The sequence below is a fragment of the Urocampus carinirostris genome, chromosome 17 (assembly GCF_059441175.1).
Source record: "Urocampus carinirostris isolate Australia breed hairy pipefish chromosome 17, RoL_Ucar_1.0, whole genome shotgun sequence".
NCBI lineage: Eukaryota > Metazoa > Chordata > Actinopteri > Syngnathiformes > Syngnathidae > Urocampus > Urocampus carinirostris.
Window position 1 is genome coordinate 10,938,883 of NC_142365.1, and position 252,925 is coordinate 11,191,807.

The 252,925-nt window shown below is 39.9% G+C and overlaps 8 protein-coding genes, 1 long non-coding RNA gene and 3 pseudogenes across 12 annotated transcripts in view; 5 read left to right on the forward strand and 7 right to left on the reverse strand.

Annotated features, from left to right (window-relative positions):
- LOC148349211 (uncharacterized) overlaps window positions 1-25,968 on the reverse strand; it is a 28,095-nt gene extending 2,127 nt beyond the window's left edge. Inside the window, exons 1-12 of the mRNA XM_088321109.1 lie at window positions 24,813-25,968; window positions 24,131-24,744; window positions 14,581-14,641; window positions 14,456-14,515; window positions 13,209-13,358; window positions 9,855-10,025; window positions 9,679-9,792; window positions 8,426-8,533; window positions 8,298-8,360; window positions 4,343-4,400; window positions 1,749-1,871; window positions 1,537-1,651 (exon numbers count right to left, since the gene is read on the reverse strand). Coding sequence (XP_088177235.1) covers window positions 1,537-1,651; window positions 1,749-1,871; window positions 4,343-4,400; window positions 8,298-8,360; window positions 8,426-8,533; window positions 9,679-9,792; window positions 9,855-10,025; window positions 13,209-13,358; window positions 14,456-14,515; window positions 14,581-14,641; window positions 24,131-24,541 — 1,434 coding nt within the window. The 5' untranslated portion in view covers window positions 24,542-24,744; window positions 24,813-25,968. The remainder of the gene's footprint in view (window positions 1-1,536; window positions 1,652-1,748; window positions 1,872-4,342; window positions 4,401-8,297; window positions 8,361-8,425; window positions 8,534-9,678; window positions 9,793-9,854; window positions 10,026-13,208; window positions 13,359-14,455; window positions 14,516-14,580; window positions 14,642-24,130; window positions 24,745-24,812) is intronic.
- Window positions 25,969-27,008: 1,040 nt separating this feature from the next.
- On the forward strand, window positions 27,009-27,095 carry LOC148349212 (U2 spliceosomal RNA; annotated as a pseudogene).
- An 11,474-nt stretch (window positions 27,096-38,569) lies between these two features.
- On the reverse strand, window positions 38,570-65,157 carry tlcd3a (TLC domain containing 3A). The gene is made up of 5 exons (XM_088321221.1): window positions 64,802-65,157; window positions 54,326-54,412; window positions 47,323-47,542; window positions 41,839-41,934; window positions 38,570-40,098 (listed from the first exon to the last, which is right to left on the reverse strand). The coding sequence occupies exons 1-5, from the start codon at window positions 64,924-64,926 to the stop codon at window positions 39,826-39,828; spliced, it is 801 nt and encodes a 266-aa protein (XP_088177347.1). The 5' UTR covers window positions 64,927-65,157; the 3' UTR covers window positions 38,570-39,825.
- Window positions 59,876-87,946, forward strand: LOC148349214 (uncharacterized). Its single transcript, XR_015847329.1, has 4 exons — window positions 59,876-59,902; window positions 80,925-81,027; window positions 85,247-85,550; window positions 87,201-87,946. It is a non-coding gene; the product is annotated as an uncharacterized LOC148349214 (long non-coding RNA).
- A 4,769-nt stretch (window positions 87,947-92,715) lies between these two features.
- Window positions 92,716-110,972, reverse strand: LOC148349215 (ubiquitin carboxyl-terminal hydrolase 2-like). The gene is made up of 12 exons (XM_088320977.1): window positions 110,694-110,972; window positions 106,507-106,554; window positions 106,310-106,430; window positions 100,076-100,187; window positions 99,889-99,999; window positions 98,451-98,515; window positions 98,279-98,382; window positions 98,125-98,205; window positions 95,628-95,706; window positions 95,159-95,266; window positions 94,973-95,093; window positions 92,716-93,117 (listed from the first exon to the last, which is right to left on the reverse strand). Exons 1-12 carry the CDS (start codon window positions 110,856-110,858, stop codon window positions 93,027-93,029), a joined length of 1,206 nt encoding a protein of 401 aa, XP_088177103.1. The 5' UTR covers window positions 110,859-110,972; the 3' UTR covers window positions 92,716-93,026.
- A 10,966-nt stretch (window positions 110,973-121,938) lies between these two features.
- tecta (tectorin alpha) lies at window positions 121,939-172,365 on the reverse strand. The gene is made up of 24 exons (XM_088321676.1): window positions 172,302-172,365; window positions 172,096-172,235; window positions 170,272-170,559; window positions 168,072-168,209; window positions 167,842-168,007; window positions 162,546-162,958; window positions 161,039-161,609; window positions 158,323-158,933; window positions 155,066-155,636; window positions 153,042-153,664; window positions 152,448-152,702; window positions 150,845-151,229; window positions 148,347-148,546; window positions 145,318-145,698; window positions 141,504-141,790; window positions 138,936-139,216; window positions 138,754-138,864; window positions 137,071-137,276; window positions 135,123-135,286; window positions 132,499-132,747; window positions 130,412-130,574; window positions 127,408-127,492; window positions 124,714-124,833; window positions 121,939-122,188 (listed from the first exon to the last, which is right to left on the reverse strand). Exons 1-24 carry the CDS (start codon window positions 172,363-172,365, stop codon window positions 122,115-122,117), a joined length of 6,546 nt encoding a protein of 2,181 aa, XP_088177802.1. The 3' UTR covers window positions 121,939-122,114.
- Window positions 172,366-187,298: 14,933 nt separating this feature from the next.
- On the reverse strand, window positions 187,299-205,987 carry LOC148349217 (tubulin-specific chaperone cofactor E-like protein). Of its 3 annotated transcripts, none has more exons than XM_088321579.1 (10): window positions 205,925-205,987; window positions 202,799-202,860; window positions 200,107-200,302; window positions 198,947-199,095; window positions 198,739-198,878; window positions 198,180-198,361; window positions 195,983-196,239; window positions 194,287-194,413; window positions 194,035-194,151; window positions 187,299-189,093 (listed from the first exon to the last, which is right to left on the reverse strand). In XM_088321579.1, the coding sequence occupies exons 4-10, from the start codon at window positions 199,083-199,085 to the stop codon at window positions 188,748-188,750; spliced, it is 1,308 nt and encodes a 435-aa protein (XP_088177705.1). In that variant the 5' UTR covers window positions 199,086-199,095; window positions 200,107-200,302; window positions 202,799-202,860; window positions 205,925-205,987; the 3' UTR covers window positions 187,299-188,747. The 3 variants fall into 3 exon arrangements, with proteins under 3 accessions (XP_088177705.1, XP_088177706.1, XP_088177707.1); XM_088321580.1 differs by having other exon boundaries at window positions 205,940-205,962; XM_088321581.1 differs by having other exon boundaries at window positions 200,107-200,189; window positions 205,925-205,957.
- On the forward strand, window positions 194,892-195,047 carry LOC148349218 (U2 spliceosomal RNA; annotated as a pseudogene).
- Window positions 205,988-208,686: 2,699 nt separating the features above from the next.
- On the forward strand, window positions 208,687-217,823 carry plekhb1 (pleckstrin homology domain containing B1). The gene is made up of 6 exons (XM_088321209.1): window positions 208,687-208,863; window positions 208,936-209,088; window positions 210,230-210,332; window positions 212,824-212,863; window positions 212,936-213,026; window positions 215,711-217,823. The coding sequence occupies exons 1-6, from the start codon at window positions 208,827-208,829 to the stop codon at window positions 215,842-215,844; spliced, it is 558 nt and encodes a 185-aa protein (XP_088177335.1). The 5' UTR covers window positions 208,687-208,826; the 3' UTR covers window positions 215,845-217,823.
- Window positions 213,977-214,148, reverse strand: LOC148349220 (U2 spliceosomal RNA; annotated as a pseudogene).
- A 95-nt stretch (window positions 217,824-217,918) lies between the features above and the next one.
- On the reverse strand, window positions 217,919-230,914 carry LOC148349221 (lathosterol oxidase-like). Its single transcript, XM_088321593.1, has 5 exons — window positions 230,848-230,914; window positions 228,714-228,931; window positions 223,293-223,425; window positions 223,117-223,217; window positions 217,919-219,850 (listed from the first exon to the last, which is right to left on the reverse strand). The coding sequence occupies exons 2-5, from the start codon at window positions 228,921-228,923 to the stop codon at window positions 219,422-219,424; spliced, it is 873 nt and encodes a 290-aa protein (XP_088177719.1). The 5' UTR covers window positions 228,924-228,931; window positions 230,848-230,914; the 3' UTR covers window positions 217,919-219,421.
- Window positions 230,915-231,591: 677 nt separating this feature from the next.
- LOC148349222 (uncharacterized) lies at window positions 231,592-236,982 on the forward strand. Of its 2 annotated transcripts, XM_088320869.1 has the most exons (3): window positions 231,592-232,378; window positions 234,706-235,974; window positions 236,020-236,982. In XM_088320869.1, exons 1-3 carry the CDS (start codon window positions 231,701-231,703, stop codon window positions 236,842-236,844), a joined length of 2,772 nt encoding a protein of 923 aa, XP_088176995.1. In that variant the 5' UTR covers window positions 231,592-231,700; the 3' UTR covers window positions 236,845-236,982. The 2 variants fall into 2 exon arrangements, with proteins under 2 accessions (XP_088176995.1, XP_088176994.1); XM_088320868.1 differs by having other exon boundaries at window positions 231,595-232,378; window positions 234,706-236,982.
- Window positions 236,983-252,925: the final 15,943 nt, after the last annotated feature.

Here is a 252,925-nt window from a genome sequence, read left to right on the forward strand (position 1 = left end):
CTGACCATTTTCTCAACCGCATTAATCTTTCTTATTCCACTTTCATTTCAAAAGAAACAGCACGCTTATACTTTACACCAACCATATTGAATGGAAGCACGAGATATTAAACAATAAAAATGTCAAAGTTCTTAGCGTGCTAGAGATAAACCAATGTACGGATATTTTTCGACATCCCAAATTTTTTTTCGTACCTACCGTTTTTCGTAAGTCGAATGGTCCTAAGTAGGGGAGCGTCTGTACAACAACAAATACTGTACTTTCGAAATACAACAAAAGTACTACAGAAATAATACAAAAAAATACTACAATGGAAATACGACATCAAATTACTTTCGAAATACTACAAAAATAGTGCAAAAGTAAAACTACAGTAACACTAGGACAAACGTCAGAGATTCAATAAAAATCCGACTTCAGAAATACTAACTACAGTAATACTTCAAAAGTAAACAACAAATGAAGTGCTTAAAACAGGGAGACAATATACTATATAGCTCTTTGATAAAACTAATCTATTTCAAAAGAAGTATAACATGTCAGATGCGGCCCCCGACTCCAAATAGTTGCCCACCCCTGGAGTAGAACATGGAATGAGTTCTAGTAGGTATACAAATGATCAAGTAATAGGGGGTCCCAAATCTCATTTTGCTTAGGGCCCCATGAAGGCTTGGCCCAGTCCTGTCTCTATCCTCCACCATACGGCAATTTGCGATTCCCAAATTACCGTAAATTCCGGACTATAAGCCGCTACTTTTTTCCCTAACTTTCAACCCTGCGGCTTATTCAGTGATGCGGCCAATTTATGTAATTTTTTTAGCGGCCACTAGCGGCGCTCGAGTGTTGCTACCATTAACTGCCCTGTCAAAGCTATATTATTATTATTAAAGCTTTGAAAACTCTCTTGGTGTACCGTCTTTCTTTGTAAATATGTGTAACCCATGTATAATATGTATTTGCAACTGTATATTTTTGTCATGTATTTATTTTAGACACTTATTCTGATACGGGTGAACGAAAAATGAGGGGCGGAACAAACGCGGGGTGCCGAGTTTAAGTGGGGACCGCTAAAGGTGAGGGACAGACAAGGAAAGTTGAGGGGATAAAAAGTTGGTTAAAGAAAAAGGAGTTGCGTGAGTAAATGTGTTCATCTGATATATTTTTCCCACCCTTACCTTTGGAAATATACACTTTTTTTCCTTGGATTACTTTCAACGGGACCCGGACTCCGCAGGTCTGCATCAAACCTTAATTACGGTATCATTTTCCGTTCATTTTGCTGGCTGTGATTTTTAGACTGTGGACTTTAATGAAGGACATTTGGTTTCAATCGCGGGACTTGAAGTCTGGTTTGGGTTAACTTTGTGTGTGTGTTACATGTTTAAATGTGGGCGCATGCGGCTTATATACAGGTGCGGCTTGTGTATGTACAAAATCGGTTTTACTCTTAAAATGTGGTGGGTGCGGCTTATAATCCGGTGCGCTCTATAGTCCGGAATTTACGGTAATGTCGTATCCCGAGGGAGTCTACTCTACCTGATATCCGATGGTTTTGGATCGGCACCACTCCAGGAGGATCTGTTTGATCCCGCTGGCGCTGGAAACCCCGAAGCTCTGGGAGCGCTTCAGTTTGGGCTTGGAATCCTTGGGCCTATTGATGGAAAATTGAAATCATTATCAGGTTATACGAATCCGATCATCGGGTATTTGCCAATTCTGTTCGTGGGGAATACGAAATCGGGTCGCACTTTATGGGGTCGGAGTTCATCCTCTCGAACAGGGCCCGCTTGGCTTGAGCTCCGCCGGCACGAGGAAGCGTGTTGGACTTGTTCGGGTCTTGCTTCGACTCCAGCGGAGGCGGGTTGGCTTTTCTAAGGGAGGAAAAAACAATGGTGATCAGTGTTGAGGGCAGAGGTGGGTAATGGAGTATATTTACTCATGAATGTATCGGTTCCCCATGAGTTCTAGCTCCAGGTCATTCATTTAGATAGAATAGAATAGAATATACCTTTATTGTCATTGTTACAATATAACATATTGTGACAACGAAATTGGGCATGACACTCCAGTTTTACACATAGTGGGGTATGAGCAAGAAGATAAGGGAACAGAGAAGATAATGTTATAAAACAAGGGGAATAAGGCTATAGTTATAATTTACATGGTATTTACACAAGAATGTCGGCATGTGGGATGTTACATACAGGGTTGTCGTGATAACGTTGTATCGTAACGGTTGTGCAATATTGCATTTGGTGCAAAGTCATCATGGTGCAAAAAAGTTAGCATATACATTGGTGCAGGCATAGACATCATAGTGCAGAAAAAGGAAATGGTCAGACATTGTGCAATTGAGCATTAAACGTAGTGCAGTCGACATGTGCAAGAACAAGACATGAGTAACATTATATTCGTATGAGGTAGTGTTGGCACGAGTTTTTATGGGTAATGGATCTGGCACTGGTGAGATACAGGCCCAGCAGCGCTGGCTTGTAAAAAAATTGTTATATAGCCGTATCAATAGGCCGGACCTGCAGCTCTGCTATTGCATCTGACGCCACCTCAGTCTCTTTCCGGACCCAATAACAGTCCATGGATCACCCGGTGGTGATGAGCATTTCTTTGCTCTCTTCTGACTATCCACAGAATCCGGTTTAATCGACGAGTATATTTACTCCATTACATTTACTTGAGTACGTTTAGGGAAATTTTGTAGATCTAGGAGTATTTGTAATTACGATACTTTTACTTGAGTAAATTTGTTAAGAAAAAACTGTACTCTTATTCCGCTACATTGGGCAACATTGAACCCGTTACTTCATTACTTTGATTCCCAGGGCTGTTGCTAGCCCTTTGGGTGCCCTAAGCACCACCTGCCCCAAAACCACCACTACCACAAAAAATGAATTTATCAGTGCAGTTTGTTTACTTACATAACACTGTCAACAAACACAGGAAGTAAATAAGTACTTTTCTTTAGTTTCTTTTGGTTTAATAAGGTCTGGACGTTTTAATTTGTTGTTTCAGTAAAATATTGTTTTAACATGCTTTGTGTTAATAATTTCGTGCTGTTCAAATAGTATTTTACATAGAAAACAAATTCATTCGTACTCACCTTATCAATCCAAAACCTAACTGACAGTCTGACACTGATAGTGAAAGCACACCTCCTAGTGACACTTTTCACTATCTGCCCAACACTACCATCCACTAGGTGAGTTTGAATGCTTTGTTTAAAAAAAATGTGATTACCAAACTGTCTTTTTTTTTTCCTTTTAGCATGTGCATACAATTTCATTGCATTCTGGTGTTTTAATTTGTGATAAATACTTGATTAAACCACAATCAAACTTAGTTTTGTTCCCGGTGTTTTTTTCTTTGCCTTTATTTTTTTGTTTTAATACACACTTATTTTGATATTAAAGGCGGTCGCGTGAGACTTGCATCTAATAAGCCAGTGCGGGGAAAACGTAAGCGCGATTTATGGTAAAAGTGCTGAATTTTGCTCTTTTTATTTGAAAAATTATTTTTTGCGGTACACAATGTCTTGAGAAACAAGAAAACGTCTTGGATATTACCCAGAATTGGGGGAACAAATCTTCGAGTGGTTTGAAGACAAAAGACAAAATGGATAAGGAGTGTCTCGGCTAATATTGTTTGCATTTTCGCAAGGTTCAAAAGCCAAGAAATAGGAAGGGGTAACAGCTTCTGCAGGGTTGTGTACACGTTTTCTTCTATTTTTCTTATTAGGGGGCTATTTAGCTATTTATATACAGTATATTTTTTATAGCCACCCCATATTTTATAAGACAATATTCAACCAAAACCACCAAACCTGCTCTCCAGACAAAAGCTAATTCTTCAGCAAATTGTATTTCACTAAATCTATGAAATAATGATTATGCCAGAGCCTGTGTTGCATATCAATATAAATAGATCACTAAAAATTTGTCTCCCTCCTGCAGTTACTTAGATGTGTTGAGGCCCCTAAATAATGGTTTCAAAACAAGGTGCAAGCAAAGTTCTCTTGTTAAAATGTCACAAAATACTGCAAACTAAAATACTAACTTATTTATGGTCATAGAACATTCCTTGCCTTTTCCTTGCTTATGTTGCCTTTTCACCCTCACATATTTGATAATAATAATAATAAAACATTTGAGTTAAAAGCTCCATTCAAGAGATCGCTATCGGTGTGTGAGTGTAACTCAATTACCGTACTTTTTAAACAAAGTAATTAGTAACTCTCAAAAATTCCTTTTTTGTTCAATAAAACGCCAAACACTGATGGTTATACGTACTTCGGATTGGGAATTCATATTTGGCTTTGAACTTCACTTACTTTTCAATAGTGGGTGTCAAAGTCGATTTTATGATGGATTTGGAGGGAAGTAGCTTCTCTGTAGAGAGAAAACAAGTCAATATCATGAAGGGCTGTGCCATAAAGGAATGAAAGAAAGAAGTAAAGAAAGAAAGAAAAAAAGAAAGAAGGAAATAAAAGAAGGAAAGAAGATATAAGGAAAGAGTAAAGAAGGAAAAAGAAAGGGAGGAAGGAAGGAAGAGAAATAGACATATATAGAGAAAAAAAAAAGTTTGCCTGATATCTCACTGCTATGACAAGACCACAACAATGGAACTTCTAAATTGGGCTTTCAGTGGAAGTGACAAGATTTATTCTACTAGGAGAGCTGGAAATAAGAAAGCCCTTGTCCCAAAGGCACGTATCCCAGCTGGTATGCTCAAGAAATACAGAACAGTGTGTCTAACGCTACAGGATGTTGAGAGAGCTAGAGCTAGAGACAGCTAGAGAGCTAGAGAGAGCTAGAGAGAGAGCGTAAGAGAGCGAAAGAGAGCGAAAGAGAGCGAAAGAGAGCGAAAGAGAGCGAAAGAGAGCGAGAGAGAGAAAGAAACCGCCCTTAATAAAATTAGCTGCTCCTGATTTGTCTTTCAGTGTAACTCGCCATTCACAACAAACGTCAATGACTCCCTTGATTGAGGCAATTTCAACTTTTTCCCACGGTTTCCTTCTCCAGCCACTCATGTCAGCCGCTTGGGTAAGGACTATGGCTTGCTGCTGCTACGGGGAAATAAAAAATGCTTTATGCAAGGGAAATTCTAGTTTAATTATAGTTTGAATGTGCTATTGTACGATTTTATCCTTAAAAGTTGCTTAACGAAGCCAAAGATTCTATCCAGGTGCTGTTTGTATTCTTGCAACAGTTGTATCCCCTTGGGGCCTGAAAACTATTAATCAAGATGACCTTCGCTTTCGTCCTTGGGGAGTATGGGAAAGCATTTGCCTCCATTTTGGCTTTGCTTTGATTTTTTAGAGATGCATTGTGCCTTTTGGTTTACAAGGGTTTACTATCCTTATTGCTCATTTACTATACTAACACGCTATCTAGCGACCAACACTATACACTGCATTTAAACACATGATTTCTGTCTAAACCAATCAGATTATTTTCCAATGGTCATGTAATCTCGTTGAAACCAATCAGATGTGTTGTTTCAGTCTTGTGTTTTCCAATAAATCAGTCTCTAGCCCAGCGGTGTCAGACTCATTTTAACTCAGGGGCCACACGATAGAACAAACATTCTGTCGGGGACTAGTAGATTAAAGAGAAAGAAAAAGAGGGATAAAGAGATAAGAGAAAGAGGGAGGGAAAAGAGGAGAGAGGGCGGGACAAAGAAAGAGAGGGAGGGAGAGAGCGTGAGAAACAAAAGAGATAAAAAGAGAAGTCGTGAGAGAGGAGGGAAAAAACGGAGAGGAAGAAAGAAATCCAAAGAGAAATAGAAAGACATAAGAAGAGAAAAAGCGCAAAGGGTTGGAAGAGAGAAAGAGAAAGAGAAAAGAGAGAAAAGGGGAAAAATGAAGTTAGAGCAAAATAAGTTAAAAAGACAGAGAGAGAGAAAGAGACAAAGAGCAACAAAGGAAGAGAAAAAGAGAGACACAGAGAGTGAAAGAGACAGAGAGTGGGAGAAAAGGTGTGGAAGAGAGGGAGAGAGAGAGACAGAGAGACAGAAATAAATACAGGGAGTGCAGAATTATTAGGCAAATGAGTATTTTGACCACATCATCCTCTTTATGCATGTTGTCTTACTCCAAGCTGTATAGGCTCGAAAGCCTACTACCAATTAAGCATATCAGGTGATGTGCATCTCTGTAATGAGAAGGGGTGTGGTCTAATGACATCAACACCCTATATCAGGTGTGCATAATTATTAGGCAACTTCCTTTCCTTTGGCAAAATGGGTCAGAAGAGGGACTTGACAGGCTCTGAAAAGTCAAAAATAGTGAGATATCTTGCAGAGGGATGCAGCACTCTTAAAATTGCCAAGCTTCTGAAGCGTGATCATCGAACAATCAAGCGTTACATTCAAAATAGTCAACAGGGTCGCAAGAAGTGTGTAGAAAAACCAAGGCGCAAAATAACTGCCCGTGAACTGAGAAAAGTCAAGCGTACAGCTGCCAAGATGCCACTTGCCACCAGTTTTGCCATATTTCAGAGCTGCAACATCACTGGAGTGCCCAAAAGCACAAGGTGTGCAATACTCAGAGACATGGCCAAGGTAAGAAAGGCTGAAAAACGACCACCACTGAACAAGACACACAAGCTGAAACGTCAAGACTGGGCCAAGAAAAATCTCAAGACGGATTTTTCTAAGGTTTTATGGACTGATGAAATGAGAGTGAGTCTTGATGGGCCAGATGGATGGGCCCGTGGCTGGATCGGTAAAGGGCAGAGAGCTCCAGTCCGCCTCAGACGCCAGCAAGGTGGAGGTGGGGTACTGGTATGGGCTGGTATCATCAAAGATGAGCTTGTGGGGCCTTTTCGGGTTGAGGATGGACTCAAGCTCAACTCCCAGTCCTACTGCCAGTTTCTGGAAGACACCTTCTTCAAGCAGTGGTACAGGAAGAAGTCCGCATCCTTCAAGAAAAACATGATTTTCATGCAGGACAACGCTCCATCACACGCATCCAAGTACTCCACAGCGTGGCTGGCAAGAAAGGGTCTAAAAGAAGAAAAACTAATGACATGGCCTCCTTGTTCACCTGATCTGAACCCCATAGAGAACCTGTGGTCCCTCATCAAATGTGAGATTTACAAGGAGGGAAAACAGTACACCTCTCTGAACAGTGTCTGGGAGGCTGTGGTTGCTGCTGCACGCAATGTTGATCGTGAACAGATCAAAGCACTGACAGAATCCATGGATGGCAGGCTTTTGAGTGTCCTTGCAAAGAAAGGTGGCTATATTGGTCATTGATTTGTTTTTGTTTTGTTTTTGAATGTCAGAAATGTATATTTGTGAATGTTGAGCTGTTATATTGGTTTCCCCTGATAAAAATAAATAATTGAAATGGGTATACATTTGTTTTTTGTTAAGTTGCCTAATAATTATGCACAGTAATAGTCACCTGCACACACAGATATCCTCCTAAAATAGCTAAAACTAAAAAAGCCCCACTCCAACTTCCAAAATATTCAGCTTTGATATTAATGAGACTTTTGGGTTCATTAAGAACATGGTTGTTGTTCAATAATAAAATTAATCCTCAAAAATACAACTTGCCTAATAATTCTGCACTCCCTGTACAAGTACAGTGTCTTTGTGAGAGGCACCTGGCTTTTCTCTTGTGCTTCTCTGAGTGTTGTCTCGCGGGCCGAATTCGATCCCTTAGCGGGCCTGATCTGGCCCACGGGCCACCTGTTTTACACCTGTGCTCTAGCCATAGGCGGAGCGTGTTTCCTTCCTGAGCCCATCTTGGAAGCAGATTTTGGAAGCACGCGCCTCTGATGGAAGGGCTATCAAAAAACTCCGACTCAGAATGTTTTATTTTCTTCATCCTAATTCTATCTCAAGTTTTAACCTGGGCACTTTTAGAATGTTACTGATGACAAATTCTGCTTGACCCTAGCAATCTCTTACTGGACTGTTTAGTAGCTTCTCCAGCTAGCTGCTGAAGTTAGCCACTTACACCAGCTCTGACCAACTAAAGCTATTGGCCCTTTTCAGCCACTCCAGGTGTACCCTGTCACCCACGGGGATCAACACCAGCTTGCATATCCTGAAATTCATTCTTCCACACCAAAAAATATAGAAATAGGCTTCAGAATTTTGCCAAGTGGTATTATTGGGCTTCCATTGTATGTCTTCAAAAGCACACGCTTCGGCTCAATTTTAAGCTACAATGACCTCTAGTGGTGAATTATCACACACTGTCACTTTAAAAAAAAACATTTTCTTAAAATGAGCCCATAACGTCAGACCAGTATTTCCTCCTTTTTTATTACCTGCTGGTTGAGGAAAGCTAACGCTTCGCTTGAGACTGGGACTCGGCGTCTTCAGAACAGGAGCTGTGTTGAAGAAACAAAACATTCAGAGGAACACGTGACAACAGAACTTCTATTGGAACATTTACCTCTCTTAAACGGATATCCTCCCGTTTTGACAACCGATTCCTGAGACGTTGATGTAACGATTGACTCTGCTGTGACTTGGACTGAGCCAGAGAGACCCGATTGGGCATCTAAACGAAAGACAACCATTTCAGTGCGGAACCAAAAACTCTTTACCGCTGATGAGCAATGTTCCCTGTAATTTTCCTTACGGGTCTGAGCGTTCACACAAAGTCGGTGAGCAATGCTTGAAACAACAGTGAGCAACAGCAATCCCAAGTGTGGCAACTAAGTCATTATCAAACATGTCCAAAACTTGACATCAAGTTATATTTTTTTATAGTTTCCGGCAATGCAAAATGATTTTTCTCTTTTGAATGAATTGACTCATGTACTATTGCAAAGGTTGTACGGCCTACAAACGTCATTTGTTTTTACAGTTCTTTCACAAGATATCCATTTCTTTTTATTTCCTGATATATTTGTGTTTTGGGGGCTTATTGAGTCGGTTGTAAGATACAGAACTGTACTTAATCACATTTTTTAGTGGAAGTACAATGTTGGCAACAAGATTCACTTGATATCATTGGAAATTATTTGAATGCAACACAAACTTTTTCTTCTTTTTTCCGTGTTTTTTTTCTACTTTTTTTTTTAAATTTCTTTAAAAAAAATGTCATTGTGTTTATTTTTTCCGAGCTGTTACTTTTTTCTTTTTGTCCTCTATTTACTTTTTTCCTACATTTATTTCTTTTCTTTTTTTCTGGCTTTTTTCTAAAAAATTTCCTTCTTTTTTTCTCTTCCTTTTGTTTCTTTTTTCTCAGCTTTTCACTCCCTTTTCATTTTGGTATTTTTTTCTTTTTTGTTCTATTCCCCCTTTCCTTTAAGTGATTTTGTGCATAGGTTTACATAATATTCGGTCATGTTGGGATTAAAGAAGCAAAAACAACCCGAAGAGCCGTTGACGACCCAAAAGAGCCGGTTCATTTTAGTGAGCCGAGCCGAAGAAGCCGGTTCTTGACAAACTCTACTAACTTTACTCAACTTCGTTCTACTTCGACTCGACTTCAAAATACCGAATTTAGGACACAATGTCAGGGGAACCCGTGTATTTTTACCTTCATACACTGTAACTTTGACTTAAGTCACTTCTTAATTAGTCATTTTGAGCCCTCATTTTTGTGCGCTGGCTAGATTTTCTTCTTTCTGAGAATGTGCGAGCAGTGTGCAATGTGCACGCGCGCAGCTTAGAGGGAACACTGCTGATGAAACCTACCTCTCTTAAAAGGGTATTCTCCAAGTTTCACATCCGATTCACGAGATTCCCATGCAGACTCTGTCGAGGTTTTGGCGGTCGAAACACTCGATTGTATCTTGACGTCAGCGACATCTAATGGGAAGATTTGTTTAGAAGGAAACGGAAAGAACTGTTTATCGATAGCAAGGACTCACCGTGTCGAAATGGATACTGTCTCTGGTTCACGTGCTGGGATTCCGAAGCAGATTTAGGGGAAATGTCCAGGTTGCTTCGGTTTACAGCTGTGAGGGGAGCATGTGCTAGAGTCGGCAGGGATGAGGAGCTTGATTGATTCTGCGATGCGAGGTCTTTTGATCCAGGTCCACCTTAGAGGGGAAACAGATCTTTACCTGATTTTCCTATTGCTTTTCTACTAAAGTACTTTATTGAATAGAATAGAATATACCTTTATTGTCATTGTTACAAGATGGGTTAACACAACGAAATTGGGCATGACACTCCAGTTTCACACATTAACAGTGAGGTAAAGAAACCAAGAAGATAAGGAACAGAGAAGATAAGGTTATAAAACAAGGAGGATAAGGTTAGAGTTATAATTTACACAATACTTACACAAAGGAATGACGGCATGTAGGATGTTACATACAGTTGGTATCGTAAGGGTTTGTGCAACATGCATTTGGTGCAAAAAGAGTCAACATAGTGCAAAAAAAATAGTCAACATTGTGCAAGGTGAGCAGTAAACATAGTGCAGTCAACATTATGCAAGAAACATAGGCATGAGTACCATTTTACGCTCGTATGAGGTAGTGTGTTTGCAAGAGTTTTCAGTTTATTGTGCGGTGTGTGTAATGGGTGGTAATGGCTCTGGGGAAGAAACTGTCTCTGAGTCTGTTTGTTTTTGTTTTGTGTGACCTGTAGCGCTTGCCGGAAGGCAGCAGGTCAAAGAGGTGGTGGCGGGGTGAGAAAAGTCCTTGATGATTTTTTCTGCTCTGCTGGGGTAGCGAGAGCAGGCAATGTCCTCCAGACTGGGCAGAGAGCAACCGACGATTTTCTGGGCTGTTTTGATGACCCTCTGGAGCGTTTTCCTATCTGCTGCTGTGCACCAGAATAGCACACCGTAATGCAGTATGTTAGAATGCTCTCCACTGTGGCTTTGTAAAAGGACACCTGCAGCTGCTGTTTTAGGTGATTTTTCCTGAGCACTCTCAGGAAATGTAGTCGCTGCTGGGCCTTCCCTATCACCGCTCTGGTGTTTGCAGACCAGGAGAGGTCGTCGGAGATGTGCACACCCAGAAATTTGAAAGAGTGGACTCTCTCTTCACAGTCTCCTTTTATGATGAGTGGTGCTGGATTCCTGGAAGTCCAGTATCAGGTCTTTTGTTTTTGTGGTGTTCAGTATGAGATGGTTTTTCGAACACCACGTTGACAGTGACTCCACCTCATCCCTGTACGCCGGCTCGTCCCCTTCAGAGATGAGGCCGATCAAGGTGGTATCGTCGGCAAACTTAATGATTGTGTTTGTGAGGTGGGTTACGTTATACATTTGACTATAAAGTATTTTATATGATTGAATACAAGTTACATTAATTGAGTTTTATGCTTTAGTTATTTACTGACTGTGCCTTTATTCAATGAGCAGTGAAAGTTCAGGGCAGGCATGAGTGGTGGAAGTTGTTGTTTACAGAACGGGACGTACTGCTCATAAGAGAATCAGCACATCCAGACGAAGGACGGCAGGCGTTTTTTTGAGAACAAGGCCCTGATGACGTAGAAATGCTCGTTGTTTTGAGTATTCCAGACGTCGCGACGCTCTTCTCCGAGATGGTGAATCCCAGGGGGCTTGATAGGCGCGCCCATGGGAGGAGTCGGCACACCATTATGCGTTGAGAAGATGGCCAATATGAAGAGAGCTAAAGGACTTCAGAAGAGGGCTTCCCAGAGACTCCAACAACACTAATTCGTCCGTTTTTGATGGAGTACACTAAGTTAAATTGTTAATGAAATTAAATCTGCTCTCGTGTGGAAATGTCGGCTTTCCTGTTCATCTTTTCCGTCAAGAAACGAGCGCGCATACATTGTTGGGTGAATGTAGGTTGTGTTTGGTTAATGGAGTCAGATAACTAATTCGAACAATTTGGTAAACGGTATATTTTGATATTAATTCCCAACACTACTCGGTTTCAGTCAGGTGCCCATCTCATTTGTTGGTGTGATGTCTGGTTTAGTATATAAAGCCAAATTGAGTTGCATAAAATAAACAGGACAACTTGTTTTGAATAATACAGTACAGTAGTTATGGTTCTCCTTCCTACCCCTCAAGATGTCCAACCAGATGCCCAAACACATGCCTAAAACACTAAAAGCAATTTGTCCCTTTGAAAGCGGTGAGTACTTACGATTTTTGTTTGACTTAATCTTTTTTGACTGTTTCACTGCTTGAAAATACTGTTTTCTGGCATAGCTTTAAGCCCGGCGTGTTGTTCTATGGTAGCTTTTTAGTGATGAATTTTGTGTCTAAAATGCCAATATGCTTTTGGCTGAAATACCTCCCACAATACCCCTCCCTCTCTTTTTCAGAATCAGAGTACTTTGTGACTTGGTGATACGATACAGTATTTTTTGTAGTGTATAGATTAGGTACAAATCCCAAGGCTTGCAATGATGCTAAACGGGGAAAAAAAACATGATAACCATGGAAAGGAAGCTCGTGATTTTCAACAAATACGAACAAGGCCTACAAATTGCTAACCTCACTAAATTGCACGTCCAAAACCGATTGACGATGGGGACGAATATTATCAAGAAGGTTATAATTTGAATCTGCTGTTTTTTCTCCTTCTTGGATCCACCTGACACTCCACTCTACTAGCTTAACTCTGCTGGAGAAAACAAATATTTATCACAGTGCGACTGCCAAAGGTAAATAAAATTTCATTTTTCCTTTACATGTCGATTTATTTTTCATGATATTTAATCAGGCAGCACGGCGGCGCAGTGGTTAGCGCGTGTGCGGCACAGTTCTGAGGTCATGAGATCGCACCTCCTGTGTGGAGTTTGCATGTTCTCCCTGTGCTTGCAGGGGTTTTTTCCAAGGCACTCCGGTTTCCTCCCACATTCCAAAAACATACATGTTAGGTTATTGTCTGGTCCAAATTGTCCCTAGTTGTGAATGAGCGTGTGGGTTGTCTGTCTCTGTGTGCCCTGTGACTGGCTGGCAACCAGTTCAGGGTGTCCCCTGCCCACTGCCCGAAGACAGCTGGGATTGGCTCCAGCACCACCGCAACCCTAATGAGGATAAGCGGTGCAGATAATGGATGGATGGATATTTAATCATATACACATATATTACATATAATTAGTACTAACGATGTACTTCTCTGTTACTAATGTTGAATATGTATATACAATTTTAATGTTTGTACCTATTAACTAATTACCCCCCCATCCGATAATTTCACCTTAGGATCCTCATCTTAGACCAAATTGATGTCATATCTCTCGTCTCCGGTAGCGGGAATTGTCAGCAGTTCAATTTTTAAACTCACCACTCATATTTCTGAAGGAATCAGCTACGGTTTCGGATGTCCCTCTGGGAGCTCCTGATTTTGCAAGGACCAGCGACGATTCCGAACTAATTCTCTTCATGGCGCTGATGGGGTGATGAGGGGCGGCAGGACTGTCAAACCTTTCCTGGACTGAAGGTATAAAAAAGAAATAAAAAAGAGATTTAATCCATTCATAGTCATGTCAGAACTCACATTAAAAATACTGCGGTATGCACGCAATAAATGTCATTGTTTTTATTTTTATCGTCCTGTATTTGGCTCCATCCAGCTTCCCATCACTATAACAATCTTCCCAGTCACTGCTGGAGAAAACCCTAGAGAATGATGCTGCCACCACCATGATTGACAGTGGGGAAGGTGTTTTAAGGGTGATGTGCAGTGTTGCTATTACGTCAAATGAAACATTTTGCATTGAGCCCCAAAAGTTCAATTTTGGTCTTTTGTGAGCATTTGCATCTCCTTATGAATGCCAAATGGGCCCTTTTATGGTATTCTTTCAGGAAGGGCTTTTGTCTTGCCATTCTCCTTAAAGGTCAGATTTATGCACAGTTTGACAAATAGATGTTTTATGCACAGATTGTCCCACCTCAGCTGTGTATGCCAGGTCATACAATATGACCATGGGCCTCTTGGTTGCTTCTCTGATTAGTTTTCTCTTTGTTTGGGCCAAAAGTTTAGAGGGGACGACCAGGTCTCGGTAGGTTTGCAGTGCTTTTATGCTCTCTTCATTGCTTTATTACTGCCTGCACATTGCTCCGGGAGATGTGGAAATGTTGTGAAATCTCTTTCTTCTTGTATCCCAATCGTGCTTTGAACTTTTCCACAGCTTGCCTTGTGTGTTATTTAGCCTTCATAATGTTATCTGCTCCCCAGTGACTCTTTTCACAGACCTCTGAGCCTAACGCAGTGCAGTTGCATTTAAACTGAGACTAAATGACACATAGGTGTCATTATTAGACATTTAGGTTGACATTGGATCATTTAGAAGCCATCAGGGAATTTCTGGAGTCAGTTGGCTGAGCTGAGAGAGTAGGGGGTATTATTTTTCTCAACACCTACTTTTGAGTTTTTCGTTTCAAATACGACATAAAACGGTGAAGTTATTTCGCAATTGTGTCTCATATGTTATAAAATATTTTGTTTTTTTTTAGCCTTAAGTTTAAAGGCTGAAATGTGTCAATATGACAAAAGGTTCTCGCCAGTAAGTGTTATTAAAAGATAGTTACCTCGCATCGTGCTGGTTCTTGAGACGGAGCTGAGCGATACTTGAGATTGGGCTACAATTTCTGAAAATGAAAATAATATCTAGTGAGATATTTGACAGGTAAAACATAAAAAGTACAAGTATTACCTGACTTCCTGTTTTGTTGTTCCACTGAGCTGATATACTTCTCTGCCTGGGCCTCATTTCCCTAATAGGCAATCATCACAAACAAGAATTGTGTTCAATACATAAATATATACATTGCATTATCTTCTTTTGTATATTAACTTTATTCTTTATTGACCTAGATTATTCTTATATGGAGTTGTGATCAATTTCGCTGAAAAATTGTTTATCTTGTCGCTTAAGCCCAACAGCTGTCGTTTCGTCTATTTGCGTTTGTGCCTTAGCAACGCGACAACTTAACTCTTGTTGACCGTTTATGTTCCAGGGTTTCATCATGTATCGTGATTCCACCCGAAGCATTTTAAGCCCGCTCAGGCTAAAATAAACTTTACCATGAAAAGCTGCTGAGCGGCGGTCGTTTGGGGGTACATTCGTTTTTGGATTTACTTTCATGTTTTGTTCAGTTTTAGCCATTTCATGCCGTGAAAACGTATTTGCTCTCTTCCTAATTTCTGTGTTTTTTTTTTGCATATTCATCATTTACAAAGGTTTCAGGTCTTCAAACCAATTTTAATATCAGACAGAGACAACACAAGGAAATAGAAAATCGATTTGTTTTGTTTCCAGCCATTCAGAAGTGGGCCTGCTGGTGGGTTTCTGATCATTGTCAAGCTGCATGATCCAAAAGCGTTCCGAGTTTGAGGGCATGAACTGATGGCCTGACATTCTCCTTCAGGAACTTCTGGTAGACATCAGCGTTCATGATTACGTCAACCAAAGCAAGTTGTCCTGGTCCTGAGGCAGCAAAGCAGCCACAGATCATGACACTGCCACCACCATGCTTTACAGTCGGCATCATGATCTTTTTGCCATTTTAGATTCAGATGTAAAAGGGCTTCACACCTTCTGAATAGTTCAACTTTTGATTGTCCACAGAATGTTTCTCCAAAAGACTTGAGGATAATCAAGATACTTTTGGTCGAATATGAGATGACTCATTGTGTTCTTTTGACACTGCAGTGGTTTTTGCCAGGGACCTCTCCCATGGAGGCCATTTTTGGCTGGTGTCTTTCTTAAGAAAGAGGCCTGCAGTTTTTTGGATGTTTTTCAAGGTTCTTTTGCAACCTTATGGATGATCCGTACTCTTGGGGAGGTTTGCCACTGTTCCCAGTTTTCTCCATTTATGGACAATGGCACTGACAGTGGTTTGCTGGAGCCCTACAGCCTTGGAATTACCTTTATGACCTTTTCCAGACTGATAGATTTCTATCACTTTTTTTTTTCATTTCCCCTGAAATTTCTTTGGATCGTGGTGTTACCTTAAACGGGAAGTTCATCCTTGAAAACCCTCCAATACGGGAGATATGAAACAATTTTGTAGAGTGGGCGAAAATTCCTCCACATTGTTCTGAAAGACCTATCACCAATTATTATTAACGTTTGATTTCCTTTATCTCTGCCAAAGGTTGCCAAGCTCACTATAAGGTTCAAGGGGTAAGTTTTAGCCACATAGAGCAAGATAGGTTTTGACTTATTTAGTGCCTTAATCAATTGAATCAACATTTCAAAACTGCATTCAGTATTTCCTTGGGATGCCTCTGTGTGGTGTTAAAATTGCTTCGAGTATCTGAAACCTCTGTGAGTGATAAAAATACAAAAACAAAACACATAATTCAGGAAGGGCGCAAACACTTTTTCATGGCCCTGTATGTTACGGTCTTGTCGTCATGGCTCTCTCGATGTTCTTGCCTCAAGTGTGTGAATGTTTTTTAGGCCCATCTTTCTTTCATGCTTTGTTCCGTTAGTGCTGGCGGGTTTTGGTACATTATGTAGTTGTCTCGTTTTGGTTTAATTGGTGGTTTAACATATACTGCATTGTCTTTCTTCCATGTTTTGCTCAGTTACATCTAGTTAGTGTGCCATGGTCTTGTCGCCATGCGCCTCTTGTTCTTTCCACGCTTGGTAATGTTCTTTTTCCTTTCTTGTTTTGTTCCGTAAGAGCTGGTTGGTGTTGGAACATTATCTAGTTGTTCTATCCGCATGTGACTATGTTCCCGTGAATTCTCTTCGATTGTCATTTATTTAATTGAGATAAGATGGAATTCTACCATATCCTATGTCTTCTTATTTTCATGTTTTGTTTATTTAGATAAAAGAAGTGTTCAACATATCCTAATGGATGCTTTCATGTTTGGTTCAGTTAAAGCTAGTTAGTGAGCCAGCAATATATTTCATGGTCTCATCGCCATGGCCCTCTCATTGTTCCATCCACTTTTGGGAAAATTTCTTGGGTCGTCTTCCTTTCCTGTTTTGTTATGTTAGAGCTCCTTGGTAATGTAAAATTATGTATTTGTCTTGCTTTTGTTCAGTTAGTGAGGCATAGTAGTGCATATTCTATGTCCTCTTAAATGTTTTGTTTAGTTACAGCTAGTTGATAAGCCGGCGTTATATTTTATGGTCTCGTTGTCATCGCACTCCCGCTTTTGTTTTGTCCACTTGTGTTGTTACTTGGGTTGTCTTCCTTTCATGTTTTGTTTTGTTAGAGCTGGTGGGTGTTCGGACATTATATATTCTAGTCATGCATATGTTAGCTCCCTGCGTCCTGTTTCCTTTGGGTTTTATTCATTTAGAACAAGTTGGAAATCCACTGTACTTTTCATGTTTTGTTCAGTTAGATCTAAAGAGTTTTTCAACATTGCTTATCAGGGATGTATAGCCGAGCCTGTGTTAGAGTAACATTGATCTCTTCAAATTCTGAAGATCCTAGTAAACTTTGTTGTTCTGTTTCTTTACACTTTCCAATACCGATTCTTTTCTGCAAATACATCCGACTCTAAAAATGTATTTTAAGTGTACATTAAAGAGATCCGTTTCTCGGCCTCTCGTCTCAAGTAGCTGAAACATTCTCTACGTTGACAGCTCAGTAGGGAAGGGGTGCTCCCACAGAGAGACGATATTCGATGCAACTGACCCCAAGTTTTCTTTCAGTTCTTGTGTCCCAATATAGCCCCCAAATGGATGCTCTGCAAAATCATGGGTTAGCTCCTAGGTATATGACCCTGAAGGGCCCCAAGCCAGGCGGGTGGCCAATCTGTCAACTCGCTACCGGGATGAGAGATTATCGCCCCCGGCGAAATCCGTGGCCATTCCGTCTGACACCCGTAATCCTTTTAGAAACTGAGCCTGCTCCACCTCTTTGGACTCAGGACCACATAAACGCAAGTAGGCACCCACTTCAAGGGTAGACCGATATTTATCACAGTGCGACTGCCAATTGGTTGGCCCATTCTCCTAATTTTGTGAACGGGTGCTACAAACGGTTCTATTTATGACTCTTGGGTTATCATGATAACTCCTGATCAAGAAATGAAGCTTCATGAAGCAATGTTTCTTGACTCTTGTAGATGCTAGGGGTGGGACAAAAAAAATCGATTCACGTATACATTGTTATTTTGTTTTTGGCAATTTTTTTAAAATGACGTTTATGCCCAGAATAGATTTTTGTGACATCATATCCGGTAAGTAAAAATGCAGGAAAACAAATGGAATTGGAAAAAGGAGGAAGAAAACGAGGAACAAGAACTAATAATGCATTCCAGAAAAGTGGGAAGTACGAATTCTCCAACTTCTGACCAGGAAAATATCACGATAAAGACACTGGAGGTGAGAGTTCCTAGTTGCAAAATCGTAGAATGAAATATTGATTCCTTCAATCTGAAGGAACTTGGCAAAATGGCAATTCCCATGGACAAACATGGTAAATGGTAAAACATAATTTACTCGATTACAGTGTCTGTTATTGACCTCAGCCGCCGTTTTTCCTCAACAATTTAAGCTCTTGTGAGAAGGCAGGTTTGTTGGAGGTCCAAAATGTCTTTAAATGAGCAAAATAGAGGCTACCATTTCGTGATCAGTCATTTTTGCTGTTTACATTTGCTTGGAACTGCCATGAACCAGAACAGATACAGGACCCAATCGCGTGCCATTCTCACATAAGCCTTTATTTTACGGGAAATGGGGAGTCATGCACGTTAGGCAGTCGGTCTGGCGTGGAAAGACAGGAAGCCAGAGACCCACGAGATCAATAACAAATCCGGATAACGAAAATAAACAGGAGAATCCAGACGGGAACAAACACCGAAGTAACTAACAAACAGGACAAAAACAGACGGGAACAAAACGGCAACCTGAAATTAAACAGTACAAAAATAAACGGGAACAATACCGGACTGGAGATATCACAGGAAAACAGGACTGAGTCAGAAGCCACGTCTTGTGGGGCAGAAGTTAGTTTGACGGGCTGACAACTGAAGCAAGAGAGCGCTGAGTTTTTTATAAACAGAAAGTCAATCTCTCAACGAGCCGCAGCTGGCACCACACGGGCGGGGCCAATTGGGCACCGTGGCAACCGTGACACGCAGGGGCGCGGCCAATTGGGCGCCATGGCAACTCTTTGAGTTTAGACCTGGGTACCATCCGAGTGGGAGAAACCCCACTTTTTTGAAATGCATCATTAGGTCAGCGCCCATAAATTTTAAAGCGAAAGTATGAACACATTTTGGATTTTTTTAAAGTTCCCGGGAAGACGAAGCCAGACATGACCAAAACTGTCGCGGACCCGAATCCCACTGCAGTAACACGATAAACACGACCGCACGTTTTTTGTGCCATCATTCCGATATCAACATTAACCAACCCAAACCAAACGACCCGCAGGGGCATGTCAGCGGACCCTGGATGGATCCCTGAGCAAACATCCGAACAGGGCAAAATTATTTCCAACGTCAATTGCACATTTGTGTGCTGAGACCTGCGCCCATACTGTATGGTGGAAACTGTTGGATTTCCGAATATAGTCTACAATGTTGAGCCGCGTTGTACAGTGGGACCTCGCTACTTCGCGGTTCGACGTTTGCGGCTTCAGAGCTTCGCGGTCTGTAATGGTTAAAAAAAAAAGGGGGGGGGGTTCGCTACTTCGCAGATTTTAACTTTTTGCGGGTGGTTTTGCTCCCCATTAATTGGATCTAAAAAATGATAATAATAAAAAAAAAAAAAAAAAAAAAAAAAAAACGTAGTAAAAAATTTATTTATTTATTTTTTGGGGGGGGAAGGGGCGTCGCTACTTTGCAGATTTTCACTTTTTGCGGGTGGTTTTGCTCCCCATTAATCGGGTCTAAAAAATAATAATAATTAAGAAAAAAAAAAAAAAAAAAACTTTAAAAATTGATTGATTTATTTATTTTATTTTTTTGGGATTTGCAGATTTTCACTTTTTGCGGGAATCCCTCTCGGCCGACGACCCTAGCACAGCGCGCCGTTCTCGTTTCCGGCGCGCGGTTTCAGTGCGGCTTCCGCTTCACCGCCCCCCCCTAACCCCACAGGTCCCCCCAGCTACCCCTTTCCCCCGCGGCCGCCCGTCCGTCGGCCGAAGCCATCGAGGGCCGTGTAGCGCCATGTAGAGCCATCGCGGCCCGGGCGGGAGACGCCGGCCTCCGCGCCGAGCGCCCGACCCGCTCGGCTTGTCGCGGTGTCGTGCGTATCGCGCCCGAAAGTACCCGCGCCGCGGGTTAGGGGCTCGCTCGCGGAAGCGACCGAACGGCACCCGCGGTGCGGCGCAAGTATAAACCCTGTCGTGAATTTGTCTCCGATCGTCCCGGGCGGACGTAAAATCGCCCAGCTGTACGACTCTTAGCTGTGGATCACTCGGCTCGTGCGTCGATGAAGAACGCAGCTAGCTGCGAGAACTAATGTGATTTGCAGCTGCGATTGGCTGGCAACCAGTTCAGGGTGTCCCCTGCCCACTGCCCGGAGATGGCTGGGATGGGCTCCAGCCCCCCCGCGACCCTAATAAGGATAAGCGGTGCAGATAATGAGCTATGAGATTTAAAAAAATATATTTTTTTTTTTGGGAAGGGGCGTAGCTACTTTGCAGATTTTCACTTTTTGCTGGTGGTTTTGGTCCCCATTAACCGGGTCTAAAAAAATAATAATTAAAAAAAAATAATAATAAAAAACTTTTTTTTTTTTTCGAAGGTACGCCGCTACTTCGCGGATTTTCACTTATCGCGGGTGGTTTTGGTCCCCATTAACCGCGATAACCGAGGTCCCACTGTATTAGATACCGTCATGGAAGTTTTTTTCTAAGACTGCCATTTTTGAATCTACAAGAAAGTGAAGCCAGACGTCAAAGAGTAAGCAGAGCTGAACAAATCGCTTCTGGAACTGAATGAAACAGACTGATGTGCAGTGTTAGACCATCATTCATGGTTTATAGTCCCAAAAATGTATGTTTTAAGTTGAACTTGTTTTTTTAGGGGAAACAAAGGCAATCATCAATTATATCTAATCGCAATACTTGTAGAATCGTGATTTTCGAGAATCGTGATATGAAGCGAATCGGCACCTTAGTATCGTGATACAATTGACCAAAGCATGGACCATAGACCCACCCCAGATAGATGCCATGCTTCATTTGAAAAAACATTTATTTATCGTCTATCCCCAGATCAAAAGAACTGTCTAGAACAGTGGTCGGCAACCAGCAAGCAGTGAGGTTGTTCGGTCCCGGGACATCCGGAAAATAAATACAATTGCCATATTTTGCCTATACAGGGTTCCTACAGCTTAAGGCAAGTTACATTTTTTAACGCCTTTTAAAATTCAATTTAAGACCAAGTCGACAAAAAATTCACAATTGAAACAAAGAAACAAATATTTCTTGCGCGTTACCTGGCGCAGCTTCTAGCTATGGTGATTTTTTTTTTTTTTTCCGGACAGCCGGTCCTCATTAAATTTCGACTTTGCCATGATCCGAAGTAAACGTCTCTGTCCAAAGGTGTTCTAAGACGTGCGTCTGCTCTAAAAGGCCAGACTGAAACCACATCACCGTTTTGATACTTCCGTTATTGTGGTCACGCCATGTTGTCATTAAAGTAAGTTGTAGAGTTATTGAAAAAGACAATGGATAAATGTTACTAAATCTTTTTTGTTCAAATAAATATTAATCTTAATTATGTGTTCATATTTTTAAGACTTTCAAAAATTGGATTCAAGACATTTCGATGCCTATTAAGGCCTTGTTTTTAGAAAAACGAATTCAATGACTTTTAAGACTTTTTAAAGATCCGCGGGAACATTGTTATATATTTATTTGTATTCTCACGTTTTTTTCCACCTCCTAAAACACAGGTGTCAAACAGGCGGCCCGCGGGCCAGTTCAATCCCGCTAAGGGATTGAATCCGGCCCGCGAGACAACACTCAGAGAAGCGCAAGAGAAAAACAAGCTGCAGGTTGAAATATGTCAACTTGATGTTACCAAAGCCAGGTGCCTCTCACAAAGACACTGTACTTGTATTTATTTCTCTGTCTCTCTCTCCCACACCTTTTTTCCCACTCTCTGTCTCTGTCTCTTTCACTCTGTGTCTCTCTTTTTCTCTTCCTTTGTTGCTCTTTGTCTCTTTCTGTGTCTTTTTAACTTCTTTTGCTCTAACTTCATTTTTTCCTTTTCTCTCTTTTCTCTTTCTTTCTTCCTACCCTTCGCGCTTTCTTTTCTCTTTTCTCTCTTTCTGTCTTTCTATTTCTCTTTGGATTTCTTTCTTCCTCTCCCTTTCTTTCCCCCTCTCTCATGACTTCTCTTTTTATCTCTTTTGTTTCGCATGCTCTCTCCCTCTCTTTCTTTCTTTGTCCTGGCCTCTCTCTTCTTCTCCCTCCCCTTTTCTCTTATTTCTTTATCTCTCTTTTTATTTCTCTTTAATCTACTAGTCCGGCCCCAGACAGAATGTTTGTTCTATCGTGTGGCCCCCCGTGTTAAAATGAGTTTGACACCCCTGTCCTAAAACAATGTTTTACTGTCGTATAATAAAGTATTTGAGCGATCAATAAATACCACTGACTGGATCGCGACAGTGAGAGCACCAAATCTTGACGACTAGGCCACTAGGATTGTAGATGTCAAAGGCTTTAGACTTTTTCTCATCATCACACTATTCTCTTGGGGCCACGTTGTGCAATGTTGTAATGGAGCAATATGGGAAAAGGTTCAGCCAAAACAATATTCTACAAGTTAGAGAATGTGATGATGAGATCAAAATGTAATGCCTTTTCCTATGTCATTGACAGTCCCTTGCAAAAGTCCTTCGAACGTTCCCACAATTTTATCCAGGACCTGCCTGGTGTGTTCTTTGGTCTTCTTTATGCTGTCTGTTATCCAGGATCTCCTTTCACAGACTTTTGAGTCCATTAGAGAGCAGGTATATTTCACCTGAGACTTAATGACACACAGGTGCACTCTGTTGGTCAGTGTTAGTCATTTAGATCGACATTGGATCATTCAGAAGTCATCAGGGAACTTCTGGAGTGAGTTGGTTGAGCTAGTCAAACAGGGGGCCATTATTTTGTAACACCTACTTTTCAGTTTATTTTAATTAGAAATATAAAATAAAATGTTAAAATCATTTTGTCCCACATGTTATTGATTCTTAGAAAATATTTTCAGTTTGAAGCCTGTATATGATTGGGCAAAACCAGGTCCTGGAGAAGAACACAAGTTAGTGAAGGATCCAAAGACCTCCTTAAATTCTAATGATTTCAGTATTAGTGACCTCTCATTAACTATCCGTTCACGCGATTATATCCTCACAAGCTCACTCCCTTCACCGACCCTACTTTCCACTCGTGGCCCGAGATTTATGGCCACTGGCAAAAGGTCACTACTATTTTTGACTCAAGGCTTGGCACTCCAGAGGGGCCTCGTTGGACCGGTCACGCTCTCTGTATCCGCTTTTAGTTTTGAATCCAATCAAATTTGAGGAATGAGATTGGAGAAATTTTCTTTTTTTTTTTCTGCCCTTCTTCATGGCACTCTACTCACCATAGGACGTCAGTAACAACTTATTTGGCAAGCCCCAAAACGTATAAAATCTAAACTTTTGCTGTAGTAGTGCATGCGTTGAGTTATGTGTCTAAGATGCCTATATGCTATTGGCGGAATTACTTCCCACAATGCCTCTCTTTTTTTCTGAATCTTGTCTGCTTCAAAAAGGCTTTGCAAGCCACCACCACAATATTGTATTTTTTGCAATGTATGTATTCGCTATGCGTCCCAAGGCTTGCAGTGATGTTGAAGGGAGAACTACTAAAGTAGTACTGTAATAGTTCGTCAGTATTTTGTAGCATTCCTATAGTATAATTTCTTGAGTTCTTTCATAGTATCACTGTAGTTATATTTTGTAGTATTTTTTCAGTATTCCTTTAGTATTTATGTGATGGATTTTTTTTGTAATATACTTTAGTAGTATTTCTTATGTATTCAGTTTGTTGTATTTCTGTAGAATTTACGGAGTATTACTGTGGTTGTATTTTTATAGTATTTCTGCAGTATAATGTGAATTTCTACTGCCATTACCTGCAGCTCGTTTGTGCCCAGAATATTCTGTAAATAAAACCTTAGAAGGAAATAATCAACTCCAGCTCTTGTATTGACCGACCTCTCGTCTCACAACCGGGATATAAAGACAAAAAATCTATTTCTCAACAACTTCGAGGACTGCTAAGCGATCTATCAATACTTACATTAATATCCTGGGATCTCCACGGTGGTACAGAACCAGATGTAGCAAGAGCCACCTGGCCCCTTTGGCTCTCCTGCTTCTGAGCCTTCATCTCCATGAGTCCGTTCCTTGGTTCCTCTGTCGGACCCCTGGTGGCTGAGTCCTTGTTCAATTGCACCCCAGCCAGAGACTCCACCAGGCGGCTGAGGGCCTCCAGTTTGGAACGGATCTGCAGGTTCTCCTCCCGGAGTCGGCCTACCGCTTCGGCGAGGGGCCCGCTGGAGGCGCTCATTTCCTCCACGCGCTGCTCGATACGTTGCTTGAAGGCGCTCACGTCCATGTGGACTTCCCTTACCGCCGCCTGTAAGGTGGCGTTGAAGTCCAGCAGGGCCTCCCCGATTATTTCTTCGGTACCTTTGGTGCCGTGATCCATTGTTGTCTACAATCAGGATAAAACCCAAGGGAAGTTCTCGCACTTGAGTTCTCTTCTTTACCACTGGAAACATTCACCAGCCATTCTAATCCAGCTAGGACAATTTCACAAGCAAGGTGATTAAAGTCCCATCAAAGATCTTGGACTCATGGGTATTCTCAAATCCTTCAAACTTGATCTTCTCTGTTCTTCTAGTGGAAAATCTGCACATAAATACACGTGGTTGACAGGAGGTCAGGCAATCGGATCAGGTTTTATAAATCAGACAAACCTTAGAAAAGGGTACGGTTCTTGTCCCATCCACTTCCAGAATTTGCTGGTGAGTTTTCCTCTGCCTAGACACTTAACGTGCCATCTGTGTTTGAGCGCAACAGGTTTGGCTATGTATTTTTAGGACGTAAAGGGGGTGGGGGATCAGTGTGGTGAGGGGGTTTAGGAGGGGCTTCTATTATTCAGATTTTGGGCCTTGAGCAATAAGACACATGGATAAATTTATAACAGTAGTTATACTTACATCCAGTGATGAAAATAGGGACATTTTCCACTATTTTCTTCCCGATTGTGATATATTTCAAAGGTACACCACCGTTTAAGGTGTCTTTAAAAATTTGAAATTAGATTATTTTCTTATTATGTTTGCGAAACTGGTAGCCGTTTTTGGGGGTCCTCAAGCCCCCCTTAATTCAACCCAAGCGCCCCCAAAAATTATAGCAAAAAAATCTCTTTGATGAAGGACAGGATAGTCTTCATATGATGAAAAACGCTAGATTAAAAAAAAAAAAGGAAAACAAAATGAAAATATGAGTAATACTCAACTACCTTGAAAACATTCAGTCTTTTGGATTGGTAGGACTGCTCTCGACCACCTATACCCCCCTTCATGCTGTTCGTGTCACTTGCTACGGCCATGCAACTTAGCGAGGGTAGCGATTCATGTGCCTTTTTGGTATTTCTTGATAAAGTTCCTTTTCTGGTCATTATGTTTTCCTCGCCTCTTTACCATCACTGCATGTCTCAGGACCCATAGCTAGAAAAAAATATAGTATTGTATCACTGACTCGCAAAGTATTTTACAAGGCAGACTAGATTTTGAACTGAATGAGGGGGAAGGCATTGTGGGAGGTAATTCAGTCGTTAGCATGTAAACATTTTCACAATACCGTGAGGCAAACCAATAGCATTTTATATGACGTCGACCAATAAGCATCTTATAGACTTATAGGCACTCTGTCGTATGAAACAAAGCGTAACTTGAATTTTCAACATTTTTGAGCTTGTGAACTAATTGGTTTTTGATGTGGGATAGAGAGCAAAATGCTGGTAAGAGGGGTCAAAAAACAGTGAAACTGTCTTAAAACATGGTTGCGTATCCCAGTGGTGTACTGTACTGTCATTGGGGTTTTAGAATTACTTTGGCAACAAGTTTATTTATCCCCAATATTATGCAGGAGTATTCTAATCAATCAAATGTACCATGCATAATGGGGAAATGCTTTTACATTATTGGGTTATTCTAAATAAGTGTGAAGCACATTGTAAAGCGCTTTTGGAGGTCTTCAGTGACACGAAAAGCGCTATATAAATGCAGCCCATTTACCATTTACTTGCAGCAGGCTGTGGAGGCCCCGGTGTATTATGGGGAGAGTATTTTATACACTGGTTACGTTAATCTATTTTAACACCCAATACCATGACTTTGTTATCATCAACAGATATTAGTCCTCATTTTAGCTGCATTGAGTCTTAGTACCGGTAAACGAGTTCCTGCTAACCACAAAGTGTAATGTAATAAAGCCCCAGGGTGTAATATTTTGCTGTGTTCTACGGATTTCTGTCCCTGCATAATACATAATTTCTTCTTTTAATGGTACTGGTGAAATTATAAAAGTGACTATGAAAGTCCTTAAAAATAAAATCAAAAAACGAAAACGTGGCTCATGTCTAGCATCCCGGACGCCAACGTGGCGCTACCCGGAGCTATCCGGCTTCAGCGCAGTTAGACAGAGACACGAAAGCCTGCGGGAAGCGGAGAGGAGGTGGACTCGCTAACACGAGGTGGTGTATCCCTGGGCACAAAGATTTCCATCTGCTGTAGGGACGTCAAACTTTTAGACTAGCGTGTGACGTCATCCACTCCTCTGTGGCTAAACTACAAAACAGCACCCCGAGGGCATCCTGTTAATAAACAACAAAGGAGACTGCTGGAAGTGTGAAAGTATTTATCCATCTATTTGAACACTAAGTGGCACTGTATTGTCTAATGTGAACAAAAACAGTACCGCAGAGCACAGCGTAGCAGCAAGACCCCAGACAAACTAGGTGGTGGCCTCTAGGTTGGGATTCCACTATGTAAAGGGAATAGAAAGTTATATTATTGGTATGACAGTTCATGATAATTTGTCCTAATATCCAAATTAATGAATGAAATTCAAACTGTCTCGGAATTCTAGTTCTGTGGGTATGTGACTAATTTTGCAATTGGGAGATGGAATAAGAGCTTGCTCTGTCCACTCCACGTACTGACCTGGTATTGCAGTACCTCCGGGAACGGTGCATTCGCACTGATCGCTGCTTGGCCCTATGGCTAGGACCTTGACTCAGCCTCTTGGATGGGAGCAAGTGTCTCGGCCTCTTGGCTTTGTAGCATATTATGATTTGAACGATAACGGATGGGGTTTTGAAGGGTTATTGTTCTATCTTCGTTATTCATTATCCATTATCCCATATCGGTCAGTTTATAATACGCTACAAAGCCTAGGAGCCGGGACACTTACTCTCAGCCAAAAGGCCAAGCTAAGGTCCTAGCCCTAAAGCCTTGCTGCGATCATTGCGAATGCACCGTTCCCGGAAGTACTGCAATACCGGGCCAGATTAAGGTCCTAGCAATAAAGAGTTGATGCCGGATAATGGATAAAGAATATAGAACAATAAACCTTAATTTGTACCAATACGAGGCATTTAATATTACACACAATACCTTTTAAGTGAAATGAAAAAAAAATAAAAATACCTGAAATCACCCCTGGTGTAAACAATGCCCAACTGAGTTCAAAGAGCCTTCATAATCCCCCCACGCTCATCTGCTTTTATCTTACCTTTAGCATCGCTGTTCTGGGACCTGCAACACATTAGGAAGCTGGAAAGGGAGAGGGGGAGGTGTGGAGAGTGATTTCATGCGCATTACCGAGTTTTTTAAATCAGTGTGACAAAATCCAAACGCCAATTCAAAACCCCTAAAACATGAAAAAAAGGTTTGTTAGTACTTGAGGATTGGGCTGACTAAAGGCTGCGATCATGGCTTTAAACCAGGAAATGGCAGCAGTGAGTAGCAAACTTTCAAGTCGTGGACACCATTGTGTAATAAATGACCACTAGATGGCACTGTATTGTCTAATGCGAACAAAAAAACAGTATCAAATGAGCCCAGCATAGCAGCAAGATGTCAGACAAAAATGGCGGCGACTACTCGGGATGGCTTCCACCAGGCAAAATTAATCCAAATTTCTCTACCTATGAATATTTATAAAAAGTAACATTGGTATGATAGTATAAGTATTATTCAAATAATTTTTTCACTGGATTAAGGTATTTCTGTACAACTAGGAGTTATATAAATATCGCACACAGTCCCTTTCAGGTTATTTTGGTAACATACAACATTTTGCATTTACTTACCTCATCTTATCTTTTTGATTTAATGACCCATTAGGTTCCTGCTTGGAGCTCTATGCTTCAAAAACTACTAGTGATTCACAGAGCCAAGAAGAAATCCACAGGTTCTATAGTGTTCTCCATTTCGGCCCCAGTGCTGTGAAATACTGGGCCTACTGAGATACTATCTGCAAAATGAGAGAATTTTTTTTTTTTAATTAATGCTTAAGACACACTTATATCCTATATCTCATAAGTGGACTCATACTGTTGTCTTCTATTCCTTAAAAAGGGTCAGCCTTGTTGTTGAAAGAATTTTTGGGCATGAAGCTGTCAACTGGATATTCTGTTTTTACCCATATTTAATGTTAATGATGTGTACTGTCTGCTCCAATCGTCCTGGAAGGGGGATTACCTCATGCGCAGTCCCTTCTCAAGGTTTCTTCATTTTCCTCCTCCTGAGGCTTTTGAGTTCTTTTGGGTTTCAGCTCAGGGGATGTTGTAATGGAAGTCTCTGAAGCCCTTTATGATTAAGGGCTTTACAAACAAAACACGACTTGAAATGTATGCTCAAAATGTAACATTATTGCAACCGTTTTTAGAAACTGAATAAGGGACATCCACAAAAAAGACAATATTCCAAAATAAAGCATTTGTCTTTTCTGAAAAAATATCATAAAAATTAGATCTGCATACTCAGCATTTTCAGTAGAATCAACAGTGCCACCCTGTGGCCAGAAAGAGAATCTGCAAAACAATACCAGTACAGAAAATGGGATCAATCATTTTCCAATTGTCAGACTTGATCATATATATTGAAACGATAGATCAAGGATCACCAATGTGGTGCCCGCGAGCACCAAGTAGCCCCCTAGAACAACTGAGCAGACCTCAGTGATGTGAGATTTTCTAGGATTTCTAACTGGCATGAGAAATGATTGATATGACCAGTCTCTTTAAATACATGATCAAGTATTCCACAATTATCTTTAAAATAATACACATAAGTAAATTACTCATTGCCCCTTCTACAAGGCATTTATTTTAGTGGGTGACTGAACCATTTTTTTCCTAGGAAAAACACATATATTCTAATTTAAGACAAAATTATGTCCAAAACAACCCTTAATTTATTAAGCGTCTTAGTAAAATACTGTAATGTGACAAATTAATGAAAACGAATTAATAAAAATAATGAAGCGTGATGTGCACATGAAAATAAACTCGAGAAATGTGTTTTTCTTTTACAGTGGAATCCTTACCTGGAAGTCGCCACCATGTTTGTCAGACATCTTGCTGCAATGCTGTGCTCTGCAGCATTGGATTTTGTTCGCATTAGACAGTACAGAGCCAATAAATGATCAAATATTACACACCGGGGCTTCAATGGAAATGACTGCAAACACCCGAGTAGCCCAAGGACCGGTTCTGAGAATATTGATGTGTGAAACTAGTGATGTGGGATTGTCTAAGAAATATTTCATGGTGTGTTAATAGAGGCTATTTTAAACCTTTCATTAATAATTACATTGTTACAACATAGTAATAACAGAAGATGTTATAATAGAAATGTATATCTAACTGGTAGCCCTTTCTGCTAACCAGTAAAAAAAATCAGCTCCTAGCTTAATGTCGGTGAACTCTAGATAGAGGGTTCGTAAACCCTTTTCATGGCCAAATTCAAGCATTTTAAGGACTTTCATAGCCATGTTTCCAATTTTACCACTATCATTAAAAGAAGACATTTTGTGTTAAGTATTTTGCAGAGACAAAAATATTTGCGATTTACATGTGCATTTATCAAGACATTATTATTGGATTTTGAGTAAATCACAATTGTTTTTGGGACAAATCTCTCCCCATAAAGGTGTTGGGTAAAAATGGCGGTCATATGTAGCTTACATTTTCAGTTACAGGAAGTTCTTTCTGTTACAGTATACACTTGGGAAGTGCTACCTAAGTTTTTTGCATGGCCCATAAAAATGTCCATAAATGATACATAATCATTGCACTAACACATTTCATAGTGCCCTGTTTAGTTGTTGCATGCACCTGTGGTCTTGGGCACAACCTAGCGCTGATGCTTTACAAACTAATGGCAGTAGCCGTTAAAAACGAGCTAAGAAGATATGCAGTGGCAAAGCAAAGCCATCAGAGAGCAGTGTTTGTGTCATTTTAAAGCAGACTTTTTGAGAAACATGGCAACAATTTCAAGCATTCACAAAAACTTCACTCAAAATTCAGGCACTTTACAATCTTTTAAAACACAACATTAAAATTCTGGCATTTTCAAGCACCCGATTTCCGGATTGACACTGACCGAATGACAAGACACACAAAGTTAAAAGACTATCAAATCAGGTTTATTGAGTTTTTCCACAGGTGCCCGAGTTGAGACCTATATTTCACATATGTTTTTCTTCATATTTCATCATAAAACAATCCAGTCCCCCCCAATAAAATACCCAGCTACAGAACAAGGTCCAGGCCTTCCAAATCTACACCGACCGCGTGAAAATTAAGCAATATATTAGAGCTATCGAAAATAACCCAGGAAGTGATAAAGAAAAGGTTGTGCCTGCGGTGCGTTCACTGACTGGGAAAAAAAACACTAGATCAGAAAAAGCTACATTTAGTCCAAATCAAAAAACAGGAGCACAGCAATCAAATGTTAAGACTTATTCATAAATATAATTTTCACGTATCCACAAAGCTTGAAATCCTAACGTAAATGTCAATAAATTCAGTTGCTCTTGAATGATCGAGCGCTAAATGTCAAGCAACAAAATAAAGGTGAGTAGACATTTATATATCAGATATTTTCGAAATGATTGCCAACTACCAGGATATGCTGGTGATGATAAAGTCAGAACCTGTAAACGCTACCTGCCACCTCATTCCTTTTATTACAAGGCACCGGGAACCAAAACTAGGGTTCACTGTCCATTGATTAAAATGAGTTTAAATAGTTGTGCATGTTTGACTGAAAAAAACTCAAATGTAATGTGGCTGCCATTTTGGTTTGTGGGAAGGTTTATGGATTCATTCCTGCCCCCAGATTTTGTAATTCCATACGAGTGATTCAGACTCAATTTCAAACTAAAAATCAGCAAATACACGTTTTTCCTAAATAAACTCTTGCATAAAGTAAAATAAGAAATTATTCCGCAATAGTCAAACTATTCAACTCTCTTGTGTGATAAGAGTGGGTGGATCAATCCAAACATCGATATCGATACCGAGTTGGGACTTGGATCGGATCGATACAGTGTTACTGACTGTATTTTCGGTATATGGTGCAATGGAAGGTATTCTAATTGTCTTAACATTGTGATGCAGTATTTTTTTAGTACATTACTGCTTTTTTTTGGTTTTTATACTGTTAAAGGTTTTTATATAGAATTGTTTACACTATTTGCACTTTCACTTCATTTTCAAAATATTGTGCTCTGCAAGGCATTATAGTTGTCATGTTGACTACGTTATGTATGTACTTTTGTTATATTGTCGCTTTATTTCAGTTCGAGCCTAGACTTTTGTTCTGAATCAGTTGTAAAATAGATTTTTATACTGTTAAGGTTTTGATTGTAGTTGTAAAAACACAGAACATGTTTAGTGTTGTAAATCCTTGTGCTGTTCTTATCGTGACTAAACTAATTGAAGGGTTCAGTTATTGAATCATCACGACACTGCCGAGCAAAACGTATAGGTATCGGATAGGTATTGATTGATACTACCCTGCATTTACTAGGAGCCGATTGATACCAAAAATCCCAGTATCGCCCACACTACTGTACATTTGGCACGTTAGCATGTAGCTCTGTCGCCGTATCTGTTAGTTCCTTTACAAGTGGTTTAGTTTTACAGATTAACTCGTGACCAAAACGTTTGCAGTTCAAAATGAGTAATCCTTATAGTACGCACTTTTTTCAAAATGATAGCCTTGATTGAGCCATTTATCTAGCTCGCTCCTGTGTGTTTAGAGCATTAGCATGTAGCAATGTGCCATATCAAGGGTTGCTACATGTGTTTCATGGCCAAATTCAAGCACTTTTTAAGGACTTTCAAAGCCAATTTTTCAAATTCTCCTGTACCATTAAAAGATACCCGTTGTGAATAGTGTATTTTGCCTATCCACAAATATATCTGATTCACAAATGCGATTTTATTATCTTGCATGGGCAGAACTTGAGTAAATTGCGAACATATTTGTGGATATGAACAAGACGTGTGTAAATAATTTTGAGATAAATCTCACCCCATATAGGTAATGGGTAAAATGACGTTAATGTGTAGTACATTTTCAGTTGCAGGAAGTTCTTTCTATTACAATTTACAACTGGGAAACACTACCCTATTTTTTCGCATGACCTTTAATAAATGTTCATAATTGGTACATTATCCCTGCACTAAAACATTTTATAGTGCCCTGTTTAGGTCTAGATCCGTCGAGGGCGATGGCGCTTTGTAAGACAATACCGGATAAACTAATGCCAGCTGCCGTTAATAGCGAGGGAATAAATGTGATGGCAAAGCAGAGCCATCAGAGAGCAGAGTCTGCCTCATTTTTAAACAGACTTATCAGGAAAGATTTCAAGCATTTACCAGCAGTTTACCCAAAATTCAAGTACTTTGAATCCTTGAAAACATTACATTAAAATTCAAGCATTTTCAAGGATTTCAAGCACCTGTACGGACCCTGCATATCTGTTCCGCGCTGAATGACAAAAGTGCTCCACAAGAGTGAGTTGCATACCGCCACAGTTGCCATTTTACTGTGAAACGTTCAGGAAAAAAAAAATGAACACACGCAAAATGAATAACATATTTAAGTCCGTTAAGCGCTAACTCTCGCGACTAGCACGTACTGAAGGAATGTGTGCTGAAGAAAATCAGGAAAATGAAGTGCTTGATGATGACAATTCCCAGACTCAGTATGATCATCCATCCACAATTTAGATACAGAAAAGGCTGCTAGATAGCTTGTATAGCATCCGCTAATGCTGCATGCTAAAAGGATAACACGTCGTGCTCTCGTGCTAAAGCTGCCCAGAAGCCAATGACATCATTTTCTGTTGATTTCCTCACACATAACAGATATAACGTTGTTATTGGGGAAGAAAATAAAACCAGGAGAGAATGGTTAACTTTTTGTCTGGTTAGCAGCAGTAAGTTTGAAAAAAAAAAAAAAGAGAAAAAAAGAAACACTGACAATGTTCTCCAAAGTAGTAAAGTGCCCGCCAGTCTTTGGTTTGCCAACCAATAAGAAGATATCAGGAAGAAGTAGAAGCTATATGGTTTTTCAAATCTGAATTAAATTGTCAGTCTCACGGTGGCGTGAAAAAAAAAAAAGAATCAACTTTAATGATCTTGGCCGAACCCTGGGCACACAGGATCAACTTAAGACGATCAAGAATAACGTGAGTAAGCCTTATAAAATGAGGATGAATTAAAAAGTCAGTGATGAGACGAATTATGGTGAGTTTGAAAAAAAAAAAAAATTGGATTTATGCTGCAAAAAAGCACTTAAGTCAACAACTCACAAGAGAAACAAAAATGGTCTTATTTGGAATTTAACCACTTCATGCCTGAACATACCAATTTTCTGTGCTTATAGTGTCAAACCATCAAACTATTCACAATGGTGAAGCGATATTTAGAATTCAAACAAATGTGGAAACTGTGATAAATAAGGCTAGTGCTACTCGACAACCATTTTCTTAAAGTGACAGTGTGTAGTAATTCACCACAAGAGGTTGTTGTAATTTAGACTGGAGCTAAAGCGTGTGAATTTGAAGAAGACACTATAGGGAAGCCCGGAATATACCATTTTGCAAAATTCAGACACCTAGCTCTCAGTTTTCTTACGTGAATTTCAGCTAGCGACAGGGCATGAAAACTGGTATTAATCCCTGTGAGCAATAGAAAAAGACTGAGCAACCTGGATGGACCCGAAGCGGCTGAAAAGAGAGAATAGCTGGAGTTGGTCATAGCTGGTGCTATATTTAGCAGCTAATGCAGGCATGTCAAACAAACAGCCCAAACGCCATCCGTTTCAGAGTATGTCCAAAAGAGAAGCAATTCTCAAGGTCATTTCTATCAAAGGTTATGATTTTTTTTTTTTTTAAATAAAGGCAAACTATATGCTCCTTTTCGCCTTAGTATGCCCTGCCTAGTCGTTTGATCTGATGTAGTGTAATCGCATTGCCCATAGACTGCCAAAATGTTTGTTTTGTATTTCTATTTATTTTCTCAAACCAGTAGAACAATTATAATACTACAAAAGATCGCAAGAGAAAAACGAGGATTTGTCAGGCATTGGGATCCTCAATACCAGAATTCTGCTCCAGAGAGAGGAAAACAGTGAATCCCTGAATCACAGAATTTAGTGACGTTTACTTGCATGAGCAGCTGTGGAAAGCTAAAAACACAAAGCAGGAGCAGCTACCAATGGTGGCAAGCCATAACCTTCAGCTAATAGACTAACATGAGTGGCTAGAGAAGGAAACCGGGGAAAAAAGCCAATTAATCCTGACTAGTGTTAGGTTGCAAAATGGTCATTCAGGCTTCCGTAGTAGTAAGATGGCAGACAAATGTCAGTTTCGTCAAAAAGTCACAAGGGTTTGCTGTATTATACACACTGGGGCTTTAAGAAACCCACTGTTATTTTTTTGCATGGAGTGTAAAGGTAAAAAAAAACAAGTTTCACGAATGAATTAAATTGTGAAACTCTGACATGAGTAAGATGAACTCAGTTACGCTTGATGTCGTTCTTGTAAATATACAGTGTGGTCGTCTTTTTGCATAGATTTTTGTTCCATGGAAGGGATGGAGTATGTGCTACAATGCGTGTTAGTGCATTCTGAATCAGTTAGTAGTCAATAAAGCTTTACAGTGCTCGACTGAGTGCTTACGTTTAACAAAAAGTGCGGCATGATGGGAAAAAAGCCAAATTGTAATGATATGGTATGGTGAAGCAGTAGCTACTAATCCAGGGGTGGGCAAACTAGGGCCATGGGTCACATATGGTCTATTGAAACTTTGTAATCTGTCCAAGCAGACTAAATTTGGAAAAATACAATTATAATATTTGTGTATGTATATATATATATATATATATATATATATATATATATATATATATATACACACATAGTAAAATAATCTGTCGGTTTGGTGCCAGTTTTATCCCCAGTGTGCAAGGCCAACGTTCAAGCATCTGGTTACATTTTTCTGTACTTGCCACTTTTTTATATCATGTATTTATTTTATTCATCAAAATATTTGATCGGCTTTCATGCAAAATATTCCCTTTTTATATGAACGTTTTGCGTTATCAAAGCATATTTTTAAAGGAATTGCTTAAAAAAGGGACATCATTTAACATTTTGTTTTAATTCGGATTGTTTTCAAACAGGGTTCACACATCTTTTTAACGGCCAAATTTAAGCAACTTTTATGCACTTACAAAGCCATTTTCCCAATTTCTCTGGAGCCCGACATCTTGGTTGCTTTACCCGTCCTCTTGGGCGTGACCAGTTATCAGCCCAATGACTTCACAGGATAATGCCATTCAAACTAATGCCAACTGCCGTTGTTCACGAAGATAGAAGAAAAGCAATTATTTTTCTTTATTTGATGCATAGTCTATCGAGTCAGACTACCAGAAAAAATGGCAACAATGTCAAGCATCAACAAGAACTTCACCTAAATTCAAGCACTTTTCAAAACTTGAAATTTTCATAAAAAGTAAAGCATTTTCACGGAGTTCCAGCTCCTGGACGAACCCCTTTTGAAAACAATTCGATCAAATGAGTTTCTTTACACAAAAATAAAATGGGGCGGGGGTCGTAGTCGGAGACGCCCGAAAAGACCCTTCGTCTTGACAAATAAAAAATGAAAATTCGGGTTTACTTCAGATTCGGGCCCTCAATCAATCATCATTTCTGCCATTATAAAGACTTATTCCCATATTTGGTCCTTTTTTGTTTTTTTTTTGTAGAAATCGAATGTTTACAATGATAAAAGTGCAAAATTAAAAAGAAAAAGTCAAATAAAAAATCCCCAAACTGAGATATGTCTATAATTGTTTTGCCAAATACGTATATTGATGAGGTCTTAGATCGAGATGACTTGGCCGCAGATACAAAACAATCCAATTAATACTTTTTTCTGCCATTTTCTTTCTTAATGCAGCCCTCAGTTCATAAAGTTTGCTCACCCCTGTACCAATCTCTTTTTCAAGGATATGCTGAATCAGAGCCGTAAGCTGCCTTGCTCGTTTGTTATCATAATCCTACCCAATTCCACAACCAAAGTGTGAATGCAGGCTTTTTAAGTTGGAGTAAATGGGGTGAACGATTATGAGAACATAAAACTCCCCATGGCGTCGAATGGTTAAAAGGTTATGCGATGTAAATCTCTTCAAAACCTGAAAGTTTATATAAAGCCCTCAAAGCTTACCGGCGAGCTCGCCTTATTGCTTCAACTCAGAGGCACCGGCTGACAGTAGAGGGTAAACTTTTTTCCAGTGGATCCTTCGTGCTAAAATCGAGCAGCCTTCACGTAACAATTGATTTGTGGTACAGTATTCCCTCGATTTTGCGGTTAATCGATTCAATGAAAATCGGTATGAAGTGCGTTCCTGCATGTGCGTGGCATTCTGTAATAGAAACCCCAAAAATAGCTGATCTTCAGCTCTTATTTTGACTGACCAATCGTGGTAGAACCTGAATATAAACTGACATGCGGAGGAAGAAGAAGGCTTTCCACTTCAAATAGTATTACTATTTACAGGGTGTTTCAAAAAAATTGATATCCTTTGGGTTGTGAGTATCACATGATTAAGGCAAATACAATTTAAAAGAATGTTGAAGAGGTATTTGTCAAAATGTGAAAGAGAAATTCAAAAGCATGTGGATTATGTGAACGATTTCACAAACGTTAAGGTTGGTAATCTAGCTTCTTCCAAACATGCAGCAGCAGATTACAATTTTTCTTTTCTTTTTATATACCCTGAAATTCAGACTATAAGCCGCGTCTTTTTCCCCCAAGCTTTCAGCCTTGCAGTTTATGCACTGATGCGACTAATTTATGCATTTTTTCTAACGGCCGCCAGAAGTGCCCGAGCAGTAAAGGGAAGAGTAAGAGATGTGTAATATACATGTTGAGGAAGACGCATTTTCAATGTAGCTTTGCGTTTCGTGCATGAATAAAACTAGCATGGACAGACCCTCATCATGGAACAGGTGTCGTAACGGTGAGTTAAGATGTCTTTATAGTTTTTGGGCATCCTGTTCTCAGACTGATCGTGTTGAGTACATTTTGAAATGGTCATCATCCAGAGAGTGCAAGCTTTCAAATGATATCTAGCATGACATATTTCAGTGACTAATGACATCGTGAAGACACATATTTGTGTATCAAAAGTCCACCAGCGGGCCGTCGAAACGTTAAGGACCATATATTATTAAAACTCTGTAAATATCTCTTGTTTCAATGTGGGCATATGCGGCTTATAGTCAGGTGCAGCTTATGTATGTATAAAATGTTTTTCCTTTAAAAATGTACTGGGTGCGGCTTGTAATCCAGTGCGCTCTATAGTCCGAATTTTACTGTACAAATTATCTGCTTGTGAGTTAATACAGGGAAATAAATATATCAGGGTCTATACACCATTTTCATGGCAAATTCGAGGTGTTAGGTAAAAAAGTTTACATTTTCAGTTGCCAGAAGTTATTCCCATTACAATTTAACAATGGGAAGTGTGAATGCTTGTTTGCATGGCTCCTAATAGATATGTAATTATTGCACCAATAATGTGGCCTGCACCTGTCCTCTTGGGTGTGACCAGTAGGGGGGCGATGACACTTCATAGGACAAGCCGTACAAACCAATGCCAGCTGCAGTTAATCACAGGGGAAGAGGGAGAAATGCAATGACAAAGCGAAGCAGTGTTTTTTAAGCAGGCTTGTTGAGAATCATGGCAACAATTTCATGCATTAACAAGGACTTGACCAAAATTTAAGCACTTTTCATTTCTTAAATACACATTAGAAATCAAGCATTATCCAACATTTCAAGCACCCGTATGAACCCTGATATATTTATTATTCAATCATTTATTATGATTTATTATTAGAAATGTTAATATTCAAAGGATATAATTATTTAAATAACACCCTATATATATATATATATATATATATATATATATATATATATATATAAATATTATAATATACACACATACCATATCTTAATATCGTTTCCCTTATCCGTGATATTTTTATGCCACAAAACCAGAACTTGAACTAGAGATGAATTATCCATGCAAACTCCAGTGTACTTCTTAAGAAAAAGTCATGTGTATTAGTATTTTTTTCCGGGACACTTCCATTTTATTATCTTTTTTATCCGAGGGACCTATGAATCGAAACAACATCTGCGAACGCACTGAGGAGGCGAACGTCAAACCGCGAAATGGCTAGGGAACACTGTACGTCCATTCCAAGCGAACACTGTCCATCACTGTTCTGACAATATGTCTTGACCTGTGCAACTCGTGACTTGTGTATATCCACTTGTTTTTAGGAACACAGAAAAGAATTATCGTTAAGTGTTTAAGGCTCAGATGATAAATACGAAAATGGGACAACGTGGTCGAGTTAGATGGTAGGAAGGATGACAACTATATGTTAGCTCTAGAACAAGATCAAGATCTACCACAAGTTTCCTTTCTAGATAAACAGAAATGCCAATTACCTGCAATTAAATCTGCCAATAATCACAGCTTTTGGCAAAACACAATCTAAAGCCATGATTGGCTGCCTGGGACACGTCCATGTCGACACCATTTTCGTTAAACCGATGCAAAAATGGCATCACTAAGTGTAATTGCTTTTCAAGAAAAAGGCTCAAAACTGTTACGTTTTGAACACAATTGTTGAATTCATTCTTCTTTTCGAAACTACCGATGAATTTGTATAGTTACCACATAATGAGTATGAGCGACTAATTAATGAAAACATTTCTGTGACCTTACCGTTTACAGATTTCTCATGCGATGACGGCCTTACCAACATCTGATGAATTTGTAAGAAACATTAACAAAAAAAACACTGGATTTTAAATGATGTTGTATGCTGTAATGGCCTTACAAAACGCCAGTACAGCCATTATTGCAAATTTTGACACTCAGTGACTCATGTGGTAGAAGTGAAAGTCTTACTGCCATTACCACTGCAAAAAATATAGGCTCGTTCTAAGCAGTCTTTATATAGTATTCATTCTCTACTTAGTTCATTTTTTGAAAAAAAATCTGTAGTCCCTCAAAATTCTTTAAGATTATACACGTAACAGTAAAGTAAATCAGCAGAGAGGGTCGCCACTCTTACAAAAAATACAAATAAATACCTGTCATTGCGGTTGCTTGCTTGCCTTTTTTCTTTTGTTTTCTTTTTTAATTGGTGTGACCGCTCAGGCTCAAAATGCCAGACATCAGTAGTCGTTTCTTGGAAGAGCTCCAAACTGGAAGGGTGGAATTGTGCAGAGGGGTCGGTCACCGCCGACGCTCCTTCCGGACTACAGTAAAATAGAAAGTTAAGTTCGTTCTCGGCTACGAATGCCGGACATCACTGGCCCTTAGCCGATTGCCGACTGCGCTGATAGAGGCGGTAGCCCTTCCGGCACAATAAGACGAACCAGTACACCTGCGGCGCCAGGATGCAGGAGTTGCCGAGGTTGGCGGCGAGCGACAGGTGGAAAGGAACGGCGTAGAGCGGGATGCCGTAGTGGCGGCCGTACTCCCAGTACATGTACGGGAAGAGGGCGATGCGGCACCCGAAGAAGGTGAAGAGCACCATGCAGCCGTTGAACTTGTGCAGCCAACCTTCCTGGAGGCCCAGCTGGTGGAAAACACAAGAAATAAAACATAAAGGAAGAAAATTTTACATTTTGTTAATTACTTTTGGATGCAATTTCAGGAGGGATTTCCAGTCGCTAGGAGCCAAATATGACGACAGTTATTGGCACATTGGGAAAAAAAAAAAGACCCGATAATTACTCACTTGATGCTACACCACGGCTCTGGAAGCTTTTTGACTAAAAGAGCCATTAAAGCAAAATAAATATACTAAATAATAATAATATTATATATATGTTTATATATATATATATATATATATATGGGCAGCACGGCGGCGCAGTGGTTAGCGCCTGTGCGGCACAGTTCATGTCATGGGAACCTGTCGTGGGTTCAAATCCAGCTCCAGATTTCCTGTGCGGAGTTTGTATGTTCTCCCCGTGCTTGCGTGGGTTTCCTCCGGGCACTCCGGTTTCCTCCCACGTTCCAAAAACATGCATTTCAAGTGAATTGGCCGGTCCAAATTGTCCCTAGGTGTGAATGAGCGAGTGAGTTGTCTGTCCCCGTGTGCCTTGCGATTGGCTGGCAACCAGTTCAGGGTGTCCCCTGCCCACTGATTGCTGGGATGGGCTCCAGCACCCCCACGACCCTAATGAGGATAAGTGGTACGGCTAATGAGATGATATATATATATATATATATATATATATATATATATATATATATATGTATATAAGAGCCACACCATATAAGACAAAATTCAACAAAACCACCTCCCCTGACAAAAGCTAATTCTTCAGCATATCTTCTCACTGTGAGACGTTTGATGATTTAATAAAAAAATATATGGTATAATAAAGCCAAATCCTGTGTCCCATGTCAACAAATATACTACTTGAAATATGTCTTCCTCCTGCAGTTACTTAAGATTGCTGTGGCTTATTTTGACCAACTCTGTCAATAATAATGGTTTCAAAACCAGGAGCGAGCAGAGTTCTTTTGTAAAAATGTTACAAAATACAGCAAATGACAAGAATATGGACGTATATAAGGGAGTGCAATTGTGAAAAGAGCCATATGTTCCTGATCCCTGCGCTTCACTAGAATATTCAATCAACAAACATTTTTCAAAGTAGCAATTGTATATGCATTTTGATCTATATTAGCTACTTTTGAGCACAGCCAACATAATGTCCCTTGATAAAAATTTGATTTTTTTTTTATCACGTGACAAACACAACCGTAATCATATGCATTTTCTACAACGTCGTTGTGTCAGTGATAAAGGGTTCATAACATTTATTCGTCATATTAATTATTACAAATTTTTTATTTATTTATTGGTTAAGAGTCCAGGAGCAGAACTTCATCGGATATCAGTGTTTAAAAAAAGAAAACAAGAAAAGAACAATTATGGTCATTTTATCAAGGTTCTCTTAGCGCTGGCAATGATTCGGTCAGTAGATGTCAGCAAAGACCATGATGCTGGTTCACCTGAGTTGGCCTTCCAGCACTTATTTAAGACATCTTATGTAGGACAGAGATCTGTTTTTTATATATTCTAGCAAAAACCTAAATAACTTTCTAAAATGCCAGTTTAGAAATTTAAATATTTGCAATTTAATGCAGAAAATTCCAACAAAAAAATTCCACAACTCTTGCTTTGGATTCAGGACAGAAAAGAAAACCTCTTAAAAAGCTGCGTTGAAACTACTAAGTACCTATCACTTAAATATGATAAAGCAGACAAAATCCTTCCATGGGTGTACCCGAGCAGTCTCACCTGAATGAGGATCTTCCCCAGGGAAACGAAGGGCGTGCTGAGCTCAGTTAGAAACAGGCACCCGATGAAGAAGTCGCCTTGGTCCTTGCGAAAGAACTGAGGGATGGAAAGAAAAGTTAAGGGGGGCTAGAAGGGGAGCGCACAAAGATCAAGAAAACAAACATAAGCTTGGTGGAAAATAAACACAGCTGGCATCCAAGGACGAGCTAAGGAAGGGAATACAAGAGTTCATGGTAATATACACGGTGTTTCATAAGTCTTTGGCACTTTTTGACATTGAATATCTCTGAGACTATTAAGGATATGAAAACAAATCTGGTAAATTCAGAAATCTGGTAAATTCATACTGGGCATGTTCAAAAATGTTTAATGTGAGGTCAAATTTGTGTCAAACGCCTCGCAGTCAAGTCAAGTCACATTTATTTATATAGACCTTAATCACAAAAACGTCTCAAAAGACTGCACAGGATTACATACAATCACACCATCGCTTGATCTTAAACCAACATGCAGGCAAGGAAAAAACTCAGAACCTCAGCGTGAAGGAAAAAAAAAAAACTTGAGAAGAGGCCTCACAAGTGGGAATAGGATTGCTTTGTCAATGGTTGCCTCTTATCCGTGCCTTGGGCCCATCCACGTTTCTTGGATAGACCAACAGCCCTACAAAAAAAATTCGTATGGTGTGAGATAGTTTTTGTTTTTAAATCGTGCAGCCCTAATTGGGATTTTTCAGACCAATATAGCAATTTTTATGTAATTGTTGATTCTTTTTAAAAATGGCATTTTCTGTGCTAGTTTTTTGTGAGTACGAAATCATAGTAAAATAGTTTAACCTTAATAAACAGTGCCCTCGTTTTGGGACCTTTGTTAAGGTTGTGGTGGCTTGATGTGTTTTGTGTGATCAACATAAACATCTTTGAACATTCCATGGGAAAATTGAGATTACAGGCTTTATGGGTTCATTACATGTGTTTCCTGTCCTTAATAGTTTAGGACAGTGTTTTTCAACCTTTTTTGAACAAAGGTACACTTTTATTTATAAAAAAGTTCTGTCGAAAATGTTTGAAAAATGAAGTTATGTCAAATATTTCGCTCATAAGCAGATAATTAGTATAAAAAAGAAGAAAATAATACTTAAAATAAAAAAGAATGATGCGTTTTATTTATGTTTATTTTTTACAGTGCAATCTTAAACCGCTTTGTTAATGAAATTAAGTTATTAAATGTACTGTGCTACCTCATGAGCAGATAATTAGTATATAAAAAGTATATAAAAATCTACTGCCACCTACTGATATGGATGACTCTTACAGGTCCACGTCTGAAGATAGCTAAAATACTGAATAACGGCCTGATTTTTTGGAAAGAGAAAATTGGGCAAATTCCAGCGGCACACTAGAATAGGTCTCACGACACACTAGTGTGCCCCGGCACACTGGTTGAAAAACACTGGTTTAGGAGATATTCAATGTCAAAATGTCTCCAAGACTTTTGAAAACACCATGTAATGGTTTTCTCCCGCTTGAAGCGTTCATAAAAAGAAACGATAAAACACTACACTCTCTACAAATAAATCCCGGAACTCCTTTGAATTGAAATCTGTAATGCTAAGAAATCTTGGCTCCATTAAGGTTGTTCAGTTCCTAACGATGGTAGTACATTATTGTTCCTTTATTACGCCATTAGGACGCGGGCCAAGCCTTTATACCAGGCGGGAGCTATTGCGAGAAGCCAATCTTGCCTTCATGTTAACAGGCTGCTCAGAAGTTTATGTGCAATGTGATATTGTCCAGTTTTTGAGGTCAATACAGGCGACAGTTGCAGATTCCAGTTAGAGAGGGCACTAATGAACGAAGCTTTTCAAATATTGACCGTTGCGGTGGGAGACGGCAACCGACAACAGACGAGATGGACACGGGAGAAGCTCCCATTTGGTAAGATAGCCAGCTCACCGATGATGAATAAAGGATGAGCTTACTTTGCCGTCTGCTTGTGAAAAGACCGCTGGGAACTTAACACCCCAACTACCTGGCCGATGACCTCATTCCACCTCACCCCACCGGTAGGACCGGTAAAAATTGCATGCCGCGCCCTGAATAATGAGCCCATTTGCCTCCGATCTCGAGGATATTTGCGGATTGGCACTGACCATCTGTCCGTTGGTTTTGTTAACCTGTTTGCCAAGAGATGCATGCCACACTTAATCCGCTCGCAGAGGGAGCCTGAAACAAACACCTATTTTTATATGTCTCCTCTCAAGGGTATAATCGGCAAATACGCTAACTTAAAGCCCCAATACGTATTATATTGAGATCCTTAGTGGTGGATAAAAGGTTTATTTTAAATAAAACACAATAAATTCAAACAATAACACATGTACTATCTCATAAACATGATTCATAGTTTGAGAAATGTATAATTATATGACAGAACTTTGAAGAAGCTGCCATGTTTGGCCCCCATCTTATACTACAGGAGCTCGAATAAAGATTTTGCAAAGGTAGCTTGTCCGTGTGGTAATTATGGCACTTAACTGTGACTACAAGCTGAGTCCTGCATGTGATGGTCACTTGAGCTCAGTGTTCCTGGCACCCTCAACTTTTTCCCTCACTGTTTTCTTCTCGAGCCACTCACCTTAGCCACTTGGCTGCAGTGCAGAGTATAGCTTTCTGCTAGCCAGTATCATTGTTAGCTGCTCTGGGCAAATAAAGCTTGCTCTTGCAATATTGATTAGCCTATTTAGTAGCTTCTCTTGTCAGGTTCTAAAGTTAGCCATTTACATTAGCTCTAACCATCTTGAGCTATTTGCATTTTTTAGCAGCTCAAGGTGAATACAGCACGCATAACAGCAGCTTTAATGTAATGTCGCTGGCTGAAATTTATCTTTGCTATTCCAAAAAATATGGTAGTGGACTTTTGAATTGGTATCTTTCAGGGTTTTGTATTGGGTCTTCTTCAAATACACACACTCTAGTGGTGAATTATTACACTTTGTCACTTTAAGTACATGCAAAATTAACCCAAATTTTTCGAAAATTCAAACCTTTTCCAGGCAATTGACTATTCAACAGAGGCCTGTTGACTTTTTTTTTTTTAACAGTTTTGTCAATAGCAAATATGGAGCTGTGTGTGCTTTCACACGGTATGTTTGTATAAAAGTCACGTCCTTGGATTGCCAAGACGACCAGGCATGTTTTTTCACCTTTCCAAGTAGCAGCACAGTCATAACAGTTCAATCCCTGATACTGCTTTGTTCCGAGTGCTCCACACGCACTTAATGGTTAACAAAACAAAAAAAATAGCAACAATGTAAAAGGTTGCTCATTAGCTCGCTTGTAAAATGTTCATACCGAACGTTTTGGTCCCTTTCACTAAACTTTTCAAATGACATTGTAGCTAGTTTGAGCAGTTCGAAAAGGCAAAACAAGCAGACGTGATGAGTAAAGAGAGCAGGACTCCGGCTGGAACTAAATTATGTAGCGTAACGTGATCTAGGATTGTTTCTCTGTCCAACTGACAGCTGTGTTTCTATAGCTCTTATGCTTTCCTCTTTGAAATGAGTCAATGCTCATTTAATAGTGGAAATGAGTGTTTTTTTCCTGAGCTTTTCATTTGTTCGAGATGACTAGGCTAACTCTTTTGAAGGATAGACTTCCTGTCCATTCTTAGCACGTCAGTCTTCAGGGATTTATTTTTGCTGACCGCCAATCTTTTTTATTTTCAAGAATGCCTGAAAAAAATACCAGTCCACTCTAGATGTTTTTTTTCAAACGTAACGCGCATACCTGTATATAGACAGTCGACCTATTGGATGGGTCAGACAGACGCGCTTTGATGCCATTAAGGATCTACATTGTTGTTATTGGCTGTTCAGATAAAATAATGTGGTGTAGGATGTAATTTTTCACCTTTTCACAGGAAATGTCAAAGAACATGGGTATTGAAGTTCAGTAAAGCAGACCTTTTATCCAAATCGTATCCCTATACTAGAATTGTTTTAAACAAATGGTAAGTGATCAGGAAGATACAGACATTTTAGAAGGAACTATAAGGGCTGTGCGCATTGAGACCCGAAACCTTGTTTGGGTGCCATTTCCCGTTTTGGCCTGGCCATTTGCACATGAGAATGGAAAACCCAAAGAGTAAGACTGAGTCCAGACGGAGCCTAAAACGCTGAAATGCACATATTTTATAATTTTTTGTCTATATATTTATCATTTCAAAAATCTTAACTTCAAGATGCAGAGAATCTGGAGTCTGGAAGTTTAAAAGAAGCCGTTCAGACATCCCATTGCTCTCTTTAGCTGAGAAAAACAAACAAAACAAAAGTGCTCAGCCAGCTTTCTGAGGGGGCATTTTCACATCGAGAGTGACCTACCCGCATGTGATTTAATCATCACAGGAGTAAATATTATATCATGATTCAAACAACGTGATCTTTTTGAATGGATCAACAAAAACATTTCAAAAACATTTATGTCAGGTTAGTTGGCCAGTCCAAATCGTCCCTAGGTGTCAATGAGCGAGTGAGTTGTTAGTGTGCCCTGCGACTGGCTGGCAACTAGTTCAGGGTGTCCCCTGCCCAATACCCGAAGATAGCTGGGATGGGCTCCAGCACCCCCCCGGAGACCCTACTGAGGATAAGCGGTGCAGATAGCAGATGGATGGACGTGATGTTTGTTGCAATATGATTGAAATAAAATATAAACGGAAAAAAAACACAGAAATAAAAAACACAGACGTAAAAAAACAAAACAAAAAATAAAACATGAAAGTAAAAAAACTACAGAACATGACAATTTGTGAAAACTAATCATCGCAAAGTAGCGTAGAAAGTTTGTCTAACGAAACAACGACGTAAACATACGCATAGCCACAAAACATGGTCGACACCACTCGGGATGCCCCGATTACAGCTAAAATCTTAAACCCAAGCCCAAACCGAGACCGGACCAAAATCCAGGTCAGGCCTAAAATATCAATAGTTCGCGTTTAGGCCTGGCTTCTCTCCTGCTGACTATCGTTTCTTAAATTATCCACCCGTCATTGTTATTTTTCTTTGTGGAGTATCTGCGTGATGGATTCAGTCCCATCTTCGCGCAACGCAGCACGCGTCTGTGCGCTTGGGGAATAAGGACGGGTGGATAGACCTTCTGATGGGTGGATAAATAAATAAAAAAGTCCACGAGAGAGAAGCCCTTTTCCTCCCTACAAATAAAAGTCCTTACAAATAAAATATGAAAATTCAGGGTTACTTCAGGCTTTGTCCCTATAATCAAGTTAATTTGTCAGGCCTGAGCTGGTTTGTGCTTCAATGCCCGCGGGCCGGGTCAGGCTGGATTTTTTTTTAGACCCGATCTTACCTTTAGCCCGTATGTAGATCATGTGATAAGAACCATCTATTCTAGTTTTTCAAACTAGTTATGAGTGCACCCTGTGAAGATGCGCATGAGCGACTTTCATCTACATTTTTTGTATCCTCACCAGTGTGATGGGCAGCAGGATGGTGAGCAGGGCGATGTGATGCAGTACCAGCAGGGACTCCCGACGGACAAAGGCGTTGAGTGTCCTCAATGAATGGTGCTTGTACTCCTCATGCCCTTTGACACGGAAACGGTGGTAGTGGCTAAGGTACATGGCCAGCAAGTCATAGGTCATGTAGGGAACTCCAAACCAGATGATAAAGTGGGTCGTCAGCCAGTGCCTGAAGGAAGGCAATACATGAGTCAGTAGTGAAGATAACCAATATTTTGAGTCAATAGTCATTTTCCTTTAAAATATAGGTGTGTAATAATTCAACACAAGAAAATATGCTGAAGGACCAAAAATGAGCCGCTAACAATAACAATAGTGTCAAGCCGGCTGCCAAGTGTCTAAAACGAGTGGCTTGAAAGAGAAATAATGGAAAAAAGTCAAAGATGCCTGTGTCACAGGATTGGATGACAATCACATTCAGGGCTCAGCTGTTAAGTGCTAAAAACCCACGGGACAGGTTATGAGGAGTCGACACAGCCCAGAAGATCATTGGCTGCTCTTAGCCCAGTCCGGAAAATATTGCTAGCTTGCGATACTGCAGCAGAGCCTTAAAATTGTGTGACAGCAACAATTACTTCTTTGAGTTGTTTCCCCACTGGTTCGCACTAGATGTCCCTTAAAACAAGGACAAACATGCTCGTAGACAGTTCCTTCCCCAGGGCCATCACCACCCTAAAGAAGTGCGCAAAACTAAAAATATATATCTTGGGACTTATTTGCAGGGTTTTTTGCTGCTAAATGTTATTGCACATCTTTTCGTAGCACTATTGTGAAGATGCACTATTTTTTTTCCATTATAGCTTAGGCCAGTCTATAAGCACTATACAATAATTTTTTCCTGACAATATTATATTTCTCTTTAGAGTCTGTGTTGCTATTAATGACAATTCAATTCAATACTTTCTCAAAATCATCATTCCGGCACCTGTGGTATGAATGGTAAATGGTCTGCATTTATATAGCGCTTTTCAAGTCAATGAAGACCTCCCAAAGCGCTCTACAATGTGCTTCACAATTACCCATTCACACACAGACTCACACACCAATAGCGGCCATGCAGCCATGCAAGGCGCCGACCTGCTTATTGGGGGCATTAGGGATTCAGTGTCTTGCCCAAGGACACTGACATATAACACGGAGGAGCCGGGAATTGAACCTGCAATCTCTTGATCCCAAGAAGGCTTCCAAACATGTCAGCTTCTTTAAATGACGTCTCAAGTTAAATAATAAAATTACACATTTCAACATTTGGAAAAAATAAAAAACACAGGGTTTGTACATCCTTTTCATGACCAAATTCAAGCACATTTTAAGGACTTTCAATGCCAAGATTTCAATTTCTCCACCTTTGAAAGAAAAAATCTGGTGTGAATCATGAATTCTGCAGATCCACAAATATATCTGCAACTTACATATGCGACTTATATGCGAATCTTGCGTGTGCATTTTTTAAAACATGATTTTTGGATCTTGAGTGAATCGCAAACATATTTGTGGATCTGAACAAAACATGTGTAAATATATTTGAGGCAAATCTCTCCCAGTATAGGTATTGGGTAAAAATGTAATCTGTAACTTATATTTTTAGCAGCACCAAGTGCAATCCTTGTCCCAATACCCATTTCATAGTGCCCTTTTCAGGTGTAGAATGCACCCGTCCTCTTGGGCGCGACCCGTAGAGGGGATGGCGCTTTCATGGGACAATGCCATACAAACTAATGCCAGCTACCGTTAGTCACAAGCGAAGCTATCAGATAGCAGTCTAAGCGTCATTTGTAAGCATACTTTTTGAAAAACATGGCAACAAATTGAAGCATTTACAAGCATTTCACCCAAACTTTAAGCACTTTTCAATCCTTGAAACACAACTTCAAGCATTTTCAAGGATTTCAAAGTTGCGTTTCTCCCGTATGAACTCTGACTTTTGCGACAACAAAATCACAAATATTACTTCCCTGGTGCATTCAGATTCAGATTCAGATTCAGATTTACTTTATTGTCATTCGTGTACACGGGTATACAGAACGAAATGTCGATACATCTGACCCGCACAGTTTCCTTGAGCGTCAGCCGGGATAGATAAGATTAACCATGTCTTCGTCAGAATTTTAGCGCAGCAGTTCGTCATCTCGCGGTTCGATGCCACTTCCAGTTGTTAAATGGTCCAGTTTATTGTCCAGAGAGCGAACGTTGGAGAGGAAAATGGATGGGAGAGGTGTTTTGAAGGGTTTAGCCTTTAGCCTAGCTGTTAGCCCAGCCCGACAACCTCGCTTCCTCGTCCGGTCACGCCGCTGTCTTGCCACTCTGCTTCGCTGATTTGTAGGCCGCTGGGTCTTGTTGACGTAGCAGTCCGTGGCTAATAAACACTCCTGAGTGGTCGTAGCACCGAGCGCTTGATGTCTGGATGATCGCATATCCAGCAAAAAAAAACTGCGATCGTATATTAATCTGCAGTTCGAGCAGACTTTGTGCGCCGTCAAAACTGAGTCGAAGACTGGGTCTTATGGCCGAAGTGTAAAAAACTGTAGCGAGCCGATGTAGCCGCAGCCGAACAGGGGCGCCGCCATATTGAATATTCACGAGATTCTTATGACATCGGTAACTTCACTTGTCTTGGTTTCACGACATTTTAAGAAAAAAACAGTTCTGTTATTTGGCTGATTGCTTTTGCAGCATACTTAAAAGCCCTACTAGTTAATAACAAGGATGAGCTTCCGCTTAATCCATGCACTTTATTGGTCATTTGTGATGCGGTATTCACTAACAAGTGTTGTGAGCTCCGTGGATGCTAACTTGACATTTCGTTGTGCCCTTGCCGCGGATTTAAAGGCGACCTTACGTAACCGCAACGCAATAAAAAGCTAAGATGACCTAATGTGAGATGATGGTTGAGACGGTTAATTAAGTTGACAAAGCAGAGTCTATCTGCATCGGCTGAGCAGGAAGATTGCCCCCTGACCTCCACCAGGATTCTTTAGACCTAAAGGTCAATTGGTAGAGATTAAGGAAGCAGTGAGGCACAACAAACAATGAAGCAATATTCCGCCATTTCTTTGCACATTCGAAATACGTTAAAAGCTTCCTCAAAGTACTTTGATTTAATTTTCTATTAGATAGTGAAACAAAAAAGCTAACAAACACTTCAGTGTAACCCGTCCCATCAGCAAGATACAATTAAAGGAAATATGCAGCAGAGATTAGGACCGAAACAATATTTTGACAAAAATGGCTAATAGAGATAGCCAGACATGTTTTTCCAACAGAGAGAATTTAATATCTGCTGAGAGTCCCTTATGCGCGACAGCCAATAGTGTCAATGCCCTAAACGGTAACACGCTAACATAAAAATACAGAAATGGTGGTGTCAACAAAAACTACTCGTACCAAAACGTTTAAGGTTTTAAAGCATTTCAGCCAGGATATGGTGAATAAAAAGAGAACTTGCAAACTTTGCAAAGCAGACCTTGTGTATCATGGCAGTAGATCAGTGATGCATGAACATTTAAAGAGCACATCAGACAGTTGAACGAAATGGAGTCTAACTTTCCTTGGTAATACTCAAGAAACATTCAAGCCCCTACGGTTTTGATAACATGAATTGTACATTTTATATGCATATATTTTGGTATAAAAGTGAGCTAGAGCGTTATGCCAAACCATGCCTGACAAACCTATTTGAAATTGAATGCAAGGAGCCTGAAGAACAAACGTCAGTTGATAAAATTAAAAACGACATATGTCGGTCATTAAAACCGTTTGATTTCAAACTATTGAGAATTTTTAAGTTCTTTTGTTACAGACATTGCGGTTAACCATTGAATGTACACAAAATGCAAATATGTTTTATTTACTGTTCAACTGCAGCAAATGAGTCTCTTTTTAGTTTACAGGGATAAAAAAATGTTTAGATGATTTTATTTTTTTTCATTTCTTCAGCTGGCCCTTAAAAATGGACAGCGGTTAATTTATGGATTTGTGTCTCTACTGACCAAACACTGCGCTTGATTTGTTTGGGATTTTTTAATTTAATTTTAATACAAATCTGCAGTATGTTCAATAAAATATGTACTTTTCATTGCACCCATTTTTCTAGTGTTTATTATCATTTTCCACATTAATTTAGCATGAAGTTGATTTACATAAGTACAAAAAAAATCTGATTGTTTGACTAATCGTTCTAATAGTCGGTGACTCATCGACTATTGAAATAATCGTTAGTAGGAGCCCTTATGTGGAGCAGACATAGCGTGTTTTCTCCGTCAAAGCTTCTTCTTATTACACGCCCCAATGATTTGAATTTGCGCTATTTACAGAGCTAACGCCGTTCTTGCTATCCCGGCTTCTCAGGCCTTGAAGGGCTTTTTCTGTTCTAAACTTAGCAGCAAGGTGCCGTAACCAATTCTTTTAAGTGTCTTCTATGCTTTTACAAGCATCCATTTGGTCTATTTGTGTTACCACTCTATATTTTCCATTCTTGAGGTTGCCGTGATGCGCACTAGAGTGTTATGCCAAAGGCCAGAGGGAGCGACAGATTGTGATAGGGTATTAAGACTATTCGCGGGTCTGACTGCAGAGCGTGGTCTGATAAAACCTCCTCAGTCCTGTGCACGTCACAGGACGGCAAAACTGAGCAGCGTTGTGAAGGAATTAAGCCCACCAGGGGAGGGGATGGGAGGGCCCTGTGGAGATTAGAAGCCTGAAACTGGGACTGCCCGGGTGTGCCCGCTGACTCAGTAGGATTATGAAGCTCGCATTATCTTACATTCACACTTTCCTAAAAATAAATAAATAACATGACACACAAACAAGGCAACCGCTGATTCAAGTGACAGTGTGGAATAATTCACCACTAGAGGTCATTGTGGCTTAGAATGGAGCTGAAGATTGTGCATTCGAAGAGAACACACAGTGGCATAAGCAATATGGATACAATTTGGAAGCCTGCTTCCATATTTTCTTGTGTAAGAAGAATACATTTCAGACAGCAACAGGACATGAAAGCTGCAGTTAATCTCTACGAGCCAAAACAAAGAACAGAGCGCGCTGGATACACCCCGAGCGTCTGAAAAGAGCTGAATAGAACAAGAAAGAAGGGTGCGCATGTTTAAAACTACATACAAAAAATAACTTATTACAGTGGCGCTGTCTGAAGCACAGAGTGAGAATAGTCATACTTTTTCCTCTCCTCATATTCTGAGATTCTCCCTACCGTATATACTCAAACCATAGTGGTATTTACAACTATAAAATAGAATACTGAGATCAGCGAGTCAGTTCATATGCGCATATTTGGTTGTGTGTGTCTTTTGAGTCGCTCAACGACTTGAGAACCAATGCTTTCAGAGTAACGCGCTAGTCAAAGTCATCAGTAATCTGGGGGATAACGCAATTGCTCTTTAAATGAAGTAACCAACATAACATCATAGGCGGCAGCCTTTCCAGCAGCTCTGTGTTATTTCGCACTTTTTGTGATTTATTGTTTTAAGTGTCTGCTTCGATCTTCGGTGTTTTTTGTCCCGTTTGACAACTACACTTTGGATTACTTTCTATCCTATCGTTATCGGTTTTAACGCACAAAAATGAGTTTATTCGAGGAATCAACTCCTTGCCCTGAAGAATTCTTGTGCTGGCGTGATGAGGGGGCCCTATCATGGATGCAAAAAAAGGAGCTAAGTTTAAGCGACTAGCGGCGTTATAAGTTTTTGGTACCGTCCGTAATCATGGTAAATATGAACTATCTACCAAATAAGACCGACGAACTGGCTGTGCTGGTGAAAAACATCAAAGTGTACAGGGAGTGCAGTTTGCTGTGTTTTATGGAAACGTGGCTCACGTCTAGCATCCCGGACGCTAACGTGGAGCTACTCGGCTTCAGCGCTGTTAGGACAGACAGAGAGACAAAAGCCTGCAGGAAGCGGAGGGGAGGTGAACTCGCTATCTACGTGAACACGAGGTGGTGTAACCCTGGGCACAAAGATTTCCATCTGCTGAATTTCCCTGAATAAAGTATCTATCTATCTATCTATCTATCTATCTATCTATCTAGTAACTGTATCTAGTTACTTTTTTCAGTAACGTGTCCGAAGAGCAAATAGCTGGATTTGGTCAAAGCTGGTGTAACCGGCTAATTTTAGCAACTAGTAGGAAGAGATACTAAAAAGTCCAGTAAAGGATTGTAACTACAAGCATTAAGACCCTGAATCACAGAAGTCAGCGACGTTCAGTTGTGGAAGGCGAGTGCCACTGAAGGACGAAACAAGAGCAGCTAACAATAACAATAGCGACAAGAAATAGCCTGCAGCCAAGTGGCTAACATAAGTGGCTAGAGAACGAAACAGTGGGGAAAAAAGCACCAGGTGCCTGATTATCGGGACTCTGTGACCATCACATGCAGGTAGGTAGCTGCTAAGTGGTAATAGCACCACCCGGACAAGCTACATTCCCAAAACGATCATTCGAGCTTCCGTAGTAGTAAGATGGCGGCTTCTTCAAAGGGCGTCTCGAGATGTGTGATTACACATTTCTAAACTTACGAGATGTTCTTAAGATAGTACATAGGACTTTGCTCATTATTTATATAAAAGTGTTTTAGTTAACACACTATTTTTACACCACTATGGGTCACTATATTACAGAAAATAATTGAGAAACACTGCTATATAACACTGAACTAATATTAGCCAGTGCAAACCATTGGTAATACTAAAAAAAATATTTGTGGATATTCTTCATATCTTCCCCTTTGAGCTCAAAGGCGAACGAACCTATTAAATGATGAATAGAAGAAGTGTCCAAAATCATTTTGGGGAAGGGTCTCTTAAAAGCGTTTGGCCCCAACCTGTCATAATTTTTTTTTCTTTTCGGTTGTTCATTCTGTGATGTGATTTAAGTTTGCAAATTGATTGAAAAGAGAAAACAAACGATAAAAATACAAAAAAATTCAAAAAAAAACCTGCTGTCGATGACGTTGCCCCTGCACGACGACACGATGATAACTCCTGCCGTGGTCGCCATGACGGCATGGATGGATGAGACCAATCTGAGAAAAAGGCACACACATTGCAAAAAAATGAATGAAAGCATTTTGGGTTATTGCAAATGACAACTGGTGAGATTTAAAGAAGATTTCTACACATGGGGTAAAGAAGAAAAATATTTTTATTATACAAACATGCCTGCTGATCTATCGCGGCAATGTCACGGAACTGGATTTGCACTCTCAATATTTGCTTAAGTTAACATTACATTTGTTATCCTTTCATTTTCTGATATTTTGATCTCTGCTGAGGGTCGCTCATGAGCAAAAGTGTCTATTTCTCAAACGGTAATAGACAGAAATGACGGCGTCAACATCAAGTACGCGTACCAAAACTTGTAAAGTTTGGTAGCATCTCAGCCTGGATCACGGTTCATAGATCCCTTACCGCCGGGGTTGTTGGGGCACCCCTTTCTGTGGCGTGTCTTAGGCAAGTTAAGCCTGGCAGCGCCCATCCCTTTTCGGGAAATTTTTTGGTCTGGGATTTCGACAGCTAATAAAAAGACTACTTGGACAATTTGCACAGCAGACCTTGGTCATCATGGCAGAACTTCAGTGATGGGAAAACATTAAAGAGAACAGTTGAACAGAACAGGGTCAGACTCACCTCTCGGTAAGATTCAAGTAATATTAAAGCCAATACGGATTTGATGACATGCAATGTACATTTTATACACTTATAATACACTATAAAAAAAAAAGCTTGAGTGGTTTTTGCCAGACTGCCTGAAAAACTGTTTTTAAATTAAATGCAAGCAGTCAGAGAAAAAATGCTGTTAAAACAATTTATTTCCAAACGATAGAAAATCGATAAGTACTTTAGTTACTGACTTTGCAGTTAACCATTGAATGTACTTCACAAAATCATTTCATTTTATTTACAGTTATACTGTTGGTAATGAGCCTGCTTTTGGTTTACAGGGATAACTATTTTAATTCAATTTTCATTTGTTATTAATTTGTTCAATAAAAGATGCATTTTCATTGTACCGATTTTTTTTGTGTTCATTATCATTTGCCACATAATTAAATTCAATTCATGCTAAATTGAAAGCCCTAATATGCAATATTTGACCACCACATGGCACTGTGTTGTCTGTTACAAGCAAGTTTCAGTGATACACAGGTAGTCTGTCAGAATTATACCTGACAAACATTAGCGGGGACCTAATGTTCAATAATGTAACAGCTAGCTCAATAGATAAACATCATCCCTCTCTGACCAGACGATGATGATGGGACTTCATCACCTTTTTTGAAAGGGATAAGCTCTGTTGAAGAGTTAACTATATACAACTTTTATTATTATCAATATTACATTGCAGCCTGGTCATCCTGGAAGAAGGATTACCTCATGTGCGGTCACTTCTCAAGGTTTCTTAATTTTTTTTTTAGATTTTTGAGTTTTTCCTTGCTCTCATGTAGGTTTTAGATCCGGGGATGATGTAGAAATAGTCTGTAGTTTGCAATAGTCTGTGATCTGTGCAACCCTTCGAGACTCTGTGATTAAGCGCTAAACAAATAAACATGCCCTGGCTTGACTAAGTGAGATTCTATAGTATAAAATAAATAAAAAATTCTTAAACTATAATTAATTATAAAAATTAACGTTGGTATGATAGTTCATGTATTTTTGCCTAGTATTTGAATCAACGGTTTTTTGTTTTTACTGAATAAACGTTTTTGTACCACTAGGAGGCACTAAATACTACAAAAAAAATTATGTGATTATTCGACTACTCGTTTTAATAGTGTGACTTGTTGACTATTAAAATATTCATTAGTTGCAGCCTAACTTTGTACTATGTATGACTTTTAGTTAATTTATTCAATTTCACAAGAATATTACCCACTTAAACTCCCAGCACTATTATCACACCAAGATATTTAACAAATGCAGGAAAACTAAGACCAAACAACGGACTTGTTTGTCATGAAGAGAACCTGCCGTCATCTCACGCTAATCAGTATTGGACGGCTGCCATGACGACCACGTGACGGGCTGATTGCAAAATCTCGCGCCTGATCCGAGGTCAGAATAACCCAGCCTTCGCATGCAAACACGACCTCAGCTTTATAATCATTTTTGTATGCGTTTAACCCGCCACCGGCATTTTGAAGAGGGTCACAAGACCCAGATTTCTCCATAGGCCGTTCATTGTGTGTTTGCCAGGAACCCACCAACCCCTCCACCCCCGTTGCTGCCGGCTTGAGCAGAAAGGAGAGTGAAGTGCCACAGGAAAAGGGGGGAAAATTCCTCACTCTGCCTTGTTATGGTACCATAATTTGCTCTTCACTTAGACTGGAGTTGAGTCACGGCGCTTTAGTGCACGGCAGGCCGCTTGATTTTTCATGTGACGTCACAATCAACATGTCATCTTTGACAGAGGCGAGCTATGTCACTGCAGCATTGGCCTGGAAAGTAAAGTCTAGCGATGAGTACACTGGGGTGGATCCTTCGGTTAAGGTACTGTATTCCCAAAGAGAAAATTTAGCTTTCAATTAGACACAGAACGTGTTGTGTTCCTCCCCACACTTATAAAAAATATTCCGCGCGCCAAGAGACTTGAGAAATTTAGTTTCAAAATTGACCCATCTGGCTTTTTTACTGCGGAGCTGTAACATCATTGAACAAACACAACACTTTCAAAATGATGAATCCCATAAATACAAGATGTGAGGCCAGCTCTGAAACAGACAGCGAATGTAGTGATTACGACGAAAAAATGTCCCTGACATATGTCTAGAGCACAGGTGTCAAACAGGCGGCCCGCGGGCCAAATCAGGCCCGCTAAGGGATTGAATCCGTCCCGCAAGACAACACTCAGAAGCGCAAAAGAAAAACAAGCAGCGGGTCTCTTTTTCTCTTCCTTTGTTGCTCTTTGTCTCTTTCTCTCTCTGGGTATTTTTTACTTATTTTGCTCTAACTTTCTTTTTTCCTTTTCTGTCTTTTCTCTTTCTCTCTTCCTACCCTTCGCGCTTTCTTTTCTCCTTTCTCTCCTTCTGTCTTTCTATTTCTCTTTGAATTTCTTTCTTCCTCTCCCTTTCTTTTCCCCCTCTCTCACGACTTCTCTTTTTATCTCTTTTGTTTCTCACGCTCTCACCCTCTCTTTTTCTTTCTTTGTCCTGCCCTCTCTCCTTTTCCCTTCCTCTCTCTCTTATTTCTTTATCTCTCTTTTTCTATCTCTTTAATCTACAAGTCCGGCCCCCGACAAAATGTTTGTTCTATCGTGTGGCCCCCCCCAAGTTAAAATGAGTTTGACACCCCTGGTCTAGAGAGAAACTTACAGTGGCACCTCTACTAACAAAAGTCTTTACATACAAAGATACGAAACACCTGAACGGGAAACTGTCTCTAGTTACAAAGGCGTTTCAGGATACAAAGTCAAATAAACCGTACACTACGCGCTGCTATTAGCCACTTCTACAGTTTCCCAAACTTAAAAAAATGGCTATCACTCAGCCTGGCAACCATATGCACATGCAGGTATCCCAGCATGCTCTTCATGTAACCGTCACAGTTTAGAATTCAGAGATAACGAGGAGGAAGCATTCCGGCAAGATAGCGGTGAGGACGACACAGCCATCATTCAATCAGCCCGAGTTAAAGACATTTTGGCAGAATTCCATGTAGTTATGGAATCTGCGGAAAGGAATCACCCAGGAAAGTGTTTACAAGTCGAAGCGAGAGAAGGAGTGATCGTTTCCTGAACACAGATTGTTAGGCTGGTTTTTGACTCTTCTTCAGAGCCAGTGTTTAATTAGCAGTTTCTATCCCTTTTTCATAGAGGTAAATTTCAAAGTTTTTGTTTTAAAGCGCAGCTTTTGCCAGATGGAAACGGCCGACAGAGTAAATATTTTTACTGTCATAAAATATAGATGATGCACTGGAAATATCACATAAATCTTGTCTAGATGTAATGCTTATCTCTTATTGAACTGCATTCTTTCATTTATAGCGTTTTTGCAAATTACTTTATGAGATGATGCATTTTGAAGACAACAATACTTTTTGTATAGATATTGTGAGCTGAGACGTCATCAGAGTAACACTAGTACGCTTGCTGGCCAGTTACCATATTACCTCACGTGTTAATTAGTTAAAGATGTTAGAGTGTTTTAAGCGAAGTTTGCTCATTTTTGTGGAGAATGCCTAGGCTATGTGTCGCAGGTGGATGCAGTAATGGTACGGCTCACGGTAGAGTTAAGATCTTGGGCTTGGGCAGGAACCCAGGTTTGGTTTAAAATGTCAATCATTAAGCCGAGCCAGGCTAGCCGGGCTTCTCTCTCACAATCCTTTCTTCTTCTTCGTGGATGACCAGCACAGCATTCACTTACTTTTACTTAAAAAAATATTTAGACTGCTTTTTACTTTGGCTTGAGTAATATTTTTCTGAAGTAACAGTACTTTCATTGCGTAACAAATTCCGGCGCTGAAGTTCGGCGCCGAACTTATATTGTCCAGATACCTCTATCATTAAGAACATGCTTACGAAACTATCAGTTTAACTCTAAATCACTAAATCCAAAAACATTCTTATCCTCGGTGTCACAGTAGAAAATGCGCGGCTGCCTCTTTCCACCTCTACGTCCTTTATGTCATTTCCGCTTCTCGCCAATAGATTACAAGCTTTACAACCTTTCTTTGTGCTTGTTGTCCAAACATTTCGCTATTTGCATCTTGTAATCTGCAGAATATGATTTTCTTTTCAGTTTCATTTTGCTGCACTTCAAGGGGGAAAATTGGTTTGAGAGACTCGGGCCGAAGTAAACCTGAAGCTGCGTGCTTCAGCCGAAACGCACACTTTAGCGCCTAAGTAAAGCTTCTGGTTTACTTCGTGCTTGGTCCCTCAACTCAAGTTTGACCTGTCGGGATCGGGCTCATCAGTCGTGGGCCGGGTCGTCGGATGTTTTAGGGCCCGATCTTACCTCTAGCTCAGTGTCTTTTTTGCTAACCGAAAGACGAAAACGCTGCGAATAATTGGACAAAATTGGTGAAATCCACGCTACTGTGGAAGGACTCTTCAAAGTGGTCGATGTTGTGTCTGGAGCATTTTGAGGAGGATTGCTTGGAGGAATAAACAATACATCTATACAAGGTTTTAATGTGATATTTGCAGTGCAACATCTACATTAGTCAAGTTAATATATTTAATCCGTCGGTCTTTAGTACAGCCCTTTCCCAACCATGTGTTCCCGATTGACAAGCGAACTGCGCTTCATAAGAAATTGCTAAATTACTAAAAGAAAAAAGAAAAAAAAAACTTGTTATTGGATCAAAAACTCTAAGAAAAAGGTTCTTAAACAAAACCTACAAACCTATGTCCAGGAAATGATCACTTCCTCTCTCCTCTCTGTGGCTTAAGTCAAGTTCGCCCTCGTCACGTGCCTCTGTCACTAATTCAAATTGCTACGGTTGTATATCTAATTCTCTGGCACTATAACTGTTTTTTTCCCCTCTGGACACCTCTCGTAACCGACCATAAAATCAAGGTCAGACAAACTTTGTTCACTACAATTGCTGTCTGTTTCTAAGCTCGTCTCACATGTTGTTAAAGAGATTTGCCATTTTATAAGTGTTGTGTTACAGACGCTGCCCTACTTACAAACGAGATCAGTGCTATATTTTGTATGGAATGTATGTTTAAGGCTTGTATATAAAAAAAAACATATTGTTTTGTACGAAAAAATAAATAAATCATAAAATTATATTCTCTATAAAGTTAAGTTTAACTTACTTTTGGAAGATGAGCTTTAAGAGTTCCTCCTCCGTGGTAGAAAGTGGCCGGGAAAAAAAACAATCCAACTATTTTCTCAACCACATCAAGCTTTCTTATTCCACTTTCATTTCAAAAGAAACGACTCGCCTCTTCTTTACACTTTACACCAACCATATTGAATGGATGCACGAGATATACAACAATACAAGTGTCAAAGTTCTTAGCACGCTGTAGACACAGTATATAAAGTCAAGTCAATGACTTCCCAAAGCACTTTACAGTGTGCTTCACATTTCCCAATAGCGGCCTTGTATTGCAGCCATGTAAGACGCTAACCTGCTTATTAGGGGTATTAGGGGTTCAGTGTCTTACCCAAGGACACTTCGACATGTAACACGGACAAGCCGGGATTCGAACTGGGATCCTTTGATCCCAAGACGAGCGCTCTACCTCCTGAGCTACTGACGCCCAATAGAATATAATAGAATGTTTACACACGAACTAGGAAGAGGAGGCCGGTTTTCTTCTTCGGGGTGGATGCTGGGTGAACTCTCACAGCGACATACGCCAGTTGCGGAGGAAAGAAGCACTGCCGTAATGTCCTGTACTTGGAAAAAGGTGCACACAATACAAAATCTAACTGACAGCAATGTCCCGATATTTTTTGACATCCCGAAAAACTTTTTCGTATCTATCATTTTTCGTAAGTCGAATGGTCGAAAGTAGGGGAGCGTCTGTACTTCATTTAAGTCACAGCTCTGCAGCAAATGGTTTAACTTTCAGAAAAAAATTATTGAGTCCCCTGGCGCGTTGAATATTTTGCAACGTATTCGCATTATTAAAACTACACATTTTATTAAAAAAACAGTTTGGGAATAGCTTTAAAGAATAACTGTGGAATGACGAGCTCTCATATTGCATAGTCGTGCACTTCAGTGCTCATTGGTTGGCTGTCACCCTGCTTTAATCCTCTTCGGAGCCGAGCCCGGGCCGACCGCTGCTGAGTTAGCTGCGCCCTCCCCCTCTTCGAATAATGCTTCCCTATTTGCACTAATGCTCATCTGACGGGAAAACGCTCTCTCGCCGAGTGTTGGTGCCGCGGGCCTTTTGGCCATGCTTGTTTTCTCAAACGAGAAACAAAAAAAAGGAGAGTTAGAGTTACCCCATACGAGCCCGTCACGTGTTTTGCTACGTCTTACGGCCGAATAGGACTGATAAGTCCTCCGGAGTCTTGATAAATGTTAACCCTTATGACCTTAACCCAGACTTCAAATGTGTTGTGCTGCAAAATAGTTCAACCGATGACCCTGAAATATGGATCACTGATTAAGGTTATTGATTCTTGTGGTATCTTAACAAGACAACAAAAATGTGGAGTCATGTGGGCATTGTGTACCAGGAGGAAGGGGGAGAAACTTCATGAAACATTAAACGATATCTGCAAAGCACATTAAGTACTACCTCGGATGAGGAGTGGGCAAACCTTTAGACACGGGGGCCTCTGTGAGTTCAAAAAAATTGAAGAGCTTCAATTCTATAAAAGCCTCAGAGAATTTCAACAGTTAGTGATATAAGTAAAATCAGGCCACAATTTTCCAAAAGCATCATACCTCCTTTGAAAAATGACGTGGGTAAAACCACATTAGAGAAACAACCTTCTCCGAACAGATTGCGATAGTTTCTCATTTTTCAAATTTCGCAGAAATAGAGACCAGTATTTTTTGGTTTTTGTGTACATACATGAGAATAAAAAACAGACGGTTTCTCGTTTTCAGTATTCTGAAATGGCTGAAAGTTAATGAAATGATCTGCATTCATATGGCGCTTTTTAAGTCAATGACTTCCCAAAGCGCTTTACAATGCGCTTCACATTTCCCAATAGCGGCCCTGCAGCCATGTAAGGCGCTAACCTGCTTATTGGGGGTATTAAGGGTTCAGTGTCTTACCCAAGGACACTTCGACATGTAACACGGAGGAGCCGGGATACGAACTGCGATCTCTTGATCCCAAGACGAACGCTCAACCTCCTGAGCTACAAACCAACAATAATAGTGTTTATTTTATTGTTATTATTTGGATTTTTTTTATCTTATATTGCCCATTGAGAGTTTGCGTGTGAGTCTGTCTCTGTATTTGGTGTTCGGGATTGTTGAGTGAGGACAGGAGGGATTTTAAGTTTCTTATCTTACATTAAATATTTTATACAGACGATCCCCTACTCACAACCATTCGACTTACGATAAACGGTCGATACGAACATCTTTTTCGGGCAGTCGAAAAATATTGACATTGCCGTAAGTTAGATTTTGTATTGTGCACCTTTTTCCGAGTACAGGTCAGTGCTTTAGTGGTTCTTTTCGCCGGATGGCGCTGTAAGAGGTCACCCAGCATTAACCCTGAAGAAGAAATCCGCTTCCTCTTCCTAGTTCGTGGGTAAACATTCTATACTGTATCTCCAGCGCGCTAAGAACTTTGACATTTTTATTGTTTAATAACTAATGCATCAATTTAATATGGTTGGTGTAAAAGGAGTTTCTTTTGAAATGAAAGTGGTATAAGGAAGCCTGATGCGGTTGAGAAAATGGTTGAATCACTTTTTCGGCCACTCTCTAACACGGAGGGGGACCTTTTGAAGCTTATCTTCCAAAAGTAAGTTACACTTAACATTATAGAGCATATTATTTAATGAAATGTTTATTTTTTCGCACAAAACAACACAGGTTACTTATAAAAGCCTTAAAACATACTTGTATGAACTTTACACATAAAAAATATAGCACTGAAGCAAATTACGAACAAATTCAACTTACGAACGATCGTAACTATCTCGTTCGTAAGTAAAACAGCATCAGTACATCAATTAGAATTACAATTTCTAGAAATATTTTTTGTATTTCCTGGACTATAAAGCACACCTAAAATCCCCCAAAATTGGTATACATTTTTGTTTAGACTATTTCTCAGCTCAAACTAAGCATTTAAAGTTGCAGAGCAGATGTTGAATACACGCGGCCATGATTCATATATTTAATTGACAACTAGGAACACACTACAAACACAAAATTTACAATGTAATTATTTAATGTCCTTCAAATTCTGATTCATCATCAGATACACTAAAGTGTTGTTTTCCTCACCATACTTTTTTTGCGTTTATTTATATATTTTCGGATGACTGTCAGTTCTCAAATCTCAAACATTTGTCTCTGGTACTGTGAAAACAAGTAATAATGAGATAAAATCTATTGTTCGTTATACAAATAAATACGTACAGTACTCCTGCCCATGCAAAGTAAACAGATTTTAATTCAAATGCACCACCTATAAAACGTTCGATTCCCTCTTGGAAATATCACAATACCACTCCCCTCTCCACCTTTGTCACCCTTTCTGATTTCAAAATAGTGAATTTCTCATAAAGGTTACAGCTTTTCATGCTTGCACAGAAGACTTTTGGGGGGGTACGCCTTATAATCCGGTGAGCTGTACAGTGTGGAAAATACAGTAAATTTTGATCTTTAGATGTCATATTTGACCCCGATTTGTCCTTTCAAACACACATTAAGAATATTACAAGAACTGCTTTTTTCCATCTTCGCAATATTGCTAAAATTCGCTCTATGCTGTCTCAGTCGGATGCAGAGATTATAATTCATGCGTTTGTTACCTCCTGTCTCGATTACTGTAATGCACTACTCTCCCGTCTCCCAAAGTCAAAAATCAAGAGCCTTCAGCTTGTACAAAATGCTGCAGCGAGGCTTTTAACTAAGACAAGAAAGTTTGATCAAATTACCCTGATTTTGGCTAACCTGCATTGGCTCCCTGTTAGCATAAAATGTGATTTTAAGGTTCTGTTGGTAGTATAAGAAATCATGCATGGACTTGCTCCCCTCCTATCTTTCAGATTTAATTTCCCCTTATTTTCCGGTCCGGAGCCTTTGCTCTGAAAACGCTGGTCTACTAGTGATCCCAAGAGCCAAGAAGAGATCAGCAGGTTCAAGAGCGTTCTCCATCCCCATTGTTTTGAAATGCTCTTCCCCATGAGATTCAATCTGCAACCTCAGTGGAAATGTTTAAAGCTTAGCTTAAAAAACACTTCTATTCTATTGCATATGAATAACCTATGTTTTATTGTTGACAATATATGTGTATTATTTGCCCTCATGTGGGTTTTAGATGAGGGAATGGTGTCATAAATCTGTAGTTTGCAAGTCTTTGATCTGTGCAGCCCTTTGAGACTCTTTGTGATTAAGGGCTATGAATTGACTTGAATCTTATTTTGTTGACCAGGTCTAATCCTGTCCCGACCCAGACCACCGGGCTTTGCAACTTTTCTGAGGGAAACCCTAAAATAAACCCTCCGGCTACAATTTTCCTAAACCATCACAACCCCTTTAAAGACTGACGCAGGACAATGCATGTCACAGAAACAACTTTCTTTGACGCCTGGCATCAAATAAGGAGGGACTTAAAAGCTGACAGGGTTAATAAGGAAACGAGTTTACAAAAAAAATAAAATGGAGGCGAAACAAGCTAGGTTGGACAGCGATGTCCATAACCAACCTCCCCCCCTCCATACTCGTAATGAATTTCTAAAAAAAAACACTCCCCCCTGAAACACTACGCATGCGACAAAATAATAACACACAACCTTGTCGTGTTTTCTTCTCACCTTTCGCTAACGAGCACCACGTCGGCATCGCTCCAACGCTTAAACACTCGGGGCAGAATCTTCCGAAAGGCGAAGAACAAGCCGGGGAAAACTACGGCGCCACAAGCTAACACTTGCAGCACCATGACCCTTTTTGATGATTATTAAAAAAATAAAAATAAAAAAAGACTCGACAAAGCGTTCTAGCTTCGTCGATGTTTCACATTACACGTCGCTGGGACATTGTGTCATGAGACCCGAGCTGGTGGCGAGATATTGGGCCGAGTGAGCTCCACCACCATCCGGGACGAGCTTCAGCTTCGTTCTCAGCAGCAGCAGCACCGTTACAGGGATGATGCGAGCGGGCGGAAGTGAATCATACTTCTTCCTGATGAGTGTCAGAATAAGAGTGTAGTTTCCGGTTTGAGGGCGGTTTTTGGATCATGTTTCTTCAGTCAATTTGAAGAGATACAAATTTGAATATCGAGTAAATCACACCTGTCAACTAACAATTTATGTACGGAATTTTCTTTTGTTTTTCTATTTTTTTTGTCCTGACAGATCTCGTTTTGCCATTTTTTTGGCCCTAAATCCAAGAGACACACATTTGAATATCGAGTAAATCACACCTGTCAACTAACAATTTATGTACAGAATTTTCTTTTGTTTTTCTATTTTTTTTCCTGTCCTGACAGATCTCGTTTTGCCATTTTTTTTTTGCCCTAAATCCAAGAGACACAAATTTGAATATCGAGTAAATAACACCTGTCAACTAACAATTTATGCACGGAATTTTCTTTTGTTTTTCTATTTTTTTTTGTCCTGACAGATCTCGTTTTGCCATTTTTTTTTGCCCTAAATCCAAGAGACACAAATTTGAATATCGAGTAAATAACACCTGTCAACTAACAATTTATGTACGGAATTTTCTTTTGTTTTTCTATTTTTTTTTCCTGACAGATCTCATTTTGCCATTTTTTGCCCTAAATCCGGATCGTCTCGGTCGCAGATGTCAACATTATCATAGGTTGCTAATTTGTCACAGTATTCTACATAGTTTGTCTTGCTGTGAGGACAAAGGTGTTTTTAAGGCGTATTATCGATTAATAAGGTGAATTACATTTATTTATTGCCTCGTTTTAAAGAGTGTCAGAACAAGTCTCAGATTTCACATTAAAAGCATTGTTTCCGGTTAGAGGGCGATTTCGTATTCCAGTACATTTTCTTACTTAATGGAACGGACAATAATCCAGTTTTTTTGGTTTGTATAGGATTAAAAATTTATTGTTGAATAAATGAAATATGACCAGTGGGATTGGGTTCCTCCAAATAGGTGTCAGAATAAGAGTTAGGTTGCAGAATAAATTTGTAATTCCAGGTTTGAGGGTGATTTATCGGATAGCTGTATATTTTCTTCTCTCAATTTGAATGGACTGTAATCAAGGTTTGTGTTTTGTAAGGCATTTACGTTTTGAAATAAGGATTTATTGAAATATAACTGTCAGAGTTGATTTCCTTCTGGTGATTGTCAAAATAAGAGATAGGTTTCAGATAAACACGGGGTTTCCGGTTTGAAGCCGAGTTGGGGGTTACATTTTTCTTTGGATGCTGTATTTTGTGCTTATACCTGAATAATCAGCCACAAAAAAACACATAAATAAACAAACATCGATTATTTACTACTGGCTTTAGATGTGACTTGACTTCTTGATGAGTGTCTGAAACCCTAGATAGATTTCAGAATAAAAGCACAGTTTCTGGTTGACGGTGATTTTAATGGATTATATTATTTTCAATTTGTATGGACAACAATTAAATGTAATACTTCACATCGCATTTATAATTCAAAAGATGGTTTCCATAAAATCCGACAGTGAGGAATTTTTTCCTTTTGGTGACTGTCAGAATTCAGAATTAAAGTACTGTTTCCGGTTTGAGTTTTTTTTCCCTGACTGAATTTTTTTTACACCAAATTGAATTGCAAATAATCCGATTTTGTAATTTAGGTCGCATTTAGGTTTCAAAAGAATGATTAATTAAACCTTGACTGGGAGGGTTGACATTCTTCGAAACGACCACTAAACGGCGCTCAAATACACAAAACACAGAGGTGACATTCACAATCGTTAACTTTTTGGTTTATATAAAAATCCCATTTACATAGTGTTGGATTTGATGTTGTGAGTGTTTGCAAGATTAAGATTAAATTCCATTTTTAAAATATGATAAAATGAAACTGAGAATGATCTTAACAAAAGTAACTTTGCACAACTCATATTTTGCTTTTGTGTTCGCTTTTGTGTTGTACACTTGAACAACCTGCTGTGAACGGAAGAAAATGCCCGAAAATTAATACTCTCTCTTTTTTTTCTTTTTATTAAGACACCCTCATCTACATTTTTTCAAGCACCTATAATGCAAAAACTTTTAAAACAATTTCTGACGGAAGTTTGATGGCATGCAGTAGGCATTCATCACTCTGATCAGTTTTCTCCTTGTATGAGCTGAAAGTTTAAGGGGACGACCCGATATTGGTAGATTAGCAGTGGTCTGATACTCCTTCCATTTCAATATTATTGCTTGCACAGTGTTCCTTGGGATGTTTAAAGCTTGGGAAATCTTTTTGTATCCAAATCCAGCTTCAAACTTCTCCACAACAGTATCTCGGACCTGCCTGGTGTGTTCCCCGTTCTTCATGATGCTCTCTGCGCTTTAAACAGACCTCTGAGACGATCACAGTGCAGGTGCATTTATACAGAGACTTAACTACACACACGTGGATTCCATTTGTCATTGTAAGTCATTTTGATCAACATTGAATCGTTCAGAGATCTTGACTCAACTTCTGGACAGAGTTTCCTGCACTGAAAGTAAAGGGGCTGAATAATTTTGCACACCCATTTTTTTGTTTTTTATTTGTTAAAAAAGTTTAAAATATCCAATAAAGTGTGTTCCAATTCATGATTGTGTCCCATTTATTGCTGATGCTTCACAAGAAATTACAGATTTATATCTTGATGTTTGAAGTCTGAAATGTGGCAAAAGGTCACAAAGTGCAAGCGTGCCAAATAGTTTCGCAAGCCACTGTACTATTACAGACTACAGACTATTATGACACCATCCCCTGATCTAAAACCTACATAAGGACAAGGGGAAATTCAAAACTTCAGCATGAGCAAAAGGAAGACACCTTCAGAAAGGACCGCACATGAGGTAATCCCCCTTCCAGGAAATCAAGAGCAGTCTTAAATTGAAAAGAAAACATCCCAATTTGTGGAATTCACTGCTCACAATGTTTCTCAATCTAAATAAATGAAATATGTTTAATCAAACTAAAAAATACGTAATACAATAGTCCAATTTTGATAAATGTTAAGTTATGAACATAATATTAAGTCAGTCTTTTTGTCCCTATGTCCTCTTGCAGGAAACCAGACACACTTTAGTGGAGATCAATTAATTGGAAAATATGAAATACCTGTTAGGCAAATACAGTACTTACATTGAAACATTTTCCGATACATACATCTAAATACTACAAATAATTTAAACTCCTAATCATAAATACTTGTTAAACCATAAGTAAAAAGATCAAAACCAATTTAAAAACCTTCATAATTATAATAAATGACATCCTTCCGTCGACCACATTTGGAGTTCTCCATTTTGTTACGACAACATTTGCAACATTGCTCTTCATGCTCAAATGCTGCGTTGCTGTATTTGTCCACTACATGGCAGCGCATCCCAGAAAAAATAATGCTGGGATAAATTATGGTTTGTTTTGAGGAAAATTGTGGGATTCGAGCTACCCAAAACATTCCAGGTGCTCTATTTGGGGGAATTCAACGGAAGAAGTGTTACAGGGAAAAAAGATGAATACCTGATAAAAAAAAAATTCTACAAACAGCTAGCAAAAAAATAATAACAAGAATAAGGTATAAACAAGACCCCCCACCACGGAGCAGTGGGTGTGCATTAATTATTTGTAATGGAGAGCACCACATCCGAATAATAATACAGGAGACCCTATTCATGGACAAATGGGAAAATGGATGGATAACAGGAAAAATAGGGACACCAATAATCTTTTTTTTCTTTGTTTTCTTTTTGTTTTTACTTTCTTTCCCCTTTGTTTTAGTTGTCATTTATTGGATGTTCAAAAAAAGGAAAAAAAACTCACAATGAAAATTAAGTTACAAAAAAAGACGTCCTCTCTATCATGAACTTTAAAACATTCAGTCTTTCCTTGTTTGATCATTGCCCGATTGGTGTTCGATTATCCTGTACTTTAGCATCCAGGATGAACATAAAAGACTGTAAAGAGAAAAAAAAGATAAGAAGATAATGAGGCAATATTTACAAATGTTCATGTTTTCAAGTGTAAATACAGATATTTACAGGTGTTAGGGTTAATATTTTCGTAATAGGTTAAACTGGAGTGATCAGTAAGAGAGGCAAATGTAGTTTTAGAATTTATTTCACTGCGCAGTGGGCAGACGGATTCAAAAGTCTCACCGTCTCACAAGTTTCCCGCGGTGCAATCGGGTTTTGTTCAAAAAGCGTGCGCATGCGCAGAAAGTATCAATGACGTCACACATACGTCTACGGTTCAAAGTTCGCACATGCGCAGTAATAACCAACGACGTCATATATCTTTCGGTTCAAAAATGGTACAATAGTAGAAAACGTGTTGTAATATAGATCAAGCTCATCAGGATTATTTGTAACATAGAAGACAGAGAAATACACAATTAACTAAATATGATTAGCTTTGACATTTCCCCCCTGTTGTGGATTTCGAAGGATATCAGTGATAATACCAGAGATTTTCAAGTTAACACATTAAGAAATACAACAGGTTAGTTTCGTGGAGGGGCGAAAAACCTTCATAAAGGAAAAAATTCCCCTCCTCCCACCTCATTTCAATGAGGTCGAGAGTGTTTCTTATACTAGGAAATGTAGTAGTAATGTGCGATAGCTAAAAACACTAAACAAAGAACCCTGCCTGTGCGTTGGTCTCCACAGGGCCTGGATGACTTGGTGAACGGGACTCGATTAGCTTACCCGCTCAAATCTTCGCGTGTGCAATGGGGAGGTTTCCCTTTAGGGATAAGTCCTTTTAGACAATGTTGTCTAAGTCCATTTAAATTTGGTGTATGGGAACTGATACCAATGTAACAAAGCAGTCCGCAAACTCCAAATTTCCAACATTACGATAGAAGAAATTGAACCTAATCTTGTTTCTTCCCTCAGTTGTTAGGATTCTCATTTTGGTACTTTTACGACCATTTCTCTAGGTTTCATTGTAGAATCTAATGCCTATTCTTTCGGAAGAATAGATTAGGGCACTATTGGCAGCTTTTGATGCTGTTTTTCATGAGCATGGGCACCGTAAGGATCCCCACACCTCCTGGCGTGATGATGATGTGTTGCTTGTAGATGAGGTGACACCATCCAGTTGTCCACATTGGATTGCTCCTCTTTTCGGATCTGGCAAGTTAGCTTCTTCTCTGAGATGACAACAGCCTCCTGCGTAGAGGCGGACGTGTGTAGGAGACACAGTTGATGGCGCGAGTGCTAGCACACTCCCCAGAATCCTGACCGCTGTCCTTGGAAAGAAGTTAGGTTTGACGCTCCCTGTGGGCTGACAGAACTCCATCATCTGTTCAGCAGGGGTCACCTTCTGTATGGATGAGAAGCATAAATCAATACCATAGAACTGAATATTCAGGGAAAGCTATAGATGGGGAAAAAAGGATAGTCAGGACTTAATTTTTTTTTTTTATTAATTAGATTGTGCTATCCATAATTTACTCTCCCCCCCTGTTGAGACTTCATGGCTCAAAACAAATTAAAAAAAATTCATTTATAGATTTGTATATTTTCTCAAGTTGTCTTTATATTATTATAAGTGAAAATCAAAATCCCCACTATAAGATGCCCTATCCATTTTGAGCATTTTATCCCAAAATTCTAACTCGAAGATAAACAATTTATTTTTTAAATTGTCAGTTCTAAATTTCAAATTTTGCTTTTTCACTAAATCTAGTCACTGAATCAGTTTAACCATTATCCTTGTCAGAATCATTTACCCTGATTTGAGTGTTCGAGTGTTCTCTTTTGTAGATTGATCACATTCGAGAAAAAAATTGTATGCACTTTTTATTTGCATTTTCTTTTGATTTTCAATGTGTTATCTTGCTGTTGGCCATTCCCCTCGAGGCAGATGACCAGGATAGATTGTTAAATTATCAATTTAACCCGAGAAAAGACGTTTTTATTGTTATGATTCACCCTTTGTTTTGCCTTTTGTAAAAATCATAACCTATATATTATCTTTTCAGTAAGTAAATTTGTTCAAAATAACAGTATTTTGCAAAGAAAGCAGGTAATTCACGTTCAAAGTGAATGATTTTGCCAAAAATGAAAAATACCATCCCAAAATGTTCTCAATGTGGGCGATTTTCTAATGGTTAATGGTTATTTAATTGATTTTTGTTAATCAATTTGACAAACATTGTAAATTTTGTAATATTACAACATTTCTTTTGTGTAATATTTTTCTATCCGTCCAAATTTCGTAATTTGAATCTCAAAAAAAAAAAAAGTTATATGGAGAGCTTATTCAGAAGACAATTTTTCATCAATTTCGGAAAAAACTAGGTTTTAACTTATATTATACGGAATGTCTCAATGTTCCCCCCTGAGTTAAAACCTAAGTTCACAATCTATGAATAGGAGTGAAATCAGACACATTTATAAATTTGCAAGATGAATTTATCAATCGTCCTCAAATACATTTACACTTTGTATTAACAAGACTCTATATAACTTCAAGCAGACGCATTCTTGAATGTTGTTGTCTTTCAGTCTTTTGATTTGCTTATTCCACATTTCATTCACCATTTGAATGTTGCTTTTGGCCCATCAAAAATAGTTTTTCAGAAATGTGTCCATGTCAAACACAAAATGACTTTATTGACTTTTTTGTCAATTTCACTGGTAACGACTGCAGGAATCTCCTGTTAGCTCTCTGAAAAGCAGTTGGGATGTGCCCCATCACTCCCTTGATGTCGTTGTTGATGAGCGTAGCTGGGATGTGCTCCATCTCACTCCCTTGGCCTTGCTGTTGATAAGCGGCGCAGATAATGCATGACTGATGTCTTTGGCTCTTTCAGCAAATGATTTTTGTCCATGGTTTCTTTTTGACAGGGTGGTATGTCCTTTGAAGAGTAAATGGACTTTCAAAAAGAAAGGAAAGAGTCTTTTTGTGGAATTCACTGGCACTTAAGAGTCTCGTTAATTCCATTGTGCTTACGTAGTGGGAGTTTTTAGTAAATTGGCCGGATTATTCAATGTCTTAAATTTTTCTCTAAATTTAAGTACTAGTAGACATTATCTTTGTTTAATCAATTTCTATCCATTTATTTTCCCATGCATTATTTTTAAATTAGCCCGATATGTCTCAAAATCAACTAATCCGTTATTTCCTATGGCCCTCTTCAAGATTGATCAGTTTCTCATTGTCTTCTAAAAATGCTCTTCCATAGAAACCGTTTCCTTTTAACTTAACCAAACCACAAGTCAGTATTTGTTACACATTTATCAATCGTAACACTCATTCTAAAAAAAATTCAGTGTGTAATCAATTGTCCTCCCAATTTCCTTTGGGCTAAATTTGTCAAAATTCCAAACCCTTACACTAAACATCAAAAATCTCAAAAGATCAACAAAAAATTCTCAAAAAATGCCAAATCGAACTTAATGTCATAACTTCTCTAATTGTATTTTCTTCTCTCTAACCATAATCAATCTTTTATTGATTCAATATAGAGCCATACATACTTGTCACTTATGAACATTGTTGAGTGTATCTATTTTGTTTATTCATTATCTTTTATTCTGCGCAACAATCTTTGTTTCTACGCACTAGTCTTCGTTCTAAGCATCCTTTCGAGATCCCTTGTGATTAAAGCTAAACAAATTAACGATCTGGTCCGACTTAATACTTGTTTCTTTTTTTTCCTGTTTAAAAGAAAAAAATAGATTCAGTGACTGAAATAGCTTCAGCTACGTTATGATTTATAGTCTCCAATTCTTTTTTGTGTTAAGTTGTCGTCATTTTCAAACTTCCTTCAAAATTTTGATTATTTGAAATGGTTCAAATGACCTATTGAGAGTAATCTCTTATTGAATACGAGAACAACTAAGGAAATAACCTTTACATATTACGCCTCTTTTGAATTTGTCCATTTACGAACGAGAAGATGAACACTAAAATTATGGACGTTTTTCCAGTCATCTTCATTGCTTTTTTTGTCCCTGCTTTATCAGGAGCAAAACTACATGTCTTAAAGTTATTACCCTTTTGCTATTCGCATATTCAACAAAAAATGATTAGTTCTGTTACTCAAATATTCTTTCTTTTTAAACTATTCTGTATAGTTATCTTATATTATACACTCATTGTTTTCATTTCCCCACGTTATTTATACTGGGGACGCAACTTTTTTCCCTTTAAATGGTCATTATCATTTAGTTACTCTTTAACAAAGATTTAACACATTACAATCCTAATCGTTAATTTGGTTTTGTTATATACGAGTTTTATTTTCCTGCACGCCGATCTTAGCTAACAAGATCTCATCGCTTCGAGATTACGTCATTGTTGTTGGTAATTCTTGTCGAGTGAAGGTCAGTCTTTTTATTAGACAAACGGCTTTTTTCCTTGTTCAATTCATCAAAGAGAGCTTGCTTTTACGGCTCATTTGGTTTGATGATTGATATCACGAATTATGTACTACTAAGATGTTAAAGAGAGAAGTACAGAAAGTAGAAAAGTGGAAAAAAGACAAGCCTGTTATTTGCAATTACCATCAACAAATGCAGAAAATAAATTAATAATTTGATGATCAAAACTGAATGAATACGCAGATATCTTTGTATCACTTAATTTCAGGGGTTATTAGATCTCTCCCAAGATCTATAAATCTTTTAGCAAGCTAGTACAGGGAATTCAAAATCCCTATCATATTATCATTATTGATAGTTCAGTATTAAAATTGTTTCATATATATATATATTATATATGTGTGTGCAGCACGGTGGCGCAGTGGCCAGCACGTGTGCGGCATTATTAAGGACCTGGGAACAGGTGTGTGTGTTCCAAGCCAGCCACTGGCTCTTGTGCGGAGCCTGCATGATCTCATTGTTTCCGTCCGGCTATCCGGATCACTTACCTCTTTCAAAAACATGCATTTCAGGTGGACTGGCTGGTCCAAATTGTCCCTACGTGTGAATGAGCTAGTGAATTGTGTATCTTTGTGTGCCCTGCAATTGGCTTGCAACCAGTTCAGGGTGTCCTCCAATCGCTGCTCGATGGTCGCTGTGATGGACTCCAACAAGATGAGATCTTATCATAGTTATGGTTCATACCGGCCGAATATGAACACAAAACTTTTCTGGTTCTCACCTGTAACACCTTTATTGATGACATATTCCTTTAATATCATAATTGGTTTTTCACTTACCATTGTTCATCACATGGAATATCTTCATCATGTTATTTGTGCTACCTTTCGCTGATCGCATTTTCTCCTCAGCGGGTTGTTGAGTCCAAATGAGACAAGAACCCAAATTCTAGAACTCAAAACATTGTTAGTGCAACACTTTTGATGTAAAATCAAACTTATTCTTAGGTCCTTTGTAGTGTTTTCATGATGGTTCCAACTATTTTTCTATAGTCTATAATATTTTCCATTATGGCAACGAAATAGTGTAGTGTTCGATAGTATATCTATGTTCATTTGCCTTCAAATAGATTTTCATCCCTTAAATAATTTCCGTTAATTTGTATAGCTTATCTATAGAAATACTGTCACATGTTTTGCACAATGCTGACAACTTTTTTGCTGTGATGTCTATTCACCAAATGCATATTACACAAACCTCAATTGTATGTAACATCTTACATGCAATTATTTTTGTGTAAATATTGTATCAATTATAACTATAACCTTACTTCTCTGTTTCTTTACCTTACTCTGAAGATGGATTGTTATGCCAAATTTCATTGTCAGTCACAATATGTTAACCCATTTTGTAACTATGTCGGTAAAGGTATATTCTAATCTATTATAAATGGTTTGCATTTATATAGTGTTTTCAAGACCCTAGAGGAACTCCAAAAACACTAATGTGATGTTTTTCATACTTTTGTCTCAAGTTTTTCATATCCAATTTTCAGCGAATTATTTTTTTTTCTTTAAATAACTTTTCCCTTTTACATTCCTTCTTTCTCTTACTTGTATTCCACTTCCTTCTACCAACTCTTATTTACTTGCATTATCCTTTCTTCTTTTTCCGCTCTGATCAGTCCACATCTTGTGTCTCTTCCTTTCCTCATCTTTTCTTTCCTTTCGTGAACTAATTCAGCCTTCAATCTGATCTTCGTGCCTACTTCCTTTAAAACCTTTCTTCAAAAACTTCTAACTTTCACTGTCCATCTAACAACTTCCTTACATGCTTTGCCAACAATTCATTCCCTACACAACACTTTTTCCTTCTGCACCTTCTAACACCCCTTTTAGCTTACCAGCCTAAATGTAAAAATGACGTGTATTGATCTACGAGTCATTTTATCATTTTTATTCCCCTCAATGAATTTTCCCTCCATATTTCATTGAAAATAATGATTCGCTCTATTTTGATAATTTTGTACAAAACACCTTTTATCTCTATTCCATTCCAATTGGCTCAGTTTGATTTTCCCCCCGTCTTTACAGTCCTTAATTTTCTAATTTAGAACTGAAAACCGGAATATTCTATCTTTATTTTTGTTATTGTATCTTTAGTAAGTGTTATTCTGGCATTAACTCATTTAATGCATCTAAAATAACTCAAACATAAGTTTTCTAAACTTAGCACACCTAAATTTATCGTTTTCCAATTGAAAAAAACAAAAAAAATTTGGACCGAGAAAAAAAATATATTTTTGGAACCCCTTAGGCCCGCAGGCGTTATGTTGTACACCGTTAGCGTCAAACGCCGATTTCCCAAGAAACGAACGTTTTCGATTCCTAACGCGATGTGCTCTCGGTTCCACCCAAAAACAACATTTTTTAAATCGTCTTACTTTTAAAAAAACGTTTCTCTCGTTGCAATGTGCACTTCGCTTCCCTTTTTTTTTCCTTTTAAAAATGCGCGCGCTCTCTCGTTTGCGGCAATGTTCCTTCGTATTTTTCTATTTTTTTCCTTTTCAGTTACGTGGGCCGATTAAAAGCCAGCACAAACATATAAGACAGGAAGAATAAGAATATAGGAAAGAATACAAACATTTACACATTGAACAAACATAAAACATTTGACAAGACAGAGTGGGCCCACACAAAATTAGTTTAATTTTAGACCGTGTACACTTTTTATGAAGCCATGCAGTTTACTTAAACCTTATTTTATTTTATATAACCACAGAGGGATCCGTCCTTTTTTTGAAAAAGGACAATGGGAAAAGTGGGGGGTCGTCTCTGTACCCCTCCCCCTTACTTTTCTTTCCCATTCTACCGTCCCCACGCTTGGGGTTAGTGTCGACATTTCCGTCCCGAGGCAATCAATACAACCGTCTCAAACAAAAAGTTTGAGTATTTAAAATACTTCGTATTTTATTCTGATTCCTTTTGGGTATTTACTTAGCTAAGATTTTGTAATGGCTTCTCAAGCCCACATATGGCGCCCGTCAACACTATGATCACTCTTCTGTGGCCAATTCAACTTTATCTTTTTATAAAAAATGGCTTCGTTCTTAGAATTATTCCAAATTTTTATATTAGAAATGCATCTCTTACCGATCACTTCATCCTGGTTCGTTGACGGTGACGCGGACTTTGAAGGGTTTCCTTTGTTCTAGACCACGCGGTAGAATTGATTGGTTTTTTTTTTTTCGTTTTCGTTTTCAACTTCAAAATACTACGTACCGTCCCGGGTTTCGGCACCAAAATGTTAGGGTTAATATTTTCGTAATAGGTTAAACTGGAGTGATCAGTAAGAGAGGCAAATGTAGTTTTAGAATTTATTTCACTGCGCAGTGGGCAGACGGATTCAAAAGTCTCACCGTCTCACAAGTTTCCCGCGGTGCAATCGGGTTTTGTTCAAAAAGCGTGCGCATGCGCAGAAAGTATCAATGACGTCACACATACGTCTACGGTTCAAAGTTCGCACATGCGCAGTAATAACCAACGACGTCATATATCTTTCGGTTCAAAAATGGTACAATAGTAGAAAACGTGTTGTAATATAGATCAAGCTCATCAGGATTATTTGTAACATAGAAGACAGAGAAATACACAATTAACTAAATATGATTAGCTTTGACAACAGGATATGGTTTTAGCATAGCTAAATTTAATTTAATTTGAATTTGTTTTTTGGTGATTTTTAAGTAAACCCCCCCAAAAAGTATTCAATTTAAATTTGTAGATGAGGTGTCTAAATATTAACAAATGTTCTTTACTACGTTTGCCGCAGTAAAAATATATTAATTGCAATCTAATTGTAGCGGAGTTTACATTTAAACTACATTTACCAATCTTTAATATTTTAAACCTAATACACATGACACCGGGCAGCACGGCGGAACAGTGGTTAGCGCGAGCGCGGCGCAGTTCTAAGGTCTTGGGAACCTCCTGTGTGGGTTCAAATCCAGCTACCGGACTTACTGTGCGGAGTTTGTATGTTCTCCCCGTGCTTGCGTGGGTTTCCTCCGGGCACTCCGGTTTCCGCCCACATTCCAAAGACATGCATTTCAGGTGGATTGGCCGGTCCAAATTGTCCCTAGGTGTGAATGAGCGAGCGAGTTGTCTGTCCCTGTGTGCCCTGCGATTGGCTGGCAACCAGTTCAGGGTGTCCCCTGCCCACTGCCCGATGATTGCTGGGATGGGCTCCAGCACCCCCGCAACCCTATTGAGGATAAGCGGTGCAGCTAATGAGATGAGATGAGACACATGACACCTGTGGACATCTTCTCCTGGTTGAAAGCTTCAGTCACTTTTCGAGTGACTGTGAAGAGTATATGTTAAAACTTTTATTTTAAACCATTTTGGTGTTCAAATTCACAACCAAAATCGATGCCTCCATTCCAAAGTCATAAAAAAACAAGAAAAAGACAAATGTGATATTTTTATCCCTAAAACTGAATATTATTTTCTTATTTATGTATTTATTTAAAAATGGAATTAATACACATTAATTACTATGTACATTTTACCAATGGGTTCAAGGTGTCCCTAAAGAAATGTCCACAGCGCCTAAGTTTCATTTGTCCAGAAAGACGTTTACTGCATCTTTATCATTTATGGGACAGGAAGTTTGAGTGAATGATAACTTATTCAAAGATTAGCATTATGCCTGGTGGTAAAATGATGAGTTAGTTATTTAGAATTAGTTCTTTGATTATAAAAATAAATGAAAAAAGCTTTTGTTTAAAAAAAAGGTAGAGGTGTATATAGAGAGAGAGATAGATATATAGAGATATAAAGACAGAAAGAGAGAGAGAAATAAAGAGGGAGGGATATAGAGAAAGAGAGAGAGGGGGGCGAGAGAGGGATATAGAGAGAAAGAGAGAGAAAGAGAGAAAGAAAGAGAAAGAGAGAGCGAAAGAGGGAGAGAAAGAGGGAGAGAAAGAGAAAGAGAGAGAGAAAGAGAAAGAGAGAGAGAAAGAGAGGGAGAGTTATAGGGCATGAAAGAGAGAGAGAGAGTTAAAGAAAGAATGACAGAGAGGACGAAAGAGAGAGGAAGAGAGAGAGAGAGAGAGAGAGATGATCAGTATCTTTAAACGCAAGATCAAATCGTCCACACGTCCAACAGATTTTAACAATAATAATGATAAAGAAAAGAGAGAGAGAGACAAAAAGACAGAGGCAGAGGGAGGGAGAGAAAAAGAGAGTAAGTGGAAAAGATAGAGACAGAGAAAAATGAGAGACAGGGGAGAAAGAAAGATAGAAAGAGACAGAGGAAAGAGAGAGAAATAGAGAGAGAAACAGAGACAGGAAAGGAGGGAACACAGGGATAAAGAGAGAAAGAGAGAGGAGAGAAGGATAAAATGTGCGATAGGGTCCTGGGAGGGAGAGAGAAATAGGGAGCGAAAGAGAGAAAGAGGGCAATATATAGAGAGATAGAGAGTGAGAGAGAAAGGGAAAGAGAGAGACATGATCAGTGTCTTTAAACACAAGATCAATTCCTCTACATATCCAACGGATTTGAACCATAAAAATGATAAATAAGAGAGAGAGACAAAATGACAGACAGAAGGAGGGAGAAAAAAATAGAGTAAGTGGAAAAAATAGAGGCAGAGAAAAAGGAAAGAGAGGGGGAGGAAGAAAGATAGGAAAAGACAGAGGGAAGAGAGAGAAATAGAGAGAGCAACAGAGACAGGAAAGGAGGAACACAGGGATAAAGAGAGAAAGAGAGGACGAAGAAGGATAAAATGTAGAGTGATAGGGTCATGAGAGAGAAAGAGAGAGAGAGAAACAGAGAGAGAAAGAGGGAAAAAGAGAGAGAGAGGGCGCGATATAGAGATAGAGAGTGAGAGAGAAAGAGAGGGAGAGAGAAAGAGAGGGAGAGAGAGCGAGACATGATCAGTGTCTTTAAACACAGGATCAATTCGTCCATATGTCCAACTGATTTGAACAATAAAAATGACAAAAAAGAGAAAGAGAGAGAGAGAGAGACAAAAAGACAGAGGCAGAGAGCGAAAAAGAAAGTAAGTAGGAAAGATAGCGACAGAAAAAAGGGAAGAGAGGGGGAGAAAGAAAGACGGGAAAAGAGAGAAAAGAAAGAGAAATAGGGAGCACAGGAAACAGGAAAGGAGGGACGCAGAGATAAAGAGAGAGGAGAAAGAAGGATAAGAGAGAAAGAGATGGAGAGAAGGAAATAGAGAAAGAGAGAGAAAGAGGGATAACAAGAGAAGGAGAGAGTTATAGAGAGAAATAAATAGAAAGAGAGGGATATATATATAGAGAGAGAGAGATACAGATATATATATATATATATATATATATATATATATATATATATATATATATATATATATATATATATACATACATGTTGAGAGACAGAGAGAGAAAAAAAAGAAAGAGAGAGAGAGAGAGAGACATGATCAGTGTCTTTAAACACAAGATCAATTCGTCCACATGTCCAACTGATTTGAACAATAAAAATGACAAGAAAGAGAGAGAGAGACAAAAAGACAGAGGCAGAGAGCAAAAAACAAAGTAAGTAGGAAAGATAGCGACAGAAAAAAGGAAAGAGAGGGGGAGAAAGCAAGATAGGAAAAGACAGAGAAAAGAGAGAGAAGTAGAGAGAACAACAGAAACAGGACAGGAGGAACACAGAGATAAAGAGAGAGGAGAAAGAAGGATAAAATGTAGAGTGAGAGATGGATAGAGAGAGAGAGATGGATAGAGAGAGGGAAATAGAGAAAGAGAAAGAAAGAGAGAGGGAGAGAGATATAGGGAGAAATAAATAGAAATAGAGGGATATATATATATATATATATATATATATATATATATATATATATATATATATATATATATATATTTAAGCAGCACGGCGACGCAGTGGTTAGCGCTTGTGCGGCACAGTTCATGTCATGGGAACCTGTCGTGGGTTCAAATCCAGCTCCAGACTTTCTGTGCGGAGTTTGTATGTTCTCCCCGTGCTTGCGTGGGTTTCCTCCGGGCACTCCGGTTTCCTCCCACATTCCAAAAAAAACATGCATTTCTGGTGTATTGACCGGTCCAAATTGTCCCTAGGTGTGAATGAGCGAATGAGTTGTCTGTCCCTGTGTGCCCTGCGATTGGCTGGCAACCAGTTCAGGGTGTCCCCCTGCCCACTGCCCGGAGATGGCTGGGATGGGCTCCAGCCCCCCCGCGACCCTAATGAGGATAAGCGGTACGGCTAATGAGATGAGATGAGATGAGATGAAATATGGTAAATATGTTTAACATCTAGAACCGTCAACAGTACTGACCTGCTAGTTATCAAGTTGTGTGTTTAAAGCCTTATTATTTGGGTGTTTTCATAATATTGCATGTACAATTAGGAAAGAAATTCATTGTACTGTAATTTCTATATATTCCAGAGATTTTCCCCACTTTTTCCTGGTTTCTCTTCCCCCCAAGTCTCAAATCCCGAGAAAATGAAAGTGGATCTTCTTTCCCTGACCTTGTGCTTCTCTGCTACAGGTACGATGATCGGAAAACACATCCGAACAAATCCCCTCAAAAGATCTTTATCAAATTAAACGTTTCCTGTACTTGTTCCAAACCACCTTAAAGTAAATCTTTTAAGAGAGGAGGGAGAGAGAGGGATACAGAGAGAAAGAGAGAGAAAGAGAGACAGAAAGAGAGAGAGCGAAACAGGGAGATAAAGAGGGAGAGAAAGAGAGAGAGAAAGAGAAAGAGAGAGAGAAAGAGAAAGAGAGAGAGAAAGAGAGGGAGAGTTATAGGGCATGAAAGAGAGAGAGAGAGTTAAAGAAAGAATGACAGAGAGGACGAAAGAGAGAGGAATAGAGAGAAAGCCTTATCGTCCAACACTATTGCGTAATCCAGCAGGTGCCAAACATACGGTCAGCGGGCCAGATCCCGCCAATGGACAATACGGGAAACGGCCTGCGAGATGATGCAAAAAAAAAGACAAAAAAACTTTTTTAACTTGATCATATAACAGACATGGAACTTTACAATCAAATTCCCAAATTCTACAAAACATTTCCATAAAACATTACAAACTATTTAAGCTTCGGGTTTGTGTGCTATTTTGTGATTTTCTAGTTAGCATAAGTTTCCTTAGATTACCAAATTACTTCTATAGAAATACTACAAAAATATATACTACTATATTTAAAAAAAAAAAAAACTTAAGTGATACCACAGAAAACTACAGATCTACTACAAAATACTAAGATAGAAATACTACAAAAATACTATTGCAGAAATACTATCATACAAAAATCTGACTACAAAACACTAACTTGTAATTACTACAACATACTACACAAATACTGCAGAAATTTTACTCATGAAATAAAACAAAATATGACTATGGAATACTACAAAATACAAGATAAATACTACTATTGAAATCAAACAAAATATGACTATGGAATACTACAAAATACAAGATAAATACTACTATTGAAATCAAACAAAATATGACTATGGAAATACTACAAATATACTACAAAAGTACTACAGAAATACTAAAAACTAAACAACCAGACATATACACACATACTATATTACAACTAATCAACAAAAGTAATACCACAAGGAACTACAGATCTACTAAAAATACTATGATAGAAATACTACAAAAATACTTCTATAGAAATACTCCAAAAATACTATTACAGAAATACTACCATACAAAAGCACGACTACAAAACATACTACAAAATACTACACGAATACTACAGAAATGCTACTATTGAAATGACACAAAATATGACTATTGAATACGACAAAATACTACAAAAATACTAGATAATACTAGTATTGAAAGCAAACAAAATATGATGATAGAAATACTACTAAAACACCAATGCTGTAATACTATATTTAAAAAATTAAACTTAAGTGGTATCACAGAAAACTACGGATCTACTACAAATTACTATGATAGAAATACTCCAAAAATGCTATAACAGAAATACTGTCATACAAAAATACGACGACAAAACACTACAATGGAAATACAACATACTACGCAAATACTACAGAAATGCTACTATTGAAATAACGCAAAGTATGACTACGGAATACCACAAAATACTACAAAAATACTAGATAATACTACTATTGAAAGCAAACAAAATATGACTATGGAAATACTACAAAATCACCACTACCGTAAGACTATATCTAAAAAAATTAAACTTAAGTGATACCACAGAAAAACTACAGATATACTACAAAATACTATGATAGAAATACGACAAAAATACTTCTATAGAGATATTCCAAAAATACCATGACAGAAATAATATCATACAAAAATACGACTACAAAACACTAAAATGGAAATACTACAACATACTACACAAATAATACTATTGAAATCAAACAAAATGTGTCTATGGAAATACCCAAAATGTACTACAAAAGTACCGGTACTACAGAAATACTAAAAAATAAACGACCACAGACATACTAAAAAAACACTAAAATAATTCAACCACAGTAATAAAACAAAATTAAATGCCATATTTAGTGCAGGAACCTAGTACAGTGCAAATGTGAATTTCCCTTCGGGGATGAATAAAGTATCTATCTATCTATCTACCTATCTATCTATCTATCCGGAAAGTATTCACAGCGCTTCACTTTTTCCACATTTTGTTATGTTACAGCCTCATTCCAAATTGTATTAATTTAATCTCTTATCTCAAAATTCTACACAAAATACTCCATTATGACAATGTGAAAAAGTTTTTTTTTTTTTTTACTTTTTTTGAATTTATTAAAAATAGAAAACTAAGAAATCACATTTACATAGGTATTCACAGCCTTTGCCATGAAGCTCAAAATTGAGCTCAGGTGCATCTTTTTTCCACTGATCATCCTTGAGATCTTTCTACAGCTTAATCGGAGTCGACCTGCAGTAAATTCAGTTGATTGGACATGATTTGGAAAGGCACACACCTGTCTATATAAGGTCCCACAGTTGAGTGTGCATGTCAGAGCACAAACACCAAGCATGAAGTCAAAAGAACTGTCTGTAGACCTGCGAGACAGGATTGTCTTGAGGCACAAATCTGGGGAAGGATACAGAAAAATTTCTGCTGCTTTGAAGGTCCCAATGAGCACAGTGGCCTCCATTATTCATAAATGGAAGACATTTGGAACCACCAGGACTCTTTCTAGAGCTGGCCGGCCTTCTAAACTGAGCGATGGGGGAAGAAGGGCATTAGTCAGGGAGGTGACCAAGAACCCGATGGTCACTATGTCAGAGCTCCAGCATTCCTCTGTGGAGAGAGGAGAGCCTTCCAGAAGGACAACCATCTCTGCAGCAATCCACCAATCAGGCCTGTATGGTAGAGTGGCCAGACGAAAGCCACTCCTTAGTAAAAGGAACATGGAAGCCCGTCTGGAATTTGCCAAAAAGCACCTGAATGACTCTCAGACCACGAGAAACAAAATTGTCTGGTCTGATGAGACAAAGATTGAACTCTTTGGTATGAATGCCAGGCGCCATGTTTGGAGGAAACCAGGCACCGCTCATCACCAGGCCAATACCATCCCTACAGTGAAGCATGGGGGTGGCAGCATCTTGCTGTGGGGATGTTTTTCAGCAGCAGGAACTGGCAGACTAGTCAGGATAGACGGAAAAATGAATGCAGCAATATATAGAGATATCCTGGATGAAAACCTGCTCCAGAGCGCTCTTGACCTCAGGCTGGGGCGAAGGTTCATTTTTCAGCAGGACAACGACCCAAAGCCCACAGCCAAGATCTCAAAAGATTGGCTTCAGAACCACTCCGTGAATGTCCTGGAGTGGCCCAGCCAGAGTCCAGACTTGAATCCGATTGAACATCTCTGGAGAGATCTGAAAATGGCTGTGCACAAACGTCTCCCATCCAACCTGATTGAGCTTGAGACTTATTGCAAAGAAGAATGGGCAAAACTGCCTAAAGATAGGTGTGCTAAACTTGTGGGATCATATTCAAAAAGACTTGAGGCTGTATTTACTGCCAAAGGTGGATCAACAAAGTATTAAGCAAAGGCTGTGAATACTTATGTAAATGTGATTTCTTAGTTTTCTATTTTTAATAAATTCAAAAAAAGTAAAAAAAAAACTTTTTCACATTGTCATAATGGAGTATTTTGTGTAGAATTTTGAGATAAGAGATTAAATTAATACAATTTGGAATGAGGCTGTAACATAACAAAATGTGGAAAAAGTGAAGCGCTGTGAATACTTTCCGGATGCACTGTATATGATTTTGCTTCAAATATGGGCGTTTCAAACTAATTTTTTCAAACACAAATGAAAGAAATATAACATGTACATGTCTGCATGTAATGTATATTTATTCATCAACAAAAAAAATAGATCAGTCTTGTAGATAGGCCTCCTTGACCTAACCCCTAACTCCTAACCCTTTACCCCGAATCCCAGGTTGGTAATCCCATGTTTTATTCCATTTAATTCATCAATCAGGCCCACGAGAGTGTTTTTTCCTTGATCTAAATGAATTTTACAGCCTAGTGTTGCCAATATCGAGATTGTTTGTCAAAGAGGCATTGTCCTCTTTAAGTAATCAATGATAGTCAAATATTAAGCCGAATTTCCTTTGTCTGGTTACGCTTCAATAGAGGATGGTTCCCGAGATTCACGGGCTTCTATTGTGAGAATTTGGACAAAATAGTGCCTGAGGATTGCATGTATTTGGATTATTAACAGTCATGCTGTGCAGAGGACAAACAACAACGGTCAAAGGTTCCACTAAAATCCCATTGAGCCCATCCTTGGCAGCATCGCCCCCCTACGTCGACGGCGAGCGTACCATCGAGCTCGGCGTCCGGTTCTACTTCTGCAACTTCCCAATCGGCAGGATCAGGCTCGCCGCCAACAGAATTGCCCACCGCAACGAAAGGGACAACCCCCGTGACGTCTGAGGGGGAGACGGGAGGAGGGTCCGATGAGCTCTCGGACGGGGCCATCGCGGGTATCACTATCGGGTCCATTGCTGGCGTGGCAGCCCTTGGTGAGTTATTTGTTTCTTCAGTGTGTGTTATCAGGGTATAGGAGTTTTGTGCGGGTCTTTGTGTTAGAAGGGGTTACAGGTTAGGGGAGACCTAGGCATTCTGGCCCTCGAGGGCCACATGTCCTGCATGGTTTTTACTCAGAACGTGCAAACACAGTTTTCCTCCAGTCAAACAGAACAGATTAATGCAGAACAGAAAACGCAATGAACCAGCAACCGGCAATACCCAAAACCCCCCTTAACAAGCACACACGCAAATTAGGCGATCTGCTTCAGCCGGTGCCCAGGGGGCGGGGCCAGCCGGTCGCCACGGCGACCATGCTGGACATGACACGGAGTGCCTGGGTTAGGGGGTTGGCGTTGAGATAAGGGTTTAGAGTTAAGAGGTAGGGACTAAGGTTAGGGTTGTGTTCGGGTGAGGGACTAAGTGTTTAGGGTTAGTGGATTAGCTTTAGGGTAAGGGTTGAGGTTTAGGGTTCAGGGGTAAGATGTTAGAGGTGAGCGATTTGGTGTTAGGGTGAGGATTAGCTCGTCAGGTAGAGGGGATAGGTTTAGGGGTTAAAATTAGGATAAGGGTTAGTGGGTTAGGGTTAAAGTTTAGGGGTTAGGGTTAAGGTTGGCTGGTTATGGTTTAGGGGTTAAAGTTTGGATGATGGTTTGTGGGTTAGGGTTAAGGTTTAGGGGTTAGGTTTAAGATAGTGGGTTAGGGAAAGGGGATAGGTTTATGGGTTGGGGTAAAAGTTAGGGTGAGGGTTTGTGGGTTAGGGTTAAAGTTTAGGGGTTAGGGTTGGTGTTAGGGTGAGAGTTAATGGGTTGGGGTAAGGATAAGGGGTTAGCATTAGGGGAAGCGATGGGGGTTAAGGCTTGGGGGTTAGCATAAGGGGAAGGGTTGGGGTTAAGGGTTAGGCAGTTAGGGAGTAAGGGTTGGGGTAAAGATTTAGAGTAAGGGGATAGGGGTAAAGGGTTAGTATTAGGGTGAGGATTAGTGTAGGGGTTTATGGTAAGGGTTAAGGTTAGGGGTTACTGTCAGGGTAAGCATTTAGGGTTGGGATTAGTAGGTTTGGATCAGGTGTTGAAGTTAGGTTGGAGAAAAAAATTATACCTACAATTAGCAAGGTTTTTTGTTATTTTTATTTTTTATGAATTATTTATATGATTGTTACTGGATGGTAAAACAAATTCTGCATATTCAAAATGTATTTTTTTCTACTTTGAAAACATTTCATCATGTTTTCATCTTTTAAAATAAGATAGTTTGTTAGTAGAATTGTTAGTTTTTGTATTCTTTAGTATTCTCTTTTTTTGTTTGTTTTAAGAATTAATGAGAAAAAACTTAAATGAGCAAAAAAATCAACCATATAAACAAAAAAAATATTTTGCAACCAACTAGGGTTAGAGAACACCAACAAAATGTGTCATTTCTTTCGAACAACATTCCTCCAAAATTGCTTGGTGTCATTTTTTTAACACCCAGTATATTTATTTTATCCTATATTACATATTACATTTTATTAAAGACAACCAACCCCCCAAATTGTGTCAATTTTTAGTTTTTTAATCAAAAAAAATCTGGAAAAAAGAGTACTTATGGTTTAAAATAGGGTTTAGCGTAATGATTGATGATAATCACGATAAATGTTCTCCTTTCAGGTGGTGGCATCTTCGGAGTACTCAAATACACTGGAAGAGTGTGAAAGCAAGCATTTCATATTCTACAATTGCTCTTTATGGATCATTTCCACTTCAATTATTTTCTCATTTCTTTTCCAAAGCGTATTTGCGTCATTGTCTTGAGTACGACATTTTGTTTGCTCTTCTCCAACACAAAAAAGTCCAAAGTCCATTTGCGCATCCTGAAACGACTTCCCTTTTAGCACAAAGAGCAGCTTCATAAGGTGACGCTCGTAGTCACATAAAATCCGTTATACTAGCACATATCCAAAACAAGTTCAACTATGCAATAGAATAAACTGAGTTCTCTTCGATTTCGGAACATTTGCTGAAAGGAGAAAGTTAATCAGTATAATGAGGGATGCACGATAGCCGTTTTCTCCTACAGTTTTCAGTGTTTTTCCCCAATGATACCAGATAAAATGAATGATACAGATATGTATGGATAATACCTGTCAATCTCCCTTTACTAATGATTGCAATTTCCCTTGTTAAGCGATAATCAACATTACGAACACAACGCGGAACCTATTTACTCACAGCAAAGACAGACTATGCAGAATAAAAACAAAGATGATTTGTGTAAACAAGATTTTTGGAATTATATAACATTGCTTATTGACTCTGTTGTTGGCTAAAACTAATGTGAAAATAACATTGTTTTTCTTTTAGTTAATAAAACATTGATCATTAACTGATATTATTAGTTGTAGTGTTGTAGACTCTGTTGTACGCTAAAAGCTATTATGAAAAAAAAAAAACGGATTTTCTTTAGCTTAATAGCTAACGGCCGATTCCTCATTAGCTTCAATTACCTTGAATGTGGCTAACTAAACTTGTATTTTTTTTAAATGTATAAAACATGAATTATTAATTGAGATGGCTGGGATGGGCTCCAGCCCCCCGCGACCCTAATGAGGATAAGCGGTACAGCTAATGAGATGAGATGAGATTATTAGTTGCTGTGTTTTGGACTAAAAGCTATGATGAAAATAATGTTTTCTTTAGCTAACTAGCTAATAACCAACTCCCTTATTAGCTTCAATGACCTTGGGTGTGGCTCATTAAACTTGTTTTTCTTTTAATCAATAAAACAATGATCATTAACTGATATCATTAGCTGTAGTGTTGTAGATTCTGTTGTAAGCCAAAAGCTATCATGAAAAAAAAGATTTTCTTTAGCTTAACAGCTAACGGTTGATTCCCTCATTAGCTTCAATTACCTTGAGTGTGGCTAACTAAAATTGTATTTTTTAAATGAATAAAACATGAATTATTAATTGATATTATTAGTTGTTGTGTTGTAGACTCTGTTGTTGACTAAAACTAGTATGAACAAAGAGCTAACCAGCTAACCACTAACTCACTCATTAGTTTTGATGGCTTTAGTAGTGAGTGACCAAACTAGAGTTATTTGTTTTTCTAATTAATATAACATTGCTTATCAATATTATTGGTTGCTTTGTTCTAGACTATTTTGTAAGCTAAAAACATTTATGGAAAAAAACGTTTTCTTTAGCTAACCAGCTTAACGCTATCTCACTCATTAGCTTTGATGACCTGCTGGAATAGTGTAACAAACTTGATTATTATTTTTTTTACAAATGTAGTATTAAATTGCTTATTAATTGAATTATCAGTTGTTTAGTTCTAGACTCTTTTGTAAGCTAAAAATCTTTATGGAAAAAAAAAATGTTGTTTTTCAACTGACTAGCGAATCGCTAACTCACCCATTAGCTTTGAAGGCTGGGAGTGGCTAACCAAACTTGAAATTTAAATAATAATATTAACTTGCTGATTAATTAACATGATTCATTTTTGTGTAGTAGATTTGTTATTAACTAAAAACTATAACAAATTTTTGGCCAGCAAAAAACATATTACATCAAGGCCGGCCACCTGTGTCAAGATGGGGATGGATTTTATGATATATAGAGAAACTCTTTTGCTTTTTATTGGACGTTGTGTCAACACAGCTGCTCCTAAGTCATTACGTAATAAAAATGTAAAAAAAAAAGAAACATACGCTGTGTTAATGGAATTTTCTTAAAAAAACCTACAAGGTAATACAGAATAAACTTCTTTTGCGCTTGTCGTGGAAGCGTAAGATTAAAAATATTCCTTTTTTTATCCAAGGTGGAAAACTTGACACAATAGTAGATAATAATTGTCAAAAACAGTAAAAATGATTATAAAAAATAATAAAGGAAATACTCATTTTGGTCAGATTTTTTTTGTTCTCCGCAAATTTGTTATCTATAACCGTTTTCATATACAGCTCTGGAATGAGAAAGAAAATCTTCATTCAGTTTTGCAATGATTTTCTGTCATATTCCCCCTAGGAAGAAGAAAACCCCTCGCGCCCACCCACCAAAACACCCCACTGTGTCTGAAAATACTATTTTATGTCTATAATAGTGATTTTTAGGCCACATCAGCATAACGCTGTATCCTTATTTACATTCAATAAAAATAGATAAATATGGACTAACTTACAAAAATAAATAGCTTTATTAATTGTAGGCAAATTTATATATCTATCTCATCTCATCTCATCAGCTGCACCGCCTATCCTCAGTAGAGTGGCGGGGTTTATATATATATATATATATATATATATATATATATATATATATATATATATGTACATCTCATTTATATGTACGTAAATAATCATATATATATATATATATATATATATATATATATATATACACACATACACAATGTAAACTAAGCAGCAGCGCTCTCTGCTGGTTGGTGTGAAAGTGTCACTTGTTATACCAAGGGGATATAAACGTATTTTTTGTCAGAAAAACCTTATTTTTTGTAAAATATTCGACCTGATTTTTTTTTTTCTAATTTAATGAGATGAGATGAGATTATATATATATATATATATATATATATATATATATATATATATACAGTGCAGTACAGTATATACAGTAGGGCAGCACAGTGGTTAGTGCGTGTGCGGCACAGTTCTGAGGTCATGAGATCGAAACCTTCCCGTGTGGAGTTTGCATGTTATCCCTGTGCTTTTGTGGGTTTTCTCTGGGCACTCAGGTTTCCTCCCACAATCCAAAAACATGCATTTAAGGTGAATTGGCCGGTCCAAATTGTCCCTAGGTGTAAATGAGCGAGTGACTTGTCTGTCTCTGTGCCCTGTGATTGCCTAGAAAGCAGTTCAGGGTGTTCCCTGCCAACTGCCTGAAGATAACTGGGATGGGCTCCAGCACCCCCACGACCCTACTGAAGATAATCGGTGCAGATAATGGATTGATGGATAGATATATGTGTGTGTGTAAACTAAGCAGCAGCGCTCTCTGCTGGCTGTTGTTTGAACGTGTCACTGCTTTTACAAAGGGAATTTAAATGTGTCTTTTTAGCTTACGTTTTTAGTAAAATATACAACATGATTTTATTATTTTTCATTATTTCATAGCTATGAAGAATTTCCTTTTTTGTAATTGAGTAAGTCCACAATGATTTTTATTTTGTTCACGTCACCCTTAATCCTTAATCACAAGGAGTCTCAAAGGGCCGCACAGACTATATTGCAAACCACTTACTAATATTATTTTTCAACATGTAAGACAAAAGAAACAAAACAATGTTTGTTTATTTGTACACATATAACACAATCAAAAATACAATAATGCCATAATAACATTTTAGTCCTCTGCCCACAAAGAAAAAACACAAGACCAAGAATTAAAAGAACGAAAAAAAATATTAGAGTTGTCTTTCAAATGTATGAAATCTTATTTAACCATTTAACATTTTGTTTTATTATTTATTATAATAATTTAGTTATGTAATACATGGCATCAAATTAAACAATAATCAAACAATAATAGACTGTTAACCTTGGAAGAACTTTTAAAATATTTCATACTTAACAAAACTATTCCACTGATGAACACAAAAATAAAATTATTTAAGAGAAAATAAACCTAAAGGAGCCTTCGCTGTGAATATGCTAGTCAACTAGTGATCCCAAGAGCCAAGAAGAGAACCACAGGTTCGAGAGCGTTCTCCATTCGGGTCCCAGCCCTGTGGAAAGCTCTTCCCCCTGAGATTCGATCTGCATCTTGAGTGGAACTGTTTAAATCTAGGCTTAAAACACACTTCTATTCTATAGCTTATGAATAACCTATACATAATGTTGATAAGATCTGTGTAGTATTTGTTGTTGCAACATCCATTGCAGCCTGGTCATCCTGGAAGGGAGATTACCTCATGTGTAGTCCCTTCTCAAGGTTTCTTCATTTTCCTCATAATAATAATAATAATAATAATTTCCTTGTATTGTCATTCTGTGTAACAATGTACACAGAACGAAATGTCGATTGCATCTGACCCGATGCAGCCGCAGCCAAGAGAGGGCGCCGCCGACCACTTTTTAAGTGTTAGGAATGACTCGGCCGGGGCGCGAACCCGAACCTCCCAGTCTCAAAGCGGGCGCCTTACCATCTAGGCTACATGTTGAAGTTTTTGAGTTTTTCCTTGCCCTCGTGTAGGTTTTAGATCAGGGGATGGTGTCATAATAATCTGTGGTCTGTGCAGCCGTTTGAGACACTTTGTGATTAAGGGCTATACAAATAAACATGACTTGACATGACTTGAAATAAAACAATAATAAAACTATAACAGGCTCTTAAACTTGGAAAAAGTTTTAAAACATTTCATATTTAACAAAACTTTCCCATTGATGAACACAAAAATTAAATTATTTAAAAGGAGAAAATAAACCTCAGGTAAAAACTAGGCAGCACGTCAAGTGCGCGCTAATGTCACCGGAAGTACACGCGAAACCCGGATGCGGGATTTCTGCAATTAAAGCATGAATATGTAACCCTTATTCGCTGTACCGCAGTCTTTCACACGTGAAAATTCTGTTGTGTTTTTAGAGCACAGAGGTCGAAAATACGGCTCAGACATTCACTTTTAATTCATTATCCTTGTAAAACCAAGAGAAACACTCTTTACACTTTAGACAAAACAAAAGGACAGCCTTTGATACGTAACAAGTCAACAAAAATATAACACGTAACGTTCTAAAATTAATTTGCACAACAAACGTGTCATCATTACTTAACAGCATTTTTTAATAACATAAATCACAAATACTGCATGTTGAAATACTATTTTACATAAACAACAACAAAATAGGTCCTCACCTTGTAAAACCAAGAGAAAATACTGACAGTTGCGCCACATGAAGACGAAATCAAAAAAAGGGATCTCGACTAGGACAAAATTAAGTCATGATTTAATTGAAAAAGGAAATTCAAACCATTGAGAGCGCGACCCCTAGTGGCACTCTTTACTAACTGCTCTATATAAACATTACATTCTTTAAAGCGCAATTAAAAAAATACCGGTAATCGCCATTAATAAATGCCGGTCAATAGAACATTATATGAAATATTTCAAAGAAATTTAATTATTTTAGTATTGCATAAAATAAATCAGGCAGAGGCGTAAACATTTGCAATGACTTTTAATAGTTGATATAAACAAATATACATACATACACAAACTCTCCCCCCCGAAAAATACAATCTCAAAAAAATAACCACTCTAGTTCGTTGGTTGGCAATGGATTTACAAACTATTAACAACAAATTACAATTATACTTGTTTTAGCCCTACAAACGAGAAAGGAAAAATAAAAAAGTAATGGTTCTTTTCCACTTGATTCCGTGTCCTGTTTGTTACAGTCCAAGCCGCCACAGGGGGGCGCTCTCACACAGTAGTGTTCCCAGCTGGATTTCTTTTTAGATTGCTGAAGAAGTGTTAAAGGTGCGACGTGTGCATTTTGGAAAGTTCGTAAAAAAGGATGTAAGCGTTGTTGCTGCGCACTTGGCTGGAGGACATGTGGCTCACCCTAAACACAAATATAACATTGTTTTATGTCAACACGTTGCAAAAATAGAATCTCATCTTTCCGAGGAAAAATGTTCACATTTTAAAGTATTTATTTTCTCCTTTAAAGTGTTTTAAATTGTTCCTTTAGCTATTTGCACGTTTTAAAGCACCAGTGTGTAAGAAGACAGTCTTTTAAACAAAGCATTTTTGATTCTGAAACACGTGTACTCATGTTAGCTACTTAGCTGAAGGTTATGGCTCATCTTTGACTTTTTTCCACGGTTTCCTTCTCTAGACACTCAAGTTGGCCATTTGGCTCCAGGCTATGACTTTTTTTCCCCATGTCCTGCTTAACCCACTAATGTTAGCTCCTTGGCTGCAGGTAATGGTTCATCTTTGACTTGTTTTCAGTTTCCTTCTCTAGGCACTCAAGTTAGCCACTTAGCAGCAAGCTATTTTCTACTAATACTAACCTCTTGGCTGTGGGCTATGGCTCTTATTTGACTTTTTCCCCACTGTTTTCTTCTCTAACCACTAATGTTAGCCAATTGGCCGAAGACTATAGCTCATTTTGCCTTTTTTCCACTGTGTCCTTATCTAGCTACTAATGTTAGGCCCTTGTCTGTAGGCTAAGGCTCATATCTTTGACTTTTTTTTCACTATTTCCTTCTCTAGACACTCAAATTAGCCAATTGGTTACAGGCTATGGCTTTTTTTAACAATGTCCTGCTTAACCAACTAAAGTTAGCCACTTGGCTGCAGGTCATGGCTCATCTTTGACTTTTTTTTCACAGTTTCCTTCTCTAGACACCTAAGTTAGCCCCTTGACTGTTTTACTCCACTGTTTTATTCCCTAGCCACTCATCTTAGCCAATTGGCTGAAGACTGTAGGTCATCTTTGCCTTTTTTTCTGCTGTGTCCTTCTCTAGCTACTATTGTTGGCCATTTGGCTACAGGCTATGATGTTTTTAACCATGTCCGGCTTAGCCTAAAAATGTTAGGCCCTTGGATGCAGGTTATGGCTCATCTTTGACTTTTTTTCACCGTTTCCTTCTCTAGACACTCAAGTTAGCCACTTAGAGGCATACTATTTTTCTGCACTGTTTACTTCTCTTGCTACTAATATTAACCTCTTGGCTGAAGGCTATGGCTCTTAATTGAATTTTCTCCACTGTTTTCTTCTCTAACCACTCATTTTAGCCAATTGGCTGAAAGCTATAGCTCATCTTTGTCTTTTTTCCACTGTGTCCTTCTCTAGCGACTATTATTGGTCGTTACAAAAAACTGCTTAAGATACTAATGTTGGCCCCTTGTCTGCAGGCTAAGGCTCATCTTTGACTTTTTTTTCACTGTTTCCTTCTCTAGACAATCAAGTTAGTCACTTGGCTGCAGGCATTGGCTCATTTTAGACTGTTTTTCCGCCACTGTTTATTTCTCTAACGACTAATATAAACTTATTTTTGCTGCAGGCTATGACTTATTTTTGACCTTTTTCCCCACTGTTTCCTTGTCTAGCCCCTCAGGTCAGCCAATTGGCGGCAGGCTATGGCTCCTTTTTAACTTTTCTTCCCACTGTTTTCTTCTCTATCCATTCATGTTAGCCAATTGGCTGCAGGCTATAGCTCCTTTTCATTTTTTCCTTCTCTAGCCATTTGGCTGCAAACTACAGCTGTGTAAACAAAACTTGCTTGTTTAATTATGACTCCACGTTGACCTCTAGTAGTCAATCAATACACACTGTCACTTTAACATTTTTTAGGGGTCACTTTAAAGACATTTCTTGGGCAAAAAAAAGAAAAATACCCTTAAAATCAATTTTTAAAAAATTCTGCCAATAGCGTAATAATTTGAAGTCTACACTCCACAAAACTGACCTGCAGTCATTGAAGCTGTACCATTCCCCCACGCTGGCGTTTTTGCAGTAAGCTGTGTAGTGGCCCCCCAATGTGTTGCCCCAGTGGTTGGACACGGCATAAAGGTTGTACACGGCCCGTTCTGCAGGGGGCGACAAAACCATCAAAAAAAGGGTTGCGTGCAAAGTGTTTTTTAGCAGGACTCACCACTGCTTTTGGAAGAGAACTCCTTCAGGTCCAGATCCTTTAGGGGGAAGTCCACGTATGTGGAAAGTTTGCTAGCCCGCACGTTAGAGTCCGAGAAACGTTTTAAGTCTGGGGTGGAGTCAAGGAGGCGTCAACCTTCTTTGGGCACATTTAAAGAACTTTCAAAGCCAATTTTTCCAAAAATACTTTGATATACAAACTAATGCCAGATGCCGTTCATCAGGGAAGAAGAAATGAAATGGGAAAGCATGACCACCAGAGGGCAGGTTTGTTTTATTTTTCCTAATTGAATGCATGTTCTATCAATTTAGACTTGTTGAGTATCATGGCAACAATTTAAAGCATTTACAAGCCCTTCACTCAAAATGTAATCTTTTTTAAAGCCTTGAACATTTAAATTCTAGCCTTTTCAAGGGTTTCAAGCACCCGTACGAACCCACTTGGCCATTTAGAATGTTTTTAAGGATACGGAGCACGAGTATCTGAGGGAACTTCTGAATGCTGAAGCGCTTGGTGCATCTCTGCCTGGTTTTGCATCGGTTGCAAGTCTGCAAACAAAGCAAGGAAAATGTCATACTACGGAAACCTAAGAGTGCCAAAATGAAATATTGACAAACGTCATTAAAAACATTGGAACAGGTAATATGGGTATTCATTTTTACAATAGGGTGTCATTATTCTAATGAAATATGTAATTCTTTATTCTATAAAATCTAATAACTAAAAATGTATAAAAAAATATTTCATAATTTTAATATATATGAACATGACATGTTTTTCCTTCATTTAATTTCCATGGTTTTATTTTATCTTAGTTTAAAAAAAACATTTTACACATTTGACTAATGAAAGAATGACTCCTGCTGTCACGGTTGACATGGCACCCAATTGGCCCCGCCCGTGTGGCGCCAGCTGCGTCTCGTTGACAGAGTGCTCTCACTCTTCCTTGGTCAGTCCGTCAACGAACCTCTGCCCCGCAAGATGTGGGTTCTGACTCAGTCCTGTTTCCTCTTGGTATTTCCTGTCCGGTATTGTTCCCGTTTATTTTGTCCTGTTTATTATTCTCTCTAATTTTTTAACCCGTCTAGTTTGTCCTGTTTAATTTCAATATCCTGTTTCAATATCAATCCTGTCCGTCCCGTCCTGTCCGGTATCGACCCCATCTGTCCGATATCTGCTCGGGCCATTGGTATTGATCTTGTCGGCTTCTGGCTTCCTGTCATTCCACGCCAGTCCGCTGCCTACCGTGCATGACTCCCCATTTCCCGTAAAATAAAAGGCTTGTGTGAGAAACGTCACGCGTTTGAGTCCTGATCCTGTTCCGGTTCATGACACTTGCTGTCAATCATGGGAAGGCTACAGGACAGGCATCACTGATACTATCGAACTTAAGGATCAAGCACAGGCCAATTTTTCACTTAAAATAAAACCATGGAAAATAAACTGAAAAGGGCATTATGAAAAGTATGTTTTATATTTAAAAACCATGAAATATTTAATTATGATAAAATTGTGTGATCAACACATTTTAAGATAGTAAATGCATAATTCAGTACAAAATTGCTTGCTATTTATAGTCAGGGTTAGAATTTATAGTCAGGGGTCAGAATTAGAGTATAGGGCCACGGTTTGGGTTTGTATTAGATGTAGGAGTCAGGGTTGGAATTTAAAAACAGGGGTCAGGATTGGGGTATAGGGCAATGGTTTGGGTTTGAATTTGAGTAAGGAGTCAGGGTTGGAATTTAAAAACAGGGGTCAGGATTGGGGTATAGGGCAATGGTTTGGGTTTGAATTTGAGTAAGGAGTCAGGGTTGGAATTTAAAAACAGGGGTCAGGATTGGGGTATAGGGCTATGGTTTGAGTTTGAATTAGAGTTAGGAGTCAGGGTCGGAATTTAAAAACAGGGGTCAGGATTGGGGTATAGGGCTACGGTTTGGGTTTGAATTTTAGTTAGGATTTAGGGTTAGAATTTAAAAACAGGGGTCAGGATTGGGGTATAGGGCTACGGTTTGGGTTTGAATTAGAGTTAGGAGTCAGGGTTAGAATTTAAAGTCAGGGGTCAGGATTGGGGTATAGGGCTACAGTTTGGGTTTGAATTAGAGTCAAGGGTCAGGGTTAGCATTTCAAGGTAGTGTTCAGGAGTTGGGGTTAGTATTCCGAGGTTCGCTTAGGGATCGGGTTTACAGTTTGGAGTCGGGGTAAGAATTGAGGGTTAGGTTACGGTGCATGTTTTGAATTTAGATATAAGGGTCCAGATTAGGGTTTAGGGTTAATGTTTGGGGTTAGGAGATCGTGTTTATGGTTACAAGTCAGGGTTAGAATTTAGGGTTCTTTTAGGTTCTGGGTTTAGGGTTAGAATTTAGGAATATATTAAGGTTTAGGGGTCAGGAGTTTAGGGTTAAGACTAGGGTTTAGTAGGGTAAGTATTTAAGGGTTCTTTTAGGGTTCGGGTTTACGATTAGGAGTCAGGGTTAAAATGTAGAGTTTGGGGTCAGAATTAGGGTTACAGATTGGGTTTAGTATTAGGAGTAAGGGTTTAGGATTAGCAGTTGGGGTTAGAATTTAGGGTTAGAGTCTGGGTTTTGGTTTAGAATATTGGATTACATTAAGGTTTAGGGGTAAGGAGTTGGGGTTTAGTCAAAGAAGTCAGAGTTAAGAGTTATAGTTTTAGATCAGAAGTCAGGGTTAGAATTTATAGTTAGGGTTGGAATTAAAGTTCGGTCTAAAAAGTTAGGAGTCAGTGTTAGAATTTAGGTTTATGTTTGAGGGGTCAAAAGTTAATGCTCAGGGTTATAAGTCAGGGTTTAAATTTAGGGTTACGGGTCAGGGTCATGAGTTTGGGCTTTAGATCAGGAGTCAGGATAAGAAATTAGGGTTAGGTTAGGGTTTGGATATAGAGAAACCAGTTTGGGTTTAAGGCTAGTAGTATTTAGTGTGTTTTGGAACTAATGGCCTTTCATACTCACCGGCCGTTCATCTCCGTCTAACACGTCCTCTTTGGTGAAGAGTCTGAGGCAATCCTTCAGTGTCACCTCCCCGGATGTTTTCTGTGGAAGGGACACGGGTTAGAAAAAACCCGACTATCAAAAAGAGGCGAAAAGGATTTGGGGAGGTCCTGACCGGCGTCACGGGGATGGAAAGGTCCCAAAAGGGTTCGTAGACGTCAGAGCGGAAGCCGCATGCCGTGCAGGTCAGGGAGCTTTTCAGTTGGCCAGCGAACAGATCTGCAAAGGACAGAGTCAATCCCGGGTTTTCGGTAAAAATCCCCTCCCAACGGTGAAGAGATGCTCACCTACAACTTTGCTGTCTTCGCGCTCCAGATACGAGCTCCATGTTCGTCTGGCTTTGTCCTCGTCACTGCCAAGACCAGGTTTAGGAATTTCAGTTTCTGTCCTTCCAACACCAGCGTTGACAATATCTACAGTTAACCCAAAACTTAACCCTATCCCTTAACCTTAACCCTACCCCATTGGAGTTTGGTAAGTAAGAACCAACCACCAACAAATATTCAACAGTTGTTTTTCTACAGAGAAGACACTCATCATCTCAGGAGAATCCATAACTTTAAGGTCCAATATTCTCGCAGAACATTTAAAAACCATTGTACCACCTGAAAAGCTATTCATTTATGGAAAAATGTTTCTAATTTAAGTCATTAAAAAAATCATATCTATACATATTTGGGATTAATATAATAAAGACGATTAGTAATAAAGAGTTTCTTTGGATTTGATATTTCATAGAGTCTCTAGCAATACCATTATACATTTGAAATGTAATGGTACTGTTTTTTTGTTTAGATTTTAAATACCTTCCCTGCAAGGAAAAAATGGAATCAGGGTGGGTACTTTAAAGCTTCGGCAACCCGAAAAATTAAAAGTGCAATGTTGGACCCCAAAACAAAACAAAAAACAACTATATATGTTTGGAGCCACAAATAATTTGTAATTTTTTTATAAGCCTTGCAAGGAAAGTAACACATACCTTGATTTTATATATATATTTATTTATATATACATATTCATTGAGCCCTGTTTGTCCTCCTACAGAGACCATATCATTTTCCATTATCAAATGTTTTTGAAAAAGCGCCAGGGAGTCACTAGGGAGCGCCAAAGAGCCATATGTGGCTCAAGAGTCCTTTGTTGCTCACCCCTGGCCTACTCCCTTTGGGCACAGGTTTATGTATTGTATTATTGTGTCATACAGCTTTTTTTTTCATGCGAACCGTTTATTGTTTCCATTTGTTAAATAACGGTTGTTTTATTTTGCTGTGTACTTGAGAAAAATAAAGAAAAGAAGGAAAAAAATAAAGAAAAAAATAATCAAGGAAAATGGAAAAAAAAAGAAAAAAGAAGAAAAAAAAGAAAAAAAAGCTCGAAAAAAGAGAAGTAAAAACAAAAAAATTAAGAAATAAAGCTAGAAAAAAAAAGAAAAAAAGAAACAGTGTAAAAGGAAAAAAGAAAAATCCTTAGAGAAGCCTCATGTTACGTAATATAAATGACTATTCGTCCAACCACGAGTATTTCAAAAATGCACAATCATACGCTAGTTCGTGTATTTCTGCTAATTATTCATGAATCAATTTTGTTTTTTGTAATGAATAAAAAATGTTTAACCACGAGGAGGTGCTAAATAATACACTGTCCTTTTTAAATGACAAAAATATGCTTAAATTTTTCTTCCAAGTTTTTATTCTTTGTAGTGTCAATCAGTGTCCCAAAACTTACGAGAGATGGTCCAGCTCCTCGGCGGCCCCCCCAGGGGGTGCTGTGGCTCTGTTCAGCTCGCTATGGAGTGCGTCCAGCAGGAATCGCAGGAACTCCTGAGCGTCCTGCTGACTGCAGCCCACATTTAGCGTTAACGAATTAGCAAAACAAAAAACAAAAAAATGTGGCTAGGACGGACGTCTCTTACTTGCAACCGGCAAATTTCGGGGCGCATATTTGAACCTGGTTGCGAAAACCGGAGGGGACCAACGTCTCGTTGTTGACCAAAGTCCACAAATTCTGCGTCAGCTTGGCATACTCTAGAAAAAAATTTGAAATGATGAAATTAAGTGGGGGTCAATCTAGAACAAGCGTGTCAAACATACGGCCCAAGGGACAGGGACAGACCCAGCCCGTTGGACGATTTAACCCAGCTCGCCATAAATTTCTAAGTATGTCAAAAAAAGCAAGTTTCTAGGTTATTTCTATCAAAATATACGACTTATAAAATAAATGCAATCCAAATGCTCCCTCTGGCTGCAGGAGGGAATTAAAGGACATACTCTCAGTTTTAGTCAGCTGGGCCTATTAGTTTAATATTATTTCCCATGCATTGCTAAATCTTTTATGTTGCATTTCTTTTTTCTATTTCGAAGCAGTACGGCAGTTAAGGCAAAAATTATGTTTTTTCATAGCTCCCACTTTAGTTTGTATTGCATGGTGAGTTGGTTCAGGTGTAAAACTGCATTCACTCTACTGTTAAAATAAACCAGTAAAAGCATTCAATGCCAAACCTGAATCAATTTTTCCCTTTTGTCTGAGGATAAATGTGTTATGCCTAGAAAAAATCTCTTCTGACTCATGATTATAATATGTAGAGTAGGTTACTTAAGTAGGCTGAACGATAAAGCATAATATTAAAAAACTACGGTAAGCTAAATACTTTAAGTTGACATTCTTTTACTGATCAGGCCCGCCTGAGAACAGAAAATCTTGATCCAGTTCCAGAGCCGAACTGAGTATGACCAATGTTCCCTGTAATTTTCCAGGGGTCTGAGCGTTCACACAAAGTCGGTGAGCAACGCTTGAAACAACAGTGAGCAACAGCAATCCCAAGTGTGGCAACTAAGTCATTATCAAACATGTCCAAAACTTGACTTTAAGTTACATTTTGCCGAGTTTCTAGCAATGCAAAATGATTTTTCTCTTTTGAATGAATTGACTCATGTACTATTGCAAAGGTTGTACGGCCTACAAACGTCGTTTGTTCTTACAATTCTTTCACAAGATATCCATTTCTTTTTATTTCTTGATATATTTTGTCGCATATTAACGTTTTGGGGGGCTTATTGAGTCGGTTGCAAGATACAGAACCGTATTTAATCACATTTTTGAGTGGAAGTACAGTGTTGGCAACAAGATTCACTTGATATAATTGGAAATTATTTGAATGCAACACAAACTTTTTCTTCTTTTTTCCAAGTTTTTTTCTACTTTTTTTTTAATTCCTTTAAAAAAAATCTCATTGTGTTTATTTTTTCAGAGCTGTTTCTTTTTTTGTTCTCTATTTAATTTTTTCCTTAATTTCTTTCTTTTCTTTTTTTCTGGCTTTTTTCTAAATTTTTCCTTCTTTTTTTCTTTTCCTTTTCTTTCTTTTTTTCTCAGCTTTTCACTACTTTTTCATTTTGGTATTTTTTTCTTTTTTGTTCTATTTCCCCCTTCCTTTAGGTAATTTTGTCTATAATTTTACTTAATATTTGGTCATGTTGGGATTAAAGAAGCAAAAACAACCCGAAGAGCCGTTTAGGACCCGAAAGAGCTTTACTTTACTAACTTTACTCAATTTCGTTCTACTTCGACTAAACTTCAAAATAGCGCATTTAGGACACAACGTCAGGGGAACCCGTGTATTTTTAACTTCATGCACTGTAACTTTGACTTAAGTCGCTTCTTAATTAGTAATTTTGAGCCCTGATTTTTGTGCGCCGGCTAGATTTTCTTGTGCGCTGAGAATGTGCGAGCAGTGCTCAATTGCGCACGCGCGCAGCTTAGAGGGAACACTGAGTATGACATCCCTGATTTACTAGATTCCCGAAATATATACATATTTTTTAGCTTCTACACAGAAAAAAAAAATAATTCTTACCCTATTTGCAGAAATTCTGGAAAATATTTTGCATTTTCAATATATTTTATCCGAGCCTGAAGAACTGTGATGTTCATTTTAAAATGGCGACACCCAGAACGGGAAAAATACAGGTTGATTTTTTTTTAACTCATAAACAACACTGTAAAGAATGAATTCTTACCTCATTTGCAGAAATTTTAAGTACATTTTAAATACTTTTTGAGGACCTTTTATCCGACCTTGAGCAACAGTGATGACATCTTTAATATGGCCCCCTCCCCCTAGATAATTTGACCTATTTTGAGTATGTATTTATCTAATTTTACTAAAAAAAATAAATACAAAAATAAGTAATTTTTTCTCCCAATCCCCCTCTTTTTATCCTTTATTTTTAAAATAACCACCCCAGAGAAGGAGGAAAACAGGTTGATGCATGTTATAACTCCCAAAACATTTTTACTGCAAAAAATGAAATGCTACCCCATTGGCAGATGTTATTTTTTATGATTTCAAGATATTTTATCTTGTATTTCTAATAGAGTAAGAAAAATGTACTAATGTACTTTAAATAAGCAAACGTGTCTCATGTAGCATCTGGTTTATCTTCTTTCTAAGTATTTCATTTTTAATCAAGGAATGAATTTATTTCCCTTAAGTAAGAAAAATAATTGTTAAATATTTTAATTTAATCTTATTAACGGATAACTTGTTATTTTATTTTAGCAACTAAATAAAATACCTTAAGATAGGAAACTTAATTGAGCAAATATTTTGAAAATGGTTTCTATCTGCGTAATGGAGGCCCACAAAACAAAAGACTGTTAGCAAACAGTTAAGAAACAATGCGATCAACTTAAAACAAAGACATTTTTCTTTCAATGACTAACCTCAGCAAAAGGACATCTAATCTTTCACAACTCCAAGACAGGAACAGAAACTCCGGGTGACCTACTGTACCGTGCGTCACAAAACCAAGGACTTATGCAACTGCTGCAATTTATGCTAGCTCGACCTAACACCTTGTTATGGTAGGCAATCTTATCGTCACGGAAACAAGGACCTACTTATCCGACGCTCTTCGATAACTTCGGGATGTTTTCCGCTGATAGGGGGTCATAGGTTCCACGCGCAAAAATAGATAGAAACACCGATGGCAGAGAAACCATCTTGCCCTTTTCTTTTGGCCTCGTTCAATCCAGAACATCAAAGACACCAGACTCAAGCTTGACCTACACATGTGTAGGAGCAGCATCGTGCAGTTACACCAACACTGATTTGCTGTTCATCCGCCATTTTGTTGAGAACATTTTTGACGAACTCATTTTGCATAATTGTTAACAACATTAAAGGAAATGAGGAGAACTGACCCCTCTTCTTGACTGTAGGTGAACAACCACACAACCTGCATGTGACGTTACAGAACACGAAGAGGTCAAAAAGAATGAAAACCGTAGAAATAATAGTAAAAGAGTAAATATATAATAAGTATATGCGTCATGCACCATGCACGTATTGTGATATAAGCATCTTGTGACACCAGAAAGAGGCCAAAAAGAATAAAGCCCATAGTAACACCAAAGGACTTAATATATGATAACTTTATAAAACTAGGAAAATAACTTAATATATAATAACTATATATGCCACGCACACTGCATGTCTTATGACACAAAGATGAGGCCAAAAAGAATAACGTACGTAGTACAAGTACACAAGTCAATATCTGATAATCAGGGTTGGGTAGGGTTACTTTAACTTGATTACTTTCAATTACTTTTGGATTACTCCAATACCAAATATGCTAATGAAAGACAAAAGAAACTAAATATGAATAAAATGATGACTCACAACACGTGGTAAGCTTTCTCTCCTGGCTTTGATCTCTTTGATCTCCGGCAAAACTAACATAAAATGCGACAGAAACAAAATGAAAATAAATCCAAACAGCTTGCCGACATCATTTTTGCCGTTCCGTGTATTACGTGACTCCCTAAGCCTGCACAAAATTTAGTCATTTTATTCATATTTAGATTCTTTTGTCTTTTATCACCATATTTGGTATTGGAGTAATCCGAAAGTAATTGAAAGTAATCAAGTTCAAGTAACCCTACCCAACCCTGCTGATAATTATATTCGTCAAGCACCAAAAGTGTCCCAAAAGAATGAAACACTCAGCTTGTAATTAAACCATCACACAGCCAGTTTGTCTTGTGACACCACGAAAAGGCCAAAACAGAATTAAGCTCATAATAATGCTAGCAAATAAGTTGATGTATGAAAACAGTCTGCAATGTTGTGAAACCACAAATAGGCCAAAAAGAATGAAGTCCACTGCTAGCAGTTAAACAATCTTGAGACACCACGAAAAGGCCAAAACAGAATAAAACTAATAATAATGCTAGTAGATAAGTTAGCATATAAAAACTGTCTTCACCATAGATGACTTGTAAAACCATGAAGTGGCCAAAAAGAATGAATTCCACTGCTAGTAGTTAACCAATCTTGTGACACCACGAAAAGGCAAAAACAGAATAAAACTAATAATAATGCTAGTAGATAAGTTGGCATATGAAAACTGTCCGCACCATGGATGACTTGTAAAACCATGAAGTGGCCAAAAAGAATGAATTCCACTGCTAGTAGTTAAACAATCTTGTGACACCACGATAAGGCCAAAAAAGAATAAAACTAATAATAATGGTAGTAGATAAGTTGGCATATGAAAACTGTCTGCACCATGGATGACTTGTGAAACCATGAAGTGGCCAAAAAGAATGAATTCCACTGCTAGTAGTTAAACAATCTTGTGACCCCACGAAAAGGCCAAAACAGAATAAAACTAATAATACTGCTAGTAAATAAGTTGACATATGAAAACTGTCTGCACCATGGATGACTTGTAAAACCATGAAGTAGCCAAAAATAACGAATTCCACTGCTAGTAGTTAAACAATCTTGTGACACCACAAAAAGGCCAAAAAAGAATAAAACTAATAATAATGCTAGTAGATAAGTTGGCATATGAAAACTGTCTGCACCATGGATGACTTGTGAAACCATGAAGTGGCCAAAAAGAATGAATTCCACTGCTAGTAGTTAAACAATCTTGTGACCCCACGAAAAGGCCAAAACAGAATAAAACTAATAATACTGCTAGTAAATAAGTTGACATATGAAAACTGTCTGCACCATGGATGACTTGTAAAACCATGAAGTAGCCAAAAATAACGAATTCCACTGCTAGTAGTTAAACAATCTTGTGACACCACAAAAAGGCCAAAACAGAATAAAACTAATAATAATGCTAGTAAATAAGTTGACATATGAAAACTGTCTGCACCATGGATGACTTGTGAAACCATGAAGTGGTCAAAAAAAATGAAGTTAATTGCTAGTAGTTAAACTATCTTGTGACACAATGAAGAGGCCAAAACAGAATAAAGCCTAAATAATCCTAAATATTAAATGATAGCAGTATATGTCGCATAGAGTGCATGTCTTGTGACAAAGTGGCCAAAAAGAATAAAACCCTGTCTGCAGTTAAAACGTCACACAATCTATACATCTTGGGAAGCTTGGAAAAGGCCAAAAAGAATGAAACCAATACTAATACTAATAAATAAGTTAATAAATCATACAGATTTGCAGCACCCTGCTTGCCTTCTAGAACCAGGAAAAGGCAAAAACAATGATGCCATCTGCATGTAGTTGAACTATCAAACATGTCTTGTGACACCAGGAAGAGGTCAAACAAAATAAAGCCGCAGTAACACTAGTAAATCAGTTTATATATGACAAATAGCCTAAAAAATTGTTTCGACACGACGTGGCCAAAAAGAATGAAGCCCTATGCTACAAGGTGAACAGCACCCTACATTTCTTGTGACACCTCGAAGAGGTCAAAACAAAATAAAGCCACAGTAATGCTAGTAAATCACTTTATATATGATATATGACAAATAGCCTAAAAATGGTTTCGACACGACGTGGCCAAAAAGAAAGAAGCCCTAAGCTCCCAGTTGAACAGCACCCTATATTTCATGTGGAATGAAGCTCATAATAATACGAGTAAATAAGTTAAAATAAAACTATATGCACCCAGTATGTCTTGTGACACCATGAAGTGGCCAAAAAGAATGACACCCTCAGTAAATAAATGAGAAGTACTAAATGAGTAAATATCTGATTACTATATAAAATATTTGACATGGATGAAAATGAATAGAACTGGGCTACAATCTGACCCCTGTGGGACTCCGGACTGGTAGCGCAGTTATTAGAACTTCAAAAAGGGCAAAACATAATGAAAATCACCTTCGACGAGGGAAGAACTGATCCTTTTGTTGTTGAGGTCGGTCCGATAGAGTTCCTTTATCCAGTAGTCCCTCAACTCTGGAGTGTTACTCAAACATTGGAGGATGGAGTTCATAAAGCACTTGAAGGCAAGAAGAACACAAGAATAAATAAATCCTAGTGGAGCTGGGGCTGTGAAGGTCATCAAAGACACTTACGGTGTTTCCCAAGTTCTTCAGTCCAACCAGGCCTAGCGGAGTCTGCTTCTATATCCGCAGGAAGAGGCAAAACAAATGAACAAATTGTGACATTAGCATCTTGTGACACCAGAAAGAGGCCAAAAAGAATAAAGCCCATAGTAACACTAAAGGAGTTAATATATGATAACTATATCAAACAAGGAAAATGGATTTTGAAGGTGGGATTTTAAATGATTTAAGCTAGCCTACCAAAATAAAATGACGTAAACAGCCGTCAATGGCACAGATTTCACTCCTATATGGGTAAAACAGGTCAATGGATTGAATGGATTTGTTTTTCACTTATTTTATTTTCCTTTTGTTCATAAAATAAGAAAATGTAAAATTGAAATATGTACAATTATCTTATCGGGCGGAAAGTATACGGCTTTACTTCCTTTACTATAATTTTCCTTTATCGAGGTAAAAAAACATTTCTTAAAATTAGCTAGCATACTAAAACACGTCTAGTTCCATTTTCTTGATTATTCCTGTCTTTTTGGCGTCTTTTCGACGTCTTTTCGACGTCTTTTCGACCTCTTTTCGACGTTTTTTCGACGTTTTTTCGACGTCTTTTCGACGTCTTTGGCCTAAATCCGGGAATGGTCCATTTTGGACTTGATTAAGTCCAAATATAGAAGTCTAAACAGTTTATTTTTCTTCTAACCCTCCATCACGGACGAAATTTAGTGCTAAAATACAGGGAGTTCCCATATCTCCTTAGTAAAAAAAGGAAAAGGTTGTGCCATTTTAAAACTATTGAAGTTATTCACAAGGCTATTTGTTTAAAAAATATATCTATTTTCAGACCCAATCAGTGTTCATTTTAGCTCTGAAAAGTGATGGGTCCCGGGGACTCGCATAGTCAAAAATCTATGGGTCCCAACAGAGATATATGGGTCCCCAAATTTTAGTGTGCTCCATGCCCTTACAAACTGTCGTATTTTCCCTTACAAAATACAAAAAAATCTTTTTTTTTTTTCAAACATGTTTATTTATATCGTTTAACATGTTATACTGTATTCTACATGTGTTTCGTTATATATATTGTTAATAAACATTTTGTTGTGAGATACTGAGTTGCTCGACATGAATGAGGTTTATTATAAAAAAAGTTCAAAAATTGAGTTGCTTGGACATTCACTGTAGAAGGAAAAAATACATGCAAATACAGTGGGACCTCGCTACTTCGCGCTTCGACGTTCGCGGATTCAGAGCTTCGCGGGCCTAAAAAATAATAATAAAAAATAAAAGAATTATTATTATTATTATTATATATATATATATATATATATATATATATATATATTTTTTTTTTTTAAGCATTTTTGAAGGGGCGTCGCTACTTAGTGGTTCCACGTTCGCAGGTTCAGAGCTTCACAGGTCTAAAAAATAATAATAATAGAATAAAATAATTAAAAAAAAAATTTATATATATATATATATATATATATATATATATATATATATTTTTTTTTTTAAGCATTTTTTAAGGTGCGCCGCTACTTCGCGGATTTTCACTTATCGCGGGTGGTTTTGGTCCCCATTAACCGCGATAACCGAGGTCCCACTGTATAATTAAGTAGAATAATAAATTTTCTTATTCAAATTATGAATTTATTTTCTGCATTAAATTATTGTTGGTAATATACTGATTAAAAGGGATCACCACAAACCTGTCTTTTTTCATTTTCTCCTTTTATACTTCCTTTTTTTCTTAACTTCTTTATACAACATCATCATAGGTAATATAATGCATCAAAGCAAGTGAGCCGTTTGAGAGCCGGCTCTTTTTAATGAAACGGACTTTCACTACACAACTCGAACTGGAGATCGGAACTCGAACCGCGAAACCAAAACAACAATGGCGGATCTGCCTCACGAAAAGTTTGGAGTGCGGTAAATCTTTATTAAAAAATGATAATGACTATTTCGTGTCAAAAAAGTTGCGTCCCGGGGACGATTTGAGACTATGCGTCCCCAGCAAAAATAATGCGTCTAGGACGCAGGGACGCGGGCAAACGAGAACACTGCCCAATAATGTTCACTCAACCATAAAAGGCGATTTCTGTGCTTGAATTTTCAAAAATTGAATCATGGACTCAACATGTGTTACACAGAACATTCAGAAAGGAGCCACCAGAAAGCAAGTCCATAGGGAATGGCAAATTTATAGCAGATAGGTGCTTCTACCCAGCTTAATGAATGGGATGCTCCTCAACTTCAGAAGATGTGATTAAACAAGGTGGAACTGCTTTCCAGCGGACCTCCATAAATCGACCAGAAGAACCAGTAGGGAATTTAGGTGTCCTAGAACAATTCTTTGGTGTCTCTTAAGGCGCCTTTCAATCTACAGTTAATCAAACAGTTGAAGGACACTGATGAAGCCGATCTTTGGATTGCAATGCAACAGAAAATGGAAGATGGCAGCTTGTCTTTAGCGATAAGGCGACTTTCTACGTAAATGGCAGAGCTAACAAGCAATAACACTAGCATATGCAGTGTTCTCGTTTGCCCGCCTCCCCGCGTCCTACACGCATCATTTTTGCTGGGGACACATCGTCTCAAATCAACGTGCGTCCCCGGGACGCAACCTTTTTGCCACAAAACTGTCATTATTACCCGAATACTTTTTTTAAACAAAGATTTACCGCACTCCAAACTTTTGGTCAGGCAGATCCGCCATTGTTGTTTTGGTCTCGCGGTTCGAGTTTTCGTCTGCACGCCGATCTCGGCCAACGATATCTCGTTGTGTAGTGAAAGGAAGTCCGTCTTTTTTTAGAGAACCGGCTTTTTTGGCTCAACTCATTAAAAAGGGCCGGCTCTCAAACGGCTCACTTGCTTTGATGATTGATATTACGAATTACCGTATTTTCAGCACTATAAGGCGCACCGTGTTATAATGATATATTTTAAAACTTTTTCCATACATAAGGCACACCGCATTATAAGGCGCTACAGTAGAGGCTGTAGTTACGTTATGCAACCATTAGATGGTGCCGCGCTAACGGGAATGTCAACAAAACAGTCAGATAGGTCAGTCAAACTTTATTAATAGATAACAAAGAAGCTTTACACAACTCCATTCACTCCCAAAATGAATAAACAGCCGTTTTATTATTTTCTCTGAGGTGAAGCATTTTCGTGACACATCTTTAACATCTTTGAAGAACAGCAAGGCATAACATTTTACTTTTCCTCCATTTAGTCAACACGCAAAAAAATGATACTGTTATGGTAAATTAAACATTAGTGCAATCGCAATATAGTGACACTCGTAATGTGCAAAAACAATAACAAGTGCAAAACAATAACAATAAAGCAATAACATAATAACTGTAAAATGTAAAACGTAAACACACAAAAGAAAAACATAAAGCTCCCTCTATCAGCTCCTCATCTACGAATCCCTCGAATTCTTCTTCTGCAGTGTTCGAATTGAGTTCCCGTGCCAGCGCTGTTGCCTTCATTCGAATAGTGATTGTACTGACACTTCTACTTGCTGCTCTTTGTTCAACAACCCACTGTTCAAGTGTGTCCTCTAACTGTGGCCATCTCGCTTTATTGCCACGGAAACTTTGTTTAGTCTTCTTTACTTGGCGCAGCTCATCCTCATGCTTCCTCCACTTCCGCACCATCGATTCATTAATGTTAAACTCTCTCGCTGCTGCTCTATTTCCGTGTTGTACTGCGTGACTGATCGCCTTGAGTTTAAACTCTGCGTTGTAAGCGTGTCTCTTAATAGGAGCCACTTCAGGGTCTTTATATAAACGCACAAATAAAAGAGAATAGTTATTTAAAAATGAAAAAGCCCGACGGGCCGCATGTGGCCCACAGGCTGTAGTTTGGCCACACTTCACCTCAAACCTAGGTCAATCTCCAGTATACTGTGGAGCCTGGCTTTGGCGACTTGCAGGTCAGGGTGGCTCGATTTTCTCTTATGCTTCTCTCAGCATTGACATATATTGACACTACTGCATACACAATACAACGACATCTAGTGGTCTAATACTGTATTATATAATGTCCCCTACCAATCAATCTTTTGTCTTTTTAACGTCTTTAAAATGTCTTTTCAACCATTTTTTTTACTGTTTTGAGGAAAACTGCAAGTCTAGGAGAGGAGAATTAAAGGCAGAGCTTATTGTGGTCGAGATGTTTCTCACCTTGGCCTGGGTGATGATGAGTCCCATGAAGGTGGACATTAGCTTAGACCGGGACAAGGACGGAGCACGCCGGACATTGGACTTGTTGTTGGCCGCCACCTGCACCGCCGAAGCAGGTGGCTGCTCCGCTACGGTCACCGTGTATGAGTATCGCGGGGAGGGCATGTCGGTTGCTGGTGCAAGGATCCAAGAAGCAAGAAAAGAAATGAAATATGGAAATATGGAAATATGGAAAAGTACGGAAGGTTGAAGGCTACGTCCTCCTTCTTAGACGGAACGTTCAGCGAGTGGGTGATTTTTTTTTACCACGGTCTTGAACGCCTCCTCGCTTGGCTCCTCCTTCTCCTGGTGCTACCTTCACTAATCGTAGGAGTTATTTCAAATCCGACAAAATATCCTTACTTTTATTATTTTAAACATTTTTTGTTGTTTTTGTTTTAACTATAAAATATAATAAAAACAAATTAGATAGTAAATTACTACTTTATTTTACGTAGGGTATATTTTATTAGCATAACTGCAGCTCTTCGGGAAATATACGTAATGATTTTGAAGGTCACACGTTTGACTCTTTAATTTTTCAATCGTTTTTGTGTTTAATTAACAACGCAAATACAAAAATTAAAGGGGCAGTGTGTATTATTTGCCGCCTCCTAGTGGTTGATGACAACTATATTCTTTAATACAAGTATGTATTAATTTAGATAATAGTCAAAAAAATACATGAATTATCATATGAACGTGCATAGAGGTCAATAATTCGTTTTTGTTTTTTACATTAAATGAAGCTTACCTAGAGGGAGCTGACATGATTTGCTGCCATTTTGCTGCGGAGGGTACCCCACAAAAGCTGTCTTTTCCCCCTTTCTTTTTCTTTTTTTTTTTTTTTACTCATGCTTTTTCTCTTTTTTCTTTTTCTTCTCCTTGTTTCTTTTTTTCCTATTTACCCTTCTGTTTTTTCTATCTTTGTTTATCCCCCCCCCGTTTTCCTTGTTTTCGTGTGTTCTCTTTCCATCCAATTTTCTTATTTTCTTCACTATTTTCTTCATACTTTTCTTTATCATTTCCTTTTTTAGTTCCATATCTTCCTTGTTTTTTTCTTTTTCTGTATTCTTTAAATTTTGTTGACATTCATTCTCTTTTCCTCCCTTTTCTTCCCCGCAGCCTCTTCTTTTCTTTACTTTTTTTCCATAACTTCTTTCTTTTTCTACTTTTTTCTTTTCTTATCTTTTTTCGGCAAAAGGCTTGGCATAAAAATGAAAAGAAGAATGTTGCATTTTGGTTACTTTGAGTCTCTGTAGTTTATATTCTTCTTCTTTTTTTTTCCAGTCTCACAATATAGGGACATCTAGTGGTCAAATATCCCTGTAAAAAAACATTAAAATGCATTAATAAAACCCTTAACATAGTCAATGCATGGCTTTGCATGGTTTTCTCTTTTAGATTTATTTTGAAAAATAATGTAATTCATTAATATCAAAAAATTGAAACTAAATTAATTTTTTAATATATTTATATTTTAAATTTTTGGGGGGGGAAGATCTAAAATCCATAATGGAGCTTTCATTTTGCACATAAATCTTGTAAAAAAATAAATAGGGTTCAAAGTTGTAAACGTTGATGGTTTTATGAGGACTATCCAGAGTTCACGAACCGTGTGGGAAACAACACTTCGTTGTTGCGTGAGAAGAAATAGGTGTGTTCCTGGTTTCGAAAACAAAATCCTTTTTTGTTTTTTAATCGTCTTGAAAATAATCACCCAAACAATTCAGAAGTTTTTTTTTTGTCAAAAATGTTGTTGTTTTATTTATTTTTTATTGGTAAATAAAGTGCACAGCAAAAGAATGACTCAATGTCAACCTAAATGACTAACAATGGAAAAACAATGCATGAAGTCTCAGTTTAGATGCAACTGCTCTGTGAAAGGAGAGACTGGAGAACAGACAGCATGATGAAGACCTGAGAACACATAAGGCAGGTCCATCTCTCAGAGCACTTTGCGAGCAACGATATCAAAATGGAGAAAGCATAAAACCAGTGCAAACCTACCAAGATTTGGCCGTCCCTCTAAACTTTCGATCCAAACAAGGTGAAAATGAATCAGAGAAGCAACCAAGAGGCCCATGATATCAAAATGGAGAAAGCATAAAACCAGTGCAAACCTACCAAGATTTGGCCATCCCTCTAAACTTTCGATCCAAACAAGGTGAAAATGAATCAGAGAAGCAACCAAGAGGCCCATGATATCAAAATGGAGAAAGCATAAAACCAGTGCAAACCTACCAAGATTTGGCCATCCCTCTAAACCTTCGGCCCAAACAAGGTGAAAATGAATCAGAGAAGCAACCAAGAGGCCCATGATAACCTTGGATGACCTGCGGGCATACACAGCTTAGGTGGGACAATTTGTGCAAATAAACATGACTTGGCTTGACTCCGCATAAATCTGCCGTTTATGGAAGAGTGGCAAGAAGAAAGCCCTTTTTGAAAGAATAGCATAAAAAGGCTTATTTGGTGTTTTCAAAAAGCCACATGGAAGACACAAATACACATGTGGAACAAGATGCTCTGATCAGGTGGGACCAAAATTAAACTTTTGGGCCTAAATTCAAACATTTGGCGTAAGAATAACGCCGCATATCACCCTGAAAACACCATCCCCGCTGTCAAACATGGTGGTGGCAGGATCAGGCTCCAGGCTTGCTTTTCTCCAGCAGAGACTCGTAAGATCGTGAAGGATTTTATACATTGGACTATAAAGGGTTTTATACGATTGAATACAAATTATATTTAATGCAACAGATATTCACTGACTGGGCTGTAGTACAAGGTCAGGGCAGGCAGGTGGAAAATGTTGTTTACAGGAACGGCAGGAACGGGACGTACGGCTGATAAGATAATCAGCACATCCAGACGCTGTTGACGCAGAAAGGCCCTGATGACATAGAAACGCTCGGTGTTGTTTTAAGTACCCCAGACATCGGGATTCTTCTACGAGATGGTGAAGCCCAGGGGGCTTCCTTGGCATGCCCATGGGAGGAGTCGGCACGCCATTATGCAGGGCGGAGATGGCCAATAGGAGAAAGCTAAAGGACTTGAGAAAAAGGCTTCCCAGGGACTCCGACGTCGCTAATTCGTCCGTTTTCGATGGAGTACACTTAGTTTAATTTTTAGGGAAAATAAATCTGCCCCTGTGTGGAAATTTCGGCTTCCTGTTCATTTTTTCCCTCAAGAAACGCATCGATTGTTGGGTGACTGTAGGTTGTGTTAGGTTAATGGAGTCAGATAACTCATTTGAACAATTTGGTAAACGCTACTTTTTGATATTTAATTCCCAACAATCGTTAGAGTTGATGGGAGGATGGATGAAACCAAATAAAGAACGATTCTTTGAGAAAATCTGTCAAGAGAACCCCCCGTGGATGTGATCACCGCAAAGGGAGGTTGTAATAAATATTAACCCAAAGGGGGCGATATATTTGCAACACCTACTTTTTAATAGTTTTCATTTTTGATGTAGCATGTTGGTTTCTTTTCACCATTATGTTCCACATGTCGATTTTTAGAAAATATTTTGAGTTTGATAAGTTCGAAGCCTGAAATATGGCACTATGTCAAACAGTACTTGGGGGCAATGCTCCCTGAAATTTTCCAGGGGTCTGAGCGTTCACACAAAGTGGGTGAGCAACGCTTGAAACAACAGTGAGCAACCATAATCCCAAGTGCGGCAACTAAAGCATTATCAAACATGTCCAAAACTTGACATTAATTTACATTTTGCGGCAATGCAAAATGATTTTTCTCTTTTGAATGAATTGACTCATGTACTATTGCAAAGGTTGTACGGCCTGCAAACGTCGTGTTCACAAGATATCCATTTCTTTTTGTTTCCTGATATATTTTGTCGCATAATATTAACATTTTTGGGGGCTTATTTAGTCGGTTGTAAGATACAGAACTGTACTTAATCACATTTTTGAGTGGGAGTACAATGTTGGCAACACGATTCACTTGATATAATTTGACATTTTTTGAATGCAACACAAACTTTTTCTTCTTTTTTTCGTGTTTTTTTCTACTTTTTTTTTTTAAATTCCTATAAAAAAAAATGTCATTGTGTTTATTTTTTCCATGCTGTTCCTTTTTTCTTTTTGTTCTCTATTTACTTTTTTCCTACATTTCTTTCGTTTCTTTTTTTCTGGCTTTTTTCTAAATGTTTTCTTCTTTTTTTCTCTTCCTTTTGTTTTTTGTTTTCTCAACTTTTCACTACTTTTTCATTTTGGTATTTTATTCTTTTTTGTTCTATTCCCCCTTCCTTTAAGTCAATTTTGTGCATAATTTTACATAATATTTGGTCATGTTCGGATCAAAGAAGCAAAAACAACCTCAAGAGCCGTTTAGGACCCAAAAGAGCCGGTTCCTTTTAGTGAGCCGAGCCGAAGATGCCGGTCCTCGACAAACTCTACTAACTTTACTCAACTTCGTTCTACTTCGACTCGACTTCAAAATACAGCATTTAGAACACGACGTCAGGGGAACCCGTGTATTTTTACCTTCATGCACTGTAACTTTGACTTTAGTGGCTTCTTAATTAGTAATTTTGAGCCCTCGTTTTTGTGCGCTGGCTAGATTTTCTTATGCGCTGAGAATGTGCGAGCAGTGCGCAATTGCGCACGCGCGCAGCTTAGAGGGAACACTGCTTGGGGGGGTCAATACTTTTGCAAGTCACTGTTCTTAAACGATAATTCAGTTGTAAGAGAAAGTGTCAGTCAGTCACACGCTTAAAGTAAAGCGAGACATTCTTCAGCACACACGCATCCCACAATATTATGTAACCACGACTACATAACCGATAACCGACAAAGGTCGGTCCTTGAATGCAGCGTTGGCACGATAACAGAGTTTGGAGTGTTTTATTTTCATGAACTCGCCATCCGGACACTCCCTCACCCACTTATCGCCGTGCCAACGCCAGCAAAAAAAAATAAAGAAATATTTATAAGCGATTCATCGCTTTAAAATATTGAATGGTAAATATGTTTATTTGCTTTTTCGGAAAAAATACGTGTACAATATTGCAGAACTGGCTTACGACTAATAAAGGGACAGTGTGTGTTGTTGATCACCTCTTTGTGAGGAAAGAACCATGTTGATTTGAAACAAAACAACTTTGATTTGAATGATAAGCAAAAGTCGGCCATTTTGCTACTACGGGTGCCCCAGAACATGTGTTTTTTTTCCCCATCTTTTTCTCCTTTTTTCTTGTTCCTTTTTTCCTCTTTTCTTTTTTGGACTGCTTCATTCTTGATCATTTTCCCCCTTTTCCTTTTTTTGTTTCTTCTTTTTTCTTTCTTTTTATCATTTTACCTCTTATCATTTATTTGCCTTTTTTATATTCTCTTCTCCCTTTTTCTCTTTTGCTTTGTTTTTTCAGCTTCCCCCCTTTTTTCCTTTTTCTTTGTTCTGTGTTTGAAATCATATTTTCCCCATTTTTCCTTTATCATTTTTAAAATTCTCTTTATTTTTGACAATTTCTTCTCTTTTCTTTTTTACTTTTGTTTTTTCACATTTTTCCTTATCTGTTTGCCTTTTTTTTCTTTTCCCCCGTTCCCTCTATCATTTCTTCTATTCTTTCTTTTTCAAAACTTTATTTTCTTTTTCCTTTACCTTTTCTTTTCTTTTTCTTTCTTCACTAAATGCTGGGTAAAAGACAATAAAAATACTGTCTTTTAATCATTTAGAGCAGGGGTGTCAAACTCATTTTAACTCGGGGGCCACACGATAGAAGGAACATTCTCTCGGGGGCCGGACTAGTAGATTGGAGAGTAAGAAAGAAAATAGAAAGAAATAAGAGAAAGACTGGGAGAGAAAAGTAGAGAGGGTTGGACAAAGAAAGGGAGAAAGAAAAAAAGAGAACTAGTGAGAAGGGGTAAAGAGAGAAAGGAGAAAATCCAAAGAGAAATAGAAATAGAGAAAGAGAGAAGGAGAGAAAAGAGAAGGAGAGAAAGAGAGAAAGGGAGAAGAGGGAAGAGGAAAGCGAGGGAGAGAGAGAAAGAAAGAAAAGAGAGAGAAAAGTAAAAAAGGAAGAGAGGGCAAAAAACTTTAACTTAAGAGTAAAAGGAGGTTTAAAGCATTAACTCCGACATTATTTTCGACTTTGGCCTTTAACTCAATAGTTGAGCTTTAACTTGAGAGTTAAATAAAACTCCAAGCATTAACTCAAGAGTTTACCGGAATTTGACCTTCAACTTAAGAATTAATATTCAACCCAAGAGTTAGAGGTGATTTAAATGCACTAACTCAGAGGTTGATTTTGAGGTTGGACTTTGACTTGAGAGTTAAGTTTGAACAAATGAGAAAAAATTGGTTTAAAGCATTAACTCTGAAATTAACTTGGACTTTGACCTTAATCTCAATAGTTGAGCTTCAATTTGAGAGTAAATAACCCTCCAAGCAATAACTCAGGAGTTAAAAGAGTTTGACCTTCAATTTAGGAATTAATATTTAACCTGAGAGTTAAAGGAGATTTAAATGCACTAACTCCGGGATTTATTTTGAGTTTGGACTTTGACCTGAGAGTTAATCTTTAACTTAACAGCCAAAAGAGTTTTAAAGCAATAACTCTGGGGTTATTTTTGACTTTGGCCTTTAACTCCATCGTTGAGCTTTAACTTGAGAGTTAAATAACCCCCAAGCTTTAACTCAGAGGTTACCAGAGTGTGATCTTCAACTTAAGAATTAATATTTAACCCAAGAGTTAAAGGAGCTTTAAATGCACTAACTCTGAGGTTAATTTTGAATTTAGACTTTGACTTGAGAGTTAAGCTTTAACAAAAGAGTAAAAGGAGGTTTAAATAATTAACTCAGATGTTAACTTGGCTTTGACCTTACACTCAATAGTTGAGGTTTAATTTGAGAGTTAAATAACCCCCAAGATTTAACTCAGAGGTTACCAGAGTGTGATCTTCAACTTAAGAATTCATATTTAACCCAAGAGTTAAAGGAGCTTTAAATGCACTAACTCTGAGATTAATTTTGAGTTTAGACTTTGACTTGAGAGTTAAGCTTTAACTGAACAGCCAAAAGAGTTTTAAAGCAAAAACTCTGAGATTATTTTCACTTTTGGCCTTTAACTCAATCGTTGAGCTTTAACTTGAGAGTTAAATAACCCTCTAAGCTTTAACTCAGAAGTTACCAGAGTGTGATATTCAATTTAAGAACTAATATTTAACCCAAGAGTTAAAGGAGATTAAAATGCACTAACTCTGAGATTAATTTTGAGTTTCGACTTTGACTTGAGAGTTAAGCTTTAACAAAAGAGTCAAAGGAGGTTTAAATCATTAACTCAGATCTTAACTTGGCTTTGACCTTAAACTCAATAGTTGAGTTTTAAAGCAATAACTCTGAGATTATTTTCACCTTTGGCCTTTAACTCAATCGTTGAGCTTTAACTTGAGAGTTAAATAACTCCCAAGCTTTAACTCAGAGGTATCCAGAGTTTGACCTTCAATTTAAGAATTAATATTCAACCCAAGAGTTAAAGGAGCTTTAAATGCACTAACTCTGAGATTAATTTAGAGTTTAGACTTTGACTCGAGAGTTAAGTTTTAACAAAAGAGTCAAAGGAGGTTTAAAGCATTAACTCTGAGATTAACTTGGACTTTGACCTTAAACTCAATAGTTGAGGTTTAATTTGAGAGTTAAATAATCCTCCAACCTTTAACTCAGAGGTTACCAGAGTGTGATCTTCAATTTAAGAATTAATATTTAACCCAAGAGTTAAAGGAGCTTTAAATGCACTAACTCTGAGATTAATTTTGAGTTTAGACTTTGACTTGAGAGTTAAGCTTTAACTGAACAGCCAAAAGAGTTTTAAAGCAAAAACTCTGAGATTATTTTCACTTTTGGCCTTTAACTCAATCGTTGAGCTTTAACTTGAGAGTTAAATAACCCTCTAAGCTTTAACTCAGAAGTTACCAGAGTGTGATATTCAATTTAAGAACTAATATTTAACCCAAGAGTTAAAGGAGATTAAAATGCACTAACTCTGAGATTAATTTTGAGTTTAGACTTTGACTTGAGAGTTAAGCTTTAACTGAACAACCAAAGGAGTTTTAAAGCAATAACGCTGAGATTAACTTTGACCTCGGCCTTTGACTTAATAGTTAAACTTTAATTCAAGAGTTAAAGCACCTTCAAAGCATTACCTCTGAGGATAACAATGTTTGGCCTTTAACTTAAGAATCAAGCTTTAACTCAAAAGTTAAATCATCTTTGATGCATTAACTCTGAGATTAACTTTGATGTCATGGATGAGTTGGGCTGGGAAAAACAACCACAATAAACAAACTGGAGACGCTTGCAAGGTTGCTGAGAACTCTTTATTGGAAAGTGACAGAAAATATTTGAGATTTTTCTTTCGGACTGCGGTATTTCATTAATCACCCGTAGGAAAACAAGTTTTTCGGCCATTTTTGGAATTTATTTTTCGGAACCACAATATTGTTTTCCGTCAACGATAGGATTCTGGTTAACATAGTGATTTTTTTTTTTAAACCTCCCCAAAAAATACAAATTAAAAAATAATTGAAATAATGAAGTAAAAAAAACTCCTAAATACAATAAATTATGTTCTAAGATAGTTAAAGTTCCACAATTACCGTATTTTCCGCACTATAAGGCGCACCTAAAAGTCTTAATTTTTTTTCAAAAGCTGACTATGCACCTTATAATACAGTGCGCCTTATATATGGATCAGTATTAAATTGCAAGGTCTCGCAACTTACGCAACAGCCGCCGACTCGATTTTCCCCCGAACGTGGAGTAGTCCGCGGTGTATGCTGGGATTTATATACCGGCGTTTCATTGGCTAACCAATGTGTCAATCATCAGTTAAATCGATCGCTATTGGCTGAAGTTATTCGGAGCCTCGGATTGGCTAGAGAGCCAAAACAAACCCTGCCTATTGGCCGAAAAAGATGTGTCAGTCATCCGTTAAATCGATCGCACGTCGTATTTGCTTCTTTGCAAGCTTTGGGAATGTTAAGGGGGTAATCAGTTGGACTGAATCATCTGACTGTTTTGTCGACGTTCCCATTGAAGCGCCTTATAATCCGGTGCGCCTTATGTATGTCAAAAATAGGACCAGAAACGATTTTTTTTCGGGGTGCGCCCTATAACCCGGTGCGCCCTATAGTGCGGAAAATACGGTACATAAAAATAAGGAAAACTATGCTGTTTATATCAAAAGACTTAGGAACAAAGTTATCACATTTCAAGAGTAACTTTCCAATTAATAATAATAACAATAATACATTTCAAGTTTAAAATATAATTACATGTCTTAAAATTGAAGTTGTACAAAAACAGAGTACAAAATTACAAACATAAACATAATTATGATCCTCAAGAGTGAAATTGCTATTTAACAATATACATTTTTCTAAAAAGGAATGTTCACTTTTTGTGCATTTTAAACCGTTTTTTAAAAAAAATGATGTTTTTTGTGTGATTCAATTTCGTGTTTTAACAATGAGGTTGCATAAATAACAGATTGAAATATTATTATAATAATAAAGTATAATTACAAAGTTAAATCATGTTGAGAGAGGAAAAATGCCAGACCATTGCAACAAGAAAATTCATATTATATATATATATATATATATATATATATAATGTACAGTGAAGAAAAATAGGTATGTGAAATTTTCATCGTAAGTGCATGTCGACTGTGAGAGAGATAAACTAAAAAGAAAAATCCAGAAATCTCAATACATGATTTTTTAACAATTTATTTGAGTGATATCGTGGCAAATAAGATTTGAACAACTGTGCATCATCTAGAATTCTGACCCTTAAAGACCTGTTAGTCCGCCCATTAGAAGTCCACCTGCACTCCATGTATTATCCTGAATCAGATGCACCAGTTTGAGGTTGCCAGCTGCATAAAGACACCATACAATCAGTAAGACTTGAACTTGTAACATGGTAAAGACCAAAGAAGCTGTCCAAAGACACCAGAGACAAAATTGTACACCTCCACAAGGCTGGAAAGGGCTACGGAGCAATTGCCAAGCAGCTTGGTGAAAAAAGGTCCACTGTTGGAGAAATCATTAGAAAATGGAATAAGCTAAACATGACGGTCAATCTCAATCGAAGTGGAGCCCCATGCAAGTTATCACCCCGTGGGGTCTCAATGATTCTGAGAAAGGTGAGAAATCAGCTGGAACTACACGACAGGAGTTGGTCAATGACCTGAAAAGAGCTAGGACCACCGTTTCCAAGGTTACTGTAGGTAATACACTAAGAGGCCTTAATTTGAAATCATGCATGGCACGAAAGTTTCCCCTGCTTAAACCAGCACATGTCAAGCCTGTCTTAAGTTTGTATATGACCATCTGGTTGATACAAAGGATCATGGGAGAAAGTTTTGTGGTCAGATGAGACCAAACTCTAACTTTTTGGTCATAATTCCACTAGCGTGTTTGGAGGAAGAAGAATGAAGAGTACAATCCAAAGAACACCAACCCTAGTGTGAAGCATGGGGGTGGTAGCATCAGGCTTTGGGGGACAGGACGAGTGCACTGCATTAAAGAGAGGATGACTGGGGCCGTGTATTGTGAGATTTGGGGGAACAGCCTCCTTCCCCCAGTCTGAGCATTGGGGAGGGGTCGACAACGACAACCACCCAAAGCACACAGCCAGGAAAAAGAGTGGCTCCGTAAGAAACATATCAAGGTTCTAGCATGGTCCAGCCAGTCTCCAGATCTGAACCCTATCAAAAATCTTTGGAGGAAGCTAAAACCACTTGTTTCTCAGCTACAGCCCAGAAACCTGACTGATTTAGAGAAAATCTGTGTGGAGGAGTGGGCCGAGATCCCTCCTGCGGTGTTTGCAAACCTGGTGAAAAACTACAGGACCAAATATAACCATTCATTTTCTCAGGTGTTCAAATACCTATTTGCTGCTATATCACATAGATAAATCGTTGAAAAATCATGCTTTGTGATTTCTGGATTTTTCTTTTTAGTTTATCTCCCTCACAGTGGACATGCACCTATGATGAAAATTTCACACCCCTTCATGATTTTAAGTGGGCGAAATAACAAATTAGCAGGGTGTTCAAATACTTATTATCTTCACTGTGTGTTTGTATATATATATATATATATATATATATATATATATATATATATATATATATATATATATAAATTATAAATTCACTCCATAATTTCCCAACCCTTCCTTTTTTCTGTGTTTTCTTCCATCCAAAATCCCACATTTTCACAAAGATTCGCATCATTTTGACCTTGTATTCCCTGAAAACAACACCAAAGCTCCTCCACAGCGCCACCTAGTGATGATGACGGAAATCACACCGAATGAGAACAAAGTAATAAATCAAATCTTCTTGCGTCAGCGAAGGAGAAGAAGGACGGCGGCCATCGGCAGGAAGTGTGCAGGTGCGGTTCTGCAGCTGGAACTCGAAGCTAGGACACGCAAAAAAAAAGAAAAAAAAACAAAAAAAAAACACTTATTTTGCAGTTTTTTTCTCAACGTAATCAGTTTTTTGGCAATGTTCTATTACGTTAGGAAATGCAGAGCAAACAAATAAGAATGAGTCCGCTGTGTCATTCTATTGGTTTGTCTATGTGACAGTGTGTATGATTCACCACTAGAGGTCAGTGTTGCTTAAAATGGACTTAAGCATAGGCATTAGAAGAAGATACTCTACAGAAGCCCTAAATACAGTGGGGGTTTTAGGCACTGGTGGCATTTTTACCATGATACGTAGGGGGCGCTATGAAATTTTCCCCCCCAAAAATAAATTCAATTATAATAAATGTACGCCACAAAGCAGTTCTGTATTTGAAGATGCTAGAATCACAGAACTCAGCGATGTTTGCTTGTTTGAGTATCAGTGGAAGCCGAGTGACACAGAAGGATGAAGGAGGAGCAGCTAAAAACAACAATATCGGCTAGCCATAGCCAGCAGCTAGGTAGCTGACAGGTTGCTAGAGATGGAAACAGTCGAATAAAAACATCAACGATGTTTGAATCACAGAACTCAGCTAGGTTAGCAAGCATGAGCAGCTGTGGAAGGCGAGTGACACAAAAGGATGAAGGAGGAGCAGCTAAAGACAACAATAGCGGCTAGCCATAGCCAGCATCTAGGTAGCTGACAGGTTGCTAGAGATGGAAACAGTTGAATAAAAAAATCAACAATGTTTGAATCACAGAACTCAGCTAGGTTAGCAAGCATGAGCAGTTGTGGAAGGCGAGTGACACAAAAGGATGAAGGAGGAGCAACTAAAGACAACAATAGCGGCTAGCTATAGCCAGCAGCTAAGTGGCTGACATAGGTTGCTAGAGATGGAAACAGTTGAGAAAAAAAAAATCAACGATGTTTGAATCACAGAACTCAGCTAGGTTAGCAAGCATGAGCAGCTGTGGAAGGCGAGTGACACAAAAGGATGAAGGAGGAGCAGCTAAAGACAACAATAGCGGCTAGCCATAGCCAGCAGCTAAGTAGCTGACAGGTTGCTAGAGATGGAAACAGTTGAATAAAAAACATCAACAATGTTTGAATCACAGAACTCAGCCAGGTTAGCAAGCATGAGCATCTGTGAAAGGCGAGTGACACAAAAGGATGAAAGAGGAGCAGCTAAAGACAACAAAAGCGGCTAGCTATAGCCAGAAGCGAGGTAGCTGACAGGTTGCTAGAGATGGAAACAGTTGAATAAAAAAATCAACGATGTTTGAATCACAGAACTCAGCTAGGTTAGCAAGCATGAGCAGTTGTGGAAGGCGAGTGACACAAAAGGATGAAGGAGGAGCAGCTAAAGACAACAATAGCTGCTAGCTATAGCCAGCAGCTAAGTGGCTGACATAGGTTGCTAGAGATGGAAACAGTTGAGAAAAAACAATCAACGATGTTTGAATCACAGAACTCAGCTAGGTTAGCAAGCATGAGCAGCTGTGGAAGGCAAGTGACACTAAAGGAAAGAGCAGGAGCAGCTAACAATAGTAGCTAAAGGCAGGCCAATGCACTCAAGTGATTAAAAGGAATTGCCGGAGAAGGAAACAGTGGAAAACAAAGCCCAAGATGCCAGAATCACAGAACTCAGCAAGGTGCGCTTGCATGAGTAGCTTAGGAAGGCGAGTGACACTGAAGGACGAAGAAAGATCAACTAACAATAACAATAACATCTAAAAGCCAACCAAAGCCTGCAGTCAAATGGCTAAAAGGAATTGCTAAAGAAGGAAACAGTGGAAAATAAAGCCAAAGATGCCGGAATCATGGAACTCAGTAGGGTTCGCTTGCATGAGCAGCTTAGGAAGGTGAGTGACACTGAAGGACGAAGAAAGAGCAGCTAATAATAACAATAGCAGCTAATGGCCAGCCAAAGCCTGCAGTCAAGTGGCTAAAAAGAATTGCTAAAGAAGGAAACAGTGGAAAATAAAGCCAAAGATGCCAGAATCATGGAAGTCATCAAGGTTCGCTTGTCTAAGCAACTTAGGAAGGCGAGTGACACTGAAGGACGAAGAAAGAGCAGCTAACAATAACAATAACATCTAAAGGCCACCCAAAGCCTGCAGTCAAGTGGCTAAAAGGAATTGCCGGAGAAGGAAACAGTGGAAAACAAAGCCAAAGATGCCAGAATCATGGAACTCAGTAAGGTTCGCTTGCATGAGCAGCTTACGAAGGCGAGTGACACCAAAGGATAAAGCAGGAGCATCTAAAGAAAACAATAGCCATTAAGAGCAGCTAACTGGCTGACATAGGTTGCTAGAGAAGGCAACAGTGGAAAACAAAGCCAAATATGCCAGAATCACGGAAATCATCAAGGTTCGCTTGTCTAAGCAGCTTAGGAAGGCGAGTGACACAAAAAGACGAAGCAGGAACAGCTAACAATAACAAAAGCATCTCTTGACAAGCCATAGCCCGCAGCTAAGACGATGACATGAATGGCTAGAGAAGGAAACAGTGAAAACCGACTCTAAATGCGCTTACTCCGACAGGTCTTCCTGTCTTCTTGCAGCATCCCAGTCACGCAGCTGCAAACTGGACCAGTAACTTTACTGGTGCACATCTGCTCACAACCGCCGTTATCGTCCTCGCACCAATCAGAAGCTGGCACAATTTCACAGTCAAAAAACAAAAGAAACAGCACAGAAAATACAAAAAGACCCCCGGGATACAACATTATTCTTTTATGAAGTGAGGATCACAAAGTGAAATTGCCGTATAGCGGGGGATAGAAACCTATGTAAATGAGCTCATGTGTTTTATTTCCGTTTATGACTTGAGCTGGTACAGTGAAGTGGAAGGTGGATGCAAAGGCAAAGGGGACAGCGGATGATAACTAACAGAGATTTGAAAACTTTATTTTGCAAGGATTGTCATTACTGTCCTTTTCTGTCATTGCTTTTAACAATTTGTGTGCCTTCTTTGTTTTTATTGATGACTTCAAACTCTGGTTTCATGGTTATCATGTTTTGCTTCTCAGTTTAGCGTCACCACAAGCCTTGGGAGCCATTGCACAAACTACGACTGTGCGCCATTAGAATGCTACCCGCGTTGAGATGCAAAACCATTTTGGGGTGTTTTTTTTTTCTTTTTGGCAGGGTCATTCACCTCTAGAGTAACCTACCTGATTGCTTGGAAAAGAATATACTCCTGGCCAAAGTTGTTCTGATCTAAAAGAGTAATATGTCTTTTTGGGGAAGCTGCTGAGACTGCAAAACCAAAAATGCTGAGTGAGCGGCATTTTTCACATCTGGGGTAACTTATTTGACAGCCTGTAAATAATGGTACTGAGGTGTAATGTTGTTCTGTCATTCTGTCCTAGGAGAGTGATTGTCTCTTTTAAAAAAAGCTGAGTCAGCAAAATTAAAAGTGCTGCGTCAACTTTTTGGGGAGGCGATTCTTCAACATGTAGATCAACCCTTCTAACTGTCTGCAAGACATTGTGTTGATATTGAATATTGTTCTAGCCTGGAAGAGGGGAATGTCTTTATGGAAAAATTGTTGAATCAGCAAAACCAAAAGTGAAGAGTCAGGTTTTTTGGGTATGATTACCTCTACATTGATCTAACTAATTTCTTATGAAACAATGAGATCCTGGCCAACGTTGTTCCTTCGGAGAGTAGAACATCTTTCTTGGAAAGCTGCTGAGTCAGAAATACCTAAAGTGCCAAGTCAGCGGAAGTTTTCACATTGAGGGTAACTTATCTGACAGCCTGTAAAACATGGTATTGACATGTATTGTTGCTCTATCCTGGGAGAGCGTACTGTCTTTTTGGAAAAAAAATACTGGGTCAGCAAAATCAAAAGGGCTGAGTCAACTGGGGCAATTTTTCCACATGTAGGTCAACCGTCTGCAGACACTGTGCAAAAATTAAATATCATTCTCGCCTGGAAGCAGGGATTATCGTTCTGGAAAAACTGTTGAGTCAGCAAAACCAAAAGGGCTGACAGGGTTTTTTTGGGTGGGTACTATTACCTCTAGAATGACCGACCTAATTGCCTGTGAAACAATTTGATCCTGGCTAAATTTGTTTCTGTAGTAGAGTAGAATGTCTTTCTGGGAAAGCTTCTGAGTCAGGAAAACAAAAAAAAAAAATGCCAAGTTGTCTTTTTGAGGGGATTTTCACATCTGGGGTAACTTTTTTGACTGCCTGCAAGATGTTGTTCATATTTAATGTTGTTCTGTCCTGGAAGAGTGGAATGTATTTCTGAAAAAAAATCCATGCTGAGTCAGCACAACCATGAGTGCAGAGTCATTTTTTGTGGGGCATTTTCCCCTCATATAAGTGAACCCTTCTGTCTGCAAGAAATTATGTTGAAATTGAATGTCAGTCTGGCTTGAAAGATGGGAATGTCTTTCTGGGAAAAAATGCCGAGTCAACTAAACCCAAAGTGCTGAGCCAGATATTTTTTGCATTTTTCATTTCCTGGGTAATCTATCTGAATGCCTGTAAATGATGGTGTTGCTAATTAATATCATTCTTTCTTGGAGTGAAATGTCTTTCTGGAAAAAACACTGCTCCAGCTTTCTGGGCATTTTTCACATCTAGGGTAACCTACCTTACTGCTTGTGAAAGATGGTGTTCATTTCTGAACTCCTCCCCACCTTCACTTCACTCGGGGGTGATAAAAATACACTATAATAATGTGTGAAAAATACATATGTTAGTGATTCATGTGCCTTCTTTATTTTTCTTGATGATCGCAAGCTTTAATTCCATGGTTATGTTTTTTCCTTTCCGTTTAGCATCAATGTTCTGGGCAAGTACAGCCTGGTGGCACCCAACCCTCTCCCCATATGTATCCACATGGTCTCGAACTGTAGACCTTTTGCACGTTGAGCGAATGTGCTAACCACTGCACTACGGAAATGGACACATAGCAAATATATACAGTATTTCAGTAAGATTCTGAAATGAATGAAGAGAGATAAAGGCATTGTGGGAGGTATTTCAGCTTAAAGCATATCGGCTTTTTCACGATGCCGTGACGCGAACCAATAGTTGACGAGGGTTTTATATTATGTTGACCAATAGCAGACAGGCAGTTGAGAAAGTTTTTTGGGTATGTGAAATAATTTGTTGGAAAAACGCCCCAAAAACATCTTATAAAGTGAAAACGTCACAAGGCGGGGTTTGCCGTATCCCGGGGGTTCTACTGCACAGACAAATAACAAACCTTGTCTCCGGATGGGCCCGACGCTGAGGACATGATCGTTTAGCCTCCTCTCTTTGGATGACGTCCTCTTTTTGTTCGGGCAGTTCTGTGGGCACCAAGCGTCTTTTTAGCGAGGCGGAGGCCAGTGTTGGGTAATCTGATTACTTTTTTCGCCGTTATGTCGCCGGTATCGTTACTAACGGTCAAAGTGGTGCGTTACACTCAATGTTCCCTGTAATTTTCCTTACGGGTCTGAGCGTTCAAACAAAGTCGGGGAGCAACGCTTGAAACAACAGTGAGCAACAGCAATCCCAAGTGTGGCAAGATAATTCATTATCAAACATGTCCAAAACTTGACATCAAGTTACATTTTGCTGAGTTTCCGGCAATGCAAAATTGTTTTTCTCTTTTGAATGAATTGACTCATGTACTATTGCAAAGGTTCTACGGCCTACAAACGTCGTTTGTACTTAAAATTCTTTCACAAGATTTCCATTTCTTTTTCTTTCCTGACATATTTTGTCGCATAATATTAACATTTTTGGGGGCTTATTTAGTCGGTTGTAAGATACAGAACTCTACTTAATCACATTTTTGAGTGGAAGTACAATGTTGGCAACAAGAGTCACTTGATATCATTGGAAATTATTTGAATGCAACACAAACTTTTTCTTCTTTTTTCCGTGTTTTTTTTCTACTTTATTAAAATTCCTTTAAAAAAATCTCATTGTGTTTATTTTTTCGAAGCTGTTACTTTTTTCTTTTTGTTCTCTATTTACTTTTTTTCCAACATTTCTTTCTTTTCTTTTTTTCTGGCTTTTTCCTAAATTTTTCCTTCTTTTTTTCCTCTTACATTTGTTTCTTTTTTCTCAGCTTTTCACTCCTTTTTCATTTTGGTATTTTATTGTTTTTTGTTCTATTCCCCCCTTTCTTTAAGTCATTTTGTGCATCATTTTACACAATATTTGGTCATGTTGGGATTAAAGAAGCAAAAACAACCCAAAGAGCCGGTTCCCAGACAAACTCTACTAACTTTACTCAACTTTGTTCTACTTCGACATTGACTTCAAAATACCGCATTTAGGACACAACGTCAGGGGAACCCGTGTGTTTTTACCTTCATGCACTGTAACTTTGACTTAAGTCGCATCTTAATGAGTAATTTGGAGCCCTCATTTTTGTGCGCTGGCTAGATTTTCTTGTGCGCTGAGAATGTGCGAGCTGTGCGCAATTGCGCACGCGCGCAGTTTGGGGGAACACGCTGCAGAACGGCAATGGCGGCGTGTCTCTGCCTACTCTGTTTATAGCGGCGCGTTTTTTCGCTCTCCCCCTAGTTGTTTACGTCACGTCTTTTCCGATCATGTCACCAATCGAAATAGCGACTATAATATATCTAGATAGCGATTACGAATACAGTATTTACTACGAAAGCATGCTGCAACCGACTCGTGTTCTTCGCGAACGAAGTGGCTCTATTGGCATTCTCTTGGAAGTAAGAGTCGGTATTGTGCATAAATTCGACTCCCTTGCAAAATCCGACTCCCCATTGACACTTTGTGTTCACTCAGCGGCTTCTTAGGGACCTGCAACCACTAGGGGGCCCCCAAGAGTTGTTAACTTTTTTGGTGCCAACATTGTGTGTCCATCCAAATACTTGTACAGAAATACAACGAAAATACTACACAATAACTACTAAACTAAATATCAAATATAGTGCTTAGAAACTGGGACCTCCTATATTATTTTGCTTTCCTTCTGAAAATGAAAAGTTAGTATAGAATTACTACAAAAATACTACTAGAGTAATACTATATTACAAAATACAACTACATAATTAATTACTCCAAAAGTATTACTATGGAAATACTACAAAAAATCTTCAAAAATGCTACTAAAATACTGCTTTGGAAATACATCAATTTTTCTCTACTGAAATACAAAAAATACCAATACTTAATACTACAACATAAAAGAACCACTAGAGAAATATTACTACAAAAATACTACGACAAGTGGCTTACAACAGAAATACTGAAAATTACACCTATTCTCCTATGGAAATATCACAAAAATACTACAAAAATAAAACTACAGTAACAATGTACTTCAAATATACTACAGAAATACAGCAGATATACAACAAACATTCTAATCTGGAACTACTAAAAAATAAAACTAGAACAAAGTACAAAAATAGATAGTACAAAAATACTACTTAAATACTGCTTTAAAAATACATTAATTATACTTTAACTGAAATGCTAAAAAATACCAATACATAATACTACAACATTAAAGAACTACGAGAGAAATATTACTACAAAAATAATACTACAAAAGATTTACAACAGAAATACTGCAAATTACACCTATACCAATACTACAAAAATTCTCCTATGGAAATATCACAAAAATACTACAAAAATAAAACTACAGTAACAATGTACTACAAAAACACTACAGAAATACTGCAGATATACAACAAACATTCTAATATGGAACTACTACAAAATACAACTTAGATCGTACAAAAATACTACTAAAATACTGCTTTGGAAATACATCAATTATACTTCTACTGAATTGCAAAAAAGTACCAATACAAAATACTACAACATAAAAGAGCAACTAGAGAAATATTACTACAAAAATACTTTTCATAGTCGGCATTGCTAAGCGACATTGTCCATCGGTTTCATCCGTTAACAAAATTTCCCCCGCTGAAGTTTGATATAGTCACATGACGAGGCTGCTGCGTTTGATTGGTTAAACGTGGTAGAGCCTGGCGGAGTTCTGCATCAAAGTAAATGGGCCTTAGCGGAGACAGACAGACGCGTACTTACTTGGAGGGGATTTATTAAGTAACGAAGTAACGGCTTCAATGTAGCCTAATTTAGCGGAGGAAAAGTACAGTTTTTTACTCCACAAATTTACTCAAGTAAGAGTAAAAGTATAGGGATTACTATAACTAATGACATTTTTAAAGTGGTGGAGAACGAATGAGAAACGGCGGCGGGCGCCTCACCATTTTGCAGGTCCGCTTTTCGGGCTCGCAGAGCGAAACGTCGCAGTGAAGGTGCACTTCGTCGTAGTCGCCGATAAACTTGAAAACGGTGACGTGGAAACGGCTCGTGAGCGAAACGCCGTTCTCCGCCATGCCGATGGTCTTGTCCTTGATGTTGGGGCACCTCGAGACACCCACAAAAAGTAAATACCGCTTAGATGGGAGGTACAGGGTTGGGTAGGGTTACTTTAACTGGATTACTTTTGGATTACTCCAATATCAAATATGCTAATAAAAGACAAAAGAAACTAAATATGAATAAAATGACTACATTTTGTGCAGGCTTGGGGAGTAACGGAATACATGGAACGGCAAAAATGATGTTGGCGAGCTGTTTGGATTGATTTTCATTTGGTTTCTGTCGCATTTTATGTTAGTTTTGCCGGAGGTCAAAGAGATCAAAGCCAGGAGAGAAAGCTTACCACATGTTGTGAGTCATCATTTTATTCATATTTCGTTTCTTTTGTCTTTTATTAGGATATCTGGTATTGGAGTAATCCAAAAGTAATTGAAAGTAATCCAGTTAAAGTAACCCTACCCAACCCTGGGGGGGTATGAAGGATTTTAAGCCCCACTGTGTAGGGGGGGGGGTGGGAAAACTGCAGCCCGCGGGCCACGTGCTTTCTCATCCGGCCCGCCAAACCAAAATGGTAAAAAAATGATGACAATGTATATAATAGTAAATAAAGTTAAAAAAAGGAAGAAATACTACAAAATTATGAGAAGTGGGAAGTTGGGATACTGAAAACAATAATAACAACAACAAAATATGTATATTTTTTCAATGTATATACTAATTTATTTACTCGTTTATATGTGCATTTACTTTCATTTTGATTCATACTTTATTTTAGTTTCTCATTCAAATATTTATTTATTTATTCTCTTACTGTATGTATTTAATTTAATTAAATTTATTCTTTACATATTAATTTATTGATTTATTTACATTATGTTTTTTATATACTTATGTATGTATTTTAATGATTTACATATTCATTTATTTATATTGAAATTTGGAGCTCCATTTGAAAATAGAAAAAGGCAAAAACATAAAAAAAGTGAAAAATAAAGAATATTTTCAATATTTTCTGACTGAATTTTTGCTTAATTTGCTAGTTCTGATGAAAATAAATTAAATTGAATGAGACACAAAAATTGTCTCATATTAGTGAAACATAATTCAATATATTTTTGTTCATACTTCTCATTTTTATATTTTTATTAATTTTGTATCAATGATTTAATTGTTGAAAATAATAATTACAAATAATTATTAGAATAACAATTAAAATAATGAGCTATCTTGGTAAAATAAGTAAAAAGGGGGGGAAATATTAAATACAGGACACATTGTTTGTTAATTTTAAGAATGATTACTTTTTACCAATATATGAAGAGTAACATTAATTATTCCTGTATCATTTTTCATATTTTATTGTAAAAATGCAAAAACTAAGACAAATTATCTCACAAAGAGGCAAGCAGTTTTTGCATTGTAAATGGTCAATTCTTCCGACACAAAACTTTTAATTTATGCTTGTTATTTTTATCAACAATGAATTAAATGATATTACATTAAACCCCATTTTTTATAAATGCAAAATCCTCTTAATAAAAATAAAATCATATTTTTGACTAAATTTCCCTAATTATGCGTATAAACAGCAACGCAAGGTTGCAAAAATATTTAATATTTCTCGTTAAAAAAATAAGTCAAATCATAAAAAAAGGACGATAAAATAAAAGTACTAAATAATATAAATGAAATGATCTGCATTTATATAGCGCTTTTCAAGTCAAGACTTCCCAAAATGCTTTACAGTGTGCTTCACATTTCCCAATAGCGGCCGTGCAGCCATGTAAGGCGCTAACCTGCTTATTGAGGGCATTAGGGGTTCAGCGTCTTACCCAAGGACACTTCGACATGTAACACGGACAAGCCGGGATTCGAACTGGGATCTCTTGATCCCAAGACGAGCGCTCTACCTCCTGAGCCACTGCCGCCCCCTTTTTAAAACGTTTTGATGGGAAATTGGTGGTCTTACCCCCGCTCGATGATGACGTGGCGCAGCCGGTCGCTGCTGTTCCGGGAGGGCGTCGCCCAGCAGGTGTTCAGCACCAGTACGAGCTGTTTGTGGTCGGCGCCCTCCACAAAGACCCCCACATAGAGGACGTCCCGGGTGCTGAGGACCACCTCGCCCTCTCCGTAAGGCTGTCGGTACGAGGCATTCTTGTACAGCGCCATCTTGATGATGAAGTTGCCCGCCTGCGTGGCCAAGGTCAGGTTGATGACGCTGGGGGGAGGAGACCAGGCGATGGAACGAAATGGAATTGAAAAAAACAAATAGAATAGAATGAAATTACCGGTAAACAAAATAAACAATAGGGCAGGGGAAGGGGAAGGGGAAGGGGAAGGGGAAGGGGAAGGGAAGGGAAGGGAAGGGAAGGGAAGGAAAGGAAAGGAAAGGAAAGGAAAGGAAAGGAAAGGAAAGGAAAGGAAAGGAAAGGAAAGGAAAGGAAAGGAAAGGAAAGGAAAGGAAAGGAAAGGAAAGGAAAGGGAAGGGAAGGGAAGGGAAGGGAAGGGAAGGGAAGGGAAGGGAAGGGAAGGGAAGGGAAGGGAAGGGAAGGGAAGGGAAGGGAAGGGAAGGGAAGGGAAGGGAAGGGAAGGGAAGGGAAGGAAAGGAAAGGAAAGGAAAGGGAAGGGAAGGGAAGGGAAGGGAAGGGAAGGGAAGGGAAGGGAAGGGAAGGGAAGGGAGCCAAGTAGGAGAGATGAGAGGAGAGAGGAAAACAAATAACGGAGTAGAATAGAACAGAACAGAATATTCTGTATTGTCATTGATATAAATGTGGTGAAACATTGTATTTAACAATATTAGACAGAGTAAACATCCATCCATCAATCCATTATGTGCACCGCTTATCCTCAGTAGGGTCGCGGGGGCGCTGGAGCCCATTCCAGCTATCTTCGGGCAGTGGGCAGGGGACAGCCTGAACTGGTTGCCAGCCAATTGCAGGGCACACAGGGACAGACAACTCGCTCATTCACACCTAGGGACAATTTGGACCGGCCAATTCACCTGAAATGCATGTTTTTGGAATGTGGGAGGAAACCGGAGTGCCCGGAAGAAACCCACGCAAGCACAGGGAGAACATGCAAACTCCACACAGGAGGTTCGAACTCATGACCTCAGAACTGTGCCGCACACGCGCTAACCACTGCTCCGCCGTGCTGCCAGAGTAAACATGTGATGAGAAAAACAATGAATGAGCAAACTCTACTCAAGTAAAAGTACTGTTACTTCAGAATAATATTATTCAAGTAAAAGTAGTCATCCTCATACTTACTTGAGTAAAAGTAAAAAAATACTTGGTGAAAAAAATGACTCAAGTACTGAGTCACTGTAGCAACGTCGGATTTATTGATTTTTAAAACAACCAATCAGATCATAAAATTAATAAAGTCCCTCCAGTCAACAACAAAATATATATTTTTTGAAAGTAGATTAAAATAATCTACGTAAATTCTAGTGCTTGAATACACAATAAAATAAATAATAGTATAAATCAAATAAATAAATTAGCACATGTAGCACCAAGTAGCACATTTAAAGCCCCACTACTTTTCTTAACAGGCTCTGCAAGCAGAACAAGAAGCTAGCCCATGGACTCCAACAAAGAGGACATTGCATATTGTAGCTGGTGTCTTGATGTGAGGCCAGGGATGTTCCTCCTCTTCTCTGTTTTTATAGTCGGTATTGCAAAGCGACATGTTTGATCTGTGTCATCCGAAAAAACTTTCCCCAACTACTGCTAAAGTTGAATATGGTCACGTGACGAGGCTGCTACATTTGATTGGTTAAACATGGTAGAGCCTGGCAGAGTTCTGCATCAAAACAAATGGGCCTTAGCGGAGACAGACAGACGCGTACGTACACGGAGGGGATTTATTAAGTAACGAAGTAACCACTTCAATGTTGCCTAATGTAGCAGAGTAAAAGAACCGTTTTTTTCATGACAAATTTACTCAAGTAAATGTATCGGGATTTGAAAATACTGCTGGAAGTACATAATTTCCCAAAACTTACTCAAGTAAATGTAACAGAGTAAAAGTACATGAAAATCTTTTTTTCTCATTGTTTGTGGAAAAATGTGTAGAGTTTAGAAAAAATCCTTTCTCATCCATGATTGTAATTATGTAAAGTAGTTTACCAATCTTGGTCTAACCTTAAACAATAATACACAAATCTGAAAATGTTAGAGTTCTGGCCCACCTCAGAACAGAAAGTCTGAGTAAAAGTACTCTGATTAGGTATACACTCATACTTAGATCCAAACAAAAACCTTTTCACCACCATCGCTCTGCTGGTGGGGTAATAATAATAGTGTCATAAAAAAATAGTGCATTGTAACAGTAATGCCATGAAAATGAATGTAATAACACCAACAATAGTTCCCAAATCCGCAGCAAGATGTTTACAGTTTTTGCGCGCTTCTTTAGGTTGGTGTTGGCCCTGGGGAGGAAACTATCTATAAGCCTGTTTTTCCTTGTTTTAAGGGACCTGTAGCGCCTACCAAAGGTGGTAACCGGGGGTCCCTTATAATATTGACAGCTCTGCTGCAGTATCGCAAGAAGTGAGCGGGAACCGAATCCGCGTTGGATCGTACTCACCTGAGAATGGGTTTGAGGACGGTCTCCAGCGAGATCTTCAGGTCCAGCTCGTAGGCGCATGAGAACTCCACGTTGATGGTCCGGTCCCTGGTGATGACGTTGCCGGTGTTGTTGACGCTCTCGATCCATACCGTGTTTTTGTACAAGATGTGCGTGCCGTTCGACTGTCAAGGAATCAATCGTGTCAGGTTTTTCTTTTGTTTACGACCAAATTTTCTCACTATCCCAGCAATACCAGTTGAAGAAACCCTAAACTTAGAGTTTGGGTGTCAGGGGGGGAAGGCCCTCCCTCGTTCGATGATAATTACGTTTTGATCTTCAATACTTGGTAAATAATTCCAAATTGTCTGTCACGGTTGCCATGGCGCCCAATTGGCCCCGCCCGTGTGGAGCCAGCTGCAGCTTGTTGACAGATTGGCTTGACAGTATTTAAACTCTGTCCTGTCAGTCCCCTTTTGTCGGTCCGTCTGTGAATCTCCGTTTTTACATGGCAAGCCCTTTTTCGCCTGTCCTGTGTTTTTACTCCTGTTTTTCTCCTGTTACGATCTGTTTGATCTTGACCATGTCTGCTCTCCCGTCCCGAATTACGACCTGTTTTGATCTCGACCACGTCTGATCTCCCGTCCCAAATTACGACCTGTTTTGATCTTTACCACGTCTACTCTCCTCACCTGGCTTTCGACTTGTTTCCGATCCCGACCACGTTCTTGCCCTTCTATCCCGGCTACTGAGGCGTTTTTTCCGTTCCCGACACCGCCATTGCTCGCCACGGAAATACCACTTCTGCGTCTGAGCAATCTGCTCCCTGTGACCAGCGATCTCCGGATTGTGTGTGCAATCCTTTCCCTTCTTCCCAATAAAACAGTGAGAAACGTTACGCTAGTGGGTCCTGCCTCCGTTCTGGTCATTACATTGTCTGTCAGCTTCCTTTCATTGCTTCTTCCTGATTGTGGTGCTTCCAGATGAGTGCATTCATATTTAAAGGGCCAGTATGTAATATTTAGTGATTCCGAGTGGTACAAAAAAAACTCTCATTCAATTAAAAAAAAACATTGATTTGAATACTAAGCTAACATACTATCATACCTGCTTTAATTTTCATTAAAAAATAATTAATCGAAAAATTTGTATTTCTTTTAGTTGGTCTGTAACTTGGAGATACTACCACAAATAAATATTTTGAGTCCCTTCCAAGCATTGAACCAATCACATTTCAGCCGTTTCTTGTTGCTAGGCTCAGATATCTACCCAGTGGATTTAACAAAAAAATCCTAAAGGCCAAGTACCCTAACATCAGTCTTTGAGAAAGATGTTGGTTAAGCCAATCATATTCCGGTTTGGCGTCTGAGCGCCTGCTAGCAGGCGTTAGGAGACGTCGTTGGTTTCACTTACTATGATTGACTAAGGGGTGGTAATCCACTAACACTGAACTTGAAGAGACCGGGTTTCATAAGGATATATATAGTTTATTGGTTTAATCGCGAAAGGTCGGACAACTCCGACACGAGCATCCCCTTAGCAGGCGGGTAAAAGGTTTGTCCGCCACTTTCAGCCTAGAGGTAAGATTTTAAGCCCAAACCTGGCCTGATCTAAATTTCGTTCTGCATTTCGATTGGCTAAACAGTCTCCAAGTAGTAGAAAAAAATCAAACGCCTGGCCTTATAAAAACATTTGGTTTTGGGGTGTCAAAGTATTGTATGGTATTTCATTTCATAATGATTGTAAAACAAAATTATGGTACGAATTTACTGATTTCTTCTGTAATGGGTTCTAATTTGGAACGCAATTTAGTGAAAAAAGTAGGATTACTGTACTGTATGTGTTGTATATTACATGTACAAAAAATAAAATGAATGAAAAATAATAAAAGCAATAATAGGGAAGCTTCAATCATATTGAAATCCTATACAATAACACCTATTTGAGTGATTCCAAAGGCAAAACATACGTTTACAATGGAGCCGCAGTGTCCTTTAGTGTTGTTGATGTGGAAGGAGATGTAGTCCTCCCCCTCGGCGGCGGCGCAATGTCGATCATTAACTCGGACGTCCCCGCGTTGGAAGCCAAGTTGGAAAAGTTTACACTTGGAAATGGAAACCTCCATGGCGGCCGCCTTGCACGTCACGTCCGCCTCGATTACGTCCTCGTCATCACCTGCAACGGACGTCATCATTAATACCATTAGAACGTGCATATAAATTCAATTACAGTAATCCTTCGCTGTATCCCAGTTACTTTTGGCACTTTTGATACAACACAGATTTTCATCGTGCAGTATGTCCTGCAGCAGACAACATACAGCAAATCCTACCAAGGGGGTCGGTTACGGAGGGCTTTGTGTGGCAGCCGCACACGTCAATGTGTCCACCAAAACAAGCTGCAAATCACCTTGTATTTTATTGACTCGTTACATTAAAAATACATTTTACAATTATTTCGGACTCTAAGGAAAGTCAGCAGAGAGCAGAGAAATGCTGATCACCAGCAGATGCTCCGTGGATTGTTATCGGGTCCGGGAAGGGACTGAGGCGGCGTCGAGACAGAAAATAATAACGAGGCTGCAAGTACGGTGTTCTGGGGATATGTTCAACCCTGTCGAGACTTCCTACCATAGGCTGACTTGACAGCAGCAATTTGTTTTTGAGGTAAAAAGACACAGAGAGAGAAAGACAAACAGGAACAAAGAAAGAGAAAAAGAGAGAGAAAGATTGAAAGAGAGAGAAAGAGATAGATAGTGAGAGAGAGAGGGGGGTGAGAAAGAAATACAGCTACAGCGTCTTTATGAGAGGCACCTGGCTTTGGCAACGTCAAGTGGACATATTTCAACCTGCAGCTCGTTTTTCTCTTGTGCCTCTCTGAGCGTTGTCTCGCGGGCCTGATTCAATTCCTTAGCGGGCGTGATCCGGCCCGTGGGCCGGCTGTTTGACACCCCTGATATAGACAGAAAGTCAATCTCTCAACGAGCCACAGCGGGGCCAATTGGGCACCATGGCAACCATGACACACACGGGCGGGGCCAATTGCGCACCATGGCAAACGTGACACACACGGGCGCGGTCAATTAGGCGCTATGCAACCATGACACATTATCTGCACCGCTTATCCTCAGTAGGGTCTCGGTGGTGCTGGAGCCCATCCCAGCCAGGGTTGGGTAGGGTTACTTTAACTGGATTACTTTCAATCACTTTAATTTTATTCATTTTTAATTTATTTTGTCTTTTATTAGCATATTTGGTATTGGAGTAATCCAAAAGTAATTGAAAGTAATCCAGGTAAAGTAACCCTACCCAACCCTGATCCCAGCTATGTTCGGGCAGTGGGCAGGGGACACTCTGAACTGGTTGCCAGCCAGTCGTAGGGCACACAGAGACGGACAACGCAGTCGCTCATTCGCACCTAAGGACAATTTGGACCAGCCAATTAACCTGACATGCATGTTTTTGGAATGTGGGGAGGAAAACCCACGCAAGGACGGGGAGAACATGCAAACTCCACACAGGGGTTTCGATCTCAAGACCTCAGAACTGTGCCGCACACGCGCTAACCACTGCGTCGCCGTGCTGCCCGCTTTCAGACATCTCAATGCATATTTTTACACGGCATGCTAGCATCGTCTCTCCTCCAACCTTACCTTGACGACCGGCAGGTAACTCTGGACAGCCGCAGAGATCGCCTCCGTTCTCCAGCTCGCACGTGTAATTGGCGCAGGTCTCGGTGGTGCAGGGGTCCTCGATCCATTCTGCTAAAGACACGGTAGGCAGCGCCACGTCAGTTACAGGGCACACTCGGACCGGGATCAGCAACGTTCCTTACAGCAGTTTTCCTGGCCGATCCAGTCGGTAGTGAGGGCGCCGATGGAGCGGCAGGCCTCGGCGTAGGCCGCCAACGAGCCGCACACTTGCGCACCGCGCCCGTTGTAGCAACCGTCCAGGTAGCAGGAGCGGTAGAAGGGCCGAGGGTCCAGCAGGCCGTGGCAGGGCTGGAAGAAACCTTTGGGTTCGGTCAGCTTCAGGCAGGCGTCGTCGCGTTGTAGCGCTAGCACAGCCGCGTTGTCGCAGGACTGGGCCAGGACTACGTACTGGGTCTCGTCGCACCTGGTGGGATTCCAAACCACGCATTTATGTGTTACTGTAGTCAAACCCAGGGTCAAATTTGAAGGATATTGCCAGAATCCTCGAATTTTTCTTTCAGGTAAAGACCGAGGTGCTAATGCATGCTTTTATATACTCTCCTTTTAGATTTTGATAATTCCTTACTCTCTGGATTTCCCCAAAATAATATCACAAGCCTGAAACTGTTGCAAATTTAGTAGCTCAGGAGGTAGAGCGCTCGACTTGGGATCAAGGGATCCCAGTTCGAATCCCGGCTCGTCCGTGTTACATGTCGAAGTGTCCTTGGGTAAGACACTGAACCCCTGATACCCCCAATAAACAGGTTAGCGCCTTACATGGCTGCAAGGCCGCTATTGGGAAATGTGGAGCACATTGTAAAGCCCTTTGGGAAGTCATTGACTTGAAAAGCGCTATATAAATGCAGATCAGTTCATTTCATTTCATTCCATTCTACATTGAATAGACAGCAAGGTCCCTGTGCGGCACGTGCAAGTATGTGCATTTCATAGAAGTGCTTGACTAAACTCTACCTTTTTTATCTTTTTGGGTTGGTGTCTGGACTATTTTTGAAACATAACTTTTCTTACTTTCGCCATTTTCATGCTACACTAACAAAAAAAACCCAGTGTGATATGTAAATGAATGAAGACAATTTTGTACAGCACATTTGAAAGGAAACTGCTGTTTTTATTGTTTATTATTTCTTGAGTACTTGCAGATTTGGATAGTTTTTTTGTTGTTGGTGTTGGTTTAAAACCATCCTAAAAAATGTTTGCAAAATCCCCCGACCAATCGAAGTGAATTAAATTTGCTTTAAATGTTTAATAAAGTGCATTTACTTCAATCACGGTTCACGGTTTAGGATCCATTAACCACTTGGGCTTTCTGTTGTGTGTCTTGAGCAAGTACAGCCTGGTGGCGACTATCCCTCTCCATGCCGATTTTTTGGAGCAGGGGTTTTGCTCCCCCGCATGAAACAGATACTACTGGTTTCCAAGTGAGAAGCATCCTGACCAATGTTCCCTGTAATTTTCCACGGGTCTGAGCGTTCACACAAAGTCGGTGAGCAACGCTTGAAACAACAGTGAGCAACAGCAATCCCAAATGTGGCAACTAAGTCAAACATGTCCAAAACTTGACATCACGTTACATTTTGCTGAGTCTCCGGCAATGCAAAATTATTTTTTACTTTTGAATGAATTGACTCATGTATTATTGCAAAGGTTGTACGGCCTACAAACGTCATTTGTTTTTGCAACAATTTTTTCACAAGATTTCCATTTTTTTTTTCCTGGTATCTTTTGTTGCATAATACTAACATTTTTGGGGGACTTATTTAGCCGTTTGCACGATACACAACTGTATTTGATCACATTTTTTAGTGGAAGTACAATGTTGGCAACAAGATTGACTTGGTATAATTGGAAATTATTTGAATGCAACACAAACTTTTTCTTCTTTTTCCCTGTTTTTTTCTATTTTTTTTCATTCCTTTAAAAAATTCTCATTGTGTATATTTTTTCCTAGCTGTTACTTTTTTCTTTTTGTTGTCTATTTACTTTTTTTCCTTTGTTTCTTTTTCTTTTCTTTTTTTCTGGCTTTTTTCTTAATTTTTCCGTCTTTTTTCTCTTCCTTTTGTTTCTTTTTTTCTCAGCTTTTCACTACTTCTTCATTTTGGTATTTTTTCTTTTTTGTTCTATTCCCCCTTCCTTCCTTTAAGTCATTGTGTGCATAATTTTCCATAAAATTTGGTCATATAGGGATGAAAGAAGCAAAAACAACTTGAAGAGCCGTTTAGGACCCGAAAGAGCCGGTTCCTTTTAGTGAGCCGAGCCGAAGAAGCCGGTTCTCGAAAAACTCTACTGACTTTACTCAACTTCGTTCTACTTCGACCTTGACTTCAAAATACCGCATTTAGAACACAGCGTCAGGGGAACCCGTGTATTTTTTACTTTCATGCACTGTAACTTTGATTTAATTCGCCTCTTAATTAGCAATTTCGAGCCCTGATTTTTGTGAGCTAGCTAGATTTCCTTGTGCGCGGAAAAGCTCTGGGTATTGCACAATTGCGCGCACACGCAGCTTTGAGGGAACATTGTGCTGGATAGATTTTCTTGTGCACTGAGAATGTGCGAGCAGTGCGCGATTGCGCACAGCTTAGAGGGAACATTGCTCCTGATATTACTCAGATACAGCACCTTCATCATCTGGTCTCTGATGTTTTTCGATGCAATACGCAGTGTTAAATCCTCAGCCCCTACTCACAAACCTGTCCTGCATGCCGTTGGTCTTCCAGCTCTGCGCCAGTTCCAGCGCACTATTGGCCGGCCTTCCCGTGGAGGTGATGTAGTCGTCGTCGGGGTCCCCGTTGAAGTTGCCGCACAGGCCGCACAGCTTGTCCCTAAGTCGCATCCCCATGCTGACCCTCAGCGCGTTGAAGCGGTTGTAGCGCACCCTGATGCCCTGCGGCGAGTCGATCTCCACGAAGCCCTCTGACGACGAAAGCCGCGTCATCAATCCCGTCACCAATGGCATGGACACCGGCGTCCCGTTCACCTGCAACCACAAGATCGAACTCATCGGTGTACAGTCCGATTATATATCTCTTCCCCATATGTAATTCTTTATAACCCTGTAACTCTGTTGGGCAAATACACACGAGGCAGGAAAGAGGTCTAAATATAGTGGAAGCTAAAGCTCTTGTTGGTGATAGGAAAGAGTGGTGAGCTGTTGTAAAAGGATAGTGGGATGTTTAGACGCGTTCTAAGGGATGGGCAGGGTACCCGTATGATGCGGCAGGGGTAAACCAGTGAAAGCTGTCGGGCCCTGCTGTTGAACAGAAGAGTGTGTTGTGTCACCCTGACCCGAGTGTCATGACCGTTTTCTTGTGTCCCGTTTCATCTGGAGGGACTAAAGCATGACCACTTTGGGTGCTGAGGTGCTTTACTTGTTTGGGTGTTTGGGCATTTGGGTTGGCCATGGTCCAAAATATTCTGTGTGTGTTTTCTGCTACTTTTTCCCTGTTTTTATTTTCTTTGTTTTTGTGGATCGAGGGATATGACCAGGGTGGGTGGGTAGGTGTGAAGGTAGGTGTGTAGGTCGGTCGGTCAGTCGGTACATATATATTCTTCTCTGTTAGAAGAATACAAATGAGACTGTAACATGTCAGCGAGTCAGATCATAAAATAAAGTGATGGAAGCAAGATTAGACATGGCAGTCCAGGGTAAACATTTATTAAAGACTTTAAAGGGAAAAATAACTCTGGTTCCACTGCTCTCGGATGTTAACCGGTCACATTTCAGCCATTACTTGTTGCAGGGGTCAGAAATCTACCTGGCGGCCTTCACAATCAATTCTGCAAGCCCTGTACCATAACATAAGTGTTGTTGAAGCTCTTGCTTTAACCAGTCATATTTCAACTTGGCCACACCAAGGCCTTCTAGCTGGCGTAGAAATATGTCAGTGTTTTCACAAACTATGATTGGCTAGGGGGTGGTAATGCGCCAAAGTGATTGTGCCAACCACGGTTAAAGAAAGCCAAGAAGAATGATTGGCTAGTAACAGAGAGGGGTCTCCAACCTTTATCAGGCTAAGAGCTAGTTTTTGTTACTATTTAGCACAAAGGGCACCAAGTTTGATATGCATTTCTAAAATTACAGCTTATCATGTAACTACTATGTTCTTACCAGGTTCATTAATGGAAATAGGGGGTAAATAGACTCAGTCAACGACTAAAATGTTATTTCACTAGAAAATCACGATTGACCCAGCACTGGTGAGCTATTTTCTGAACAGGTCCACAGGCACCTCAGCTGTCCTTAGAGGGCACCCTGGTGCCATGTTGGAGACCCCTGTGATATTTTGTACCAGCCAGAGCGAGCAGACTGTATCTGTAGCAGGTTGCACCAGAAAATATATTGTTGTGTTGATTTAGTAACGTGATTGTCAACCCAAAATGGCTGAGGGAGGAGAAGAATCAAATTTAATTGCAGAAATACTGTCAAGACGGATTTTTTAGGAAAAGTCATTAAGTAAGATTAGACAACTCTGAAGCTAGCAAGCCTGTCACAACCAAGAAAAGGCTTTGTCCACCACTTTCAGCCCACTTACTATGAGCGATACCTCTGGCTCACAGGCAACACTGCAATTTTCAGCATTAGCTCTGATGGCGATAGAAAAGTTCTTGATGGAACTGAAACACATGGATAATCTGGACAGCAGAGTAATTGAAATATCCTTGAGGAAAGAATGGAGGGTGGATTTTATGTACAAATAATAAGGATTTTCAGTGAGTAAAGTGTGACTATATTCCAATATTATATTCTAATCTTATAAGGTGGTTATTGATGAATTTTTATATATGTTGCACCTGTAGCTGCAATATAGCTAAAAACAGTTACTTAGGCTTGGATTGCTTCAAACGTAGCTCTACTGAAGGCCTAGGTGTGAAACGTATGTCCCTGGAAATACTCGAACAAAGAAATAGCTTTGTCTGGAGACCGGGTTTGCAAGTTTTGTTGTTTTTTGATGGTGTGGCTCTCAATAAAAAAAAGAAAAATCTCATATATTGCTTGACTGTTTCTTTGAGTTATTTTGAATCCAACAGTTTTTAGGAATAACGAATGAGAAATGTCCTACATTCCCTAAGGGCACTAATACATATACTGTATATATATATATATATATATATGTAACAGGTGTAATGATACATTTTGTTTTATTGAAATTCCTGCTGAAATATGTTGTATAGTTTTTGTGTAAGGAGACACATCCGACTCGCAAACACGATAATCCAGGATTTCATTCTCCCACTACACCAATACTTCATGCCACTACTGTCAGGGAACAGATAAAGGACAATCAGATTTAGGAAAGGCCCGCCTAGGGAAAAGCCTGATCCCCTCTGCCATCAGCCTTATAAACAACAGGCCCTGCTGACCTATCCAATCAGTCTGCCCTCAATGTCCTGTCCCACTGTCATGTATGTTTGTCTATTTTCTTTTTTATTAATATGGTTATTACTATTATTTTATTTTTTTGATGTATTGTAATGCCTGTTGTTTCCCCCCTGTACAGTTGGGTGAAGTGAATTTCCCTAAGGGCACTAATACATCTAAATCTATAAGCATTTTTTAAATTAGTATCCATGTTTACGTACCTTTCAATTGGACACATGCAAAGAAGTTCGCGGAGGATGCCACATCTGTTTGTTACCTTGTCTATACAGTGGAACCTCGGTTTTCGAACGCCTCTCAGTTCGAACAAATCGGTTCTCGACCAAAAATTTAGAGAAATTCTTGCTTCGCTTTTCGTTCAAAAAATCGGAGTTCGAACCCTGGTACGCTAGGGTGCGATGCTGAGCGGCATACGGGTGTAGATCGTGTAGATTGCCCCCAACCCTCGTGAAGAACTGTTATCGCGTGGGCGCGCACTTCTTTTCGCTTTCGCTTTTAATATCGGTGAACGGAGTGTTTTAGCCCCTAATTATGCCTTCGAAGAAGGTCGGTGCAAGTAGCAAAGTTGCTACAGGTGAAAAAAGAAGAGTAGTGCGTACAACTATTGCATTTAAGAAAGAAATAATAGCAAAATATGAAGAAGGTGTGCGAGTTTCCCTTCTTTCGAGGGAATAGAGCATGGCTTCTGCAGACCACCACAAAGGTAAGAAATACTATTCATAATTATTTTCTTTATCTTTTAACCGCTCACAACTTGTTGTGGAGACCCGGGCGCTAAATGACTTGTAAACGACCTGATTTTTTTATTTTTACACGTTCATGTTAGCGTAATCTTTCGTACGGAAGATTACGCTAACGCGAACGTACGATTAGCCTGGGTTAGCTTCATGTTTACGTTCATGGTAAACATTCAGGGTGTTGGAACGGATTAAAACGATTTTACATTACTTTTAATGGGAAAAACGATTTTGGTGATCGAACAAATCGGTTTTCGAACAGTGTTCTGGAACGGACTATGGTCGAGAACCGAGGTTCCACTGTATTATTATCACACACAGTTGTCCGTTTTTTTTGGCTCGTTGTTTTTGACTATTTTGCACAGTACGTTTCCTACCAGCTTGACCCACCTTGACGTCATCCCCCGACACCAGGATGTTCTCCTCATTGATGTAGAGATAAACGTGAGAGATGAGGGTGAGGTTGGGCGCGCTGCGCTTGTCGAAGTTGGCGATGAGTTGGAAGGAGAGGTCGGGCAGCTTGTGGCAGTTGGTGGACAGCACGAAGGAGCAGGAGGCGGGCAGGCGTAGGGACGCCCCGTCGAAAGTCTTGAAGACCCCGCCGCCCGAGGCCAGGCATTGCTGCGAACGCCGGGCGAAACAACCGCGAACGCCGTGCCGCAGGACGCATTCCTCTTCCGCCTTGCAGCGCCGAGGGTCGCACTGCACCAGGTTGCGGCCGATGCATCGGCAACGCTTGCTGCAGTCGCTGTTCCAGAAAAGCTGTTTGGGCTATACACCAAAAATATCCTAATTGAAACTGGTTCAACTACTGTATTTTTCCAGATTATAAGGTGCACCTAAAAACCCCAAAATGGCCAGAAATTAGAACGTACCCCTTATAACCCAGTGCGCCCTATATACCGCAGAATTCGGCGGACTAGATCGGAAATGCATACAGTAATTATTGGTATGCATTGCCATAAATGGTTTTACAGTAAGACCGTATTTGAGCAATGAATAGTCAAATCAAGTCATGTTTCTTTTCTTCTATTTCCTTCTTTCTCTCTCTATCACGAAGCGGGTCGGGAAGCAGGAAGTTGGAACTCATTTCAGAGACAATCTGTCACTTTAATTGAGAAAGAAAAGTTGTCCAACACACAAATGGACCAAAAACAAAATAAAACACGCTCAAATGTAGGCAAAACTACAGACTAGGCATTTAACGGGATTAAACAGAACTCGTAGGAATCTCTCAGAATGTTACACCGAAGTGCAACAAAGTCCAACAAGCGCAACAAGAATAAACAGGTATCAAACAGGCATGAACAGGTTTTCAACAAGGGTAAACAATGGTCTTGCCAAGGGCAGTTCCAAAAGGCGCGTTTAAGTACCCATAGGAGTAATCAGGATAATACAGGTCAGCCGGTGTCAAGGGGCGGGACCAGCTGGGCACCATGGCAACCGTGCAGGACATGACACTCTCGTTTGCTCTCTCTCTCTCTCTCTCTCTCTCTCTCTCTCTCTCTCTCTCTCTCTCTCTCTCTCTCTCAAAACCCTCAATTTCTTTATCCCTCTCTCTCATTCTATTTCTTTTCATTTCTCAATTTTTTATCTTTCTTTTTCTTCTTTTGTTCTTTTTCTTTCTTTTTTCTATTTTTTTACAGCCCTTTGAGACTTCTTGTGACTAGGGCTACACAAATAAACATGACCCGATGGATGTCACTCAACTTCTTTCGCCTCAATTCTGAAAAGACCGAAATGGTAATTATTGGTCCAATGCAGTGACTTGTTTTTAAAAACTGGACTGAATATTGACAAATGTAGTATCACCCAGAGCGACTCAAGCAAAAATTTAGGTGTCATATTTGACCCCAATCTGTCTTTTCAAACACACGTTGGGAATATTACTAGAGCCGCTGTTTTTCATTTTTGCAACAATGATAAAATTTGTCCTACGCCGTCCCAGTCCGATGCGGTGATTAGAATTTATGCGTTTGTTACCTCCCGTCTCGATTACTGTAATGTACGACTCTCCGGTCTCCCGAAGTCCAAAATCAAGAGCCTTCAGCTGGTACAAAATGCTGCAGCGAGGCTTTTAACTAAGACAAGAAAATTTGATCACATTACCCCGATTTTAGCTAACCTGCATTGGCTCCCTGCTGGTTTAAGATGTGATTTTAAGGTTCTGTTGGTAGTAAACAAAATCATGCATCAAATTGCTCCCTCAGATCTTTCAGATTGAATTTCACCCCTATGGTCCGGAGCCTTTGCTGTGAAATCTCTGGTCCACTCGTGATCCCAAGAGCCAAGAAGAGAACCACAGGTTCGAGAGCATTCCCCATTCGGACCCCGTGCTGTGGAACACTCTGCCCACTGAGATTTGATCTGCAACCTCAGTTGAACTGTTAAATCAAGGATTAAAACACACTTCTATTCCATAGCTTATGAATGACCTATAGTTTTTCATGCCCTCATGTAGGTTCTCTATTAATTTACCTTTTTTTTCTTCTTTTGTTCCCTTTTTTATTTTGTTGTTTACAGCCATTCACGACTTATCGTGATTAAGGGCTATACAAATAAAACATGACTTGACTTGACTAGATCCCTGTAATGTGTCGGCGCTCTCACTGCCAAATAAAATTTGGGGGCAAAAATACTAAGAACATTTGTAGCAAACCATATTTTTGAGATATTTCTCATTTCAATTCACCATCCTCTTGCAAAAATAATGGAATTTGCCTTGTTTTTTTTAATCGTAAGTGGTTGAACAAATTAAAGAAACAAAAGAAAATAAATAAAATCCACAAAAAAATGGAATTGGACAACATAAAGAACAAAAAAAATCTACACCAACTAATTATTCACACGAACAAAATAAAAAGAATTGTAGCAGAATGGTTGAAAAACGTAATAAAAATATATATTTTTTAAACTAAAGAATACATGAAACAGAAAAACAGCCACAATTTAAGAAATGAGTAGGGTGAAGTTCCTGTAGAAATGTTTTCTTTTTTGTGTTCTGTTTTTTTTAATGCTAAATTATCATTTTATACGTAAAATTCCGCAGCACGGCGGCACAGAGGTTAGCGCGTGTGCGGCACAGTTCTGAGGTCGTGAGATCGAACCCCCTGTGTGGAGTTTGCATGTTCTCCCAGTGCTTGCGTGGGTTTCCTCCGGGCACTCCGGTTTCCTCCCACATTCCAAAAACATGCATGTCAGGTTAATTGGCTGGTCCAAATTGTCCCTAGGTGTGAATGAGCGAGTGAATTGTCTGTCCCTGTGTGTCCTGCAACTGGCTGGCAACCAGTTCAGGGTGTCCCCCGCCCACTGCCCGAGGATGGCTGGGATGGGCTCCAGCACCCCCGTGACACTACTGGGGATAAGCGGTGCAGATAATGGATGGATAGATGTAAAATTCCAGTAGGGTCTGCACTGACCTCGTAGTACTTTCCATCGGTGTAGCATCCGCAGTCTTGTGGCAGGATGCAGCTTTTGCCGTTGAGGATGAATCCCTGGTCGCATTGGCAGCCGTCGGTGCAGTCCATGCTGCAGTTCCTCAGTCCGCGGGCGAGGGCGCACTGGGGCGGGCAGACCGGCACGCATCTGGAATAGTGACTGTTTGGCGGACACCGCTGGACTGGGATCAGGTTGGGTAAAGATAGGGCATGTTCGTTACATTTTTACTAGATTTCATTTATTTATAACTGAGTTCAGGACCAGTTAAGCAGACAGGGCAATTTGATTTGATGGGTTGGGCGGATTTTGTATATTATATATCTTATTATATACAACCGTATCCTTCTCTTTTGCAGTATTTGGTGACATTTTTGCAAAAAAACTCCGCTGGCACCTTGTTTTGAAACCAATTGGTGGGCCGTCCGAGCCTGCAAAACTTTCCTGCTGGCCTTAAAATATATCTCAATCATTCATCCATTTTCTGCACCCCTTGTCCTCAGTAGGGTCACAGGGAAACTGGAGTCCATCCCAGCTATCTTGGGGCAGTGGGCAGGGGACACCCTGAAATGATTGCCAGTCGTAGGGCACACAGAGACAGACAACCATTCACTCGCTCATTCAAACCCAGGGACAATTCAGACAGGCCATGATTATCTTTGGAATGCGGGAGGAAACTTATGCTGGAATCGACCTCCGCGCTATGCGCTAACCACCCAGCCGCCGTGTAGCTATTTTATGTGAGGTTGATTGTATTTTGTTGAATAATCACACATCAGCCATTGCTTGTTGCCGGGGTCAGAAATCTACCTGGAGGCCTTCTCAATCAGTTCTGCAATAGGGTGGTCCTTAATGGGGGTCGAAATTTTTTTTTTTGAAATATTGGGCTCTGACCCCCCGCATATGTTCTTATATCGATAAAAACACACTGTGTGCAATTTTGAACAATTTGGATAATATTTAGAGGTAGCTAGACGACTTTGAAATTTCCCAAAATGGTAAAATTTTGGCAATTTTCGAGAAAAAACGGAAATCTTAACCCTATGTGTACGGCGTTTTAGAACATCCAATTTCAGTCCATTGCTTATAATTGTAACACAAGAAAAGTTACAAGTAACTTTGTACACTAGGTCTGATATAATGTGCGAAAAATCCTTATTTTTCATACCAAAATTTCAGAGGCCTTGAGCGACCTCTAAATATCCTTTGATTTTGATGAAACTTTGCCTAATTACGTTTTGTATATATTGGAACATATTCAAGGGGTCAGAGCATGAAATTTTAAAAGTCGAAAAATAAGGACCACCCTATTCTGCAAGCCCCGTAGCATAAAATAAGTATTGAAAAGCTGTTGGTTTAACCAGTCATATTTCAAGTTGGCGAGACCAAGGCCTTCCAGCTGGCATAGGAATAAGTCCGCGTTTTCATAAACTATGATTGGATAGGGGGCGGTAATGCACCAAAGTGATGGTGCCAACTGCCGTTAAACTTAAAGAAGACAAAGAAGAATGATTGGCTAGTGATAGAGCAGGGGTTTCTGACTTTTTTCAGGCTGTGGGCTACTTTCTGTTACTAATTAGCGCAAAAGGCACCTGGTTTGATGTGCATTTCTAAAATAACAACTTATCAAGTTACGACTATGTTGTTATTATGTTATTACCAGGTTCATTATTGTTAATAACGTTTATAATTGAGTATATCATATAGTATTTGTACACAATACATCATATATTATTTTGTGACATTTTTACAAAAGAACTCCGCTGGCAACTTGTTTTGAAATCATCATTAATTCACACATAATTTATATATGTATATACATTGTTGTCAGAGCACTGATAGATAGATAGATAGATAGATAGATAGATAGATAGATAGATAGATAGATAGATAGATAGATACTTTGTTCATCCCCGAAGGGAAATTCACATTTCCAGCAGCATCCCTGAGCTGAGAACAGAACCACCACAGGTACATATAACTTGTGAAAAGGCAGTAGATTGTATCTCATTGTCACAATATTTTTAGTCAGTAAGTACCAGATGTAGCGTTCATTTCGTAGAATTTATAGTCATTTGTAACATGTGGAATGCACAACAAAATCAACATAATTCGTTATTCATTAGTCTCTGGTACTGTGACTAAAGATAGTGTGATAATGAAATAAAACCCAAGACCTTTTCATGGTAGTCCAGTGGTAAGAGTTTGGTGCTGTCACCGCCACGACCCAGGTTGGAATCCCGTTAGAGGCCAAAGACGCACATTCAGACTTTGAGGTTATTGTTAAACACGTGTGTCAAAATTCTCTCTGGTAGTGTTCAGGGGGCTGTATTCAGCCTGCAGGCCATAGTTTGGGGACAAATGGATCTGTGGGCTGCGGACTGGTTCTAATAAGGACTCGAGATAATATTCGGATGCAAAAAAAAAAAACATTCTTGTGTGTACTATTCATTAACAAAGAAGTTAAAAAGCGTGTACTCACCACAAGGGGCGTGGCCCCTCCAGCCACTGGCAGGGACCCCTTGCGTCTGACAGGTGGTGGCGTAAGCTTGCATCCAGCTGCAAAGAGTTTCTTGCGCGCCACCATCCAAGCAGGTATCTCTCAGGCAGCCTTGGTAAAAGAATTCTGGCGCAACCTTGCTGTGACACGGCGCAAACGGACCCTCGCGATCGGCCATTAGTCCGCACAGCCTGGCTGCTTCCGGCTCGGGGAAAACGTAGAGACCGTTTCGCAGACGGAGGCGAAAATCGTTCACGTCCTCGTCGTCTTCGTCGTCCTCATCGTCTTCTTCGGCGGGTAAAGCGACAGCGCCATCGCCTGGTGGGTTTTTCTCGCCGCATCTCGGGCACAGCTTTCCGCAGCCCACCTAGCATTAAGGATGCGATGATTAGTCAATGTTGTTGACGAACATCTATAATATGAATAGTCGACGAATCATTTTATTATCGACTATTAGGTAAAACGCCTTCAACGGGCAATCCGCCTTTGAGACTTTAATGTCACAAAAGCATAGATGTCACATATCGCCACAAAGTTAGTTTTTCTACCAAAATAGAAAAGCAACAAGGGATTCAATGCTTATCGTACGATTTGATACTCAAAATTCAGAACGAAATAGGTGAAACTCAAATTTTCGGAAAAAGTTTTCCCCCCAGTCATTTAGGATCTGATCCAACAAACCATCCAACCAACCATCCAGCCCTACCCAAAACATCCAAACCCACCAACCCACTTACACACCCACCCAACCAACCAACTTACACAAAACCAAACAAACAACCCCCACCCACCCACCCAACCAACCAACCAACCAACACACACCAAATCCAACAACCCACCCACTTACACACCCGCCCAACCAACCAACCAACCATCCAACCCGAACCAAACCAAATCCACCAACCCACCGACCCACTTACAGACCCACCAACTTAAACACCCAACCAACCAACCAACCAACCAAGCGTTCATCCATCTAACCAAACCCAACGTTTACCCAACACAAACATCCAAACCAAAAGGCCCAAAACCACCCACCCACTTACGCCACCCACCCACTTACACACCCAACCAACTTACACATAACCAACCGACCACCTAACCAACCATCAAACTAACCATCCAACCACCCAACCAACCAGCCAACAAACCATCCAACCCAAACCAAATCCCCAAACCCACTTACACACCCGAACAACCAACCAACCAACCAACCAACCAACCAAACACAGGAAATGGTGCCCCTACAACCAGTGATTGTTTTAGGCCCGCAACGGCATTTTTACCATGACACATGGGGGGCGGCAAGAGATCTTTCAAAAAAAAATTAAAAAAACAATCACAATAAATGTGCGCTTGAAAAAATGTTTTGTATCATCTAACAACATATGACTTTGCCTCTTGTCAAATAGGCGACCCTTCGCTGCAGCTTTGACGTCCCTGCTCGCTGCGAACGTGTGCGGGGGTTCACTGTAAGGTGAAAGTAACTCTTGGAAATTAGCCAAACAATACTGTCCTCTAGTGTTAAACATGATCACGAGAATTGAACCACTGGTCTAGTATTGTATCCGGGTTGTTTTTGTACCTGGCAGAAGGCATCCCTCTCGGCCCAGGTTGCACCCCATTCTTCTGCGCTTGCCGGGAATGTTGTCGGAGCACCGCAGAGTCCGCACGACGTGTTATAGAGCCGACGGGGTAAAGTAAAAAACAGGAGGGTGTTCCAGTCAAAGGTCACTTTGAGGCCAAAGTCTGTCTCCAAGATGAGGAGCGAGCTCCACGTGAAGATGGTGACATTCCCTGCGCCCAGCTTCAAGGGAATGTACAATCGCTCCTTGTTCACCTGAAAGATTGAAAATGTCCATTTCAAAGATGATACATTGGATATTTTATCCACAAGTTGAGAACTTTGGTAAGTCATGCTAGTCACTTATGCTAGTTAGAAATAGATTTTTATAGAAAATGACAATGACCCATTACTGGTGAGCTATTTTCAGAACTTGTCTGTGGGCTACAAAGCAGTTCTAAAGGAGCTACCTGGTGCCCGTGAGCACCATGTTGGTGACCACTGGAGTAGAGTAATGTGGAGGGTTGAGGGATACAACCCCCTTTTCACCAAGTCAGCCCAGGAGCGACTTAGCTTCTCCCTATACACGTCCCTTAAGCAACACAGATGACTCACCATTACAGTGTTCTTGAACCCTCTTGTCACCTCGATTTCGAAGTCAAAGACCTCCAGCCTGAAGCCTCTCACCCAAACGGCTCCTCCTGTCCCCCTATCCTCATTAAATGCCACCAATTTAAACATGGGGAAGCTCCCAAATGCCCCGTCCCGGCCCCCACAGTCGGAGCTGGCCAACGTCAGGCTACAAGAGCTCTGCAGTTCGAACGGCACACCGCCGAACGGCAAAAAGTTTCCGTAACCGGCCGCCACGCAGAGAATTTTGGTCCTCGGCCTGCAGTAGTACAACCCGCCGTCCTCCTGGCAGAACTCCTCAAACTGGCACGGCGCCGGTAGGCAGTAAACGCTGTTGTCCGAGGCATTGCAGTAGCAGCGCTCCAGGCAGTCTCGGTCGGTCCAGAAAGTGTGGTTGGCGGGCAGGCGGAGGTTTAATTCGAGGCCAGCACAGCCGCAGTCTTGACGGGGGACGCACTGTCTTTCCTGCAATACGAAGCCGTCGTCGCAGCTGCAGCCTTCGCCGCACGGGAACGGGCATGGCGAGTCCGGCTGGTCCAGGTCAGAGCAGGTGAGGGGGCAGGCACTGGAACACTCATCGAAATGACTGTTGGCCGGACAAGGGAGAGCTGGGACGGAACAGAAAATTAAGATAATCAGACTGGTGTTGTGTATAGGGCTGAAACCAAAATATATGAATCATGTGCTGTTGATTATATTTTGTCCATCTATATTTATTATATAGTTCCAAAATGTCTGTCAGCTTCCTTTCATTGCTTTATCCTTGGTTGCGCTGAATCCAGATGTGTGCTTTCGTATTCAAGCATTTACCTCATGACATTTCAGTCATTATTTGTTGCCAGAATCAATCGTGTCTATGTCTTTAGGTGTAACACCTAGAAATAACAGCATCAACATTAAGTATGCGTACCAAAACCTCTAAAGTTTGAAAGCATTTTAGCCTGGATACGGTAAAGAAAAAGACCTTGCTTATCATGGCAGTACTTCAGTGATGCACCACTATTTAAAGAGTACAGTTGGATGGTTGAACGAAACGGAGTCCGACTCACCTCTGTAAAATTCAACGGTCAAGCCAATGGAGTTTTGATGACATGTATTGAGCATTTTTGTTAGTCTAATTAGTATGAAATGTATCATCTGTACTGGGTGTTTGTAGATGCAGAGTGAGGCATGCATTCTTTCACCTCATGGCAGAGGACGATAGTGAGACCAAGGGTTCTGATTTAGTGCACATCTTACCAATAGAACTAGTGATAGCATTTGAAAGCTAACAGTAAGTCATCCAGGCATTTCTTTCTCGTTGCATGGACTTTTATTTATAATGGAGGATTAGGTTTCGATTGGCAGCATGGCAGCGTATGCGGCACAGTTATAAGGTCATGGGATTAAACCTTCCCGTGTGGAGTTTGCATGTTCTCCCCGTGCCTGCGTGGGTTTACTCCTGGCACTCCGGTTTCCTCCCACATTCCAAAAACATGCATGTCGGGTTATTTGGCCGGTCCAAATTGTCCCTAGGTGTGAATGAGAGAGTGAGTTGTCTGTCTCTGTGAGCCCTGCGACTGGCTGGCAACCAGTTCAGGGTGTCCCCTGCCCACTGCCCGAAGATAGCTGGGATGGGCTCCAGCACCCCCACGACCCTACTGAGGATAAGCGGTGCAGATGAATGGTAAATGGTAAATGGTCTGTATTTATATAGCGCTTTTCAAGTCAATGAAGACCTCCCAAAGCGCTTTACAATGTGCTTCACAATCACACATAATGGAGGGAAGGATGGATTACCTATCATTGATGCTTTTCTTTAAAAAGGGCGGCGCATAGACTCCATTTATAAGGTAAGGTGAGACAATTACCATTTTCTTCCTATGCTTTAGTGCCAACCAAATGATGAGAAAGATGATGGTTCACTTTTTCGTAAATATGACTGTGCCTCACCAGAAACCAACCTCACTTCACGTCACTGTTGCTACCAGATCAAAACATATCAAATCCAAGTATTTTTTTCGACTTACGGCAGTCGGTGGCAGTCCTCCAGGAATCCAGGAGCACCTGAGCGTCCTGGCAGGCGGCAGCATACGCCTGCAGTGAGGAGCATAGAGCCGAGCGGTTGCCGTCCTTAACGCACATGTTGTACAAGCAGTTGCGGAAAAACGGCGAAGGGTTGACGGCGCCGTGGCACGCCGTGAAGGAATTGTTGCTAGGGTCATTGACCGCGCCGCAAAACCTCGCCCCCTGATAAAGGCGCAGGTCGGTGCAAGTCCGGTACAAGTCGTCGCAGTCGCCGTTGCAGGTCAGGTCGCTGGCGATGGAACGCCAACCTTCCGAGAACTGCGCCGCCGACTCTGCAAAACGTCCGTTGGGGAGGCGAAAGTCGTCGGCCGGATCGCCGTTGAAGACCCCGCACAGGCCGCAAGTGACGTTGTGGTAAGCGGTGGACAGGGAGATGTTGACGGTGCCCTGTCGCGTGTACACGACGCGGAGGTGACCCAGGGATTCCACCACGGTGGCGTTAGCCGGCGCTTTGTAGACCTTCACGCGCTGTGTCGCATGGACGTAAGGGAGGGAGATCGGTTCGCCGTCAACCTAGGACACAAACATGGAGAAGCGTGTTTGAGAGCAGAGGTTCACTGATCTTTCTTTCATGATCATAAATGATTTGCTTGGTTCATTGTTACATACCATAACAATAAATATATGTCCACTAGAAACTATAATGCAAACAGTTCGAGACAGTACTTAACAAAAGACTACATAAAAGTGCTCCTATTTCGTTAAAACCTGCACATTTTGACAGACAGGTTTTAGGCCAATTCCCATTTCTTCCACTTTGCCTTGTTAATTTTCTTCCTTACCCTTCTACTTCTTTGGAAGGTGAGGTTTCCACGAGGAATCAGAAACATACTTCCTGTGTTCTGTGTCATCAATTTACATCAGCTAGTTGTAACACAATAAATAATTTCTGCCCACAATTCCTCCAAGTTGCACAGTAATGCAGAGAGGGCAAGACTAAGGAGAAGCTAGGTACTCCCCACCAATGCATGAGGAAACAAAAGGATGTAAGCCTATCCAAAATTTCTTATTTGAAATCCATGCACGCTATTTTCAATATTAGATTTGTTTCATTTTTGTCACATACAATTGGTTTAAAAAAACTCATAATTGAAGCAAAGTATGCTGAGATGCAGCTCATCTCTTAAGATGATCCGTTACATGAAAAAACACCAGGGACCAGTTGATGAAGGTGCTGTATCTAAGTCAGATTAGGAGGCTGCTACTGATATCCATGGAATCATGCATCTGTTTCATGTGGGGGAGCAAACCGCTACTCAAAAAATCTGGAGAGGGATGGGCACTGCCAGGCTGTACTAAACACACCACAGGATGTACTGCCCCTACAACCCTAACGGTTACGGGAACCGTGAACCATGAATTAAAATATCTCCCTTTTATTAAGCTTCAAATTTGATTAATTGCATTGAAAAACTCAAAATGCAATAGGACTAGTTTGGAAGTGTTTTTATGCACAACATTTGATGATTATCTTGCTAAATAAAATAGACGCACGACAGAAAATAGCTAGTACAGATAAATGTAGACAGCTATTTGAATGTTGGCCTTGAGCACAATTAAAAATATTGTTTTATGTAAACTTATGAAGGAACACTGAAGACAAGAAAGGTGCCAACAGAGTTAGTGGTACGCAAACATTAATTATTTTACAATTTTGGTTTGGGCGTTTGCATTAAAACACCTGACAGACTGTAGAATAAAAAGCTATATAGAGGAGAAGGTTGAGTAATGGAATTGAGCCTTAGTTCCTCCCAGAAATCACAAATCTAATTCCATATCTGACAAGACAGAATTTACTAATTTGGCGCCAACAAACATTTCCCTGCACAAATGACTCATGACTTTAGCAGCATTCGGTAGATCTGACAGGAATAGCTCCCTTTGTCATAGACCCTATGTCTATGACTATGACGAACATGGATCTAGATGAAGCAAAAGCAGATGAAACTAAAATCAGTCCGATTTAGATTTCCTCCAAGACTGAATAGCCAATTGTGATATTCACCATTTCACCATGGTTTTGGTCTCAGGACAAAAACAAAAGAAAGGAGACTTGGTTCCCCCAGAAGCGCTACAAAGCACCTCCACACTAGAGGTAAGATATTAGGCCGAGACGATCTGAACTTCGGGTCGGGTCTAAAGTGTCAATCATTATGTTCAGGTAGGGCAGGGCTTCTCTTTCACTGCCTTTTTAAAAAAATTATCCAACCGGCATTGTTCTTTGTCTCTCTGCCTCTCTCAAGAAGAAGGATGCCTCTCGTCTCAATAAACTGGCTAGGAAAGCGAGCTCTGTTGTGGGCAAAGAGCTGGACAGCCTAACAACAGTAGCTGAGAGACGGGCACTGGAAAAGCTGCGGTCAATCATGGACAATCCATCGCATCCACTACACAGCATTATCTCCAGACAGAAGAGCAGTTTCAGCGACAGACTGCTGTCACTGTCTTGTACTACGGACAGACTGAAGAGATCTTTTCTTCCTCATGCCATGAGGCTCTTTAACTCTGCCCGGCAGAGTAAAAGCCCACATTAAACCACACCACCTACATTGCATATTACCGAATCTTATTGCAATATGTATTCTGTGTAGCACTATTTAGATATTCTATATAACACGCTACAGTGGGCATTTGCACGTCACACTGGGTATTTGTATATTGTATTCTTTTTGCTTTATTATTGTATTGTTCTCAGCTAAGGGATGCTGCTGGAAATGTGAATTTCCCTTCGGGATGAATAAAGTATCTATCTATCTATCTATCTATCTATCTATCTCTCTATCTCTCTTAAATAACCGCACAAAACACTCAAAGATGTGTTACTGCTGTTGTATATGGCCCAATTCTAACCCATCAATATTGTGGACAGTCTTAAAAAATTGTGTCAACTCTTTACAAAATCTATCAATGATGGAAAATTGTCGGGTAATTTAACCTCTGCAGACATTCAAATGTAAAATATGTATTTTTTTATACAGTATTGTTTAACTTAGATTTGGTTAATCAAGGAAGGCTTGTATTTATTATCATCGATCACCTCTCCTCCTCCTGAGTCCTCACATATGAAATGTGAAATTTCAGGTGAGCTTTGTGCTCGGTTCAGCAAATAAGGTCAATTGGTCGGGCTCAGGCAAGGTCAGGCTTAAATACCAGCTCGGCTGGGTCTGGTCCAGACGAATTTTTTACTCCACACTCTACTCACCTTGACAGCTTCTAAATCCGGCCCGCCCACCTGAATCTCCAGGCTAGCAACCGTAACTATCACAGGTCTTTTCCAAGCAGGGCCTTTGTTGACCAGCCTCCTGCCTATCTTCACCTCCACCATTGAGCCATTAGCTGGCAGAGCGCCACACAGCTTCAGCAGGTAGTAGGAGCTGTCATCTGGGAACAGCAGGAAGGCGCCGTCAAAGGAGGATGTCACAGCGTTCGGAGCGATCGAACACAGACCCTCCCGGCGAGGGTAGCAACCCAGCGCGCCCACCTCCGCCACGCACACCTCGCCCTCCTTGCAAGACTCCTTCAGGCAAGAGATTTCACCTGCAGACTCGCACGTGCATCGGAGGCTACATTGGCCCTCTTCGCCGTCGGGGCCAGCCCAAAAAGTCTCATTGAGCGGGTAATAGAGACCGTTGTGCTCGCAGCCGCAATCTTCACGCTGAACGCAATGGTTACCGCTAAGGACGTAGCCCGCCTCGCACTGGCAGCCTTCGGTGCAAGGGTGGCCGCAGTATAAAGGAGCCGTGACATCCGAGCAGGAGGCCGGGCAGGCACTGGTGCAAACTTGGTAGTGGCTGAACGGTGGGCAGGTCAGGGCTGTGTTACGAAAAGAGAGCAGAGGTCAGGTCATTTGCCAAGGCTAGGTAAAGAAAGATCCGGTCTTCGGTCGGGCTGATGCGGAGATTATAATTAATGCGTTTGTTACTTCCCGTCTCGATTACTATAATGTAGAGACACAAAAGCCTGCGGGAAGCGGAGAGGAGGCGGACTCGCTATCTATGTGAACACAAGGTGGTGTAACCCTGGGCATGTAAACTCAAAGAATTCCATCAGCTGCAGGGACGTCGAACTTTTGGCCTAGCGTGTGACGTCATCCACTCCGCTGTTGCTAAACTACAAACAAAGCACCCCGAGGCCTTCCTGTTAATCTCTGGGGTCTTCAATCACGTGACTCTGGATACAACACCGCCTGCATTCTTTATTATTTTATTTTTCAACACAAGGATACTGCTGGAAGTGTGAATTTCTCTACGGGGATGAATAAATTATCTATCTATCTATCTTACTAAATATTTACTACTCTCCGGTCTCCCGAAGTCCAAAATTAAGAGCCTTCAGCTGGTGCAAAATGCTGCAGCGAGGCTTTTAACTAAGACAAGAAAGTCACATGACCCCGATTTTAGCGAACCTGCATTGGCTCCTTGTCAGCTTAAGATGAGACTTTAAGGTTCTGTTGGTATAAAACAAATTTAGGCATGGACTTGCCTCCGCAAATATTTTAAGTTTTAATTCCCCCAATTTCCTTGCCCTCATGTAGGTTTTAGATCAGGGGATGATGTAATAATAGTCTGTAGTTTGCAATAGTCTGTGGTCTGTGCAGCCTTTTGACACTTCTTGAGAGTAAGGGCGTCACAAATGAATATGACTAGGGTAAAGTTTGGCTAAAACAGGTGTTGGAAAACCTTTTGAGACGGGGTCTTCATTGGGTTGAAAAAATATATTTCCTATCTGCCAATGTAGTCTGGAATCCCAGACCTTGGAAAAAAATAATGTTGGTCTATCCCCACTTTTTGGCCTTTTAAACATACTCATATAGGAGTTACCCTAGTTACTAGCAATCCGAGATACAGCGATACCTCTTATAAGCTTCATTCGCTCGAATAGCTTATGTGACGAGCACATTTTCCCGATGTGAAAAAATTAAAAGCAAATTGGTCTGCTACTGTCCTCCAAAAAGCATCCGGGTATAAAACACATTGTCCTGACCACTAAAAACACATTTAAATAGAAATTAAACATACAAAAATTATATTAACAAAATCAAATTTGAGTTTATTGGAACATACTAATACCACATTGGTTTGTATAAATATATAACAATGTGTTTTACTTACTAGACCACTGGGTCTCAACTGGTCTGACTTGAGGACCCACTATTCCGTCCTAATGACAAGCTGCGACCCATTTGAAGAAAAAAGATTCCACTTCTCAAAGTCATCCAATGAAAGAATTGTGCAGTTTAAAGCAGATGGAGTAGAATGTCTTTCCTTTTTTAAAAAACAAAATAACCAGCAGAACCGAAATGTCCATATATACTCGCATGTATCCCGAAAAGTACATACTAAAAAAGTTAAAAATGTCAAAAAAAGTGTGTACCTTAACATTTACAATTATTTAATTATGTAGGTAATAAAGATTAATAGACTGGTAATATGCTAAAAATATAACGTTTTTGAAACGCAACTTCCAGCAGCGTTTGGAAGGCAGACACTTGTACACTGTTTTGTATTTTGCAAGTTCTTCAACTCAATTGTTGTCACGGTTTTCCAATTTTCCTTCCCCATATAACTTAACTTTCATGGGGCCTATTAGTATTGGTAGAAAAAGGAAATACAACCAACATAAATGCAATAAAATGAGATTTGGTCCCTCTCCATTTCGTTTATTAACTGAACAGTAAGAAGAGCTCCAGCAGGGCATTATCGCCATCTACTGATACGGAGTGTTTGACCCTCCATTTTTTTCTTCTTCTTGGGATTATTTCGCTAAGAAAAAGGCCCACAACCTGCTGAAAACAGGCCCTCAACCCACTTTGGGACTTCAGCTCACCAGTTGAGAAACAGTGCTCTAGGAGTGAACCACCTAGCTCACCCATGCTCAGGACCGGCTCTGTGTAAATGTAGGAAATATTTGCAACTCACCGCAAAAGGTTCGAGACCTCCAAGGCCGGATGGGGACGCCCAGCGCCTGGCAGGCCAAAGCGTAGGCCTGGACGGCCTGGCACAGAGCGGTGACATTGTCCTTGCTGCTGCACATGTCATAGACGCAACTGAAGACGAAAGCGGTAGGGTCCACCACGGCCCGGCAATCCCGGAACGGTCCGTCCGTTTTGTTTATGAGTCCGCAATAATCCGGCCCGAAGAAGACGGCCTCGGTCAACACGTCGCAAACGCTGCAGTTGTCCACGCAGCCGTCGGTGCAGTGCCAATCGGCGCCCTCTGACCGCCAGCCGCCGCCCAACTCCGCAACCGTTTCCGCCAGGGTACCGTCCGGTAGGACCGGGTCGTCGGCCGGATCGTCATTGTAGTTCCCGCAGAGACCGCACGTGTTGTTAAAGTAGGAGCTTGGGAGGGAGATGGAGGCGTAGTGCTGGCCGTCGTACGTTACCAAGAGTCCAAAGTCAGTTTCCAAAGCTACAGCCACGCCGGACTGGTAGACTCGGACGGCACCGAGCTGAAGTTGGACCGGTAGAGTCTTTACCAAGCCGTCCACCTGGAGAGATCAGGACGGAAGATTCTCAGTTTACTGAGAAGTGATTTTTCATAACTTTTTGAGAACAGCACAACTAAAATCCAAATTAAAACACTTTAGCTGGGAAATCATAATAGCTGATTCTAAGCTACTAGATCAGGGGTGGTTAACAAGTTGGACACAAAGAGCCAAAAATTTTAACTGTGAGAGTCAAAGAGCCACACCACGCACTGACCTGCCATGAGAGACAGACACACACAAACACACACATTAAAAACATATTATTTCCCATAACACACTCCTCTCCTTACAATACAACAAGTATTATTCTTGTGTTGATTTCAAAAACTAAAAATGAAACGAGGCAAAGAGCCACAGTATATATAAAAAATGATAAGGCAAAGAGTCGCATTCTTATTGGACCAGAGCCGCGTGTTCGCCACCCCTATACTAGATGTAGGGCAACTGGACTACTTGCTTTTCTAGGCCAGATATCCTTTTATCAGTGGTGGGTTGTCAGGGCCTAAAATATCAGAATAATGTGATGTTATTATCTTTCGGCCATGAATACTTGTTAAATAATCAAAATGGTCTGACAGCTTCCTTTTATTGCTTTTCTCCTGGTGGAGCTGATTCTTGATGTGTTTTACTTGTTGCCAGGCTCGGAAATCTAACAGGAGGCCTTCACAATCATATCTGCAGGCCCTGAGGCCTAAAATGAGTGACGATAAAGCTGTTGGTTTAGCCAATCAGATTACTAGTTGGCAAAAGCATCGCCTTTTAGAAGGCGGGACAAGACATCACCGGTTTCACGAACTATGATTAGCTAGGTGGCAATAACGAAAGTATCGTAATGAAAAGGGTAAGAAAAATACAGTATCCCCTTGTCACCATCATTCAAGAAAGAATTGAAAGGCTAAGGATTTGAAACAACAGATTTAATTAACAAGTACTCACTTTAACGGTTCCCAAAGTTCCTTTGACCAGAGTGACTCTATGATTGTAGACCTCCACTGTGACGTCCCTCAACCAGGAGACGTCGGGCGCACCCCGGTCCTCGTTTTTGGCTTCCACGCTGAAGAAGGGCAGAGCTGTTGCTCCCCAACACGGTCGAGCCAAAAGGTAGGTGCAGGTTCCTTGAAAGTGGTAGAGCAGCCCGTCAAAGGTGTGGTAGTGGGGATCCCCGAACACCACGCAGGTACTGGCGCGGGTGGGCTGGCAGTAGAAGGCGCCTTCCTGCTGTTCGCAGGTCTCCAGTGGACCGCATGGAGAGTCCTGGCAGAGCACCTCGTTATCCACATCAAGGCATCGGCATCTTTGCGAGCAGCGCTCCGACAGCCAAAAGACCTCTCCTCGTCTGTAGAAACGACCTGAGTTGGAGAAATGAAACATGAATTAAAGTTAGACCTGAACATATTTGGACACTGACACAATGTTGTTTTAGGTGTTCATATAAACAAATTTCAAAACACAATAATATAATTAATATGGGCTTAAAGTGCATAATCTCAGCTGCAGTTTGAGATTTCCCACGTCTAAATACGAGGAAGAGTTTAGGAATTATAACCCTTCATATTCTTTATACCCCTTTTTGAAAGGACCATGTAAGTAATGAAAAGGTCTTGAGTTCAATGTATGTGTGTGGTTTTGCATTTAGGAGCTGTTGTTATGACCACACATCATGCGTTAAAGGAGCTCTCGATGGAGGTGAAGCAGAAGATCCTGAGAGTAAAAAAAAAGAAGAAATAGATAAGAGGGATAACTGAAGTGCTTGGAGAAACCAAATCAGCAGTTTGGTGCATGGTAAGTAAAAAGGATTGCACTGGTGAGGAGTTGGAAGTTCAAAAAGGCCTGGACATCTACGGAAGACAACAGCGATAGATGATCACTGAATAATCTCCATGGTAAAGACAAATCCATTTATAACATCTACTGAAGTGAAGAACACTCTCCAGGAAGGTTCACCACTATGTGCAAGCCATTAGACAGTCCATTAAATAGACGGACCAGACTTGACTTTGCCAAAAAACACTTCAACAAGATAGCCCAGAGATAAACGTGGACCAGAATGATGGGAAGAAGAACCTTTGGAGAAGGAAGGGTATAGCACATGATTCAAAGCACACCAAATCATCTGACATGGTGGGGGCAGTGTGACGGCATGGGCATGCATGGCTTCCAGGGGCACTGGGTCACTTGTTCTTGTTGATGACATTACAATGGATAAAAGTAGACTGATGAATTCGGAAGTACAAGAAGATGGCACTTTACAGTGCACATGGACAATGACCCAAAGAATACAGCAAAAGAAACCCAGGAGTTTTTTTTAGGAAAAAGAAGTAGAGTATTCTGCAGAGGCCAAGTCAATCTCCAGATGTCAACCCAATCTAGCATGCATTTCACTTTCTCAAAACCAGGCTTGAAGACCCACAAACAAGCAACAACTCCAAGGCTGCTGCTGTGAAGGCCAGGCAAAGTATCAAGGAGGAGGAAACTCAGCATTTGGTGTTGTCCATTGATTGCAGACCTCTGACAGTGATTGCCCCAGAAGGATTTGCAACAAAATATTGACAGCAAACCTTTTTTGTTTGGATTGCGCTTAATTGTCCAATAAGCCTTGAGCCCCTAAACTCTGGAGAGGATTATGACCTAAGCTCTGGACCAACATGAAGGTACAGCCAGCATTGGGGTACATGACGTCATTAACCCCTGTTTTGCTGATGATATTGCCAGATTGGCAGAAGAACAGGAACTCAGAGATCTAGTCAATCGCTTGAATAAAGCATCAACCCAGTATCAGCACAGAAATAAGAAATAGTAATGACCAACAATCCCCAAGGTATCACCACAAACATCACTATCAACCACCAACAGCCTGAACCTGTCACCAAATTTATAAATCTTAGAGCTGTCCTATCAGAAGAGGGTTCAGAACTAGAAATCATGACCAGGTTAGCTCAAACCACAGCCTCACTTGCCAGATTTCGAACATAGCAGTGAAATCAAAGATCAGACTCATGCAAGCGCTGTTTTTTCTCTATGCGTGCGAGATATAGACTCTCACAGCAAAATTGGAGAAGAAAACCCAGACCATGGAGATCGGATGCTGTAGAAAAGTTCTGGTCATCAGCTTCTTAAGTCATGTGACAAATGAAACGGTGCGCAACACGATCAGATGGCACATTGGAGCCTACCAAGAACTGTTTTCAACTTCTGTGGTATGGTCACGTCACAAGATTATGAGGACTGACCGAGATAATTCTCCAGGGTACAGTCCAGGGCAGACCTGGGCACTCCGGTCCTGGAGGGCCATACGTCCTGCCAGATTTTGAAGTTTGCTCTTCTTTAACTCAGGTGATACAAATTATAACCTCGTTAGCAAGCTAGCAAGTGCTCGTTAACGATACTGGTGATTGGAATCACCTGTATTGGATCAGAGAAACCTCAAAAATCATGCAGAACATACGGCCCTCCAGGACCGGAGTGCCCAGGTCTGGTCCAGGGGGACAGGAGGAGAGGAAGACCAAGAAAGAACTGGCCAGAAAACATTGAGGAATGGACTGGTGGCAACTTTGCAGGAAAGCTGTCCAGAGTTGCGTCCTCACTGGTGCTGTAAAGTAGGCTTAAACGTATTTGCTCAAAAGTGTGTATTTCTAATCAGTGGTGGCCCTTTTTGACGTTACCTAGTCTTCCTGTCTTTGTTTAAAAGTGTACTGTTCCGTGGGGGGGGAATATTATCCTTGTCTCAGTACTCTTCCACCCTTGTGACTTCAATAAAACACGTAGGCAGAAGGGGGGAGGGTCAGAAAGAGTTCGACTGGCGCGCTGAAAGCAGGTAAAATTTGTTGCTCCTCTGACCTTCTTTCTTACTCCAATTGCAATTGTTAAGAAAACCCAACAAGTCTCATGCCTGGTGTATTTTCTAGCGTTAGCCAACTTTTAAAAGCTCTCCCAGAAGTAAGTGGACTGTTTTAGACCCAGGCGGTGAAGGGATCTATGAACCGTGTTGTGATTCAAACACTTGAATTAATTAAACATTACAGTCTGTACTTCAATTCTGTTCAAGATATATAAGTCCAATGTGGTTGCATGTAGAGCCCACATTGTGGAAATTGTGTGTCTGTTGAAGGATTTTTATTTCATTTAATCGACTATAAGCTATTTTTTACAATCAAATACAAATTACATTTAAATACAAAAGATATTCACTGGCTGAGCTGTGGGGGAGGTCATTGTAGCCTAGACAAGAATGATGTTTACAGAAAAACAACAAGAACGGGGACAAGGGCTGACTTTCTGGACATGGCGGCGCCTTTCGGCGAGGAGGTGGCGACTAGGCCACGTGAGGAGTCTGCCACGGGCGGAGTCTGCCACGTGGGGAATTCCTGGCCCGCCCATGGGGGGTGGCCGACGCCCCGACGTGTGAAAAAGACGGAAGACGGACGAGAGAGACGAGAGATGGGAGAGCAGATCGGAGAATGAGAGGGAGGATTGACAAAGACTATTTAGACCAATTCGACAATGATTCGGCTAAATTCTATGGAATTCACTTAGTTAAATACTTTAAGAAAATAAATCTGCCCCCGTGTGGAAATGCCTGTCTTTTGTCAATATTTTCCCTTAAATTAAGAAACGAGCATGCATTGTTAGGAGTGAAGTTTGTCTTTGGTTAATGGAGTCAGATAACTAATTCGAACAATTTGGTAATATAATAATAATAATAATAATAATTTCCTTTGTATTGTCATTCTTTTGTTAGAACGAAATGTCGATACACCTGACCCGTTGTAGCGAGCCGATGCAGCCGCAGCCAACAGAGGGCGCCGCCATTTTACCAATGTTATAAGTCTTAGGTATGACTCGGCCGAGGCGCGAACCAGCGACCTCCCAGTCTCAAAGCGGGCGCCCTACCATCTAGGCTACTGAGCTGGTTTTCCCTAACACTGTCTAAATTAGGGGTGCCAAACAGGTGGCCCGTGGGTCGGATCAGGCCTGCTAAGGGATTGAATCTGGCCCGCGAGACAACACTGAGGGAAGAGCAAGAGAAAAACGAGCTCCAGGTCGAAATATGTCTACTTGATGTTGCTGAAGCCAACTCATTCTTTCTCCTTCTCCTTCTTCTCCTTCTTCTTTTTCTTCTTCTTCTTCTTCTTCTCCTTCTTCTCCTTCTTCTCCTTCTTCTCCTTCTTCTCCTTTTTCTTCTTTTTCTTTTTCTTCTCCTTTGTCTCCTTCTTCTTTTTCTTCTTTTTCTTCTTTTACTTCGTTTTCTTCTTTTTCTTCTTTTTCTTCTTTTTCTTCTTTTTCTTCTTTTTCTTCTTTTTCTTCTTTTTCTTCTTTCTCTTCTTTCTCTTCTTTCTCTTCTTTTTCTTCTTTTTTTTCTTCTTTTTCTTCTTCTTCTCCTTTGTCTTCTTCTTCTTCTTTTTCTTCTTCTTTTTCTCCCTTCTCTCTTTCTTTTTTCCTCTTAGTATTTCTCTTTGGATTTTTTTGTTTCTCTGTCTTTCTTTCCCCCATTTCTCACTATTTCTCTTTTCATCTCTTTTGTTTCTCACGTTCAATCTCTCCCTCTCTTTTCTCTGTCTCTTTCTCCCTTTCTCTTTCTCTGGCCCACCCTCTCTCTTCTTCTCTCCCTCTCTTTCTCCTATTTCTTTATCTCTCTTTTTCTTTCTCTTTAATCTACTAGTCCGGCCCCCGACAAATTTTTGTGAGAGGCAACTCATTCTTTCTCCTTCTCCTTCTTCTTTTTCTTCTCCTTCGTCTCCTTCTTTTTCTTCTTTTTCTTCTCCTTCTTCTCTTTCTTCTTTTTCTTCTCCTTCGTCTCATTCTTTTCCTTCTTCTTCTTCTTTTTCTTCTCCTTCGTCTCCTTCTTCTTTTTCTTCTTCTTTTTCTCCCCTTTCTCTTTCTTTTTTCCTCTTTGTCTCTTTCTCTCTTTGTATTTCTCTTTGGATTTTCTTGTTTCTCTGTCTTTCTTTCCCCCATTTCTCACCATTTCTCTTTTCATCTCTTTTGTTTCTCACATTCAATCTCTCCCTCTCTTTTCTCTGTCTCTTTCTCCCTTTCTCTTTCTCTGGCCCACCCTCTCTCTTCTTCTCTCCTTCTCTTTCTCCTATTTCTTTCTCTCTTTTTCTTTCTCTTTAATCTACTCGTCCGGCCCCCCGACAGAATGCTTGTTCTATCGTGTGGCCCCCCCCGAGTTAAAACGAGTTCGACACCCCTGGTCTAAATACCTTCTGGTTAAACTGCAGGAGAGACTTACCATTGTAGCTGCAGCCATTGGCCGGATCGACCTGATCCTGGTCGACACGGAAGAACCAGCGTCCCGGAACGTTGACGTTGGTGGTGAGCTCAATATTCACCACCTCGTTGGACCTGGATCCCGGCAGGTTCAAGAAGTGTCCCGTTTCCCCGCCATTGAAACCTGACTGAAAAGGCGGGGACGACAGTCAGGGACCCCGCTGGGGAATTCCCTGGCTAAAATCAAATCACCTGTGCGGTGGTGCCCCCCAATCCGGTCAGAGGATCCCCGCCGCTGGCGGTGCCTGTGCTCCAATTGATGACGGCGTAGTTGAAGATGGCGAAGGACACGGCACCATCTGAGATTAGCACAGTTTGGAATGTGTTCACCTTTTAATCAAACAAGAGGAGTGACACAGTTTTACAAAAGAGAGAAAAAAAACAGACTAGCACATTACAGCTCTACGATAGGTCGACCCTGAATTCAGACTTGTAGGACATTATTTCATGAAGTTCCTAAAATGTTCCTAGTTTGGGATACGGTGTCCCTGCTTTACAATGAGGAATGAGATGGTTTTCGGACCCTCTTTACAGCATTTGGGTGAATTACCGTAAATTCCGGACTATAAGCCGCTACTTTTTTCCAACCCTGCGGCTTATTCAGTGATGCGGCCAATTTATGTAATTTTTTTAGCGGCCACTAGCGGCGCTCGAGTGTTGCTACCATTAACCGCCCTGTCAAAGCTATATTGTTATTATTAAAGCTTTGAAAACTCTCTCGGTGTACCGTCTTTCTTTGTAAATATGTGTAACCCGTGTATAATATGTATTTGCAACTGTATATTTTTGTAATGTATTTATTTTAGACACTTATTCTGATATGTTTTGCACGGGCGAATGAAAAAGAAGGGGCGGAACAAACGCGGGGTGCCGAGTTTAAGTGGGGACCGCTAAAGGTGAGGGACGGACAAGGAAAGAAGAGGGGGTAAAAAGTTGGTTAAAGAAAAAGGAGTTGCGTGAGTGAATGTGTTCAATTGATATATTTTTCCCACCCTTACCTTTGGAAATATACACTTTTTTCCTTGGATTACTTTCAACGGGACCCGGACTCTGCAGGTCTGCATCAAACCTTAAGTACCGGTATCATTTTCCGTTCATTTTGCCGGCTGTGATTTTTGGACTGTGGACTTTAATGAAGGACATTTAGTTTCAATCGCGGGACTTGAAGTCGGGATAGGGTTAATTTTGTGTTTGTGTTACATGTTCGAATGTGGGCGCATGCGGCTTATATACAGGTGCGCCTTGTGTTTGTACAAAATTAAAATGTGGCGGGTGCGGCTTGTAATCAGGTGTGCTCTATAGTCCGGAATTTATGGTATGTCTCTAACAAGACTGTCTGCTATTGGTCAAAACCCCATAAAATACTGGTCTGCTATTGGTTTGCATCACTGCATTTTTAGATAACGAATATGTTATTGGCTGAACTACTTCCCACACTGCCTCCCTCTGTCTTTATTCAGTGCATAACCTTGTGCATACGTCTTTATGTTATCTTATCATACACATATCTATTGCACTTGAGCAGTACGTACTATGTACAATTTTGCTTTTTTCAATGTTTTTATCTGGGGATAGCTAATTACCATCTTTCTTTTTCCTTTCTCTTTCTCTTATTTCCCTTTTCTCCCTCTCTCTTTCTTTTTTTCTCTTATTTCCCTTCTCTTTTTCTTTCTTTTCTTCTCTTATTTCCCTCCTCTCTTTCTTTCTTTCTTTCTTTATTTTTTTCTCTTATTTCCCTTTTTTTCTTTCTTTCATTCTTTCTCTTATATCTATTCTTTCTCTTATTTCCCTTCTTTCTTTCTTTTGTTCTCTCTCTCTCTCTCTGTCTCTCTTCCCTTCTTTCTTTCATTCTTTCTCATCCCTTTTCTTTCTTTCTTTCTCACTCTCTCCCCTTTTCTTTCTTTCTTTCTTTCTTTCTTTCTTTCTCACTCTATCCCATTTTCTTTCTTTCTTTCCTTCTCTTTCTTTCTTTCATTCTTTATTTTGTTATCTCTTTCTCTCTCTTGATCTCTCTCCCTCTCTTTCATTCTCTCTCTGTCTCTCTTTCCTTCTTTCTTTCTTTCTCTTTTCTTTCTTTTTCACCCCTTTTCTTTCTGTTTTTCTCACTCTCCCCTTTTCTTTCTTTCATTTTTTCTCACTCTATCCCATTTTCTTTCTTTCTCACTCTATCCCATTTTCTTTCTTTCTCACTACATCCCATTTTCTTTCTTTCTCACTCTATCCCCTTTTCTTTCTTTCTTTCTTTCTTTCTTTCTTTCTTACCACTCTTTCCCCTATTCTTTTTTTCTCCTCTTTCTTTCTTTCTTGCTTTCTTGTTTTCTTGCTTTCTGTCTCACTCTCGCTCATTTTCTTTCTATAAACTTTCACACCAGGGAAGGTTTTCAGACTTTACCGGGGTGCTTTGGCTCCCGCCGTAGAAGGTGACCTGGTGCCAGGTGGCGACGAAGACCCAAGTGGAGGTGAAGTCCGGAAGGTTCTTGAAATGCTTGCGGACGTCGCGCGTGGCCCTTTCCAGTATCCGCGGCAGAGTGGTTTCCCGGTAGTAGACATCGCCCCGGATACCGTTGTGCACGTCCGCCCACAAGGGGGCGACAAAGGAGCGGCTGTCGCTCAGCGGGAAAGCTTCGGGCGTGAACTGGCTCACGTGTTCGCTGAAGGAGATGACGCCATTGTTGTTGACCTGTTTGGGATATTTCTGCATGACAGCGATATTGGGGAAAACTGCTAGAACAGGGGTGTCAAACCTGCAGCTCGCGGGCCGCATCAGGCAGTCTGGGAGATGACGCCGAGAAGCGCAAGCGAATAACAAGCTGCATTTTAAATGTAACCACTTCATATTGCCAAAGCCAGGTGCCACTCAAAAAGCAACTAGAGCTGTATTTGATCTCTTTCCCTCTTTTAAATTCTCTCTCTCTCTCTTTGTGTATCTTAATCTTTTATTCTATTTCTTTTTCTCTCTCTTTATCACTTATTTTCTTTGGTATTTTTCCACTTCTTTCCCTTTCTTCTTCTCTCTTTGTCTGTATTTCTTTCTCTCCCTTTTCTCTACCCGGCATCTCTCCCTGTTCTCTTCTTTTCTCTCTCTTTCTCTCAGTTTTTTCTCTCCCTCTTTCTCTGTGTCACTTTTCTGTTGATCTTTGCCTATTACTTCTCTCTTTTGATCTCTTTGTCTCTTTCCTAGTTTGTCTCTATTTCTCCTGTCTTTTTTTCCTTCTCTCTCTCTCTCTCTTAATCCTCCTCACTCTTTCTTTCTCTTTCTTATTCCTTTCTCTCTATATATTTCTCCCTTTGTGTCTCTTTTTCTCTTCTGTCTTTCCCTCCTTCTTTCTCTTGTCATTTTTTCCTCTTTCTTTCCTCCTCTCTCTCTCTCTCTCTCTCTCTCTCCCTCTCTCTTAATCCTTCTCACTCTCTTTATTTCTCTTTTGTATTCCTTTCACTCTCTTTCTCCCTTTGTGTTTCTTTTCTCAGTGCCTCTCTTCTTCTCTTCTGTCTTTTCCCTCCTTCTTTCTCTTGTTATTTTTTTCCTTGTTCTTCCCCCTCTTTCCCCCCCTCTTTTCTCCCTCTCTCTTTCTTTCCTTCTCCTCTCTGTCTCTCTCTCTCTCCTTCAATCCATCTCTCTCTCTCTCTCTCTCTCCATCTCCCTTAATCCTTCTCACTCTCTTTATTTCTCTTTGTATTCCTTTCACTCTCTTTCTCCCTTTGTGTTTCTTTTCTCAGTGCCTCTCTTCTTCTCTTCTGTCTTTTCCCTCCTTCTTTCTCTTGTTATTTTTTTCCTTGTTCTTCCCCCTCTTTCCCCCCCTCTTTTCTCCCTCTCTCTTTCTTTCCTTCTCCTCTCTGTCTCTCTCTCTCTCCTTCAATCCATCTCTCTCTCTCTCTCTCTCTCCATCTCCCTTAATCCTTCTCACTCTCTTTATTTCTCTTTGTATTCCTTTCTCTCTCTTTCTCCCTTTGTGTTTCTTTTCTCAGTGCCTCTCTTCTTCTCTTCTGTCTTTTTCCCTCCTTCTTTCTCTTGTTGTTTTCTTCTCTTTCTTCACCCTTCTCTCTCTTTCTCCCCCCACTTTTCTCCCTCTCTCTTTCTTTCCTTCTCCTCTCTGTCTCTCTCTCTTTCTTTTTCTCTCTTTCCACTATTTTTTTTTCTACCATGTGGCCTTTGAACTGAAAACGAGTTTGACACCCCTGTGGTAGAACAACTCAAAACGTTGAGGTCTCTTCTTACATAGACGGTGCGGTAGGGGGTACTGAAGAAAACAAAAGGCACAAGCAGAGGAATCTCAGGGGAGCTTCCATCGTCCATCTTGGGTGTCTCCAGATCCATGTGGGCGGGTCCAAACGGGTACAGGACATCCCCGGTATCCACTAAAACGGGATCATCGGGTCAGAATGTGCCTGTGGTGTCCTGTGCTGTCTCGTTGGATCTCATACCTCTTGTGTGAGCAGCCGCACTGAAGATGATGAGAAGAAGGACCAGCACCTCTCGCCTCACCATCCTGAAAGGTTTAAGATGGACTCATTCCAATGTCCATTGTAAGCCACACTCACCAGTCTACTGTAACTTAAAGAAGTTTCCACAAAAACCCTGTCTTAGACCTCTAAACTTATGCTACTATAGTAGAACCCCGGGAATACAACAAAAATCGGTTCTGAGGTAGGAGTTGATTTTGTTTGGACATGTTATTTGTTTTGAGACCCCTTGATTGTTTTTTACTTTGTTCCTCGCATTTGCATTTCGGTCTTTGTTTTTGGTTTGGATATAGTCAGGTTTAATTGTGTTTGGAAATGATGTTTGTTTTGTGACCCCTCGTTTGTTTTTTACCTTGTTCCTCGCATTTGCATTTCAGTCTTTGTTTCGGGTTTGGATATTGTCAGGTTTGAATCTGTTTGGACATGCTTGTTTTTTACTTTGTTCCCTGCATTTGCATTTCAGTCTCTGTTTCTGGTTTGGGTATTGTCAGGATTTAATTTGTTTGGACATGTCTGTTTTGTAACCCCTTGTTTGTTTTTTATTTTGTTCCTTGCATTTGCATTTCGGTCTTTGTTACTGGTTTGGATATTGTCAGGTTTGAATTCGTTTGGACATGTTGTTTGTTTTGTGACCCCTTGTTAGTTTTTTACTTTGTTCCTTGTATTTGAATTTCAGTCTTTGTTTCGAGTTTGGATATTGTCACGTTTGAATCTGTTTGGACATGTTGTTGTTTTTTTACTTTGTTCCCTGCATTTGCATTTCACTCTATTTCTGGTTTAATCATTATCAGGTTTGAATTTGTTTGGACATTTTTGTTTTGTTACCCCTTGTTTGTTTTTTTACTTTGTTCCTTGCATTTGCATTTTGGTCGTTGTTTCGGGTTTGGATATTGTCAGGTTTGAATCTGTTTGGACATGTTTGTTTTTTACTTTGTTCCATGCATTTGCATTTCAGTCTTTGTTTCTGGTTTGATTATCATCAGGTTTTAATTTGTTTGGACATGTTTGTTTTGTAACCCCTTGTTTGTAATTTATTTTGTTTCTTGCATTTGCATTTTGGTCTTTGTTTCTGGTTTGGGTATTGTCAGGTTTGAATTTGTTTGGACATATTGTTTGTTTTGTGGCACCTTGTTTGTTTCTTACTTTTTTCCTTCGCATTTGCATTTCGGTCTTTGTTTCTGGTTCAGATATAGTCAGGTTTGATATTGTTTGGACATGTTGTTTGTTTTGTGACCCCTCGTTTGTTTTTTTACTTTGTTCCATGCATTTGCATTTCAGTCTTTGTTTCTGGTTTGATTATCATCAGGTTTTAATTTGTTTGGACATGTTTGTTTTGTAACCCCTTGTTTGTAATTTATTTTGTTTCTTGCATTTGCATTTTGGTCTTTGTTTCTGGTTTGGGTATTGTCAGGTTTGAATTTGTTTGGACATATTGTTTGTTTTGTGGCACCTTGTTTGTTTCTTACTTTTTTCCTTCGCATTTGCATTTCGGTCTTTGTTTCTGGTTCAGATATAGTCAGGTTTGATATTGTTTGGACATGTTGTTTGTTTTGTGACCCCTCGTTTGTTTTTTTACTTTGTTCCTTGTATTTGCATTTCAGTCTTTGTTTCGGGTTTGGATATTGTCAGGTTTGAATCTGTTTGGACATGTTTGTTTTTTACTTTGTTCCCTGCATTTGCATTTCAGTCTCTGTTTCTGGTTTGGGTATTGTCAGGGTTGAATTTGTTTGGACATGTCTGTTTTGTAAGCCCTTGTTTGTTTTTTTTATTTTGTTCCATGCATTTGCATTTCGGTCTTTGTTACTGGTTTGGATATAGTCAGGTTTAATTTTTTTGGACATGTTCTTTGTTTTGTGACCCCTTGTTTATTTTTTACTTTGTTCCTTGCATTCACATTTCAGTCTTGGTTTCGGGTTTGGATATTGTCAGGTTTTAATTTGTTTGGACATACTTGTTTTTTACTTTGTTCCCTGCATTTGCATCTCAGTCTTTGTCTCAGGTTTAAATATTTTCAGGTTTGAATTTGTTTGGACATGTTTGTTTTTATAACCCCTTGTTTGTTATTTATTTTGTTCCTTGCAATTTCATTTTGGACTTTGTTTTGGGTTAGGATATTGTCAGGTTTGAATTTTTTTGTACATTTTTGTTTTTTACTTTGTTCCCTGCATTCACATTTCAGTCTTTGTTTCTGGTTTGAATATTGTCAGCTTTGAATTTGTTTAGAAATGTTTGTTTTGCAACCCCGTGTTTTTTTTTTTTACTTTGTTCCTTGTATTTGCATTTCAGTCTTTGTTTCGGGTTTGGATATTGTCAGGTTTGAATTTGTTTGGACATGTTGTTTGTTTTGTGACCCCTTGATTGTTTTTTACTTTGTTCCTTGTATTTGCATTTCAGTCTTTGTTTTGGGTTTGGATATTGTCAGGTTTGAATTGGTTTGGACATGCTTGTTTTTTACTTTGTTCCTTGCACATGCACTTCTGTCTTTGTTTCTGGTTTGGGTATTGTCGGGTTTGATTCTGTTTGCCATTTTGTTTTGTGACCCCTTGATTGTTTTTTTTACTTTGTTCCTTGCATTTGCATTTCAGTCTTTGTTTCTGGTTTGAATATTATCAGGTTTGAATTTGTTTGGAAATGTTTGTTTTGTAACCCCTTGTTCGTTTTTTTGTGTTCCTTGCACATGCACTTCTGTCTTTGTTTCTGGTTTGGGTATTGTCAGGTTTGAATTTGTCTGGACATACTTGTTTTTAACTTTGTTCCCTGTATTTGCATTTCAGTCTTTGTTTCTGGTTTGAATATTGTCAGGTTTGAATTTGTTTAGAAATGTTTGATTTGTAACCTCGTTTTTTTTGTGTTCCTTGCATATGCACTTCTGTCTTTGTTTCTGGTTAGGGTATTGTCAGGTTTGAATTTGTTTGGACATGTCGTTTGTTTTGTGACCCCTTGTTTGTTTGTTTTACTTTGTTCCTTGCATTTGCATCTCAGTCTTTGTTTCTGGTTTGAATATTGTCAGGTTTGAATTTGTTTGGACATGTTTGTTTTGTTACCCATTGTTTGTTTTTTACTTTGTTCCTTGCATTTGCATTTCGGTCTTTGTTTTTGGTTCGAATATTGTCCGTTTTGAATTTGTTTGGACATGATATTTGTTTTGTGACCCCTTGTTAGTTTTTTACTTCGTTCCTTTGCATTTGCATACTCAAAAATTTATGTCAGGCTGGATTAAATTCAAAATGGGGACGGAGATCCGGCCAGCAGGCCGTGAATTTGACATGCCTGCCGTAGGGTGAAAACGTCATAAGGCGGGGGTCGCTGGGCGGGATACTGTACTTCTTAAAATGCAGGCTCCCAAGTCTCCTCCAAAGAAGGGGGGCTGAAAAGAAAGCATTATGTGTGGAGGGACAATGTATGAGGATCACATTAGCCTGATGGTCCCATGGGAGGGGGCTCCGGTGCATTACAGGCTTGTTCTCTACCTTTCTTACTCGACTGCCACAAGGCCATTTTACCATTGGCAAAAAGGCATGTATTTGTTTGCCAAGGTCAATGCAGTGTGCCAAATTGGGATCGACCACGTGTGTTAAACTCAAGGACCAGGGGCCAAATGTGGCCCACCATCCTTTACTGTGACCCAGAGGGGCTTAAAATGTCTCTAAAAATAAACAGTTCAAAAAGTCTCAAAGGGCTGTACATAGAACAACAACAACAACTAAATAACTACTAAAATATAACATCAGCTTTATAAAATATTTGTGTGGGAACGGGAATATTAAAGTGTGGCAGAAAACGCTGCACAAGCAGAAGAGATGAACGGATCCTAAGGAAAACTGTGGAGAAGGGCGGATTCCAGACCTTGGGGGACCTGAGGAAGCAGTGGACTGAGTCTGAAGCGTGTCTGTTTGGGATTGATATATATCGTAAAAAAAACTAACGCTAAAGTGAAAGTGATGAGCTCTTACCATAACATTATATAGTGCTACATCGGTACTCGATCATAATCTTTCAGGATCGGTGTTAGAACACCGAATTATTCGAGTAGAAAACATTTCTTCCAATACTAAATAATGTTATTCATTCCGCGGCTGGCTAGCTGTATGCTAGCATCTGGTATCCTTGAAATGTACCAGGTCTCCGTCATGGGTAAAATTAGAGATCGACCAATATGGGTTTCTCAGGGACAAGTTTTTTCTATTTCTGGCAAAGTTATTGCTCGAAGGCATTGCGCATTTTATATTTCTCATAGCTTGTACATAGAGGGATCACTGTATTTATTTTTAACATACGAGCCAAAGTACGCAGTGTTGCCAGGCCGATAGAAGATTGGATTCAGCTGCTTGGAGTGGTTGGTGGTCGGGAACTGCAGCACCCAATTTGTCCGCCAGAGGGCATATGAGACTCCACAAAGGCAGACCACGATGTTTGTCTATTTTCTTCTCAGGGCACACCTGACGATCTTTCATGTCACACTAGTGTGTCGCGGGACAGTGGTTTAAAATCACTGGTATACAAAATCATGCATGAACTCCCTTATATATTTCAGATTTAATTTCCCCCTATGTTCCGGTCCGGAGCCTTCGCTCTGAAAATGCTGGTTTACTCGTAATCCCAAGAACCAAGAAGACATCTGCATGTTGGAGAGCGCTCTCTATTCGGGCCCTGGTGCTGTGGAATGCTCTTCCCCCTGAGATTCCATCTGCAACCTCAGTGGAACTGTTTGAATCTAAGCTTAAAACACACTTCTACTTCATAGCATTTGGATAACCTAGATTTTACGTTGACAATAGCTGTATATTATTTGTTATTGCAACATCCGTTGCAGCCTGGTCATCCAGAAAGGGGGATCTTTTCAAGGTTTCTCCATTTCCCTCATGCTGAGGTTTATGAGTTTTTCCTTGCCCTCATGTAGGTTTTAGATCAGGGGATGGTGTCATAATAGTCTGTAGTTGGCAATAATCTGTGTTCTGAGCAGCCGTTTGAGACTCTTTGTAATTAATGGCGTCAAAAATACTCATGATTTGACTTGAATTGAAGTTTTACAGTTTTTCCTTGCCCTCATGTAGGTTTTAGATCAGGGGATGGTGTCATAATAGTCTGTAGTTTGCAATAATCTGTGTTCTGAGCAGCTGTTTGAGACTCTTTGTGATTAAGGGCGTCACAAATAAACATGACTTGACACACTCCCAAAAACGTATTGATCCATAGTAGTAGGTTTTACTCGGCCATATTTTGTAATAAATCCCATTCCTGTTTTGTATTTTTTAAACAAAGACTTAAAAGTACAATTCCAAGAATATCATCCCTTGCCTGACGGGAATGCAAATATCCTCTGGGGATTCCGGGGATATTCAAGATGGTTTGTGACTGGTGTCCCCGCATAATAATGCCAATCTCGAGAATCTGGAATGGCCCTAAGTCACCAAGTCAGTCTCTAAATCTGAACCCATTTGTAAGAGGTAGTTGAGGAGTGGAAGGTAAGTGCAACTCTACCTTGACCAGAGAAGGCCCCGAAACTTGAAGGATCTGGAAGGTATTTGGAAACCTGGTCAAAAAAAAGGAAAAGTATTTTTACTTTAAATAATAATAATAATAATAATAATAATTTCCTTGTATTGTCATTCTGTGTAACAATGTACACAGAACGAAATGTCGATAACACCTGACCCGTTGTAGCGAGCCGATGCAGCCGCAGCCAACAGAGGGCGCCGCCGACCACTTTTTAAGTCTTAGGAATGACTCGGCCGGGGCGCGAACCACCGACCTCCCAGTCTCAAAGCGGGCGCCTTACCATCTAGGCTACTAAAGCGAGCGTGTGTAATATTTGAACACTGTAGTGAACTTTAAAACAAGTGATAAAGGCGCGAGGAGAAACACAAACTACGGAGAGTCAAATTAATTAAAAGAAAAGAAAGAAAAAAGAAAAAAAGGAAATATGGGGCAAAAAAGGAAAGAAAAAAGAATGAAAATCAAAGAAACAGGAAAAACAGAAAAGAAAAAAGGGATGAAGAGAAAGGGGAAAATAAGAAGGACGAAGAAAAACAGAAAAAAGAAAAAAGAGCAAAATAGAAACTGAAAGTAAAAAGTTGTAAAGAAAGGTGAAAATAGACCAGGACAGAAACAGGACCCAATTGCGTTACATTTCTCACAAGTTTTATTAAAGGAAAGAGGAAGGGCTGCGCCCACGATCCGGTGTTCGCTAGGCCCGGGAAGTCGCTCTCGTACTCCGATTGTGATCCGAACACGGAAGTGGATCTTCCGTGGCGAGCGATGGCGGAGTCGGGGACGGAAAAAACGGGTCAGGAGAGCAAAAACGTGGTCGGGTCAGAAACGGGTCATAAGTCGGGACGGGAGAGCAGACTTGGTCAGGATCAAAACGGGTTGTAGCCGGAGACAGACGGGAGCAAAAACGGGACGGGTGACAGTAAGGGTCGAAAAAGGCTTGCCTAGCATTCACTGAGGGCCGCAGATGGAAGGACAACAGGGGATTGACAGGACTGAGTTCAAATAGTGACAGGGAGCCAATCAGAACCCGCGGCGGGTGGCGCCAAATGAGGGGGCACAGCTGAGTCACATCAGTAATGATGACAAAAAAGAAAAAAGGGAGAATACAACATCAAATGAATAAAGAAAAAAAGAAGAAAAAGGAAAACAAAATGGAAAAAAGCAAGCAGGAAAAACAATAAGAAAAAGGCAGAAGAAGAAAAAAAGAGAATCTTGAGCAGTGTTTCCGCAGTGAAGTAGTTAGCAGATCTGTAAAGGTCCCTGATTTTAGAAAGGCTGCAAACATTTGATGTCCTAGAGACGGATGTGCGCCACCATGCTGTACTTGCCCAAGACACACCACAGAAAATTGGTCCCCTATGACCCGAGTGGTTAAGGGATACACACACCCAAACCTCGCAGTCAACTAAATACAAATTTTCCCTTCTACCAATATTTAAAAAGTGAACCTTCATTTGACAGTTCAAGTATTTTTGCTTATTATTCGAATAAATTATTTTCTTTTAAATGAATGATATTTCTTTTTTACCACCAGTAGGCGCTAACAAATACACACTGTCCCTTTAAAGTTTTTGCAGTTATAGTATCAAAAAGAAGTCTAAGATTTTTACTTTCAGACAAATTACCATCACTTTAGAGTAGACCTTTGGGATATGGCGTCCCCACCTTACAGCATTTTCACTTTACCGTGTAGAATTGAACTATTTTTTGGCCCCTCTTTACGGCATTTTTCTGACTATATTTAGTCGATTATAAAATATTTTGCATGCTGGTGTTTCTGTGTGTTATGGCTCTATGATGCTTGTCTGCGATTGCTTGTCTTGTAAAATGCTAATCTGCTATTGGTTTGCTACATGGTAGCATGAAAACATAAATATGCTATTGTCTGAACTACCTCCCACAATACCTTTTCTCTTTCGTCATCCAGTTCAGAATCACGTGTGCTTGGTAAAGACTTCGAGAGGCAGCTATACAATACAGTATTACTTGTATTGTTTTTATTTGCTATGTGTCCCAAGGCTTACAATGATGCTAAAGGGAAAATCAAAAAACATGATAACCATGGAAAGGAAGCATGGAGTCATCGATGAATGCAAAGGTCCACGAATGGTATCATTGACAAGTTGCATGGTTGTAACCCAGGCGTGTCCAAAGTCCGGCCTGGGGGCCAGTGATCACATTTTTACTGGTCCGCGGCCTCTGTTACAAAATTAATATTAAGTAGCCCGCTAATAACGTTTACCGCATTATGAAATAAATATGTACTCGAAAAAAAAGTTACTATTTTACCAGATGATAGCAAAATCCCTTTTGGCGAGAATTTTAGCCTACCCAATTTCCCTCATAATGACTAAGTAAAAAAGGAAAGTTGACTGTGAGGGTTGCCGCTTCCAGGACAAGTAAAAAAATACATTTTTCACCGAAATCCAAAACAACGGCCTAATATGCCGAAAGACTGTAGCTGGAATTGAGAGGTACTGCCGGACGAAACGTACTCACTACGACAAGCTAACTGGAATCGAACTCGGTGAAAGCGTGACACAACTATAATAAACAATAAGTAAAATATTGTTTTCCCAGACTTTTTGCTCGCTTTATAATGGTCTGTGATTTTTTTTTTAAACTTAAAAAAATAAACTCAGCCATTTGAAGTAAATATAATCATCCATTCATTTTCTTTACCCGTTTATTCCTGAGTTTAGGGTCAAGTGGTCTGCTGGGGGTAAGCCCTGGGTGAGTGGCCACTTCACCACAGTGCCAAATAGAAATAGATAGCTATTAAGTCTCATTTTCACACCTACAGAAATTTCCATCCATCCATCCATCCATTATCTGCAAAGCTTATCCTCAGTAGGGTCACGGGGGTGCTGGAGCCCATCCTACAGATAATTCATAGTTTCCTATTATCTTCTCATACACGTTTTGGGTGTAAGTGGTAAGAGTTCAAAGAATGCCAGGCGAAATAGTCGGCCCTCACACATTTTCAGCTTACCAAATCTGGCCCTCTTTATGAAGGTTTTCGACACCCCTGCCATTAAAAATCGATGATTGGCCTTATTATAAAGAGAATGAGGCGATTAAAAAAGGAAATCAAAGGGCGGGGCAACAACAGGAAGTAAAAGTTTTGAAATCAGTTTGATTTCAATCCACCTCTTCCCCTTCCTCTGCATCCACCCACAAACTCTACTAGACCAGCTCAGGTTACGACACACCAAAAGTAAATAAAATTGAATCATTTTTATTTCTTTGTATTTATTTAGAATGTTATTTAATTATATGCATGTATATTACGCACAAGTAGTACTTGTAATATACTATTTTGTTATTTTAATGTTATGTTCAAATTACCATAGGTTTGTATCCCTCGTCATGTTGCAGTTTTACTTTGTGATACTCGCTTTAAAATGGATTAATGTCGAGGGTTTACTGTATAATAACAATATAGACATACTTAATAGAGACTGAGGATCAATTTAATAAACATTATGCAATATTGAGTTTATGCAAAGGATTGGGACAAGGGGTTAAACAAATTTTGTTGATGTTCAGCATAAAATGACGATAATATAGTGATGAAATCAAGATGTTTTATAGCATTAATTGAAGCATGCACTCACCTGGCTTCATGTGACGGGCATGGAGCTCCTCTCGAATCCGGCACCGAGTTCGATTCCCGATTTCCAGACCAGCGCAGACCACCTGTATCCTCCAAGTTTGGCCACCAGTGCAAGTTTTGCCGGATCGACTCCAATTTAACAGGAGATGAGAGTTTGTACGAGGGGGGAGGCAGGAGGGTGGGGGCGGAGTAGGAATGTCGGGAAGCGAAAGAGGGAGAGAGGGAGGAGGTGTGGAAAAAGGATGGAGAGATATCTGGAAAGTCCTGCTTTGAGATAAGGTACGCTACAATTACGGCTATTCCTACATTTGATTTGGATTTCAACTGTAGTAATCCAGAAAGGAAAAAGCTCAGAAACTCAGAGAGGTCGGAGATCATCAAAATTTTAATTTGAAAATAGAAATAGTTTAATTGTGACACACGTGAGAAAAGAGGATGTAACTTCAATTAAAAAGCGAGTTAGAAACAAATAAACATCATGGCGAGTGCCGACCTATAATTATCATAGCAATTGTTAGCATGTCTTGCTCGGATTTGGCTAATCAATTCTCTTTTTCTTCGTTTTGACTCCACCCGGTGACGGTGTCATTCACAAGGGATGAAAAACCCGAACGAGATGAATTTTGGCCAGGTTCCACCTCCCGGAAAAAAATCCTTAATTCTTTGGACAAGTGGCGAGCGACCCAAACCAGAAATCCAACAATGATCTGATTCATCATAGAGCTTCCCATCAAGGTCCCGGTAGGAAGTGGATCATTCCTTTGGTATTGATTGTGGGTTGCTGAACATTTTTAGAAACAAGATATACCCATGGATTTGGGGTCCCTGAATTGGAGATCATTGAAATTATGTTTTCTTTTTGTATTTGATGAACCTTTTTCTCATTCATTTCAGGGTTCACACACCTTTTCCATGACCGAATTCAAGCCCTTTTTTATAGCATATTTTCGAATTTCTCTGGTATGTCAGAACCAGAACAGATACAGGACCCAATCGCGTGACGTTCTCACACAAGCCTTTATTTTACGGAAAATAGGGAGTCATGCACGTTAGGTAGCCGGTCTGGCGTGGAAAGACTGGAAGCCAGAGACCGACGAGATCGATAACAAATCAGGATATTGATAACTAACAGGAGAAACTAATAAACAGGACCAAAATAGACGGAAACAAAACTAGAACCCGAAATTAAACAGGACAAAAATAAACGGGAACAATACCGAACTGGAGATATCATAGGAAAACAGGACCGAGTCAGAACCCACGTCTTGTGGGGCAGAAGTTCGTTTGACGGGATTACAGTGAAGCAAGAGAGCACTGGGCTTTATATAAACAGAAAGCCAATCTCTCAACGAGCCGCAGCGGGCACCACACGGGCGGGGCCAATTGGGCACCACGGCAACCGTGAGACACACATGGGCGCGGCCAATTGGGCGCCATGGCAACCATGACACAGTACCACCCAAAAAAAAAATCCATTGTGAATTACGTATTTTGCAGAGCCACAATTATATCTATGACTAGCATATGCAATTTTTAATTCTGTGTGTGCATTCATCTATGATTTAGATTTAGACTTGAGTTATTATATTTTTGCTTTTGAGCCAAATCTTTCCCCATTTTAAGTTTTTTGTAAAAACAACTAATGAAAATTAGCCTATATTTACAGTTGCAGGAAGTTCATATTCCAAATTACCTCAGAGAAACCTTAGTTTTTTTTTTCTTTTGCATGGCCCATCATAAATGTCTATACTTGATACATAGTCCTTGCACTAATACACATTTCATAGTGTCCTGTTTGGGTGTATCATGAATCTGTCCCCGATGACGCTTCATAGGACAGTGCCGCACAAACTAATGTCAGATGCCGTTAATGACAAGGGGAGAAGAAATGTAATGGCAAAGCACCAGATAACCGTGTTGGCGTCACATTTTGGCATACTTATTGAGAAACATGGCAACAATTTCAAGAAATTAAAGCACTTCATCCAAAATTGAAGACATTTTAAATGCTTGAAAACAAACATTAAAATTGAAACATTTTGAAGGATTTCAACCCTATCATTTGAATAGTTGTTTTAATTTGAAGTCCATTATTGTGTGACTTTTAATTCTGACACGAAAAAAGATTTGAGCTGTCTCTAATACACTATCAGTGTGCATACAAGTGAATTCTGTGACTATTTTTGGACTATTAAACATGTTATTAAAGTAAATGACCGGTTATTAAACTGAAATAGAAATAAAACAGGGTTTGGTTTTGAAGTCCAATTTGGGGATCAACATTGGTTGCTCTAAATTCTATGACCCTCAATCGTGGGAGGATCCAGGACGAGCAAGCATTCTCCGGAGACCTCTGTCCAATACCTGGCGGGAGAAATCTCAGGATGCGTGCTGATGGGGTCTGGGAAAAGGCCTTCGGAGGGCGCTGAGTCGAGCCTTTGTTCCAGGAGGACAGTGGGGAGTAACCGGAGAGGTGAGTGCGAAGTGGAGAAAAACTTTTTGAAAAGCTCCAGGAGAGAGGCCAGGACCCTCGCTGCCATTAAGACACACTGATGCTCGCCTCTTTTATGAAGCCCCTCAAGACCGAGCAGAGATGGACGGATCTGTGAAAGGCGGGTTCCCACAAAAGCTGAGGAGATCAAGAGTTACCAATGACATGGTGGCTGAGGAGAGCTTACCTGACATGGGTTTGTTTGATGAAGAAACAGGGTAGATGGATATGGTGTCCTTATAAGACCTCACAGTAACCTGGGCCAACCTTTTGGCTAATGTAGTCAAAAATAAATGCTGACCAGGTCATGTCCCATATGGGCTAAATGGCAGTCCAAACAGTCTCAACCACCACCATGGTCATTACAAAGCTAAAATCATCACTAACTGAGCAGTAAAAAGAACGTTATGGAAGTAGGGCTGGGTACGGACTCTCATTGGGTCTTGTCAGGCTCTTGTGGCCCACTGGTCTAGTGAGTATCACATCGAATCCCGTTTTATAAACATATGAACTGAGCTTGGTTCCTGGTGGTAGAAGTACCTAACCTCACTTCCACGATATCAGCCTCTGTAAATGAGAAGCAGATGGTGGTTCTCAGTTTGCGTCATTGGAGTTTGTAAACTTTGCCATAGATTATGACTTCAAACATGTTACTAGCGACCCCCCTACAACCCTCATAGAAATTCAGAAGCTGAAAGAACTGTAGGAACAGTCAACTTTCTCCTGAGGAAGGGAGAAGATCCATAAAAGGCTCGCGTGGCTTAAAGCGCAACACTTTTGGTTCAAGGCGCATCTCGGTCTCAGCTCTTAATGGGTTGAAATATCAGAAAACCCATGCCCATCAGTCATGAGTACTTGGAACCGAGGTGGCCTGACCTACAAGAGACAACAGAGCCAGAAGCTCCAACCAGGACAGAAGAGTCTAGGTAGAGACCACAGTGCAACCTGGGGTCATCACAGGCCAGGCACAGACATTAAGGTCCTAAAACATCACGATGCCCACAGACGTCTTAGTAGAAACTGATCCTACATCAGCATCACTCCAGAGACTCGTACTTTGACTTGATCAGGGCGCAAGATCAGAAGAGCGGTCCGATCCCATTTTTAAACGTCCCAGGTTTTATGGACTCTATGTATAATATATATCGTGAGTTAAAACAATGTGATAATTTCAAAATCGACAAGTAATGATGTCTGGCAGGCACGTCAAACATACGTGTCCAGCTCATTGGGGATTCAATCCAGCCATCTGTAAACTTCTGAGTATGTAAGAAAGAAAATATTGTTCAGGATTTTCTCAGTTTCAGTAGACCAACCTAGACGTTTTATCTGATGTCACTGCTAAAACTCGTGTTTTGTTTACAATTTGTACTTCTTTCAAAGCAGTATAACAATTGAGACAAGCATATTTTTACTCACAGCTTTCACTTGAGTTTGTTTTTGCGGTGAGTTGGTTTAGATGTAAAGTTAAATTTACTCAAGTGTTAAAATAAACAAGTTGTTTACGCTTTCAATGGTAAACATAAAAAACATGTATTTCCCAATGTTTGTGAATAAATTAATTGTGCTTGAAAAAGTGGGACACAATGATAAAACATAGTACTGAAATATATGGTAAGCTGGAAAGGAAGGAAAATAAGTTGAAATACTGAAATTACTTGAAGTATATAATTTGAAGTTAAATATTTAATAATCTTGTGATGTGACATTTGTTGCAACAGAAAAATTCAACGGGAAAAAACATAGCTTCTCTTACTTTACACTTTGTCCGGCTTTCGTCCATGATGGCTTACCATACGTTGTCTCAAGTTGCCCACGTCTTCTGGAGAACCCATCGAGCCTGACTTTAACAAAGCAGGTCCGAGATCGGAGACTGCGCCGGCGTCACAGGAGTAGGGGAGTAGGCCACCCCTGATTCCGGATGTCGCCCTTGCCCTTGGGACTAAAGCTTATTCACGAAACCCAAACCTTCATAAACTTCCATGACTCCTTTGCACTTTATCATGCATGGCGGATCTGAGACGCTGCACCTGATCTTATTTTTAGACAATATGGAGAAAGATTTGAAACACAACCGTGTCTTTTTATATTCAGTACCACCGGTTGTCGATGTTAGATGCTGAGATTCTAAATTCATGCGTTTGTTACTTCTTAGCTCCCTTACTGTAATGTATTGCTCTCTGGTCTCCCTATGTCTAGCATCATAGGTTTGCAGTAAGACTTTTGAATAGGACCAGTTAGATCCTACCACTCTATTTTTAGCTAATGTTTTATGGCTACCTCTCCGTTTAAGATGTGACCTCAAGGTTCTGTTACTAACACACAAATTTTGCAGGGACTTGGATATAATTTCCCCTATATGTTCTTGTTCGGAGCCTCCTCTCAAAAAATGCTGGTCTAGTTGTGACTCTTAAGAGCCAAGAAGAAATCTGCAGGCTCTGGAGCGTTCTCTATTCAGGTTCTGGTGTTGTGGAATGCTCTGCCTCCTGAAATAAGATCTGCAACCTCATTAAAGTGTTTAAACCTAGACTTAAGACACACTTATCTATAGCTTGTGATTGATGCTGACCTCATACTTTAGTTTTCCTGTCCTTTCCGGCTGCCTGGCTTGTGGCGAATTGAGGGAAAAGAAAAGACCTGGATGAGTATGTGGTCCAGCACCTGGACCTAAGAAATTGCATCATTGACGTGCTGGCTGGGATGGGAAGCTATGTCGTTGCTGTCTTGGACTTATTGAACAATTTTAGTGACTACCTATGTTTATGATTGATGTTGATTATGTTTTGTGTATTGTCACCAATGCAATGTCATTTGCAGCCTGGTCATCCTAGAAGTGGGATTACCTCTTGTGTGGCCCCTTCTCATGGTTTTGTATTTTCCTCATGCTGAGGTTTTTCACTGCCTGCATGCAGGTTTCAGAACAAGGGCTGCTGTAATAGTGGCTGTGCAGTCTTTTGAGACTTTTTTTGATTAAGGGCTTTCCAAATAGATGTGCCTTGACTGTCTAAAACCGGTCCCCTGAAAAATGGGTGAAAAAGCAATTAAATGAAATATACAGGCAAACCAAAACAATGTAAATGTTATTATCTGGTTTAACTTGCAGGTTGATGACCGATCCATTGAAAGTGGGTCCTTTTTCTGGCACCGACAGAATTCTAGAACCTTTGGTCATATGAGGCAACCTGGAATCATGCATCAATCTGGCACATATAAAATGAATACATATATAAGGGATACAACTTACATTTGTCAATCTATAGACCAAACAGTCAGGATTGCGGGACTTTTTAAATAGTTCCACTCCTGCAACATCTCATAGACTATATATACTGGTTTCATTAGAAGAATAAAAACTCAGTTATAGGATAGGACCATCATTTATTTCTTTACGAGAAAACAAAGCAACATTGTACACCATAGAACACCTGTGGAAATAGTATCATGAGAAGGTAAACAAACCTAAAAGTTATGGCTGATGACAAAATTGATATAAAGGACAAGGAAAACTATTCCACGGTGGCAGTTTACTCAATTTAAAGACGTTCCTCAACTTGAGGGCACTTAAAAATCCTGTAAAAGGTTTTGTTGAAAGGAAGTCAAACTGATATTTTGCTAACATTTCAGACTTTTGGATGTTTCATTTCCACAATCCAATGAAAAATTGGAAATACAACAAATACCTGTCAAGTGTTTTTTGTCTGTTTTTTACCAAATTCACACCTATTAAATTTTCACGTGAACAGTGTTCAGTACGACACATTGCATACAAGTTTAAAAGCAACTCCCGGAACATGACACCATAATGCAAACAATTCCCGTTTAATCCCAAATAGTTCACCGAATACTGTCACCCAAAAACATCCAGCTAACCCCGCCCAAATTTTCACATTCCAGAACTCGGAAGTCAAAAAAACAGTTTTCTGTACAAATCCAGCAAAATACCCCAAAGCTTCAATGCGACTGTGAGGCAAGTTTCCCTGATAGGTTTTCTGGTTTTTAACCCAAAAACATTTCTATGTGGGCTCTCGTCAGTTCCTGCTAGGTTTGTGTGAACTAGAAGAGAATCCCGTTTTTCATAGATTATGTATTATAATACGCGACACAAAAGACAATGCTTGGTTTTTGAGATCCAACTTTCTCAATTTGGGGCATCAACGCCAGTGTGATCCGGTGGGAGAGGTCAGGACCCCTCATCCTGTGGACGAGGGGCGGGGGACACACGAGGTGTCAGGTTTGTAGGGCGATGTTAAAAGGGTGGCATTCAAAGAGACGGGTGGGGTTGGGTGGCCGGTCGCCGCCCCCCCGCCGCCTCATCGCTCAGCCGGCCCGGTACATAGAGGAAGTGACCTGACACTTCAGGTTTTTGGTTACCGAGTCGTCTGGAACAGCTACGCTCAAGTTCTGGACCTGATCCAATCTTTAACTAATTGGCAGAAAATATTACTTTCTTTTGGCGTTATTTTACGAACGTGTTTTCTACTGTTTTAGAATAATGTATCTTAATCGTATGCATTTAGCAAAAACCTATAGCCATCTGTCCTCAGAAGACAAAGAAGACTCTGGTACTCATCCATTGGGTTTCTGTCCAAACTATCTTCGTAGGCTTCAAAGCAGCAAAAACTATTGTGGCTTCTGATAATTTGTTGGTTATGGTGAGCAACTTCTTTAAGGACTACTGAAATAACCCAAGGTTTTGGGTTTCATCACCCACTGGCCCCATAACCAGCACTCAAATTCAAGTCAAAGCAACGCAGTTAAGTGCTCAGTCCATCTGAATGACCTCAAGAAAAACGCAAAGAGCCACACCTCAAAGATGCGAGGAGCTGCATCGACTCTTCACCTTAGGCACCACCAGGATTTCGTCTCCGTCCCGGATCCTGTACGAGTGCAGGGCGCGCAACCCGCACTTGAGCTCCTCGGGTCCTACCACCGCCGACATTTCCCGATCGATGTAGAAGAGTCGGATTTGGTTGGTGGGCAGGTCAAGAAGTGACCTCAGGTGCTTCCTCAGCTCGATGACTGTCTGCTCCAGGCGCAAGCTGACCGCCTCCACTCGGTCGCCCCAGCGAACGTCCACCGTGGTGCAATGGGGACTCAGGTCCACTTCGGCCAAAGGGGTCAGTTGACCGTACTTGGATACTAGCGCCGTGTACCTGTGGGGGAAAGACCTGCTTTCAAAATTGGGCTACAAACAATTAAAACTGAAAGTATTGCAGGGAGAATGGATACAAACAAAAATATCGATACTGAGCGGGTGCTTGGATCGGATCGATATATAAGTCTTAATATCTATATAGTCTTAACATTTTAACTATTACTACAATAATGTTGTTGGTGTGTAAGAGTTTACATAAATTCTATCTATCTACCTTGGTCATATCCCTCAAGAGGGGTGACCGACAGCAAGACAAACACATACAAAAACAAAGAAAAATAAAAGGGGAAAAAATAGCAAAAAAACACACACATACATTTTTGGACCATGGCCAACCCAAATGCCCAAACACCCAAACAAGATAGGCACCTCAGCACCTAAGTTGGTCATGCTTTCGTCCCTCCAGATGAAATGGGAGACCAGAAAGCGGCCATGTCACTCGGGTCAGGGTGACACAACACACTCTTTTTACATAAATAATAACTTTAAAATTTGATCCAATTTTGGTAACACTTTATATTGCACTGCTTATTTTATTTTAAAAATATTGTGCATTGAAAGGTGCCGCATTTTCCAGACTATACGGCGCATCTGGTTATATGACGCACCTTCAAAATGACCGCCTTGTGATTTTATTTTCATATTTAATACGCATCTAACTATAAGATGCATGAGGTTAAAACAGAAGATAAAAAACAAAAGGGAATCTGGTTTTACAACTGAAATGATTCGGTTCATTCATAAATGGTTGCTGTTTGTAAAAGCATTTCATTATAATTATGCATTGCTGAATTTATGCATGACAATATATTTCCCAGCTCTATAAAGGCGCACTTAATTGTAATTTCGAATCTCTGCCAAATTTATGATTTTTGGGACCGCCTTAGAGTCCAGGGATGAGACTTAGTGTTTTTTTATTGTCTTGTTGACATTGTTATACAGTATTTGTATTTTTGATACATTGCTGTTTTTTGGGGTTACACCACTTTGACTTTTTTTATTAAACAACTGTGATGGAATTATTTATATCTATTTTGTTATGCATTTCAGTTATTTAATAAGATATTCATTTTATGCTGTCTTTTTAAATCTAAACTAACTCAAGGTGAGAGCGGTTTAATTATTCTATGATCATAAAATTTCAAAAAGCAAAAAGTATCAGGATTGGCTTGGATCAGATCAATACCAAAAATCGCCATATTGCCCACTCCTAACAAAATGCATGCTTGCATAAAGCATAAAGGTGTGGTACTGTAATCCCTTGTTACTTCACGTTTCATACTTTACAGCGTCAGTGCTTCGGAATCCATTATCCCCCATTGGAGATTGCTGCGGGCAGAGGCTGGCAGAACATATTTTTGTTGTTCTTTCCATTACAGAGTGAAGTGCACTCAAGTGGCCACAGTCCATTATTCCCAATTATATATTGCTGTGAGCGGGGACCGGTAGAGTGCACTTTTGTTAGGCTTAATGGTTCTTTTTTACTGTTACTGTATTACTGACTATAATGGACTGTATTCGTGGGTCTGCAATACATTATCCCTAATCCCATTTTGCTGCGAACAAGTACAGATAGGAGGCACTTTTGCTGGAAGGCCTACCGTTCTGGCCCGCCCAAAGTGAAATGCACGGTTGCTGTGATCTATTATCCCTTGTTGACTATTGCCGTGAGCAGGGGGCAGCAGAGAGTGCATTTTCTTTTTGGTTCGAGTCACTCAACCGTGCCTTTATGTATGGCCAACCTGAAATGAACTGCACTGATTTGGCTAAGATGCATTATACCTATTCGACAGATGCCTGGAGTAGGGAGCGAGGGAGCCAATTTGTGTCATGTTTGGCTACTCTTTTGTGTTTTCTTTATACCTAAATTGAACAGCACCTTGTGCAGCCGTGATCCATTATCCTAGGTTGACCATCAGAGCGCATATTAAAAATGGGGTGGGAGAATACTTTGCACATTTTTGCACATGGTTCTGGTACCCATCAATCGCAATAAACGAAGGATTACACGACTGTGGATTTACGACAGCAGACAACAGAACCTTACAGAGAGCCATCCCCGCAGCCCAGAAAATCATTGGCTGTTCTTTACACAGTCTCGTGGACATTGCTGGCTTTCACTAGGAGAGCAAAGCCAACAGCATTTTTAAAGACTCCTCTCACACCTCTTTGACCTGTTGCCCTCTGTGGAATATTTGGACTCTGTAAAGATCCTTCTTTTGATTTTTTTATCTCAAAATTAGCATCATAGGCTAAAAATGTGGAACTTTCAGCTTCTTATCTCCTCCGTTTTAACGTTCTGCCTCAAGGTACCTTCTCCTCTTAGTTTTAGCAGATTTGCATTTCAATTTTAGTCTGGTCACTCGACCGGGCCTTTCCATGCTACGCCTGTTTCTCAGTAACTTGCAATGATGGATAGATTAAATATACCCCAAGGGTACTAATTCTAAATTCAAATTCCACCAGATGGTGCAGTTTGTATAGGGCATATTTTGTATTTGACACAGAGCAGGGCTTCAATTCATTGTTGATACATGTGCTGCACTTTCTCACTGACAGCTGCCATTAGCCTTCATTTATAGCGATAGATCCAGGCGACCTGTCTGGCTCATAAAGCACCGGAGCAGAAGTCGGCAAACTACAGCCCTAAGGCTGGATCAGGTCCACCGGCTGATTTAATACACCTTACGAGACGATGCTGAGAGAAGTGTAGGACAATAAAAAATCCCCTTCTAGTCAACCAATGACATGCATCTTTAAATATGTCCACACACTTGTCCAAACCACTGTAACTGTACATGCTGACTACCTTATATCAACCAGAGAACATTTGAGGAAACGCCCATACCGATGGTAATCTATAAAAAATAGGGGTCCCTGTTTAAAGCATTTTTCAAAATCCATTTTATCCATCAATATATTAAATCTTATGCAATAAAACATTACTACGGTAGCCATATTTTTTTCAGGTCAAATCATCAGCTTTAGTGCTTAAAAAGGGAAATATTACATACAATTAAAGTTTTTATCCGTAAATAAATCTATAGTTTTGTATATTTTGAGTGTTCCAAAACCATTTGGATAAAATGTTTGTTTTTTTTTTTTCAAAGAAGTAGACAATGAAATCTAACTTTTGCAGGTAGATGCAAATGATAAAAAATATTGGATTATGTTATCCTTTTTTCTCTTGCATTGCTGAGGTATCGGATTTAGGGCTATCGGTATGGACAAAAAAATTAAATGCTTTGTTTGATCCGCCATTTTTTTCTTTGGCCTCCAAGCAACCTTTTTTCAACCCAATGCGACCTGCAACACTGCAGGAAACTCTGAACGATCTATTACTTAATGCAAAGTAAGGTTAAATTTACATTTGTGAGTAAAAATTGTCCCTTAAATTCGTCATTCACACACAGCGTATTAGGTGTTTTAATGTTAGCTGGGCCATTAAGATTGTGAAATCTGCCTAGCAAAAAGCTGATACGAAAGCATCTGTGCGGTCCTGATAAGTGACGCTGAGGCAATAGCTCAAGTTTTATTCCTTTTCACATCATGTGTGATAGTAAAACTGCTTCTTATTTGCACATTTTCTCATTCAAATTCAGATGTAATACTATCAAAGTAGGTGCATGTAATTAAAACATCTCATTTCAATCTACCTGGTACCTTGAGTATCCATTTTCTCAATCGGAGAATTCTCGGCACAAAGAAGTCATTGAGCACGTAGAGAGTGGTGGCATTGTAACCTGTCTGCCGCACAGCCCCCTCCCCAGTGACTTAAAGACTACACGTTCTCTTGCACCGAGTTAAATGGAATGTCTGCAGACAATTACTGTTAAAATTTGTCAAAAGTAATGGAACGCTCTACAATTAGACAGACTCGTGAAAAGAGAGAGAGAACAAGAGAGAGTAAGAAAGAAGAGAAGGACAAAAGAAAGAAAGAAAGAAAGAAAGAAAGAAAGAAAGAAAGAAAGAAAGAAAGAAAGGAAGAAAGAAAGAAAGAAAGAAAGAAAGGAGAGGGAAACAAAGGCAAGCAAAGAGAGTGAAAAAGAGAAAGAGAAAAAAAACAATTAAAGAGGTGATATCAGTTTCCGTTGCTATGCAAATGACATTCAACTATATCTTCCCATGGAGGAATCTGCCCCACTAAATTTGGAGGCCTGCCTCACTGAGAGAAAAAGGTGGATGTTACTCAACTTCTTGCGCCTCAACACTGAAAAGACCAAAATGTTAATCATTAGTCCATCTAAATGCCGTGACTCATTTTTAAAAACTCTGAATATTGACAAATGTAATATCACCCAGAGTGACTCAGTCAAAAATCTAGGCGTTGCATTTGACCCAAATCTGTCCTTCCAAACACCAAACACACGTTAAGAATATTACTATAACAGCTTTTTTCCATCTTCGTAATATTGCTGCTGTCCCAGTCTGATGCGGAGATTCTAATTCATTGCGCTTGTTACCTCCCGTCTCGATTACTGTAATGACCTACTCTCCGGTCTCCCGAAGCCCAAAATCAAGAGCATGTAGCTGGTACAAAATGCTGCAGTGAGATTTGTAACGAAAAAAATATATTTTGATCACATTACCCCAATTTTACCTAACCTGCATTAGCTCCCTGTTAGCTTAAGATGTGATTTTAAGGTGCTGTTGGTATTCTACAAAATCATGCATGGACTTGCTCCCTTTTTCCTTGCCCTAATGTAGGTTTTAGATTAGGGGATGGTGTAATAATAGTCTGGGGTTTGCAATAATCAGTGGTCTGTGCAGCCCTTTGAGACTCCTTGTGATTAGGGGTTTTTAAATAAACATGACTTGACTTAACTTGTTACCAACTGACCCCGGCCCTTCATCAGGGAAAGGAACAATTATGTGGCCTTCACGTGAAAAGGTTTCAGGACCCCTGCACTTGTGTGAGGTTCTGAGTTTGTTTTCACACCTTTGGGGTCGCTCTTGCTCTGGACAGTCATGATAGTAGCGGATGAAGAACCTCTCAGCGGCTTCCCTGTCGTTGTCTGACACGGCGCCTCCGTTTAGGACCGAAACATTTGGCAAGCTGCGCAGACAGAAAATTGACCACTTAGAAATATGAAGATGTGACGTTAAACTCAAAGCATCAAAATACATTTCAGTCTCGGGTGATTTTTCTTTAAGTCGCCTCATCCATGAAATCGGACAGAAATGGGCTTACTGTGCTAAAAGGAGACTGCGACGTTGGTGTGTGCTGTAAGGCTTCAGAAGTGGAATTCCCATCACTTTGAGTTCTTGCAGCTTGGGGAAGAAATCCAGCTTCTCGATGTCCTCCCACTTACTCAACCCTATGTGATAAGACCAGATTTTCTAAAAAAAATAATCAAATCTATCCCTTTTGGCAGAAAAAAATGCTTATTTTAGGTACAATTGCTTTTTCTAATATGTTGAACAGTCTGTCAGCTTCTTCACCAATGAATATTAGAGAATGGCGTAAACAACATCTTTCAACAAAATACAATATAAGCTATTTTACATACACATACATCATAAACTGAGAGGTTATCAATGCAGAGGTGAAAAAGTTGAGACTATTTAACCTATTAGAATGCACTATGCAAATCAGTGTTGCTGGCACCGTGAGCAAAAACAGTGTTAAAATGGATTAATGTCTAACGCCGTTTTATGGGTCATCTGTACGACTGGTAATAAGTCAGCAATTTTGCAGTCACTACTCCAATTGTACCCTCCCCGCCACTAGCCAGGTTTGGTGGTGAGCCATAGTCTTTGATGCCAAGTCCTTAGCTTGGCCTTGATGCTAGGTCCTTAGTTTGGCCTTCTTGGCCATGCTTGGCCTTTTGATGCTAGGTCCTTAGCTTGGCCTCTTTGATTTTTGCATTTCGGAGATGGAATATGAGCTTGCTCTGTCCACTCCACGCATCGGCCCGGTATTGCAGTACCTCCGGGAACGGTGCATTCGCAATGATCGCAGCAAGGCTTTAGGGCTAGGACCTTAGCTTGGCCTTTTGGCTGAGAGTAAGTGTCCCGGCTCCTAGGCTTTGTAGCGTATTATGAACTGACCGATAACGGATAATGGATAATGAATAACGAAGATAGATCAATAACCCTTAAAAACCCCAAAACCCCACTACTCCAATTCAATCCCAGTTGAATTCACTATTTTGAGATGTTGGTCAGCGGTACATGTTAATGCATTGCATTTGTAGAATGAATGAATGGTCTTCATTGTCATTAATGCATTGCATTAATATGCACCCAAACACACAGTAGCTCTTGTCGTACAATGCGTCTATGTATGAAAAATAAGTGACAGAAGACTATTTTTGGTGGTGAGCCTATCCATCCATCCATTATCTGCAGCGCTTATCCTCAGTAGGGTCGCGGGGGCGCTGGAGCCCATCCCAGCTATCTTCGGGCAGTGGGCAGGGGACACCCTGAACTGGTTGCCAGCCAATCGCAGGGCACACAGGGACAGAAAATTCGCTCGCTCATTCACACCTAGGGAAAATTGGAACCGGCCAAGTCACCTGATATGCATGTTTTTGGAATGTGGGAGGAAACTGGAGTGCCCGGAGGAAACCCACGCAAGCATGAGGAGAACATGCAAACTCCACACAGGAGGTTTGATCACACGACCTCAGAACTGTATCGCACACACGCTAACCACTGCGCCGCCTAATAAGTATTATTATTATACTGCAGAAAATACGGTACTTAGTATAAGCAAACCAATAGGTAGAAGATGATTATGCTTGTTTATTTTTTTAAAGGACAAAAAATGAAAATAACAAAATTTACACTTAAGTAAGCATTCTTTGCAGTGCTAGTATTTCCCATTCTTCTTCTGTTTTCAGAACGACACAAGGCATTATGAGCAAGGTTACATCTTAACCGACCTGAGTTGTTGAGGCTGATGCAGCGCAAGTTGGGGAAAAGGCGCTGCAGTGCTTGGCGGGTGTCGTCCACGCTCTCCACACTGTTGTTGGCCAGCACAAGCTCTTTGAGACCGGGATACATGGTCCCAAACTTGCGCACGTCGGCCCAGCGGCGCAGGTGGTTGTCTGTGATCTGCAGCAGGCGCAGTGACGGGCAGCACGTGCGAGACTGGGACACGTCCGTGTAGTCGTTCAGGCACAGGAAGAGCTCCTCCAGCCTGAGGACCAGTAACCAAATATCCAACGGTTAGAGATGCTATGCAGATGACATTCAATTGTATCTGCAACTGCAAGCAACCGCTCGGTTAATTAGTGGAAATTTGGATGCCGGCCTTACCGAGATAAAAGATGGATATCACCTAATTTTTTGCGTCTTAAGCCAGAAAAAGAAAAATGTTGATTGTTGTTGTGACTTGTTCACAAACCCTGCTCTGGACATTGACAAACGTAAGATCAGCCAGAGTGACCCGGTAAAAATTCTAGGTGTCAAATTGGATTCCAATCCGTTGTTTAAATTACATGTGATTTTCTACCTTCTTGACATTGCGAAGATTTGCCAGATGCTGTCGAAATCAGATCCTGAAATTAGAATTCATGTGTTTGTTACTTTTCGGCTCAATGTCTGTAATGCATTGCTTTATGGTTTCCCGATGTCAAGCATCAAACGAGACTTTTGACTCGGACAAGATAGTTTGATCATATCACCCTTATTTAAGATCTGACTGTAAGGTTTTGTTAATGAGCTTGCCCCCTGTTATCTTTCTGTTTTGATTCGGCTCCTATGTTTCTGCTCAGAAAATACTGGTCTATTCGAGACTCCAAGAATCAGGAAGAAATATGCAGGCTCGAGAGCATTCTCCATTCCGACCACGGTGCTGTGGACTGCTCTGCCCCCTAAGATTAGATCTGCAACCTCAGTGGAAGAGTTTAAATCTAGTCTTTGGACACACTTATATTCTATAGCTTATGATTGATTCCGACCTCATACTTTTCCAGTCCTTTCCAGCTGCCAGGCTGGTGAAAGAGTGAAGGAAAAGGACCTGGGGGTAGTCAGTAGACCAGCATGTGGACCTGAGACAATTCATCATCTGCATTGACCAGCTGGCTAAGCTGCGTCGTCGCTGTCTTGGACTTCTTGAAACAATTCGAGTTATTTCTCAATTATTTCTCAGTCATATCAGGAGGCCTCTCCTCCTACTGGTAACCATGTAAACCAGTACTATCTGTTTCATGTGGGGGAGCAAACCCCAACCCCACCAAAAAAAGTCTCGAGAGGGATGTGTAATTGCCCAAGACACACCGCAGAAAGTTGGGTCTCTACAACCCTGGTAATTAAGGGATTCGTGAGCCGTGATTATCGGTTAGCATAGCTGTTTTGGCTGCTAGCATTAGCAGCTAATATTGTATCAAAATATCGATAAAATGTCTCTCCAGGGAATGTTTGTTAATAACAGGAACTTGTCCATTGTGTAATTATTGCGGTTGTTAGCATTAGTATCTAATGTCCCAGATATACACTCTTTTGTGATTTTCATTTAGGAATTTTATCTAGCACGATTATAATTTAGCTGGAATGGACTCCAGCACCCTGCACTTCTATTGAGGATAAGCAGTGTAGCTAATGGATTGACGCATAATTATAGTTTCGAGTGTGTGTGAATATGTAAATGTGAAATAAATTCTAAAGCGCTTTGCGAGGTCTTCAGTGACTCGAACAGCACTATATAAATGCGGTCCATTTACCATTCATTACCTATGTTTTTTTTGCATGTTGACTATGTTTGTGTATTGTTGCCCAAGAAATATCCATTGCAGCCTGGTCATCCTGGAAGGGGCATTACCTTTTGTGTGGCCCCTTCTCAAGGTTTCTTATTTCCCCATGCTGAGGTTTTTGAGTTTCCTAGCCAGCATGCAGGTTTGAGATCAAGGGATGTTGTTACTGTGGCCTGTGCACTACTTTGAGATTTTTTGTGACTAAGGTCTTTACAAATAAATCTGACTTGTCTTAATGTAGGACAGTGGTCGGCAACCACTAGACCACCAGACCGGACCGACTCTGAACATATTGTCAGACATTGAAGCGTTACGTAGTACAGAAAAGGCTGCCGACCACTGATGTAAGATTCCTCGGTAAGACGGTAATAGACGTTGGACGTACTCAGGCGTGTTTCGAGTGAGGGTGTGCACGGTGTCCCAGCTGACGCGCGTATTGATGAGAACGAGGCGCCGCACCCGGGAAAAGACCTCAGCCATGCGAGGCTCTAACATGGCGCCACTTAGTGGGTTCATGCTCAGGTTGAGGAAGTCCAGGCGAGGAACGTTGGAAACGATGGCACAGATCTGGAAAACCAGAGAAGGAATATTTGAATGTTGTGTGGTTTGTCGTTAGGAGCAGTCAGGTCTTTTATTTAACTTGTTTTTGTCTGTTTGCTCACATCCCAAAGCTAAGAAGTAGACCCGCCCACATTTTATGAGTTTATTATTAATGCTTTTTAAAAGATGTTGCAGTAAATGTTTTGTAGCCAAAAAATAGTTATTGAGGGTTGGATTGATTTAGACTAAGCACTACTGAGGTCCCCGGTGTGAAATGCACAGCCTGCTGGTATAATGACAATGAAGACCGTTCATTCATTCAATCATTCTATTCTGGACTGGGGATATGAAGCTCAGATGTTTTAATTTGCCTATTTAATTTTCCTCGACTTAAGTTGTCTGACCTCGGCCCAGTCATGGATCTCGTTGAACGACAGGTCCAGCTCTACCACATGAGCACAGAAAGCGGCGATGTCGGACCTGTCGCCTGCCTTTTTGATGCCGCAGTCGTTCAGAACCAACACGCTGGGCAGGAACAGGTCACCTGCCAACAGGGAGCGTCGGCATCAGGACGGAACTCGCAGGATGATCTGACTGTCCACTGACTCTTACCTTTGATGGGTGAGCTTGGGGGAGAGGGCATCATCACCACCCCCACACCTTGCTCGTACGGGAAGTTTTCCTTGTTGTACTTGTCGCTGATGACTTGAACGAATGTGCGGGCCTCCTCTTTTTCGTAGGACTGATCCATTATTTGAGCTCTTATAATACAAAACAAACATTGATGATTATTAGGCCTTGATCTTAGGTTGACCTTGGCACTAGACCAGGGGTCGGCAACCTGCAGCTTTGTAGTCACAGGCAGATCTTGAGCACTACCTAGTGGCTCCCTGGCGCTTCCAAGTTTACAAATTTAAAAAGACGGAGGAAGGAATTTTTTTCTTTTGTTTTGCTTTCTCACTGGTATCGGGTTGTAAAAACACAGGTTGGCGCCTCGAACGCAGCAAAGTCATATATTGTGACGTGAAGTCGAGGCTCTCAGGCTTGAACTGCTGCCCGGGGAATTTAGCTGCAATGCAAAAGTCAGAGGCATCTTTCCTCCCCTTGTTTTCCTTTATGAACCCTGTCCCCTTAAGGGCCCAAGCTCTGCCCCTAAAAAGGGCAGGGACACAATTTACCTCAGCCTCTCGCGAGACTTCCAATTTCACAAGACAGAGAGAAGAGGATGTTGATGCGTTTTACGCATGAACTGACTTGTTTGACATGCGCACAGAAATGAAACGTAAACTTGATTTATTTGATTTTGTTTATTTTATCTTTTCAAAAGGCTGGTGTTTTATTTTTAAAGATTCATGCTGCTTTTCTTTGCACTCTTTGTTACACGGATAAGGGGCTCATTTCATTTTGTTGATTTTTTGAATCAGCAAAATAAAATGGACATCAAAATTATATTTTTTTTATTGCATATCTTTAATTTTATCTAAATCGATGAAATATACAGTAATTTGTTGATGTAGTAATTAAATTAAACTTGAGGTTCTATCCTACAACATAGTCAAATGGTGCATCATTCTCCACAAGATGCTTTGAATCTAATTCATTCATTTTGACAGTAGGCTAATGTAGCAAATATAGATATATACAGCATGTGGTTGCATTCAGGGTTTATATTATATTTATAGTTTTTGCGTCTCCAGACTAATTTTTTGAGACCAATATGGTTCAACATTTTGGGTTGCCGACCCCTACTCTGGACAGAAAATGATCTCAACCTGTGTCACTTGCTGCAGGGGTTGAAACGGAGAGGAGGGGATGCCGAGGGTGCGCGCTAACCAATCTCACGTGGGCCCCAACTCTGCCAGGGAAAAGAGTTCTAAAAATAAGCCGCCAGCGTCATCCCAGGCAAAACGTGAGGCCACTGGATGACCCTTCACCGCCACCTATTAATAGAACCCTCTGGTCTGAGTTCTGATCAGAAAAGTTGGACAAAAACAGAATTTGTCAGAGAATCCCAACTTGTAAACTCGACAATAATGCAGACAATAACAAAACTAACATTCAAACAGAAAGGGTGAAGAAACACATGGAGATGGACAATAATCACATGCATATATTAAGCATCCAATAAGAATTGTACAAAAATATAGTACTAGAACTAGATCATACCCAGTCTAATACAAAGCGTGAACCTCATGCGAAAATGGCTCTACTGAAGTATTTTTCAATTATTTGTTTTGTCTTATTTGTCTTATGGGAGGTAGTAAAAGTGTCTTAATTATTCATATTTTTATTCACTTTTCAATATTGTATTCATGAATATTCTGAATTCCATAATTTAACTGTTGGCATGCGATAATGGGGCCAAAGGGATTACAAAAAGCCATTTTTAATTCAATTAGGCAAAGAACGTGTAGTGTTCCTCCCCACAATAATGCTGATATGTTCCAAAATATTCCACGCGACATGGATCTCGTGAAATTAATTTTCAAAGTTAACAGTTTGACCTTATATAACCGAGAGCTGTCACGTCACCGGATGCCAACAATTCAAAACGGACGGCAATTGTAGTAATTAGCGAATGCATAGCGCTCATTTCCGCTTGGAGTAATTGAAACCCTGCTTACCGTGTCGCTGAGCAACAACTGACTGTTTTGTTAGAGTTGCGTGCTTTGATCATCAAAAGCTGTGTGGGGTAAGTTTACCTCCTGTCGTGTTATGCATGCATTTCTTTTTTTGCCTTCGCCTCCTGTTAGGTATGTGATTGTGACTTTTCCTTTTGTGTTTTTCGCTGCATGTCTTGCAATTAATGTGATACTGTCCAGATAGCTCCCTGTTAGCTTGCAGGCTCCCGAAGGTTTCCAGTTTTGTTTGGTCTAGGTTAGCCCCGTCATGAGACAGACTGTCTTCAAAATGCATTATCTCTGAAAATAATTGGAATATAGAAATGCCATACATATAGATATTATGCAAAAAAACATGTACTATTTTCTCACATTTTATATGTATTAGAATTTGGGTATCCCTTGAAATATGTACATACCTAGTATGCGACAATAGCCATACTGACTTACTGTAAGGCCATTATTGCATACGATATCATTTTAAATTCCATTATTTTTTGGTCATCAATGTTTCCTACAAATTCATCAGATGTCGGTAAGGACATTATCGCATAAGAGATCTTTAAACTGAAAGGCCACTATATTATCGCATGTTTTATTCACTAATGAGCAAATTTTTTGACAAACTCATTATGTGGTATCAATACTAGTCAATTGGTTATTTGAGAAGGGGAAACTATTGTTTAAAATATTTAACAGTTTTTAGCCTTCTTATTAATAAACAATAATTGTCAGTAAGGCCAATTTTGCACGAGGTTAACGAAAGAAAAACTATAAAACATCACAACATGATGTATGTTGAACAAAAGCACCCTTTTTTCTCCCAATGTTATATTTTAAATATGTATTGGAGTTTTTTAACACTATTAATCCCACCAAATTTTAATTAGATGCTGATGTAACTATTATCTGATCAATTTGAAAAAAATAAAATAGATAATAAATGAAATCCATAATTGTTTCATTCAATATGTATTCCTGATTAAATTCACTTTATTATAATCCAATATTGATTATTAATATATTTCAAAAATTCCTGGAGAGCAAAATACAGAAAATGTACCCTGAACATGACACTTTTTCATGTGTATTGGGAAAAAAAGACATATTTATTCAAAGATGGATCAATTGGAAAGAGAAATAATTTAATTTGTCCCACTGAGATTCTGATTTACTTAAATATGGATTAAGTTATTTTGGCTGTCATTCATACCTAATTTTGCTGATTAGGCAAATTTGATATTTAATGCTCTTTTAATAAGAGTTATAGGCTTCAGTTTATTTTTTAACCTAAATCAAAGTTTACATATTTGTTAAAAAGAAAAGAAAAAAACAACAAAATCATAATCATGTGGCTTCCGCGTTGGGGGGAAATGAGGGGATTTATTTACTTATTGTGAATTTAATTTCTTTATACAGCACTTTGAGTTGAAATTTGTTGCCTGAAAAGTTCTATAGATTTTTTTTATTGATTCTGATTGATGCATTCATGGTTTTATGAATCTATGTCAAACTATACAAAAGAAAAATCCTTCAATATTGATGTAACCTCTTTTTTATAAACAAACCCTGGCAAAGAAACACAAGAATTGCCACTGAGCTGTAGTAAAATTCCATTTAAATGTTCTCTACCCTCAATGTAAAAAATAAAATCCTTGTGGCAATTCAATGACATCACTCAAACGGGCTCTAATCCCTGATTCTGCCCAGGTGAGGACAGTGCCTCTCTCTTATCCCCCTCGATCAGAGCTATCGGTTTCAGACAAATCATTTTGCGACGCGCAAACGGTTCGAGTCTGATGTTCCTGTCCCAAAAGTTTCTCACAAATCCGCCGTTTCTTACCTTTGATGTGGGAAAAGCAAAGCCAAGCCGCTTTCAGCACCACGTCCGATCACATTCCCCTGCTGAGGAAAGACGCATAGAAATTAATATAGATAACAACAGCTTATACACAGGACACGTGTAGTTGCATATGATGGACACAAGATGGCGGCAACGGGCACTAATACACACGGTGGCGCATTCAAAGTTGATAAGGAAAAATGCAGTAATAACTGTATTGAAAAGTAAAAAAGGAGGGTTTTTATTGTTTTGTTGGGAATGTTTTGACTCACTTTCAATGTCAATTTATTCCCTGAAAGTGCTTTACATATACATTTGATTTAATTTTAAAAAACAATAACCGTGTTTCGATTTGGGTTTACATGACCCACCTTCTTTGCTTAGCAAGTAAAACCAGAGATGGGCACAAATTTCAGAGTTGCCGGTCACATTGGACTGACATCATTTAGCCAGGGAGGACAAATGAGATAATGAGTCTCATGTCTGATTTATATTAACTGCTTCATACATCATGATTTGTGTGTTAGTGTGTTTGTATTTGACTTATAGGCTCAGAAACGGCTGAATCGATTTTCGTCAGAATTTACACAGTTGTAAGTTAGGCTTCAGCGAGTGTCTTCAGCTAGGTTTTGCGTCAAGACGCTTCCAATAAATACAAACAAAATCAATAAACATTTGCTTTAGTGGGGATCTGCTTTTGTGCGGTCTTTTACATCCTCTAGTGGCCAAAGTGGGCACTGCAACTCAACTCCCGGCCACCTCAAGCGGCCTAATGCAATTTTCTATCAGCCGGGTCATTTTGTTTGTATAAGGGGAAAAATGTAGACCTCCACAATTTTGATGCGGACAGTCTTTTAAAGTAACAGTGCGTAATACCTCACCACTAGGGGTTGTTGAACCTGAAAATGTAGCTTAATATATGTGCATTCAGAGAAAACCAAAGAATTCCAAAGCTTACTTTTATATTTTCCTGCATGAGCCAGGATGAATTTTAGCCAGCGCCAAGACAATAACGGTTTTAATCCCCAATTTTTTTGTAGAAATATTCAGCCAAATTACAAGATTTAGAATTAGAATTATCTTTGTTGTCATTGATAACAGCTTAGTGAACATTGTTTAAAGCGGGATTAGACACACCAAGATAAACAGAAAGACAATACACACACACACACACACATATATACATATATATATATGTATATATATATATATATGTATATATACACACACAGTACATATATTTGTATATTTCCTCTCTGGGAGAGGGTATATTTCGGGGTCAGCAAAAGACAGCGGCTATTGGAGTTAAGGAGGAGGATGTGGCTGCTCTCTACGCATCTTTGATGTTGCATATTTTATGAATAATATTTGTTAATCAAAAATTTAAATAAAATTAAAATCACGTTAAAACTGAAGTTAAAATCTGCTTATTTTGCACCATTTTGGTTGACATCACTGACCATATGTTCTTCTCATGTCTAGCTAGATAAACAAGAGTTCTGGCAAGATATTTAGCTCTTTTTCACTATTGTCATCTCCAATTTTGCTTAACCAGAGATCATATAACATTTGGAGTTATACGATGAAAACACAATCAGTCTAATTCTGTGTATAGCATTTTTCTTATCTGCAAAAAAATATATTAAAAATGTGAACTCATTTTTCGGAATTTTGTCGTCAAGTCGGGTTTTAGAGTCTCCCCTTTGTGTTGAGGTAAACATGTCATAATTATTTTTCTTTTTACGTGGTTTGTTTTACTTATTTAATTTATTTTCTGTATTTCTTAGAGCTTTGTGTTCCTTAAGAATTGATAACTTTGCAGTGTTTGACGTTTTTCTGCCAATATAGTGTGAGGGTGCCCTACAGATTGTCTAGAATTTTAAGATACACATGAAGGGATAAGTAATTTTGGCAGCAGCCTCGGACAGTAAATCTAAGAGAATATAAGTGGTGCAGTTCCCCATCAAATTATAACAAATGTTTTAATTGAACAATTTGAATGAAGTCTAACTTATTGACATAATTTATTGCGTGAACTGCTTAAAAACAGGCCACCACCACCCTAAACAAGTGTACAAAACTGGAAATATCTAACTTGTGATTTATTTGGGAATGTTTTTGTTGCTGCTAAATATTATAGATATAAACATTGCACAACTGTTATGATTCACGATTCTTTTATTTTATTTCATTAATATAACGTCGTACAGTTTCGAAGCACAGTCTCGAAGCACTAACCATTTTGCCTGTTTATCCTGACTGTTTTTCATCTTATTTTTCTCCTTAAACTCTTTCTTACAAGTTTACTCTGGAGTGCCAAGTCTAATCTCGTTGAATACATTGGTTCACAACGTTGATATCCATGCAAATAAAGACAATTTAATCTAATTCGACGCCATTGTTTTATTTAGCATTAATGTCTCGACCTACGAAAAACACTCGATTTGCGACGCCACTGTCGCAAAATGAGGCCTGGTTGTTCTCAGCTCTAGCACTCGAGATACGTCGCACTGTCGTAAACCAAGCCCGGCTGTTGCACGCTTTTACACTCGTGTTGCGTCGCCACTGTCGTAAACCAAGGCTCGCTTGTTCTTTATAGTTTTACTCGGGTTGCGTCGCCGCTGTCGTAAACTTAAAGCAGCTTGCTCTCCGCTCGTGCTTTTAAGGACAAAGACTCAAGGAGAAAAACAAATAAACGTCCTCACAAAGTCGCTTTTTATGCCGAGTGGAAACACGAAATATAGCGTTTAGAACAAAGCCAAGTGTTCTACTTTTATCGTCAAATACACAAAAAAATATTTACGTTCGCAAGAGGAAAAAAAACACGCACATTTGAACATAATTCGGGAGAATACAATTCGGACGGGTTACATTAAGTTAATTATTTTTGTTTCTTAATGTATCCAACGACGTATGTTCGGTGTAGATAAATGTAACTAGGAGATAACAGAGGCAAATGGATTGTATACAGCTGAGTTCATTAAAATTAACTTATCCCGTCCTGACATGTAGTGTATTAACACTGTCTTCTGTGTCTACTGTCGAAAAAACATAGGAAATATCTACAGTTTAAACATTAAAAGGGAAATTGTTATTTTTTTCGTGGATATTATTGTCAGCACTCACCAACTGTGAAACCACCGGAAGTCACTGACTGTTTGTGTTTTTCTATACAGCTGTGGGCTGTCAGTGAACAGCGGAAGTGACGTAATTTTAACTGGGCTCCTCCTCCGTAATTATGTACAAAAATGAAAACAAATAAAAAAGGGTTAATGTACTGAAAACCAATTTAAAATGAAATAAAAAATATTTGGAAATAAAAAATATAAGAAAATGCAATGGCAGCGTGTTAGTGTAAAGCCGCGCCCATTGGAAAAAAAAATCGCGTCACAGGCTAATAGCATATATAAAAAAAAACAATGATTTAAATTTGGACAGGTGAAAAAATACAAATAATGACCAAAGAATGTTCATATATATTAAATTAAATCATTTTGTGATGCGAAATGTGAATGCAAGTTGCAAGGGCAGTGCTTAGGAAGTGACGAAATTTAAAGATTCAAATTCTCTCGGCTCGCCTCCTTGCATAACTTGAAAACAAACATAATAAAAGATAGTTGCACATTCTTGTGCAAGACAATACCTGACATGTTATACAACTTTTATTTACAAGACTGAAAGAGGAAAAAAATAGTTTGAGCTGTTGCTGCCCTAAACAAGCCCACAAAACTGTGAAGAGAAAAACAAAGAAAGGAAATAATTCGCTCAAAATTGTAAAAGTTCTTCAACCCGTGCAATGCAATTTATCTTGACTAAAATGTTGTATTCATATATTATCTCATTTTTACACAATGTTGGTGCTAATGCCATTGTACTATTTTCTGATATGCTGCACATACAATGTAGGCTAGTCTATAAACACTACAGAGCAAAAAATTCTTCATTATTCCTTTTTTTATCTTACAAGTAGTTTATACTTTCATGGCACATATGATCACGTAAACATTGTACACTCCATTCTAATCCAAAATGAATGAAATATTTACAAAAGGATTTTAAAATAAACTTGAAACCAGGGCTGCCTTTCCTGGATTTCCTAGCCTGTGTCACTGCGTAACTCCATAATATTTTTCATAAAGCACACTTGGCCAACATTGAAATAGCTGGCTACATTTTTCTTTAGTCGTTTTTTTTAAATCAAATTTATGTATTTTATTTGTACGGTAAAATTCTTCTGAAGTAGCCTTATTACATTGAGTTTTTCAATGAAAATGGTCAAATTTGGTGGGCACCTGCTAGAAGGCCCTGGCTCCGCAAACCTGAATTCTGAATGGCTAAACCAACAGCATAATCGCCACCCATGTTATGCTACAAAGGCTTATAGAATTGTTGTTTCAGGCCTCCAGGCAGATTTTTGAGCCTAGCAAGAACTAATGGCTGAATTGCTTAAATGTGTATATATGAAAGCACACATCTGGAAGCAGCACAACCAGGGAGAAACAATAAAAGGAAGCTGAAAGACAATTCGGAATTGTTTAATATGTATGGACGAACAAACTATAATTAACGCCACATGGTTCAGATATTTTATTTAGGCCAGCAGAGTTCTTGCAGGCCCTTACGGCCCACCGTGATACAAAATGCCTATTTTACAAAAATGTTGAACTTTTTTTAAAAAATTGAATAGCCTTATTACATAATTACCATTCAACAAAATGTTTTTTATTTTCAAACAGTCATTTTATTCAATGTATTCCTGGCTTTCCATGCGTTCGACTATGTTTAAGGAAATCCTGTATGCCAATCAGGTCGCCGAATCACGTAATCCGCACCACATACATTTCTGTGTATGTCAAAGAAAGAAGCAAGTCATTTGCTAATTTTCTATCAAAAGTTAAGATTTTTTTTCAAATAATTACCAACCAAATGCTTACTCTTGGCCACTGGAGGGCAGTAAAGGTTATACGCTCAGCTTTAGTGGGCCCAGCCTAGTAGTTTGATCTGTTGTAGTCTAATGTAACAGCCCATGCACTGGTAAATCTTTTGTTTTTGTATTTAGTAGCTCAGGTGGTAAAGTGCTCATCTTGGGATCAGGAGGTTGCAGGTTTGATTCCAGGTTCCTCCGTATTGTATATCAAAGTGTCCTGGGGCAAGACACTGAATCCCTAATGCCTCCGATAAGCAGGTAGTTGCTGCTATCGGTATGAGAGTGTGTGTGAATGGGTGAGTGTAAAGCGCTTTGGGAGGTGTTAATTGACTTGAAAAGCGCTAGATAAATGCAGAACATTTACATTTAAACCAGTACGACAATTTACTTGTATTTGTATAGTGTGGTGAGTTGGTTCAGGTGTAACACTTTATTCACTCAACTGTCAAAATAATCCAATCATTGCACTCAATACATAAAATGAAAGTAATAATTCCCCATTGTTTGTGAATTAATATATTATGCTTGGAAAAGATCCCTTGTCGTCCGTGATAATTATACGTAGGGTAGGCTGAATGATAGAGTATAATACTGAAAAGCTTCAGTTAGCTAAAAATTCAAAGTTAACATTCTTTTACTGATCCGACCAGCCTGAGAACACAAAGTCTGGATTCGGTCCCAGAGCCCAAACAAGTTTGACATTCCTGCTTTATGCATTCTTAGAAGACTCATATAACTAACCTGAGCACTGACAACTTAAAATGGGCTAATCCTATTGTGAATACGTCACAGTATTTTTCTATTTTACAACACAGAACAGTCAATAAACTAAAGAAACAACAAAATTGCCTGTTCTTTAAAATAATCAAAGAAATCCATTTAAGATTGGGATTCAGATCAGAGGGGGTATTAAATAAGAAAAACAGAGGGTTGTCCACGCAGGTGCTAGCCTAATCCAGAATTATCCTGTGACTCAGACGTAGCAGGACAAAGAATAATCTGCCGGATGCAAAGTAAACAAGCGCAGGGACACCGTGCATCGTGGAAGACCTGATCAAAAAAAGAAACTGTTCCTGTTCTTTTACTTGAATTGAGACTACCATGGCACTGATGAGGTCAGGTTGGCTTTGGAGACAGAGTGAGTACATCTGTTGATGATAAGACAGCAAGTGTTAGCGATTGTTGGAATGACAGAGCGCGTTTTCTGCAGCGTCCGTCCTCAAACGCTGGAAATTGAACTGGTGTGACCTCTGGGTTGATGGCAGCCTTTGTTTCTACAAGAGCGACAGTCGGCGAGACCTGGAGCACAGAGTCAACCTTAAACTCACTTGCATAGATGTCCGCTGTGGCCTGGAATGTCGAGGTACGGAAATACCGTTCGGCAGGCCCTTAGTGTTTGCGGGATCGGTTGTACCGTATTTTCCGCACTAAAAGGCGCACATAAAATCTGATTTTTTTTTAAAAAGCTGACTATGCGCCTTATAATCCAGTGCGCCTTATATATGGATCAATATTGAATTACAAGGTTTCGCAACTTACGGTAAGCAGCCACCGACTCCATTTTTCGCGTAGAAGAAGAAGTGCGCTGTGCATACTGGGAAATATTAAACATCGATTCTTTTTTATTTGTGCGTTTGTATAAAGACCCTGAAATGGCTCCTATTAAGAGACACGCTTACAACGCAGAGCTTAAACTCAAGGCGACCAGTCACGCAGTAGAACACGGGAATAGAGCAGCAGCGAGACAGTTCAACATTAATGAATCGAACACGAGAGTGGCTCGAGCCGGCAGAATTAAGAGTCCCCCTAGGAACTCGATAACTGAACAATGGTTCCATGGGTGAATTATGTAAAACCCACTACAACGTTTTACATTTCACAGTTATTATGTTATTGCTTTACTGTTATTGTTTTGCACTTGTTGTTTTGGCACATTACGAGTATCACTATATTGCGATTGCACTAACGTTTAATTTACCATCACAGTATCAGACGTTTTTTTGCGTGTTGACTAAATGGAGGAAAAGTAAAATGTTATGCCTTGCTGTTGTTCAAAGATGTTAAAGATGTGTCACGAAAATGCTTTACCTCAGAGAAAATAATAAAACGGCTGTTTATTCATTTTGGGAGTGAATGGAGTTGTGGAAAGCTTCTTTGTTATCTATTAATAAAGTTTGACTGACCTATCTGACTGTTTTGTTGACATTCCCTTTAGCGCGGCACCATCTAACGGTTGCATAACGTAACTACATCCTCTACTGTAGTCAAGTCACATTTATTTATGACGCCCTTAATCACAAAAATGTCTCGAAGGACTGCACAGGATTACAATTACAAATTTGCAGAAGTACCTGATCTTAAACCAGCATGCACTTATAGCGCCTTATAATGGGGTGCGCCTTATATATGGAAAAAGTTTTAAAATATATCATTCATTGAATGTGCGCCTTATAACACGGTGCGCCTTATAGTGCGGAAAATACGGTAAGTGTTTTTGGTTACAGGTGTGACGCCTCCTGAGACCAACCCCCAAGAGAACCTCCTGGTTGTGCAGTTCAAGGACAGCTCGACCATGAATCTGTGCGCTAACAGCGAGGACGAGTCCATGTACGTATCGTAGATTCAACCCAGGGGCTCATGGGTCACATGATAGAATTAAAAACACTCCCACGCAAGCTGGATTAGTAAATTGAATGCATAAAGTGTACCTTAGTTGGAGGGGTGGGGATCTTTTGGAGGCTCACAGTTAAAATACGATTATAAATCCGGGGTGTCAGATGTCATTATACAGTAATCCCTCGCTGTATGGCAGATTGCTTTTCGGGGTTCCAATAATTTGCCAATTTTCATCGCGCAGAGTTCTGCATACTGATTAGGTGAACAGTCGCCCCGCCTCCTTTCTGCCTGTGTCTGACCATGCGTGAACACAAACAACAGCAACAGAAGGAAAAGACATTACTGTCAGAGCCAGAACTGTGTACTGTGTAGTGCTAAAAAGCACGTGGAAAAATACAAACTACCAAGACTCAAAGTGATCAAAAGGCACCATTTTTTCCTTCTCATTTCTTTGCCCAGCCTTTTGCGAACAAAAGAGAAAAAAGAAAAGAGAAAAAAAGAACAAAAAAGGAAAATAGAAAATGACAGAGGCAGAAATAGAAGAAAAGATTAAATGGAAAAAGAGAAAGAAGAGGAAAAAAGGGAAAACTGAAAACAGAAAGAGACCCAAACGCGTAACGTTTCACACAAAAGTTTATTGGGATATAGAGGAAGCCAGGTGCGGTAAACAAACGGCAGTGATCTGGTGCTCGCTGGACAGGAGGAGCAAGCAGCTCACTGGAACAGAGCATGATCGGAATACTGAAGCAAGTGGAGTTGCTGTGATGAGCAATCGTGGTCGGTGTGCCAAAACAGATCAAGTAGCCGGAGCGGGAGATCGGAGCGTGGTCGGTGTGCCAAAACAGGTCAAGTAGCCAGAGCGGGAGATCGGAGCGTGGTTGGTGTGCCAAAACGGGTCAAGTTGCTGGAGCGGGAGATCAGAGCGTTGTCGAAGAAAGGCAAAGTCAGGGAGCTGGAGACGAACGGAAAATCAAGGACAGACAAGCAGTATATGGATGAAGAAAAGGGATCAGACAGGAGCCAGAGTCAAAGTGCTTGCCTTGCGTATGCGGAGGTTCGCTGACGGACTGACAAGGAGTGAGTGGAGTACTGAGTTTAAATAGGAAGGAAATCATTCAGGCAATGAGCAGCAGCTGCCGCCAATCGAACAGGCACGGTTGAGGGCAATGAGTACTCATGAAAAATACAGTATGTTTGACTTGACTCTTCTGATTTAACCCTTGTTGCTAACCAAAACAGCAGCATGGGATTAAAAAAAGTATCTAATCAAAGAAAAAAAACAAGCATTAAATGCTTGGACACTCAAGTGTACATTTGAACTCGCAAGCCAAAACAGCAGATCTGACTGGGTTTACTCAGTTTGGATAGGTGTTGCTGACGAAACGGTGAATTGCTTAGAGGTGGGTAAACCAGTTTATTCGTGGACCGCATTGGATTAGAGCAGGGGTTCGCAACCCAAAATGTTGAAAGAGCCATACTGGACCCAAAAAAATCAAATGTCTGGGGCTGCAACAATGAAAAGCCTGACAAGGAAGGCAACACATACTGCATAAATACTGTATGCTGTATATCTGTATTCACTGGAAAACATTAAGAATGTTTCCGTCATGTGTGTCCTACAGAAACCATATTTTTCCACTTTCAAACATTTTTGAAAAAGCACCGGGGAGTCACTAGAGCACAGGGGTCGAACAGGCGGCCCGCGGGCCAGATCAGGCCCACTAAGGGATTGAATCCGGCCCGCGAGACAACACTCAGAGAAGCGCAAGAGAAAAACAAGCTGCATGTTGAAATATGTCAACTTGATGTTGCCAAAGCCAGGTCGCTCTCACAAAGACACTGTACTTGTATTTTTTTCTCTCTCCCTCTCTCTCTTTCTTTTCCACCCCTTTTCTCCCACTCTGTTTCTTCACTCTATGCGTCTCTCTTTTTCTCTTCCTTTGTTGCTCTTTGTCTCTTTCTCTGTGTCTTTTAACCTCTTTTGCTCTGACTTCCTTTTTTCCTTTTCTCTTTCTCTCTTCATACCCTTCGCACTTTCTTTTCTCTTTTCTCTCCTTCTGTCTTTCTATTTCTCTTTGGATTTCTTTTTTCTTTCTTTTCCCCTCTCTCTGACGACTTTTCATATTTTGTTTCTCACGCTCTCTCCCTCTCTCTCTTTTTCTTTCTTTGTCCCGCCCTCTCTCCTTTTCCCTCCCCCTTTCTCTTATTTCTTTATCTCTCTTTTTCTTTCTCTTTATTCTACTAGTCCGGCCCCCGACAGAACGCTTGTTCTATCGTGCGGCCCCCGAGTTCAAATGAGTTTGACACCCTTGCACTAGAGAGTGCCAAAGAGCCGCATGTGGCTCCAGAGCTGCTTGTTGATGACCCTTGGGTTAAATCATTTGTGAACCACTGCTGTAAAGTGATGGATGTTGCTGTTCCATGTTACATCAAGAAAGATGCGGCTAAAAACCTCAACAAATTTATTTTCCTTTTTTTTCAGAGCGTGGAAATTAACTATGCTGGAGACAAGGAGGAACCCGGTATGATCATGTACCTTGGTCCTTCATTTTTTTCCTAAATCTCCAAATTTAATGTTTTTCCCCATATCACAGGTATTCACGTACGACCCCTATGACGATTCCTTTCAGGCAGTTCCCCTCAGCAACTATCACACCATCTACGTGACACCTGGAACAGGATCAGGTAAATTTGATTTGTGGTTTTGATGGTCATGTGTTTAACATGTATTTTGCAACATGTTAAAGGAAAAATGGGGCGGGACAGCCGCACGGTGCGGAGGTTCAGGGTTCAAGTCCAGCTAAGTTTGCATGTTCAGAGTGTCCTCTGCCCACTTCCCGATGATAGCTGGGATGAGCTCCAGCACGCCCGCGACCCTACTGAGGAAAAGCGGTGCAGATAATGGATGGATGGATAAAGTAAATGTCTGTAATAACTAGATGATAACTAGATGTACTGTGTAGTGCTAAAAAGCGTGCGGAAAAATACAAACTACAGAGACTCAGTGTTTAAAAAGCACTATTTTTTTCTTCTCATTTCTTTGCCCAGCCTTTCGTGAACAAAAGATAAAAAAGAACAAGCAAATGAATAAAGGGGAAAACAAAAAATGAAAGAAACAGAAATAAGAGAAAATAAATGGAAAAAGAGAAAGAAGAGGAAAAAAGGAAAAGGGGTAAAACTAAATACAAAAAGAAAAACGAAGAACAAAACAGAAAATGAAAGATGAAAACATGGGAAAAAGTAAAAAAGGAAAATGTAATTTTTGGGGAGGAGTACACTTAGCAACAAGATGGCTGACAAATGTTAGCTGCACATGTATATGACTTTATGGATTTTTAGCTTGATTTAAATCAATATAGTTTTATTTTACACAAATTATGTTCGTTTTTTTTTTTTTTACCAACAGGAGGCATTAAACAATATACACTGTCTCTTTAAGGGGAGATAATGACCATATACAACTCCCTTTTTTAAAGATGGGGTTTTTAAGGGTTATTGATCTATTTTCGTTATTCATTATCCATTATCCGTTATCGGTCAGTTCATTATATGCTACAAAGCCTAGGAGCCGGGACACTTACTCTCAGCCAAAAGGCTAAGCTAAGGTCCTAGCCCTAAAGCCTTGTTGCGATCATTGCGAATGCACCGTTCCCGGAGGTACTGCAATACCGGGCCGATGCGTGGAGTGGACAGAGCAAGCTCTTATTCCATCTCCGGAATGCAAAAATCAAAAGGCCAAGCTAAGGACCTAGTATCTAAGGCCAAGCTAAGGACCTAGCATCAAAAGGCCAAGGCCAAGATAGGGTTAGGGTTTTAGTTGGAGCCAAGGTTAGGGTTTTGAGTTAGGGACATTGCTGTAATCTTAACTGGTAAGATGTCTGTCTTACACAGAGTTGTGGACTTTAGGACTATGGTTTTGACTGGAGCTGGGGTCAGAGTTAGAGATTTGGTTGGAATCTATAACAGCACTTATAGCTCAGATGTTAAGAGGGCTGTATGAAACTCAAAGGGTTGTGGGCTCAAACCCTAGAAATTTGAGAGTTAAGGTTTTTGTTGTAGTAACTAAAACTCTTAACTTCATCTCCAATCAAAATACTAACCCTATAATTTGTACTGACCTGACTATTAATCAAAACAACAACCCTTTGAATATCATAAAGCCTGCTACTATTTGAGCTAAATCATGATCTCTAACTCTCACCCTTGCTCCAACCAGAACACTAGTGGCGGCTAAAACTCTAAACATAGCTCTGACCAAAACCCTAACTCTGGTTCCAACACTAACCGGCTAACCATGGCTCCAACCCTTGTTACAGCAAAAAACATCCCTAACTCCAAAACGCAAACCCTAGCTCCAACCAAAAACAAACATAGCTCCCACTAGAACCTAACGCCAACAACAATCTAACCGTATAATTTGTTCTGCTTTGACTGGGAATTGAATCCACATCGCTGAGAGAGTAACACAGGTATTTTACCAGTTGAGCTACACATGCACAACATCTCATCTCATTAGCTGCACCGCTTATCCTCAGTAGGGTCGCGGGGGTGCTGGAGCCCATCCCAGCAATCATCGGGCAGTGGGCAGGGGACACCCTGAATTGGTTGCCAGCCAATCGCAGGGCACACAGGGACAGACAACTACCTCACTCATTCACACCTAGGGACAATTTGGACCGGCCAATCCACCTGAAATGCATGTCTTTGGAATGTGGGAGGAAACCCACGCAAGCACGGGGAGAACATACAAACTCCGCACAGTAAGTCCGGTAGCTGGATTTGAACCCACACAGGAGGTTCCCAAGACCTTAGAACTGTGCCACACATGCGCTAACAACTGCGCTGCCGTCCTGCCCACATGCACAACATACTAACTCTTTTTACAGCCAAAATGCTAACTCAATGCTAGCTCAAACACTAACCCGCTAACATTAGCTAAGACCCCAAACCAAGAATTCGTACTAGCTTGACTGGGGATCAACCCACATCCCTGTGTGCGGATATCAGGTAGCTTACCGGTTAAGCACCCGGAAATCTGCAATGCTCAACACCCTCCAACCATTCCTTCTGTCCTCCATGGGCAAAGATCCTCGCTAGTAATGGAACAGTTGCACTGACCAAAAGCAAATACTCCCCCTCGAGTGAAGTCCACTACTTCATTCTTCATTCTTTGCAAAATCTCACATAACTCCCTCCACCCCTCAAAATGATTTCTCCACTGATCTACACGATTCACATAGGTCATCCATTTTGACTTCAGAATGGCAAATTTTGCCAAAGGGAGATTTTCATGCCTGTGTGAAGTTTTATTATTAATATACACAAATAAATAAACACATCTAAAATGCAATTTCCTGGTTCATTTTCAGGCACCCACCACGTGATCGTTCAGAGGGATCCGTTTGACGGGGTTTTCGACCATCTGGCCATGGGACTGCTCGCGGGCATGGCGGCGGGTGCCGCCATGAGGTCCTTCTTGTGGGCTCCCGTCTTCTTCTGCTGAGACGATTTGACGTTGCACTTTTGTAGATTTCCGTAGCGAGACTTTTGTTTGCGCTTTCCTCATGTGCAATAAGGACCTTAACACAAATACAGTATTCCAACACTTTTCGTGGTACAGTGGAACCTCGGTTTTCGAACGCCTCTCTGTTCGAACAAATCGGTTCTCGACCAAAAATTTCGAGAAATTCTTGCTTCGCTTTTCGTTAAAAAAATCAGAGTTCGAACGCCGGTACGCTAGGGGCGATGCTGAGCGGCGTACGGGTGTAGATTGCCCCCACCCCTTGTGAAGAACTGTTGTCACGTGACCGCGCGCTTCTTTTTGCTTTCGTTTTGAATATCGGTGAACGGAGTGTTTTAGCCCCTAATTATGCCTCGGAAGAAGGTCGGTGCAAGCAGCAAAGTTGCTACAGGTGAAAAAGGAAGAGTAGTGCGTACAACTATTGCATTTAAGAAAGAAATAATAGCAAAATATGAAGAAGATGTGCGAGTTTCCCTTCTTTCGAGGGAATAGAGCATGGCTTCTGCAGACCACCGCAAAGGTAAGAATCCTATTCATAAATCTTTTCTTTATCCTTTAACCGCTCACCACTTGTTGTGGAGAACCCGGTGCACTGACGTGTAAACGACCTGATTTTTTAATTTTTACACATTCATGTTAGCGTAATCTTACGTACGGAAGATTACGCTAACGCGAACGTACGATTAGCCTGGGTTAGCTTCATGTTTACGGTCATGGTAAACATTTAGGGTGTTGGAACGGATTAAAGGGATTTTACATTACTTTTAATGGGAAAAACGATTTTCGGTGATCGACCAAATCGGTTTTTGAACAGGGTTCTGGAACGGATTATGGTGAGAACCGAGGTTCCACTGTACTACATTCCAAAACCAACTGTATTAAGTATTTACTTGTACATAAAACAAGGAATTTTCTTACTTTTGCACGTCAATGCACACAGTTATCCTGATCCAGGATAGTCTGATGCCACAAAGCACTATAGGACTTTTAGCACAGGAATTAATTATACACGCAAACTTCCATTTTAGTTTCTACCTCCAGGGCGAAAATGCCACAGTTGTATCCATCCATATATAGTGTGAGGCTATGCTTCTCTTAAGCCTTGTAATAGCATACCTTGTAAATAGACAGAACACAGCTATTGAGAGAACAATAGGGTTGCGTATACCCTTGACATGGTCATATTGGAGCTCTTTTAAGGACTTCATAAGCCAATTTCCCAATGTCTCCAGTACCATTAAAATATAAATCCAATGGGAATTTACACATGCAAGTTTTAATTTTGCCTTTGCATTTGTCAAGACATACTTTTTTCATATAATGAGTGAATGCCAATGTATTTGTTTTGGAGACAAATCTCTCTCCATATGGGTGTTTGGGTAAAAATGATAGAACTACTGTATGGAGCTCACATTTTCAGTTGCAAGAAGAATTTACCACTGAGAAACATTACCTTAAGTAATCCATGCACTACTACACATTTCATAGTGCCCTGTTTAGGTGTAGCATGCGCCTGTCCTCCAATGCCGTACAAACTAATGCCAGCTGCCGTTAAAAATAAATGCAATGGCACAGAGAAGCCACCAGAACAATGAGGGTATCATTTGTAAGCATAGCTGTTAGCAAATAGGGCAACAATTCCAAGCATTTACAAGCACTCAAATTCAAGCACTTTTCAATCCTTGCAATTACGACATTAAGGATTTTCAAGCACTCATACACACCGTTAAAAAAAAGCACGGTATTTTGTTGTATTGGTTAAGCGACAGGAATGAAATCATTCTTTAAGTGTCACTCGACATGTAACTTCATTCATATTGCTCCTATCACCGCCCAGGAAACAGAAGGCAATTCTTTAAGTTTGAATGCTCTTGAACTGACGTTGAAATTCTGCCACGTTTGTTTAAATCAACGGAATTAATACAAAAAGACATCCGTGATAGACCAAGGACCCAAAATTTCAACTGCGATACTGTAAAGGAAAACTGTAGTAACTGCTGTTTTTCTGGATTGTATAAATAAAACACATGAAGAACATGGAGTAAAGTGCTTTGTTTGCTTTAATTAGTAATAAGGCGATAACAAGGCTGTGAAGAAGTCACTTTTCAAAAATCTGGGATTTTTTGGGGGCAATGCAAAAGATCAGACATTCACCAAAGGTCTAATAACCTAGAACAGGGGTCTCAAACTTAATTTACTATGAGTTAGGGTCTGGTAGAGGTTGGGTCATATTGGGTTTTCCACATCAAACCTCTGAGGAAAACATTCCACTTTTCTGATTATTTTAAACATCTACACAAAATAAGATCTAAAAAATACAAAAATTAATACAAAAGAAAAATCAGTCGATCAGTCAGTAATAAATTCGTGTGGATTGCACTTACACTTAAGTTTCATATTGAGGGGCCCTTAAACAATCATTCCATCAAGGGTCCCCAGCTACTCCTCATTTATCAATCACAAGACTCTTAGAGGTCATCCCAAATTTGTAATCATGCAAAGTGAAAGGGAATTGTAAATGTTTTTGCATCAAATTTAAAGATATTTCATCAGTGTATTGCAATTGTTTTCCAAGATAATCCGTTTGAAGACAGCATGTCTGAGCTGTGATGTCATCGGAGGAACACCAGCACCCTAGGAAGCTAGTTGTCATATTGTTTCTTCATTTTACTTATGATGAGGTTTTTGAGTTTTTCCTTGCCCTCATGTATGTTTTAGATCAGGGGGTGGTGTCATAATAGTCTATATTTTGCAATAATCTGTGGTCTGTGCAGCCCTTTGAGACTTCTGGTGATTAAGAGCGTCACAAATCAACATGACTTGACTTTTACATGTTAATTAGTGGAAGAGGTTGTGAGTGTTTCAATCAAAGTCTTGGTAGTTACTGCAAAAAATGTCTAGACGTTGTATCGCAGGTGGATGAAGTAATGGTACAACAAAGGGCGAGAAGCAAACGCCAGGCTAGCTGATCAAGCTAACCGGGAACCAGCAACGAAAAGTAGCAACTACAATAAACGCAAAGCGGTCCGGGAATAACCCGAGGCACGTGGGAAAACAGGCGCTGAATGCAGGCTAGCCGACTAAACAAAACACGGTGGACAACCAACGAGTGCCAACTGTGAGCAAACCAAACAGGAAGGCCCTCGGCAGCCTCAACTCTAACGGGTGGACAAAATTATACCAACTGCGACACGCGCGGCAACAAAAACAAAGGAAAAGCCACAATCGCCTACCTCTAAACACAAATGAGCAATACGCAATCGCTGTCTGTTTAAGACCCGCCTCACATGTTGTGTTAATGGGATTCGCCATTATGAAAAAGTTGTGTTCCTTCAATGATGTCACAGCTCTACAGGAAACGAGCCAGACGGGTCAACTTTGAGACTAAACTCCTCGAGCTCCCTGGCACGTGGTATGTTGTGCAACAAGCTTGCATAATTGTCGGGAGGAACATTACACGTTCTGTGCTTAATTCGAAAAAATACATTCTGTTTGGGAATACCTTTAATCATTGCACGTCTTCCAGAAGATTATCCATCGTCTATCAACGAATCAATTGTTACTCCTCTTTCTTCATGACTTCATTCTTCCTGGCGTCCAACTTCCCCTCTTCCCGAAGCTTTCGGATCTGGTCATGCGGACCCTTGCCCATCAGAGCCGAAGGGTATCTGTAAGACCCCCCCAGGCGGTCCCACAGTGTGAAATACTGTCCGTAGTTGTAATCGAAAAACAAGTGGTGGTCCGTGTGGTGCGCCGAGCCGTTGATGACCCCCGTAATGGCGTCGGGGACGCGGTAGTCGCCATCGTGGATGGAGATGGTCCAGATGTTGACAAAGACGTACAGGGCCAGGTAAAGGACCTTGTGCAGGGGGAAGAGGAAGGGGTAAATGTGGTAGGGGAGCCCCTGCATGAAGCCGTCTACCGGGTGGAAGGCGTGGCTGGCGAACGGCGTGGGGATTTTCCATACGTGATGCGGCTTGTGAAAGAGCTGGGGACAGAAAAAAATAGTTCTCCTGAGCGTTATAAATGAAAAGCTCTTCTTCAATTGTTAAAAATAAGGCCTAATCCCATTTCAACCTCTTTCCCCTATCTACTTTGTCCCGTTTATCTTGCTCTGCCCGCTCCACTTATTTAGTGACGGCAAGGGTAAAACTCTGTTTAAAGGTGAAATCTTAAGCCAGAACCAGGCCCAAAACTTGTTATTTTATTATCTACCCATCATTGCTCTTCGTTTCTTTTTATTGGTGGAAAATACGCAAAAGATCCTGTCCCCCCCCCCGGCTGGGACTGGTTGGGCTGTGTTTTTTAGTCCTGCTCTTAACTCTGACTCTGTTAGATTAGGCCTCTCAGATATTAGAAGACTTGAACTGACCCGCTAGGTTGCCGTGACCTTCCTTGCTTGGCATCTTCCCATTAAGACTATTGGGTCTCACATTGGCACATGGGAGAGTTTTCTTTGCGTTTTTTTATTTCTTTTAGGGCAATTTTCTGTTTTCCCCATCCTCTAACATTCGTATCTGGTACAGTGAATAAAAATAATGTGGTAATGAGATCAAGTCAAAGGCGCGTTACACATGAATAAATACTGTACTCCTGCCAGTGTTAACTACACTGATATAAATTCAAACGCACCACCTCAAACACAGATTCACTCTGGAAAATCTCACAAGTCAAGTCAATTCATTTTTATTTGTATAGCCCTTAATCACAAAGAGTCTCAAAGGGTTTCACGGGTTATTACACAGACTATTATTACACCATCCCCTGATCTGGAACCAACATGAGGGCAAGGAAAACCCCAAAAACCTCAACATGAGGAAAATGAAGAAACCTTGAGAAGGGACCGCACATGTGGCATCCCCCTTTCAGGATTACCAGAAAGGTGAGAGATTTCTGTTTATATTTATCATATTTATATTTATATTTCCCTGCCTCTTCCACTACTTTGGTGAGGGCAAGGAAATTACTCTGTAAGATTAGCTCTTTAAAATATAAGAAGGCTTGAGCTGACCCGCTAGGTTGCCGTGACCGTCCCTGTTTGGGTTATTACAATTTAAAAGCACACATTATCTAGTTTGAAGCAGTTAAGGCTATTGAGTCTCACGTTGGCACATGAGAGAGGCTGAGTCATGCCCCTAGCGCAAGTGGGCGGTTAACACAGTCTCCTAATGCAGTCTTAATGCAGTCTCCCGGTTCTTATTTCTAGGAAAGCAAGTATTTAAGATAAAATACCGTAATTTCCGGACTATAGAGCGCACCTGATTATAAGCCGCACCCACCACATTTTAGGAGGAAAAGCGATTTTGTGCATACACAAGCCGCACCTGTATATAAGCCGCATGCGCCCACATTAAAAGGATGTAACATAAACACAAAATTAACACAGACCCGACTTTAAGTCCCGCGATTGTAACTGAATATCCTTCATTAAAGTACACAGTCCAAAAATCACAGCCGGCAAAATGAACGGAAAATGATACCGGTACTTAAGGTTTGATGCAGACCGGCAGAGTCCGGGTCCCGTTGAAAGTAATCCAAAGAAAAAAGTGTATATTTCCAAAGGTAAGGGTGGGAAAAATATATATCCACTATTGTCCGCCGTGTCCACAAACACTCACCTTTACCGGTCCCCACTTCCCGTCAGCCCGCGTTTGTTACGCCCCTTCTTTTTAATTCGCCCGTCCAAAACATATCAGAATAAGTGTCCAAAATAAATATAAATAAATACATTACAAAAATATACAGTTGCAAATACATATTATACACGGTTACACATATTTACAAAGAAAGACGGTACACCGAGAGAGTTTTCAAAGCTTTAATAATAATAATATAACTCTCATCCGGGCAGTTAATGGTAGCAACACGCTAGCAACACGCTCGCAACACAGTAAACGGGTCTGTTAAAAAAACACACCGTACTTGTAAAAATCACGGTAAACCGTCCTCATCTTCCTCCTTAGAACTGAAGCCATCAAAGTCGTCTTCCTCAGTGTCGGAAAGAAAAAGTGTCATATAGACGTCGCCCCACGCTCCCATCCACTCCTGATTCTGTGCCCTCCTCTTCGTCACGCAGCAGACCGGCTTTTCGGAACCCGTTGATGATGGTGGATATTTTGATGCTGCCCCACGCTGTCAGGATCCACTGGCAGACTTCCGAAAAAGTTGCCTTTCGCATGCGGACAGTTTTAGTGAAAGATTTCTCGGCGCTAGTCAAGCCAAGAAGTTGCATATATTCCAGCGGTCTAAATCTTACCTTTTGTACTCGAGCGCCGCTGGCGGCCGTTAGAAAAATTACATAAATTGGCCGCATCACTGAATAAGCCGCAGAGTTGAAAGTTTGGGGGAAAAGTAGCGGCTTATAGTCCGGAATTTACGGTAATAGGGCCAAGGTTCAGGCTGAACCTTACAACATCTCTAAAAAATAGGACATACTTCCTGCTTACCACGCCATCACTTTGAACATATTTTCTTGTTGTGTAATATATGCAAAAAATGTTCAAATCTTTTTTTGCGTGCTTTTCCTTTTAATTTCACTCACTTAAAAACAGCGACCTACAATAATAATCTGTATTGTTTAACTTGCAAAAGAATTAACAAGTACTGCGCTTCACTCTTGTTTATTCTTCCTCATCTTCCCCACAACTACCTCTCCAACCTGTGTTTTTCCTTGTTTCAAAGCACCCTCTGTATGAATTTACATTCCCTAACACCACATAAATACCTAAAATTGGTTTAGTCCATCCCATGATTGTTTCCAGCTTGTTGATAATGCTGAGGGGCGTGGCTAGAGATAACATAGGGTGCCCTCGTGCTGACTCTAGAGGGGCCTGTATCCCTCATTCTTCCATCTTACTCTCCGCCACAGGTCACCAAACTGGGGTAGCCCATACACCGTTTCTAAAAATAGCTCCCCAGTCACAGGTTATTGTGATTTTCTGGGAAACATCTAACTTGCATGAGTTGACATAATAAGTGTTTTTAAATACATGACCGATTCTTCCAAGATCCTTTTAAATATATCCCATGATTTATTTATTTCAATCACTCAGAACACTCATAAAAACAGATGTTTGAGGGGTTCACTGATCCTATTTTAATATTACTGCTCCCCAACATAAAAAACATTGTCCTAGAAAATCACATTCATTCAAGCACTGGTGGGGCACCTCAACTGTTCTCAGAGGAGACTGGGGTGCCCGCCGGCACCCCGTTGGAGACCCCTGTTCCCAGCAAAATTGCGATTGCACTGACCTTATAAATAAGCTTGTGATGCAAGAAGCGATGAATCCAATAAATGCACATGTCGGTGAAAAGCAAGAACGAGATCATACTCAGGAAGAGGAAGGGCCAACCTGCAATCACATACAATCCGTCAACACCGAAGAACCTTCCGGATATCCGATCCAGGAGCTACATAAAAGGCTTACCCAGAGGAAAGTCGTGGACATTGTCGTAGACTTTGCTGTATCCTCGAACTTCAGCGAAGAACAAGGCCACGGTAGGAATGCTGATCCACGGTAGAGAAGTCAGAGCGTATTTGATCTCTCTTCGAACCTGATTCTAAGGAAGGGGAGAATTGTTATAAGGCAGTTTAGGGTTCAAAGTCAAGTTATGTTTATTAATCACAAGGAGTCCAAGAGGGCTGCACAGACCGCAAACTATTTCAAACTACAGACTATTATGACAGCATCCCCTGATCTAAAACCTACATGAGGGCAAGGAAACACTCAACAACCTCAACATAAGCAGTGTTCATTTTACCTGTGAAAAGAGATGGGTCCCAGGGACTCGCATGCTCAAAAATCTATGGGTCCCCAAAATTTTGTGTTATCGCGGTTGAAATTGTAAATCGGCGACAAATATATAATATAAATCTATATATCCATTCAGTTTGAATCATCACAGTTTATTGGTAATACAAATCAGTTATCACTTCAAGATTTTTCAGTTCACAACAATATTGTACATTATACAAAATATTATTGCTGAAATAATTTTATGAATCTATATTTTCATTCAGTTTGAATCATCACAGTTAATTGGTAATACAAAGCAGTTATCACTTCATATTTTTCAGATCACAATATTGTACACTATACAAAATAATATTGCTGAAATATTTATATATTCTTGCAGTTTTAATCATCACAGTTAATTGTTAATACAAAGCAGTTTTCACTTCAAATTTTTCAGTTCATATATTCTTCGTGGTTTGCTGTCCCGCCATAGTTGTAATGCCTTCTCAAGGTCCAATCTATTATCATCCTCCTCATAGCGTCACCAGGAATATAATTTAGTCCATTTTGGCAGAAAAGTCCTTTTCTTGCGTGGAGTATTCTTTTGTCGAATCGTTAGCTTCAAAACACGTGTTTTCCTTGCCTTCGCGGTCTTCGAAAGAATTTCTCCGCCGTTTTTTCATGCCGGAATTATTGCCGTTGTTACCACTTTCTGTGTTATGTTTTGACTTATCACCGACACTGAAGAAATCACCAATTTTTTGTTGATTTGCACCTAATACCAACTGTTTTTTCGGAGGCATATTTCTCTTTCACTCGACAACTGCCACAACAATGACATCATCTCGAAGCAACGACATCTCGTTTACCGAGATCGGCGCGAGACCAAAACAACAATGGCGGATGGCGGATCTGCCTGACGAAAATTTTGGAGTGCGGTAAATCTTTGTTAAAAAAAGTAATCGGGTAATAATGACAATTTGGTGTCAAAAACGTTGCGTCCCGGGGACAATTTATACACAGATATCTTCAAGATGAAATATAGGTCGTTCATAAGCTATGGAATAGAAGTGTGTTTTAAGCATAGATTTAAACAGTTCCGCTGAGGTTGCAAATCGAATCTCAGTGGGCAGAGCATACCATAGAGAATAGAGAATGCCCTCGAATCTGCGGATTTCTTCTTGGCTCTTGGGATCACGAGTAGACCAGCATTTTCAGAACAAAAGACGCCTGCTCTTTAACTAAAACTTAGTCTTTGTATTATCTAATTGATCAGAATTTAAAAAAAGAGAGCACTTGTTCCCTAGTGTCGACTTCTGAAACTATATCGCTCTTGTGAAGGGATTGCCACCCTATCTGCAAGTACTCATTTTGACTTGTTACGGGTCGTCCAGTGATTAGAATGAAATAGTTTATTCCGCGATTATCTTGTACCTTTGCGTATAAATTTAAAGAACTAAAGGTCTTCTGTGAGACTATTTCTTCTCCATAGAATTCAATCAGTTGACATGAACAAATTGATGATTTACCAATTATTGTACCTCTTTACAGTAGCCATGTCAAACATACGGCCCGCGGGATGATTTAGTCCTGTAAAAGACTATGTCAAATACAAAGCAAGTCTCTAGCTAATTTCTAGGGCTGCAACTAACGATTATTGTAATGATCGATGAATCTGTTGATTATTCTTACGATTAATCAGATTAAAAAAAAAAACTCATTATCCTACATTCAAATATTAAATTTTTGAACGGATAGAAAAAAGAAGTGCACGACACAACAGAATATTCTACAATAATAAAAAAACAAAAACCACATATTAGACAAAGAAATGAACAAAATGCATACAAATGTATGCTATATACCTGCAAATGTAGAAATATATTTTTCCCTAGTGATCATTATACATTTAGACTTATCACACAAAACAAAAAATGAGCTAAATGTTTTTAATTTTTATGTGTTAGCAAAATTTTTAGCCGCAAATAATAGGAAAATTGTATACCCCCTTATAAAACTGTTGCCAACAAATGTGTTTTATTCCGTTTAACCTTTGAATATGATCAACATTCCCAATGTGCAAATAATAAACACTATGCTTAAAAAACTGAGATAAACATGTCATCATTATTATTTTTCTTTTTACTTTATATATATTTTATGAATTTAATTTCATATTTTTGTATCCGTATTTCTGCAGCACCTACTGTTCCCTTGTTAACATTGTGGTGTTTTAACGTTTTATGTTTGTAATGATGAAATGTGAAAAAAAAAGAGAATTACATTTATAAAAACGGCCTCAGGCGACCTCTGCCGGACCACACTGGTACTACAACTTTAAAACTTGCATTGATTGACGTGCTTAGTGGCTCATAAATTGCGCAAAACGGTGAATCGATTATATAATTAGTTGCCAACACTTTTACTAATCAGTTTTAATCAATTTTATCGATTTGTTGTTGCAGCCCGACTCACTTTTATCAAAAGTATGATAGTTTTTTTAATAAATAGAAACCAAATGCTCCTTAAAAAGCTGACGTCCAGCAAAGGTTCTATCCATGTTCGATACAACCCGTCTTTGTTCACCGTGATGAACAATTATAAAACAAAGCAACGCTCAAGGTTAACGAACAAACACTAAATCACATTGTTAAATCTGCTGCTACTCAGGATTTAGCAGGATTTATTCCTATATAAACTTAGATTAGATAGATTACATTTACATTAAATTTAATTTAAAGCAGAATAACAATTGAGGCAAGCATATATTTTTTTTTAGTATGGTGAGTTGGTCCAAATGTAAAGCTGCATTTATTCAACTGTTAAAACAAATCTGTTAATACTTACAATGCCAAATTTTAAAATCATTAATTTCCATTGTTTTTGAATAAATGTGTTAGAAAGTTTCCCTTTTTCATCCGTGATTGTGTTTTGTAGGGTAAGCTAAAAACTGAAGGTTAGAGAATAACACTGAAAAGCAAAGCAAAAAATTGGGGTTGACATTCTTTTACTGATCTGGCTCACTCGAAAACATCGCCATTATAAGGGTTAAATCCGAGATTTAAAAGTCAAAAGTGAAATCATATACTGGACCGATAATTAATTCTGGGACTTTGTGTGAAAAACTTCTAAAAAGTACAGTTTTGTATTATCTATGGCTAATATTTTACCGCCTGACTTCAGTTTGTACTGTTCCCAGGAAAAAAAAATAACCCAACAGTATCGACAAAAGATTTTAAAGTCTACCCGAGGTCTCTTAAAACAAATATGAACACAATAGACCACAGGATACGACATTAATCTGTTTTAAAGTGGGGGATTCAAAAGCTATTGAGTAGCTAATGCATTCCGAACCAGTAGTCCGACTAAAATAAAATAATAACAAAATAGTATAAAGTACGTACTAATTGTGTGTAATATATGTGGATATGAATACATGACATTATACAAAAAAACATAAATGTAAAGGAAAAAAATATTTTATTTTGATGTTAAGTGACTTGAGCTGGTACAGTGGAGGAGCGGGTGGATGCAGAGAGGGGGGATAAAACATCAAAATGGTTTTAAAACTTCCACTTGCAGGGTTTATTATGCTCTTGGAAGATTTGGTCGCTTTAATTGCCTCCTTATTTGTAATAATTGTCCCTATAATTGATTGATTACGTCTTGGGAACATAGCGAGGGTAGCGGTTTGAGTGCCTCCTTTGTAGTTCTTTATTAAATCCTCGCAAGCTTCGTTTCCATGGTTATAGTGTTTTTGCTTCTTTTAGTATCACTGCGAGCACGGCGTAAGTGGTTAGGGCGTCCGCGGCACAGTTCTGAGGTCATGAGATCGAACCTTTCTGTGTGGAGTTTGCATGTTCTCCCCGTGCTTGCGTGGATTTCCTCCCACATTCCAAAAACATGCATGTCAGGTTAATTGACCGATCCAGATTGTCCCTAGGTATGAATGAACGAGTGAATTGTCTGTCTCTGTGTGCCCTGCAACTGTCTGGCAACCAGTTCAGGGTGTCCCCTGCCCACAGCCTGAAGATAGCTGGGATGGGCTCCAGCACCCCCGCGACCCTACTGAGGATAAGTGGTGTAGATAATGGATGGATAGATGGATGGTATCACTGCAAGTTTTGGGCCGAAGAAATACAGTATTGTATCACCTACTCTCTCTACGAAGAACAAGAGATTCTGAACTGAATCAAAGAGAGAGAAAGGCATTGTGGGGGGTAGTTTAGCCAATAACATATTGGCATTTTCATGATGCCGTGACAAACTTTGATTGAACGTCAACAGATAGCAGACATGACTCGTCATTGGCACGCCATATACTGTATATGTTTTACAAGTTTTCTTTATTGATGTTGTATAGTGGTGAAAAAGCCTTAAAGAGGATCCCCCCTAAAAATCATCTTACTCTACACCACAGGTGTCAAACGGGCGGCCCACGGGCCAGATCAGGCCCGCTAAGGGATTGAATCCGGCCCGCGAGACAACACTCAGAGAAGTGCAAGAGAAAAACAAGCTGCAGGTTGAAATATGTCAACTTGAAAGGTGCCTCGAACAAAGACACTGTGCTTGTATTTCTTTTTCTCTCTCTCTCTCTCTTTTTCCACCCCTTTTCTCCCATTTTCTGCCTCTGTCTCTTTCACTCTCTGTGTCTCTCTATTTCTCTTCCTTTGTTGCTCTTTGTCTCTTTCTCTCCCTGTCTTTTTAACTTCTTTTGCTCTAACTTCCTTTTCTCCCTTTTCTATTTCTCTCTTCCTACCCATTGCGCTTTCTTTTCTCTTTTCTCTCCTTCTGTCTTTCTATTCCTCTTTGGATTTCTTTCTTCCGCTCCCTTTCTTTCCCCCTCTCTCACAACTACTCTTTTTATCTCTTTTGCTTCTGATGCTCTTCCTCTTTCTCCCTTTCTTTGTCCCACTCTCTCTACTTTTCTCTCCCTCTCTATTTCTCTTATTTCTTTCTCTCTTTTTTACTTTCTCTCTAATCTGCTAGTCCGACCCCCGAGAGAAAATGAGTTTGACACCCCTGCTCTACACCGTAAAGTGAAAAGATCATAAGGTGGGGTCGCCGTATCCTCCGGGTTAACTATATAAAAAAATAATACAAGTAAGGTACCTCAAGAAAATGCGGATGTTTCATGAGCTCATGGTCGAAAATGAAGTAGTAGCTGAGGGCCCCCAAGCCCAGGTAGAGGACCGCCGCCCCCAGGTTGGTCACCACCAGTAGACTCAGGATCTGCCGCAAGGCGCCGTCCTCTGCCCAGGACGCAGGATAGACGTACGGCGTCAAGACGTAGTAGTCGGCCACGTTCAGGACAAGATCCATGGCTGGAACTGTTTATGACACACAGATGCTCATTATTTGTTTTCTTGAAGAAAATATGGCTTGCCGCCATTGTTCCCTGTAATTTTCCAGGGGTCTGAGCGTTCACACAAAGTCGGTGAGCAACGCTTGAAACAACAGTTTCTAAAAATTTTCCTCCTTTTTTTCTCTTCCTTTTTTTTTTTTTCTCAGCTTTTCACTACTTTTTCATTTTGGTATTTTAGTCTTTTTTGTTCTATTCCCCACTTCCTTTAAGTCATTTTGTGCATAATTTTTCATAATAATTGGTCATGTTGGGATTAAAGAAGCAAAAACAACCTGAGGAGCCGTTTAGGACCCGAAAGAGCCAGTTCCTTTTAGTGAGCCGAGCCGAAGATGCCGGTTCTCGACAAACTCTACTAACTTTACTCAACTTCGTTCTACTTTGACTCGACTTCAAAATACCGCATTTAGGACACAGCGTCAGGGGAACCTGTGTATGTTTACCTTCATGCACTGTAACTTTGACTTGAGTCGCTTCTTAAAGAGTAATTTATAACCCTCATTTTTGTGCGCTGGCTAGATTTTCTTCTTTCTGAGAATGTGCGAGCAGTGCGCAATTGCGCACGCGCGCAGCTTAGAGGGAACACTGCTTGCCGCCATGGTTTAATCCTGAGGTCGGAAACCTAAGGCTCGCCAGCCATGTATGGCTATTTTCACGAGTATGTATGGCTCAGAGATATAACAGAGCTGATGCAGATTTCATAGTTTATTGGTTTAAGGCGCGAAATAAGGCTTTATATGGAAGCTCGATAAACAATCTATATACACTGTTGGGACACATTACAATGAAAACTCATAGAACAAACTTCAACCCCAAGCGAATGTTTTACCCAGAAGCTCTAGCAAAGCACCTAGAGCAATTTTATTGGGTGAGCGCTAGGTATGGATGGAGCTATACACAGGCCCCGCAAACGCTTTCTCCTTTGCCCGGCGCCAAAGGTAGATACGTTGTTATCCTTCATTGCAGTTTTGGTGACATTTTTACAAAAGAACTCTGCTTGCACCTTGTTTTAAAACTCTTATTTAGAACAAAATTGACAGACAAAATGAGCCTCAGCACGAGTAACTGAGGACCGGAGATACATTTTAAGTGGTATACTTATATTGATACGGGACACAGGCTCTGGAAGTATTATTTCATAGATTTTATGAAACCATCCAACGTCACACAGTGAAATAAAATGCGGTAAAGAATTAGCTTACATCTGGAAGAGGATTTAGCGGTTTGATAGAGATTTGTCTTAAAATATATTGTGTGGCTGTAACTCTGAAAAATGAAAAATAAATGCATTTTTTGCTTTCATGGCTCTTTAGGTCAAAAAAGGTCCCGACCCCCTGTTTTATGTAATACTTCTATTTCTTATCAAATGTTTGAGCCCATAAAAACGTTTTTAATCTGGTTTCAATGTAGAAGGGTATTTAATTATATAATATTTGTAAAAAATGAATAATTCTTTCTACTTTTAAAATCTCGCTTATTACGGGTTCTTTTATGAACGCACCTCCCGCGATAAACGGGGTTCATCATCTATAGTTTACGTGATTTTTCCTCTGAAAGACTCACTTCGATTTTAAATGTTGCATTACCAAACCAAGTGAATTATTGATAATTTGAAAAAGTATATGCACGGTAAGATTCAAAATTTAACATTATCTTTGTCATTAACATGAAATGCAAATTAAAATGCATTTGCAAAAGACGCTTAAAACAAGACTATAATAACATAAAACATGCTTATACAAAAAAGACAATAGATAAATAAAACGATCTTGTTCACTTCCACAACACTAAATCCAAGCACTAATGTCATCAAACCACGAATAATAATTTAGTTATAAAACAATAATAAACCATTACAACAGTTATATAAATAATCTACTGTACCTAGAGTTGATACTTGACTCAAGACGGGAAAAACATTGAAAGCTACAGCGCCGTGCTATAGCCGACAGGTAACCAATGAAAGAGGGGTAAACGGTGACGTCATGAAACATTCATCAAATGAACGTGCAGAATTTAGTCACATCAGCTCTTGGTGTTTCACTATTGGTCAGTTGAGCGATCTGCTCATTACACACGACTTCCGCGTGTGGATTGATTTACCGGAAGTAGATAAAACGCCCCCGAAAATTTGCAAACATGATTGGAAGAGGCTTTTAATGTGGTAAAAATCTGTGTTTTTGTTTAAAAAAAATTAAAATAATGATAATATAAAATACAGTAGCATTATAAATAATCCACTCTAAGATCCCGAACTAATGAACCTCTAAAAACCAGGCCTTGTTCACCAACTTAACAATTTAAACTTGGTTTGATCAAAAAATCAAATTTACAACAATCTGAACAAATATTTTTATTTTATTCCAAAGTTTCACATCTGCCACTCCATTCGGCTTTATTCAAAATCTGCTAGTTGAGTTCTTGTGAGTATTATGGTATTTTCATGAGAACGCTCAGAATGTGCTTCCATCTCGAATCCACTAAGAGTCGCTGTTGCTCAAAAATGTCGGACTAAATACAGTAAAGTACAGCAGGTCAAGCCATTCCTGGATGTCATCACCATGACGTCACCACAAAGCCATATGACTGTAATGCAGAGCAAATTTCTCTTTTCCAGGGCCTCATCATGGCCATATGACTGTATCCTAGAGGCAAAACTCCCAGAATCCAAATCAGTCCATGAATTGAGTTGGAAGCATTCGCTTGTCAGCGCCCTTCGTGGCACTGAACCAACCAAATGGAGAGGAAAATGGATTCCACGGACAATTACTCCCTAAAGCAAAATGTGCAACTCCTGCAGTATCAAACGGAGAAGTTTCGACAGCTGTGGACCAAGGGAAGCGAGTGCTTCGAAGAGCTCAAGCATTACTACAACAAGCTCAACGAAGAATGGCAAACACAGTGGGTCGATCGGGAGGAGAACATCGCCTCCTACCTGAGACACCTGGAGCTGGATTACATCAAATTATTGGAAGAATACGCCAAACTGTACAACTTGAGGGAAACTAACGAGCGAATTTTACTGAAAACCAACTCGGATTTACACAAGTTTAACTTGGAGTTAAAGCAATACCACGTGCAAATAAACCAAGTGTGGCAGACGCGTTGGATGAAACGGGAGAAGAACATCGCTTCCCAGGTGAGCTACCTGGAGGCGGACAATCGAACGCTGGCCATGGAGAAAGCCGAGCTGTCCCACCGTATCGAGACGAACGAGAAAATGTTCTTGAGAACCAAAGCAGAGTTGTACAAAACCTGCTTGGAGCTGGAGAAGTTGAAATCTTCGAAGGACTCTCTCACTTTGGAGATGACAGAAAACGAGGTGAAGTGGAAATGGGAGAAACATCAAATGCTTCAGGAACGGCAAGAATTTCTTGACCACTTCAAGCAGTTTGAGCAGCTTATCCTGCGTGTGGTACGTACACTGTAGCATAGGCTGGGTTGGGTAGGGTTACTTTAACTTGATTACTTTCAATGACTTTTGGATTACTCCGATACCAAATATGCTGATTAAAGACAAAAGAAACTAAATACGGATAAAATTACTAAATTTTGTGCAGGCTTGGAGAGTAACGGAACACATGGAACGGCAAAAATGATGTCGGCAAGCTGTTTGGATTTATTTTCATTTCGTTTCTGTCGCATTTTATGTTAGTTTTGCCGGAGATCAAAGAGATCAAAGCCAGGAGAGAAAGCTTACCACGTGTTGTGAGTCATCATTTTATTCATATTTAGTTTCTTTTGTCTTTTATTAGCATATTTGGTATTGGAGTCATCCGAAAGTAATTGAAAGTAATCAAGTTAAAGTAACCCTACCCAACCCTGAGCATAGGACAGGAGGTGGCAACCCAAAATGTTGAAGGAGCGTATTGGTCTAAAAACACAATTCTCAGGAAGGCAACACATACTGTGTATTCATATATATTAATCTATATTAATTGGAAAATGTAACAAATGTTTGTGTCTTGTTTGTCGTCCTTCAGAAACCGTATAGTTTTCCATTATCAAACATTTTTGAAAATGCGCTAGGGAGCTACTAGGGAGTGCTAAACAGCCGCATTCGGCTACAGAGCCACTTGTTGCTGACCCCTGTCAAAAAGGGTATGGAACTTGAGGCCCGTGGGCTATTAACAGCATGCAAGATGATACAATAGACCTACAGTGGAACCTCGGTTTTCGAACGCCTCTCAGTTCGAACAAATCGGAGTCCGACCAAAAATTTCGAGAAATTCTTGCTTCGCTGTTCGTTCAAAAAATCGGAGTTCGAACGCCGGTAATGCGAGAGTGCGTACGCTAGGGTGCGGTGCTGAGCGGCGTATGGGTGTGGATCGTTCTTTTCGTGACCAACTGTTATCGCGTGCAGACGTGCTTCATTTCGCTTTTAATAACGAACGTACGATTAGCCTGGGTTAGCTTTGTTTACGTTGAACATTCGAGGTAGACATTCAGGGTGTTGGAACAGAGCCCAACTTTCAGGGTGTTGTAACGGAGCCCCCTTTCCAATGAACCGCTCACCACTTGTTGTGGAGACCCGGGTGCTAAACGACTGATTTTTTTATTTTCACACGTTCATGTTAGCGTAATCTTTCGTACGGAAGATTACAATAACGCGGACGTACGATTAGCCTGGGTTAGCTTTATGTTTCTGTTAAACATTCAAGGTAAACATTCAGGGTGTTGGAACGGATTAAAACGATTTACATTATTTTTAATGGGAAAAATGATTTCGGTGATCGAACAGATTGGTTTTCGAACAGGTTTCTGGAACGGATTATGGTCGAGAAACGAGGTTCCACTGTATATGTTTTTTCCCCACAGTCAGACGTCAATGACAAATGATTTCAAATGCCCCAAAACTTTAAGATCTATAACTTTATTATCATCAGTAAATATTACATAAAAATACTACTTACTATATACTTCTTTGTCATGTAATGCTTTTATCTGGGGTACCAGGTGTTTGGAACATATTAGCCAAGTACCATAGGTTTCTATCCTCCGCTATATGGCAGTTTGTGATCCCCACCTCAGAATGGATTGAGGTTGTATTCCGAGGGTTTGTACTTTTGGGCCCCAGCCATAATATGAAAATATAACGTTAGTACGACCCAACCGAGTTTGATATGAATCCTACCTTGGTGCTCATAAGTTTGGGCTCATAATTGGAACCAATTCACTGTCGAATTCGACCACAAAGACCAGCTCAAAGGAGAAGATTTTAGTTTGATGTTTTTTTTTTGTATCAAATGCATATGTTGACCATTTTTTGCACTATGATGACTATTTTTGCACCAAATGCATATTGCACAAACCCTACAATACCAAACTGTATGTAACATCCTATATGCCGACATTTCTTGGGTAAATTTTGTGTAAATTATAACTATAATCTTATCCTCTTTGTTTTATAACCTTATCTTCTCTGTTCCTTTATCTTCTTGGCTTTTTTACCTCACTGTGACTGTGAACCTGGAGTGTCATGCCCAATTTCGTTGTCACAATATGTTAACCCATTTTGTAACAATGACAATAAAGGTATATTCTATCCTATATTCTATTCTATGTACGTCTGCCCTGCAATTTGATTCGCTAGCTATTTCCTGATTTGGCCATGGCAGTGCGTACACTTTCCAGACTATAAATAAGCTAATTCCATCAATCAACTACTATTTTGTTTGCAATGTAATCACAGATTTGCGAGTTTGAGATTACTGGCTTACTTCATTTTCTCTTTTTTTCAAGGAATTTGCTGTTATAGCAATGGAGGAATGGATGAAGCTGAAGCAAGGGGACAACAAAGCCCGCAGTGAGGAAAGAGAAGGTTCCAGGTTGCAAGAAGATCAAAAAAGCGATGACGATCTGGAAGATGACAGCAAAGACGGCAAGGGCGAGGAAGGTATCAAAGAAAATACACAAGAGGTAACTGAAGACGAAAACAATGAAGTTGTGGAGCTACCCGTGGGCACAGTAAGAGAAGAAGAGAGTGATCTGGAGGAAGAGAGTTCGGAGGATGAAGAAAGCGAAGAAACCTATGAAGAAGAAGAGAGTTATGAGCAGGAAGAGAGTGAAGAGGAAGAAGATAGCTCTTATGAGGAAGATAATGATGATGAAACGCAGGGCTACGTATGTGATGACGGGGAATGGCAGGAGTGCGATGATGAAGACTGGGAAGACTGCAGCGACAATGAAGAGCATTACAAGGGGCAGGATGAACAAAATGACGAAGAAGAAGACCATGGTAACGAGGAACATGGTGACCAAGATGACGAACAAGAGGACATGGGAGAAAACTATCAAGAAGACCGAGGGGAGGAGGAAGAAAACGGCGACCAAGAAGAAGATGAAGGCGACCGAGATGAAAACAGGTTAGACGATGAGGACGATCCCGAGGATGATCCGAAGGAGGAAGGGGAAGACGGCAACCAGGACGAAAAGAAAGACGATCAAGGCAACGGAGAGGACACACAGACTGAGGAGAAGGGAGAAAATGAGGGTGCCAAGGAGGAGGTGACAGAAAATGAAAGTCAGGCTGAGCCGGGTGAGGACATTGCCAAAGTGGAAGAAGAGGACAACAAAACAGGGGAAGAAAGTGTCAATCCAGTGCAGGACCCCGAAACGAGTCCCCAGGAAAATGGAGAAGCCAGTGAACTCAAGGAGGAGGATGGTAAAGCCATGGTGGAGGAAGGGGAGGTAGATGCTAGTGGACAAGAAATCGTAACAAAAGAAGAAGGTAGCGAAGAAGGCACTGAGTTAGGGGAGGGTAGTGCAGTAGAGGAAAAAGAAAGTGACAAGACTGAAAAAGCGGTAGACGAGGGCGAGAAGGAGAGTTCAACAGACAAGGGGGAGCAGGAGAGTGCACCAGAAGAGGAGGGAAAGGTACCTGAGAAGACTAACGAAGGCGATGAGGTGAATGACACGGAGATGAGAGAAATGGAAGAGAAGACTGAAGAGGGGGAATGTCTCGCTCCTGATGCCCAAGGGAGTGAAGCAGCTGAAGACGAGGGTGTCAAGGTAGATGCCCAAGGGAGTGAAGCAACTGAAGACGAGGGTGTCAAGGTAGATGCCCAAGGGAGTGAAGCAACTGAAGACGAGGGTGTCAAGGTAGATGCCCAAGGGAGTGAAGCAACTGAAGACGAGGGAGTCAAGGTAGATGAAGCAGGACTCTCGGAGGGGAAAGAGGTGGGTGAGGAAGAGGTTGTTACTGCAGAATCAGGAGAAGCAGATGAAGGTGCCAAGGAAGAGGAGGTAGAGAGTGTTGCAGGGCAGAGTGAACAACAGGTGATGATAGAAGCGAGTGCCATAGAGGAGAGTGTTCCTGAGGGAGAACTCCAAAAGGAGGACGGTGAGGTCAAAGAAGAGTGTCAAAGTATAGCTGAGGGCCAAGAAGGCATAGGAGAAGAAGAACAAAAGGAAGAGAGGAAGGAAGAAAGTATTAAAGAAGAAGGGAGCTTTGAACCAGTTTCAGAAGGTGACACGGCAGAAGGAGAGGAGACTCCCAAAGAAATCGAGGAAAGTTCTACCGAGCACTCTGTGGAAGGAGTCACACCAGACACGACCACGACAGAGGAGGCGATAGACGCTGCAAAAGAAGTCAGGAGTGACAGCCCGGTAGAAGTGGACACCAAGGAACAGGATGGGCTCAGTGAAAAAGAAGGCGAGAGGAGGGAGAGCTACTTTGAAAGAATGATTAGCCGTCTCACCAAGAAAGACAGGGAAGAAAGACGGGAGCGGGTCCGCCGGGAGGTGGAGCGAATCGAACAGGAAAAGAGAGAACGGGCGAGGAGGGAAGAGGAGAGGAAGGAGGAGAAGAGGAGGAGAAAGGAAAGGAAGGAAGAGGAGGCCAGAGAGAGGGAGGAGAGGAGATCGAGGGAAAGCAAATAGGAGGGGAAAGGACTAGAAGAGTGTGCTTTTCGCCAAATTGTATAGTAAAGACGGAGCAGTTTAAAAGACCAACATATATCGAAAACATTTTGTAATTTTACCCGATAAAAGTTGCCATCCTGTTCCAATTTGACGAAAGTTGGAGTCTCCTTTTCCTGATCTTTAATCGTGGCGGAGAAAAAGAAATCTAATTTGACAATGAGGTAATGAACCCGTAAAGTCATTATCTCTGAGAACCGATTTCAAAGGCAGGTTGTGCACTGATGGAATTTCTATTAAACATAGTTGGCTGATTTCTCCATTTGGTGCCGTGGTAAGAGAGACCGTTTCAACTATTGAAGATTTACTTTAAAATCTCAGGGTGGCCGAAGATCATTATTTAGAGAAGCGTCAAAGTAATGATCTGGTCTGGACTCGGCCCTCTGTCTGAAATCCACCAAAGTCAACCAAACTTTCAGGGAACTCAAACCAAGATTTCGATCGTTTCATTCAGACTGTTATTTGCAGTGGTCACCAGGTCCAATCAACAAGCCATCAAGTTCTAGACTTCTGGTTTTCTCTTTACTGTCTCGATGATTTGGTCCAGGTCCTGTCAACTAACACTTACCATCAAGTTCTGGACCTCTAGACTTCTCTTTACAGTCCAGATGATTTGACCTTGTTTGAGTATCAATGACTATCCACTTATATGCACCAGGTCCAGTCAACAAGCCATCAAGTTCTAGACTTCTGGTTTTCTCTTTACTGTCTCAATGATTTGGTCCAGGTCCTGTCAACTAACGCTTACCATCAAGTTCTGGACCTCTAGACTTATCTTTACAGTCCAGATGATTTGACCCTGTTTGAGTATCAATGACTATCCACTTATATGCACCAGGTCCAGTCAACAAGCCTTTACATTCTGGACTTCTGGTTTTCTCTTTACTGTCTCAATGATTTGGTCCAGGTCCTGTCAACGCATACCATCAAGTCCTGGACCTCTAGACCTCTCTTTACAGTCCAGATGATTTGACCTTGTTTGAGTATCAATAACTATCCACTTATATGCATCAGGTCCAGTCAACAAGCCTTTACATTCTGGACTTCTGGTTTTCTCTTAACTGTCTGGATGATTTGGTCCAGGTCCTGTCAACTAACGCTTACCATCAAGTTCTGGACGTCTAGACTTATCTTTACAGTCCAGATGATTTGACCCTGTTTGAGTATCAATGACTATCCACTTATATGCACCAGCTCCAGTCAACAAGCCATCAAGTTCAAGACTTCTGGTTTTCTCTTTACTGTCTCAATGATTTGGTCCAGGTCCTGTCAACGCATACCATCAAGTCCTGGACCTCTAGACTTTTCTTTACAGTCCAGATGATTTGACCCTGTTTGAATATCAATGACTATCCACTTATATGCACCAGGTCCAGTCAACAAGCCATCACATTCTGGACTTTTGGTTTTCTCTTTACTGTCTCAATGATTTGGTCCAGGTACTGTCAACGCATACCATCAAGTCCTGGACCTCTAGACTTTAATTACAGTCCAGATGATTTGACCTTGTTTGAGTATCAATGACTATCCACTTATATGCACCAGGTCCAGTCAACCAAGTCCTGGACTTCTAAACTTCTCTTTAAGTCTCATCAAGTCATATTTATTTGTACTGTCAAGATCAGGGCTGTCAAACTCAATTGCACAGAGGCCCAAAACTCGAACAGGATGAATATTTATTGAATACACTAAAACTTGTGTTTCTGTTTAAACACAAATATGGAATTACAACAGGAATATGAATCCAGAATAAACAAACTTAAACATTAGATGAATTAAAAAAGATTGCTCTCCATAAAAACATCTGTCAAAACGATACAAATTCCAAATATGAAAAAAAAAAAACGGAAATATAAATAAAATGTACGCTTATTACTTTGGGAATTTGCTTTGGTGAAAAACGTATGCTGGATATTCTGCTCTGCATTCAGATTTTTCAGCTTACTCTGATGTTTTGTCTTAAAGTGCCGTTTTACAGTAAATTCCTTAATTACGGCCAGATTAGCTCCACAGAGAAGACACAAGGGTTTACCGGCAATGTCAGTTCAGAAATATTCAACCTCTCCTAGTTTTGAAAGGCTCCGTTTTCCGAATCAACTTTTCATCTCTGCCATTGTGAGGGGTTAGCATTCACAGCAATAGAAACATCACCCTGCTTTTTTCCATTTAGCCTTCTGTTACATCGTGATAGAAGTTCGTCCCCAGACATCACGTCTCAGTTTCCTGACACTAACTCACGATAAATTTCACTTGTTGGTCTTGTTTTTCAACTGGCCGACATGTTGTTTGTCAGGTTAGGCTGCACCTAACTGGATTAATGCGGTAACATTTTTGGGAAGTCCTGTGGCGGCACAGAAGCGTTGCATTGTGGGACCTGTAGTCTGAGAGCTATCAGCGTTTCCTACCGCCGGGCCGTTATAGTAGATGTATATAAAAGGATTTCACAGGCCGGATAAAATTGTACAACGGGCCGTGAGTTTGACACCTATGGTGTAGATCACAGGTGTCAAACAGGCGGCCCGCGGGCCAGATCAGGCCCGCTCAGGGATTGAATCCGGCCCGCGAGACAACACTCAGAGAAGCGCAAGAGAAAAACAAGCTGCTGGTTGAAATATGTCAAGCCAGGAGCCTCTCACAAAGACAGTGTACATGTATTCATTTCTCTCTCTCTCTCTCTTTTCCACCCCTTTTCTCCCACTCTCTGTCTCTTTCTCTTCCTTTGTTGCTCTTTGTCTCTTTCTCTCTCGATGTCTTTTTAACTTTTTTTGCTCTAACTTCCTTTTTCTCTCTATTCTATTTCTCTCTTCCTACCCTTCGCGCTTTCTTTTCTCTTTTCTCTCCTTCTGTATTTCTATTTCTTTGGATTTCTTTCTTCCTCTCCCTTTCTTTCCCTCTCACGACTTCTCTTTTTATCTCTTTTGTTTCTCACACTCTCTCTCTTTCTTTGTCCCCCCCTCTCTCCTTTTCTCTCCCTCTTTCTCTTATTTCTTTATCGCTCTTTTTCCTTCTCTTTAATCTACTAGTCCAGCTCCCGACAGAATGTTTGTTCTATCGTGTGGCCCCTGAGTTAAAATGAGTTTGACACCCCTGGTCTAGATGAATTGGTCTAGGTTTTGCCAACTAAGGCATGCCATCAAGTCCTGGATTTCTAGACTTCTCTCTATCTCCCAAAAGATTGGGCCAGACTAGAATATCCTCAACTCTTCCCTTGTGTGCACCAGCCTTCGTCAATCAAGCCAACAATCAAGTATTGAACTCCTGGACGATTTGGTGTTGCTAGTGATGCCCAAATAGGTCTAGAACTTTTACAAAAGGATTCTCATTCTTAAACATCTCTACACCATACACCAAGTCTTCCAAATCTAGAATTTTGATATCGACACGACTTTTCAGGACATTTAAAAAAATGCTTGGAGGTTTTCTGTACTTTGCCATGGAAAACATCAAAAACTACCTCATTTTTCTTGTGTGTGTTTGTCATATATGCCGTGTGGAAATGAAACCTCATTTCATGTAAATATTTTGATATGTTTTGCAATGCTTTGATTTGAGTGATTCTGTTCAATTGAGAAGTAATTTCATCTGAACGATACAAAATTCGAATTATCCACATTATCATTGCTAAGAATGTAGTAAACATTGTTTACAAGATTAGTTATGACACTGCAGGGATAAACATGTAATAAGATACTTAAGGAAAAAAAAGATTATTGGAAAAAATTGTCAAATAGACTCAGGTTTTACTGTGGTAGCGCAGGCTGGAAAGTCCTCCAGATTGGGCAGAAAGCGTCGATTCCTTTCTGACCTGTGTTGATGACCGTAAGGTTCTACTGCGGTAGCACAACTCAGTAATATCCTCCTGACTGGTGTCAGAGATTGACATTATTAAGACTATTTGGTGGCTATATTTGCACAGATAAAATACATGTATATAGTTTAATTCTACATGATGATGGCAGAAAAAAACTTACGTCCTTCCTGGATGAAGTCCAAACAGAGAGAGAGTGGTTTATTTTGGGTCAGAGAAATCAGTACACACAAGAACATGACTTCAAAATAAAAGAATACAAGATTGATAAACGTACAAGAGATATAATTACACTCATTGTTGAAACGTTACTTTATGTGTGTGTGTGTATGAGAAATTAGTAATTTTACATCAAATAATTGTAATTGTGTAATTGGCTTGTTTTTATATTTAGTAATATATAATAATAATAATAATTTACTTGTACTGTCATTCTTTGTAACAATGTACACAGAACGAAATGTCATATGTATATATTAGTAATATAAAAACAAGCTAATTACCTTGAGACAAAAATTCAAGAGATTTACATTGAAAACCTGACACTGGGCAGAGAGTAGCCGATGATTTTCTGTAAGGTTATGCTGTCTGCTTCCCTATGCCACCGTGGCTCTGTAGAAGGCATCCATCAGCTTCTGTTTTTTTCCTGAGCACTCTCAGTAAGTGGAGTCGCTGCCGGGCCTTCCCCACCATGGCCCGGGGCTACGAAGCATCACTCAGAATTTCCAAATCTTTAAACCCGAAGCTCGACGTGCTGCCATTTGATATTTATCAGCTACCCGGATGCGTGTCGGTCTTTATTTGTTCCTGGCCTGCATCTTCATGACACAGATAACGCCGCAGATGCTAATCAGAAGAATTCTGTCTTGAAAAAATTGTTAAAGCCTACTACTGTACTTGTGAATTCTTTTTATGTACTGTCCATTTTCATTCAAGTGATATTGTGTAATGATTTACCGCTAGAGGTTGTATCTCAAAATGGAGAGGAAGAATTCAATTTTAAGAAGACCCACGAAGGAAGCCCAAAAATACAACTTTGCAAAATTTTGAAGCATACTTTCATATTTTCCAATATCAGCAACGATGATAGTGGGATTGTGGACGCGTTCTTAAGGATGGGCTGGGCACCCGTATGATGCGGCAGGGGTAAACCAGCGAAAGCTGTCGGGCCCTGCTGTCGAACAGAAGAGTGTGTTGTGTCACCCTGACCCGAGTGACATGGCCGCTTTCTGGTGTCCCGTTTCATCTGCAGGGAAGAAAGCATGACCGACTTGAGTGCCGAGGTGCTTAACTTGTTTGGGCAATTGGGTTGGCAATGGTCCAAAAATGTTTGTTTGTGGTTTTTTTTGCAATTCCCTTTAATTTTCTTTGTTATTGTATGTGTTTGTCTTGCTGTCGGTCACCCCTCTTGAGGGATATGACCAAGGTAGATAGATCGATAGCAACGATGAATTTCAACCAGCGGCAGATCATGAAAGCTGGTGTTAATCCCAACAAAAGACCAAGTGAGCTTAATAAACCAGGAGCTGATGAAAAGAGCCAATCGCTGGAGTTGGTCAGACCTGGTGAAGCAGCTACTCAAAAGGCCAGTAAAAAGATTGCAGATTGTCAAGCGTCCAGACTCTGAATCACGGACCTCAGTGACATGAAAGGCCAGAGAAAGAAACAGTGGAGAAAAAAAATCAAAAATGATAAGAGCCTGGATCACGGACCTTAGCGATAGCAAAAACAGCTATGGATAAGGAGTGACACTGATGTACGGAGGATTAGCTAACAATAACTTGTCCTTACAGCAACTTTTTTCCCTTAATGAATAATTTGTGTTTCAAATATAATACAAGACTAAAAGTGGATGTAAGTTCAATAAGAAGTGTTCTACCAAATTATTTAGTGTTTGTTTGAGCTTTTAAGTTGAAATGCAAAGCGGAATAATACTACTTCCTGTCACGGTTGCTCATGGCGCCCAATTTGCCCCGCCCAGTTGGCGCCAGCGGCGGCTCATTGACTGATTGGCTTCCCTCCTGTTTAAACTCAGTGCTCTCACTCACCCTTCGTCAGTCTGTCAACGAACCTCTACACCCGCAAGACGTGGGTTTTGACTCTGTCCGGTTTCCTGCTTGTGTTTCCTGTCCGGTACCGTTCCCGTCTATTTTGTCCTGTTTAATATCGATCTCCAGTTTCGTTCCCAGCTATTTTGTTCTGTTTGATATCGATCTCCAGTGACTGGTAACGTTCCCGTCTAGTTTGTCCTGTTTAATTTCGATCTCCAGTGTCTGGTATCGTTTCCGTCGGCCTCGTCCTGCTTGTTAGCGGACTCCAGTCTCCAGTGCCTGATATTAATCCTGTCTGTCCCGCCCTGTCCGGTGTCGACCCCATCTGTCCGTTATCTGCTCGTGCAATTGGAAACAATCTCGTCGGCCTCTGGCTTCCTGTCGTTCCGCGCCAGACTGCTGCCTTACGTCTTCCGCCCAACGACCGTCGAACACTGGCGTTTGGGTTCACATGCATGACTGCCCCATTTCCTGTAAAATAAAGCTTGTATGAGAAACCTCACGCATCTGGGTCCTCCTCCTGTCCCGGTTCATGACAACTTCCGGGTTTTCTGTGTCACTTACGCGTCCACGATCTGGTTGTCAACAGTCTCAATGGCTGACAGGACTGTTGCAAGTCATATCCATCTCCATCCATGTTGTAGCATTACATTTCTTAAAATGTTTCTTTGATGTATAAACAACTGTATCCTGTAACAGTTTGGACAGATGTGAAGTTTATGCACTTCAATTTTGTAAACATATTGTCTAAAATGTCCATCATTACGATCTCATTGACTTTTTTTAGGTCAGGTTGGGTTATTATTTATTTTATTTTTAAATTATCCCCTTGTCATTGTACTTTGTTTCTTCTTTGTGGAGGATCCACGCCATGGATTTTGTCCCCCTTTTGCGATTCTGTCCCCTTTTCTGGTCGACACCCCTGCCCACAAATAATTTACGGAAATTCGGGTTTGAATCAGGCTCGGTCTGGGTCTGGCTTTTATACCCGCGGGTTGGTTCGGGCTGAACTTTTTTAGGCCCAATCTTACTTTAGTGGAAGTGTTTAAATCCAGGCTTAAAACACTTGCATCAATAGCTTATTCGTGATGTCGGCCTTATACTCTTCTTATCTTCATTTGATTCTTAACACTATCATGGGGGGGGAAAGTGAAGCATTGGAATTGATGCGTTTAAATCGGGAATGGGAACCTTGGTCCTATCAGGGCATGCTCATTATGCTGTACAATGATTTTAAGATCTTATTGGGAAAATTGAAAACAAAAATCTGTTCCTGGAATGAAATGTTCCATATATCAAGTTTTCCTCAAATTAGGAGCAGCATGACTTGGACCTAATGTACGCCAGCATCTAGAAACTGTTGCATTGGTCAAGATTTTGGAACAGGGATCTGTATAGCCCTTTGAGACTTCTTGTGAGTAAGAGATATACAAATAAACATGAATTGCCTTAACTTGACCTCTAGTCTCAATGCATTGTATTGTATTGTTGCAGTTTTCACCATCAGGAGAAGGAAACAAAAGCTTCAATAACATGTGCCCTGTGGTCCCGGTCCTTCTTGGGTGGTTTAGCTCAGTGTCATATTGATGACACTACAATAACAATAAAGACTAGCTGAGTCAAGTCAAGTCACATTTATTTATATAGCCCTTAATCACAAAAATGTCTCAAAGGACTACACAGGATTACAATTACAAAATTGCACAATTACCTGATCTTAAACCAGCATGCGGGCAAGGAACAACTCAAAAACCTCAGTGTGAGGAAAAAATAGAAACCTTGAGAAAGGACCTCACATGTGGTAATCCCCCTTTCAGGATTGACCAGGGTGAATCACAATTAACATTACTGTACACAGAATAGTAGATACTAGGTAAGATGTTGAAAATGTCCGGAAAGTGCATGACAGCAACGACGCCCCCAGCCTGTAAACTAGTCCAGAAAGTCTATGACGGCCACGACGCAGCTTCCCATCTCTGCCAGCTGGTAAATGCAGGGGTTGACATGCCTCAGGTCAGGCGTTTCATTTTCCAGCCAATGTGTCAATCATCATTTGAATCGATCACTATTGGCTAAAGTTATTCTGAGGTAAAGGGGGCGGATCCTTTTTATCATTTACAGGCTCGCATAGGCTAAAGGGGCAAAACAAACCCTGCAATTGGCCAAAAAAGATAAATGTGAATAGCAAGTTTGGTTGTTTATGGCATAGAGTAAACATGATTTACCATTCTGTATTTGTAAATATTTTACTCTCCTGGATTTACTACACTCACGGATATAAGAGGACCATGGTTGCACATTATTATTGAACGCAACGACTTCGGTGAGCTACTCCGGCTAAATATTTTCCCAGCATCCTGTTTCAGAGTGATCTCGATGTTACTGTGATGGGTCTTTTTTAAATTAAACTCAATTCCAAGTGTTTATTGTCATATGCACAGTAAAGTTGCGAGCGAAAAAGAAAATAGAAACTAAGGAATGTTTGGCATTTCTTGAATCCCAAGACTTTAACCTTCCGAATGATGGAACGATGCATTTGAGTGACATCGTACGGACACCGCATCCGCACGTGTTCTTGACACGTATTTGCTTTGGGAATGTTAAGGGGGGTAATCAGTTGGACTGAACTATCTGACTGTTTTGTCCACGTTCCCATTGTGGCGCCTTATAATCCGGTGCGCCTTATGTATGGAAGATATAGGACCAAAAACTATTTTTTGGGGGGTGCGCCCTATAACCTGGTGCGCCCTATAGTGCGGAAAATACGGTATATATTTTTTTAAACAACTGGGAAACGAAATCTGCAGCCCAGTGGTTAACATGGGTGGCCAAAGAAGAAAACCGCGGGGGAGCAAAAGTAACTGAATCCTCAGCGACACTCACACGCAGGTCTTTATTTGTTCCTTTCCTCCTTGCGTATTCATGACACGAATAAGGCCGCAGATGCTAATCAGACGGCGGCCTCCGGAGTGGTCTCCAAAATCCCCCCCTCCTGGAAAAGCAATCATCGCTGTGGCCTTCTGAACAGCGAGCATCAGCGAGCAACAGCGAGCATGTCTTTCCCTAGACAAGATTGTACTCGAACGGCGCTCCCTCTCCATCTCACCAAGTGCCCCGACTAACCACGGCCACTGATTAGAAGCGTCCTTCCTGCTGATGGAAGCTTTGTGCCTTGATTTTAATGAACTGCTTCACATTAGCCGGGAAGCTCTCGCTGCCACGTACACTTGCCCTCTCGCTGCGTGCAAAAGAGAGAAAAAAAAGAGGCCAAACGCCCGTAGGGGATCAAAATAAAACGAATCAGGCAACTCTTACATCTGTAAACAGACGGACCCACGCACTCTCCAGCCCCAAAAATATTGACCGCCTGTCTGCTAGCCGTCTTATTATCTTGCCCGAGGTTGTGGTCGGCAAAATACTTCGTGCTGGAGGCAGGGGCATAAATAAATAAATAACTGGATATGAAATATTCTAAAATTAAACACATATAAATACAAATAAAAACAAAATATAACACATTACATGAAAAAGAGTGAAATGAATAACTTGTAATATGAATTCAGAAATTAAATGCATATAAAATGAAATAAAAACAATGTTTGAATATAAAAAAGTGAGAAGAAAAACATGAAATAATCATTTAGAAATTAAAAACAAATAGACAAACATGGAAGAAAAAACATAAAATATTAATTTAGAAATTAAATGCAAATAAAATGAAATAAAAACAATATTTGAATATGGAAAAGCAAGAAGAAAAACATGAAATAATAATTTAGAAAATAAAAACAAATAGACAAACATGGAAGAAAAAACATAAAATATTAATTTAGAAATTAAATGCAAATAAAATGAAATAAAAACAATATTTGAATATAGAAAAGTGAGAAGAAAAACATGAAATAATCATTTAGAAATTAAAAACAAATAGACAAACGTGGAAGAAAAAACATAAAATATGAATTCAGAAATCAAATGCAAATGAAATAAAAACAGTGTTTGAATATAAAAAAGTGAAAATAAAAACATGAAATAATAATTTAGAAATTAAAAAAAAGAAATTTAAAAAAAGGAAGTAAAAACACATGAGATATTAATTCAGAAATTAAATAATAAAATAAATGAATGTGTGAATAAATTCAGACAGTTAATATTAATTCTGAAATAGAATTACCATTGAATGGAAATAAAAACAATACATGCATAACCTGGGCTCCCGGTAGGCTTGCTCGGGCCAGTAGGAGGGCTGAGTTAGAATAGAACCATATGATGCGAAGGGGGTAAACCAGTGTATGCTGTTGGGCCTCTCTGCTGATCAAGGGTTGCAGGGCACAGCAATTCGGCCCTTGTTGGGCTGTGGGCTTAATGTTCAGTGTCAGGTTGGAAAGAGCGAAGGGGAATGAATGAATGGTGAAAATCTGTGTGTGTCTTTGACCAGCTCACTGTTGTTTCAAGCGTTGCTCACCGACTTTGTGTGAACGCTCAGACCCCTGGAAAATTACAGGGGACATTGATGTTGACCCGCCATATGTAGTACGAGGGAAAAAACAATCCTAGCAAATGCTTCTTCCAAGCATACAGAGTACAGGTCGTTTTAAAGGGGCTGCTCTCCGCCCTATTGCACTTGATGTCTTGGAAGGGATGCTTCCGAGACGCTTGCGCTTCTTATCGCGCAGTTGCAGCAGCTTGCTATGAAAAAAATGAAAATACACACACACAAAAAAAACAATGTCACCATAAAACACAGTCAGGCGGATAATGCTGCAAATTCGCCTTTCTTTCCTTTCTCCCAAAAACGGCAGGAATATGAATTTTGACTTGATAAACACATTTAGGCCTACTACTACACTTGTAAATTACTTTCATGTACAGTGTTTTTTTAATTAAAGTGACACTTTGTGTAATTCACCACTAGAGGTTGTTGTGACTTGATGGATCGGAAGCATGTGCAGGGAAGAAGACGCACTACGGAAGCCCGAAGGCAGGGTTGGGTAGGGTTACTTTAACTTGATTACTTTCAATTACTTTTGGATTACTCCAATATCAAATATGCTAATAAAAGACAAAAGAAACTAAATAGGAATAAAATTACTAGTCAAGTCATTTTTATTTGTATAGCCCTTAATCACAAAGAGTCTCAAAGGGCTTCACAGGTTATTACGCAGACTATTATTACACCATCCCCTGATCTGGAACCAACATGAGGGCAAGGAAAAACCTCAACATGAGGCAAACGAAGAAACCTTGAGAAGGGACTGCACATGTGGTATCCGACTTCCAGGATTACCAGACAGCAAAGGATGTTGCAATCACAATACAGAGATATTGTCCACGAAAAGTATAGGTTATTCGTATGCTATAGAGTAGAAGTGAGTTTTAAGCTTAGATTTAAACATTTCCACTGAGGTTGCAGATCGGATCTAAATTTACTACATTTTGTGCAGGCTTGGGGAGTAACGGAATACACGGAACGGCAAAAATGATGTTGGCTAGCTGTTTGGATTTATTTTCATTTTGTTTCTGTCGCATTTGATGTTCGTTTTGCCGGAGATCAAAGACATCAAAGCCAGGAGAGAAAGCTTACCACGTGTTGTGAGTCATCATTTTATTCATATTTAGTTTATTTTGTCTTTTATTAGCATATTTGGTATTGGAGTAATCCAAAAGTCATTGAAAGTAATCCAGTTAAAGTAACCCTACCCAACCCTGCCCGAAGGATAACACTTTGCAAATTTCAGAAGTGCGAGGATGAATTTCAACCAGCGACCGGACATAAAAGCTAGTATTGACAAAAGACCAGGCAAGCCGGATACACCCGGAGCAGCTGAAAAGAGCTGATAGCTGGAGTTGGTCAGAGCTGGTGTAAGTGGCTAACATTAGCAGCTAAAGGAAGAACCACCTACAAAACGCCAGTAAAAGATTGTAAAAGCAAATCAGAATTTATCGAACGTCTAGTCCCTGGATCACGGAATTCAGAGGCTAGAGAAGGAAACAGTGAAGGAAAGAGTGCAGAGTGCCAGATGCCTTAATCACGGAACATAGTGGCTTTCAATAGCATGAACACCTGTAGAAAAGGAGTGGCACTAAGGTACAAAGGAGGAATAGCTTAAATCCGTACTTTGACTTGGCCACTATAGATCCTTCATTTTGTTTTTTGTTTTTTGAGCCATTCCAGGTTGGACTTGCTTGTGTGTTTCCGATCATTGTCCTGCTGCGGAATCCAAGAGCACTTGAGTATGAGGGCACAAACTGGTGGCTGCATATTCTCCTTCAGGATCTTTTGGTAAACACCAGGATTCATTATTCTGTCACCCTCAGCAAGTTGGCCCTGAGGCAGCAAAGCAGCCCCAGACCTTCACACTACCAAAGCCAGATTTTACTGTTGGCATCATGTTCTTTTTGTCATTTTTGTCTTTGTGCCATTTTTACCCCAGATGTAACGGGCTGTACACCTTCCAAAAAGTAAATTTTTTTAACTCATCAGTCCAGAAAATGTTTCTCAAAAAGCCTTGAGGATAATCAAGATGCTTTTGGGTAAATGTAAGACAATCATGTAGAGCAAATAAGCCCAGCACAAAAATGACTTCCAAATTTTTGGTTTCAAATATCTCACTTTGGAATGGATGGAACAACTGTGTCCCCTTTTAGACAGTTCCCGGACGTACCATATCACCATGTACCATAAAAAAATCTGATAACATGAAGTTTTGAATGTAATTAAAACATCTAAGGCAATGTGTTGATAAAATAACCTTCTTACGTACGTAATTATGACGATTGGAGGGACATGCTCAAGTACAGAACATTACGCAAATGTCTTTGGCTTTCTAACAAGTTTAGCAACTCAAAACACCGTCATCTGATCCTGGTGGTCTCAGATATCTGAAACCACGCCCAGAGAGGCATGTTCTGGTAAAGCGTCCCTAGTCCAGATAATAGAATAGCTGATCAATTGCCCGCCCTGTTTTTCTCCTACCTGCCTGACTCATCACCCGTGGGTCGCATGGCGCGGCTGTGCGGTCCTGCACTGCGGCTTTGGGTTGAGAACATGAGCCATACGTTGCGACCATTCGGAGCAAGAAAGGAACTCTCGCCACAAAAACAAGTAAGGTGGTGTCTATAGATATAACTCCATGTTTGCTGGTATTTGGGAAAGAGCATTTTATTTTTTGGCTGTACAAGGGAATTGCCCAAATCAACTAGCATTATAGCGGGTAACTTCCAGACATTCAGTAGACGAAGACTCCCATAATCTCCGGCGCTTCCCCTCCCTTTTTTTTCAATCGTTAAATCTATGTTTTAATAAACTGTATGTGATCTTTCAATTGGCCTGGTCCATTTAATCGATTTTCTTGGGATTAGTAATTCATATCAGAACTCAAAAAACTCAAAGTAATAACGTCATTTAATGTTTTTATCAGTGTAGGAAATTCTAGCATCCTTCAGAGAAAAAAAAAGATTTAGGGTGAAGCACAAGCAACACCTAGAGGCAAATTCGTTTACTGATTGCAGTAAAGAATGATTTGTTTCAATTCTAACGATTTTCATAATCAAATTTAGAAAAATCCCTTCAATCTTCTTTTGTGACAGTAGTGCTTTTCAACTGGGAACTCTCCAATGGATGCCATTTTTGGCCAGTGTCTTTCTAATAGTTGAGTCAGTAACCTTAGCTGGGCTGCTTTGCTGCCTCAGGACCAGGACAACTTACTTTTGTAGACGGAATAATGACTTCTGGTTTTTACTAGAAGATCCTGAAGGAGAACGTCTGTCTGACAGTTTGTACCTTCAAATCCAAGCTCTCTCTCTCTACCCTCGTGTTTTCTCCATTTGAATTTTTTTCGAGCCGCCGACGGATAAACAGCCCTTGAACCGCACCGCGACCTTTTTTTTTTCCGAAAAGCGTCACAGATTGTTTGTAAGCGAGGCGTCCTCGGTCACCGCCAAACAAGATTCACCTTTCCATCACCGCGAAAATCTTCCAACCGTTTCCGATAAAGGGCGACCTGCGACCTTTAGCCCCGAAGGTCGTCCCTGTTTTATTCCCCTAGGAGATAAAATGAGGGGGTTGATCTGAGAGGGTTTATTTTTCTGCAAAACATATATTTTTTGTTGCCGTGGTTTCAAGGTTAGCCTAGCAAAACGTAGAATCCTCCAAAGCTGAGGGTCTTTGATCACTAAATTGATTTATAATTTAAACTAATTCAGGTTTATTGATACTTTATTCTGATTTTATGTCAGGTTCAACCCAACACTTGTAACAAAAACCTGTATACAAAAAGACAGAGAGAATTGTGTTTGGTTTACTTGCAAGGGAAGCGAACGGAAAACTGCTTTTGGTTACAGTTCTCGAACTCACTCCAAAGCAGCCTTCCCTCACCTTGCCTCTTATTCAGAAAAGGAAGGCCCTAGTTACTAGGTGGTTTCGACTGCTAAACAGAAGAATGCATTTGAAGGTTAAATGTTCCAGTTTAAAACCAGTTCTTCCACAACAACTTGTTAAATGAAATGTGACTGATTAACTCTCTTCCACTATACTCAGGAAAAGATCCTTGGCCTTCGGGTCAAATCAGTAACTCATTTACACTGTTAGTTCTCTTGGGTGCAGTGGAAATTCTTTGCTGAGAGAATATCTTATTTTGTAAGCACAATATCTCACAAGCAAACATATAACACACATAAATTATTGTATAGTTGAATAACTTATGTACATTATTTCAACATTTTATGAAAATATCCCCCTAATTCTGCAAAATGCCCTGTTTTCTGGTGCAATTTATTCAAGCTCCGGTCCTTGAAGGCCATCATTAAAAATGCTTTGGATTGTTCCATCCTCCAACAGACCTGTTTTACGCAATAAGGTGTGCTGGTGACGAGAAACATTTAAAAAAATCCAATAATTAAAGTGTCTAAAACCTTTTAACCTTTTTTTGGGCATTTTTTTAACTTTGGTTCCACTGTTTCATTCTCTAGCCACTCATTTTAGCCACTCTGTTGCTGGTTATGTCTTCAAAGCCCCAGTGTGTGTTATATACCAACCCCCTAGCGGTGAGAGAATTCTAGTGATTTAAATTATATCCCAAAAACACAAGTACTTTCTCATAAACAGTGTTCCCTCTAAGCTGCGCACTGCTCGCACATTCTCAGCGCACAAGAAAATCTAGCCAGCGCACAAAAATGAGGGCTTAAAATTACTCATTAAGAAGCGACTTAAGTCAAAGTTACAGTGCATGAAGGTAAAAATACACGGGTTCCCCTGACGTTGTGTCCTAAATGCGGTATTTTGAAGTCGAGTCGAAGTAGAACGAAGTTGAGTAAAGTTAGTAGAGTTTGTCGAGAACCGGCTTCTTCGGCTCGGCTCACTAAAAGGAACCGGGTCCTAAACGGCTCTTCAGGTTGTATTTGCTTCTTTAATCCCAACATGACCAAATAGTATGTACAATTATGCACAAAATGACTTAAAAGAAGGGGGGAATAGAACAAAAAAGAAAAAAAAATACCAAAATGAAAAAGGAGTGAAAAGCTGAGAAAAAAAGAAACAAAAGGAAGAGAAAAAAAGAAGGAAAAATTTAGAAAAAAAGCCAGAAAAAAAGAAAAAGAAATGTAGGAAAAAAGTAAATAGAAAACAAAAAGGAAAAAGTAACGTCTTTGAAAAAATAAACACAATGAGATGTTTTTTAAAGGAAAGTAGAAAAAAAACACGGAAAAAAGAAAAATAGTTGATGTCAAGTTTTGGACATGTTTGATAATTGATTATCTTGCCACACTTGGGATTATGGTTGCTCACTGTTGTTTCAAGCGTTGCTCACCGACTTTGTGTGAACGCTTTACAGGGAACGTTGCTCATAAACATGTTTTTTAAAGACTCATAGTTTTAGAAATGTGCAATTTTTCCAAGCTAGCTTGATGATAGCACTTAAAACGACCACTTCCAGCACATAGCTGAGTACTGCGTGTGATGGTCAACCAGTACTGGGATTCAGTGACTTTTTTCTCCTCTGTTTTCTTCTCTTGCCACTTGGCTGCAGGCTATGGTTTGCCGCTAGCCACTATTAATATGGTTTGATTTGTTTTTCAGTTTTAGACCTTATCTTTTACCGGTTTCCTTCACTAGCCACTCAAATTAGCCACTTGGCTGCAGACTGTGCCCCTCCTCTAGCCACTATTGTTATTGCTAGGCTGCTTC

What these genes read in the sequence shown, in the direction of transcription:
- tlcd3a (XM_088321221.1), bottom strand. Translation starts at nt 64,926, where the DNA reads ATGGTGCTGCAAGTGTTAGCTTGTGGCGCCGTAGTTTTCCCCGGCTTG. An exon ending in GTGGTGCTCGTTAGCGAAAG is followed by an intron (nt 54,413 to 64,801) that starts GTGAGAAGAAAA and finishes CCTTTTTCTCAG; the next exon opens with ATTGGTCTCATCCATCCATG. An exon ending in GGCAACGTCATCGACAGCAG is followed by an intron (nt 47,543 to 54,325) that starts GTTTTTTTTTGA and finishes GCCTTCCTTCAG; the next exon opens with GCACTGGCTGACGACCCACT.
- LOC148349215 (XM_088320977.1), bottom strand. Translation starts at nt 110,858, where the DNA reads ATGCCCTCCCCGCGATACTCATACACGGTGACCGTAGCGGAGCAGCCA. An exon ending in TCATCATCACCCAGGCCAAG is followed by an intron (nt 106,555 to 110,693) that starts GTGAGAAACATC and finishes CTGCGGATATAG; the next exon opens with AAGCAGACTCCGCTAGGCCT. An exon ending in CCGAAATTTGCCGGTTGCAA is followed by an intron (nt 100,000 to 100,075) that starts GTAAGAGACGTC and finishes TGTGGGCTGCAG; the next exon opens with TCAGCAGGACGCTCAGGAGT.
- tecta (XM_088321676.1), bottom strand. Translation starts at nt 172,365, where the DNA reads ATGGTGAGGCGAGAGGTGCTGGTCCTTCTTCTCATCATCTTCAGTGCG. An exon ending in GCGGGAGCCAAAGCACCCCG is followed by an intron (nt 168,210 to 170,271) that starts GTAAAGTCTGAA and finishes TTTGATTAAAAG; the next exon opens with GTGAACACATTCCAAACTGT. An exon ending in GAGGGGCCACGCCCCTTGTG is followed by an intron (nt 148,547 to 150,844) that starts GTGAGTACACGC and finishes ACCTGATCCCAG; the next exon opens with TCCAGCGGTGTCCGCCAAAC.
- LOC148349217 (XM_088321579.1), bottom strand. Translation starts at nt 199,085, where the DNA reads ATGGATCAGTCCTACGAAAAAGAGGAGGCCCGCACATTCGTTCAAGTC. An exon ending in AGATCCATGACTGGGCCGAG is followed by an intron (nt 198,362 to 198,738) that starts GTCAGACAACTT and finishes CTGGTTTTCCAG; the next exon opens with ATCTGTGCCATCGTTTCCAA. An exon ending in CTCACTCGAAACACGCCTGA is followed by an intron (nt 196,240 to 198,179) that starts GTACGTCCAACG and finishes ACTGGTCCTCAG; the next exon opens with GCTGGAGGAGCTCTTCCTGT.
- plekhb1 (XM_088321209.1), top strand. Translation starts at nt 208,827, where the DNA reads ATGGCACTGATGAGGTCAGGTTGGCTTTGGAGACAGA. An exon ending in AACAGCGAGGACGAGTCCAT is followed by an intron (nt 210,333 to 212,823) that starts GTACGTATCGTA and finishes CTTTTTTTTCAG; the next exon opens with AGCGTGGAAATTAACTATGC. An exon ending in TGGAGACAAGGAGGAACCCG is followed by an intron (nt 212,864 to 212,935) that starts GTATGATCATGT and finishes CCCATATCACAG; the next exon opens with GTATTCACGTACGACCCCTA.
- LOC148349221 (XM_088321593.1), bottom strand. Translation starts at nt 228,923, where the DNA reads ATGGATCTTGTCCTGAACGTGGCCGACTACTACGTCTTGACGCCGTAC. An exon ending in TGTCCACGACTTTCCTCTGG is followed by an intron (nt 223,218 to 223,292) that starts GTAAGCCTTTTA and finishes ATGTGATTGCAG; the next exon opens with GTTGGCCCTTCCTCTTCCTG. An exon ending in ATCACAAGCTTATTTATAAG is followed by an intron (nt 219,851 to 223,116) that starts GTCAGTGCAATC and finishes TTCTGTCCCCAG; the next exon opens with CTCTTTCACAAGCCGCATCA.
- LOC148349222 (XM_088320868.1), top strand. Translation starts at nt 231,701, where the DNA reads ATGGAGAGGAAAATGGATTCCACGGACAATTACTCCCTAAAGCAAAAT. An exon ending in AGCAGCTTATCCTGCGTGTG is followed by an intron (nt 232,379 to 234,705) that starts GTACGTACACTG and finishes CTTTTTTTCAAG; the next exon opens with GAATTTGCTGTTATAGCAAT.